General features: G+C 49.3%; 3 protein-coding genes and 1 long non-coding RNA gene across 15 annotated transcripts in view; 2 read left to right on the top strand and 2 right to left on the bottom strand.

The window, feature by feature from the left end:
• Positions 1 to 11,282: 11,282 nt before the first annotated feature.
• LOC115831474 lies at positions 11,283 to 25,194 on the top strand. The gene is made up of 4 exons (XR_004026965.1): positions 11,283 to 11,643; positions 20,252 to 20,319; positions 21,705 to 21,964; positions 24,265 to 25,194. It is a non-coding gene; the product is annotated as an uncharacterized LOC115831474 (long non-coding RNA).
• Positions 25,195 to 68,061: 42,867 nt separating this feature from the next.
• On the bottom strand, positions 68,062 to 108,651 carry MCFD2 (multiple coagulation factor deficiency 2). Of its 8 annotated transcripts, none has more exons than XM_003262819.3 (5): positions 81,991 to 82,125; positions 77,034 to 77,126; positions 75,248 to 75,402; positions 74,030 to 74,189; positions 68,068 to 71,794 (listed from the first exon to the last, which is right to left on the bottom strand). In XM_003262819.3, exons 3-5 carry the CDS (start codon positions 75,394 to 75,396, stop codon positions 71,663 to 71,665), a joined length of 441 nt encoding a protein of 146 aa, XP_003262867.1. In that variant the 5' UTR covers positions 75,397 to 75,402; positions 77,034 to 77,126; positions 81,991 to 82,125; the 3' UTR covers positions 68,068 to 71,662. The 8 variants fall into 8 exon arrangements, with proteins under 8 accessions (XP_004091514.1, XP_003262867.1, XP_030655229.1 ...); XM_030799369.1 differs by lacking the exon at positions 77,034 to 77,126 and adding an exon at positions 76,098 to 76,339 and having other exon boundaries at positions 81,991 to 82,080; XM_030799370.1 differs by lacking the exon at positions 81,991 to 82,125 and adding an exon at positions 76,098 to 76,339 and having other exon boundaries at positions 77,034 to 77,050.
• TTC7A (tetratricopeptide repeat domain 7A) lies at positions 82,748 to 243,452 on the top strand. Of its 5 annotated transcripts, none has more exons than XM_030799366.1 (20): positions 82,748 to 82,816; positions 117,418 to 117,581; positions 123,859 to 124,027; positions 142,269 to 142,399; positions 146,091 to 146,206; positions 161,077 to 161,155; positions 161,977 to 162,134; positions 162,756 to 162,819; positions 173,604 to 173,741; positions 174,323 to 174,406; positions 178,997 to 179,101; positions 189,583 to 189,700; positions 191,134 to 191,191; positions 192,014 to 192,086; positions 196,954 to 197,114; positions 213,992 to 214,108; positions 217,619 to 217,716; positions 219,744 to 219,878; positions 228,676 to 228,878; positions 241,599 to 243,452. In XM_030799366.1, the coding sequence occupies exons 2-20, from the start codon at positions 117,528 to 117,530 to the stop codon at positions 241,818 to 241,820; spliced, it is 2,283 nt and encodes a 760-aa protein (XP_030655226.1). In that variant the 5' UTR covers positions 82,748 to 82,816; positions 117,418 to 117,527; the 3' UTR covers positions 241,821 to 243,452. The 5 variants fall into 5 exon arrangements, with proteins under 5 accessions (XP_030655226.1, XP_030655224.1, XP_030655225.1 ...); XM_030799364.1 differs by lacking the exon at positions 82,748 to 82,816 and adding an exon at positions 107,979 to 108,521; XM_030799367.1 differs by lacking the exons at positions 82,748 to 82,816; positions 117,418 to 117,581 and adding exons at positions 118,620 to 118,751; positions 125,573 to 125,630.
• Positions 243,453 to 262,532: 19,080 nt separating this feature from the next.
• The window catches only part of STPG4 (sperm-tail PG-rich repeat containing 4), a 61,118-nt gene continuing 37,908 nt past the window's right edge, over positions 262,533 to 285,742 (bottom strand). Inside the window, exons 6-7 of the mRNA XM_030800698.1 lie at positions 266,137 to 266,241; positions 262,533 to 262,671 (exon numbers count right to left, since the gene is read on the bottom strand). Of these exons, the coding sequence (XP_030656558.1) occupies positions 262,555 to 262,671; positions 266,137 to 266,241 (222 nt within the window). The 3' untranslated portion in view covers positions 262,533 to 262,554. The remainder of the gene's footprint in view (positions 262,672 to 266,136; positions 266,242 to 285,742) is intronic.

The raw sequence follows: 285,742 nt of genomic DNA, 5'->3' as shown, positions 1-285,742 counted from the left end.
TTTCACCATATTATTTTCCTTGAGAATTGTAACAATTTACTCAGGTCAGCAATGAGTAAATAGGTTGGCTAGCTATTTTATCACATCTTCATGAGTTCTGGGTGTCAAGTTAAACTTTCCACTTAACTTTGCATTTCTTTGGTGATTAGCAAGGCTGCACATTTTTCTGTAAATCTATTTACTAGTTATAACTCGTTTTATGTAATTTGCTTCATTATGCTCCTTGCTTATTTGTATACATATAAGGCTTTTTATGTTTGTAACTATCAGTTTGTATGGACTCTTTATGTAATATATCCTCCTCAAAACATTTTAGCAAAGAGATAGAATATAAATAAAAGCAGATGATTTTTAAACTTATCTACCTTAAATGCTGCAAATATTTTTCCTACTTGCCCCTTTTTAGTCTTTTTTAATACAGAAAATTTACATTTGTCTGTAGTCAAACCTGCTAATCTTTTCTTTGTGATTTCTTCAATCATTTCTAAGTTTAGTAAAAGACATTCTCCCTCCAGAGATTTGGTAACTGTTCAAGTCTCTCTTTTAGTTTGCCTTGGTTTTTAAAAAGTATGTATTAATAACTTTAATCCATGTAAAATTTCTCTGTAAAAATTCCCTCTGGTTGAAGAAAGAAGAGGATCACAAAGCATAAGTTTCTCAAACTCAGTTAGTTTCTCTTCCCTGCTTTCCTTGCCTGCATCAGACTGGGCCCTGAGCTTGAAATCCCAGAATTTTGAGAGGCCAAGGTGGGAGGGTCATTTGAGGGCAAGAGTTTGAGACCTGTTGTCCATCTGTCTACAAGGAGGAGATAACACAGAATCAGAGCTTGCCTCAACTCTCCAGCGCTGGACCCACATCCAAGGAGGATGGCCCAGAGTGGTGGGAAGAACATGACTTGGAACCCGAGTTTGGACCCTGGCTGTGTGTGAACACTCAGGCTCCAGTTGTCCCTTTGCAGAATGGGGCAAAGGATGCCTGACTGACAGGGATGCTGTGAACATAATACAAGATGATATATGGAATGTTCTAGAAAAGTACCTGACCCATCATGGATCTCTCGGGGCCCTGCCTGTGCACTGACTTGGCTCCTGGGTCCCACCTCAAGATCAAAGGTGTTCCTGGGCCTCCTTCTCCTCTCCAAGGAGCATGGGCAGGCCTGCCAGAGCAGTCCAGAGTGTCGGCACCTTTCGATGAGGAAACTGAGGCTGGGAAAGGCTAAGTGGTGGAGCAGCAGATGCTCTTACCCGCACTGACATGCTGCCTCCTCCAGCATCGCTTTCCTCACGGCACCTCAGCCTCCTCATATGTCAAATTGAGCTAATGGCGCTTATTGGTCTCTACTGCTGAGGGGTTACTTGAGCAAATGAAAGGTTCTGAAAAACCCATGGAAAAATCGAGAGGCAAGGTAGAGTCCCTGTGGGCTGCTCAGTGTACTCCTCCCGCAGCTCTGGACACAGACGAAGCCTCTGTGTTAGCTCTGAGAGGCTTTTTGCCTCCCCACCCCCGGCTCCCCAGGAAAGCCCTGCAGAGACTCTGTGAAGGCCCCTTGTCCCCGTGGCTCACCAGGCAGGAAGCTCGTGGCTTGGCTGAGGCCCCAGGAAGCAGAGTCTGGGAGGTGAACCGTACCTCAGGCCCAGCTGTGTTCAGCTTGGAGTAGCTTCTGAAGTCTCAGAGAGGGAGGGTGAGGAGGAACCTCAGAGGTCACTGGGCCACCCCATTTCACAGATGTAGAAGTTAAGGCACAGAGTGGAGAGCCCATTAGTGGCAGTGTCAGCACTTGGGCTGGGGGATCCTGGCTCCAAGTCCGGCATACTTTCCGCTTGGCCTCCGCTGCTGCAGTGGCCTCTTTAGAAGGCTCCCTCTGATCCTTCTAGGAAATTCTCTGCAACCTGATGACATTTGAGCAAAACTGCATGATGTTGGAGGATCATAGCACTTCTGAGAAGCAGAACAAAGCATTAAGAACAAGGTGTTCCCAAAGGAGGCATGAGGGGGTCAGGAGGGAATTTCCTGAGAATAGGACTTTTCAGGGAAGGGAAAAAACTGTTTCGAGCAAGAGCTTGGCTTTTTCAGAGCAGCTGGGAAAATGTGGGGGCAGCGGCTAGAGGCAGGCAAAGGTGGTAGGGAAATCTGACATCACCAACCCACCCTGCCAATTTAGCATTTAAAATGAAAGTTGTCTTCTCTCTTAGCACTTTTTTTTTTTCTTAACAGAAGCCATACTGCTGAGGTGTGAGGGGTAACAACGGTTCTCAACCTTGGCTGCACCTTAGAATCCACTGCGGTGCTCTTCCAAACCCCAAGCCAATTACACGGGAGTCTCTGGGTCAGGACCTGGGCATCAGTGGTTCTTAAAGCTCCCCAGGTGAGTCTAATGAGCCGCTGTGAGCAAGTGCTCCCAGCCCCTGAATCATTTTGCCGGCTGACTTATGAATCTGAAATGGAGCAAATGTGTAATTCCGTTCGCCCCTCACACTTGTGCAGTCCTTCTTCACAGGGAGGCCACAGGAAGAGATGGTGCCCTTCTCTCTCCTCCGCCAGGCTTATCTTACTGTCCTCAGGGCCCTGCCTAAGGCCCACCTCCATTCCAAACCAGAATTATTCCCGTCCTCCAAATCCCTGCAGAGGTCAGATTGGGCCACCAATGTACCTAGGGCTCCTTGGCCAGCCTATGAATCTCCCCGGTGGCTGTTAAACAATGTCGGTTGTTATTTCTGTTTTCAGTCTTGCCCAGGTCATCCCCCCAACTCGCTGTGAGCTCTCTAAGGACTAGACCCCCATACCTTCCCCGGTCCTGGGCTGGCCAGGAGGCTTCAACTAAGACTAAGACTTGTTATCAGGGAGCCGAATATATTCGTTGCATCCACTTGAGTCACAAGTACACATTTAATTCTGAAAATGGCTCTGGGAGATTGGGACTGTATTTTTTTTTTTTAATGTCCATTTTATGCTGAGGAAAATGAAGCTCAACCAAATAAATGGTTTGTATAAGGTCACGGAATGAGGAAGTGGCAACCTGCTGGGTCCATTGAGGTTCCTTTCCCACCACACAGCATTCTACTGCCATAGGGTAGTCCGCAGAGCAGGCAGAGCTGGGCTTGGGGGAAGCTCCAGAGCGCTCTCTCTTCAGGGAAGGTCTGGTCTGACCAGCTGGGGAGGCCATCTGTGAAGGCTGCTTGGTCTCCAGTTCCTCAGGGCTTAGGAGAGGGTGTAACATCATGTTAAAACGGAAGTTTCCGCTGAGATGTTCAGATGCTAGGTATCAGCTCCCAGAGTCACTGGAGCAAAATGCAAATTTTATAAGGAAATATTTAAAAACTAGGTTTTTACAACTCTTCCAGCCCTACTTATGGCTGAGGATCAGGTTGTTGGAGACTAAGGGGGAAAGGAATTGCTTATGAATGCCATGTTCCTCTTCTAGGAGGAAAGACAGTGGAAGGCACCTGCCTCTCACAGTAAGTCTATGAGGGGAGCTTCATCAGAACTTCTCTGAAAGAGGAGCCAGGATCCCTGTACTATGGGGTCCCAGTGGACTGGTGCCTGGCTTCCGCCTGAGAAATTTAGCTGGGACTATAGGCATGCGCCACCATGGCCTGGCTGATTTTTGTGTTTTTAGTGGAAACAGGGTTTTGTATTTTTAGTGGAGACCAGGGAAGAGAAACTACTGAGTCTGAGAAACTTAGGCTTTGAGATCCTCTTCTTTCTTCAACCAGAGGGAATTTTTACAGAGAAATCCATATTGGTGAGACTGGTCTCGAACTCCTGACCTCAGGTGATCCACCTGCCTCAGCCTCCCAAAGTGCTGGGATTACAGGTGTGAGCCACTGCACCTGGCCTCCACCTGAGAAATCTAAAGGGCTGGTGATGGCGTGGCCAACCAGCTGCTCAGGGGATGAGCTGAAGGGGAGGCAGCTGTGCTGAGTTTAGCCGAAAGCTCTTGAGTCTTCTGAGAGAGAGGATGCATTGAGGTGTCCCATGGGATCGATGAGAGCCCCAGGGTAGAGAGGGTCTGTTGTGGGTTGAATTATGTCCCTGAAAAGATGTTCAAGTCCTAATTCCTGGTACCTGTGAATGGGACCTTAGTTGGAAACAGGGTCTTTACAGAGATAATCAAGTTCAGTTGAAGTCATATTGGATTAGGGTGGCCCGGTATCCAATGACTAGTGTCCTTATATGGAGAGGAAGACTTGAAGACATAGAGACAAAGGGACACAAAGAGATAGGAGAGAAGGCCATGTGATGACAGAGGCAGAGACCGAGTGATGTGGGGACAGGCCAGGGAAGGCCAAGGATTGCCAGCAGCCAACAGAAGCTAGGAAGAGGAAGGAAGGATCCCTGCCTAGCACAGCCCCGCTGACAGCCTCCGTCTGCCCTTTTCCTCCAAAGTCCTGCCCAGGCTCCTCTTGGATTGAAGAGTCCTGAGCCCAGGCTTGAACTGATAACTGCAGCCAGGGAGTGAAATGTGCTGATTTGCTGCCCCAGGAGCCGGTGGGGTCAGCCCTGTCTAAAGCACAGGAGCTCGGCACAGGGGAAAGGGTAACTCCCCAAAGGAAAACTGAGGTGCTATTACCAGAAGCAGAAGAGCTGCCACTTAAGCAAAATAACCCATGTCCCCACAACCTTCAGTACCAGGCCCATCAATCACCGTCTAGGCTTACATATATAATGCAGATAGGACATTAGAGAGATGGCAAAGGTTTAGATAAAATGCTGTGATAATTTAGAAACATGGGGGTTTTCCCATATGAAGAGTCAGGGACTGCCTCATGGAGGAAGTAGCTTATGAACTGGACTTTCAAGGAGGAGTGGAATTTTGTGTGTGTATCCGTGAGAGGAGGGCACTCCAAGCTGGGAAAACTATACGACCAAAGGTGTGGAGGAGCAAACTATAAACGGGGAAAAGTCAGTGGTTCCATGTAGCCAGAACACAGGCCCGGCAAGAGAAGCAGTGGTCTGTGTGGTAGAAGAATGAGGTGGGGATCAGATCTTAGAGGGCCTCAGGTGCCAGGATAAAGATCTTGGATGGCAGTGTATAGAAAGTAGAAAACCACTGAAGTTCAGATTAATTTAACGTAAAAAGAAAAAAATAAATGGAGCACAACCAGATAAGAGGTTCCTGGAATGGTGTATGCAAAAAAACAAAGATAATCTGAATGTCCCGTTGGCACCTCCAACCCAGCTTGTCCACGATGGAAGCTGGCCTCATTTTTCCCCATCCCTACCTGTCTGCCTGTTTCCCCTGTCCTAGTGAGCAGCATGGGCATCCCCAAGAGTCACCCAGGACTCTTCCCTCTCCCATATCCCCCACTGCAAGCTCATCTCCAAATCCTGCTGATTATTCCTTCCAGATGTTTCTTGAATGTACTTGTCTTGTTCCTCCACAGTACTTACTCTTCAGCCACCATCATCTGCCACTTGGATGGCTCCAGCAGCCTCCTAACTGGCCTCTCGCCTCCAGCCTGTCCCCCCTTCAGTCCTCCACACAGTAGGCAGGGTCCTCTGTTTAAGTTATAGCCAGCTGGGGACTCCCTGCCACCCCGCTTCAGAATCTGGTCTTTAGCCCCACATCTTCCTGCTCCCGGATTTGGAACACACCAGCCATCCTGAGCTGCTTTCAATTCATGAAAGTAGTGTGACCCATCTCCCCTTTGGCCCTTTGCATGTGCTGTTGCCTCTGCTGTCCTCTCTTTTCCCCACTCCCTGGTTTAGGGGCTGGAGGGCTGTTCCTGGTAGAAAGGTTTTTTAGGAGGCTGGAGAACAAGAGAAAGAAGTTGGGAGAAAGCAGGAAACTCCCTGTGGTGGACACTTATCTCTCTTCTGCCCTGCACTTTCCTTCTCCTGGGAGCAGTCACCACCCTCTTGTGGAGCTGCTCCTACACTCAGCTATGTGGTCCAATGAGTGCCTCCATCTTTTTTTTTTTTTTAATGGAAACAGGTTCTCACTATGTTGCCCAGGCTGGTCTTGAACTCCTGGGGAGACTCCATCTTTCGTGATCCTTCCTTCCTGTCCCAGTGATGGGTTGTGAGGTTGGCAGTCTGACCTGAGCCAGACTAGTCACAATCTTCCCAGAAATTGTTCTAAATAGAGCTAAGGAGAGAAAGCCTCTTTCCTTTTCAGGTGTAAGGCTGAAAGGACAGACTGTAGACCTCCATGCTGCTAGACATCCTGCCTTGTGGAAAAAGATGGTATACAGAAAGGTGGTATACTGGAAATGACAGGCCAAAAGACAGGATCCTGACAAGGCTCAAGTCACTTCTAAGTTCCAGGGTTACTTGTAACTTCACCATCCCCTAGAGCAGTCCTTTTCAGGCTATCTGGAGGAAAAGCCAGATTTTTTTGCCCAATTTGTTATAAAGTAATAGTACTTCTGTGGAATACACTTAAAAACTTAAAAAAAAAACCCAAACACAGTTTTATTTATTTAATTATTTGTTTATTTTTTGAGACAGGGCCTCACTCTGTCACCCAGGCTGGAGTGCAGTGGCACCATCACGGCTCATTGCAGCCTCAACCTCCTGGGCTCAAGTGATCCTCCCACCTCAGCCTCTCGAGTAGCTGGGACTACAGGCATGTACCACCATGCCCGGCTAATGTTTTTTTGTTTTTTTTTGTAGAAATGGGGTTTCACCATGTTGCCCAGGTTAGTCTCAAACTCCCGAGCTCAAGCAATCCACCCGCCTTGGCCTCCCAAAGTGCTGGGATTACAGGTGTGAGCCACCATGCCTGGCCCAGACACAGTTTTAAAATCCCATTTTTTTCTCCTGTTATAGTCAATAGACTAATATTAGTTTGCCAATTTGTTATGAAAGTTTGGAAACACTTCTTCTTGATTTCTGTACTCACCTTCTCATTGACTGTATCAAGTAGCCAGTCCGTGACCAGACTTTGAGTAGCCCTATCATAGAGGTTGTCATACAGCTCCACCCTTGCTGGCACCAGCTCTGCATTCCAGCCTGCAGAAGAGGAAGCTTAGGGCAAGCAAGTTCCTTTTAAAGAAGCAACACAGACCAGAGCGAGACTCTGTCTAAATAAATAAATAAATAAGTAAATAAGCAACACAGATGTTGCACATATCACTTTCATTCTATTCCATTGGTAAAAATGTAGTCACACTTAGCTGAAGGAAGGCTAGAAAAATGTAGTCTCTAGTTGGGTGGACTTGTGCTATTACTAAAAAGACAAAGGAGAGATGGCTCATGGCAGACTATAGCTTCTGCCACACACCCCTGCTACGTGCCTCTAGGGCCTGGCTTTGTACTTAGGGGTGCTGGGGGCTTGGCTAGGTGAGAACTATAGAACACATCTACCACCCTACAGCAAACCATCCCAAAATTTAGTGGATTGAAGCAACAATTTTACTGACTTGCAGTTTTAAAGGTCTGCAGTTTGCCTGGGCTCAGCTGCTGGGTCTCCTGCTGGTCTTGCCTGGGGTCGTTCATGCAGCTGTAGTTATCTGGTGGTTTGGCTAGGGCTGCCTGGTCAAAGATGTCCTCACAAGTCTGGCAGTTGACCAGCTGAAGGCCTCAGTTCTCCATGTGGTCTCTCCAACAGGCTAGCTCAGGCTCATTCACATCATGGTCTCTACATTCTAACCACAGCCAAGGAGAGGGTGAACCCCATGCACAAGTACTTTCAAACCTCTATTTGCATCACCTTTGCTAATGTTCCCTCGGCCAAAATAAGTCACCTTGCCAAGTTCGTATTCAAGGGCAGGACAAATAACTTCACTGTTAGATGGGAAGAGCGGCAAAGTCACATTGCAAAGGGGCGCATTATACAGGAAGAATTATTGAGGCCATCTTCATAAAGGGTCTTCCACGGTAACCTCAGGCTGAGGCACCTTTATATAGGACGAGGCATGTCTGTCTGCCCTTGTTCTGGTCAGGATCTAGTGGCCCCAACAAAAAAGACTTCGCAAGTGTCTCAGGGAACTTTCGAAGGTACACGTGGCACTCCCATGTACCTGACGGGCTGCCAGCAACCAAAGCCATCCCTGGGAGCAGCCTGTCTCTCTGGTGGGCTTCAAGATCTCCCTTGTGGCATCCCTTTCCTCGCCGTGTGTCTCCTCACTCTCCTCTCTGCTCATTGGTTTCTTCTATTTACATCCAGCACCTGCTCCCTCGCAATTTCTACTTCCACTGGACACATACGGAAAGCACCTTTCACCTTCTGGCCCTGGTGCAAACTGGCTCAGGCTCTCCATGTTTCCCAGCTCCTGTATCAGAAAGGATGACCCTGATCAATCCAGCTCCTACGCTCAGTCTCCACCACATCACAGGAGGCTGGCCAGGCTATGGATGAGCCACCCTGAGCTTAGAGGCTCACATCCCATCCAGTCACCTGGGGAGGTGTATGTGTGGAAGGGAACTGCAGTAGGTTGAATAATGACCCTCCCAAATGATATGTCAACATACAAATCCTCAAAACCTGTGAATGTGGCCTTTTTGGGGAAAAAGGTCTTTGCAGATATAATTAAGAATCTTGAAACGGCATCATCCTGGATTATTAGGGTGGACCCTCATTCTAATAGCAAGTGTCCTTATGAGAGATACACAGAGGAGAAGACAGACACAGAAGAAGCCCATGTCGTCAGAGGCAGAGGTTGGAATGATGCAGCCACAAGCCGAAGAATGCCTGGAGCCACGGGAGGCAGGAAGAGGCGAGGAAGGATTCTCCCCCACAGCCTTCAGAGGAGCACTGCCCAGCCAACGCTGCCATTTCAGACTTCTGGCTTCCAGAACTGTGACAGGAAACATTTATGTTTGTTTTGTTTTGCTTCAACATTTTTTGTGGTGAAAAATACGTTAACATAATATTAGCAATTTGTAAGTGCAAAATTCAGTAACATTAATTACATTAACAAGGCTATGTACCCATCGCCACTATCTTTTTCTTTATTCTTTTTATTTGTATTACATTATTATTATTATTTTGAGACAGAGTCTTGCTCTGTCACTCAGGCTGGAATGCGGTGGCACAATCTCGGCTCACTGCAACCTCTGCCTCCCAGGTTCAAGATTGTCATGTCTCAGCTTTCCGAGTAGCTGGGATTACAGGCACGTGCCACCATGGCTGGCTGATTTTTGTATTTTGGGTAGAGACAGGGTTTTGCTATGTTGGCCAAGATGGTCTCGAACTCCTGGCCTCAAGTGATTTACCCGCCTCAGCCTCCTCCCAAATTGCTGGGATTACAGATGTGAGCCACCGCGCCCAGCCACCATTTTTTTTTTTTATCATCCCCAACATAAATTCTAGCCATTAAACAATACTCTCCCTTCTGTCTTCTCCCTGTCTCCTGGTAAACTTTATTCTATTCTGTGTCTCTATGAATTTGACTACTCTAGCTACGTCATGTAAGTGGAATCACACAATATTTGTTCTTCTGTGTCTGGTTTATTTCACTAAGCATAATGTTTTCAAGATCCATCCATGTTGTGGCATATATCAAAACTCCATTCCTTTTAATTAGTCAGTAGTATTCCACTGTATGTATATACCACATGTGGGTTATCCATTCATCTGGTGATGAGTACTTGGATTGTTTCTACCTTTTGGCTGCTGTGAATAACGCTACTACAAACATTGGTTTACAGATATCTGTTTGAGTCCCAACTCTCAGTTCTTTTGCTTATATACCTAGCAGTGGAATTGCTGGACCTAATGGTAATTGTATGTTTAACATTTTGAAGAACTGCCAAACTGTTTTCCTAGCAGCAGCACCATTTTGCACTCCCACCAGCAATGTGCAAGGGATCCAGTTTCTGCACATTCTTGCCGACACCTGTTATTTCTCAATTTTTTGTTTTGTATTTTTTTTATGGCCATCCTAGGAGGGGGAAGGTGGTATCTCATTGTGTCTCTGATTTTCGTTTCCCTGATGACTGATGATATTGAGCCTATTTTCATGCGCTTATTGGCCATTTGTATATCTTCCTTGGAGAAATGTCTATTCAAGTTCCTTTGCCCATTTTTGAATTAGGTTGTTTGTTTTCTTCGTTGTTAATTTCTGTTGCTTTAAGCCAACAAGTTTATGGTAATTTGTGACACCAGCCCTAGAAAACTAATACGTTGCTCAAAATCCAGCCTTCTGGGCAGCAGGACCCCATGGTCAGGCAATTTCTTCCAGAAGGCTGAGTAGCCATACAGGTGATATCAGCACCAATTTTATTCACCTGCCAGTGGACGAGTTCTTCAGCTCTTCCCTTCCAAGGCCTGAGACCTGCAAGCCAAGAGGGCTCAAACACCAGTCTCCTCTTCAGTGTGCACATGCACAACCCTTTCAAGAGGTTTGGAAGTAAAAAGGAGTGGGATGGAGCAGCAGTTGAGCGGACCAGGAGACTATACCCTGACGATAGGGATGCTGCCAGGCTCAGCAGGCCTCCACTTCCCCTCTGCCTGTTCCTCTGTCTCCCGGGGTAGGGAAATCCTGGGATCTTTATTCCTCAGCATTCCTTTCCATCATGGTTCTAAGTTAGATTTTGGCAGTGAGATGCACTTGCACAAGCATCAGAAGCTGAAGGCGAGAGAAAGCCCTTCTCTGAATTGGCCTAGGCAGATGCATGGTAGACGGCAGCTTTCAGACAAGCTCCTGCATGCTGTCTGCTTTCTGCTTTGGTGCTGCAGGCAATTGAGATGATCTCCATGCCTTCTCTGCAATCCTGGCACTTCTTGATTCTGTGGGGTCTGACAGTGACTTCCCTGATCTTAGCTAATCCAGCCCTTCCATCCATTATGAATGCCTCTAAATCCCTTGTATTAAAACCCTGTGTATTTGGAATATCTAGAGCAGCTTCCAGTATTATAACCAAACCCTGACTGACACACTGGCACAGATAAAGAAGCTACGTAAAATGATGTGTGGGGAAACATCCTCTTCAATCTTCCCGGCAGTGCTGAGGTTAGGCTGTCATTTTCCCAGTTTCATAGATTAGAAGCCTGAGGCTAAAGAGGTCAAGGTTGCCTGATTCCCAAGCCATTCTCTTTCTACTAGATCATTCTACTCTGCTTCTCTTGATAGATAGGGAGAAGCAGGCATAAGAGGCAAAGAGAAAAGCAGCAGGGGAGGACATGACAGAGATGGACAAAGGAAGAGGCAAGGAGAGACTCATTTGAAGTAGAAAGGGAGAGAGAGAAACCCCAAGGGTTCTGGAAAGTTGGAGAAACTTCTCATAACCTGTACTCAGACAGTGCTTTACAAGGTTACCCTTGCTCTTGGGCAATAGCAATTAGCCAAGTAACCACCGTTCACAGCCCTTTGCCTGTTCTTTATTCTCAGGCTTTTGAGACTGCAGTGTGAACAGAAGACACAACAACCCACGGAGTGAAGAATTCTCTGGGCTGCCCCAGCAATGCAGAGCAGTGTTCCCCTGGAGAGTGGATGAACTCAAGCAGAGGGGCAGCCCCAGCCCTGGGCTCAGGGGGAATGGGAATCAGGTTTGCCCTTGCGCCCCAGGGTAGCTGGTGAAGGCTGTCTTGGATAATCTTCGGCCTCTCCCTTCCAGACTCTTCTTTAAGCATCCCCATCCCACCTTAGTATCCTAGTCCCTCTGCTACTTCCGTGCTTGCCTTCCTGGGACAGTGATCGTTGCAGTTCCTGCTGACTTGGAGTGCCCCTCCTCGCTCTGTGTCCTGTGAGAAAGCAGGTAGGTTGATGAGGGAGGGCAGGGGTGGGCACCTGGAACCCTCCTATGTGACACCCTGGTCACAGTCCCTCTTTGTGGATAGGAAAGGCCAGGCCGGAGTTGGGGGGATTAAAGGCAGTACATGAGATCTGGTCCATCTCCCACAATAGCCTGGACAGGGGCTTCAGAGTTCCTATAAGCCAATCCCTTTATTTTATTAACAAGGAAATCAAGGTTCACAGAGGTGAGGGCAGGAGTCCAAGGCCATACCGTCTGCACACTGGCTCAGGGCCTGGCGCCCAGCCCAGCGCCCTTCCCTCACCTTCTCACTGCCTGGCAGCCCTGCACCTCCCCCAGCCCTGGCGCCCAGTGAGCCGGCACCTCGCATATGATTACAATTACCATGAGTTTGGCCTGAGCCCAGCCATACTGCGAGCACAACCAGGCCTGGTCACTGGCCAAGTTTCCATCTCAGTAGAAAAATGAAAAAGTTCAAGGGATGAATGTTAATCCCAAACACACGAGCAGGAAGGAGTGGGGTGAGGGGGAGAGGCCCAGCCAGGATCTCTTAGGGCAACATCAGTCCAGCAAGAGCTCTGGAGACCCACCCCAGGGGCAGAAGGCCTCTGGCTGGCCAAATTTAGGCTGCTTTGTGGTTGTAAATGCTGCTGCCTCCAGGGCCCGAGATGGAACTCAGCTGGTGAGACTTGGCTGGTGGTCCTAGTCCTCTTCGGTTGGCTCCTGCCTTGTGTATTGTTCATGACCTTCGTGTTTCTGTCATTTACTTGAGCATCTCCATCTCCTGCCATGGGTAAGGAAACAGGCACAGAGACCAAGGGACTCTCCTGAGGTCAGATAGCCACTGAGGAGTGGAATGGGCTGAAGCATAGGCGTCTGGGCAGCCAGGCTGTCAGACAGCGCCTCCCCGTCAGAGCTCCCCAGAGCAGCCTGGGCCTTCCTAGGATGTTCCCGCTCCCTTCTGCCTGCCACTCTGCTCAGAGTCCGAGGAGCTACCTGGCTCTGTCTGCCCCACACCTTGCTGCATGGCCTTGGTGAGGCTCTGAATTCCACCCTGGCTGCTGACTTGTGCCCTTCTAATGCTGACGTCTCACATCTTTGAGGCTTCCAGGCTGATGTTTTTCCAGATCTTTCTCTCTAAGACTAAGATTCCTTTTTTTCTCCCAGACTTGAAACATTTCTGAGTAATACAACTCTCCTAGATTGCTCAACTCCCAGGAACTCCTATCTGCAAACTGTGCTTGATTCTAGTTTCAAGAAGGGCAGCAGCATATTGGAAGTTTTGATCAATGATATATGGGCAGTTACCCTAATATGTATTTCCCCCAGGTTAGATAGATATGAGGACAGCCACTGCTCCTCTGCCTTGGGGACAAAGGAGTTATCATTTTGCTGGAACTCTAAGAACACCATGTGATATTCTTATGGAGGAAAGCAGCCATCAATTAAATATCAGCTGTCAAGTGGGGAAGAGCTGTGGCCCCATAGGGAACAATGGACTTTTTGATTGCTACTGTCCCCAAGGGAATCTGCTTCCTCAGAAAATGAGTTCTGTCTGAGATAAATGTGCTTATTTACACCAGCTTCTAGACTGGCTGAGGTCGGCCCAGGGCCTGCAGCCAGGTATCTGAGCAATGGAGAGAGCTCCAGAGTGCAGCTTCTTGCAGACTTGGGGATTTATAGGCTTCCTGACAGGCAGAGCAGCCTCAGTTTCGAGGCTAGCAGCAGGGAGCCAGGAGGTTGGCCAAGGTTTTCTCAGAGGCTTTGCAAGAAGCTGAGCCCTTGTTGGAAATGCCTTTGAAACCCAGGGGTGTCATCTTCCATCTCCTCTTGAGTCAGAGCCACAGCAGCAGGGCATTTTCGAGGGGAGTGGGGGAGAGTGGGAGAAGGGCATGAAGCCAGTGGGTAGGGGAGCAGAACGTGGAAATAAAGCATTATTTCCAAATGGTCAACTCTTTTTTCTGATTTTCGGAGGCCCAAATGATCACTTTGTATTTAAGACAATCTGGTCTTTAAAAAAAAGATGAAGAAAGGAAAAGATGTTTTTCCAGGTCTAATTATAAGAGTCATAAGGCTGGAACGATTTGGAGAAAACATCTATCTCTAGGCTCTGCCTTCACTAGGTACACACCTAAGCCAAGAGGGAGGTGTTTTTCTATGACTAACCGGCTGGCGGACTCCGTGGGTCTCAGGGCACTCCCACCCTCAATCCATCCACAGTCCCATCACTGGAGTTAAAGTCCACTTCTTCCTTTTAATCGTCATGGGAACTGGAAAGTGGCCAAGAGACTGGAAGAGCCAGTGATTTGGGTCCTCCTGGAATATTAGGGAAAGCAGATTAGGGGTCTCTGTCTCTCACCCCAGGGCACCCAGTCTTTAAAATCTGTGCTGCCCGAAGAAAGGGCAAGTCTCAGAGCCAGGGCTGCCCAAAGGTCTTCTGTCCCCAGCAGGAGTGGACTAAATAGCGTGCCCCTGGGAGGTTTGTCTTCCTAAGCAGATCCAGTCGGTCTTCTTGTTCTGATCAAGTAAAACAGAGTGGATATCCCTTGAGTTAGTGCTGGTGGGAGGAAGTTTGGGGATGGAGAAAGAGTCTCATTCTCTCCCCCACCTGTCAAAACTACAAATCTCCAATTCCCTAAGGTGAGGTGGGGGTCGGGGAGGGAACAGGCAGGTGTCTGGCAGGAGTGGCTGGTCTCCAAGGGTCCCTCCAGCTCTGAGCAGCTTTGTGCTCTAAGCCAGGCCCTGGTAGGACCCCTGTTCCCTTGCTGCAAGCCTCTCCTTGCTCCCACGGCTGTTCACAGCCCTGACTGCTCAAGATGACATTTTCTAAACACTGGAGACAGAGATAAGAAGCAGACGGGGAGGGAGAAAGCCCAAGAACTGGAGCTGGGCCCAGGGAGGAAAGTGGGCTCCTTGCTGAGAGCAGGCGGAGGCATCCAGACCCTGCTGCCGATGAACACCCAGGCAGGGACCTCTCGCCATTGCTTTGACACAGTGCTGAGTCAGGGTCTAACGCCACCACCAGAGCTTGACCCCTTGGTCCAGCTAGTTGTTCACCGGTCAGAACACGTGCTCCCTGAGCAGCCTCCTTGCAGGCACCACCCCACCCTCTGAGGACTCCTTCATTTATACCCAGAAAGGGAGAATGGGACGGAGTTTCATGAAGCGCTGTTCACTGCTATGCCCTGCTCCCTAGATGAGGTCTGACATGTGGCTTTGCGGCACCCGGTAAATATCTATAGAGAAAATAACTTGCTGTATTAGTCTTCCTGGAATGAGCTGGCATTTGAGCTGGGACCAGTTTCCTGGAGAAGAGATTTCAGAAAAAGCAACCAGGTATCCCTCAAAGCAAACACAGAGAGGCTTGGTTAGGTACAGATGGCTTGCATGGGGGAATTTGGGTGAGCTGCGCTTTTAAACCTGTCTGGGTGTTTTCAGGGAAGCCATATAACAGTAACAACAACAATAAAACCAGTGCTACCTTTATGCAGAGAGGGAGGGGCTCTTCTGACAGGGCCTCCTGAGAGTGGTCTCAAGGTCACTTCCGGGCTTCCTCGGATCCCTGAAAAAGAACCAGACCAGCCTGGCCTGCTTCTCTGCATCCCAGGGCCCCCAGAAAAGTGAGGGCTGTTTGGGGGTCCTGGGTCAGATCCTCATCCAACTCCTACCCCTTTGAACTCCCACCTCCAAAGGCTTTCTAATCGCTCCCGCTGGGATCTCAAGCTCCAAGGGAGACTTTCATACCACGCACATTCTGGGACAATCTTTGGTTCCCCTCCTCAGCCTGGACAAGCAGTGAAATACAGCATCCAGCCGCTGCCCGGCTCAGCCATGCTATCTTGGGACAGAAACCTTGAAAGGAATCCCAGCTCTAGCCAAGGGAAACATGAGTCGGGTCTGGCTAAGCCAGGTGGCTTCCCTCTCTCCACCTTCCATCCCCACACCCCCAACTCCACAGCCAATGAGCTGTTTGGGTAACCCCAAGACCCCACTCCCACACAGCCTATGGCCAGCAAAGGCATGCCGGCAGGATTCTAGAACCTTGGCCCGGCTTTGGGTTGCTGCCTTTGAAAGTGTAGCAGGTGTGGGGCTCTAGCTCCAGCCCTCCTCAAAGGAGACAGGAGCATTCCCTGTGTCCGTCTGGCCTTCCACCTACCCTGGCCTTCTCTGCACAGGGTTCCCTTTTGGGGCACTGTGATTGTTCTCAAAGGCAGAGCCCACCCTGGCCAGGAGTGGCACAAGATTCTTATCCCACTTGTAATGGAAGACTTTTTCTGACTCCTCTTCCAAGCCTATCCAGGGGCTTCCATTCTCCTGCAGGTCTCACCTCAGGCTGAAATGTTGATATTTCCTCGTGTTTGGGGACACTGCTGCCGGACTATGTGGAAAAACCTTTCCTGCCTTTGTGTGGCTTCTGTTTTGTTTGTTTGTTTGTTTATGTATTTATGTATTTATTTTGAAACAGAGTCTCACTCTGTCACCCAGGCTGGAGTGCAGTGGCGTGATCTCAGCGCACTGTAGCCTCCGCCTTTGGGTTCAAGCCATTCTCCTGCCTCAGCCTCCTGAGTAGCTTGGATTACAGGTACCCGCCACCATGCCCAGCTAATTTTTGTATTTATAGTAGAGATGGGGTTTCACTATGTTGGCCAGGCTGGTCTTGAACTCCTGACCTCAAGTGATCCACCCACCTCGGCCCGTGCAACCTAGTGTTTTCTAATCACCATATTTTGTAAGAAGTAAAAAAAAAGTGAGATTCATTTTAATACTATATTTTATTTAACCCAATATATTTATATTAACCCAAATGAATATTATCAAATCAATCATTTAATTCATATAAAAAATTACTAATGAGAAATTTCACATTGTTTTTCCATACTAAGTATATTGCTTCCTAGGGCTGCTGTAATTATCACAAACTGGGTGGCTTTAAACAACAGACATGTATTGTCCCACAGTTCTGGAGGCCAAAAGTCAGAAATCACAGTGTCAACGGAGCTATGCCCCCTCTGAAGACTCCAGGGAATGTGAAAGCAAAGTAAAAACCTGGGAGCCCAGGCCGGGCATGGTGGCTCACGCCTGTAATCCCAACTCTGGGAGCCCGAGGCAGGGGGATTGCTGGAGCTCAGGAGTTCAAGACCAGCCCGGGGAACATAGCAAAACCCCGTCTCTACGAAAAATACAAAAATTAGCCAAGAGTGGTAGTATGCACCTGTGGTCCCAGTTACTCAGGAGGCTGAGGTGAGAGGATCACTTGAGCCCAGAAGGTTGACACTGCGGTGAGCTGAGATTGCACCACTGCACTCTAGCCAGGGTGACAGAGTGAGACCCTGAAAAAAAAAAAAAAAAGCAAGCAAGCAAGCAAGAAAGAAAGAACAAACTTGGGACCCCAATTCACCCTGCCAAAAGAAAAACATATTAAGCTGAGAGCTGAGTCATAGAAGAAGCTGCCTTCTTTTTTTTTTTTTCCTGAGCAGATAGCTACAGATAAAACGTAAAATATCTCCACAGAAGCTAGTCTATGTTCACCTTATCTTATGGTGAGCTTGAGAGGAATACATAATTGACCATTCCCCTACCTACTCCTTTTCTCTTGCAACACATGGATTCAGTTATGTGACCTCTTTTCCCTTGAGCCTGCTTTTCTCCTTTAAATATTGAGGCCCTCAGAATCATCCTTAGAGAAAGGCACAGACCTGTCTCCTGGGCATGTGTCCTTAACCTTGGCAAAATAAACCTCTACATTGATTGATACCTGACTCAGATACTTTTTCGTTTACAGGAAGCACCCCTCCGTGCCTCCTCCCAGCTTGGGTTGGTGCTGGCAATCCCTGGCTTTCCCTGGCTTGTAGCTGCATCATTTCCACCTCTGCCTTCATCACCACATGGCCTTCCTCCTCCCACGTGTGTCTCTGTGTCTTTATATGGCCTTGGAGAACAGTCATCGGATTTATAACCAGCCAAACCCAGTAAAATCTTATCTAATTACATCTGCAAAGACCCTATTTCCAAATAAAGTCACATGCTGAGGTCCCAGGTGGACAAGAGTTTTAGAGGGACACTATTCGCCCAGTACAATGTTGGGGGCAGTGACCACTCACTCACCTGATATTTGGCTCCCAAGATCCTGTTCCTGTTGGCTGTTTTTTGTTGTTGTTGTTGTCTTTGTTCTTTATTTTCATTCTGGCAAGCCTTGGGGTAGAATCAAAGGTAAAAAGAAGCAGGTGAGATTAATTTTAATAATATTGTTTATTTGACCCAATATATCCAAACTATTATTTCAATGTGCAATCAGTATAGAGAATTATTAATGACATATTCTTCATTTTTTTCACACCAATTCTTCAGAATTTCATATGTATTTCACCTGTACACCACATGCCAATTTAGACTGACCACATTTCAAGTGCTTGACAACCACATGGGGCCAGTGGCCACCATATTGGACAGCACAGCTCAGGAAGTTAAAAGAAAGGGGTGAGGCTTCTAATGAAGCCCTAGGACACCTCTGGGGAGGCTGGTGGATCCCAAGGAATGGTATTCACCTGATGGCCTCACCCCCTCCAGGTTCTCTCCTGATTATATTTCATCTGTGAGAGGTGGTTTCATGGTGATGAAGGGAGGAATTCATGCAACATCAGCTCACACTGTATCAAACCAGAAGGATGATATGGTTTGGCTGTGTCCCCACCCAAATCTCATCTTTAATTGTAACTTCCACAATTCCCATGTGTCGTGGGAGGAACCCGGTAGGAGGTGATTGAATTATGGGGGCAGTTCTTTCCTGCACTGTTCTCATGATAGTGAATGAATCTCACAAGATCTGATGGTTTTAAAAATGGGAGTTTCCCTGCACAAGCTCTCTTTGCCTGCTGCCATCCACATAAGATGTGACTTGCTCCTCCTTGCCTTCCACCATAATTGTGAGGCTTCCCCAGCCACGTGGAACTGTAAGTCCATTAAACCTCCTTCCTTTGTGAATTTCCTTTGTGAATACCCATTCTCGGGTATGCCTTTATCAGCAGTGTGAAAACGGACTAATACAGTGGCTTTGTTCATTCACAAGAAAAGTGGTGAGCAGCTGGCTGCTCTCTCGTCCCTACGTGAAGTCCCTCCCTTTCCTGTAGGCACAATGCTTGAGGAGCCAGGCCTGGGCTTCTGGGCTCAGAACCAGGGCCTTTCCTTACTGAGTGCAAATGATTGAAAATCTCAGGCTACAAAAGTGGGAGGCATGCACCTCCCCAACAGAGACATGCCATTGCCAGTGGGGACACTGGAATCCCTTTCCCCAGGCAGTGTGGGATGGGTATGGCCATGTGCCTAGGACTGGCTCTTTTCTACTTCTCTACTGCAGACCTGACCCCTTCTGACTGGCATCTTTTCCTTTAGATATGCAGATCTCACTGGCCTGGGCCCCATTCTGTCTCTTTTTAGCATGGCTTGGCCTCTGTCTGCTTTGATTTCTATGTGTCAATTTTATGGTCAAACTCCCAAAGAGCAACTTCATTCCTCTAGGGAATGGGCACCCTCAGTTTGCTCCCTTGAAATACCTGCAAATCTTTATTCTCCTGAACCCTGCTCTACAGCCTCTGTGTTTTTCTGAGAAAAATGAGAAATAACCAGAGCCCAGACCTGGAAGCTAGACCCCAGACATAGTTCATCCACCTCACGGGCTCTGGGGCCTGCTCAGGATGTGCATGCTAGGGAGTGGAGCACCCTCTCCATGGGCCGGCCTGTCCTCAGGCCCCACGACAGACACTGGTCCTGAGCTGGGACAGCAGGATGACAAAGGCTCACATTTGCACTCTGGAGCAAAAACATCACCGGATGGAAATTGAAGTAGAGAGAAAAAGAATGAGTATAGGGGATGAGGAATCTCTGATGTTAACTCAGGGGTACCACCAGTCCCCTAAAGCTGCAAATAACATGAATCAATCCCTCTCTGTCTCTCTCTCTCTCACACACACACACACACACACACACACTCATCTTGAGAGCCTTCCAATTTTTTTCTGCAATGCATGGACCTCACAAAAAAATGACTCAGCCTTACATAAGAGACGGGAATTTGAGGGGGACCAGGAGTGTGATGACTCATTGCCTTGAAATTTCCAGTGGGATACACATGTTTTCTTAGATGATTTTTTAAACATTTATCTTTAATGATTGTCCAAAATAAATGGTTTGGGAGGCAGAATGGAGTGAGAATCCCATGTCAGGGCAGGAAAGAATAGTCATGATGAAGAGGAGGGGGCAGGAGGCTGAGGACAGGGCCCTTTCAGGACAGGTCCCAGAATGTTCTGGTGAGAATCCAGAACTCTACTCCCAGGACCTCGGGGCATTTCAGGAACTGTAATAATACAATCACTTCATATAGCAAGAATCAGCCCCTGAGGTCTCCAGGAAGTACCTTGATTTGAAAGAGCTGTGACCAACCTCAGTGGCATCTCCAACTACCACGCTGCAGAAGTCTGTGAGGCCGTAGTCCTCAGCCCTTTGCACAGATTAAAACCCCAATCCCAGCCGCACCCCAGACCAATCAATCAGGACCTCTGGAGATGGGGCCCAGGCATATATATATATATATATTTTTGTTTTTTTGATTCCTCAGATGATTCCAATGTACAGCCAATGATGAGCAGCTGCTGGGCTGGAGGGACTGGGGCCATTTTATACCAGGTGAGTAATTCAAGGTGTTGATGTCACCCTGATCCTTAGAGGGCTATTAGCCAATCCCTTGAATTTCAGATACAACCAGTTATCCCTCTCCAGGGAGCTTGAGATCTTTTCCTCCCTTTTCTGTTATTTGCGAAAAGCAAATCCCTGCAGGGAAGCCTGGTGTCTACACAGAGCTGACAAGGGGGCAGCTTGGGAAAGGTGGGCCAGGCTTTGGGAGCGAGCGGGTCCCTCCAAGGAGAAGGCCCTTGGATTCACCTACAGGAAGCCCAGAGTTCTCTGACACCAACCCAACTCTCCCACAGCATGCCCGGCCTAGAGGCCCAAGGCCTCCAGCTGGATTGTACCAGTGATCCGCTGTGGGGGCAGTCCAGCCTATGCCATCCATGGCTCCGCTGGCAACAGGATAAAGTCAAGGGCTTCATGCTGGCACTTAAGGTTATACCCAATCTTCCTTCAACCTTCCTCTCTCTCTCCCCAGTGCACATGGACCCTGCCCCACCAGGCTGCCCCCCTCCCTGCCCCAAATGCCCAGCAGGTTCCTACTTCAAGACTTCAGTCACACCCAGCATTCTCTGGTTTACCAATGTACAAAGGTCTTCAGGCATCTCCTGTGGAATGCAAATCCCCCTCGTGTCAGCCCATAGCTCGGGGGAATCTACTGGAGATTGGGTGGAGGTGCAGAGAACAGGTCCCGGGCCCCAAGGGGAGGTGAGAGAAGGAGGCTGAAAGCATCCTGGACACAATTCATCCCCACGGCCTCAGCCTCACCCGCAGACTCCTAGAGCCTGGGCCTGGCTTCTGTGTGTGGCCACTTGATGCCTGGCACTACCTGTCCCATTACCTGCTGACCTCCACAGGCACATCCTGCCCTCCTCACCTTTGTGTGAGAACTTAGCCTCCCCTCCAAGAGCTGCCGAAAGAGGGCTGGTAACTCTGGGCCATATCTGTCTACACTGTCACATACTGACTTTATGTCTGAAGGAAGGGGGTTTCATCTCCCTGAGCCTCCACTTCTTCCACTATAAAACAGAATTGTAAAAGCACTAGCCGCAGAGATTCGTTGTGGGGATTCAGTGAGGCAGTGCAGGTGAAGAGCACAGTCCTTTCAGCGAGGCTGTCTCATAAATGTCGCCGCCATCATGGTGCATGATTATGTATAATCCTTGCAAGCTCACTGGATTCCACACTGGACTGTAAGTGCCAGGAGGGCAGGGACCTTGCCTCCCTGTATGCTGGGTGCCCAGCATGTGTCTGGCACCCAGTAGGGCCTCCACAAATATTACTTGAATAAATGAAGGAGGCAGAAGCTATTATGATTATTTTGTTATTGTTCTCATTATCATTGTCATGGTTCTTATTACTGTTTTTATTGTTATTCTTATGAGGTCCTTCGAATAATGCCACCGGGCTTGAGAGTATTGTGCCCCCTCCCTGCCCCTCTCCAAAAGCCACATTGTCTCTCTGTGTAGCCCCTGTTGGCTGTGAGCACCTTCTCTCCTCCTCTGATTTCTTTGCAACCCTCCTCTTTGGGACTGCTGCTGTCCCCTGCCTCTCACTCTGCAGCTGTGAACCGGAGACACCTGCACATCCCTGCAACTCCCTGCAGCTAAACAAGCAGCTTCTCGAGGAACCCTGTGTGCACAAGGTCAGCCCCATGGGCGGGGAGCCCCACTAGGTGACTCAAAAGCCTTCCTCGAGCACCCACTGCCAGGCAGCCTTTTCACCCATGACTGAGGGATTGCTGCAGTGGGAAGCTGGGGAAAGTTCTGTGCCCACCTCAGGTCAATCTCCCCTGGAAATGCATGGAGTGGGTGCCCAGACCAGCCACACACCCCCAGTTCTTGACCTTTTCATTTCAGACCTCGTATCTTACCTACTCCCCTCCCTTTTCTCTCCACCTCTCTAAGGTGGGTCCCTTGTTAGGGAGCAGTCAATACCTCCCTGCTGCAGCTCCAGGGTTGATGGGAAGTTAGTGGTTCCTGAGCCTCTGCATCCAGGAGCTACAGCTTGAATACCCTCACGAGCCTCTCTCCCCAGGGTCCTGACCTCGGGGAAAGGCTGGGACTAGGGGTGAGGGTGGGAATAGGAGGGTAGGGAAGGAGGTAGGTTGCAGCGCTTGTGACCCTGCTGTGTCCTGTTTGGGCACCTGGGAAAACCATCTCAGGCAATGCAGGCACTAAAATGGCATAGAGATGGGACAATCTGCTTCACATACCTTCGTTCTGAAGAAAATTGGAGCCGGACATGGTGGCTCACCCTGTAATCCCAGTACTTTGGGAGGCCGAGGTGGGTGTATCACTTGAGGTCAGGAGTTCGAGACCAGCCTGGCCAACATGGTGAAACTACATCTCTACTGAAAATACAAAAAATTAGCTGGGCATGGTGGTGGGTGCCTGTAGTCCCAGCTACTCGGGAGGCTGAGGCAAGAGAATTGGTTGAACCCAAGAGGCAGAGGTTGCAGTTAGCTGAGATCATGCCTCTGCACTCCAGCCTGGGCAACAGAGCCAGACTCTGTCTCAAAAATAAATAAATAGAATTGGAAAGGTGAGCCTGCACTCCAGGCTGCCTCTGCACTGCCTAAGCATGACAGTGCCAGGTGACCTATTAGATGGGAATCTGAGAATATAGCCCCTGTCCCCCAGTTCAGGAGCCAGGCTTCAAAAACGGTAGTAAGGAAAAGTCTGGGAGAAGACTATAAGTCTTCCTTGTTGATTTTCTCTCAAAAGAGTCACAGTAGGTCCCAAATATTCCCAACCTCTTCTTTATTTGTGTAGCAGTAAAAATGCAACCTGTCACTCAAGACTTTAAGCCTTCCTTGCCCTAATTAGTATTTTCTCCTGTGTTACTCTATACTGCAGGGCTACCACTGATTAGCCCAACTGAAGGATGAGGGTGGCCTCGTTAATCCAACACTCTAGTTAACTCTCATATCTATGTCAACAATTTTCAAAGGATTATTATAAAGCAAGGACCATCTTTGATAATCGTGTTTTTTTCTTTTTATTCAGAAGAGCCTTCTACGGTCTCAGGACAATGTTTCCTAAAGTCTATTCCATGACTCTCAAGCTTTGTGAGATGTTAATTGGTGTTTTATATGCATTAAAAAGTCTAATAAGTTTGGAAATATTAGATTTTAAAAGTGAATATATTTAACTTTGGGAGGCCAAAACAGGCAGATCACTTGAGGCCAGGAGTTCGAGACCAGCTTAGCCAATATGGCAAAACCCCATCTCTATTAAAAACACAAAAACTGGCTGGGTGCAGTGGCTCACGCCTATAATCCCAGCACTTTGGGAGGCTGAGGCAGGTGAATCACATGAGGTCAGGAGTTCAAGACCAGTCTGGGAAACGTAATGAAACCCTGTCTCTACTAAAAATACAAAAATTAGCTGGGCGTAGTAGTGCATGCCTGGAATCCCAGCTACTCAGGAGGCTGAGACAGGAGAATCGCTTGAATCCAAGAGGCAGATGTTGCAGTGAGCCAAGATTGCACCACTGCACTCCAGCCTGAGCAACAGAACGAGACTCTGTCTCAAAAACAAAAATTAGCTGAATGTGGTGGCGCATGCTTGTAATCCCAGCTACTCGGGAGACTGAGGTGGGAGAATTGGTTGAACTGGAGGAGGAGGTTGCAGTGAGCCGAGATCGCACCATTGTACTCCAGCCTGGGTGACACAGTGAGACCCTGTCTCAAAAAAAAAAAAAAAAAAAAAAAAAAAAAAAAAAATATATATATATATATATGTTTGTGCATGATTCTGAGACTTCACTAGATGCATTAATGGTGGGCAAAGTGTTTTCCAAACTTCCTTGACCACTTGACACTTTTTCTGGGGAGGATGCCACGTGACTGGTGTTTGTGCCAGACTTTGGGGAATTCGGCCTTTGTCAGGCTCAACACAACAAGGGTTCTCATTGCTCACTGTCTTGTTACATGAGTTGTAGGATGTTACACAGAAATGCCTAAAAAGCAAGGAGCAGCCATCAGAATGTTTGGTGACACGGCTCCTCCTGTCGTGGTTCCTTCAGCATGGACTTCACATTCAGCAGACCCATGAGGTGTTCCCTTTCGGATGAGCTCCAAGGTCTTAAGAGAGCATCTCTAGTCTGCGTGAGTCCATCTGAACAACGGTCCTGAGCAAGAACCACCTATAACCATCTGCTCAAAATAACTCAGGGGAAGTCAAAGCTTTCTATGTGGAAGGTGACTGAAACCACATACCCAGACCACTGTAGCATTCCTGACATTACGGAGCTTGGAAATGATTCCAAATGCGAACATAGCTTGCTACATGAGTGACATGTTTTGCTATGACAAGAACTTGGAGTGTAATCCTTCCCCCCTCAAGAATGTGACATCACACCTTATCAGATCCTACGTGTGAGCTACTGACCTCAACCACTGAACTTCAAACTACGTAAAAACCTAAGGGTTTGACAGACGCTTTGAGAGCTTGGGCTGTGGCAAGCTACACCCTGTCAGCCTCTCTTCGACAGGGCCCCACCCTGCTAGCCTTTGAACTTGGAAGCATCACCTGCAAACACCGGTGCCACCCTCTAGCGTTGAGGGACCACATATGTCTTTGTGAATCTCCGTTGTGTGGGACGGCTTCTCTCCCAAGAGCTGCTCTTATAAAAGAGACACACCACATTTTAATGAGCCTTCGCTCTCCACAGAGGCCTGCTTCCATCCTAATTGAGCAAGTAGACTTTAGTAACTTTGGAACTCAGTCACTCTGTGACTAATACACCCTGTCTACCCAGCGCATTCCCTGTGAGATTTGTTCATGTTGTTCTCCCCCTCCTTAAGCATTGTGAACCTAGGAAAAATATCATCTTTGTAGGGCAATAAACCATGTGATTTGTGAAATCATACTTTGAGCATCTCCTAATTTTAACCATACACAATGCCTGAGAACTGGGAAATGAAGAAAGGAGGAATTGGATCTAAAAATATGTTTAACAAAGTATAAATGCCGTGGATATCCAACAACAGGGTGCCTGGACAGATAAACAAGGCAGGCTACCTCTTCCAAATGTCATAGACTACGCAATACATAGAAAGAGGGTCATGGTATTATATGAGGTAAAAAGAGGCCGCAATGCGGAAGGAGGAGAATCGTTGGTTTACAAGACGGTGCGGAGTCTCCCATAGAGAGCATCTGTTTGGCCCGGTACTAGGAGGCCTCTTTGGTGTGAACTGTGAAGCCCCCAGGGAATGGCCCTGATGGGCTAAAATGTGAAGGAGGGGGATGGCTACTGAATTAAAAGAAATAGCAGGAATTTGAAAGAGTGGGGGCTGGCAGCTGGAGGAGACAGGAGCTGCCCAGTAGGACATCCAGGCATCGAGCGAGTGCCTGAGAAGCGTCCACAGAGGATTCCTCACGCCACAGTCTTGGAGGTGCGGGACATTGTGTTTTAGTCATTTGCTCTATTATCACATAAAGTCATGCCCCTCTTGACCCTCATGCCTTTAGTAAGTGACCAGGGCAGAATCTCCTAGCGAGGGAGAGCTGAACTGGGGGTGGCCCCCAGCCCCACCTCATGGAAATCCTCAGAGCAGCCTGGAGGGCTAACATACCTGGGTGTCAGGCAGGGCCAGCAGGAAACAGCACCACTCAGAGTGGATGAGTGAGCAGAGTTATGGAGGGACCATTTTACAAAGGTATGGGTGGGCTTGGGGGAAACCAGATGCAGTGCAGTCCTCAGAGGCGGTAAAGCTCAGCACTGTTAACTCCACCTGGCTGGGGGCAGGTGGGGAAAGACAGAAAGCAGTGGGGGCAAGGGAGCTGGGACACTGCCTGACAAAGCTGTGACCTTCTGTCATGGGACACAGCCGGTCCTCAGTGACCCCACAAGGAGGAAGGAGGGAGGTGATGTTATGGGGCTGAATTGTTCCCCCAAAACCCATATGTGGAAGCCATAACCCCCGGTACTTTACAATGTGACCATGTTTGAAAATGGAGCTTAGACAGAAATGATTAAGTTAAAAATTGAGGCCCTCATCCAATCTGACTGGTGTCATTGGAAGAAGAGGTAATCCAGACATACTAAGAGACACCGGGGTCACACACACAGAGAGGAGAGACTGTGTGAGGACACAGGGAGAAGGCGGAACAGAAAGGAATCCATTTCTGTTGTTTAAGCCCCTGAGCCTGCGGTACGCTGTTACGGCAGCCCTAGCGAGCAGATACAGGGAATCCCCAGACCTCCTTCCTTCCTCCTCATTGTCTCTGGCTGGGGCTCCCTACTGGCCAAACTCCACCAAGGCCAGAGGGCAGGGGTGTGAGTGGGTACAGTCAAGACAGGCCAGACTCCCAGGTCCAGAGCAGGGTGATGAAGGTGGAGAGTAGGCCCAGAGCAGCAGACAGGGGTGTCCACACACCTGGGAGGGGTGTGGAGTCGAGGTAATGTATCTTCAGATGGGTGACCCAGGCTCCTGACAACACCAGGTTCACAAATAGGACACAGAACAGCATGGTGAAGGCAGGCCAACATCTGGACCAAGACTGGGAGAAAAGGGAAACAATGACAATGGTTGGTAGGACTGCAGCTGATTTGTTTCCCCCAAGATTTTATTTTATTTATTTATTTTTTTCCGATATGGTTATGTTGTTTTAGACTAAAAAGAGCCAGTCCAGAGACAGGCTTTTCAGACGAAACAGCTTAATCTAGCTTGAGGGCAGGGAGGCTGTTGGGGCAGAAGGGTGGTGGATGGGGGCAGGCAGCACCCTTGAATTGCTTAAGCTCCATCGAAGAAGAGATATCCGTATCTCCTGTGCCCTTCACCCCTGGGTTCTCTCATGATAAAGGATAGACCAAGAGCGTGACCTTCTGGGTATGATGGGTGCTTCCCTCAGCCCCAGACTCTGTCTCAACATGGGTCCAGGCACCCAAGGCACAGCTCTAAGAGGAACAAAAGCTTGGGGAGCTATCCTAAGTATCCCTCACCCCTTGCTTCTCCCCCAGAGTCCTGGGGAGACGTCATTTGTGACATCTGTTGCCCGGTATTTTTGCCTTAGGTACACAGGCATGTGAGTTTCCTCTCTATCGGATGAGACAGGTGAGACTGTGGGCTGCCTGCCCCAGCTCTTCTCCCTCTCCCTCTCTGTGGCTGGAGCCCTTGCTCCGGTGCCCCAGGACTGTCCACCAGCCCATCCTCCCTGTCAGCCCCTCCCTGCTCAGCCCCTAGTCCTCCACAGCTTGGTTTTGCAGACTAGGAGGTGCTGCCTGTTCTCCTCTGTTCTCATAGGGACCGCAGGCAGGACCACATGGGGGCTTCTAAAGACATACTCATCCCCCTTTCACAGGGTTGCTATGGGGACACATGCTTAGCTGCCCCCAAACCTTAACCTCTGGAAATTGCTCAAATGGAAACATTAACACAGGACCACCCTCCTCACAAAACCCATATGAAGGTGGAATGAGAGTCAGGACGGGGCTCTGAGCACAAGACACGCAGATGTGTCTGACAGATGGGGTGGGGCAGATAAACCTCAAAGCAACCAGGTCACTGAGTCCCGGGAGAGAGCTCAGCTTTGTGATACCCACATAGTAGCTCACAACTCTGTGCCAGATCCGAATGGGCTCATGTGCCACCTTTAACACTCCTGGCCACTCCATGAGGGACGCTGTGATCTCTACATTGTACAGACAAGAAGCCGAGTTGCAGAGTGGCCACATAAAGCTCAGGGACACGCAGATAGTCATGGTGCAGCCAGGATTTGAACCTAGGCAGATTCCAGAGGCTGCTGTCTGAGTTGCTGGTCTGAGTTTCCTTCTAGCTAAAGGTAGCAGGGAAAGAACTTACCGCCAATAGGAAAACAAGATCTATTTTCATAAGCAACAAGAAGCCCTCATGAGGACGACAGGGCTGGTCATGTGAAGTCCAAAAGAGCTCCCTGCCTTCTCCTGGCTGAAGTCCACCTCTGTTTGCAAGCCGATGAGGCTGGCCCTGAAGCGAGCAGATCTTTCTTACCCCACTGGGGCTTAGCTGGACTCAGAGCTCCTGCAGCCCTGACCTCCCCAGGGCATCTGCGACTCCCAGATTCAGCCTAGGACTTACAGAGCTCCCTAGAAGGAATTAATTGTGAACAGCAGTGGGGACGGTCCATTTTCAGTCTTCCTAATCCTCTCTGGGAGCTGTTTGACTTGAATTCTCTGACCTCCAGGGTTTTAACAGAAGCCTACTTGTTTAGGATGTGTTAATCAGATAAGGGATGCAAGCTGAGTCCTCTTGGGCAGAAATGGACTTTTTCTGACCACTGCTGCACTCTTCCCACTCAGCATCTCAGAAGTGGACATGGGACAAGCATCTCAGTGGTCTCAGCTGTCTGGCTTGGAGGTGGGGGGAAGAGGGAGAAGGTATAGCCCTTTAATCTTCCTCTTTTTGACACCAGAAAGTATCCCACATTAATCAGTCCCACATTAATCAGCTCCTCCCTCAGGCAAAAGCTGAGCTGGGAGAGTCCCAGATGGGGCAGTGTCCCCATCATTCATTATTACTAAGCCAGAGATATCCAGCAGGGACCAGTGGAGTTTTCAGTCCTCATCTTATACTCAGGGAGCACAAGACATTCCAAGGCAAAACTAGATAGTGGATACTTAATAATTCATCGATGTTGTCCAACACGAGCTTGCATGTAACATGTCCCATAATACCAAGTAACTCATAAAACAAGCAGTGAGAGACATTTATCGGACAAACACTTCCTCAGATCACTTCATCTGCCTGAGAGAACAGACCTGCCATGATGGGCCTTATCCAGCAAAACAGGCTGCGTGTTGGGAGGGCAAAATAGCTGTTACATGAGCCCACCCATCTTGCCATCAAAGGGATGTGTTTGCACCCTGAGTGGCGGCAGGGACAGCTTGCTATGTGAAAGCTATAAGAGAATGACACCTCAGAGACCAAGCCACCCAGCTATGGGATCCTCTAATGTGGGAGAGAGAACATATTTTTCCTACCCCTTTTTCAGTGAGGCAAGAAGCAGTAGGGATGTTTTTAACTGCCACTAACAGAAAACCCAACTCAAAGGGGCTTAGCCAATAAGAAATTTATTATCTCCTATAACAAGAAACTGCAAGGTGGCCAGGCAAGGTGGCTCACGCCTGTAATCCCAGCACTTTTGGGAGGCCGAGGCAGGCGGATCACGAGGTCAGGAGATCGAGACCATCCTGGCTAACACGGTGAAACCCCGTCTCTACTAAATATACAGAAAATTAGCTGGGCGTGGTGGCGGGCACCTGTAGTCCCAGCTACTCGGGAGGCTGAGGCAGGAGAATGGCGTGAACCCGGGAGGCGGAGCTTGCAGTGAGCCGAGATTATGCCACTGCACTCCAGCCTAGGTGACAGAGCAAGAGACTCCGTCTCAAAAAAGAAAGAAATAAGGAAGGAAGGAAGGAAGGAAGGAAGGAAGGAAGGAAGGAAGGAAGAAAAGAAAGAGAAAAGAAAGAAAGAAAGAAAGAAAGAAAGAAAGAAAGAAAGAAAGAGAAAAAGAAAGAAAGAGAAAGAAGAAAGAAAGAGAAAGAAAGAAAGAAAAAGAAAGAAAGAAAGAAAGAAAGAAAGAGAAAGAAAGAAAGAAATAAGAAAGAAATAAGAAAGAAAGAAGAAAGAAAGAAAGAAGAAAGAAAGAAAGAAAGAAAGAAACCGCATGGTAGGCTAGCTCCAGAAAAGGTTAATTTAGCAGCTCGATGGCATCATCAAGGACCCAGATGCTATCCTCAGTTCTGCTGTCAGCTTCAGGCTGGCAGCTGGATGCCTATAGTGGTTCCATGCACAACATCCAGAGTGTCTCAGGAGAATGAAATGAGAAACCTTTTCAAAGTACCCCTTGTAGACTTCCTCTTGAATCTCACTGGCCAGGATTGGGTCACAAGCCCATGCCTAAGCCAATCACAGGTAAGAGAAGTGGAATGGCTCTCATTGGCTTGAACCAATCGGGATCCACTTTCAGGAGCTAGAGATGGCCGCAGCTGGGCTAAAGCCCGAGGCTGGATGGGAGAAGGTGGAAGCCTGAATAAAATCAGTTTCTGTTAGTGAGGAAGAAGGTAAACTCCAGCTGTGAAGACCAACCCCAGGAGCTAACAGATAGTGGGAACTCAATACATAGAGTTATTTTCTTTAAGTGACTTGCCAAAGGGCACAGAGCTATAAGTGGCAGAGCCAGAACTCAAATCCAGGAAGAGAACAAGGATGCTAAAGATAAACTGGGCTTAGTTCACAGCTGCTCCCATGACAGCCCCCACGGTGGAGGGGCCTCTTCCTCTGGGAGTCCGGCTGTTTTGTCATCCTGAAAGTGAAGGGCACAGCAATGCTTTCTGAGGTAGGGGACCCCCTCCTCCACCATGGCCCCAGGAGTCCCTCCTCTGCCAACATCCAGCCAGCCCAGCTATCACATCACAGCTGCATTTTTCTGCTCTTCTCTACAAAATAACTCCAAGGAGGTTGACAGTTTTTCCTCTGTCCGCATTTGATTTATAGCTGCAATTACAAGCTTTCCTTCACAATGCCTGCATGCCAACAGATGTCTTTTGCAAGTCAGCAGTGCTGCCATCACAGCTGCTGGCTCAAACTCCCAGCATGTGTGCTACTGAAGACCTTTCCCTCCACATTCTGAGGGATGCCAGGCCCTGCCCCCACCCCCTTCCACACTAGCTGGGTCTGAGCTGCCTGGGATATATCAGAGTTGAGTGAGAGGTTAATGATCTATTTCAACAGAGACCCCAAAAGACAGGAGAGACTACTCCCTCCACCTAACACCCACCTGGGATGGCTCAGAGAGCAAGGTCTGCAAACACGGGGGATAGGGGTGGGCTACCTGCCCGGAGCTTCCTCCCAAATGAGATCTTTGCCATATGTTTCAGTGGGGATCCCATCCTTAAGAACAGACAAATTTCTGGGCCATGTTTGATTAGTTCTCCAACTTCATTTCTGCCCCTTCTTGCTACCTCTTCCTAAAATGGCCACTCTGGAGTCGGTATTTCTGGGTTCAAGTCTTCGCTCTGCTCTTGAACCAGTTCTTTACCTCTCTGTGTCCCAAATTCCTTTTGTAAAATGGAAATAGTATTTCAGGTTGCTATCACAGACCATCGACTGGGTGGTTTACACAACAAGCATTTATTTCTCACAGTTCTGGAGGGTAGAAGTTCAAGATCAGGGTGTTTCATGCATGGGCAGGTTCTGATGAGGGCCTCTTCCAGGTTGCAGACTGCCAACTTCTCTGTGTCCTCACACAGTGGGAAAAGAACTAGCTAGATCTCTGGCCTCCTTTTATAAGGGCACTAATCCCATTCACGAGGGCTCCACCTTCATGGCCCAATCACCTCCCAAAGGCCCCACCTCCCAACACCATCACATTGGGGGTTAAGGTTTCAACATGAATTTTCAGGAACAGAAACACTCAGTTCATAATAGATAGTATCTACCCCATAGAGCTATTTTGAGTGTTAAATAAGATTCGATTTAAGTCCTTAGTTTAGTGTCTGGCATAAAATGTGTACTCTCCCTATGTTGGTTTTTATTACTACTATCTGAGTTCCTTTTTAAATCTGGAGTAACTGCTCATTACCACTTACAGAGCATCTCACAGAGCAACCTGGATACTCTACAGGTTGTCTCCACAGCGATCCTCACAACCACCAGGAAGATAACATCCCCATCCCCTGGGATGAGCAAACACAAGCTGCAAGAGTTAGGAACCTGTCCAGGGTCTCACTGCTAGGTATCAGGACAGTGGAAATTGCAACCCAGATCTGAGTCGAGAGCCCACCCTTTTTCACTATGCCAACTGCTTGCAAATTCATTTTGAGTCTTTCTTTTTTTTTTGAGGAATTTGTGGGAATCAGAAATACTCTGAGGTGTGGGAAGGGGGCATCACCAAGTAGGACACAATGCCAGGATTCCAGAGGTCACCAGGCATCCTGGGCCTTCTCTAAGGAAAGAAGCTGGGGTCTGCAGAACCTTCCCAACCTCCCGCATCTGTGACGTATGTTGTCTGCTACCTGATTCTCCATCGAGATTTGGGGGAACCTGTTAAAGGAGAATAGCCTTCAAAGTCACTGCATGGAAGCAAGCCAGGCCCATTAGGGCAGGGAGTGCTGCTGTGGACTTCTGCAGGAAAAAATGTCTCTCTGTACCTTCTCACTGTCTTCCTGGGCCAACTCGGACGTCCACTGGGTCACTGCACTAGTGGGTGGGGTCACTGTGCCTGTTTAAAAACCCCAGTGTATATGGGCATGGCCCCTTTCCGGCTGTGCCAGGGCAGTACTGAGCCTGGAGCTGGCTCCCCAGCCATCATCCGCTTTGCAGAGTGCAGGGAGGAAAAGCCCAGGGGCTGCGCTCCCTTACACCAGGTGCTTCTCTGTCGATGTTCCTCCCCCACCTGTTTCCAAGTAGCCCGAGACATCTCTTTCTTGCACCTTCTTCTTCCCCTGCTGCAAGCCCACTCCCATTCAGACAGCGTGAACCTGAGTCTTTTCCCTGGCAGGCCACCTGGGCCACGAAGGCCCACACATTGAGGCACCTGCTGCTTCTTGGTGCTGGCCTTTGCTCACCTGAGACTCAGGTGTGGCCGTAGGAGAAAGAGGTTCTTTGGTGCAAGGCTATGGGGCCTGACAAGCTGAGGAGAAATGTGGCCCCAGCATTGCTTCCTAGGTTGGCGCAGGGGGGTCAAAGCCCCAGCTGGCAACAAGGTATCCTATTACTTTGTTTTACTTTTTTTGTGATGGATTGAGGGGTTAGGAAAGACTTGAGTACTTCTGGGTCCTCTGATGGAATATGCATCTAAAGCTATCTTCATATCACCATGACACCTGGAGAGGACAATGGCAGCTACTGAAAAGAGAAAAGAAATTTTAAAAGAAAAGAAACAGGAGGGTAAGCGGTGTCCTTGAGCCTTTGGAGATAAAAAGGTTTTGTCTTTGGCCCTTGGGAGTTTGCAGTTGAAAGACCCACTTCGCTGGCATGTGGCCACTGACTCTAAAAGCATTTAATTTTGTAAGGTGACAAGTCCAGGAAAGATAAGAAGCTGGAGGTTGGAGGGCAGATTATGGGGAGCAGGAGCACAGAGCAGGAGAGACAGCTGTGTCTTGTGTCCCATGGAGCTAGCAAAGGACCTAGACTCAGATCCAATCCTTTCATGTTCTGTAGACAAGTCTAGTGATCCCAGCGTAGCAGGGAAGGGCTAGAAACAGCTCCTGACAAACCGCCCATGTGTCCCATAGCAGACCAGAGCCTGGTTTCAGGCCTCTGGTCTTTAGGGTGAGGATGTGATAGCCAAGGCCAAAGTCCAGCTGGCCGGGGGGAATGTGGGCGGGGGCCTCGGGAGGGAGGTGGCGGCTGCGGCTGCAAATTTGAAAGCACACATTGAACATACAGTAATGGGTGACTCTGTGTGGGGATGGAGTGGGGGTGGATGGGCTCTGAGCAGAGAGAGGTGGGGAGGGCTGGCCTCTGGGAACACCGCGTTCTCAGGAAACAGCAGTTCCTGTTGTAAACCCTGGCTCCTCGCCTGTGACAAACTTCCTGATTCTGAACTGTACAATGGCCCTCAGTGCTGGCACCTTCCCGGGAGGAGTAGGAAGTGGGGGTGGCGGGGGGACCTCACCTTAGTGAAGACCTACTGTGTGCCGTCATTGTGCCTCGTGACATTTACCGACTCCTTCGGAAGCAGGTGCTGCTGTTCCCACTGTGCAGATGTGCAAGGCTGATTCCCACCTCGTAGCTCCTCAGAGTCAGGGCTACACCTTGGAGGGGTCAGCATTTTTTTTTTTTTTTTTTTTTTTTGAGATGGAGTTTCGCTCTTTTCGCCCAGGCTGGAGTGCAATGGAACGATCTTGGCTCACTGCAACCTCTGCCTCCCAGGTTCCAGAGATTCTCTTGCCTCAGCCTCCCAAGAAGCTGGAATTACAGGTGCCCGCCACCATGCCCAGCTAGTTTTTGTATTTTTAGTAGAGATGGGGTTTCGCCATGGTGGCCAGGCTGGTCTTGAATTCCTGACCTCAGGTGATCCACCTGCCTCGGCCTCCCGAAGTGCTGGGATTACACACGTGAGCCACTGCTTCCGGCCCAGCTTGCTTTCTGAGGCAGCCTAAGCCCCCAGCTGGGATTGCAGGGACCTACATTCTTGTTCCGGTTGAGTCACTAACTACCTGGGTGTGCTAGGGCAGGGCCTGCCACTTCTTTGGGCCTCAGATTCCTTGCCTGTAAAGAAGGCTGGCTCTCAGAGCCCCCTTGCAATTTTAAGGTTCTAGAATTCCACTTTTGGGATCAGCTGGTGCCCCATGAACAGCCTGTTGTGGTTCCCACGTTAGTTTATATTGGGGTGTCCTACAAGTCCCTGCGGTGAGAAAGGGCAGTCTTCCTCCCGCAGCTAGTCAGAGCCTACCTTGGCAGAGGCGTCGGCCTTCCTAATGAGCTGAATCTCCCTCTGCCTCTGAATTATGTTCAACTCGACAAATATTGACTGGGCCGATCGGCATGCCTGGCTCTGTGCTGAGTGTCACTGAATTCAAGGAACTTCCCTCCAGGAATTCTGAGTCTAGTAGAATAGACAGGCAATAAAACCTTACTGAGAGAAGCGCAGAGCTGGGCATGATGGCTCATGCCTGTAATCCCAGCACTTTGAGACGCTGCGGTGGGAGGATTGCTTGAGGCCAGGAGTTCGAGAGAGAAGGGCAAGAGACAAGGTCCGTGAAGGGAACAATTCACTCCATCAGGGAGGTCAGGGATGGTTTCACAGAGGAGATGGTTCCTAGGTTGGATTTTGAAGAATGAATAAGAGTTCAACAGATTGACAAGGCACGTAAACTTCTCTAAGCAGAGGAAATAGAATGTGCAAAGGCACATCGTTATGAAACAGCATAGTACAGAGGAAAACTGCAAGGGTCTGAACTGAAATGAAGACGAGAGGAGCACCAGGGATGAGGCAGAGCGGCACGTGGGAGCAAAGCACGCAGGTGTCCCTGACCACACGCCTCCTTCCTAGAGCTCTCCTGATGGGATAATTAGTGGTCCCCCAGCCCACCCAACCCCACTTAAAACAGCTTCCAGGTTCCAAACAGCAGCACTCCTTCTGTCTTGGAGGCCCAGAGTTCTGTTTCCCATAAGAAGAAGCAGGAAACTGAGGGCCTGGGAGAGATGAAGGGACCCACCCCAGGATCCGCCAGTGCAGCCCCTTGGCTCATCTGTCCTGTGGCTCATCTTCACCTGTCTTCCCTTTAGACCCATGGCTCTCAACAGGGGGCACCTTTGGCAAAGTCTTGAGAGGATTTTGGTTTTCATGATGGGGTGCTACTGGCATCTAATGGGTAGAAGCTGGAGATTCTGCTTCCTGAAATGCACAGGACAGCCCCCAAAACAAAGAAGCCTCCAGCCCAAAATGTCACCAGTGCCAAGGTTGAGAAGCCCTGCTGTAGACAGGGGTGTCGGGGTGGTCCTGCCCACAGAGGGCAGGAGGAGCCCAGATGCCTGAGCAGGGCTCCCCGGAAGGCTCTCTACTGATGAGAATAATTCTGATAATAGCAATAGTTATAGTCCATGTGCCCATGTCACCAATGAGGCTTAGAGAGGCTGTGAACTACCCAAGGTCCCTCACAGGCAGGAGCAGGGCCAGACCTGAGTCCCCCGTTTCTGGCCTCCTAGGCCAACCTCCCTGTGTGCCTGCTGGACAGTGTCCCTGCAGACTCCCGAGTCCTCACTGAAGGTCAGAGCCTGCCCAAGTTTGAGGAGGTCCTTCTCTCCCACTTCCAGCCTCCCCAACTCCAGGCAGCCCATGGGCTAGGGGATTTGCTTCTTCTTTGGAACTTACCACATGTTCTGAGTCTCTGACACTGTGGCCCAGCGAGTCGTCTGCCAGGAGCAGCTCCCAAGCCCACCCTCGTCCAGCCTCACTCAGGGCGTGTGGCAACTTGTTCTGTCTCCAGGACATTGTTTGTGCCCCACTGTGGCTCCAATTTTATTTGTTTATAGACCAGATGAGGCCTGCATTTGCTGTCGTTTTAACCCTCACCCCCAGCTCTCCCAACTCACTCCTCTGCTGTCTGGAGAGTCCCCCTTCCTTCTTCCCTCCTACTCTTTCCTTGCCCCTACTCCCTGCCTGTGCCCATGTCTTGTCCCTCCCTCTGCACCCTGAAGCCCTGCTCAGCTGACCTGCCTGCCTCAGACCCCCAGGGCCCCTTTGCCTGGCTGGCCTCCCCCAACTCCTAAGCCCAGGACCCCAGGGCACTGATCCCAGAGCCCCAGCAGCGCCCAGCCCTGAGTTTGGCAGCATCTTCTGAGTGAAGGACTTGCTGGCTGTAACAGAAACCCTCCGGCAGATCAGTCCATGTCCAGTTGGAGCACAGGCCCACAAGCTGGGCTGTCTGGGTTGGAATCCAGCTGCTCCCCTTCCTGCCCTGGGACCTGGGGCAAATTCCTTCACCTCTCTGTGCCCAGTTCCCCATCTGTAAAACATGGGTGGCAATAGCAGAGTTGTGGTGGGATTCCAGCTGCAAAGTCCTTTGAGCAGTGCCAAGCACAAGATAAGAATGTGTTGCTATTATTATTATTATTATTATTATTATTATTATTATTATATGCCTTTGTGCTCACTTTTGAAGTCTGAGCACTAATCCTGATCTTTGGCCACCTAGGGGTCTGTGCAGGGGTGAAGACCACGCCCTCTCCTGGCTAGATCCCAGGTGAGCATCCCTGAACTCCTCTGCCCAAGGTGCATCCAGTGCTGACTGGATGAGAGAAGGAAGGGGGACAGTTTTGATGGCAGAAGCCATTCTATTCCTCCTCTTAGCACATGCATCGCTCCGAGGAAGATCCAAGCAGCTCTTTGCTCCCGGACACGTAGCTCTAGGTAGGGTGAAAACCTGGCCCTGATATTGGTCCACAGAGAGACCACGGAGCTCACTGCCCAGTCCCTGGAGCCCATCTCTGTTACTGCTCTAAGTCCCTGCCTGCTCCCCAGCCCCACCTTCCCCTCCTCAGCAGTACCCAGCCCCTCTGGTGCCTCAGAAGCATCCACAGCTTCCCACGGGGCTTATGAGCCTGATTCGGAGGCAGAGGGGTGGGGGCATCAGAATCCGAGCCTGGGGAAGGCCAGCCTTCTGCTCCAGGTTGTGACCGTCTTCAATCTTGTCTTTGGCTGTCCCTGTGTATCTGAAACTCACACAGCTCACTGCAGTTTCTGTCTCCTGCCACAAGTCCTCCCCCTGGTCAATATACTAGACTTCTACCCCCTCATCCCAGAACTGTGATTCATCTCCTACCCACCCTAGAACCAACTGTTGGGCCCTCTCCCATTCTCAACCCCAGGAGGTGCTTTGCCCTATTCTCTTCCAGTTCCTGCACTTCCTACCCATCCCCATCCTGCCCACCTCAGCCATCCCACTCCATTCTTTTATTCCTCACCTCTGCCCTGTGGCTCCTCTTTTATCCCCCAGGAGCTGGCCCCATGGAAGACTACCCATCACCAGGGCAGTACTGGGCGGCCACTTGTAGGGAAAGTGGGGAGTCTAGTCCTTAACCACCCTCAGGGCCTTGACATCAAGCCATCCAATCTGCAGGCCCTGGCTTTTGAATAATCTATTACTAATGTTGTTTTTGTTGTTAGCACTCTCTTATCAAAGAGTTCATTTATTCCTTGCAATAACCCGGCAGTTAGACAGACCAAGTCTAAGCCTTCTCTTGTGAGTCGCCCCAGTTGGGAGGAGTGTGAAGTCCTCCTGACACCTGCTCCCAGACCATCTTAGGTTCCTGCTGCCAATTTCAATTAATTGCTATGAAGGATGAGAAACAGGATGCAGAGAAGTTCTATCTTCCCTTTAAGACCAGGAATACCCTGAAGGCATTGCCTGAGGACATCTCAAAGGGAAGGACCACATCTCCTCCACACCAGGACATCCCCAAGCAAGGCCTTGTCTTTCCTTGTATCTTTGGTACCACAGGACTATATTCTATATTAAGATCCCCCGTTGGTGCTTTTTCTGGGTGAGTGACTAGCAGAGAAACCTAGGACTCATTTCCCCCTCTGTCTCTTTCTCTCATGAAAATGCTTTTATTTCGTTCTGGGGACGGCCTGACAGTGGGGCCCTGGGGCCCATCTGCTGGAGGAAAAAGTCAGTGAGGGACAGAACAGCACAGCTGCCAGTCTGGCTAGACCTCCTCTCTGAACTGGAACTCCAGTTCAGAGTTCCAGTTGGAGATGAGTATGGGTGTGATGGGCCTGTGGCTGAGGATGTTGAGGAGTCTCCACCAACTCTCCTTTCCTGATCAGGTTAATACTTGAAAACACTTTCATCTCTGCTTGGCCTCAGCCCAGTCTTTTCCTTCTGCCCTCCCAGCATGAGTCCTGGAGCCTGAAAGAGACCATGGTTGGGAGAAGATGTAAGTACAGAACTACTATGGCCTCCAGACCTGATGTCCTTCCAAATCTACTGTCTCAGGCTGTTTTCTCTGGCCCGTCTTCCTTATCTAATAGGTCTAAAGCTGCACTGTCCTTCAAAGTTAACCTCAGACTTCGCCTCCTCCAGGAAGATTTCCCTGAATCTAGCCATGATGCTGTCTCCCTTCTCGGAATTTCTGAAGTCAATAGAGTCTGTACCAGGAACCTGCTGCGTGCCATGTGCTCTGGTTAAGCACACAAGTTATTAGGGCTATTCACAAATACTCCAGCCCTCCCTCCTCTGGACTCTTGAAAGGGGTTACTCCCTGCCCACTTGAAGTTAGGCGGCGCCGTGTGACTTGCCACATGAGCGGAAAGGATGAGTGTTGCTTCCAGGTGGAAACTTTTAAAGTCAGCATTCTCTTTTCCATGACAATTGTCCAAGTGCCAAATAATAGCTGCTTGGCCCTCTGGCTGACTAGGACAGGCTGAGCACCTGAAGATCTGTGATGAACATGTCATTGTGAGCAAAAAAGAAACCTTTGTTGTTTTGAATCAGTAAGATTTTCTAAAGCTGTTTGTGACTTAGCATAACCTGACCTGTCCTCTGTGATGCATTATGTGAGCAACCAGGATCTCCCTTGACAAGCTTGAAGTTCAGAAGAAGTTCATATTTTCTCCTAATTTTCATTCAAATTAGAAAGCTTTTGATCCTAACCTGCTAAGACTGGTAGGAAGTAGTCTTTCTCCTGGAGTTCTCACTCCTAAGCATTCCCAGACTGTTTAGTGTTACTATAAAGGAATACCTGAGGCAGGATAATTTACAAGGAAAAGAGGTTTATTTGGCTCTTGGTTCTGCAGGCTGGGAAGTTCAATAAGCATGGTGCTAGCATCTAGCATTTGCTCAGCTCCTTGTGAGGGATTTTGTGCTGCATCACAACATGGTGGAAGGTCAAAGGGGAGGTGGACATGTCTGAAAAGGCAAAGCCTGGGGGGGATCCTGGTTTTATAACAGCCCACTCTTGCAGGAGCTAATCAACTCTCACCAGAGTGAGAACTCACTTATTGCCTTGGGAACAGCACCAAGCCATTTATGAGGGCTCTACCCTCAAGACCCAAACATCTCCCACTGGGCCCTACCTCCCAACACCACATTGGGGATCAAATTTCAACATAAGATTTGGTGAGCACAAATCACATCCCAACAATAGCAGGCCTCTAGGATGGCTTACATGGATCATTTGAATCTGTCTCCCATTCCTTCTTCTCATCCTCAGTTACATTGGTCTTCCTGTTCCTCCTTTGTTGAATAAATAGATGCTTTCCCAACTCCACAACTGGGACCCCGGACAGGCCCATCTGCTGGTGGACATGCTCACCAAAACCACTGGCAGGGCAATGGTTTTGGGATTACTAAGTGCTGGGATTACAGGCGTGAGCCACCGCGCCCAGCTGATGATGGCTTTTAAACTGGCAATTTCTGCTCCCCCTGAGACATTCCTCCCCCTCAACACTCCAATCTTACTTTGCACCATCCATGGATTTCTGAAAAGATGCCATGAAATAGATTGTGGGGAAATTATCCCCTGTTCTGAATTTCCAGTGCAGAGTGCTATGTTGAAGCACATCTTCAGTAAATCATCTCATAAAGTAACACCCCCGCCACCACCCCATTGTACAGATCTGGTGAATTCCTCTAGGCTCTCCCCTCCCCTCCTAACTGACTGAGCTCTCTCCCTCCAGGCTCCTCTGGGTTGGAGGTGGAGGCCAGGTTAGAGAGACCCCCATCATTGAAGGTTTAAAAAGACAATAATGAGACATTTGCCGTGAGGACCTTAGGAGCCGCAGGCCTGTTAGTCACAGGCGATGAGTCACCCTGCATTGTTTGTGTTGGTGATCCTTCACAGATGCAGGCAGACTGCAGGAGGAGTTGAGTTCCTCCTCTTGCTCTGGGTGTGTGGACTGGTGCGTGCACATGTGTATGCACGTATGTGTGTGTATATGTGTGTGTACATACACCCATGTGCTTGGGCCCGCAGCCCAAAGTGCACATGGGACAGCCTATATCTGGGAGATTACTATTTCCTAACACATTTGGGGTAACAATTACTGTCCTTCAATCAGAAGCTTGTGTGTCAAAGATAACAGGGCACATGGGCTGTATGGGCATCAGTTTCTGGTTGGAATCATTCCTTTGAGGTTGCATGGAAATTTATGGGCTGTCCACTCAGCACCCCACCCCACTCTTTTTCCCTGGGAAATGCCCTCCACTCACCAGTCCTCTTGGTTACAGCCACAGAGACTTCTGGATCTTGTCCATACAGTGTCTCCCTTACCTGGACATAATTTACAAGGCCAGGAGTGGGCATTAGACATGGAAAATTGGAATTGGGACTACAAATCCAGCCTTGGCCCAACTGCACTGGCTGGAAGCCATGTAAATTGAGGGCTCTGGGTGGCTGTTTTCCCTACTCTGCGAGCTGGAAGCAGAAAGGTGCTGCTGTGAGAGAGAATGAATGCTTAGATGCTCAGACACCCAGAGAAACTGAGCGGGCAGGCTCTTCCTCTGTCCATGCCATTTGTCCTGTTTTAACACCCATCACCTGTCCTGTCTGCATCCTTCAAGATCAGCTCAGGGGTTACCTCCTCAGTGAGGCCTTTCTCTATTTCCCCACGTAGGGCACCTCTTCCCCCTCTGGGTCACCTCCCTCTTTTCTTACCAGTCACATCAAGGTTATTTTTGTTTCCCCCTAGAATGAGCTCCCTAAGGACAAGAACTCTGGCTCTGTGACCTTTCTACACTTAGCAAAATGCATCGCACGTAATGGTGCTCGTAAACGCCTGGGGACTAATGAATCCAAACAGCTGTGTCCTACAGCCAGTTTTGACCTTGTCTCTTTCTGTTCTTTTTAGGATGAAAGAGCCAGGCTTAATCTTGGTCTCTCCTGTCTCTGTGGAAGCCTGAATTCCCCTCGGTTTATGAGGTAAAGAATAGCTGGTCTCCTTCACATGCCTTCCCAACCCTATCCTGGAGAAAGTGAAGCAGGAAGACATCTGCTTTCTACTCCAGTGATGTGGCGGCCAGGGGTGACTTCTGGGGAACTCGAATGCTGCAGGCAGAGGGGCTAGTTTCTGAATTGCTTATGACATGTTTGACTACCAGTGACTAAAGTCCCCTATGGCTGGCATTCTTTAGTTTAAGGAATCGAGGGTGTCTCTTAAACCAGGGATGAGGGCCTTGGAAACCTTCCAAAAAATTTTTATACAATGTGGGTACACACAACTTTTTACAAATATGAAATCATACTGTACATCCTTTCTTTTGTGACCTATTTTCATTCAATAACATTTTTCATTTTTCATGTTAATAAACCTAGCTGTACATTACTAATACATACTAGTTACTGGTACATTGACATTTATGATGAGTTGTGTTTCCATGGTAAGGTTGTGTCAGAGCTGGATGCATGTGCCCTGTTGTTGGATATTTATCTTATTTGTCATTTTTACGTTGAAACAACGCTATGAATGAATAGTGTTGTAAATGCATCTGGACTGATCATCTCTGCTGGGTAAGTTATTTACAGTAGCATTGCTGGACTAAAGGGTAGACTTTTTTTAAAAAAGTTTTTTGATGCATAACACTGTCAAAAGACAAAATTAGGCAGGCTGCAGAGGCTCTTGCCTGTAATTCCAGCCCTTTGGGAGGTCAAGGCGGGCAGATTGCTTGAGGCCAGGAGTTCGACACAAGCCTGGACAACGAGGTGAAACCCCATCTCCACTAAAAATTAGCCAGGCATCGTGGTGTGAGCCTGTAATCGTAGCTTCTCAGGAGGCTGAAGCACAATAATCACTTGAACTGGGGAGGCAGAGGTTGCAGTGAGCCTAGAACGTGCTATTGCACTCCAGCCTGGGTGACAGTGTGAGACTGTCTCAAAAAAAAAAAAAAAAAAAAGATAAAAAGATAAAATTACATCAGATCTAGTTTAAAGATCTTCATTTTTTTTATTTGCAATTCATGAATCGGGCAACACCTCTTTTGGAATGAGTGTTCAAAATAGCTGAACAGAGGAGACTGGCTTTATAGACAGAAAAGGGCTGAGGAAAGGAGACACAGTGAACAAAAAGTGGATCTCGGTCATTTTAAAGTTACTCTCCTTATAGGGTTAAAACAGAGGCTTGTTTGGCAATCTGGCTACTATCTTTCACTCTCCTGATTTCTGGGAAGGTCAGATAAACAACTTATTTTCGGCTTTCTGGGGTGGAGCTTCAGCACGAGTGACTCCATTTTGGTTTGGTCTGTCCGATCCTAGCACAGGAGCTCAGTACTAACCAATGGGCTCTTCTAAATGCATCTGACAATACCTAACCACCAAGAAAAGATTGTACCAGTGAAACTCCTCCCTCTCCAGCAGCCTATAAGAGTGCACATTCCCTCACACCTGTGCCAACACTGGCCTCTATGATCCTGCAAATGCTTTTAAAGGAGTCAATTCATCTGTCATAAGAAATAAACATTGCCCTCTGCTGCTTAAAATATAGCTTCGCAGAAGAAAATCCAAACTCGCTGGGGAGGGACTGACATCTATCAAATAGATTCTACCACATGTCAGGCACAAGATAGGTCTGCTCTCATTCAGTCCTACAAGGTAGACATGATTGTTCTCATTCAGATGAGCGAGTGAACGCTTAGAGAAGTTGAGTAATTTGTCCAAGGTCACAGAGCTAAGGAGTGGCCAGAGTTAGGCTCTGACCTCATCTGAGGACAAGGTTCATGCTCTTTCTCCATGTGGCTTCTGTCTCTCCACCTATGACACAGAACCGTCTGGCCCCAACCCCCGTCTTCCAGTCTCACTCTTTCCTCCACCCAGCCATGTCCCCGCGTGGTAGTCACACTAGTGCCTTAGAGGAGAGTGTGCCCTGTGTTAGCCCAGGCACTGCTAGATGGTGGAATCAGAGACATTTTAACATTCCTTATCAGTATTTTCTACCTTGGCAATATTTTACCTATTTAATAAACAAATGGAGGGTTTTTTTAATTTTAAAAAAACCCATTGCCAAGATTCTCTTGGAGAAAAGAGTCTCCTGGAGAGTTTCCTGATGTCCCCCAGACACGCGCACACACCCACTCACACACATACACACCACACACACCCACTCACACACATACACACCACACACACCCACTCACACACATACACACCACACACACCCACTCACACACATACACACCACACACACACCACATACCCGTACACACACACCACAGCCACACACATGCACACACCACACACACACCACATACACTACACACACACCACACACACACAGCACACATACACCACACGCATACACGCATACACACCACACACCTACCAGACACACCACACACATATACACATACACCACACACACCACACACATACACACATAGATGCACACACACATACACAGACACATCACATACATACATACACACACATACACACATATACACACACCACACACAGACACACATACACACCACACACATAGTCCACGCACACCACACACACCACACACATACACACATCACACATACACACCACATACACACACATGCCACACACACAGATACACATACATAGACACACCACACATTCACATGCCTGCGCCAACACCACATACACACACCATACACACCATACACACCACACACTATACACCATACATACACACCACACACACACACACCACATACACATACACACACTCACACACACACATACACAGACACACCACACATACATTCACATGCCTGTGCCAACACCACACCCACACACACGTACACACACCGTACATACACACCACACACATACACACCACCCATACACCACACACCATACACATATACACTACACATACAGACATACACACACTCACACATACACACACCACACACACATGTACACACATCACACACATACACACACCATACACACATATACACACCACTCACACACACATACACACCACACACATACCACACACACCACACATACACACCACACAGATACACACACACCACACATACACATACTCACATACATACACACATATACATACACACCACACACACACACCACACACACACACACACACACACACAGTGTCCTTCTGGGCTGGGTGGGCTACAGGCTATAGGCAGGAGAAAGCAGAGTGTCTCAGAAATATCTTGTGACCTTCAAAGGCCACAAGGGGTAGCTGGAGCCAAGCCCGCCCAGTCAATTCTCCCACAATAGGCCGCTAGCCTTTGAGCATGTCCCAGAGCTACTGCTGGTCTCTGTCCCCCAGGGCCCTGACTTCCCCCGACTCAGGGCAGCTGTCTCCGGCACAGATCATCCACCAGCCAGGCCCGAGGGAAACAGCAGGAACCAAATGACTGCAGTGCCTGCCGCTAAATGACCAGGCCTTCCAAAATAAGCAAAGGAAAGTCAAGGGAACCAGGACTGCCAGCATCAACGAGGGAGTCGGCTGAGGGCAGTGAGGTGGGGGCAGAGCCTGGGAACATGTTGCTGGCGGGGGTGGCCAGGGCAGCAACAGGGACTACCCTAAGAAAAGTCTCTCAGCCAAAGGGTAGACACTGGGGAATAGGATGGAGGGCAGGGAATTCCCCAACTATTCCCACATCCACACACATATGCCAGAATGTACACTTTTTTGGAACTTCTGCAATATATTTAAGGCTTAGAGGAAATTAGGCATATATTGGGTGGATATGTAGATGGATGGATAGATGGGTGAGTAGGTGGGTGGGTGGGTGGATGGCTGGATGGATGGATGGATGAATAGATGGGTGGGTGGATGGGTGGATGGATGGATATATAAATGGGTGGGTAGGTGGATGGATGGATGGATAGATATATGGATGGGTGGATGGATATATGGATGGGTGGGTAGGTGGGTAGGTGGATGAATGGATATATGGATGGATATATGGGTGGGTGAGTAGGTAGGTGGGTGGGTGGATGGATGGATGGATGAATGGATGGATGGATGGATGGATGGATGGATATATGAATGGGTGGGTAGGTAGATGGATAGATGGATGGATGGATGGATGGATGGATGGATGGATGGATGGATATATTGATGGGTGGATGGATGTATGGATGGGTGGGTAGGTGGGTAGGTGGATGAATGGATATATGGAGGGATATATGGATGGGTGAGTAGGTAGGTGGATGGATGGATGGATGGATGGATGGATGGATGGATGGATGGATAAGTACATGAATGGATGGATGGTGGGTGGGTGGGTGGATGGATGGATGGATGGATGAGTAGGTGAGTGGGTGGATGGATATATGGATGGGTAGGCGGGTGGGTAGGTGGATGGATGGATGGACGGATGGCTAAATGAAGCAATGAATGCATGCATTTATGGGTAATGAATAAATAGGCCCAGGGTTTTTATTTAGGTCAGTAACACTAAGGTGAATCAAGAGGCATAAATTCATACTTGTTGAATCCTTAATGTCATTTTTTAATTATTCAGGAGAAGAAAATTTTTCTGGCCCCGAAAGTTTGCAGTAGCACTGCTTCTAATACAGCAAAATCAGAGTGGCCTGAGCCATGACCTGAGCTGGTGAGTAAATTAAGTTTAAATTGTGCAGCTATTCAGATGATGACTAGAGTAGTAGTATAGAAAAAGGTAACCACATTTCTGAAAATAATATTAGGTAAGAAAAGAGTTTAAAAAGTATAAGTGTGTAGAGCTATGCAGAAAACCAGGGGACAGGTATTTTGATGGACCAGGAGACACGACAGGCTTGGATATTAGAAGATCTGTATTAAGGCCACTCGCATCTCAGACACATCATTGTAATGTCTTAGCCTTACTTCCCACATCTCTGTGAAATGGGAACAATAAGAAAACCTCCATCTCCTGGTTGTGAGGACTGGGTTAGCTCTTATGTATGAAGGTGCTTTGTAAACTGTAAAGCTCAAGTCACATGCTATGCAAAATTACATATGTCTCTGGGTTGAAATTAGAAGGCAACCCAATAAATAAAGTGGTGGGGTGGGGGAAGGGTAGAACTAGCATTCAGGAAAATGCAAATTACAACAAAAATAACACAACATTTCACCCAGACAACACAAAACAAACAAAAAGCACACAGAGAATGTCCTCTATGCTTGAAACCTGAAACCAGGTTGGGCTGCCTGAACCTTGACCAGGCAGAACTGGCTTGTGGACATGGGCCATGGGGCCGTGGGACAGGGCATCTGGAGACAGAGGGCTTTGCTGTCTCCTGCTCCCTGGAAAAGAGCCAGTGAATTCAGATTCACTGAGCAACAAGTACCTTCCACGTGCCAGCACCTTCATGGATGTTAGAATGATAGCAAACACTTACAGAGGTTTGCTCTGGGCCAGGGACTTTGCAAGTGCTTTTTATGTATTAACTCAGTTAATCCTCATAACAACTCATTGACAGACATAATCAATTTCCAGATGGAAATTTGTCACTTTCCAGAGATAGTCACTTTCCAGATGGGAACACTGAGGCACAGCGAGTTAGCTAACTCTGCCCAAGATCTCTCTGCTGGTAACTGGTAGAGCCAGGCTTAGGAACCCTTCCCACCTGTGCCTAGTCCAACCTCTCACGCCTGCCATGCCCGTCCCACGCTCTCTCCCAAACATGACTGTTTCAGTGTCCTGAGATCGCCAGGAGCAGCCCTGAAATCACAATGCAGGTGTCTCTGGTTCCACTCCAGGGCTCTTTCCAGGGAACAAAATCCACTCGTTTGTCAGCAATTGGCCATTTTTTTCTGGGTCAGTAGGTGTCTGTGCTGCATTGGAGCAGTAGACCTGGCCTGGACCAACTCCAGATGCTCGTAGGTGCACCATGCTGTCTCGGCAGGTGCCCTGCTGCCCCATCTCCAGGCGCTACCCTGACCCCAGCACCAGCTCTCTCCTTCCCAGGCTCCATTCCCCCAGGGAAAGGGGGGAGGATCCTCCAGGGGACACCCTGCTCCTGAATGCAGGCGGCCCTGGAAAAACACTTGGAAAAGAGAAACTGACTCTGTGACCTGGCCAAATAGCTTACTTCCTCTGATGCATGCTTCCTTATCTGTCAGTACGAAGAATAATAAACATTTTATTCCCAGGTCCAACCCCACACAGGGTTGCAGATGAGGTGAGGAGGCAGGCTGGGAGTTGTGGGCCATTCAGCCTCAGGTGGGAGGAGGGGCAGGCCTTGTCTGGACTGTGTGCTGATGCTGGCGGGTGGACAGGGAGCCTTGGCAGGTCCAGGGCATGGGCTGGAAATCCTGCAACACCAACCCTAACTCACAGCTGTTTGGAATTCGGTTCCCAAGCATTTACTCTGCCGCTGCTGCAAATGAACTGTGTGCTGGTGCATGTGTTTGGGCCCCGTGGAGTATGGGGGAGGCAATGGAATGGAAAGCAGCGGTCAGGTGGCTGAAATGAGCCATCTCTCACTATGCACCAGACTTACCCATTTATTACTTCACTTAACCCTCATCACAACCTCAAAAAGTGAACATGCTCACCCCCTTTTACAGACAAGGATGCAGAGCCCCATTCTAAACTTCAACCAAGGGATTGGGTCTGGGAAGAGATGCTCGCCAGGGCCTCTGGGATCCCGGCTGAGTCACCTGGCCTGGATGTCCATTTCATATCCTCTCTGTTACTCATTGACCGAGAATATGACTTAAATCCCTGTGGGCAATAGCCACTAGGCTCATGAGGAAATGGATAATGACTGTGACGCAGAAACTAAAAGCCTCAATTACCCTTCATGACCGAAGCATGGGACTTTTCTAGAGAGAGAAATTTTTGCCTCATAAATTGCACTTGTGAGAAATCAGTGCACGCAGGCTGGTGACCATGGTTACCTCTTCTACAGCCAGAGGCAGCCTGCCCTGGACAGCCAGCAGGGGTCACCTCAGCTCCCACTTGCCGGGAAAGCCTTTGGAGGGAGCACCCGGGGTTGGCCAGAGCAGGATTAGGCCAGGGCAGGCAGCATAAAGAGCCAAGTTTAGGTAAACCCCTGGCTCTCAACCTCAGCTGCTCATTGGCAGCAACTCTGGAGGAAAGGACAGCAGAGGGGCTTTCAAACGTCCTGTTGCTCGGGCCAATCAACCAAGCAGCAAGCTATTAGTAAGAACAAACTGGGGAGGGAATCAGAAATAGGACAGAGTTCCCGCCCAGGAGAAGCTGACCATGTGGCTTGTGTACATGAAGCCAGATTGCTGACTCCCAGCCACCATGGGCAACGGAGACCCTGGGAGGAGGCCAGGGTGCAAGGTGTAGCATCTTAGGGAGCAGAAGCTGTATCCGATCCAAGCCCACAGACCCAGAGGGCACTTGGGAGCCACGTGGGGATCTCACTAGTTTTCTGCTCACCACTGTCAGCTTTGGAAGTTGAGGCAATACCTGTTGGCCCAGCAAACCAGCATCTGTCCTTGCCCCTTTCACATGCATTCATTTCTCATTCGCTTAGTTCCTTGCTGGGCCTCATTCGCCAATTCTGTTTTTCTTCATAGAACTTGGATCTGTTTGTGGGCTCCCACCATTGCACACAACTGTTGCCCCGCAATGCCATCATCACAGGTGCACAAGTCCTCTTGGTCCTGCTCTCCTTTTCCTCTGCCGTTCATCAAATATCCAAAGGCAGCAGACCCACCTGCCTGAGAATCCCCATTCATTCCATTTACAAACGTTTGCAGACCACCTCAGGCATGTGAGGAGCACCAGGATGATGCTGGACAGTGTGCTGCCCATATGAGCTAGTGGCACAGAGGTAAAGGTGGCTGTGCCTGTGCCCTCAAGGCCACAGTGACTCTCATCACATAATGAGGTGAATCCATTCATCTGATGAACAGGAGGATGCAGGAAGAGGCAGGGTCTCCCTTTGTCATCCAGGGCAGAGTGCAGTGGCATCCTCACAGCTCACTGCAGCCTGGACCTCCTGAGCTCAAGCAATCCTCTCAACTCAGCCTCCCTAGTAGCTGGGACTACAGGTGTGTCACCGTGCCCAGCTATATATATGTATTTCTTACATATGTATATAAACACATATATATATTTACATATGTATTGCTTACATATGTATATAAACACATATATATATTTACATATGTGTATACTAAAATGTTATATACATATGTAAATATATATGTTGCTTTTGTAGAGACAGAGTCTCGCTGTGTTGCTCAGGCTGGTCTTAAACCCTGGCCTCAAGTGATTCTCCTGCCTCTGCCTCCCACAGTGCTGAGATTACAGGCGTGTGCCACTGCACCCAGCCTCCATTTTCTATAATAAAAAAGTCTAGTTCAATTGCATATCAAAGGTCCAAACTCTCACCCAATTTAAACATCGCCCCTGCTGACTCCCAGCCCAATCAGGCCTGATTTGGCTCCTAAACTGCGTGTGCTCTGGATTCTCAGGTCTGTTCAGCACTGACTCTTGGGAAGATTCGGTGTGTTCTTGGGAGATGCCCCATGGCTGAAGATGCCAGCCTACAGTTTCCTGGGCTTGACATCTTCTCCTAGAAACTGACGTGACAGGATAAGCCCTGTTTAACATTTCGTTAATTACACAATATTCAAACTTCTGTGGGTTTTTGTTTCTGATGTTGTTTTCTAACGAAAGCATTTAAGGGTATGAATTTTCATCAGAACACACTTTTTTTTAAATTAATATTTGCATCTACTGCTTCCCTTGCCCTTCAACAGTTATGTATGCTCATTGTGCAGTGATTTTTTGAATTCAAGAAGGCTTTCATTCAGTCGTTCATTCAATAAATATGTATCAGGTGCCTTCTGGTTCTTAGGGATGTGGATACATCAAGAAATACAGTAGTCAAACACCCTGTCCTCAGAGAGCTTACAGTTTCCCCCTGAGTGTCGAGTGTCAGAGAGAAACTAATAATCATAATGACATGCAATGCAGAAAGTGAAAACAACACGAGTCACTAGTGATCTCAAAGCCCAGAGATGACCGTGGTTCACCTTTTAGTACATGACTTCCCAGTACCAGCACTGTATAGAGCATTATATTGTGGGCATCTTCCCACATCAGCAAGCATTTTTGAACAAAATGATTTTTTTGTATTTCAAAATGTGGATGAATCATAAATATCTTAATCACGGAATCTTTAAGGCTGAAAGAGTTTTTAATGGGTGTCTATTCTACAGGTGAGTGGAGTGGCAGTAATAATTGGGAAATGGTGGGAACTCTGAATTGTAGTGGCATACTCCTTTAAGAAAGGGAAGGAGCCAGGCGCAGTGGCTCACACCTGTCATCCCAGCACTTTGGGAGGCTGAGGCGGGTGGATTGCCTGAGCTCAGGAGTTTGAGATCAGCCCGGGAAACCCAGTGAAACCCTGTCTCTACTAAACTACAAAAATTAGCCTGGTGTGGTGGCGGGCACCTGTAGTCCCAGCTACTTGGGAGGCTGAGGCAGGAGAATTGCTTGAACCCAGAAAGCAGAGGTTGCAGTGAGCCTAGATCTTGCCACTGCACTCCAGCCTGGGCAACACAGCAAGACTCCAACTCTAAAAAAAAAAAAAGAAGAAGAAAGAAAGGGAAGCTAGTTGCTTCTACCTTTTCCACAAAGCCCAAGGTTGAGAGAATCCACTTTGAAAGCTAACTTTTTCTCTTTTAGAGGGAAGATACTGTCTTTCCCGGAGTTACAAGGCTGGACCCTTTACCACCTTCTTACCACGAAGGCTGGATCTGGCTCAAAGCCCCTTTTCTCAACTGCAGCCCAAGTGCTGCTGAGTTTCAACTTCACTTAAACTTTGGAAAGGTCTGGGGCACATTTTCAGCTGGGAGAGGTTTTCTTTTCCTTTATTTTAATCAGCTCATAAGTCTATAAGCAGCTTGGGCAGTAAAGTTCAGACTTTGAGAAACCAAAAACTAAATCATCATTTGCATTCACACCCAGGGTGGACAGTCTCAGCTCTCAAGAATTTTATGTTTGTCTTGAAAAAAACAGAGGCTAAGTGCAGCCAAGGGAATGAGAAAGAAATGCTGCTTCTGCCTGAGTGCTGCTTTTCTCTACAAAGATGGGGGTGACGATCGGAGAACCATAATGTAGGCAAGGAATCCAGTCAAGGAAGACGGTGGCTGTGCAGGTGGTTAGTGTGAAGGATGTGAGACTATCCTGCATGGCCCTTGATGTGTCTGTGCAAGGGAATTCACTAGCCCATCTGCCAATGGCGACCTCCAGGGCTTGACTTGGTCATCATCCTCAGGAGATTCCCATGTGGGTATTTAAGCTTTCCAACTAAACTTTAAGCTTTGGTTAGGAATTTTGTCGGTTTGGGTATTAGGTTTGTTTTAACACCGCAAACCCACCCAGGTCTCTGTACACAGGCTCTACTGTCATGGGATGGGATGGGGGGAAGCACAGTTGGCCCTCTGTATCTGTGTTTTCTACATCTGTGGATTTCAGCTAACCACAGATCAAAAATATTCAGGGGAAAAATGGATCGTTGTGTCTGTGCTGAACATGCTCAGACTTTTTTCTCATCATTGTTCTGTAAACAATACAACTTAGCAACTATTTACGTAGTATTTACATTGTATTGGGTATTATAAGTAATCTAGACATGATTTAAAGTACATGGGAGGATGTGTGTTGATTATATGCAAATAATACAACATTTTTTATCAGGGGCTTGAGCATCCATGGATTTTGGTATCCACAGTGTCCTTGAGGGGTGGGTCCTGGAACCAATCTGCTATGGATACTGAGGGACAGCAGTACATCAAAAGTTTTTGTTCCTGCCTCGTTTAAACACCACATGACTCTAAGCAAGTCAACTTCTATGAGCCTTGGTTTCCTCATCTGGAAAATGTTTGTGGTGTAAGGTTATGCCACATGAAATACAGCTTGTTAAACTGTAAAAGATTACATAAAGTTACTATTATCCTTCCTGCTAAATGCTAATCATCCACACTGAGATTTGAATTTCATCATGAAGTATGTTCATTTCATTTCATTCTCTCCCTGGTAAGTTCCCAAGGAGAAAACATTATAGGAAACTTCTAGAGTGAAAGTATAAACTACTAATCACTAGAGCCTAGCACTGGGCTAGATGCTTTCTCATACTTGAAGACTCATTTATTCCACAGCTCTGTGAGGTGAGAAATATAATAATCCCCTTTCAGATGGAAAGAAACAGGCTTGGAGTGATTTTCAGTGATATCTTCAAGGTTACCCGACTGAAGAAAAGTTGCAGTTCTGTGCTGGTAAATTGACCGAAGAAAGAGACAGAAAAAAAAAATCTTGCCCATTACTGTGGTGTAAATGCTCCCACTGTGGCTGATTTCATGCCCACTGGTATGAGCTAGCCTCTGCACACTACTTGGAGGAGCAGCATTTGAATGCAAGCTCAGGTTTCCTGATTTCGGGTAAAGATCATTTCCTGAGCCCAGGGCAGTGACACTCCTCCCCAAGCAAAGAATCCCCTCACACCAGGAAGGACCCAGAGCTGGTTGGATCACTTAGGCCTCCACCTTCAGACCAACCTAACCAGATCCTCTGAGGCAGGGGCTGAGGATCTGCATTCTAGACAAAGACCTATACATGCACTGTAATTTGGGTACCACCCAGCCCTCAGCACCGAGATCAAAGGCCTCTCCCACTCCTGTCTCCCAAAAGCACTGCAGGGAGGAGCAGACATATCCCAGGAGACAGAAGACAGCATTCCGTAGTTGTCCCCTGTACTAGAATTCTGATTGGGTGCCTGTGGGCTGAATCATGGAGGTAAGCTGATCGCTCTGTCCCAATAATTAAACTCTCTTTATGCTTATGCTGCTTTTCACCAAATCTAAGATTCTACTGATTGTAAGTCGCACCATTACTTTTTTTACTACCAAGGAATAAAAACTGTTGTCGAAGATGTTAAACTATGAAAAAGTACATCTAAGAATCATGAAATATGATATCAGTGGGTGTATATACACTCCTTTATCTCCCAGTTTTACAATAGCACAGTAAATAGTCTATTCTTTGAAGCCTGAGGTTGGGTCTTACTCATCTTAATTTATGTCCTCAGAGATCCCGCAGGCTTGGTTGAATGAATACACGCCTAGCAACATATCAAAATAGACAACTTATTAGTTAGTCATCAATAAATGCCCCAGGTTTTGCACCAGTCACTTTCTATTTAATTTCCATAACAACCCAATGAAGTAGGTGCCAGACTTTCTCCACTTTGCAGAAAAGGTAACTGGGGCTTGGAGAGGCCATGTAACTAGTAAGAACCTTGCCTGGGACTCGAATCCCAAGTCTGAAGCTCCTGATGCCATTCACAATATGGAGAGATCCTTGGAGATATTAAAATGTTTTCACCAGGCCGGTGCAGTGGCTCCTGCCTGTAATTTTGGCACTTTGGGAGGCCAAGACAGGTGGATCGCTTGAGCCTAGGAGTTCGAGACCAGCCTGGGCAACACAGTGAAACCCCGTCTCTAGAAAAAATACAAAATTTAGCCAGGCATGGTAGCATGCAGCTGTAGTCCCAACTACTTGAGAGGCTGAGGTGGAAGGATCACCTGAGCCCAGGAGGTCGAGGCTGCAGTGACCTGAGACTGCTGCACTCCAGCTTGGGTGACAGAGTGAGACCCTGTCTCAAAAAAAAAAAAAAGTTCACAAAATAGAATTGTACAGCACTACTATCTTAATCTGTTTCTCAAGGCTTGACAATAAATAAATCTGTTTGATTTCTCTTTGGTGCTTGTGTTGCAAGAGGATGGATAACATTTTAAAAAGCAAAGTTACCTTATTTTCTCACCTCCGTTAGACTTTTAGCTTTCTCAGACTTTTTGAAGAGGAATGGTAGCAGGAGAGTTTTCTCAGCTTTGGTAACTTCTGGAGGACTTGCTGAAATTAAAATTTAAGGATTCATGTTCCCATGGAAGCCCCAGGGAGCAAAGCAGTCAGCGCCCTCCCTCTCTCTCCCTCGGGGTCTGGCCCTTTCAATCTACCCGGTTGTCCAAATTCAGATTGTGTGCCATTGAATCCCGTGTCGCTCATCTGCTGATCCCCACGCTCCCTGCCGCCCCTGGGGTGGCCGTCTCCCCTAGGTAGCCATCATCATGAAAGGGTGGGGAAAATGCCTTTTCCTGTCTGCTCAGCTGCAATCAGTTTGGAATTTTTCAGGAGGTATTTGTATTGGTGCAAGAAAGCACAGTGGCACGGGAGCTGACAGGGCGTGGATTCCCTCTCCGAGGTCTAGGTGCAAACTGCTTCGGACAGCTCAGGGTTTACGGGGTCCACAGCACCACCGTCACCTCTCCCTTTTCTGGCCATCACTTCTGTTTGGGGAAAGGCTAATAATTCCTTTCCCCAAAGCAGATCAGTCTGAGCGTTTTGATTCTTTTCACATTCTTACTCATTTTCGAGTGATTTTGGTGTGTGTGTGTGTGTGTGTGTGTGTGTGTGTGTGTGTGTGTTGTGGAGTTTTTCTGGTGGCCATTTGATACAGGGAGAGGTGAAGAGGAGTCATTCCTGGATTTTGCAGGAATGAAATAGAAGTGACACGTAAAAACCCTGGATGGGATACTAAGGCCTGGAAAAGGACATTCTGTGGGACACTGCTGCCATCTAGTGGTTCATCTGCAAATGACAAATGTTGTATTAAGAGAACTAAGGGGTTCAATGATCGTCAGGATTGATGATAAAAACTTCGACACAGCGAAACCCCGTCTCTACTAAAAATACAAAAAAAATTAGCCAGGCGTGGTGGCAAACGCCTGTAGTCCCAGCTACTCGGGAGGCTGAGGCAGGAGAACGGTGTGAACCCGGGAGGCGGAGCTTGCAGTGAGCCGAGATTGCTCCACTGCACTGCAGCCTGGGCGACAGAGCGATCACTATTTTGAAATTACAGAGATTGAGCCCAACACAGTGGCTCACGCCTGCAATCCCAGCACTTTGGGAGGCTGAAACAAGCGGATCACTTGAGGCCAGGAGTTTGAGACCAGCGTGGCCAACATGGTGAAACCCCATCTCTACTAAAAATACAAAAATTACCCAGGTGTGGTGGCGCACACCTGTAATCCCAGCTATTTGGGAAGCTGAGGCATGAGAATAGCTTGAACCCAGGAGGCAGAGGTTGCTATGAGCCGAGATCCCTCACTGCACTCCAGCCTGGGGGACAGAGTAAGACTCTGTCTCAAAAAAAAAAAAAGAAAAAAAGAAATGACAAGAGATTGGTAGACCTGCTACTAGATCTTACTATGCTAATTAGGAAGCACATATATTCTGACAAAGGCTTATAAAAAGAAAAATAATAAGCACATATGTTACTAAATCACTCATTTTTTAAATATTTTGATTCCTAGATTTCAATATGATTAATTTCTTCAAAATCCTTTGTTTTTTATTTTATGCATTTGAAAACATTGTTCTGTAAGGGGGTCCACACACACAAAAGGTAAAGGATCACTGCTCTGGAGCCTCAGAGAAGGGACAGGTGACCATGGCTAGACTAGGCAGAGAGGGCTTCCCAGAGGAGGAAAGACACAGGACTTTGCACTTTATTAAAAGAGAGACCCAGGAGCTCTCTTTTAATAAAGAGAGCGGTGCCTCAATGCCTGTAATCCTAGCACTTTCGCAGGCCGAGGCAGGTGGATCGCCTGAGGTCAGGAGTTCAAGACCAGCCTGGCCAACATCGTGAAACTCTGTCTCTACTAAAAATACAAAAAAAAAAAAAAAAATAGCTGGGCGTGCTGGCAGGTGCCTGTAATCCCAGCGACTCAGGAGGCTAAGGCATGAGAATCACTTGAACCTGGGAGGCAGAGGTTGCATTGAGCCAAGATCGCGCCACTGCCCTTCAGCCTGAGTGACAGGGTAAGCCTCCATCTCAAAGGAAAAAAAAATTAGCTGGGTGTGGTGGTGGGCACCTGTAATCCCAGCTACTTGAGAGGCTGAGGCAGGAGAACTGCCTTGAACTTAGGAGGTGGAGATTGCAAGCTTGCAGTAAGCGGAGACTGCGCCATTGCACTCCAGCCTGGGTAACAGAGCAAGAACCTGTCTCAAAAAATAAAAAATAAAAAAAGAGAGCCCCAGAGCAATTTCAATACAGGCCTTCTCTGAGGAAGCAGGGCCAGGCCTTTAACCAAAGTGTAAAAATAGAAAGGTTTCTGTGACTTCTCCTATGTCCAACTTAGAAAGTGGTCTCTTTGGCAAGCATCTGAGAAGGTACTTCATACTAAAGGATAAATGACTAGAAACTTTCATTTCAGGAGGATTTTCATTTAACAAGACTCAGAGCATTTATTTATTTATTATTTTATTTTATTTGTTATTCAGACTAGGTCTTGCTCTGTCCTCCAGGCTGGAGTGCAGTGGTGTGATCACAGTTCACGGCAGCCTCAACTTCCCAGGCTCAAGTGATCCTTCTGCCTCCGCCTCCCAAATAGCTGGGACCACAGGCATATACCACCATGCCTGGCTAATTTTTTGTTTTTTTTGTAGAGATAAGATCTCACTATGTTGCTCAGACAGGTCTCAAACTCTTGAGCTGAAGCAATCCATCTGCCTTGGCCTCCCAAAGTGCTGGAATTACAGGCATGAGCCACCACATCTGGCCTATTTATTTTTTCCCCTGACTCAAAACATTCATGAACACAAAGGACTGGCCCCTCTGTGGGTGGCGTTTGGTTGTATGGCAAACTGCCTGATGCTCTGGGCAAGGTCAGCCTCCCCTTGAATCATACTGTCCCTGCCAGACCTGCCCATATGCATTGATAAGGTTTTCTTGGTTAAAAGAAATACAGAGGCCGGGCGCGGTGACTCACGCCTATAATCCCAGCACTTTGGGAGGCCGAGACGGGCGGATCACGAGGTCAGGAGATCGAGACCATCCTGGCTAACACGGTGAAACCCTGTCTCTACTAACAATACAAAAAATTAGCCAGGCGTGTTGGCGGGCACCTGTAGTCCCAGCTACTCAGGAGGCTGAGGCAGGAGAATGGCGTGAACCTGGGAGGCGGAGCTTGCAGTGAGCTGAGATCCTGCCACTGCACTCCAGCCTGGGGGACAGAGCAAGACTCCGTCTCAAAAAAAAAAAAAAGAAAGAAAGAAAGAAAGAAATACAGAAACCAAGCTGGCCAGAGTTAGAAAAAGGCAATTCAACAGGAGGTCACTGTAATGCAAGGGAGCATGGAACCCCCCTTCTCAGAGCAGCAGGAACTGGGCAGCTCAGGCCTCTTGGTGATAAGTGTTGTGGGACCTCTCCAGAGCAGAGCTTCTCAAATTTAAATGAGCATGGAAGGCACTGGGGATCTGTTGAAAAGTAGATTCTTCAGTCCTGTGGGATCTGGAGGAAAAAAAGGTAGATTCTGACTCAGCTGACCTGGGTGGATCCTGATGTTCCACATTCATAAACCCCTGGGTGACACTGCTGATGCGTGGCCCACACATTGAGTGGCAAGGACACGGAACTCTACCACTCCTGTGCCTTCCCACGCCTCCTGCCTGCCGCTGTGCTCCTCAGGCCCTGTCAAATCCCAGGGGAGAGTATGTGTTGGCCCAACTTGGGTAGGAATCCAGGCCTAGCTCTGAAGCTGTGGTCAGTGAGGCTGGGCAGGTCTGCTTTCTTGGAGGGGATGAACTGTGAGAAGAGCAGAGAGGGAGGCACACAGGTGCCCGAGCTGTAGCCTGGAGGCCCCACCTTGAGGCAGGGGAGGTGGTCAGCTGTGGCCCTAGACTTCCCCTGCTGGACTCCGTGCAGTTACCATCGGCCTCTGCTCCACCTGCACCACCTTCTTCCCATCCCGTGACCTGCTGTGGGACTCCAAAGCTGGGCTGTTGATGAGGTTGTCATGGATGGGTTCCTGGGCTCCCATTAACCCACAGGCTACAAGAATAGGCACTTCCAAAACCCTTTAAGAAAAGACCAGGGGCACCTGGCTTAGCATCCACCACATCTTTGTCCCTTTAGAGACGGTTACCTTGTTCCCGTCTCACACCGGCCAGAGCCCAGGAATTTAACTACAGACACCTGAGACTCCCTCATGGCTAAGCCCTTACTACCTCCTGCACTCTGATTCCCTGGCGTGCGAGAGACTCAGGATCTCTCCCCAAGATCTCCTTGATTTGCATGCCTGTTGGATCTCTGGTTTCAGGCTTGCCGTCAATGGCCGTGCCCCATCCTCTCCTCTTGGGCTGTACCCTCAGCTGGGGGCAGGGGACCCTCAGCCTGCTTCAGCCTGTGGGACTTGAGCCACTGAGGCCAGCCCTACACCACCCCCTCAAACTCTCCCTCCCCTCCCTGGGCAGCAGGGCTCATCACTCTGGACAGGCATGACCTGCAGTCCTTCCCCAGCCACCCAGGGGGAATTGGAAATCCATGGACAGAAAATGCCCAGCGATGAGGTTTCCTTTCAATTCTGTCAGAGCAGAGCCAATTCTCTGAAAGCCTCTGAAACAGGCTTTTATAGACAGCACTACCAATACAGTCCCCAGGGCTAAACACCAAGTAGTGGGCCTACTGAGATACTGTCCCAGAGGGCTGAAGTTTCAAACTGCCATTGTGGTGTTGAAAAGATTAGGTTGCCTTCAACACTTCTTTTTAATTTTTTTTAATTTTTAAAAATATAAATAGAAATAGTCTCACTATGTTGCCCAGGATGGTCTTTAACTCCTGGGCTCAAACAATCCTTCTACCTTGGCCTCCCAAATTGTTGGGATTATAGGCATGAGCCACAGAACCTGGCCTTAACACTTGTTTTTAAAATTACACTTTTTATTTTGATTATTGTAGATTCTCATGCGGTTGTAAAAAATAATGGAGAGAGATCCTGCGTACCCTTGACCTTGTTTTCCCCTAATGGTAGCATCTTCCAAAACTATAATACAATATCCCAACCAGGGTGTTGACCCTGGTGCAGTCAAGGAACAGAACATCCCCATCTCTACAGGATCTCTCCTGTTGGTCTTTGATAGCTATACCCACACCCTCCTGTTCCCACCCCTTCCTTAATTCTTGGCAACCACAAGTACGTTCTCCATTTCTATAATTTTGTCTTTTGAGGAACCCAGTGTAAATGGAATCATATAGTATATATAACCTTTTGGGATTGGCTGTTTTCACTCAGTATAATTTTCTGGAGATTCATCCAGGCTATAGCGTGTTTGTTTCCTTTCTACTGAGTTTGCTCCTTTTTATTGCTGAGTAGTGTTCCATGGAACAGATGTGCCACAGTTTGTTCAACCATTCACTGTCTCCAGGTTTGGCTATCACAAATAAAACTGCTATAAACACTCATGTGCAGGCTTTTGTGTGAACATAAATGCAATTGCTGAGTCATATGGTAGTTGTGTGTTTAGTTTTTTAAGAAACTGCCAATTGTTTTCCAGGGTGGCTCTACCATTTTACATTTGTCATTTTACTACTTAAAGTGACATGTAGAAAACTTACTTTTCTTTACATTCTTCTACCCTCCCCCCATTTAAATATCTCTACATACATTTAGAACATTAGACTATGTTACAATTTTTGCTTCAATCACTAACCATAATTTAGAAAATTCAAGAGGAGAAAGAAAGTCTATTGTGTTTATCTATATTGTTGCTTACCATGTTCCTGATATTCTAAGTCTCTCTTATGTATTGTTTTTCTGCTTAAAGAATTTCCTTCAGTTTGTGCCTTTAATGTAGATGCTAAGAAAACAACAACAACAACAACAACAACAAAACCAAAACAGAACAACAACAAAAAAAGAATTTCCGGCCAGGCACAGTGGCTCATGCCTGTAATCCTAGTACTTTGGGAGGCCGAGGTGGGTGGATCACGATGTCAGGAGTTCAAGACCAGCCTGGCCAAGATGGTGAAACCCCACCTCTACTAAAAACACAAAAATTAGCCAGGCGTGGTGGTGGGCACCTGTAATCCCAGCTGCGGGGGAGGCTGAGGCAGAGAATTGCTTGAACTTGGGAGGCAGAGTTTGCAGTGAGCCAAGGTCGTGCCACTGCACTCCAGCCTGGGCAACAGAGTGAGACTCTCTCTCAAAAAAAAAAAAAAAAAAGAATTTCCTTCTGCCATTCTTTTAGGGTACATCTGCTAGGGACAAATTCTCTTAGTTTTCCTTTAATTGAGAATATCTTGATTTCCCCTTCATTCCTAAAGGATATTTGGAATGGATATAGGATTCTGGATTGATAGCTCTCTCAGTGCTTGAAAAATGTTGTGCCACTTCCTTCTGGCCTCCATGGTTTCTGTTGAGATAGCTGCTGTCATTCCATTGTTTTTCCTTTATATATGAGCCGTTGTTTCTCTTGCACTGCTTTTGAGATTTTTTCCTTCGTCCTTAGTCCTCAGAAGTTTGACTATGATGTGTCTTGGAGTACCTTTACTTAAGTTTACTCTCTTTGGGATTCACTCGGCTTCTTAAGTCTATAGCTTCACGTCTTTTGCCAAATCTATGAAGTTTTCATCCATTATTTCTGTGAGTATTTTTTCAGTTCCACTCTTTTTCCCCTTCTTCTGGAACTCCGATGACAGGAATGATAGATTTTTTGTTATAGGACACAGGTCCCTAAAGCTCTGGGCATGTATTTTTCAGTCTATTTTCTCTCCGTTGGTCAGAACACCTATTGTTCTGTCACCCAGGTCATTAATTCTGTCCTCTGTCCCATCCATTCTGCCATTGAGCCTATCCATTGTTTTTTGTTTTTTTGAGATGGAGTCTCTCACTGTTGCCCAGGCTGGAGTGCAGTGGCATGATCTCGGCTCAATTGTGCAACCTCCACCTTCCAGGTTCAAGTGTTTCTCCTGCCTCAGCCTCCCAAGTAGCTGGGATTACAGGCGCCTGCCACCACACCCAGCTAATTTTTTGTATTTTTAGTAGAGATGGGATTTCACTACGTTGGCCAGGCTGGTCTCGAATGTCTGACCTCGTGATCCACCCACCTCGGCCTCCCAAAGTGCTGGGATTACAAGCATGAGCCACCACACCCGGCCACACTGAGTTTTTTATTTCAATTATTGTATGTCTCAGTTCTAAAATTTTTATTTGACTTTTCTTTATATCTTTTTTATATTTATTTGCTGAGATGTGTTGCTTTCATTTGTTTTATATATGTTCATAATTGTTCATTGAAGCACTTTTAACTATGGATGCTTTAAAATCTTCATCAGATTATTCTGATATCTGTTTTCTCAGTGTTGACATCTTTTTTCCTTTATTCGTAATCTTCCTTGTTCTTGGTATGAAGAGTGATTTTTTTTTCCTTTTTTTTCCTTTTTTTTTTTTTTTACTGAAACCTGAACATTTTTGTAATATGTTATAAGACTGGATCTTATGTAAACCTTCTGCTTTAGCTGGTGTTCTAGGACACCCCTCTGGCAGGGGAAAGGAGGTATGCCACCGTATCACTGACAGGTGTCCAGGCTCCCTGCTCTGCCTCCAGTGACACTCAAAGAAAGGACTCCTCATTACTGCTAGGCAGGGGTGGGAGTTTGGGCTCCCAAGTAGTCTCTCCCGACACTGTGGTGAACATGACCTTGTTATCACTGGGCGGTGCTGAAAGTCCTGACTCTCCAGTAGGCCTCTTCTGACACCATCCAGCAGGAAGGGGAGGGGAGCCTCCCTACTGACAGTTAGGGGTCCAGGCTTCTTGTATGTTCTTCACTAACCCCGTGGGCAGAAGGGGGGCTCGTTAACACCCAGGGATAATCCCAGCTCCTTCCTTGGCCTCCTCTGATGCTACCACAGCAGGAAGAAGGAGGGGTGCCTTGGCAAGGCCTGGTGAGGGTGGAAGTCTAGGCTCCCCACTCTGCTGCCATGGATGCAGGTGGGTCCACAGCCTTCCTGTGGTGTTTGGTTGGAGCACAGCGGTTATTATCTAGAAGCTTTCTGTCTTGCTTGTCCTTTTCTTCATCCTTTGGGTAGAGAGGGCAAGTTCTTACTGGGACCTTTCTACATCCTTTGGTGTTTCTGAGCTCCTGCTTCCTTAGCTCCAAGTCTACATATATGAGGCAAAATGAAAAACCGGGGAACTCACTGCCATGTTGTCGCTCAGGTCTCAAGGTCCCTGGACAGTCTGCTTTCTTTTCTCCACTTTTCAGAATCTTTTTGTTATTGTTTTTATAATGTCCAGGGTTTTTGTTGTAATTTGCAAGAAAAATTAGGGGGAAGTGCCTCTACTCCATCTTCCTAGAAGCAGAAGTCCTGTTTGGTTTTTAAAGATCCAAAAAGTTCAGATATAATGTTCATGGTTTCTGCTATTAATTCCGTGGTTGAAATGATAGATAGATGATAGATGATAGATAGATAGATAGATAGATAGATAGATATAGATAGATGATAGATGACAGATAGATAGATAGAGTACTTAATATAACGAATTCTCTCTTGAGGTAGAAATGTGACTTAGCTCTTTTTATTGAGGATGCTATGCAAAAATACATCTGTGTCCTCTGATGAAAATACTCTCAGGGGAAGCCTTTAAGCTGGGCATGGTGGCTCACACGTGTAATTCCAGCACTTTGGGAGGCTGAGGTGAAAGGGTCGCTTGAGCCTAGAAGTTTGAGACCAGCCTGAGCAACACAATGAAACCCAGTCTCTACAAAAAATAAAAATTAGAAACACAAAGTCTGTTTTCTTTTTCTCTTCTTCAGAAGGTATTTAACTCCAGAGCCTAGACCAAAGAAGTTACATGGCAAACACACAATAAATATCCAATGAATGAATCAACAAATAAACTCACAACTGAATAAAATGGTAGATATATATAGTGATAGTGTATACAGCACTAATGTGACCAGAAATTTAAAAGCACTAATATCTCGTTGCTCTATGTTTAGGGAAACACTTGTTGGGATATGCTATGAGTCTAGCTAAAGGAAATAGCCTCTTTACATACTATGTGAACGAAGTTTTAATTAGAGTAACTCTTTGGGACAGCAATTTAGCAATATTGACCAAGGTTTAAAATTGCCCAAACCTCAGTAACTCAATTTCCTCAATAAATAATGGTAAAAATAGAAAAGGTTTTATGCATGAGCATGCCTTTGATAAACCAACAAACATACAATTGTATAAATATCATGATTACCACTATGTAAGAAACAAACGAAATAGAAACAGGAAAAAAAACATCAAAAGGAGATAGACCATAATACAATGGCTATATTGGACAATTAGATTGTATTTTCATCCCTCCTGTATTCTGTATTTTCAAATGATCTTTAATGAAAGTGTGTTTTTTATAATAAAACATCAGCATTTTATTCCTGTAGCACCAAGAGTGACAGAGTGAATTACAGTTGTGTAGTCAAGCACAGAATGGGAAAAGATGTCACATTTATACATTTTAAAGAGCATTACTGTAAAAATCAATTACATTTGACATACGAACTCCCCTCCCTTGAGTTCCCCTGCTAAATGTTCATCCTCACACAATATCCTGTCGACTTTCCCAGTCCTGTCTCCATCTGCGATTCAGCACCCTGGTGCCATCGAATCCTGGGCACAGACCAGAACATGGCTGACCTTCCCGTTTGCCTCCCATCTCATCTCTCATGCGCCTTCTTGGCATATTTCCATTCTCTCTTCCTGGCTATAGGACTTGGGTGGGTGACTTAATTTTTGTAGGCAGACCTTCCCGCTTGCTCAGGAAGCATCCCCCTGAAAGGATCTGTCAGTCTCCTGCCTGCAAAGCAGGCACTCCTCCCTAGTAAGGAATGCCTGGGGTAAGGGGAAGCAACCCCAGTGCAGATGCTTTGGGTTAAGATGTTGAAAGGTGTAGATTGGCTCAAATGGCCCTTGCATAGCTGAAGAATTTTTGTCTTCCTAAAATGGTTTTAGACGGGATCATGTCTGAAAACTACTGTTTGTTCCTGGGAGGTAAGTTTGAGTGATTCCCGGCAGTCAGGGGGCAAAACTGGATGATGATGTGCTGACAGAAAGAATAGGGAACACAGCTTCCCCTATTGTTGATGGTGGGGGCACAGGAGAGAATACGGTGCCCACGGCCCTCTGGACTGCTCTGCTGAAGGCCCATAGCCTTCCAATACGGTATAATAATGGCCTCATCAGAGCCATGAGGCCAGAATACCAGAGAGCGGGAGGAAGGAGATTTCTCTGAAAGAAGCGAATAGTCCATTGCCAATCATCCTATGGCATCCCATGCAGCAGCTCCCCACCCGCCTCTTCCGGTAATTGTACCTGGATTTCCTTCTTTGAAATGCCTCCTCCCCCCGTCAATCATTTTATTACGAGTGGGGCTCCAGCCCCTCATCCAGGATGCAGCACATAACCAAGGCCTGAGCCAACTGGCCCATGTGGCATGGCCCTGGCCTCAGTGATTTGTCCAGGGGTGGGCTGAGAATAATAATGCTGGCTGTCGCCGAAAAAGTGCTTCCTCTATCCTGGCTTCGTTGTTAGGATTTTACTATGTTAACTCAATTAACCCTCACAGTGGCCAGATGAGGTGATACCATCATTATTATCCCTATTGTCATATGAGGAAACTGAGGCACAAAGGCGCAAAGTAGCATGCCCAAGGGACACAGCTAATAAGTGGCTGATACCAAGGACTGATACCAAGATAGTCTGACGCCAGAGTTCATTCTCTTAGCACTATGCCATAGAGCCTTCTAGGTCAGCCGTGGCACAGGTGTGTTGCATAGGTGTGCCGTGATGGGCTTTTTTCTGAAGCTGAGGGGCATGCTCTGGAGCGGGCGCCGCCATCTTGCCCCTACGCGGAGCCGGAGAATGCAGATCTGAAGATGGGGAGGAGAGCAGAGCCTGGTGGCAGGGTGAGCTCTAAACTTGGTCTGGTCTAAAGCCAGTTCATAATTTGGCAAAAAAATTCTCACGTTCCCACCTCCCGGACCCATTTGTTTCTCATTCCAGGTTGAGTTGGTTTTGGTTATTCTCCTCCCCCTGTCGCATTTTGTCTTTTCTTCTTAATAACTCCTATTGATTGGATATTAAATGTCCACGATAGATCCTCTTATTTTCTCATCCATTCTCTGTTATCACTTATCTATTTGTCTTTTTGTTCTGCTTTCTGGGAGATTTCCCTGAGCTTATGCTTTAACCCTTTTAAGAAAAAGCATGGGGGAGGGGTATCATCATTTTTATTTCTGGATTCTCTTTTCCAGTTGTTCCTTTTTTTATTGGCATCTGAATGTTGTTCATGGATGTGATGAAGTCCTACTTCTCTGAGGATACTGATTATAATTTTAAAAAGTTATCTTCTAGTCCCTGCATTATCTCCTTGATGTTTCCTTTCTGTTTCCTTTCTGTTTGTTTTGATTTCTGTTTCACGTTAAAGCTTTCCTTCAGGCTGGGAGCGGTAGCTCACGCTTGTAATCCCAGCACTTTGGGAGGCCGAGGTGAGCGGATCATGAGGTCAGGAGTTTGAGACCAGCCTGGCCAACACAGTGAAAACTCGTCTCTACTAAAAATACAAAAATTAGCTGGGCATGGTGGCGGGCACCTGTAATCCCAGCTACTCGGGAGACTGAGGCAGGAGAATCGCTTGAACCCGCGAGACGGAGGTTGCAGTGAGCCAAGATCGTGCCATTGCACTCCAGCCTGGGCGACAGAGTTAGACTCTGTCTAAAAGAAAACGAACAAACAAAAAATGCTTTCCTTCAGCTGTCTTATGATTCTAAAGAATCCATTTAGATTTAAGTGTGAGACACTAGAAAGCTGGTCTGATGCTATCGGGGCATGGAAGGGCTCAGTTTGGTGGCTTCTCTGATGGGGGAGGAGGCCAGCCAGATTTTTCATAGGAACTCCTAAATGTCAGGACTTGAAGGTCCTTCCCCTGGGGGCAGTTCAGTTTCTCCAGAAAAAGAACCTTTAACCTCATTCCCAGGGCATGCAAACCTGGCTGCTGTGATCACATGCAGTTCATTGCTGTTCTGTTTTCAGCATGGTCTCTCATTCCCACTCTCTTTTGCTTGGTATTTCCAAGCTGAGAGTTTCTCTGGCTCAATTTCTTCAGTATTCTGAAGAGACAGAAAAGTCACCTGTCAGACCAGGTGAACCACAAACTCCTTTGGTCTGGCTCCTATGTCAATACTTTTGTGTTGTTCATTGTACTTGCCATGACCCTTAGTTCCTCCTTGAGAGAAGTCACTCATTAATTCATCCATTCATTCACTCAGCATTTATATGGAGGAATGTAAGAAGCTGAGAAGACCCTTTGAACCTTGCCCCTGAAGAGTCATCAATTTCTTCAAAGCCCCTCCAGCCCCTAGTTTTCAAAGAGGAAGGGAGTCAGGCTCTTCAGCCAGGCTGGGGAACAGATGACTGTTTATTTAGCACCTACTCTGTGCCAGGCACAGCACTAGGTGCTTTATCTACTTTCTCTCATTTTGCTAATCCTGTTAATCCTCTGCAGGTAACTTCTGTTATAGTTATATTTTAGATGAGAAACTGAAGTATAGAAACTTCAATGCTAAGAAACAGGCCTAGGATTTCAACTCAGGCCTGCCTGAGTCCAAAGCTTGTGCTCTTTCCTCATCTAAGGCTGCCTCTGCTGGATATATTTACCTCCATTTTAGAGAAAAGGAAACTGGGGTGCAGAGATGTTCCTTATACGTTCTGAAGAATTATTGAGGCAGGCTGCAAGAAGCCAAGTCCTCACGTGTGGGAGATAGAGGGCATATGCAGGGAAGGGCCCATCATGCTGTGTCCCTGATGTCCCAGGAACCTCTCCCATCAGGAGAATTTTTTATAAGGAAGGGCAGGCAAGAACCACAAAGGCCAGCATGGAATAGTTACTAACAGCAGCCAGCTGTGGAGAAGGAAGGTGTTCCAGCCTTGTCTGTTTGATGGGGTGATTCCACTATCTGAGGATCTGCTTCTCTCCCTCTCCCAGCTGCCAACTACTGTGAGCCCATTCACTAGATCCATCCAGAGGGGCAGTTCTGGATGAAGAAGGGTCATCGCAAGGTCCCAGGGTCTCAGAGGGTAGGGAGGGAGGCAATGATAATTTCCTTTTAAAAGGCAGAAAAAAGTCTGTCTTCTCAAAATGCCAGGGGAGACTGTTTTTTTGCTTGGGTCTGGTATGTTTTCAATAATGCTATCAAATTAAAAAATAGTCGCCAGACCGGGGGAAAACGCTATGCATTCTCCTAGAGAATGGTGTCATAATCTAAATTTGGGCAGAGAATGACAATCCAAAAGTGATTTCATTCAGAAGAAAAAATGCCTAAAAGGGGAAAGTAACTTTGAATTCTGAGAATTTACTCCTGCAAAAGGAGCAGGGTATAGCCGACGATAGTCACAGGAACTATGATAAGAGCAGGCACATGTGAACATTTGTATTAAACACACCCTGCATGTGGCAGAAGAAGCTGATGTGAACAAAATCAACTGCTCGAGGTTTTGTTTCATCAGTTTTATTGGTCATATATCCAGAATTCATCATATATAAATCTTTCAAAATAATGAGCTATTACAAGAATAGTTTACAAGTCAGCTCTGACTGCACAAATACTTGACACAGGAAACCATTTTTACAAATACATATGTTTTCTTATAATACTTTAATAAACAAAATAAGTCTGTATACATCTTACGGCAAATTTTATGTAGTCTCTTTTTCCCATTCAATCATCGTTTCAGGTTTTCTATTACAGAATGTCCATCACATCCAACAAACCAAATTACAATCTGCTGCTGCTTCTCATTTTCAAATACTATTAAGATTCACACTATTAAAGGGTTTTTTGGGTTCCTTTTCTAATCTTTCCTGATTTGAAAAGAATCCATGTATCTAGGCTAAAAGAGGTAACTTCAACAATATCCCTCCTGACTAGAACTTCTATCTGATTAATAATTGTTTGGTGAATTATCTTTTCACTTCCTACTTAGGCTAGGCCAGGTGGTAGTTTTACCCCTGCTGATAAAGTCCTGACATTCCTAATAGTTCCTAAACTGCAAATAAAAAGCCCTAGAAATAAGAGTGAAATAGAAATATTAAGAAAGCTAAAACACTATTGATTAGAGAACACACTTAAATTCAAGGTCTCTCCCAGGTTGAAGAAGACAGAAAAGCAATAAAGTATAAGGATGTGGCAGTAGTTGTACAAAATACCGAAAATCTGAAAAAGAGTCATCACTTAAGCCAGTAGTGTATCATTTTCAAAATGTCAGAGGATACAGAATCTTAGACTCTGTGGCTAGGCCGAACTCAGAATCTCAGACTCTGTGGCTAGGCTGACATTCTTATGCTGTGGCTTTGAAATAGCCTAATAAATATCCACTTGCCCAGAGCAAGTAATCATTTAGGCCAGGGGAACTTTACAGAATACTGACCATGTTTACCTGAAGAGATAGGAACCACCAGGGCAAACATTTGGCATTCACTCCACTCCTTCACTGTTACTGAAAAGCATCCACTTGGCAAAGCCTGTTGTTTTACTTTTCAGGTAACGTGAATTAAAATTAAGAAACTAGCAGTATTCTACTACAGTCAAGTTCCTGAGTACTCAGCTCCAATTATCTAATATTCTTGAAAGGATGCTGATACGGTTTGATTGTGTCCCCCCACAAATCTCAACTTGAATTGCATCTCCCAGAATTCCCACGTGTTGTGGGACAGACCTGGGAAAGGGGGGGGGGTAAATGAATCATGGGGGCCGTTCTTTCCCGTGCTATTCTCGTGACAGTGAATAAGTCTCATGAGATCTGATTGGTTTATCCGGGGTTTCTGCTTTTGCTTCTTCCTCATTTTTTCTCACCATGTAAGAAGTGTCTTTCGCCTCCCACCATGATTCTGCGGCCTCCCCACCATGTGGAACTGTTAAGTCCAATTAAACCACTTTTTCTTCCCAGTCTTGGGTATGTCTTTATCAGCAGTGTGAAAACGGACTAATACAGTAAATTGGTACCAGTAGAGTGGGGCATTGCTGAAAAAATACCCAAAATGTGGAAGCGACTTTGGAACTGGGTAACAGGCAGAGGCTGGAACAGTTTGAAGGGCTTAGAAGAAAACAGGAAAATGTGGTAAAGTTTGGAGCTTCCTACAGACTTCTTGAATGGCTTTGCCCAAAATGCTGATAGCGATATGGACAATAAAGTCCAGGCTGAGGTGGTCTCAGATGAAGATGAGGAACTTGTTGGGAACTGGAGTAAAGGTGACTCTTGTTATGTTTTAGCAAAGAGACTGGCAGCATTTTGCCCCTTCCATAGGGATTTGTGGAACTTTGAACTTGAGAGAGATGATTTAGGTTACCTGGTGGGAGAAATTTCTAAGCAGCAAAGTGTTCAATAGGTGACTTGGGTGCTTTTAAAGGCATTCAGTTTTATAAGGGAAGCAAAGCATAAAAGTTTGGAAATTTGCAGCCTGACTATGCAATAGAAAAGAAAAACCCATTTTCTGGGGAGAAATTCAAGCCAGCTGCAGAAATTTGCGTAAGTAGCAAGAAGCCTAATGTTAATCCCCAACACCATGGGGAAAATGTCTCCAGGCCATGTCAGGGCAGCCCCTGACATGTGTGTGCAGCCTAGGGACTTGGTGTCCTGTGTCCCAGCCACTCCAGCCATGGCTGAAAGGGGCCAACATACAGCTCGGGCTGTGGTTTCAGAGAGTGGAAGCCCCAAGCCTTGGCAGCTTCCACATGCTGTTAAGCCTGCAGGTGCACGTAAGTCAAGAATTGAGATTTGTAAACCTCCGCCCAGTTTTCAGAAGATGTATGGAAATGCCTCGATGCCCAGGCAAAAGTTTGCTGCAGGGGAGGGGCCCTCTCAGCTGCAGGGGAGAGAACCTCTGCTAGGGCAGTGCAGAAGAGAAATGTAGTGTGGGAGCCCCCAGAGTCCCTACTGGGGCACTGCCTAGTGGAGCCGTGAGAAGAGGGCCACCATCCTCCAGACCCCAGAATGGCAGATCCACCAACAGCTTGCACCGTGCGCCTGGAAAAGCCGCAGGCACTCAACACCAGCCGTGAAACCAGCCAGGAGGGAGGCTGTACCCTGCAAAGCCACAGGGGCAGAGCTGCCGAAGACCATGGAAACCCACTTCTTGCATAGTATGACCTGGATGTGAGACCTGGAGTCAAAGGAGATTATTCTGGAACTTAAAAATTTGACTGCCTTGCTGGATTTCGGACTTGCATGGGCCCTGTAACCCCTTTATTTTGGCCAATTTCTCCCATTTGGAACAGCTGTCTTTACCCAATACCTGTACCCATGTTGTATCCAGGAAGTAACTAGCTTGCTTTTGATTTTACAGGCTCATAGGTGGAAGGGACTTGCCTTTTCTCAGATGAGACTTTGTACTGTGGATTTTTGGGTTAATGCTGAAAAGAGTAAGACTTTGGGGGACTGTTAGGAAGGCATGATTGGTTTTGAAATGTGAGGACATGAGATTTGGAGGGGCCGGGGGTAGAATGATATGGTTTGGCTGTGTCCGCACCCAAATCTCAACTTGAAATTGTATCTCCCAGAATTCCCATGTGTTGTGGGAGGAACCCAAGGGGAGGTAAATGAATCATGGGGGCCAGTCTTTCCCATGCTATTCTCATGATAGTGAATAAGCTTCACAAGATCTGATGGTTTATCAGGGGTTTCTGCTTTTGCTTCTTCCTCATTTTCTCTTGCTGCCATGTAAGAAGTGCCTTTCACCTCCCGCCATGATTCTGAGGCCTCCCCAGCCATATGGAACTGTAAGTCCAAGTAAACCTCTTTTTCTTCTCAGTCTCGGGTATGTCTTTATCAGCAGCATCAGAACAGACTAATACAGATGCTTTAAGCAAGCGCTTGTCCAATAAGGTATTTAATAGCACTTAGGGACTATTAGATGTCCCATTTCTCTTCTCTTTCATTTCTCTTATCTCTTCTCAACCCAGTGTAACGAATCGCTACAGGTTTTTACCAAAATGCTGCAGCAGTAGTTTGAAATGAGTTATTTTGCATTACTAAAGTGTTCAATCACATTATCACGGGTCGCATTTGTATATAACCAGGAGATGGCCAAATAACATCTACTGCAGTGATTTTGCAAATTCAGCATAGTCAATGTATCCATCATTGTTCTTGTCATCATCTCTCAAAACACCATCTATTATGTTAATCAGTTCATCTTCAGTCATTAGTGGTGCCTGTTCACTCCCTTCCTACAAAATACAAATTAGACAATGATGAGTTGCACATTTTACTGGAAGAAGTGCTTAGCTAATGTCCAAAATATCCGTGTTCTTTCATGGCACTGTTTATTTAAAAAAAAAAAAAAAAAGGAAAAACAAAACAAGAAAATGTCCATGCTCATATGTGTCCAAAAACTTTCAATGGAGTATGGGGCTACTTCTAGGAATCTAGATATATATAGAAAGAATATGTATTATTGAGTCAACTTATCATAATCCAGTTTAGAAATTATATTTGCCAGTTAAAAGATGGCCCTTCAAAATAGGCTTTTGCTTATTTGTTTCATTACGGCTCATTCTTTTTTAATTGGAAAAGTGCCAGTCCTCCTGAGGGTCAGCTCTGTGCACAAATTTGCCTGATAAAACAGAAACAGTGACGAATTGGACAACAAGTTGGCATCAAAACAAGAGGAGGAAGGCACTGCCGATCAGCAGAACCTGTTATGATCTTTGAGGAGAAAGTATTTCCCATGCTCCAAGAGCAGGGGTAGTGGGCTGAGGCCATTCACATCCTTGGTGGGTTCTTCCTTTGCCATATCTCCCACATTCACCCTTCCCTCTCCTATCACCACCACCATCCTCATCTGCCAGGACTGCTGAGCCCTAATTCCTCTGCCTAACACTAGTCTCTCCTCATGTACTTCAGTCTGTCTCCCACCGCCAAGGATCTTCCCTAAACAATGCCATTCTCCTGTACAAAATCATTCATGCTCTCTGCTGCCTTCAAACCTCACCTGCACTCCTAGCAGCCAATGTAATCCCACTCACCTGGCTAACTTTGCCTTGCTTTCTCTCTATAGAGGGCAGTGTGGCAGAAGGGGAATGACATTAAATGTGGAGGCACAAGGATTTTTTTTTTTTTTTTTTTTTTTTTTTTTTTTTTTTTTTTTTTTTTTTTTTTGAGACAAAGTCTGACTCTGTCACCCAGGTTGGAGTCCAATAGCACAATAACAGCTCACTGCAGCCTCGACCTCCCAGGCTCAGGTGTTCCTCCCCACTACCCTCCCACCCCGTCACCCCAGCAGCTGGGACTACAGGCGAGCATCACTATGTCCAGCTAATTTTTGTAGAGACGGGATATCACCATGCTGCCCAGGTTGGTCTTGAACTCCTGGGCTCAAGCAATCCTCCTGCCTCAACCTCCCAAAGTGCTGGGATAACAGGCATGAGCCACTGTGCTTAGACTGGCACAAGATCTTGATTTCAGTTTCTTCACCTAGAAAATGGGAGGGTTTTGTTTGTTTTTTGTTTTCTGAGACAAGGTCTTGCTCTATTGCCCAGGCTGGAGTTCAGTGGCAAGATCGCAGCTTGCCGCAGCCTCAACCTCTCAGGCTCAAGTGATGCTCCTACTTCAGCATCATGAGTAGCTGGGACTACGGGCACACGCCACTGAAAATGGAAGTATTAACAATGCCTGCCACTGCCTACTCAAGATGTTGCAAAGATCCAACAAGATCTCTAACCTACTTGAAAGGGCTTCAGAAACTCTGGAGCACTGTACAGTACCACACAAGCCCTCAATTACTGCCACATCCCTGAATCCCTTGGTCTCAATTCACCATTCTTCCCAAATGAAGTAACTTTCCCCTTGCTCTGCAGTTTGAATACGGTCTGTCTTTTAGGCACTGATTCTCATACTCTGGTGTGTAACAGAAATGCCTGTAGCACTTAAAGATACAAATGCCTAGCCCTGGGACTTCTGCCTCAGCAAGTTATCCTTTGTGGGAAAGATTGTTGGACAGAAAGAGGCAGAATACAGAAGAGAAAGAAACAAAAGCACTTTTTTTTTTCTTTTTTTGAGACAAGGCCTCACTCTGTTGCCCAGGCTGAAGTGCGGTGGCATGATTATGGCTCACTATAGCCTCGACATCCTGGACTCAAGCAATCCTCCCACCTTAGCCTCCTGAGTACCTAGAACTACAGGCATGCACTACCAGGCCTGGCTAATTTTTTAATTTTTGTTTTGTTTGTTTTGTAGAGACAGGGTCTCACTATATTGCCAAGGCTGGTCTTGAACTCCTGGCTCAAGTGATCCTTCCACTTTGGTCTCCCAAAGTGCTGGGATTACAGATGTGAGCCACCATGCCCAGTGGAGAAGCAGCACTCTTGGCACATAAGGACAACACAAGTCAACAAGACTGGGGACCAAATTAACAAAGGGAAGCCTTTCTGTGATACAGTCCCCCAAGCCACCGCCAGACCTACCTCCTTATGGACATGAGTGATGGCTGTGGAGAGTTCTAAGCCATCAAGCAAATTATTGCCATCATAATCATGCATTTTGAAGTAATGGAGCTGCAATTCTTGTGGCGACATCTCCGCCTCTGGTTTGTTGATGACACCTTCTAGATGCTCCATGATATGCCTAAAAATCAACAGTCAGGTTCAAGCCAATTGACAGACACTGGGATCATGCTGAAATCTTAAGGACTCTGAAAAGTTCAAGATCTTAAACTTCCTCCAGCTCAGAAAAACAAACACCAGCAGCAGCAGACCACATTCGAGGATTACACAGAGATAGACAGGGCCTTGAGAGGAGCAGGAAAAGTCAAATAGACCATCTGTTTTGCTGGCAGGATTAGGGTATTCTTTCCTCTTTATTATTAGAATTTTGTTATAACATTTTCAGGCCATCAATTTAAAAATATGTCTTTTAAAACAATTTTTTTTTTTTTTTTTGAGACAGGGTCTCACTCTGCCACCCAGGCTAGAGTGCAGGAGCATGATCTTGGCTCATTGTAGCCTCAACTTCCCAAGCTCAGTTGATTCTCCCACTTCAGTCCCCCAGGTAGCTGGGACCATAGGCATGTACTGCCACATCCAGCTAATTTTTTGCAATTTTTTAGTAGAGACAGGTTTTCCCTATATTGCCTAGGCTGGTCTTGAATTCCTGGGCTCAAGCAATCCACCTGCCTCAGCCTCCCAAAGCACTGGGATTACAGGCGTGAGCCACTGCGCCCAGCCTTAAAAACAAAGGATAACTGAGTATAATGCGTGAGGCTAACTGGCCCAAGACAAAAGCTGCAACAAATGAGTCAATGTTTGAATGTGTTGATTTAAAAAAGGTCTTGTTATAGTCAAGAAACCTTAGCTATTTTCTGGATTCTGCTACTACGACTGTGTATGTGTACCTGTGTGTCTATTTGTATGTGTGTGTGTCTGTCTGTGGTGAAAAAAAGGAGAGACTGGATTCAGGCAAGTAATGTGCCCCATTTGGGCCTAAAGATCTTCCACCTGTGACACAATGATGAAAAAAGAATACCTGACTTATAGGTGGCAATAAGGAGTAAGAATCAACCTTGAAGAATGTCAAGGAGCCATAGAAACAGGAAGAAGGAAAGGAGGACTGAGCGTGCCCTTGCTGCTGGCTCAGCTGCAGATGATGGGGAGGCCCCTGGACCACAGCCCGGGCTGAATACGTACTCTTGGTCGTGCACTGTGTTCTTATCCAGGCCCATGCTGCCGGGTTGGGAGAAGCTGGCTGCAGGCTCCTCAGCCCTGGCGCCTGGGGCACAAAAGGCCCAGAGCAGGCCACACAGGAAGGGGGTTCTGAGCAGGGATCTCATGGTCATCAATATCTGTGAGATGGGAAACACAGAAGAGGAAGGCAGAGCATCAGAGCAAAGGTTTCGTTCAGGGCTTGACGTGGTATGATCCTGGGAAACCTGATGAATCAGTGAGGTTAGGAAGAGAGCTTGTCAAACAGGGCCCAATGCCAGCTCTGCTTTGAGACTGCGGGATGACCCTGGGCACTCCAAGTCACTCAAATGGCAGGGGAAGGCTCATGAGGTTTCCTGAAGTGCCTGCAGAGTGCCAAGCAACACGTGAAAGCTTGAAGGGACTGGAAGATTATTCCTGCCTCCCAGAAGCTACAGTCCACTGAAAGAAATATTTTCTACCAAGAGCACCAGGAAAGGCAGCCAGCGAGTTATATCAGATTATCAGAGAAAGAGAAAACCCTCTAGGAGTTCAGGGGAAGAAATCTCCTTTGAGTGAAGGAAAATCAGAGAAGGCTGATTGAACTGGTGACACTTCAGCTGGGCCTGGACAGATATGCAGGGACTGAAGGACCACAGGAATGGTGGGACAGAGTGGCAGGTGCCCACAAGTGGGAAAGAAACTACAAGTAGTTCAGCTGGGCTGCAGCCTAGAGGGTAGGAAGCAGACAGGACAGAGGTGGCTCCAAGGGCTAGACAGGCTGTACTGAACATGGCTTTGCACACTAGGCCAGGGCTTGACATCTCCTGCAGAGAAAGAGAGGAGAGTCACTTACAATTCATGAATGGGAGGTGACATCAGAGCTTGGTTTCAGAATGACTCATCTGGCGGCACAGTGGGGAAGGCATGAAGTGGCAAAAGCAAGACTAGAGGCAGGAGCATGGTAGCCAAGGGAAGTGGTCAGTCAGGTCAGATCAAGGTCTGCGGCAGTGGACAAGGAGAAGAACACCTTAACTCCTCCTTCTGTACCTCCTGGGTGGTGACAGTGGCAAGTAACTTAACCACGGTGAGCAGGCACTGGAAAGGAAAGTTACAGAGAAATCAGGATGCCATCAGGGACTCCCAGGGTTTGGCCACACTTGGAATTGTGGTCAATAAGACGACACAGTCAGCTACAGAGCAAGCTCTCAGAGGGCAGGGAGAACTTTAATCCCACCAGTATTACCTGCCAAGGGTCAGGCAGGCCTTTAATAATTGTTGATTCAACGGAAAGTCTTGGTCTGTCCTAGGGCTGACAGACTGACTTCAAAAAGGAAGGTGAAGGACAGCCACGTGACCCACATACAAAAACAAAAGACCTGACCGAACACTCACTTCCCAAAAGGCAAAACAGATTCTGCTAGGTAACAAGGCCAGGGATTTCTAACAGGCCAATTGTAGTCCACAGCCCCAAACCAGCAGTGGTAAATACAAACCATAAGGCACTGGTCATCCCCTTTACATGCTACACACAGGGCTCAGCTCAGAAGCTGCAGCTGTCTCTGTGCCTGGGGCTGAGAGGTAGAGGTGTTATAGTCCCTCTTACCCATCCTAAAAGGCTCTCAGGGCAGAACCCTGAGAGTATGAGTGTGCCACCCTACAACACTTAGAAAAATTTCCCAAATCCATTTTTCCCATTACCAGTATTGCTTCCCATGGCCCCCTCCTTAAAGGGGACAATAGTCACTGGGATGTCTAACTTCCAGGATAGGCCAGGCATGGTGGCTCATACCTGTAATCCCAGCACTTTGGGAGGCTGAGGCAGGAGGATCACTTGAGGCCAGGAGTTTGAGATCAGCTTAGACAACACAATGAGACCCCATCTCTACAAAAAATAAAAAATTAGCTGAGCACAGCAGTGCACCCCTATACTCCCAGCCACTCAAAAGGCTGAGATGGGAAGATTGATTGAGCCCAGGAGTTCAAGGCTGCAATACACTCCAGCCTGGGTAACAGAGTGAGACCCTATCCTCAACTGCCAAAAAAAGGAAGAAACTTCCAGGGTGCTAAAAAGCACCTAGAATCTAGTCTACTTCTAAACAGTGACATCAAAATGCAATCTGTCTCAGACCTTTTATTTTTTAATTTTTATTTTTTTGAGACAGAGTCTTGCTCTTTCGCCAGGCTGGAGTGCAGTGGCACAATCTTGGCTCACTGCAACCTCCACTTCCCAGGTTCAAGCAATTCTCCCTCAGCCTCTGGAGTAGCTGGGATTACAGGTGCGTGTCACCACGTCCAGCTAATTTTTGTACTTTTAGTAGAGACAGTGTTGCACCATCTTGGCCAGGCTGATCTCACACTCCAGACCTCAGGTGATCCACCCACCTCGGCCTCCCAAAGTGCTGGGGTTACAGGCATGAGCTACCGTGCCCGGCCACCTCAGACTTTTTATATCCATAGTTAAAAAAAAAAAAAAAAAAAAGCAATCTGTCATACATAATAGGAAAGAATGCTCAGATACATTGAATGAGAAAGAACAGGCTGCAAAAAAGCGATAAAGAATAATACACTTTTGTAAAATAAAAATGTGTATTTCCTACACAAACTAATAACAAAGATTATCTTGAGACATGAGATTAGAATTGTGATTTTCAGCCGGGCACGGTGGCTCACGCCTGTAATCGCAGCACTTTGGGAGGCCGAGGCGGGCGGATCACGAGGTCAGGAGTTCGAGACCATCCTGGCTAACATGGTGAAATCCTGTTTCTACTAAAAACACAAAAATAAAAATTAGCCAGGCGTGGTGGCGGGCACCTGTAGTCCCAGCTACTTGGGAGGCTGAGGCAGGAGAATGGCATGAACCTGGAGGCGGAGCCTGCAGTGCGCCAAGATCTGCTACATTTTTTTATGAATATGTATTCAATATAATCTATCCTATAATTTTGTCCCAATACTATATGGATCGGATACAAAAGGAGTTTCCAGTTAATTCTTATCTCCACAAAATAATTCAGAAACAGTCAGAAACTACACTTCCAATTTTACCAAATAAAAGTGCCCAGACCTTGGCCAGGGACAGTGGCTCACGTCTATGATCCCAGCACTTTGGGAGGCCGAGGCAGGCGGATCACTTGAGGTCAGGAGTTTGAGACCAGCCTGGCCAACACAGCGAAACCCATCTCTACTAAAAATACAAAAAAAATTTGCTGGGCATGGTGGCATGCACCTGTAATCCCAGCTATTTGGGAGGCTGAGGCACAAGAATTGCTTGAACCCGGGAGGCAGAGGAGGAAGAGGTTGCAGTGAGCCAAGATCACACCACTGCACTCCAACCTGAGCAAGAGAGCGAGACGGTCTCAAAAAATTTTTTTAAAAGCGTCCAGACCCTGACAAGGCCACTGCCACTGTACCTGGTACCACAAAACAAGGTTTCAGGTTACTCCTAGCAGTGACTGCCTAGGCCATAGCAGAACAACTTGTTCTGACCACACATCTCAGAGTTCTGGGACAGGAAGGATTAGAGAAGGGAATCAAGCTCCTCCCAAGCCTTTCAGACTCATTTACATCAAATGTCTCTTTCTCCAGTGAGGCCTTTTCAATTCCAAGTCTGGCACAGGTATTCTTCCTGCAGGCTCCCAAGTGCTTCCCTTCAGAAGGCTCCCATCCACAGCTGATGACAGCTGCAAATTAATTCTTTTTTTTCTTTTGTTTTCTTGTGTGTGAATGAATTCTTGAAAAACTGCCTGATTACTTGTCAGTGCCCCTTGCTGGATGGGCTTCGAGAGGATTTGGACTGAATCCACATTCCCAGTATCAGGCACAGTGCGTGGAACAGAAGCTGCTGGTTCTTAGCCTGTGTGCCATGGTCCTTGGGGAGCTGGGGGGATTACCACCTTTGCAGATATGCTGCCAATTTTTAATGTCACCGTAACAAGATGAAACTTTTCTTTTGGAGATATCTATCATGGAACTCATGGCACCATTTCCTCCAACTATGTGATTGGATGCTTAGTATATCAATTTGGTGTGTGTGTGTTGGGGGTGGGGAAAATTCTATTTAGATAACACCAAAAAGCAACCAAGCGATTAATCATATAGTAACTATGAGTCCAAAATATCCCTTCTTTAAGGGAGGTGGGATAAAGGCCAAGAACCACTGATTTTGAACTTGTCTCATTTTGGTTTGCTGTTGCAAGTTTCTAACCATTGGAATGCAACAAAAGCCAAATCGATAAATATAAAGAAAAAAAATTCCTCCAAGTAGTACATTGAAAACAGGGAATAGGGCTGGGCATGGTGGCTCATGCCTGTAATCTCAATACTTTGAGAGGCTGAGGCAAGTGAATCACTTGAGCTCAGGAGTTCAAGACCAGTCTGGACAACATGGTGAGACTCCCTCTCTAATTAAAAAAAGAGAGAGAGAGGAAGAAAGGAAGGAAGGCAAGCAAGGGAGGGAAAGATAGAAAACAGGGAATCTAACTGCTACCTAACAAATTAAACTGCTGACAGTCAAGAGAAAGCATAAGCAACTCCCTCTACCCAAATAACAGGTTGCATCATCCATGCTCTAACTACTTAGCTCAAGGCCATGGGCAAACAGCCTGAAGCCCCAGCTCACTGGCCTTCTTTAGGAAATATATAAAGGCCAGGCTGAAGAAAAACCCAAGGGCGGAGAAATTTCTGCAAAGGGACTTCAGAGCACAACCCATACCTTGAGACAGCCCTCACAAGGCGCAGCCTCAGTCCTGGGAGGGCAGTGCTGGACCACGAGCAGCAATGCGCCTCCCAGTGCCTTGGCTGTCACAGTGCTCCCCTCCTGTTCTGCCAGCCTCTTCCTGTACCACAGCCTCCGCTCCTACTGGTTCCATCTGTCCATCTCCAAACTTCCTTCCAGGACAGGTTCAAATGTCACCTCAGGATTCTTCCAGCCAAGACCAATTGCTCTCTCATCTGACCTCAGTCTGCAGTCTCTCACACTCATTTGACCTGAACATACGATCACAGGTTGTTCTCCTTTTCCATTTTTCTCCTTTCCTCCCTCTCTGAGAGTCAGGACCCTCTCTCCTCTGGCTCTCATTTACCTTACTGATGTCTGCTGAGCTGACCTGGCTCATCATTGAATCAGGGAAGTGAGTCTTGGCACCTAGGTGTATTGTTCCCTATCCCACAGCGACTCTAGCCTAAGCTGGAACTTCCTTTGGAGCCTTCCAGTGGTTTGACCTGGCCCAACCCTTTCCTCCTGGTGTGTCATCAGTCCTATCACCACTCAGAGTTTGGGGCCAGCCTTCCTGCCAGCAGCTAGTAGCAGCTTCTCCCTCAAGGGGCCCTTGGTTAAGAATTCAAACCTAAAGCAGCCACACTCACCAACATCCAGACATCCTGTACCCACAGCCAGTGCCAAAGAAAAACTGACCAGTACTGTCTCACTTACCCCTGTCATGGTCCTGGAATGAAGGCAAGAAAATAACCAAGTTCCTAAGCTAAAATAAAGAAACCTCTACACGGACTGAGGGTTGAGAATTGGTTCTGAAAAAGCAGGCGTTTAATATTAATAACTTGATCTATTTGTTCATCTAGGGAGCCCAAGGAGCACCCATGCTTCATTTATACATTTAATGTCCGTACTAACAGCACAAGGTACTGAAGATAGTACTATGACCTCGACACAGATTACAACCTGGTAGAAAAGAGAGATCAGCAGGCAGACACCCACGGGATACCACGAAACCCCCAACTCACACCTGAAATAACACATGAAGGATAAGAAGGATTATTTCAACCAAAGGACAGTGCCTCAGACATAAGGAACATATTGAAGGAACATATTGAAGGAACATGTAAGCCCAGAAGGAACTTGTTCTGATCTAAGAACCAAAAAGGATTCAGTATGGTTGAAGACAAAGTACAGTCAAGACAAATGTATCTAAAGTTAAAAGAAGACAAGTCATGAAGGGCTTTGCAAGCCCCGTTCAAGAGCTTGGAAGGGCAATGAGAATCCACCAAAGGGTGGTAAGGGAATAGGGGGACGGTTCCGGTGACATGATCAGATTTCTGTTTTAAGACCATGGCTCTAGCCTGTCTGTATAGAACAAACTACAGAGAATGAAGAAGAGATGCAGGGATCATCAGGAAGACACCGAGGTAGTCCAGAGAAGAAAAGGTGGCCTGAACTAGGTAGGACAGGGGGATGGGACTGGAGAATGAACGTATCCAAGACAGCTTTGCAAAGGATTAGATGTGCGTGGGTAAAGGAATGCAGCAAGTGAGAATGATGCCCAGTTCTGGCTTGGGCACCCGGGTGGATGGCCATGCCCAGAGAGGGAATACAATAGGAGATCAGCTTCCCCCACCGGGCCCGACAGGACCTGTGGTCTCCCCGAGAGGGAGATGGGGGAACAAGGAGCAGAGGGAGAGTAAGGCCTCCGGCCCGCTGCTTTTGGGCCGCGCCAGAAGCAGTGTCCACCCGACACAGCTGGTCCCACAGGCCGATCCTCGGGTCCCCAGGGACCAGGGAAGGGGGCGGAGATCTGCCCAGCCGGCCCTGTCTGGCTCCAGAGCCCCCGGGGGGGCACGGGCTTCCGCCCTGGGAGACAGGCCGTGCTCCTAGCCGGTTAAGCGTTCCGAGACGGCCTGGGGGCCCAGCCCCCGCCCCCAGACCGCTCCTGCCTCTCATCTTGAGCCCAAGCCCCCAGCTCACAAGAGAAGCGCTGGGATCCCGCCAGCTGCGGACGGTGCGCTGGTTCACTCACCCTTACGGTCTCCGAAGCAGACGCGAAGCCCTCCAACGTGAGCCTCACCAGCCCCCGTCCCCAGAACGCTCTTCCTCGGCCTCGCCCCGCCCCCCCCCCCGACCTGCCTTGCGCACGCGCGCTCCCTGCCGCCCGCCCATTGGCGCCGCCGGGCCCCTCCCGCTGCGCGGCAGCTGGCTGTGAGAACGGTTCGCGTGAGTCCACGTGTAATGGGCCCGCGCCCAGCACTGGCGGGACTGACGCAGTTTTTCTACCTGCTTTCCCAAGGGCGACACACGGCTCCACTCCAGTTGGGCCACTGGACGCCCTAGGGGCCCGGCAGGTTGCTGGGCAACCCCGGAAGCCCTCAGGAACGTAGTTCCACGTGCGACGTAGGATGGCGGATCCGGATGGGGCGGACTCCAAAGCCGGCTCCCAACTCCGCTCCCCCTCTCATATACGGGGCCCTTGGTTCAGGTCTCTTGGTTCGTCCTGCTGCAAGTTGGGAAGAAAGATAATAGGAATGCTAATTCCTTGCTGATGAAACGACCAGAACACGCTGGAGCCGGCCTTGTACCCTACGTTTCAAGACTGGCCTGCTTCCAGCGTCTGCCCGCTCCACTGCACAAGCTGCCGCAGCCGTTCGCTTCCACTGGAGTCCCAGCAAGACTATGCGACCCAGTTCAAATACCACCTTCCCTGTGTCGTTCTTGAAATCAGCAGCTTTTGTCATTCAAGAGAGGACAGATTACTTAAAAACAGACTCAGGAACAAATAGGGAAACGAATACATCATCCCTGTATAATCCTGCCCTTACACCTGTGCTCCTATACAAGATTACCATTCAGTGAGTATCTATTGACCTGATGGATAAATGAGTGTAGGACTGTCGTTTTGTTTTTGCTTGGTTTTGTTTTGTTTTGAGACGGAGTCTCGCTGTGTCCCAGGCTGGAGTGCAGTGGCAGGATCTCGGCTCACTGCAACCTCCGCCTCCCAGGTTCAAGCTCTTCTCCTACCTCAGCCTCCTGAGGAGCTGGGATTACAGGCGCGCGCCACCATGCCCAGCTAATTTTTGTATTTTTAGTAGAGACGGGGTTTCACCGTGTTGGCCAGGCTGGTCTCGAACTGCTGACCTCTTGATCCTCCCGCCTCAGTCTCCCAAAGTGCTGGGATTACAGACGTCAGCCACCACGCCCGGGAGGACGGTCGTTTTTTTAAAGCCCTTCTCCCATTTCTGTCCATAAAGGTACATAATCGTTTTTCAAATGAGCCTGGGTCCGGACAGGAAAGACACAGGAAGTGGCTAAGTAGTTAGATGCCTTGAAAGTTGGCTAACGCCACTGCCATTGACTGTCTCATTCTTTTTCCCACCTTCATCTGAGATTGAAATCTGCCACCCTTATCCCAGAGAAAAATCCCATAATCCCTAATTTTTTTTTTCTTTTTTTAAAGAAAAGAGTCTCCATGTTGCCCAGCTCGTCTCAAACTCCTGAGTTTAAGCAATCCTCCCACCACCTCCGCCTCCCAAAGTGCTGGGATTACAGGGGTGAGCCACCGCGCCGGGACAAAGAATCCCTAAGTTTTGAGGAAACCCTATTAATTCAAGACCCATTCTTCTTTCCTTGCTCTGAACTTTGGATTAGTTTGATCTAGTTCCTCTTTCTACCCTGCATCTGCCATTCATCCATCTCTTCATTCATCCAACCCTCCCTTTGTTCATTTATTCATTAATTCAATAACATTTCTTGAATATCTTCTGTGTACTAGGCACTCTACTAGGAGCTACTAGAGATAGAAATAAGACAAATGAAGTGTCGATAAGCTAGTGTCTGGTAGATGGATAAAGTGTTCTCATTCTAGCCAGTGCTTTCATTTTTTTCCTATGGATGTTATCCTCTGTTATGTCTCTCTTGAATCGACAGTCACTCCCTCTCTACCAGATAATTCCCATCAACATATAAACTTGGTCTATTTTCTCCCCCACCATACCACTGAAACTTCAATCTCCATGCAAATCTAGTGGTCTCTTTGATCTCTTGTTTTTATTTTACTTGTCCTCTCAATACTGTTTTATCAAAGCCAACCACTCTCACTTAGAAACACTTTCTTCTCTTGTTTTCTGACACCACACACTCTGGGTCCTTCTGCTACCTCACTGGTTATCCTTTCTTGGACTTCTTACTTGGCTTCTCAACCTATAATTATCAAAGTGTCCAGGGTTCTGTTCTGAGTCACCTTCTCTACCCACTCTCCCTGTGTGAGTTTACCTAGTCCTGTGCTTTAGATACCATTTATAAATAGATGACTCCAGAATATGTCTCTCTGACAATGACCTTTCTGTGTAATTCCTGACTCCTGTAAATAACTGCCTACTTGACGTCTCCATTTGAATGTCAGACTGGCATCTCAAACTTAATGTGTCCCCCCAAAATCTTGATTTTCACCCCGAAACCTGCACCTCTCTCAGTCTTGTCCATTTTAGTAAATGTCACTGCTACTCATTCTGTTCAAGCTAAAATTCTACGAGCTATTCTTGATTTATCTCATCCCTTTACCTTTAAATCCTTCAGCAAAGCCTGTTGATGCTATCAAAATATATCCTGAGTCTTTGACTTCTTTCCATCTCCACTAAACCATTCTAGTCCAGTAGTAGATGATGCTGCAGGACTACTTGAGAGAGAGCTTCCTAACTGACCGTCCTGCTTCCATTCTTGCCCCACTGTAGTCCATGAGTGAGAAGCCACCTTTGATTAAGCCATTTTATAGGTGGGTGTTCTGTAACTTGTAGCCGAACCCATTCCTAACAGGCAAATAATTTGGTACCAGAAGCAGGATGCTAAAAACAAGATACTAAAATGTGGAATTGGCTAACTGGAGGTTAAGGTAGCCAGTGTTAAAAGACTCTCTTTCAAATTGGAAAGTTGGTGACCCTTATAAGCAGTAGTGAAACTGTCACTTGCTGGACCTTGGATACAGGCCACATGCCAACCAAAGCTATATTTTTGGAGAAATCTCAGGAGCAATATGGAACATTAGTGAGTGTTGCCTTTTTTAGTAGCTTTCAGCAAACTCCTTCAAGAGAGGGGCAACTCTGCATTAGAAATAACTGATTTGAAAGCAGAGATTAAAGAAAGTAACGACTAGGTAAGAGAGGATCTCTTTACCTGCAACCTACTATTTAAATTGGCCAAGAGTCTCATAACTTGGAACCTTGCTGAAATACCCCATTTACTTTGTGTACTCAGGTTGAAACTAGTACAAGTAGAGACAAAGAGGTGGCTTTATCAGGAGATAGGACGGCCATCCCAAGATACCAGAATGGCCTCTAGGTGGCACCTCTTTCTTCAGCTGTTTTGAATTGTCTCAAGACAATGTTTTACCTATGTAGGGGATTCCAGAGTGGTTGAGAACGGGTGAAAATAAGATTTCAGTTTACACCTTTTAATATTGCTTTGATGTTGTAAACTATATATTACTTATTTGTAAAAATAAATAGAAAAATATTGAATAAAAACAATTTAAAGACTCTAGATAGGCTGGGTGTGGTGGCTCACGCCTGTGATCCCAGCACTTTGGGAGGCCGAGGCGGCAAATCACCTGAGGTCAGGAGTTCGAGACCAGCCTGGCCAACATGGTGAAACCCTGTCTCTACTAAAAATACAAAATTAGCTGGATATGGTGATGCATGCTTGTAATCCCGGATACTCGGGAGGCTAAAGCAGGAGAATTGCTTGAACCCGGGCGGCAGAGGTTGAGGTGAGCCGAGATTGCACCATTGCTCTTCAGCCTGGGCAGCAAGAGCTAAACTCTGTCACTAAATAAATAAGACTTTAGGTAAGTTATTTGTGATTACTATACATGAAATTGATCAGAAGTCTAACAAATGATTGAGGTAATCCTGTGTCCCTAAAATCTCAAGCCTGGTCGACAACAGTCTGTTGCTGTTCAACCCTGTGGTAATCTCTGAACCCTGGAATTCCTTCCAACAGGGAGTAGGATGCAAAAAGTGTGCGTTCTGCACAACTAGAGGAAAAAACAAGGGTGCGGCTTCCAGATTCTCCAACTGAGAACTTAATACACTGTCACCAAAGAAACTGCAGTTTCTTTTGTTTAGAGAAAAGGTCTTGCTCTGTCACCCTTGCATTGCATGAGGGTGACCTCAATGGGTTGCATGTTCTAGGCTCCCCTGTCAGCTGGGATGGGGCTTTGTATTTCTGATAAGGTGAACTGTGGTGTTAAAAGCTTGGAATTTTGGCATGTGTTGTGTTCTGAATTCAGATATACTATAAACTGGGGTGGTGAAAATGATGGCCATCTGCATTTGATGACCTTGCTTCTTCCATCCCTGACTTTATCAAAGCACACATCACTCCTAATGAAAAATCTGACTGTTGATTTCTTCAAATTCACGTTGGGGGAAGGTATATATATTAATTATGTATACATTAATACGTAATGTATGTATTAAGTCACATAAATGAGCATTCCTTAGTATCCCTTTTGTCTCCCTCTCCTCTCTCATCATGTTGTTGTTTGGGGTTTTTGACATGAGTTATTCTAGATAAACATTCTCTTCTTCAGTCTTAGCCTGTTTTTTGAGACGGAGTCTTGCTCAGTTGCCTCAGGCTGGAGTACAGTGGCACAATCTCGGCTCACTGCAATCTTTGCCTCCCGGGTTCAAATAGTTCTCCTGCCTCAGCCTCCCAAGTAGCTGGGATTACAGGCGACCACCACCATGCCCAGCTAAGTTTTTGTATTTTTAGTAGAGATGGGGTTTCGCCACGTTGGCCAGGCTGGTCTCGAACTCCTGAACTCATGTGATCTGCCTACCTCAGCCTCCCAAAGTGCTGAGATTACAGACATGAGCCACCATGCCTGGCCTTAGTCTTATCCTTTAAAAAAAAAATAGATACAGTTATCAAAAATTTTGATCACCCTGACATCCCATATCTCTTGAAATTTCTCCTGAACTTGCCTATCTACTTAAACACTTCCTTCAAAGGCATTTTCATTATGAATTTTGTGTGGCAAACTTCTGAGGTCTCCCCTGCCTGAGGATATTTGTATTACTCTCACATTAAAATGAAAATGTGGCTGTCTACAAAACTTCTGAGTTCTTTTCCTTCGATACTTAAAGAAATAAATATATGATCATAAGAAAAACTATATGATAATTTTTAAAAAGCATCTGACAAAATTTAATCCCTATTCATGATTTAAAAAAAAAAACTTTCAGCAAACGGAATAGAGGGATACTCTCTCAATCTGACAGGGCATCTGTTAAAAACCCACAGTTAATATTCTTAGAGTGAAAGACTGAATGTTTTTCTCTTAATATCAGGAACAAAGCAAGGATGTCCACCTTCAACACTATTGAAAGTGCTTTAGTATATTCATTATACTAGAGCTTTAAGCCATTAGAGAACAAAATATAAAAGGCATACAGACTGGGAAGAAAAAGTAAAACTATCTTTATTCACAGGTAATATGATCATGCACATAGAAAATCCTAAATAACCTAGAAAAGAGCCAGAGCTATTGATTTAGCAATGTTACAGGATACAATATACAATTAATGGTATGTCTGTATATGAGCAATAAGCAAGTAGAAATGGAAATGCTTAAAATACCATTATAATAGCATCCCAGAACATGAAATACTCAGGGGCAAGTCTAATTCAGTTATTTGGAGCATACTTTGTCTTAATAGTCTAGTCATTCTGTTCTCTGAAGTTCTTGTGCTCTAGTCCTGCAACGGTGTCTACTCTTTTGTCCCTTGTCAAAGCATAACTCAAAGACAATAGTTATCTTCATGCAAATGATATGCTCACTTTAAAGAAAATAATCATTAAACTCTATCAACAAAAAAAAAGGATTTATAAGACAGCAATCCCCAACTTTGGCACCAGGGACCGGTTTCATGGAAGACAATTTTTTCATGGAAGTGGTGGGGGGAGGGACAGTGGTTTCAAGATGAAACTGTTACACCTCAGATCATCAGGCATTAGTTAGATTCTCATAAGGAGTGTGCAACCTAGATCCCTCACATGCGCAGTTCACAGTAGGGTTCGCGTTCCTATGAGAATCTTATGCTACCACCGCTAATCTGACACTGACAGGAGGCAGAGCTCAGGCGGTAATGCTCGCTCACCCACCCAGTGCTCACCTCCTGCTGTGCAGCTGACCCACACTAGTTGGGGGCTGAGGGCCCCTGTAAGAAATAAGGGAGATAACAATAAAAAACTAAAGACATTCTGGGAACAAGAAGTTTTTGGATTTTTTTGGTTTTGTATTTGAGTGGAGGAAAGCTGATTAGCTGGCATCCAGCAAAGAGTCTAGTCTGTGAAGCGTGCCCTTGAGCAGGCTGGCTAGGGTCATCAAACAACAACTTTAGTTACTTATAGATTCTGATGACCTGGAGATTTTAACCGTGGAGTATTTGTGCCAGGCTGATACTATAATGTTGCATTAGGCCTATACCATTTCCTCCTCAGAATTTCTTGGCTCTTACTCATGGTGGATTATTTCCTTGAGCATTTTTATAATTTTTGATGATGAGTTCATTTTTAGTGGGGCTTTGTCTATGGGAGTCCTATGTGGCCTGGGTTGAGGCCGTGTTTCCTCAAAGAGATTTGATGTTTGCTTCTATCTGCCTGCTATACATTTTTAGTTATTTTTTTAACTTGTGGGTCCCTGGTTTCTATAGGTAGTATTAGACTATACTCCAGACCTGAGTGCAGAGTGTAATTATAAATGCTCAGGAAAAATTTTTTTTTCCCCAGTCAAGGGGCAAGGCCAAGATATACAGCTTTACTGTGTTTCTCTGTGCATCTCTGCAAATTTTGTTTCTGGTTCGTATGTACTTCAATCCCTGAAGGTGTGAGAGGTAGAAACCACTCAGAGTTTCTTCCATTCTCTCACTCAACAACAAAAAACACGGAAGACATCTCTACCAAAATGTGGGGAGGGGCGGGGGCTCTTCCCACACTGGAACAAGCACATCAATTCTGCAGCAGACACCAGCTGGAGGGCCTCCAATTCAATTCAATTCAATTCTGATGCCATCTACATAGAGATAACCTCAGAAACCGCAGGTTGAGGGTTCAGTTTTACAGAACAGCCCTCTCTTTCCCGCCAGTCACAAGTCCAAGGCCCTTAAAACATCTGACCGAACAGCTTCTAGATGGGCTTCCCAAGACCCCCTGTTTGTTAAAGTTTATTACAAAGGCTATTTTAAAGTATAAGAATAAACAGCCAGATGAAGAGATACATAGGGTGAGGTCTGGAAGGGTCCTGAGCACAGGTGCTTCTGTCCCCATGGAGTTGGAGTGCACCACCCTCCTGGCCCGTGGATGTCTTCTCATTCATCTTCCTGTCAGCCTCCATGTGTTCAGCTCTCTGGAAGCTCTCCAAACCCTGTTCTTTTGGGTTTTTATGGAGGCTTTATTACATAGGCACAATTGACCAAACCATTAGTCATTGGTGATCAACTTAACCTTCAGCACCTCTCTCCTCCCTGGAGGTTGGAGGTGGGGCTGAGAGTCCCAACCTTCTAATCACACGTTGGTCTTTCCAGTAAAGAGCTGTCATTCTGAAGTTACCTGGGGGCTGCCAGCCATCAGTCAACCATTAGCTTACAAGAAGACGTCACTGTGGAGTCTCTAAGGATTGTAGGAGTTGTATGCTAGAAAACAGGGTCAAAGACCAAATATATATTTCACAATATCACAGAAAGTATAGGCCTTGGAGAGTCCTAGCCATATGTGAAAGTATCAGATCTGTCTCTTTACTCTTTTTAACCCAAAATTTCTTCCCTTGTTGTAGTCTCCATTAAAACTCAGAATTGGCCAGGTGTGGTGGCTCATGCCTGTAATCCTAACACCTTGGGAGGCTGAGACAGGAGAATCGCTCGAGTCCAGGAGTTTGAGACCAGCCTGCACAACATAGGAAGACCTTGTCTCTATAGAGAAACTTTTTTTTTTTTTTTTTTTTTTGAAACAAAGTCTCACTCTTGTCCCCCAGGCTGGAGTGCAATGGCGTGATCTCAGCTCACTACAACCTCCACCTCCCAGGTTCAAGCGAATCTCTTGCCTCAGCCTCGAGTAGCTGGGATTACAGGTGCCTGCTACCACGCCCAGCTACTTTTTTTTGTATTTTTAGTAGAGATGGTGTTTCACCATGTTGGCCAGGCTGGTCTTGAATTCCTGACCTCAGGTGATCCACCCGCCTTGGCCTCCCAAAGTGCTGGGATTACAGGCATGAGCCACCGCGCCTGGCCTATAGAAATTTTTTTTTAAAATAGCCAGGCATGGTGGTGTGGGCCAGTAGTCCCAGCTACCCAGGAGGCAGAGGTGAGAGGATCGCCTGGGCCTAGGAAGTCAAGGCTGCAGTGAGCTATGATCCTGCCACTGCACTCCAGCCTGGGTGACAGAATGAGATCCTGTCTCTTTAAAAAAAAAAAAAAAAAAAGCAAACAAACAAAAAAAACCCCAACTAAAGGAACCAAAAAAAAAAAACCTCGAAGTCCCTGTAAACCAGTAAAACTGTAACCCCCTCCAGGGAAGCCTTAGTGTCAGCTCATCAACACTCTTCCCTTCTCTCCACTAAGTTAGCTCCTTCTTAATTTTTTGAATATCGAGAATTTTCCCTACTTTCTTGTGAGCTTAGCTCTCCAATTAACTGAAAGCTTGGGTTTGTATTTATGGAATATAATCATATTTGTGAAGAATTTATATTTTGTATTTGAGTATAATAATATTCTAAAGAAAAATTTTAAAATATATTGAGTATGAGTGTTTTGAATAGAATATGAGAAGAAAACTTGAAGAAAATCTTGAATAAAAATATTCCATGTGATATTCATAAGAGTACCTTACTATTCATTGGATATTTTCTTTTTTTTTTTTTTTCCCTGGAGATAGGGTCTCGCTCTGTCACCCTGGCTGGAGCACAGTGCTGCGATCTCAGCGCACTGCAGCCTCAACCTCCTGGGCTCAAACCATCCTCCTGCCTCAGGCCCTGGAATAGCTGGGACTACAGGCACACTGCCACCACACCTGGCTAATTTTTGTATTTTTTGTAGAGACAAGGTTTCACCATGTTGGCCAGGCTGGACTCGAGCTCTGGGCTCAAAACAATCTGCCTGCTTTGGCCTCCCAAAGTCCTAGGATTACAAGCGTGAGCCACCCTGCCACAGCCTTCACTGGATATTTTCAAGAGTACTCTTAGTTTTTGGTAAATCATACATTTGGCAAATGGGGTAGCTTGGATATTGAACTAACTAATCCTTCAACAAATTGGCCTTTAGGGATATGGGCTGCTGCCATTCAGCTTTCAGTATTTTTCTATAATACAGATCTCTTCATTGCACTGCACTTGTTTTTCAATTATTTACTTATTTATTTATTTATTTATTTCAGTGATGGGGGTTGTCTCGCTATGTTCCGCAGGCTAGATTTGAACTTCTGGGTTTAAGCGATCTTCCCACCTCAGCATCCTGAGTAGCTGGGACTACCAGCATGCACCACCACACCCACTTGTTTTTTTAACAATATGTTGAGCCAGGTGCAGTGGCTCATGCCTATAATCCCAGCACTTTGGGAGGCTAAGGTAGGTGGATCACTCGAGGTCAGGGGTTTGAGACTAGCTTGGCCAACATGGTAAAACCCCATCTCTACTAAAAATACAAAAATTAGCCAGGCGTGGTGGTGGGCGCTTGTAATCCCAGCTACTTGGGAGGCTGAGGCAGGAGAATCTATTGAACCTGGGAGGCGGAGGTTGCAGTGAGCCGAGATCACACCACTGCACTTCAGCCGGGGCGACAAAGTGAGACTCTGTCTCAATAAATAAATAAATAAATAATATGTTGACACATGCCTGGTCAGAATAAATTAACCTGACTGTATCAACTGACTCATTTGATGTGAAAAGGCAATTCACAAACCAGTTCCTAAGCTGACTTCTCCCCTGCCACCTCCCCCCAAAAAACCTACGTTTATTTTTCATTTTTCCCTAAGCAACATTAATAATTGATTCTGGCTAGGGAAAGACCATGTTAACCCCTGTTGAAAGGGATTAAAAGTCAGTGGACGATAAAAGTAAAGTGGCTTTGGTGGATATAACCCATACTTCCTATGTGTTCAGCATACCAGTTCCACAAGACTCCTTTCTTAAAAACCATTCTGCCTTGAGTTCTTAGATACACTACAACAGTGCCACCCAGGTGTCAGCTAAGATCTTATTTTTTGGAGGTCTAGGTATAATGGGATCAGACTTAACCTGGAAAGTTTGGGTTCGTCCAGTAATATCTGCTCGTTGTCAGAGACTTACTCAATTAAAGTGCCATTAGTCTCTTATTTCTGTGTCTGTTTTGCTTCCCACCCTGCCACCTCATCAGTGAGGATGCAGAAATCAGCATTTCTTAGCATTCCCTCCACAGAAGAATCTCCTCCAACACAGAGCAGTTGTGAGTTGTGAAGACCTTACTGAAGCCTTACCATCTCCTCAGAGTGGAGCAGTGCTAGATGGTCGGAGAGACATCGTTAGTTGATTTTGGTTTAGTTCCACAACACTTACTGAGTGTATGCCATTGCCCAGATACTGTGTTAAACAATGGAGATTGGAATAAGTGATGCTCCCTATCCTCAAGATACAGGCTAGATGGGGAGAGAATGTAAAATAATATGGTAAATGGTAAATGCCTGTTAGAGCCCAGGTTGCCATGGGAGCACACAGTGGGGGCACTTAAGCCTATGGTGAGGGTAGGGAGAGTCAAGGAAGACTTCGCTCTGTGATAAAATAGAGGAGTGAATAGATGAGCCTTCTCATGGACCACAGCCAAATGTCAATTGGTCTGGGTTGAGAAAATCTCAAGCCCAGATTTTTTGAATAAGGTGATTTCAGATTGGTAGAGCCCCCCAGGTGCCTAGAAAAAGCAACTGGACATCCTTTCAGAAGAATATAAAATTATCCTAAGCGTCAAATGATCTCTACAATAATTTTTCAAATGCAATGTACTACACAATTAAAGACAACTAGACATGAGGAAACAAGACAGCATGAACACGAACTAGAAGAAAGAACAATCAACGGACCTACACAGCTTGAGACACTGGAATTCTCAGGCAGAGGTTGTTAAACACTGCTTACTATCTTCAAAGAAATAAAAGCCAAATTTAAAAATTTTGACACGGGAGCTAAAAGCTACAAAAAGTAACATAACATTAGAAAAAAGAACCAAATAGAAATGTGTGAACAGAAAAATATAAGGGGTAGATTGAACTATAGTTTAGACACACAAAAAGAATCAGTAAATTGGAAAATATGCCAGAGGAAACTATTATTGTATCTAGAATGAAGAGAGACAAAAAGATAGAAAATACAAAAGGATAAGGGTCACAGAGAATTCAGTGATGTCTTACTTGTATGTAGTGGGAGTCACAGGAGGAGAGGAGAGAATGAGCAAAGACAGTAGTTGAAGAGATAATATCTAAAAATTTTCCAGAACCATTGAAAGGTTACAAGTTCAGGATCAAAAAGAGTGACAAATCCCAAGCAAAGTTAATGAAAATAAATCTAAGCTAAGCGCATTAAAATAAGTCTGTAGAAAACCAAAGAAAAATAATATTAAAGATAGAGGAGAAAAAAAGATTTTTTTTTTTTTTTTTTTTTGTTTTTGAGACAGAGTCTCGTTCTGTTGCCCAGGCTGGAGTGCAGTGGCGTGATCTCGGCTCACTGCAAGCTCCGCCTTCCGGGTTCACACCATTCTCCCGCCTCAGCCTCCAGAGTAGCTGGGACTACAGGCACCTGCCACCACGCCCGGCTAATTTTGTTTTTGTGTTTTTAGTAGAGACAGGTTTCACTGTGTTAGCCAGGATGGTCTCAATCTCCTGACCTCGTGATCCACTCTCCTCGGCCTCCCAAAGTGCTGGGATTACAGGCATGAGCTACAGCGCCCAGCAAAAAAAAGATTATTATTATTAAAGGAGCAACAGACAGCCCTAGGAACAATGGAAGCCAGAAAACAGTATATCTTCAAAGTGCAAAAGAAAACTTCTCACCTAAAATACTACAGCCAGCTAAAATACCCTGCAAGAGTAAACGTGAGAAGACATTTTTAGAAAAAAACTGAGTGATTTATCCATCAGCAGAAACACTAATTTTTTTTTTTTTTTTTTTTTTTTTTTGGGACAGGGTCTCACTCTGTCACCCAGGCTGGAGTATAGTGGCATGATCATGGCTTACTGCAGCCTCGCCCTCCTGGGCTCAAGTGATCCTCCCACCTCTGCCTCCTAAGTACCTGACCACAGGCGTACACCACCACGCCCAACTAGTTTTTGCATTTTTTGCAGAGATGGGTTTTTGCCATGTTGCCCAGGCTGGTCTCTAACTCCTCAAGTGATCTGCCCACCTTAGCCTCCCAAAGTGCTGGGATTACAGGTGTGAGTCACTGCACCAGCCTTGTATTAGTTTTCTCTTTCTGCATAACAAATTACTATCAGTTTTGCAGCTTAATATAACACCCATTTATCATCTCACAGTTCTGTAGATCAGAAATCCAGGCAGGTTGTGAAAAAACATTACAAAAAAAAGAAAAAGAACTCCAGGCCAGGATCAACTGTGTCCTCCATACAGTATCACAAGACTGAAATCAGGGTGTTAACTGAGGCTAGAATCTCATATGAGGCTCAAAGCCCTCTTTCAAGCTCGGGTGGTGGAAAGGGAGATTTAAAAAAAAACTTGGGCCATGTGTGGTGGCTCACACTTATATCCAGCACTGTGGGAAGCCGAGACAGGTGGATTGCTGGAACTCAGGAGTTTGAGACCAGCCTAGGCAACATGGCAAAACCCTGTCTACAAAAAATATAAAAATTGGCCAGATGTGGTGACACACACCTGTGGTCCCAGCTATTTGGGAGACTGAGGTTGGAGAATGGCTTGAACACAGGAGGTTGAGGCTGCAGTGAGCTGTGATTGCACCACTGCACTCCAGCCTGGGTAATGTGAGACTTTGTTTCAAAAGAAAAAAAAAAAAGTCCAAGGTTTGAAATCATATAAAGTTTATTCACTGGTATAATGCAGTTACACCGGGGCAGTGGGGGAAAGCTTTAAAAGCCACATTTATTTTGAAATTAAAAAATACTTCTAGTCATGCCTGCAATCCCAGCACTTTGGGAGGTTGAGGTGGGTGGATCACCTGAGGTCAGGATTTCGAGACCAGCCTGGCCAACATGGCAAACTCTGTCTCTACTAAAAATACAAAAATTAGCCGGGAGTGGTGGCGGGTGCCTGTAATCCTAGCTACTCTGTAGGCTGAGGTGGGAGAATCGCTTGAACCTGGAAGGTGGAGGTTGGAGTAAGATGAGATTGCACCACTGCACCCCAGCCTGGGGCAACAGAGTGGGACTCTGTCTCAAAAAAAGAAAAACAAACAAACACACAAAAAAAACACTTCTAAGCTGGGTGTAGTGGCTCATGCATGTAATCCTAGTGCTTTGGGAAGCTAAAGTAGGAAGACTGCTTGAGGCCCAGAGTTCTGAGACCACCCTGGTCAATATAGCCAGACCCCATCTCTATAGGAAAAATTTAAAAACTACCTGGGTGTGGTGGTACACACCTGTAGTCCTAGCTACTTGGGAGGCTGAGGCAGGATTGCTTGAGCCCAGAAGTTTGGGGCTGCAGTGAGCTATGATAGCGCAACTGCACTCCAGCCTGGGTGACAGAGCAAGACCCTGTCTCAAAATACATAAATAAATAAATAGCACTTCTAAATAACATGTAGGTCAAATAAGATATCATAAAGGAAATGTAAAAAAATTTATGAACTGAATGTTAACAAAATTTCTGTGTATCAGTGCTTATGGGGTACAGCTAACATAGAAATGTATATCCTTAAATGCATATATCTTAAAAATAAGAAAGTTTGAAAATTAATGAGCTGAGATTGAATTGCAAAAAGCCAGAAAAATAAGATATGGAATGCTATATTATTATTCACAAAGATTCACTGCCCATCTCTGGGCACTGGTATTAGGCTGAGTCATATTTCTTCCTCTGGTCAGTGGAATATGTACAGAAATGTTATGTGTCACACCTAGACAGAGGTTTTAAGAGTCAACATATGGTTCACCATATCATCTCTTTTCCTTCTGCCATGATAATTGTCAATGTTTTAGACAGTGGCTGCTTTGCTAGCTTGAGCCCCAGAGTGAAGAAATGTGGAGAAAAACACAGCCAAGCTGGGTGGAATAGGTGGCACGAGTGAGAAATAAACTAAGTTGGTGAAAGCCCTGAGATTTTGGGGGGAGTTTTTTACTATGTATCATAACCTAACATTTCCCTACTGTTATATAAGTACAGAAGAAACTTGAATACAATAAGATAAATGAAATAATAAAGGTAGCAAAATTAATGAAGTGGAAAGCAACATGTAATAGAGAGGATCGTTATAAACAAAAACTGGTTCTTTTTAAAAAAGTAATAAAATTTATAAATCCCTGGAAAATTATCAAGAAAAATTTTAAAAAGAGATGATGCACAAATAACGAATATGAATACCAGTAATGAAAATTCAAATAGCACTATAAATTCTACAAACACTTAAAAGACAAGCAGATTTTATAATTAACTTCATGCCTAAAATGAAAAAGCTAGATGAAACGTATTCCTAGAAAAAAAAAAAATTTTACCAAAAATTGACCAAAGAAGAAATGGAAATTTGAAGTCCTATAGTTTTTTTTTTTTTTTTTTTTTTGAGACGAATTCTTGCTCTTGTACCCCAGGCTGGAGTGCAATGGCACAATCTCGGCTCACTGCAACCTCTGCCTCCCAGGTTCAAGCGATTCTCCTGCCTCAGCCTCCTGAGTAGCTGGGATTACAGGCGCCTGCAACCACGTCCAGCTAATTTTTGTATTTCTAGTAGAGTCAGTGTTTCACCCTGTTGGCCAGGCTGGTCTCAAACTCCTGACCTCAGGTGATCTGCCTGCCTCGGCCTCCCAAAGTGCTGGGATTACAGGCGTGAGCCACCGCGCCCGGCCTGAAGTCCTATAATTTTTAAAGAAATCCAATCAGTATTTTTTAAACCTTCCCATAAATAACTGAATAGAAAAATAATGCTTTATACAAACTCTTTGCAGAAAAGAAAAATATATATATACCCTCCAATTCATTTACAAAGCTATCATAATTTTGATGACCAAAAGCCAATGAAGACAGTTCCAGATGAGAAAATTTAGGTATATCTCATGAACATGGATACCAGAATTCTAAACAAAACATTGTATTAGCAATTCAAATCAAGCAATATATAAAAAGGAAAATACATATTGATCAATGTGGTAGACAGAATAATGGCCCCCAAAGATGTTTATGTCCTAATCCCTGAAATCTATGAATGTTATTTATTTAGAGTGCAGTGGTGCAATCATTGCTTACTGCAGCTTTCAGCTGTAGCTGGGATTATAGGCATATACCATCATGCCTAGCTAATTAAAAAAAATTTATTTTAAATAGAGACAGGGTCTGGCTATATTGCCCAGGATAGTCTCGAACTCCTGGCCTCAAGCGATCCTCTTGCCTCAGCTTCTGAAAGTGCTGGGCTTACAGCCATGAGCCACCATGCCCAGACTGAATGTTATTTTACATGGCAAAAAGGACTTTGCAGAGGTGATTAAATTGAGGACCTTGAGATGGGGAGATTATCCTGGATGATCTCCATGAGCCCAATATAATCACAAGAGTCTTTCTAAGAGGGAAACAGGAGGGTCAGAGTCAGAGAGTAGAGGTGCCCATGGAAGCAGAGGTTGGAGTGATGAGCTTTGAAGATGTAGAAAGGGGCCACCAGCCAAGGAATGCAGTTGGCCTCTAGAACTGATTTTCCCTTTTCATGTTTCTAGAGGCCAACTGGTTCTTTGGGGAAAAAACAAACAGACAAAAAAAAAAAAAACAATAAAATTGATAAATCCCTGACAAATTATCAGTAGTAGATTTGAGAAGAAATGCAGCTCTGCCAACACTTTGATTTAGTTCATAAGACCCATTTTGGACTTCTGACCTCAGGAATTTTAAGATAATGAATACATGTTGTTTAAAGCCATTTAAATGTGTGCTAATTTGTTACAGAAGCAATAGGAAATTAATACAACTAAGTTGATTCCAGAAATGTGAGGATGGTTTAACCTTTGAAAATCAAAGTATTTCACCATATTAATAGATCTAAGGGAGAAAAATCATATGACAATCTCAGTAAGTGCAAAAAAGTATTCATAAAATTCAATTTCAATCATAATGTTTTTAAAAAACCTTTAACAAACTAAGAATAGGAAAACCTTCCTAAATCTGAGAAAAGATATAGAAAGCAATGTAGGGCTTCTGGGATTCTTTTTTTTGAGACAGAGTCTTGCTCTGTCACCCAGCCTGGAGTGCAGTGGCGGGGCCTCGGCTCACTGCAACCTCTGCCTCCTGGGTTCAAGTAATTCCTGTGCCTCAGCCTCCCAAGTAGCTGGGATTACAGGTGCCCCCATCACACTTGGCTAATTTTTGTATTTTTAGTAGAGATGGGGTTTCACTATGTTGACCAGGCTGGTCTCTAACTCTTGACCTTATATGATCCTCGCACCTTGGCCTCCCAAAGTGCTGGGATTACAGGCGTGAGCCATTGTGCCCAGCCTGAAACCTTATTTATTGACCCTAGTTGATGGTAAATAAGAGTTTGCTGTATAATAATTACATCTGTGCACTTTCCTTTGTGTTATTTTTCACAACAAAAATGTTTTTAAAAGAAAGAGAAGAAAAAGAGAAAGAAAAGAAAGAGAAAGAAAGATTAATTTAGAAGCAGGTGGAGGCCAGGTGCAGTGGCTCAGGCCTGTAATCCCAGCATTTTGGGAGGCCAAGATGGGTGGATCACCTGAGGTTAGGAGTTGAAGACCAACAAGGAGTTTGGCCAACAAGGTGAAACCCCATCTCTGCTAAAAATACAAAAATTAGCCAAGTGTGGTGGCGCATGCTTGTAGTCCCAGCTACTGAAGCAGCTGAGGCAGGAGGATCGCTTGAACCCAGGAGGCAGAGGTTGCGGCGAGCACAGATCATGCCACTGCACTCCAGCCTGGGCAACAGAGTGAGACTCCATCTCAAAAAAAAAAAAAACAAAAACAAAAAACAAAAACAGATGGAGCAAAGCGATATTTTAAGGCTCAAAACTGCTGTAATCTCTGAGTGGCCAGACACTCAAGGCTAGCCTTAGGAGTGGTGGGACTTAAAACCAGACCAGCTAAGCTGCGCAGAAAAGGCTCTGAGCCCTTGTGGGTTGGGATGGCTTCTCTCCCTCAGGATAGCAGTAGTTGGGCAGAGAATCAGCGCTGGGCAAGAAATCATGGGCTCCTGCTCTGGAGAGGGGCCCATTGTAGCAGTCTTGCAAAATGACACAGAAGCCACTAACGAGAATTAGGAGTCACCTGGGACCCCGAGGAACAGAAGGGACTGGGATGGTAGGAGGGAGGGCAGTGCATGGAGAGATACTGGTATCTCAATCATGAAGTGAGTGGCTGGGGATAAAAAACACCCCAAAGCTCTCATCTCCCAAGTGTGGGAAAATCTTCAACATTCTGAGATTCTAAAATTAATATAACAAATAATTACTGAGTGCCTACTATGTGCAAGCACAAAGAATTCATGATTTTGAAGCTTGCCTTTGTAGGACTTCATCTCTTAGCGTAATGATTACATGTAGTTTTTCTGGCAGCTGTGAAAGGAAAAGACCATATAGCCAGCTCCTGGCAGAGTTTTAATGTCAACATTCTGGGAGGGCTGGTTCAGTATTGAAATTAAGTAAGACATAAGATACCATGGGCAAGATATGCTCTAAGCCAATGATCATGGTAATGAGTAAAAGTTGATTTCTGAACGTAAGGATCCTGAGCCATGCACATGACTACATAAAATTGGGAAGGCAGTTTTCATTGTGCTTTACATCACATATACTGATTATCTGAGTGGCTGAAATGACTGTTGATCATGAAGCAAATGTTTAATTCATATTTAAATTTAGGATTTCTAGGGTGACAGCAAGGTGAAGTGTCATAAAAAAGGCAGAGCACTGGTCAGAAATTTAGCATGTGCTGGGAACACAGGGCTCTAGGGGACCCCACATGGTAAGTATGAAAGAAGAGGCCAGAGTGGAAGGTGGGGAGGGCATCTCATTAGGCTTGGTGCTCTACTTCTGATGGCTGGGAGCACTTGGTGACCTCCAGCCCAACTTACAGCCACTGTGACAACTAGTATAACAATGATTTGATGAAGGCGAGGAGAATGTCATAATAATCATCCATAATAAATTTTTGAGTCAGTACACAGGAAGAACAGAAACCATCTACACCTAAGGTACTGTTGACATTGACATGGCTTTACTATTGCAGGAAACTCATACCCAGGATGATAAAAGTTCTAAATAACTTCATTGTTTTTTGCAGAAGTTTTCAGAAGAAACCATTTAAAGGAACTCGATGACTTTTGTTTTTGAGAGAGAGTCTTGCTCTGTTGCTCAGGCTGGAGTGCAGTGGCACAATCTCAACTCACTGCAACCTCTGCCTTCCGGGTTCAAGCGATTCTTGTGCATCAGCCACCTGAATTGCTGGTATTATAGATGCATGCCACCACGCCCAGCTAATTTTTGTATTTTTAGTAGAGATGGGGTTTTGCCACGTTGGCCAGGCTGGTCTTGAACTGGCTGGTCTCCAACTCCTGACCTCAAGTGATCCACCCACCTCAACCTCCCAAATTGCTGGGATTACAGGTGTGAGCCACCCTACCCGGCCTGTGACTTTTCAATAGATAGACTCAAACTGCTTTTTATTCTCTAAAACACTTTAAAAACCCTCCCCTCATAGGTTGCAGTAAGCCTGGGTGACAGAGGGAGACTCCGTCTCAAAAACACAAACAAACACAAAAACCCACACTTCAAAACCATCACTTTTCCCTGTCCCAATGATCCCAATCCTGGAATAAGGTATGAAGACTACTCCTTTTTTTTGAGACTGAGTCTCGCTCTGTCGTCAGGCTGGAGTGCAGTGGCACAATCTTGGCTCACTGCAACCTCCGCCTCCCGGGTTCAAGCGATTCTCTTGCCTCAGCCTCCCGAGTAGCTGGAACTACAGGTGCGCACCACCACGTCCAGCTAATTTTTGTATTTTTAGTAGAGACAGGGTTTCACCATGTTGGCCAGGATGGTCTTGATCTCTTGACCTCGTGATCTGCCCTCCTTGACCTCCCAAAGTGCTGGGATTACAGGCATGAGCCACCACCCCTAGCCCTAAGACTACTGCTCTTTAAGGCCTTTGATTACTAGACCAACACCCCTGAGAAGCGTTGGTCACTAGAAGGCTGAAGTCTTGTCCCTGCTGGGAAAGAGCTGTGAAGGGGTCAGGTGTGTGTTGAGGAACAGCTCATTACAAATGTGAGCCATGACAACTGTTCCTCCCCACACTCCTTCATCCTGAGCCCAGGAGTTCAAGGCTACAGTGAACTATGATACTGTTGTATCATGATCCTTGCCCAGTCGTAATCAAGTCCCGTCATTGGAAGAGCTGCTTTAAAATAAACTCCTTTCTTGCCACTGAGCTTAAGCAAAAAAAACAAAAAAAAAAACAGACCCCAACACTTCATAACTATTCCAACTTTGCCTTCCCTATTCCAGGTACTGCTATGACTCTGTCAGGGTAGTGTTCTCCCTTCCTGCCATGAGAACAAGCTAAGCTTTGCGTTATCACAAAAATTGTCTTGATGGTATTTGCTGTCACCCAAATGTGTACACTTACTTTTCTAGATAGCATTCAATTATTGAGGCCCGCAATGATCCAACTGAGACCTCCTGAACACTGCGGTCCAAGACCCCTGACTCGGAAATAGGGTGATCCTCTGAGGCTCTTAAGCTTCCTGCTTGGAGTTCTTTCAGACTGAAACAATGAGAGATGCAAGTCTTGTATTGGACCCAAGCTCCAATTTCTTTTTTTAATTTTTCTTTTAGGTGTGATGGCTCACACCTATAATCCTAGCGACTAGGGAGGCTGAGGTGGGAGGATTTGCTAGTGGCCAGGAGTTTTGAGACCAGCCTGGGCAACATAGCAAGATTCAGTCTCTTAAAAAATTAGAAAACATAGCTAGGGGTGGTGGCATGTGCCTGTAGTCCCAGCTACTCGGGAGGCTGAGACTGGAGGATGGCTTGAGCCCAGGAGTTCAAGGCTGCAGTGAGCTATGATTGCACCACAGCACTCCAGCCCAGGTGACAGAGCAAGACCCTGTCTCTAAAAACATGAAAAATAATAAGAAATAAATATATCTGCTTATTTAGCTTCCCAAATACTGAGCCTATTTTCTCTTCTACCAATGAAGAACCCTTTGATTATCTGACCATATTTGAAAATCTTTTCTCCTTGGTAGATATCTGCCTTATTACTAACAACGCTACTACTTGTCTGTGTTCATCCTTGTCACTTTTTTGTTGTGCATCTGTAAAAGGAAAATTTTTAGTGAAGAAGACAGATGTAGGTCTCAGTCTGTCCCTTAGCCGGCCCAGGGACAAATTTTGTCTCTGATCAAAGCTTTATGAGAACTTTTCTCAGATGTGTCTTATTTTGTCTTTAAGAGTTTGGTTCAGGACAATCTCTCCAGACCCTCTGTCTGCTGGGAACTGTAAATTCATCAGGGTTACAGTTGGAAAAGGTCTTGCTATGAGGCTGGGGGGTCCTGAGCCACAGGATACACAAGCAACTGTCAGCTCACCATTCGCAGACTCTCATGGGTCTGTCTCAATATCAACCTGTCTATGGCTTCCTCGGGCCAGACTTCTGCTTCTTGGCATGTATTTATGCTGTCGCCCAAATGTGTACACTTACTTTTCTAGATACATCATCATTTCCCCAAAGATAATTTAGAATTGCGGTAGCCAGTATGAGGAATTCCTGATATGAACAAAAGTATTCACTTTAGAATGCAAAGTGAACACAATTCCAAACATCCAGTGGTCTTCGTTTTTTTCATTAGCATGAGCAAGCATACAAAAGAAACAGGATTCCAAAAATTCTTTTTTTTTTTTTTTTTTGAGATAGGCTCTCTGTCACCCAGGCTGGAGTGCAGTGGCACGATCTCAGCTCACTGCAACCTCTGCCTCCTGGGCTCAAGCGCTCCTCCCACCTCAGCCCCTCAAGTAGCTGGGACCACAGGCACTTGCCCACCATGCCAGGCTAATTTTTGTATTTTTTGTAGAGATGGGGTTTTGCCATATTGCCCAGGCTGGTCTCGAACACCTGAGCTCAAGTGATCTGCTCACTTTGGTCTCCCAAAGTGCTGGGATTACAGAAGTGAGCTACCACGCCCAGCCCCAAAAATTACTTCCTTAATAGATTTCTTGGCCAAAGCAAAATAAAAAGCTGAACTACTTAAAACTATCTTTTAGACCTCCCCTGCCCCAGTATCACAGCTGAACCCTACTATTTCTTTTCCCCTACCCTATGCTCCTCCATCTCCCTCTGCCCTTTTCTTTCCCTCGGGTCCACTCCCCTTTCCTCCTGGCTGGCTAGATAGCCCAAAGCTCACTTAACTTCAGAATAGAAAAAAAAAAAAATCTCTATGGTGGATTTTTTTTTTTTTTTTGAGACAGAGTCTCGCTGTCGCCCAGGCTGGAATGCAGTGGCGCGATCTCGGCTCACTGCAGGCTCCGCCCCCCGGGGTTCAAGCCATTCTCCTGCCTCAGCCTCCCGCGTAGCTGGGACTGCAGGCGCCCGCCACCTCGCCCGGCTAACTTTTTGTATTTTTAGTAGAGACGGGGTTTCACCATGTTAGCCAGGATGGTCTCGATCTCCTGACCTCATGATCCGCCTGCCTCGGCCTCCCAAAGTGCTGGGATTACAGGCGTGAGCCACCGCGCCTGGCCTCTATGGTGGATTTTAAGCCCTGTTTTCATTTTTAGCTGAAAGCCATTGTAAAAGACTCTTCAAGGCCTAAATGGGACTTTGAATTGTTTTAGGAACATACATCCAGAGCAGCCAGATTTATAGCAATTCATTTATATGCCAGTAGGGGCCTCAGATGCAAAACATTGGATGAAAAAGTCAGAATGGAAAACCCCCCAATGATGATTTTTTATTTATTTTGTAGAGACAGGGTCTCACTAGATTGTCCAGGCTGGTCTTGAACTCCTGGACTCAAGTGATTCTCCTGCCTCCTTCTCCCAAAGTGTTAGGATTATAGGCACGAGCTGCCATGCCTGGCCCAATGGTGATTTCAAAGACCATGGATTGCATAGGAAGCCGAAGGGGTTTGGGGAAGCTGTGAATGTTAGTCAAGGTCTTTTGGAGGCTATTGGCAGTCTTCCCTGTGAAAGCAAAATGTGCTCTAATTAGTTCTTTGTCAAGAGAGAAGTCTGTTCAGCAGGCCATGGACTGAAGAAAAATACTATGTATATATATGTAAAAGAGAGAAGTCTGATGGAGACTTCAGGGCTAGGTCCTTTACTATCTAGTGGCAGAATTCTGCAGTAGATCTTGAAGCAGATGTGATGGAACTCTTTTCTCTTTTTGTGAATGGCCTTAAACCAGAAATAGGGGATTTATTATGCAAACAAAAACTAGAATGGGAAACAGCCCCATGGCCAGATCTCCAAAACCTCCTTGAACATTTTGAAAGAGCCCTAGAATTAAGAAACTAAAGAAAAAGAAAAAAGCAAAAAGCAAGTCACCAATGAAGGTGTTCAATTTCCCATTCAGCCTTTAAACCCACAAGGAAACATTTCTCTAAAACGTAAAGGACAACCTTTCAAACTTGATGGATATAGGCACAAAAAATCTTAAAATTGATCACTATTACACCTTTTTTTTTCCTTGATATCAGTAAACTTCTTGGGTCGTATGCCTATCTAATAATCCTCAACACAACTTCCCTATGCCACAGCCTAAACCCGTGCCTCGGGCCTTCAACCGAAGGGGCATTCTCTTCTACTTTGTGACACTATACGTTAATAACTTAATAGCAAGGGATTCATTGTGTGAATGGAGTTGCCACACGACATGCTCTCCTGAGGGTTTTTTCCTTCTAGTCCCTGAGGCCCTTCGTATCCATAATAAGGTCATAGCTGGCCGGGCGCGGTGGCTCACGCTTGTAATCTCAGCACTTTGGGAGGCCGAGGCAGGTGGATCACGAGGTCAGGAGATCGAGACCATCCTAACACGGTGAAACCCCGTCTCTACTAAAAATACAAAAAATTAGCCGGGCGTCGTGGCGGGCGCCTGTAGTCCCAGCTACTAGGGAGGCTGAGGCAGGAGAATGGCACGAACCCGGGAGGTGGAGCTTGCAGTGAGCCGAGATTGCGCCACTGCACTCCAGCCTGGGCGACACAGCGAGACTCCGTCTCAAAAAAAAAAAAAAAAAGGTCATAGCTAATTTGGATATTGATTTATCAGTCCTTTGGTGTGTAAATCAAGCATTAAGTTGAAGTTCTCTTATAGTCAAAAAATCCTATGGGCCCTGTGTGGTGGGTGGTTCATACCTGCAATCAAAGCACTTCAGAGGCTGGGCGGGGTGGCTCACGCCTGTAATCCCAGCACTTTGGGAGGCCAAGGCGGGCAGATCATGAGGTCAGGAGTTTGAGACCAGCCTGGCCAACATAGTGAAACCCCGTGTCTACTAAAAATACAAAAATTAGTTGAGCATGGTGGTGCATGCCTGTAGTCCCAGCTACTTGGGAGGCTGAGGCAGGAGAATTGCTTGAACCTGGGAGGTGGAGGTTGTGGTGAGCTGAGATCGTGCCACTGCATTCCACCCTGGGCAACAGAGCAAGACTCTGTCTCAAAAAAAAAAAAAAAAAAAAGCACTTTGGGAGGCCAGGGTGGGAGGACCGCTTGAGGCTGGGAGTTTAAGACCAGCCTGGGCAACACAGCAAGATCCCGTTTCTACAAACAAAATAATAAATTTAAAAAATAGTAAAATAAAGTAAAAATTTTATTGATATTCTACAGGAGCTAAACCCATCAAGGTTCAGACTGACCCATCTAAACCTCTACCCAAAATTGTACAATAGCCTCTAAAACAAGGTACTAAGGAAGGAATAAAACTGGCCTGGCGCGGTGGCTCATGCCTGTAATCCTAGCACTTTGGGAGGCCGAGGTGGGTTCTTGTTCCTAGTTTTTTTACACGCCTGAGAAATGTTGGTCATCAGAGGGCTGGGGTTTTGTCCCTACTGGAAAATAGCTGTGAAGGGGTAAGGCGTGTGTTGAGGAAGAGCTCATTATAAATGTGAGCCATGAAGACTGTTCCTCCCCACACTCCTTTATGCCCACACATTTATGAGTATTGGTGACCCCCTCAAAGCAACAAGCAGTGATTCCCTCTACAGTTAGTTCACTAGGTGCTCTACAACCTGGGGGCAGGGCTGGCAAAGGACTAGGAAAAAAGAGGCAGGAAGGGAGGTCTTATTTCTGCCAAGGTCGCCTCCCTCTTATCAACCCTGCTGTTCACTCCCTGTCCCAGGGCTGACTCCCAGGAATGCCAGGCGTGGGGCAAATCACAGTGTGTTCTCGGGTCACCCTAATCCAACCTCTCTCTCCAAGTGAAATCCGGTTCTGGTGACCATCAAAGGCAGCCAAAGGGTAACAAAAAGCCAGCTTGAGGAGTTGACTGGAGTAAGCCAGGAGTTTACAGGCTGCTTGAGTAAACTGTCTCTAAATTCCAACTGCCAGAGCAGCCTCAGCTTCCCTTCATCTACCTCCTGGCCTCTGGGGGGTTCAGAACAGTTCCCAGGTGCTCAGAGCAGCAACCACCGTTAGGAAATCCTGCCCACCAAACAAGGACTGGAGCTGCATTTAGAACCCGGAGAGGAGGGCCTCCACATGGGAGTCGGGGGTCAGTGGGAACAGGAAGACTGTCTTCAACTAATCACCCTGTGTGGCTTCATGTGAAAGGCCACACGGGACTGTGCACTAGGAGCCTGGGTTCTGCTTGACATAAAAACCTTGCCTCGGTTACAGTTGTCCAAAATCACTTAGGGCAGTGGTGAAGACTCCAGAGGGAGGACGTGGAGCACCTTCTAACTCGTAGGAGTCTGCTCAAAAGTTTGCCCTGACCCTGCTGTCTTTTGGGTCTTCAGTCTGGACCATACAATATGTCACTCAAATGCAGGTGGTTTTTGGTTTCGGGTCTTGCTGTGGCTTCTCCAGCACTGGTCTGTGAGCTGCGGAGGCAGCGGGGCCGGTTCCCTGTAACAGGTCTCCCCCCAAGGGTGGACCTTGGCTGCCCCCGCTAGGCCCCGCCCCGCAGTCCTGTGAACTTCTGGGCACCCCACAGCCCTGGGCTAAATCCTGCTAAGCGCTCCATAGAGCTTTGATCACAGTCTTAGACCAGGATGAAGAAATAAATAACAAGTTGGTGAAAGAGCCTAAAGCCTTTAAGAAATCCAGGGCAACAGAGATTCCACAGAGGACAGGTCAAGGGGTTAGGGAAGTCAAGTTGGAAAGAGGAACTCCGCTAAAATAAGAAAATACAAATGCTCCCAGCGGAGGGGCGTCCAGAGAGTCGCCGGCCTGGGAAGGGGCCTGGGTCCTCGCGAGCATGCCTGGCCCGCATCGCAACAGGGCCTGGCGGGCAGCGGCAGGCCAGCTCCCGGGAGGCTCGCCGTCGGGGTTGGGGCCCGTCGGCCGGCCTCTCCCCATCTTTGTGACGTGTCAGGGGCAGCAGCGGTGACGGGGCCACCACGCAAAGCCAGGTCGTCGGGCGCTGATCTCCCAGGCCAAGAGCCACGATGGCATGGGGAGGGAGCGGGAAGCTAGGCGCCCCCGGGCGCCCGGGCTCCGCGCGGGATTAAAGTGAGCTCGGACTCCGCGGCTGCGGCGGCGGCGGCGGCGGGGAGCGGGTACCGGGCCGGCCGCGAGCGCCCGTCGCGCGCCTGGCTGCTGTGGCCGCGATGGCAGCCAGCGAGCCGGGCTCGCCGAGGCCTCGCCACGCCCCCGCGGGGGTGGAGCCGCGGCCCGGGGCGGGTCCGCAGCTGGCGGCGCCGGAGCCCGGGGCGGAGGCTGTGGCAGCAGTTGCAGCGGCGGCGGCGGCGGCAGCGCCAGGAGGTGCTACAGCAGAGGCGGAGGTTGCTCCTGTACGCGTCCGGGCCGCTCAGCCGGAGCCGCAGCCCGGAGGCGCCGGGCGGTGCGCTGGGTGCTGCTGGTGCTGCTGCTGCTGCTGCCCGCCCTCCGCCGCCCGGGCCCCCGCTGCCGCCCGGGCCCCGGCTGCCGTCTGCGCCCCCGTCGACCCCGCCCGCGAGTGCGCCCCAGCCAGGACGCCGCCCCCGGCCGGGTTTCTACTTCTTGGCCGCACCTTCCATGACTGCGCCCGCAAGAAGATGGCTGCGAAGGGCGCGCACGGCTCCCACCTGAAGGTGGAGAGCGAGCTGGAGCGCTGCCGCGCGGAGGGCCACTGGGACCGCATGCCGGAGCTGGTTCGGCAGCTGCAGACGCTGAGCATGCCCGGCGGCGGAGGTAGCAGGCGAGGCAGCCCGAGCGCAGCGTTCACCTTTCCGGACACCGGTGAGTAAGGGAAGAGGCTGGCTCGCCCGCAGCGAGCGCGCGAAACTCACCGCCTCCTCCAGGAAGCGCGCCCAGACCGTCCTTGGCCGGCAACGGGCGCCTACCCGCCCACCGTGCTGGTCTTAAGAGCAGCCAGTGTAGTTAGGAAGGTCCTTCTGCCGCGAGAGAAAAATCACATGTAGTTTGGGGGCTTGGAGGGAAGAGAAACGGTTTTTGCTGTCTGTCCTTTAGGATAATGTGGCTAACTCCGTCTACCGTGAAATGGTGGTATCTGCACATCATGAGATCAGTGCATTGGCTGGACTCTTTGCCCCCCACCGCGGGGTGTCCCTAAACTCCATCAGGTGAAGTGTGTCTGTCTCGTCTTTGTCCATAGTTCTCGCAAGTAAAGTTGAAAACGGAGCTCCGTTCGCAGCAGACAGGGGGGAGGGTTTGACGAGATCCAGGGTGGGGCAGTGGAGAAATGGGGAAGAGGCTTGGCCAGCCTCAGTTTCCTCATCTGTGACGATCTCGGGACACATCCAGCTCTGGCAGTCGGTGGCTTTAGCAGTAGGGCTGGTTTGGCTGGGCCGGGCTCTTGTGCTGGGGCGGGAAAGCACCCTGATGTGGCAGCGGGGAACACCCCGCCCCAGTCTCTAACCTCAAATCCTGTTCCTGGGGCCTTCAGCTTACCCTCCCTGAGTCCTCTCTGTGTGCACAATCACTTAGGAGGCTTTGTGGAAGGAGGCAGGGAATAAATGAACACAGATATAAAGAATTTTTAAAGACTGCCCAGCCTGTGGAAGGCTCTGAGAGGGACAGATCGTGATAGTAATAGTCAACACTTATTTCGTGCTTCCTGTGAGCCAGACATTGTCCTGAGCACTTGAATCAACCCCGTGAAACAGGTACTCTTGTTTGTTCCACTTTACAGATAAGGAAGCTGAGGCACAGAGCAACTAAATAACTTGATCAGCTAGCCAATAAGTTGTGGAACCAGGATTTGAGCCCAGGTTTCTGAGTACATCCTTTAAAAATCACTTGCACTATTACCTCTCAAAGATGTGCAGCACAAAATCCTTGCCCTTGAAGAGCTCCCACAGTGAATGGGGAGGCAAGAAAGTGATCGGAGGGCAATTGTTTGTGGGGGTTTTTTTGTCTTTTTTTTTTTTTTTTTTTTTTTTTTTTTTTGATACAGGGTCTCTCTCTGTTACCCAGACTGGAGTGTAGTAGTGCTATCTCAGCTCACTGCAGCCTCAACTTCATGGGCTCAAGCGATCCTTCCACCTCAGCCTCCCAAGTAGCTGGGACTACAGGTGCAGGCTACCATGCCCGGCTAATTTTTGCAGTTTTAGTAGAGACGGGGTTTCGCCATGTTGCCCAGGCTGATCTCCAACTGGGCTGAAGCATTCCGCCCACCTGGGCCTCCCAAAGTGCTGGGATTACAGGCATGAGCCACTGTGTCTGGCCGCTTTCTCTGTTTTTTAAATTCTTGTAAACAACCCTATTAGGAGGGCAGGAGTTATTGTCCCCATTTTAGACACAGGGACACCAAGGTCCAGAGAGGTCATATAATGTGTATGTGGTTAAAGCCTGTACTCAAGCCTGAGTCTCTTCCACCAAGTCTCCTAGTGTCAGAGTTGGGGACACGGAGCCTGGGCTGGCTTTACTGTGGGAACTGGCCAGTATAAGGAAGGAGATGGAGGGTCAGCAGGGTCTCTCCTGCCAGTTTTGGGGTCTGTGAATGATTTTTCTCCCAGTTAAATCCAGATACACTATCACAAAGCGTGCACTCATACTGGGACACATAGTCATACATGCATATGCACACACAGAAACACGAGGAACAAAAACAAATGCCTCCCAAAGCCCATGCGTAGAGCATTGTTTGGGTTGACTGCTGTTTTGGTCCTTTCTCTACAGGGTTCCTTGATCACTCAAGGGATTGAGAGCTTGTTCTTTTTTGGGGTTTGATGCAGACTCGCCTGCAGCCCTGAAGGGAGATTCTTAACATCCCACCTGGCCTGTTTGACTCTTACAAGTCAGTGATCTGAAGCTTCCACAGTTACAGAATTGGGAGAGGTTCTGAGACAGGGGGTTGAAACCCATTTTACTGAGGCCTTGAGGTCCAGTGGTGTCTGATATTTCCTACAGAAACGAAAAGTAGCTCCCAGAGGTAGATTCAAGGGGGCAGAAGGGGAAGATGAGCTGTGGGGACTCTTTCTGATCTGGGGGGATGAAAGATCAGGAGATGCTTCAGCAGAATAGGCCCCTGTACCCTTTTCCTGTCTAAGGTTGCTCCTCGCCACCCAACCAGGGGGAAGGTGCTTGCTACTGTCTTCTCACTCACATCCGGTCTAGATTTGGTCAGGATGGAGCAGGGGAACCCCAGAGTCCTGCTTGCTGTGCTGGGGTTTGTTCATGTAAAAACAAAGAGCCCATCCAAGTGGTTAAAAAACAACTTTATTATGAAGAATTTTCAAAACATTAAAGAACATAAAAGAATGAGTCCCTTGTATCCATCAACCAACTTCAGTGATAGGAACTCATGAAGTCTCGTCTGAGCTATACTCAACCCATTTCTCCTCCACATTTCAGTTTTTCAGTATGTACTTATTAAATAACAACTCTGATTTTTTGGGTTTTTTTTTTTTTTTTTTTTTTTTTTTTTTTGTGAGACAAGAACTTGCTCTTTCACCCAGACTGGAGTTCAGTGGTATATTTATAGCTTACTACAAACTCAAACTCCTGGGCTCAAGGGAACCTTCCACCTCAGCCTCCTGACTAGAAGGAAGGGCAGACTGGGCAACAAAGTGAGATCCCATCTCTACCTCCCCGCCCCCCCCAAAATATTAGCTAGGCATGGTGGCACACACCTGTAGTCCCAGCTGTTCGGGAGGCCAAGACGTGAGGATCACTTGAGGCCAGGAGTTCGAGACCAGCCCAGGCAACATACCTCAGGCACACGTCAGCAAACTCAGCTAATTTTCAAAATTTTTTGTAGAGATGGGGTCTTGCTGTGTTGCCCAGGTTGGTCTTGAACTCCTGGGCTTAAGCTCTTCTCCTATCTCGGCCTCCCAAAGTGTTGAGATTTCAGGCGTGAGCCACCACACTCAGCAATAAGAACTCTTTTTAAAAATATAGCCACTGTACTATTATTATACCTTACAAAAATCTAACAATTAGATTTTACAATTAGTTTTATTAGAGTCAGGATCCAAATTAGGCCACATACTGCACTTGATTGTTAGGTTAGGTCTCTGTACCCCACCCAACCTTTTGTTATGAAAATTTCAAATATACAGTAAAGGTCAAAAACATTTGCAGTGTGCCGGGCGCAGTGGCTCACGCTTGTAATCCCAGCACTTTGGGAGGCCGAGGCAGGCGGATCACGAGGTCAGGAGATCGAGACCACGGTGAAACCCCGTCTCTACTAAAAATACAAAAAAATTAGCCGGGCGTGGTGGCGGGCGCCTGTAATCCCAGCTACTCAGAGAGGCTGAGGCAGGAGAATGGCGTGAACCCGGGAGGCGGAGCTTGCAGTGAGCCGAGATTGTGCCACTGCACTCCAGCCTGGGCGACAGAGCCAGACTCCGTCTCAAAAAAAAAAAAAAAAAATTTGCAGTGAACACCTGTGTACCTATTAACCTTTTGCTGTGCTTGCTTTATTACATATCTGTTCTCTACTCATCTTGAGACTTTTAAATTTTTTTTTATTCTTAGAGACAAGGTCTTACCCTCATAGCTCACTTCAGCCTGGGCTCAAGTGATCCTCCTGCCTTAGCCTCCCAAATGGCTGGGATCACAGGTGTGTATGCCACTACACCCAGTTAATTTTTTTTTTTAGATGGAGTCTCGCTTTGTCGCCAGGCTGGAGTGCAGTGGTGCGACCTCGGCTCATTGCAACCTCTGCCTCCTGGGTTCAAGTGATTCTCCTGCCTCAGCCTCCCAAGTAGCTGGGACTACAGGTGCGCGCCACCACACCCAGCTAATTTTTGTATTTTTAATAGAGACATCACCATGTTGGCCAGGATGGTCTCTATCTGTTGACCTTATGATCCACTCGCCTCGGCCTCCCAAAGTGCTGGTATTACAGGCATGAGCCACCGTGCCCAGCTACCCAGTTAATTTTTTTATTTTTTGTAGAGATAGGAATTCACTATATGGTCCAGGCTGATTTTGAACTCCTAGACTCAAGCAATCTTCCTGCCTTGATATCCCAAAGTGCTGGAACTGTAGGTGTGAGCCACCGTGCCCAGTCTTTGAGTTTCTCTTAATCTGTAGTCACCCTCCCCGCCGCCCCGCTTTTTTTTTTCTTCTTCTTAAGACTGGAGATTGTTTTGAACATTTCTTCAGTTTTAGTTAGAAGGGGTTTGTTTGAGGCAGATGTTCTCTTGCTAGTTTCAGCCTTTTCCTCTTGGCTGTGGTTGGCAGGTCCCAGCCCTCTATAGTCCTGGGAGGTGAGCAGCTGCAGAAACCACTGTGCTCCTGTTTGCCGCAGCGGGGAGGGGCCTGGTCTGAACCCTGGCCTGGCTGGCTAGACCAACGTTACCTGACTGTGAATGGGTGGGTTGTGGAGAGAGGATCACTGTCATCCAAACATGGGGTCTTGAAGGGTATCCCTGTGACCTGGCACTCTTGGAGAGGCCTGGAGAGGATGTGAGCTGAAAGGGCTGTAAGGAAGGTGGGCACCGAGGCCTTCTATACACGATGGGGCTGGGAGACTGGGTGGCCAGTAAGTGGGGCTTTGGGGCTTTGCGGAGGGCAAGGTGCTGAGCAGGGCTGCAGAATCAGTACCCAGAGTCAGATTCACTATCGGTCTGATGGGAAGGTCTTCTTAAACACCCCTGGGTAGAGAGAAGCTGCAGCACTTCACCAGAACTGGGGTAGGAAGTAGGTTTCAGACAACAGGATGATAAAAAGCAACTTGTTTTCCCTTTGGAAGGACAGAGAAGCCTTTATCCACCTGAATCCTTTTTTTTTTTTTTTTTTTTTTTTTTTAAATTTTCTAGAGATGAGGTATTGCCCTGTTGCCTAGGCTGGAGTGCAGTGGCACAGTCATGGCTCCCTACAGCATTGAACTGTTGGGCTCAAGCCATCCTCCCACCTCAGCCTTCCAAGTAGCTAGGACTCTAGGCGTGTACCTCTAACCTCAGCTAACTTTTTTTGTGTGTAGCGACAGAGTCTCACTGTGCTGACCAGGCTGGTCTCTAACTGTTGGTCTCAATCAATCCTACCACCTCGGCCTCCCAAAGTGCTGGGATTATAGGCATAAGGCACCACACCAGGACTGAATTCTTATTTAACAACTAAAAGTCTAGAACTTCAAATTCCAAAACATCCTTCAGTTCCATAGACTGGACAGTTGAGAATAGTTGGATGGAAAGAAAAGAGGAAGGCAAGAGAGAGGTAGGGCAGGGAGAGGAGAGTTGAGCAAAGGAGGAAAAGAAAGTGAATTTCTGCTGCCTACTGAGTGTCTGGTAAACAAACAAGTAGATTGAGTTGGGGGCTGAAAGGGGCAGGCAGAAAGCCTTCTGAGAAGGACCTGAAGTGTCAATCAACAAAATAGTCTGAAAGTCACAGGTATATGAAGGTAAGGACAGTTCTTATCCCTTTCCTTGGATTTACAACTAGCTTTTAACATACTCTTTTAAGTTGTGAAGACTGTTGTTTATTTTGAAATTACCAGCAGCTCTGCTGTGCATGGGATGCAGGAGAGACGGGTTATTTTTTTGGCTGTGTTATATTTTATTATTGTTACTGGCTGTGACCCTAACAATATTGCATATCTTTATTATCATCTATAAAATGGTGATAATACCTACCTTTCAGGGCTGTAGAGATGAAATGATGCTATATAAAAAAGTGTCTGGCCCATACTAAGCCTTCAACAAATATTAGTGCCTCTTTCACAGTCAGTCACTCTTATGGTTTAGAGATATGTGGTGAAGGATCAATTTTGTTTTCTTTAAATTCCCAATCTGGCCAGGCGCAGTGGTTCACATCTGTAATCCCAGCATTTTGGGAGGCCAAGGCGGGCAGATCACTTGAGCCCAGGAGTTCGAGACCAGCCTGGCCAACATGGCAAAACCCCGTCTCTACCAAAAACACAAAAAATCAGCTGAGTGTGGTGGCGCATGCCTGTAGTCCCAGCTACTGAGGAGGCTGAGGCAGGAGAATCCTTTAAACCCAGGAGTGGAGGTTGCAGTGAGCCGAGATCGTGCCACTGCACTTCAGCCTGGGTGACAGAGACCCTGTCCCAAAATAAATTCCCAGTCTGTTATGCTGTGATACTTTCATAAAGTACAATAAAAATGAATTACTAGAAAAATAAAAGAAAAATACACAAAGTACTACCTCCCAATTTTTTAGTATTAGATTTCAACAGATTTAAAATTACTCTGTCAAATTTCTAAAGGTGTACTGTTAAGTTTCTGCACTCATCTCCTTGGTATTGGATCACAAGCATTGAGAGACACACACCAGGCCATGGCCGGCCGCACTTGGAGCAGCCCGGGTCCAAAGGGGCATGCTCTGGGGAGGAAGCTGGTTTCTCTTGGCATGAAAGTACCCAAGCAAACAGCTCAGCCAAGCTAGGAGCTCTGGTCCGGGCAGGTCAATGGCAGAGTGCACGGGATGGCCACCGATGGTGCTGTGTCTGGTGGCACGGTGGCCCAAGGGCGCAAGTCCTGCCAGTGCACAGAGGAAAGGCAGCAACGGGGGGCGGGGCTGACGGGGGGGCGGGGCTGACGTCCTGAGGGGTGTGTTTCCCTCTTTAGGCTCTGACTTCAAACCCCACCCCTGGCTTTACAGAGGCAAAGCAGGTTAGAAGCAGGGAGCAGCTTTCCCCAAGGCCCACAGCTCTGGAATGTGGCTCTGACTGACTGGGTCTATGGGGATGTGCAAAAATAATTTTTATGTATGTTGCCAAATTACCTTAGAGGTTCTACCAACTTATAGTCTGCCAGCAATGAATGATAGTTTGAACCAGGTACTTTTTTGACCATTTCCTTAAAATGTTAATTTTAAAAGTCATGAGGTACGAAGCAAAGGATCCCATAACAGGTGCCATCAGAAGGAAACCCCACTGCGATGGTGTTCTTGGGATTCTGGGCTTTAGAACCGTTCTCTGTGGGGAATCTCCCTTATGGTGAGAGATTCTTCTTCAGAGGCATGAAGTTTTTTGTGTTTTTCTAAAGACGGGGTCTCCCTATGTTGCCCAGGCTGGTCTTGAACTCCTGGACTCAAGCAACTCTCCCACCTCAGCCTCCCAAGAAGCTGGGGCTACAGGTTTGCACCATTGTGCCCAGCTAAGGCATGCAGTTTTGGACCAGTGGCTATGAGATGTTAGCAAACTGTGGTATCCTGAGAGTGAGGAGGGAATGGCAGCCCCGTAGATCTGAGAACACTGGTAGCAAAAAGAGCACTTTGAAAAAGATGGCACCAAGCAGGCATTCCTAGGGACGTTTTTGGATTGGCACTTAACTCTCGATCCTGATGGCTTCCCTGTGGGGTAGTTGAGAGGATCCAATTCACTCAACAGGTATTTACTCGGTGCTTATGTTGAATGGTGGGCCTGCTCCTCACCCCAGTTGCTGGGAGGGGCAATGAGCACAGCCACCCAAGAACGATGGTGAAACCACCTTGACCTCAGACCCTGCACACTGAACACCCGGCTCCCATGCTCGACCCGCCTCTGCTGTAGGTAGCAGGAATCTGGTGGTCACAAGACGAGCTTTCAGTGTGGTAAAGGGAGGCAGCAAATAAACCAAGCAGTATTTTATTTTTATTTTTATTTTTTGAGACAGAGTCTCACTTTATTGCCCAGGCTGGAGTGCAGTGGTGCGATCTCGGCTCACTGCAACCTCCACCTCCCAAATTCAAGCAGTTCTGCCTCAGCCTCCCGAGTAGCTGGGATTACAGGTGCCCATCATCATGCCCGGCTAATTTTTGCATTTTTAGTGGAGACAGGGTTTTGCCATGTTGGCCAGGCTGGTCTCAAACTCCTGACCTCAAGTGATCTGCCTGCCTTGGGCTCTCAAAGTGCTGGGATTACAGTGCTGGGTGTGAGCCACTGCACTCGCTAAACCAAGCAGTATAAAACCACCTACCAGGTGGTGAGGGATGCAAATGAGCTACCCTCATTTGCGGGTATACCCTATATGTGAGAGAACTTCAGAAAATGCAGGTATTCAACATGTTCGAGGATTTGCTTTGGCAACAAGTAGATCTGCTTCCCACCTAACTCTACCATGGCTGCTAGGTTATCCTGAGTCATGTCAAATTACCTTAAAAATGGGATGGTACGGTGGCTGACGCCTGTAATCCCAGCACTTTGGGAGGCTGAGTCAGGAGGGTCACTTGAGCCTGGGAGTGCCATGATCATGCCAATGCACTCCAGCTTGGGTGGCAGAGTGAGACTCTGTTTAAAACAAACAAACAGATAAAAACACTTAAAAATGCAGAAAACCAATTATGGTTACATAGAAATTAGGAGCATGTGAAAGTACATTATTAAGCCACTTCATATATTTTTTCTCTTCAATCATTTGGGGAGAATTCTTCTTGGTTTAAGAACTTATTATCCACAGCACAGCATGTGTATGACTTTGCCCCTTATTTTAAATTCTGAAATTCTGGGAATTTGTCCCCAAGTCCTGGGAACTCTGTCTTCCCAACCATTAAACTACAGCAGAAAATAAATCCAAAGGGGCAATTTGTATTGTGACCGTAGTAGAATGCCTGTGTCTTTTCTTTAAAGGCTGTTGAAATTTATGGAAAATGTGCCTTTATTTTCTCAGACCTGAGCCATTCATGTACTGGGTAGGGGTGGTTGGGTGGCTCCAGGAGTGTGCAACTCCCTCCATTATCCGCCTTGTTCAGGGTTTGCTGCTCTGACCCCTACTTTGCTTTTCAGGTGACTTTGGGAAATTGCTGCTGGCTGAGGCCCTCCTGGAGCAGTGTTTGAAGGAGAACCATGCCAAAATAAAAGACTCCATCCCTTTGCTGGAGAAGAATGAGCCGAAGATGAGCGAAGCCAAAAATTATCTGAGCAGTATCCTTAACCATGGGAGGCTCTCGGTAAGTCATCAGCCTTCAAGCCTGAGACCTCCTCTCCTCGTCTGTCTTACCTCCCATCTGTCCAGTCCTTCCTGAGTCATTTGGTCACCTGAGCAACAAGTCTCTCTTACAAGCTGCCCTTCCACTTACAGTAGCCACTGGCTACACGTGGCCCCTTGAGCACCTAGAGTATGGCTAGTCCACATTGAGATGTGCTGTAAGTATAAAGCATACACAAGGTTTCAAAGACTTAGTACAAAACAAAGAATATAAAAGAGCAGTAACTTTTTATGTTGATTACATGTTCAAATGGTATATTTTGGATATATTGGGTTAAATAAAACATGTTATTAAAATTAATTTCACCTTTTACCTTTTTCAGTGTGACTAAAAAAATCTTTTAAATTTTTAAATTACACATGTGGTTCACATTTGTGGCTTACATTATATTTATGTTGGACAGTACTTGATTGACTTAATATGTGCCTGGCCCTTTGGGCTCCTTGGTTCAGGGGTCTCTCAGGGAAATAAAACCTCAGTGAACCTGTGACCTAGTTAGAAATAGGCAAACATGCAGAGTTGGCTAGGGACAGAAGAGCTCCATAAGAGGGCAAGCCCATTTAAGTCCACGTGCATTTATCAAGCACCTACTGAGTACAAGACACTGAGGGAGATAGAGGACCCACCTCTTCCTCCCAGAAGTATAGTCACAACTTTCTCTGCACTTTGCTGCTCAAAATGTGGTCCACCCACCAGCAGTGTAGGCATCATCAGGTAGCTGGTTAGAAATGCAATTAAGAATTAGAATCTGCATTTTAACAAGCTGTCCTGGGTGATTCATATGTGCATCCAAGTTTGAGGCTGTGGCTGTGTCAGATTACAATGTATCCTGAGCTATAATAGTGGCATGGGTATGTCATTAGAAACTCAAAGAGGAGGGGGAGGGGGTAAAAAAAAACTCAAAGAGAAAGTGATCCTTCCCCTCTCTCCCTTCCTTCCTTACTTCCTTCCCCTCTCTCTCTCTCTTTCTTTCTTTCTGTCTGTCTTTATTTTCTTCAGGGTCTCGCTGTGTTACTCAGACTGGTCTCCAACTCCTGGGCTCAAACGATCCTCCTACTTCAGCCTCCCAAAGCGTTGGGATTACAGGAGTGAGGCACTGCGCCCAGCTGATTTTTAAAGAGCTATTCCAAAGTAATATATTCACTTCCTTAAACCTTTTATTCCAACGTACTGTGTGCAAGGCATTGTGTTGTACACTCTGAGGGCAATCAAGACAAATCCAGCGTGGACCCTGCCCTCAAGGAGGTTGCAGTTCTCTTGGAAAGATAAGTCCTATCAGCAAGTAAATAGCCTTCCTCCAAGGTGGACCATGATAGGAGTGGTATCCACGAGGAAGCAAGTCTGAGGGGGATGCTCTTTGGGGATAAGCAGAGAGCAGACTCCGAGTAATGGCAGTACTAGAATTGGATCCTTCTGGGGCTGGATCTAGACAAGGTTGTAAAGGTACTTTGGGGCTAGTAAGGGCAGACTGGAACACCAGGCCGGGATGTGCAGGGCTTATTCTGTAAGGGAGGGAAGGGCCAGGGGAGAGATGAGTGTGTACTAGAAGTTGAAGGTTACTGCTTTTAGGCTCCTTGACAGGTATTGTAGCACTGGGAGGTTTGTATTGGGTTAAAATAGCTGCCTGACCCTGAGCATGCTTGACCCCACAGACCTTCCAGTTTCTCATCTGCTGGTCAAAAGGGTTGGACCAGATTGGTGGGGTTCAAGCTTTTCCCACCAAGACCTCTTTTCATTTTAAAAACATTAAATTAATAATTAAATGTTAAATTAAATATTTAAAAATTGTTTTTAAAATAAACATGATTCAGGCTTATTGTAAAAATTCCAGTCAACAAATAAGTAATTTGAGTGATAAATAAAAGTTCCAGCTGGCCTATGGTTCACGCCTGTAGTCTTCTTAGCACTTTGGGAGGCTAAGGCGGGAGGATTGCTTGAGCCAGAAGTTTGAGATCAGACTGGGCAACATGGTGAGACCCCATCTCTACAAAAAATGTTTTTAATTAGCTAGGCATGGTGGCTTGCACCTGTGGTCCCAGCTACCCAAGAAGCTGAGGCTGGAGGGTCACTTGAGCCTAGGAGGTTGAGGCTGCAGTGAGTTGTGTTCATGCCACTGCACTCCAGCCTGGGTGACAGAGCAAGATCCTGTCTCACAAAAAAAAAAAAAAAGTTCTTGTTTTCCAGCCTCACCCTCATGCCCATACCCATCCTCAGAGCTGAGCACTGGTCAGTATTTCATGTGCATCTCCTATGCCTTTCTTTGTGCATTTACAAACGTATATATATACAGATTTTTCTTTTCATAGAGTTGTAAGATATATATTTTTCACTAAGAAGTTTTATTTAGAGCTTTCTCCATGCCAGTATTGTCTCATTCTTTGTATTGGCTGAATAGTAACCACATATATTGTGACAATAGTTTTATTAAATACAAATTGTACCATATTTTGTTAAAGACATACATAGGCAACAATAACGTGGAGAAATTTACTGTTATCCAGGCCAGAACCAAAAACTTAATGTTGATCTGTAAAATAACATATTAAATGTCATTTGTGGGATTCTTTTTTTGAGACAGGGTCTCACTCTGTCACCCAGGCTGGAGTGCAGTGGCGTGAACATGGCTCACTGCAGACTGAACCTCCTGGGCTCAAGTGATCATCCTGCTTCAGCCTCCTAAGTAGCTGGGACTATAGGCATGCACCACCACATCCAGCTAATTTTTTAATTTTTTCGTAGAGACAAATTCTTGTCATATTGCTCAGGCTGGTCTTAAACTCCTGGGATCAAGCAGTCCTCTCGCCTCTGCCTCCCAAAGTGCTAGGATTACAGGCGTGAGCCACCGTGCCCGGCCATCGTTTGTAGTATTCTCTATCTCACCCCCAAAGATCAGGTTGTAGTTGGGGTGACCTTTCTTGGCAGCTGATGCAGTCTCAGGTGGATTCCTGTGCATCCAAGTAGCCCTGCTGGATGAGAAGGAGAGCTGGGAGAGGTGGGTCCTGAGGCCCCTCCTTGGGAAAGCTTGAAACCCTTTCCTTTTGGTGATCCCTAAAACCCTGTCCAGCTCAGTTGTGTGGAAATCAGTGAAAACAAGCCACTTGTCCTAAACTCTGTTCTCCACTAGGCTGAGGCTTTGCACCACCCCATGCAGGCCTCCAAGGAACCTTCTGCAATGGTATTTACTATTAGCCCCATTTGTTTTTCTTTTTCTTTCTTTTTTTTTTTTTTCAATTTTTTGTAGAGACAGGGTTCTCACTATGTTGCTCAGGCTGATCTCAGATTCCGGGTTTCAAGCGATCCCCTTGCCTTGGCCTCCCAAAGTGCTGGGATTACAGGCATGAGCCACTGTGCCCTGCCAAGCCCCATCTCTTGAGACCCAAGAAAGGTGATCACAACCCAGGCTTTTGGTGTCTACTGCCCATGCTCTAATGCTGTCTCTCATTTCTTGGTGCTGCCTCCCAGAGTACTGGGATGGAAATAAAATAATGACTGGGAAAGTTGGATTCATGTGAAAGATGGTGATCACACCCCCACTTTTATAGTTCCCATGTTAGTCTGTGAAGTATTTCCTCATCTGTTCTTTCCTCATACCTGGGTATTTCCATGAAGTCCTTTTTCCCCTTTTATTGACAGGGACAGTGAGGCACAAAAGGAGTAGGTGATACGCTGATCCACACAGTAGATGGGACTGCTCCCCTGGTAAAGCGACCTCCCCCGTGGCACCCTCCCACTGGGGAAGGGGTTCTGTTCCCTGACTGTTGGACTGATAGACCAAGAATATTTCACATTCAAATGCATGGGTCCCACAGAGTGCAGTGTACTTTTAATGCTGCCAAGTAAGGACGTTAAGAAGCAAAAAATAGCAGCAAAATGATACCATCTTCTGCTCTTACTGTGCTATAACAGAAAAACAGTTTAGCATTGAAGGGCAAGGTAGATGTTCTTTCAGAACTAAGAGCCTTTTTTTTTTTTTTTTTTTTTTGAGACAACGGAGTCTTGCTCTGTCACCCAGGCTGGATGACCCAGAGTGGCGTGATCTCGGCTCACTGCAACCTCCGCCTCCCGGGTTCAAGCGATTCTTCTGCCTCAGCCTCCCGAGTAGCTAGGATTACAGGCGCCCACCACCACGCCTGGCTAATTTTTGTATTTTTAGTAGAGACGGGTTTTCACCATGTTGTCCAGGCTGGTCTCAAACTCCTGACCTTAGGTGATCCGCCTGCCTCGACCTCCCAAAGTGCTGGGATTACAGGCGTGAGCCACCGCACCTGGCCGAGCATTTTTTTAAATAGTGTAAATGTGGCTTTATAAAACATGCCCTGCGTTGTCTAATTTTTCCCCAGCTTGGTGGAAGCTCTGTTGTAAACTGCCACTGGTCCTCCAGGAACCACCACTAGCCACACCCCATCAGCATGCCTGAAATGTCCTTCTCTGCCTCGCTGCCCTTGTCTCCATGTGCAGGATAATGATAATTACGCATACCCTGTATTTATCTTGCTCTTTTCCAAAGAATAGTTCTAAGCTCTTTTCTGGACTTTGCCCTATTAATGCCCTAAGCATCGCTGTGATAGGTGGTGAGGAGTAGGTGTTATTATCTCTCTCTCACCCACGGGAAAGACGCAGCCCAAGCAGGGAGGAAATGAGCCCGTGGCTTGAGACCAGTGCAGGGAACGCAGAGTCACTGCCCAGCTTGGAAGGAGTGTGGGCCACATACCTCTGGGATGTGTCATCTGTGGCCCTGGCCCAGGGAGTGGGTGGCCTATCTGGGGAGACTAGCAAATCCCCTCAAAAGATTCAGCTTTGGAGAGTTAATTAATAGAGCAAGCAGATCAGGCGTGCAGAGGCTGAATGGGCCCATTGGTAGAGGCATTGGAGGAGTTCAGCTGAAGGGAGCTCCCTGGTAGTCAAGGAGGCTTTCAGGAGAAGGTGGGCCTGAGCAAGGCCCCAAAGGATGGAAGAGGATCTGGTTAGGCTAGGGGGAAGGGGACCTGAGGAAGCACAGGCAAAAGAGGAATGTGGATTTACAAAAGCCAGAAGGACCAGTTGGGAAGGTGAATTTGGCTTGCCTGGAGCCTGTCTGTGCCACGCTCCATTTCTCTTGGCTTCTGAGAGGGCAGTAGATGGTAAGGAGTGCTGGAGGCTTGCCCTGGGGTCACAGGGACCCCAGACTCTTACCTCCCTGCAGGGAGACAGGGGTAGCACCTTCCTGCCAGTGACAAATGCCAGGGGTGGGACCAGAGCTGCATCTTTGGGGACCTTTATGGACAGATTGGTGCCTGTGTGGCAGAAGCAGTGCCCAGGGCCTGGCCCATAGGCATTGTGAGCCAGCTGAGGACAGGATCAGAAGCAGGGGGCCAGAGCAAATGGCCTGAAGAGGCGGGAGGTCACAAGGAGAACTGGGGCCATGTCCAAGGTCAGAACTCACGCGCCAGGGTGGCACAGCCCAGGGCCAGCACAGCCTCCCTCAGGCAGCAGCACAGGAGCCCAAGCCACAGTAGGGGTAATCAGGGCTGACCAGACCACTGCAGGCCCTAAGGGAGGCCCTGAGAGTTCCTCTGTGGGGTGGAGATTGAGATGTAAGCAGCTTTTGAAAAAGGAGGGAAAAGAAAACAGGTTTAAATTCAGCCACTCTTGGCCTCCGTGATTCTGCACTTTGACCCATTTCTGATAGGAAGAGGATGGTGATGCAGCAGGCCCTCTCCTCAATCTGTCCCTCCGCCACTGTGGGGGGAGGCATAAGCTTCAGGGTCCCCACAGGCTGTTTCTAAGGCCTTTCACCTAATTATGATTTGCATATACGTGTACACAAGAGGACTCCCAAAATGAGAAGCCTGGGGCTCCACAAAACTTCACTCCATCTCTGACACCCCACTTGTGTTTAGAATAAATGCCTGAGCTTCTGAGTGCCCCCCCTGGGCTGCAGTCTGTGGGGGGCTTCAGGAGAGGGAAGACAGGGCCTAGTCTTCAAGGTCTCTGGAGGCTTGCTGGGGGCATAAAACGCACACACATGAAACAATTAGGGACTCATAGGAGAATTTCATCGAGAGCCACAATGTAGGCTGCAGACCATAGGTGAGAGCGGGGAGCTGTCGGCATGTGCTTGAGCATCAAAGAAGGCTTTGTGGAGGAGGAGGGGAGTTCTGAGCAAGGTCTGAGGCAAACAGGGTCCAGGTTCAGTGAGGGGTGTTCACCCCAAGGTACCTTTGGGGCAGGCGCTGGTAACATGTCCTTGTCCTTTCAGCCACAGTACATGTGTGAGGCCATGCTGATCCTGGGCAAACTGCATTACGTGGAGGGCTCATACCGAGATGCCATCAGCATGTACGCGCGGGCCGGGATTGATGACATGTCCATGGAGAACAAGCCCCTGTATCAGATGCGGCTGCTGTCGGAGGCTTTTGTCATCAAAGGTAGCTGTGGGCGCCAGCCTGGGCTCCCCTCCACTGTGTGCAGCTCGTTGCACTCTGACTCCCAGGGCCCTGCTGGGCTCATGTCCAGATTCTTCACCCCTCGTAGTGCCCATGCCCTGGCACTGGTGTCCAAGGTGGATGCTGGTGGCAACCGGCCATGTTGACATTGCCTGGTGCCTGGGACATCAGGAGACTCAGATTCTCGCCCTAGCTCTGTCAACAACAATTACCCTACTATGTGTACCCTTGGGCAATCACCTCTTCACCTTCTTTGGCCTCAGTTTACTGGTTTGGAAGATACGGTTATAATACCTGCCCTCCCAGGGTTACCATGACCAAGAGTCATCAGCAGAGTTGTGTAGCAAGGTTGAGAAAGGTTTACAAAGTATGACCTCTCACTGGCAGGCTGGCTCTGCTGACTGGTGCTGGCCCCAGAGCAGGTGCTGGATGCTGTAGGAGTCTGCCACTCCTCAGTGATTGTCGGGCACCTGCCGTGAGTGGCCCAGGGAGCAGGGGCTGAGACCCAGTGATGAACAGGTCAGAACCAGTTCCTGGAGGAGCTCTTAGCCTGCCAGGGGCAAGGGGTGCTCCGGAGGGGATTTAGGGACACGGGTCAGTGATGCAGGAATTTTATGAGGGGGCTGTGGACAGCCCAGCTGGGGAAAGCATGCCATTTAACTGTACCACAAATGTGTTCAATGTTAAAGTCATCCTACGGCAAACTATGTGCTTCAGGCTCCTTCTTCCCTGGATCCCTGGCTGCGGGAGCCCCTCTGCCCAGCCTGCTGTCCGGAATCTTGGATGTTTGATCGTGTCTCTAGTGCAGCACAAACCAACCCCCAGAGAAGAGTCTAGAAAAGATGCCTGTGGCTCTGTGGGCATTTGGTGCCTGGCATTTGTAGAGGATGTGACACCCTCTATTATAGATAGGGACATTCTCCCCATCTTGTGGGGAAACTGAGGCCCAAGAGGCTAACTTGCCCAAAGTTACCCAGATTCATGGTGGAGCCAGGACGAGAACCTCCATGCTCTGACTCCGGCCTTGGAATATGAGTTCTCCAAGGCCCTGCAACACACACTCAGTTTCGCCTGTCTCCCCTGGGTCCCAGGAGGAATGACTGTGACATCTGTGGAGGGCACACCCTTCTTGACTCTGGCTGGTGGGACTTCTGAGGGGGTTCGCCCACCCAAGATCCTTGGATCCCTTTTACGTTGGGTCCACGCCATGCCAGGAAACCTGGCAAGATGGTCACTGTGGGTGGACCCAGCGCCAGCCAGCGGGAGGGCAGGTGCCTTTCTGGGGCGGCCCGGTCTATGGGTGGTCTTCTCCCTTTGCTCTCTCATCCCCTGCTCTGCGCCTCTGGCACAGGCCAGTCTTGGGGGTGATCTGCATTTGGCATTTGGGTCTTTCAGGTCTCTTAGAAACCCCTTCAGCCATGGATGCCCTGAGCGGAACCCCCTTCCTCAGGCTTCCTTTCCGGGACTTTCTCCTGAGCCTGGCTCAGGACGGATTGCCCCCTGTCTCCTGCTCTCTCCTCTTTCCAGCATGCCTCCAGCTTCTTGGGGGAACACAGTCCCGGTGGTCAGAGGTCCTGCAGGGGAGGTAAGGAGCCGGGTGCCACGCGGGCTGCTTGGTCGCGGGCTGTGCTAGCTCCCATTCCCCAGTGACTGCACATGGCCTCCCCTTTGCCTGCCTCCTCTCTGCCTGTCCTCCTCCCTGTCCTGCTGCAGTGACCATGCCTGCTGCCCAGCATGCTGAGGTTTGCCTGACCCTGTGTGTGCTTGAGACCATGCACGTGGCCACCAGGGTGTGCATGATGTTGATCTGCCTGGGTTTGGGGGATCTGGTGGGTCTTCCCATGCAGAGTAGAGGCCACACCCTTCAGGGGCTGAGGACTCTGGTCATTGGTCTTGACTCCGTCTGTGAGCATGAGGGTGGTGGCAGCAGGGGCCACAGAGTTCACAGAATGCTGATATTTATTCAGCCCCCCTCCATGCCAGGTAGGCCCTCATTGAGTCCCCTCTGTAACCCTCTGAGGTGGTGTTCCCCTCATTCTGTGTTATGGATGAGGAGTTAAGGTTGGAAGAAGTGAGGTGACTCATTCGAGGTCTCACAGGAAGTGGCAGAGGCAGGATTTGAACCCAGGCAGCTGGAGCTTGTGATACTGTTGCTGAGAATCCTAGGATGAAAGGAATCAAGTGATCCAGGCCAAGCCCTCGTGTTACAGTTGAGGAGACTGAGGCTGACAAAAAGGAAGCAGCTTGCCCAAGACATCAGTTAGCATGTATGTGAACTGGAGCCCTCCGTCTCAGGCAGGCTCTCGTTCTTGGGCTCCGTTTGACGCTGGGCTGCCTGCAGGAGCCTGACTGACCCACACTCAGCACTCCTTGCCAGACTATTAGGCCATAGCTTGACTGGCCATTTTTCACAGGAGTCTGTTCTGTGGTTCTGTTTGGTACTCTCAGGGGTTGGGGAGTCTCAGGCACACCTGGCTGGAGGAGGAGGACAGGGCCTGTGTGTCACAGGGGAGCCTGAGCTGTCAGGCTGGGAGGCTCTGGGGGGGCCCCAGTGTGGAGCGGTTCCAACATGGAGCTGCTGTTCTTTTTAGGGGAGTCAGGAGCAGGCCCTGGGTCTCTTTGCCTCCACCCTCAAAAGACATAAAAACATACTCCTCTCACCCTCTTTCCCCATCAGAGCAGAGGGACTTGCACTGTGACCCTGTGAGGCGTCACTCACAAAGGCCCGGCCTTCCTCTGAAATGTGCCTCTGTGTGTTACACTCAAAGATGCTTTCTGATTCCCGGAGAGGCTTTAGACATCAACCCAGGAGCCTGAGTGAAGGGGCAGTGGAGCAGTCTTGGGTTTTCATTAGCCGGAGTGCAGAGACATCACATGCATATTTGTGTATATAAGGTGTGGGGGAGTACATAACCTCTGCCTCCTCTGAGGGGAAAAGAGTTATTTTCCATGTCACATTTGTTTAGAAACAATAGAAAAACCGCATGTTCCCCACTAAGATAGAAAAATAAGACAACTTCATGGGAAGACCTATTGTTTCCATATCCAGGTGGTCTGTGCCCAGCCACCAGCATTCCTGGTCCCCTAACATTTGAGTCACACATGTGCTCAGACTGACCAGGTCCAGCCAGGAGTAGAAGACTGGATTTTAGGGCCTCTTGGTAGCACCTGGGAGGTGGGCTGGGCCCTGCTGGAGGCTCTGGAAGAAGAATCACCTCTTCCCTGGTCCTGCCTTCAGCTGCTCCTGGCTGCAGAGAAGTCATCATGTTGACCTGTTGCTCAGTAATGCCCTGTCCTATGGCCAGCTGCTCCCAAGTCACCTATGGCCTTGGGCAGAGCCTCCCCTGCCTGTCAGAATCCCGTTTGGTTCTTCATTTCCCAGGTACCAATTTCCTGAGCTCCTCTGGTATACCTGATATTTGGTGGCATTCCCAGAAACGTGGGGTACAGACCCATCCCTCTGAAAGCTGACCTCTGATGTATGTCTCTGATGTATGTGCATGTAGGGGGATGGGAGGTAGTGGGATGATCACATGTCCCAGGAGCTTGCAGGGGCCCTCCCCAAACCCACTGAATCAGAATCTACACCTTACAACTTTCCCGGTGATGTACACGCACATTACAGTTGGTGAGACACTGCCCTGGAACACTTGTTTAATAAATATTTGTTGACTGATGGTTAACCTTCATCTCTACTCTGTAAATGGGAGGTGGCTGTTACGCCCATTTTAAGAATGAAGAAGCTGAGGAAGTTTATGCAGCCTTTAAGTAGCATTGGTGGCCAGATGGATGTCTCTAAAGCTTGTGTCCCACCTGTAACAGAGGAGCCCACCAGAGGGTGCTGGGAGGCAGATTACAGTTGCCTCCAAGATGGGTCAGACAGATGAGGACTTTCTCCTCTCTGGGCCTCCTTCAGCCCTGGCTTGAGTAGGGGCTACAGCCCTGGCGAAGCCCTGCAGCCATTTTCTTGGCATTTGCTTTCCCAGGGCTGTTTGTGGGTATTTGTGGATGAGTTGTTCAGAAAATTTGCTTTTATATTTCACCTAACATCTGTCATCTTGGCCTAGAGTGGAAGCCCGCTCCTCTCCTACCCTATTCCCCAGGCCCTGCCATGGCCCCCTTGTAACTTCTGCCAGCCCACTGACCCCTGACCAACCATGTCAGATCAGGGTAAGGCCCTGGAAAGGAAATGTTCCCAGCCGATTCCAGGTGCAGGTGACAGATATATATTCAGATGAAACAGCTCCATTACCATTCTTGTTTGTTTGGTAAAGAGGGAAGATCATCCATTTACTCTGTATTAAAAATAATCAGGCTGGGCGTGGTGGCTCACACCTGTAATCCTAGCACATTGGGAGGCCGAGGCAGGTGGATCACAAGGTCAGGAGATCAAGACCATCCTGGCTAATACAGGTGAAACCCCATCTCTACTAAAAATACAAAAAATTAGCTAGGTGTGGTGGCGGGTGCCTGTAGTCCCAGCTACTCGGGAGGCTGCGGCAGGAGAATGGCGTGAACCCGGGAGGCAGAGCTTGCAGTGAGCTGAGATCACACCACTGCACTCCAGCCTGGGCAACAGAGCAAGACTCCATCTCAAATAAATAAATGAATGAATGAATGAATAATAAATAAATAAATAAAATAAAAAATAATCTAGGCTGGGTGCAGTGGCTCATGCCTGTAATCCCAGCACTTTGGGAAGCCGAGGCGGGCAGATGACTTGAGGTTAGGAGTTTGAGACCAGCCTGGCCAACATGGTGAAACCCTGTCTCTACTAAAAAAAAGAAAGACAAAAAATTAGCTAGTCGTGGTGGCATGCACCTGTAATCCCAGCTACTCGGGAGGCTGGGACAGGAGAATCACTTGAACCTGGGAGGCAGAGGTTGCAGTGAGCCTAGATCACACCATGGCACTCCAGCCTGGGTGACTGACCGAGACTCCATCTCAAAAAAACAAAAATAATCTAGAATGCTTTGGTTTCAAGGCCCTTCTAGGATGGCCTGTCTGCAGTGCTGCCCACTCCCTTGGCAGCACTCTCTGCATTTGACTCCATGTGCTCATGGCTGTGAGCCCTGTCTTCCACTAAATTCCAAGCCTCTTGAGTACAGGTGGTCATTTCTTTTGTACCCTCAACCAGTCTCCCTCTCTCCTTTCCTGAAGCCCCACCTGTCAGCCTAATGAGGTCTGCTCCTGGTGTCCAATATAATCTGTGAAGTTCTTCCCGTCACTTCTTCTTGGGACATTGTCCTTGCCTTTTTTCTTCACTCTGCACATAGCTCTGTCCTTACATTCTCCTCTGACACAGTTCGGTGCTTCCTGTGTCGGGAGCTTCCCTTGGTTGTTCAGCCTGCAGCATCGTCTCCCTCCTCCCAGCTCACTTGGACCTCACCTCAGTATGCACGTCCATTCTACCCAGTTAGGGGTCAGTATGTTCCTCCACTGAGCGTCTGACCTCTTGCAGTTGTATCCCCCAAGGCTCCTGGCCCACCTTCCACAGGAGGAGGTAAAATTTGTCAGCAGTTGATTCAGCAAACACCTGCAGGGGATGCCAAGTTAGGGTCACTTCCTTTGAGGGAGTGGCAGGCGGGTGAGCAAAGCATGCTCCTGGAGGGATGCAGCTCCAGGAGAAGCAGCTGTTTGGAAGACCCCAGAGTGGCTGGTCTGCTGCTCCTGCCACGGCTTGCTGGGGCAGTATGGCAGACTTCCTGCCTGGCCGTGGTGTCTCGGCCATATGGCTGTCTCTAGTTCTGTCCCATGGGAAGCTCTGCCTTGACTCTTGGCCTTTTGGTCACCAGAAAAAGCCATTTGTGAAGAGTCCCCTCTGGGCTGCTGCTTCTGGGCAGCCCAGCCCCTGATGGGAGTGGAACACTTGAGCCTACCTGATAGGTTGAACAGTACAAGGGCTTGTTTGCCAGGTTTGGGGTCTGTCTGCCTCTACAGCTCCTTAAAACTCTGTATTAATAAGCCTTTGGGCAATTGGCATTGCATCATCTTCATGGGTGAGAACCTAGAGATAAAGATTGTGTTGACTTCAAGTCCATGGATCTAGATCCAGGCCTTGAGGGTCTGTCCCTCAGCAGCAGGCCTCAGGGCTCCTCTCAGGCACCCACCCCTGGCTCTCTGGCAGTGCAGTGAGAGCTGCATTAGGGGGTCCATGTGAGGTTTGCATGGGGAGGGATTCAGGCCTTTCCAGCCTTGTCTCCTAATAGAGTCTGGTTCCCTTGTCTCCTCTGGCACTGCCTTCAGCAAAGACAGAGAATTTTCAACTCCAGTTATCTGACTTCACTCTCAGCTGTCTTGCATTGTTTTATACAGGCAAAGCTTTCTTATTCAGAGGGGCTGCCAGGAGTGATGCTTGTAAGGCTTTTTTTTATAGGACTTAGCATGGGCCCCAAGAAGCATCCGGCATAGGCCAGTATCCTGAAGTGTTCCACCACATGCCCAAGGTCTCACCTCAAGACAAAATAGGCTGCATTCCAGCCGGTAGTGCTGCTGCTGTGTATCTGGAATTCCAGTTTCTTAGCTTGGAGATGGCAAAGTCCTCACTGCCCCACCTGACCTCAGCCCAGCCAACGCTGTATTTCAGGAATTGTCCCCTCGGACACCATGCCTCTGGGGATCAGTTTCTGCATAACCAGACTTATGGTTGTAATGACAAATGTGCAATTCCAACTAGTTGGAAAGTAGCAACAAAAAGGAGGAGGGACTGGATATTTATGGCCCCTTGTACTAGAAAGTTGTTGGAGCAGCATGGCATCAGGCATAGCTGAATCTGGGGGGCTCAGCTATTGAGATCAGTTGAGGTCTTCCTCAGCAGCTCCAGGAGTACATGGTTCTTACAGCATGGCACCCACAACCTCAGAAGGAGAGAGTGCCTGGGGAAGCTTTTCATGGACCTTGCTTGGTCTCATGCCTACCCTGGAGCCAATTGTGGTGCCCAGCACCTAGGATACTGGGCTGGTGCCAGGGGTGGGATTTCCCCCGCCTGAATCCTGTGGACTGAGATGTGGGAATGGTTCCTCAAAGGAAAACCAGGGTACGGTTACGAAAGTAGGTAAAAGGCATGGAGGCAAGCCCCAGAGCGCAGGCAGAAATGATTCACCTCAGGAGACACCAGTAGTGGCAGGGTCAGGCTGTGGACGTCGCTCTCTCTGACTCCAGCATTCGGGCTTGTTCAGTTGAAGCACTCTTGCAGAGGGAGGTGAGATCCAGCTAGTTGTGGGGCCTTCACAGGCAAGCTGGGTGGTGAGCCTGAACTTGAGGATGAATCACCTACAGTTGAGGGGAAGAGGTGCCTGCCAGCAAGGGAAGGCCAAAGGGAAGCCCCAGAGGAGACAAGGAGAGGTAGCTTGTTTGGAGGTGCAGTGTAATCATACTTCTTGGAGCTAAGACGAGGTGTGTGTGGGATGGATTGGGAATGAATGTGAGGGCCAGGTGGGCCCCATGAGAGGGCCCAGAGCGGACAGCCCACAGTAAAGCTCAGGGTGTCTCTCTTCACTGGGTTTCTAGAACTTTGGCTGCGGGTCACCACACCATGAGGTGCAGCACAGCCTGTTCCCCCTCAAATCAGGCTCACCTATGAGTCAGCACGCTGTCTAAGGCGATCTTCTCTAGGGTCTGGAGCTGAGGGGTCTGGGCCCTAGACTAGGATGAAACCTTTGTGGATCCAGAGTAACAAATCACCCACTTTTTTGTTGGTCTGAGCTCTGAGGGTTATTCCCTGGCTTTGATTGGCATCCAGGATGTTTCAGGGCCTGCTCTTTGGACATCTCCAGCTTTAGCCGGTTCAGCCTTCCCAAGCTCCGGTGGGTCTCTTCATTTCTCTAGCACTAGCTCAGTGTGCTAATGGCATGGAGAGTGACTCCCATTTCTCCAGCCATTCATTCTACCTTGAGCCTGGCATACCTTAGTCATTGGTGCCTAATTGAGGGTTCACTGTGGCTCCATAGGTGGAGCGCAGGCCCCTTGAGAACGGGTCCTGCCCCCAGCGTCAGCCTGGCCAGCTCGTGTTCTCCTTTACCTCACACCCAGCGCCAGGGAGGTCCTGGTGCCCTGACCCTGGTGCACATGAACTGTGCACTGCAGTGACGTGCTAGGTTGTGAAGTTGCTGTGCAAAGTCAAAAGGTGAAATGCCCTCAGCAGCCAGAAGGGTTATGATCTGCAGATTCTCTTCTCCCCGCCCCTTGAAGATGGGCTTCTTTTTTTACTGTTCTCTTTTGATCAGTGCAACCCCAAGGTATTCTGCTGTCACCTGGAATTGTGTGGCTGATTAAAACTTTTCAAAAAGAAAGAACACTACGCTGCTTCTAGGACAGGATATGATAGCATACTTGGTTTTTGTGTTTTTAGCCCTGGTATGGCAGGAATTCACTGTTGATTTTGGCTTCCCTCTCCAAGGGGTGTGGGCTGTGTGCCTCACATGGACAGGAGCTCAGTCCTTGTGGCACTGCTGTCTTGGCCCCAGGTGAGAGGCTGGCTTCCAGATGGAGAAGGAGGAGCAGGCTGCTAGGGGATCAGGCCTCATCCAGCCGGAGACCTGGAGCTACTCAACACTGATGCTTTTAGCTGAGGGGTCTTGGAATTCATCTGTTTTCCCTGGATTCATTTTTTTTTTTTTTTTTTTTTTTGAGACAGTCTTGCTCTGTCCCCCAGGCTGGAGTGCAGTGATGCGATCTCGGCTCACTGCAACCTCTGCCTCCTGGCTTCAAATGATTCTCCTGCCTCAGCCTCCAGAATAGCTGGAATTACAGGCTTATACTACCACGCCCGGCTAATTTTTTGTATTTTCAGTAGAGATGGGGTTTCGCCATGTTAGCCAGGCTGGTCTTGAACTCCTGACCTCAAGTGATCCGCCCGCCTCAGCCTCCAAAAGTACTGGGATTACAGGCGTGAGCCACAATGTCCCGCCTAGATTTTTTATTTGTAACTCTGGAGAAGGGTTAAACCCCTACCTAAGAGGTTATTGTGAGTATCACTTGAAAATATTTTTTCTAAGTGCATACTCTTTTTATTTTTCTTAAGGTGGAGTCTCGCTCTGTTGCCCAGGCTAGAGTGCAATGGCGCGATCTCGGCTCACCACAACCTCCGCCTCCCGGGTTCAAGCGAGTCTCCTGCCTCCGCCTCCCGAGTAGCTGGGATTACAGGCATGCGCCACCACGCCTGGCTAATTTTGTATTTTCAGTAGAGATGGGGTTTCTCCATGTTGGTCAGGCTGGTCTCGAACTCTCAACCTCAGATTATCCTCCCACCTCAGCCTCCAAAAGTGTTGGGATTACAGGTGTGAGCCACTGTGCCCAGCCGGCATACTTTCTACTCTTTATAATATTTCATCCAATTTAATGATCATGGCTACACTACGAGCTAGGCATTATTAGTAACTCCATTTTGTATTTGGGGAAACAGACTTAGCACTCTGTGAACATTTTGAGGTATATCTTTCCAGTCTTTTTTCCCTATAGGCTTATATGTGCTTTTAAAATGTAAGTTCATACAGTCATGTTTTATAATCTGCTTTTTAAAAAAGTTAGTATTTCATAAGTCATTTTTCAGTACACCTCTATGTCACTCCAAGTAACTTCATAGCATTTCATTGTAACATTCTATCCTAATTTTGTGAAGTCCCGTCATTGGACCCATATGCTAAATCTTTTTTTTTTTTTTTTTTTTGCCATTATAAACAATACTGAAATGGATATCCTTGAAGCTAAATTTTGCATACATCACTTTTTTTTGTGTGTGTGTGGTGGAGATGGGGTCTATGTTGCCAGGGCCGGTCCTGAACTCCTGGGCTCAAGCAATCCTCCCACCTCACCCTCCCAAAGTGCTGGGATTACAGGTGTGAGTCACCACCCTCAGCTTTTTTTTTTTTTTTTTTTTTTTCAAGATAAATTCCTAGAAAGTAGAATTACTGAATCATAGAGTATACATTTTTTGGAGACTTTGATACAGAAGCCAAATTGCCTGTTTTTTTGTTTTTTTAAAGTTTTTTTTTTTTTTTTTTTTTTTTTTTCATTAAAAAATTGTGTTGGCCAGGCATGGTGGCTCACGCCTATAATCCCAGCACTTTGGGAGGCCAAGGCGGGTGGATCACCTGAGGTCAGGAGTTCAAGACCAGCCTGGCCAACATGGCGAAACCCTGTCTCTACTAAAAATATAAAAATTAGCCAGGCGTGGTGGCACGTGCCTGTAATTCCAGCTACTCAGGAGGCTGAGACAGGAGAATTGCTTGAACCCAGGAGGTGGACGTTGCAGTGAGCTGAGATTGTGCCACTGCGCTCCAGCCTGGGTGACAGCAAGATTCCGTCTCAAAAAAGAAAAAAAAAATGTGTTAAATATACATACCATAGAATTGACCATCTTAACCACTTTTAAGTGTATAGTTCGGTACTAAGACACTGTTGTGCAACCAATCTCCTGAACTCTTTTTAACATTTGCATTATTGTGCAACTGATCTCCAGGATTCTTCTACCTTGCGAAACCAAAATTCTATGCCCATGAAACAGCAACGCCCCATTCCCTCCTCCCCAACCCCTGGCAACCACTCTTCTATTTTCTGTTTTTATGAATTTGATTACGCAAGTACCTCATGTAAGAGGAATCATACAGTATTTGCCTTTTTGTGTCTGGCTTATTTCACTTAGTAAAATGTCCTCAAGGCTTATCCATATTGTAGCATGTGTCAGAATTTCCTTCCTTCTGAAGGCTGAATAATATTGTACTGTATGTATGTATAGATGACATTTTGTTTATCCGTTCATCTATCAATGGACACTTGGGTTGCTTCTACATTTTAACTATTGCAAATAATGCTGCTATAAATGCTAGTGTACTAATATCTCTTTGAGACCCTGCTTTCTATTCTTTTGGGTATATACCTGGAAGTGGAATTGCTGGATCATATGGTAATTCTATTTTTAAATGTTCTAATTTTAACAGAGTGATCTGTGAGGGTTCTTTCCTACCTGGCCTTTCAGTTTCCCCCTGAGAGCTGAATGAATTGCATTTTTTCACTTCGTCCCCTGACTGCAGGGTACCCAAGTCTGGGATTCATCTTCCGTGGGTGCTGCAGCAGTCCCCGTGCCCTTTGACAGGCTGGGTAGGTGGGAGGGAAGGGGTTCTGTTGCTGAGGAAGTTATCTGTTTTCTACCTCTGCATCCAGGGCCCAAGGCTCCAGGATTCCAAGGGTGGGGCTTCTTGGAAGGGTGGCTGCCTGGGATGTGATGAGTCATTCAGACTGAAGGAACTGGGACCAGCCTGGTGTTGGGCCTGAGGCTGTGCCAGGATCAGCTTGGCTCCAAATCAAAAGTTGTGAGTTAATGAAAAAACAAGTCCTCCTCTTGCAAGGGGCCTCTCCTAGAGCTGGGTATTGGCACAGAAAGGCCCTTGCTGGTGGGAATCACAAGGCAGTGCCTGCCCCGCAGGGCTGCATTACAACCCTCCGATGCCTCAAGGACTGGGCGCAGGGCAGCCCACCTTCATCCTGGATTGAGCGCTGCAGTCTGGCCGCTTGTGCAGAAGCACTCACGGGGCAGAGGGTAAAGAAAAGAAACCCAAGCCTGGAGTACCTGGGTGGGCTTCCAGTCAGATGTTTGTGGACAGGAAAATAGACCTTGTCAACCAGGGGACAAATACAAGGTTCCCGGCCCCTTTTTTATGGGCAGAACTGCGTGACTGGACTGTGACCTTGCTTAGGAAAAGCCACTGCCAGCCCCAGAAACTTTTTGGCCCTGTATATATTGGACATTGCTTTACAGATGACCACCTCAGTGAATGTACCCCTCTACTTCAAACTTTTATTTCTCTGAATCATGGCAGCTCCCTTCAAAAAGGCATTATCTCCATTATTTTTAGGTAAATTTTCATATAGTGACATGTACAAATCTTAACTGTATAATTTCATGAATTGGGCCAGTGTAAATATCCTTGTGACCAGTACCCTAATAAAGATACAGAACATTTCTATCACCACAGAAAGTCCCCTTGGGCTCCTTTCTAATTGGTCTCCACCCCAGGCAACCACTGTTTTGTTTTTGTGTGTTTTTTTTTAAGAGATAAAGTCTCGCTATGTTGCCCAGGCTGGTCTCGAACTTCTGGGCTCAATTGATCCCCTGCCTCAGCTCCCACAGTGCTGGGATTACAGACGTGGGCCACCACTCCTGGCCTTATTTTCTATTGATATAGATTAATTTACTTTTTTGAATAAATGAAATCATACAGTATGCATTTTTTTATGTCTGGTTTCTTTTGTATAATGTAATTTTTAAGTAATTCATTTGTGTTATGTGTATATAAGAGTTTGTTTTTTAAAAAAAAATCTGGGCTGGGCACGGTGGCTCACGCCTGTAATCCCAGCACTTTGGGAGGCCGAGGCGGGTGGATCATGAGGTCAGGAGATCGAGACTATCCTGGCTAACACAGTGAAACCCCGTCTGTACTAAAAATACAAAAACAAAATTAGCCGAGCTTAGTGGCGGGTGCCTGTAGTCCCAGCTACTCGGGAGGCTGCGGCAGGAGAATGGCATGAACCCGGGAGGCAGAGCTTGCAGTGAGCTGAGATCGCCCAGCCTGGGCGACAGAGCAAGACTGTCTCAAAAAAAAAAAAAAATCTGAGTAGTATTCCATTATATAACTGTACCACAATTTGTTTATGAATTCTCCAAGAATTTTTTTTTTTGAGACAGAATCTTGCTCTGTCACCCACACTTGAGTGCTATGGAGCAATCTCGGCTCACTGCAACCTCCGACTCCCCAGTTCAAGTGATTCTCCTGCCTCAGCCTCCCAAATAGCTGGGATTTACAGGCACATGCCACCATGCCCAGCTAATTTTTGTATTTGTAGTAGAGACGGGGTTTCACCATGCTGGCCAGGACGGTCTCAGTCTGACCTTGTGATCCGCCCACCTCGGCCTCCCAAAGTGCTGGGATTACAGGCATGAGCCACCACGCCCGGTCTAGGAAATATTTTTTAAGTAGAGAGGGAGGAACTCCTTTGGGCTGTACACTTGGCTACGTGAATACGCTCATTCATCTATGCATCCATCTGCATGCTTCCTAAACCCTAGGCCCTGGCCATCACTGGGGTGCAAAGATCAATCGGAAATGGGTAGAGAGGATGATGACAATGCAGGAAAAAGGCACATACATAGAAGATGCAACCAGACTGTTCAACTGGTTTAGACACAGGGAGGCTTAACTCTACCTGGGAGGGTTTCGGAGAAGAGGTGGCTTTGCTTTGAGCTTTTCTTTAAATTGAGGTGGGTCTTGTTCTGTCACCGAGCTGGAGTGCGGTGGCATAATCTTGGCTCACTGCAGCCTATGCCTCCCGGGCTCAAGCAATTCTCCCAGCTCTGTCTTCTGAGTAGCTAGAGTCACAAGTGTGCACCACCAAGCCCGGCTAATTTTTTCTATTTTGGGGGAGACGGGGTTTCACCATCTTCCCAGGCTGGTCTCAAACTCCTAAGCTCAAGCAGTCGCCTGCCTGGGCTTCCCACTGTGCTGGGATTACAGGCGTGAGCCACGTCGCCTGGCCTGCTTTGAGCTTTCAAGAAGGATGGGATTGGGGGTTCTTGGAGAAGCATGGTGGGGAGGCCCCTGCTGGGAGTGGAAGGAACAAATGCCACACGGGGAAGGTGGAGGCCCACAGACCATTGTTCCTGAATTCACAGCTTTGCAGTGGCTAGCCCTCTGGAGGCTTGGGGCTGGCAGCTTGAACTTGCCAGTAGCTGGCATCACCCATCCTAGTGCTGGACCTGGAGGTGTGGCAGGAGGGAGCCCAGCCTCAGCACATCTCTCTGGGGACCACAAGGCAGCTGTGTTGAAACAGATCCACTCTATGTCCCCTGGAATTGGCTGTGCCCTGCCACCTGCAGTTGGTCTCCTGGGCCAGGCCTCTGAACAGTTCATAGGTTCGCCCCACCTTCCTGCAGGGTGGATAGGCTGCATGTCTGGGGAGCAGGGGCTGGCCCAGCTCTGGCAGTGAGCAACGAGGCCTGCCTCCTTGATTCTTTTTCGGTTCCTCTTCCCCCTTTAGTCCTCTGGAATAAGGATCTTCCCTGTCCTTGTTGTGAGTCATTTGGCAATCGTTGACAGCCAGTGACCTGGGCACCTGGGTCTTTGTGTTGAGCAAGGACCTTCATATTCTCTGCCGGCTTTCCTTCAGGCCAAGGCACCCGAACTTTGGATCTGGTCACACCCCAGCCTGGCAAAGGGACAAGGTCACTGAATCTGTGTTCATGGGAATGTGGCTAAGAAAAACAATAATAATTCCTTACCCTATATTTGCAGAGCACTTTGTACTTTGTCAGACATGACCAGGCTTGTGTTTTTTCATCCAGCCAGCAAATGCTTGTCCAGTACCTACTGTGTGCCAGGTGGTAGAAAAGTAAACATGATTAGGTTGATGTCTTGAAGGAGCCTACAGTTTGGGGAAACATATGAACAAATAAGTATAAGAAATGGTGAGTCAGGAATATGTATAGACTGGGGCTTAAAGGAGGAATGTTTGGTTATACCAGGGAATATCGGGAAGGGCTTTGTAGAGGAGGTGGCATTTAGTGGGTCAGAATGTGAACAGTAATTTTGGGTAGACTTGGTGGGATGGATACTTTCCAGGTAGGAGGAACAACTTGAGCAAGTCAAGAAGGCATCCTACAACCTAGCAGTTGGGAGCAGGAGGTTGGTTGTGGATATGGCAGGTAAGGCGAGAGATGAGGCTGGAGAATTGATACCAGGAGGGCCTGGTTTGGAGCTTCCAGAGGTTGGACCTTACCCTGTAGCAGTGTGGACCCCTGGAGAGTTTTAGAAGGATCCCCCTGGGGATTAGAGTGAGACTGGAGGCAGGGAGGCCAGTTAGAAGGCCGATGTAGTCATCCACTCAGGAGATAAAACCTGAAATAAGGTAGTAGGAAGAGAGGAAGGGAAGGTTTGAAGTGTTGAGGACTTGGTCATTAGGTGGATGTTGGGGCTTATAGGGCAAGAAACAGTTGAGGATTCTTCTATTATACATCCCTTCAGTAAGTTCATCTTGAGCCTCTACTTACTACGTGTAAAGTACCTAAAGTACCGTGTGGGCACAAAGATGAGACAGACATTGATTCTTCCCATTGGGAACCAATAGTTCAGAAGGACAGCACTCTCTAGTCAGGTCTATATTAGCTGCAAGTGACAAAACAAAAAACAAAAAACAAAACCGAAAGGAAGGGAGGGAGGCAGTTAGGGAGGGAGGGAGGAAGGAAGGAAGGAAGCAGGGAGGGAGGGAGGAGACATGGGAGCTATTTAATGGTGCTCATACACTGGAAAGTTCCAGCAGGTAGAGCTTCAGGCAAAGCTGGATCTAGGTACTCAGTCTCTTTAGGAATCCACCCTTCTCCATCATGTCTTACCTTTTCTCTGCATGGATTTCATTTTTTTCGTGACTAAGAGTTTATTCAGTATTTTTCCTGTCTTAAAAAAAAAGTAACCTGACGCAAATAGAGTTGTTTTTCTGTACAGCATTAATTTCTAGTAAGGCTAACAATGCGGTATCCCTTCTGTGTTTCTTACAGGTTATTTTTATTTTTTGAGCTTTTTGGTTTTGGCCTTGAAGCTTTTATTTAAAAAATTTTTTAAATTGCAGTAAAAAAGCCCCATACAACATAAAATTTATGATCTAAACCATTTTTAAACGTACACTTCAGTAGTGTTATTTATGTTCACATTGTGTAGACTTCATTTTAAGGCAGGTTTTCTCTAACATTTCTAGGCCGATGTCTGGTACCAGCTTAACAACCCCAGTGGAAAGAGTGACAATTCTGAGACTGGTTTTTATTGGCCCAGATTGGGCCATGTGCCCACACTTAGCTGATTGCTGTGGCTGTCATGATCAGCTGAGATTGCAAAAGAGGTGGTCAAAAGGAGAGCAAGGTGCTATTACTGATAAATGGGAAAGTGGGTGTCCCCTGCAGGCAGAGACCTGAGCATGGGTAACTTCTGCAGGGAGGAACTGTTGGGTTCCATGGGAAGTGTGCATGTAAAGTGCTGCATAACTCGAGCACCTACTATGTGAGGTGCTGTGCTAGGGTTGTGGTTGTCCAAAAAGGTTCACATTTGCCCCCATGGAGCTTTCAGCTAGGTGGGGAGAGAAGAGCTGGCCAGAGATGACCAAAATACAGTGTAGAAAGTGGTGAGCACCAGGAGGGTGGATGTTTTTCTTCTAACAACTGGAAATGTAACCAAGTAACCCCATCTTCAGGCCAGAATTCATTGTGGCCCAGGTGGTATTGGGTCCAGATAGTATTATGGTAAAATATCCTCTTTTTCCTAGTCGTGGGCTCACAACTGTATGCTTTTCAATTAACCAAAATGCACCCCGAGGGGCTCTTTGAGGGGACAGAGACCTTGTTGCCCATGTCCAATCCTATTCCCTCTTTAATTCCAAGGCCCAGGAGCAGAATGGAGCCCCTGAAAATAAGGCTTGTGGAACAGCAAAGTGAAGGGAAGGGGAGAAACTTGTCCTCGCGTTTTACAGAGGAGATAAGAGTATGGAATTTCTGGCTGGCTTTTGCAGCACAGCCAGGTTTTCCAAGAGTGGCATGAGAGAGAGAATGGAAAGAGAGAGGAAAAAGTAGAGTGGCAGAAGAGAAGCTTGAGAGCCTTCCCGCCACTGCACAGTGCAGGGAAACCCTTGCTACCCTCATTTATCCCCTATCAGAGAGGGCCTCAGTGCCCGGTGCGGCGGAGGACAGATCCATCCGACTGCCGCAGGTTGCCGGTTGAGATGAACTGTTTCCACCTGGAGGGAGCTAAGGAAAGAAAGAAATAAGCCTGTACACAAAGTCATACATTCACACAAACAAACGGCCTGCTTCCAAACAAAATCCCCGGTCGAGGGACTGAGTGGAGTTCTGAACCCCCTGCCTCAGCTCCAGATACCTTCACAGGCAGCTGAGTCCCTATAGTGCCACAAATGTAAATGCTCAAAATGCCCAAATGGTGCCAGTAGCGGCCAAGTCTGCACAGAATGAAGTCCCAGGGACACCCAGAAGAGACAGAAAAAAGTTGGGTACAGTCCAACTTGCTCACCCAGTTTCAAGGTTGCCGGCTTCTTCAGAGGTCACTTTCTTTGTACCAGTGAAGCATTGGAGGCAGCAGATGTCGTGCCAATGGGTGAAAGGGAGGTTTCCCCAAAACAAGAACGTTTTGCCAGATGCTGAGCAATCCCCTTAACATTCCTATCCTGGAGTCCAGTAGCCAGGAGCAGCTGGCGCTCCCAGGCAGCCCCCGCCTTGCCTGGTAGTGAAACCAGGCTGATAGGCTCAGTCGTCCAAAGTGTGCTGCAGTCCTCATAGGGGCCACCAGAATTTTAACTGAAATGTAGTTCGGTCACTCGCCACTTGCAGAGTCCAATTAACAAGAGCGAGGTCTGGAATAAAGAAAGTGACTTTATTCCAAAGCTTAGCTTAGGGGAAAAGATACAGGCTCCTGCCTTTAAAGATAACCACTTCAATTCCTGGGCAAAAAGCAGGGGCTTTTAAAGGGGGACTTGGCATGAACGCCATGCAGAGGAGGGAGCGAGCAAGTGCAGGGTCTACATGACTTGCCTTGGTGCCTTACCTACCAGGTGGTCGAGCTGGCGCCATCGCGGGCAGAGCTAGGCTGTAAAGTGAGCATTGCTTCAAGATACTCTCCGGTTGGGAGAGAGTTCCCTCTCAGTCACACTTTAGGATGAAATTGACTGTTGTCTCTAGAGGCAGTCTCCTGGTGGGAAAGTTCTGGATCTGGAGCTTCTAAGTCAGCACATGGATAAGCTTGCTGTGTAGGGAGTGTCTGGTGAAGGGAAGGTAAAGGTTATTGCATTTCTAAAGAGCTAAGTAGGAAATGAGGAACTAGGGAAAAGGAGGAAAGAGGAAAGAAAAAAAATAAATTTTTTTTAAAAACCTCATTCTCTTTCGCTTAGAAAAATGGGGATACTGAGTTACAGAGGAGGGGTCAGGAGTGGCTTCCCCGGGGAGTTGGGCTGGGATGATGCAGTGTGATTCCCCACGTGCTGTCCCATCGCTTACTCCCAGCCACTGCTAACACCACCGTCGCTTCAGCTTCCTCCCTCCCCTCCGCAGACCTCCGCCTCCTCCTGGCTGCACCAGAGTGTGTGCCCCCTCGGATGAGCCCACCCTGGGCCCATGGGGAGGGCCTGGAGTCAGGGGGCCCGAGCAGGGCAGGTCTGAGGCACCCTCTTCCTCCTGCAGGCCTCTCTCTGGAACGCCTACCCAACTCTATCGCCTCCCGCTTCCGCCTGACGGAGAGGGAGGAGGAAGTGATCACCTGTTTTGAGAGGGCCTCCTGGATCGCTCAGGTGTTCCTGCAGGAATTGGAGAAGGTGAGCTGGAAATAACACCATGGTAGGGGCTGCTCTCTATTGAGCACCTATGTCTATGGATCCCACTAAACCCATAGGTGACCTATGTGCTAATTAGAAGAAGTCACCTTCTCTGTCCCCCAAAGACACTCTACTTCATAGTTGGAAAACTCATTATAGTATACTGATTCCACTAGAATGAGACTCTTTACTGGAAAATAGTTTGATAAATGAGTCCATGCCATCTGCTAGGATGTTTAGTAGATGAGCTTTAGGAGATTGAATCATTTGCTCACCATTCTTTCCCTGGCAGGGATGGAGTCTGCCTGGGTCTTGCAGTTGGACATCCTTGCCTGCTGTTGGTGTCCCAGAAGCTCCTCCCTGGATCCTGTGAGGAAGCAGGATCTTGGGACTCCTTCTCCGAGCCTTTCAGAGGCTGGTAAAAGAGCTGGTCAGCAGGGCTCTGGCAGTTTTCAGATCCCCTTCCCTCCCCACTCCCTATGGTGGGTCTGGGTTAACTGTCTGCAGGGTATCAAGTACAGGTGGTAGCAGTGTTTATGATAAGTATCCCAGCCCTTCCCCTTCTGGAAGGCTCTGGTTTATTTTTATGGTTTTTTTTACTTTTATTTTTAATTTTTGTGTATTTTATTTATTTATTATTATTATTTTTTAGATCGAGTCTTGCTCTGTTACCCAGGCTGGAGTTCAGTGGCATGATCTCAGCTCACTGCAACCTCCGCCTTCTGGGTTCAAGCGATTCTTCTGCCTCAGCCTCTCGAGTAGCTGGGACTACAGGCGCCTGCCACCATGCCCTTCTAATTTTTGTATTTTTAGTAGAGACAGGGTTTCACCATGTTGGCCAGGCTGGTTTTGAACTCCTGACCTCAGGTGATCCACCTGCGTCAGCCTCCCAAAGTGCTGGGATTACAGGCCCGCCCCCAGCCTCCATTTTATTCTTTTTCCCTCCACATCTTAATACTATGCCATGAGGGGCCCTTGGTTCAATGCTAAGGGGACAGGCAACTATATTCAACAGAGATCCTGCTAGCCCTTCTTGGGTGCCTGCTTTTGTGTCAGACACAACTCCAAGCACTTTACATTCATTCTACAATTTAACCCTCACACTGACTGGATGAAATAGGCCCTGTTGTCATTCCCATTTTACAAGTAAGAAAACAAATTCGAAGAGGAGTTAGCCTCCCAGAGTTTACCTCATTAATAAGTGGTGCTGGCAGGATTTGAACCCAGGGAGTGTGGCTGTGAATACTCATGGGGAAGATATTGGGGGTGATGCTTAGGTATTCTGTGGAATAGATAATTTAACACGTTAGATGGAAGGTTCTAGAGCAGTATAGATTAGGATTGGTGCCCTGAAGGAGGAGGTGGTCATGGGCCGAGAGACTTAGAGCCCAGGAGACACTTGCACCTCACCTGCCTTGGCAGATGCCAGAATGTCAGTCCAGTACCTGTTTTTGTGATGGGCCATTTTGGAAGAGTCCACCCCAGGCCAGGTCATTTCCCCTAGAGCAAGATTCTCAACCTCAATGCTGTTGACATTTGGGGCTGGAGAATTCTTTGTTGTTGGTGAGGGCGGGGGCTGCCATGTATATTATAGGATGTTTAGCAGCATCCCTGGCCTCTCCCCACTATGCCAGTAGCACTATCCCCCGCGTTGTGACAACCAAAAATGTCTTCAATTACTGGCAACTGTCCCCTGAGGGCAAAGTCACCCCTCTGCTGACAGCCACTGCTCTAGAAGATGTCTGCTTGATTGGACTTCAGGAGGAAAGGAGAAATGACCGATGGGCTCAGCAAATATGGACTTGAGTGCCCGTTCTCTGGCAGAGGCCACTTAGAAACTCAGCATGGTTGAGTTGACCTCCACCAAGGGGGAATGGGTCACTGCTAGACAGTAGTAGTGTTTTAGGAGCTTTTCATATTTGCATTGCATGTGGTTGGGAGGAAACTTTCATGGAAAAGATAAAGTCTGCTGCTCAGCTGGAAGCCTAGGCTTTGGCCTTTCAAAAGGGGATTAAGGCGATGAGCTATAATGCCAGGCACTGTACTGTCCCTGTCAAAGGTCTGATGATGATGTCCAGGGCTGGAATCAGTGCCTGGTAGCAGTGGGCAGACAAACGGGGCCCTATAGTTGTTATCTTAAGTTGAGGGAGGGCAGGCCATAGAATTTTGTGCATCCTCAGAAATACTGTATGTCCCTCCTGAGACCCAGTCCTGACCTCTGAGGAACTAAGACCTTCTCTTAAATCTCTTTTGAATTCTGAAAGAGGAGGTGGATGCCTCATTGATTTTTTTCCCCCTCAGATTAGACAAAGGAAATGGTATATAGAAGGCAGGCCCATCTGGTTGGGCTGGAGGCCCCTGTTAGAGCTGAGGCTTTTAAGCGACAGCTCAGTTAATGAGGTAGTTGTTCCTCAGCTTTTCCTGGAACCAGGGGGTCTCAATTCTCTGGATGTTCTGACGTTCCATGCTTGTTTGAGAGGGACAGTACAGTGCCTGGCATATAGCAGACACTCAGATGTTTGTGGAATGAATTAACTGATATATAGTAGAAATAGCCTGGAATCCATACCTGGCTAGGCTTGAGTTTGAGGTCCAGACTGACACCAGCTTTGTGACCTTAGGCATTAAATTATTATTGATGGATTGATTGGGACAGAGTCTCACTCTTTTGCCCAGGCTGGTCTGGAACTCCCAGCCTCAAGCAATTCTCTTGCCTCGGCCTCCCAAAGTGCTGGGATTATAAACGTGAGCCACCACGTCTGTAATTGATACTTTTGACCTTAGACATTTTCTGAGCCTCAGTTTCCGCATCTATAAAATGCAAACAAAACCAGCCCTGTAGGACCGTTGTGAGGCATAAATAAGATTTGGGCTTGGGTGGCGATTTTGTAAGAGTTTCATTTCCCCTTCTCTTTCCTTAACTGGAGGTGGGGCGTGGACAGTAGTGAGACTCAGGAGACACAGCTCCCGTCCTGTGGGAGTGAAGTCTGGTGGGAGCTGAGGTTTGCATACGCAGAACAGGGAAGCAGTGCTGCGTGAAGCGGTTTCTCTACCATGTGTTCAGGCAGTGAGTGCTGTCTGCTTGAAGAGTGAGTGCTCAGCATGGCTCTGGACAGACAGGGAAGTCCTCCTGCAGTAGAGGGTGAGAGTGGAGAGGGGAACCTGACTGCCTGGCTCTGCCACCACTTGCAACCTTGGTGGCCTTGGGGCAGGAAGAGACCCTCTCTGTTCTCACCTGTGAAATGGAAATGATGACAGTTCCTACCTAATAGAGCTGCTCTAAGGACTAAATGAGCTAATGAATTTAAAGCTCTGTGATTGTTGAATGAATGTTAGGGGCTTAGTGCGGTGGTTCATGCCTGTAATCCCACCACTTTGGAAGGCTGAGGTAGGAGGATTGCTTAAGCCCAGGAGTTTGAGATCAGCCTGGGCAACATAGTAAGACCCTGTTTCTTTAAAAAAAAAAAAAAAAAAAGACACAGGGCTTGTGGGCATCTAATAGTTGAATGGGGAGAGAATGCTTTAGACATATTTTGAGTAAAAGCGAGTTAGATCGAGCCTGGTCTGAGAATTGCAACAATGTGCCCTGAACAGCTGGAACTGGGATGGTGATGAGGCCACCTCCTCTTGCTGAGTGACCCTCTGCCTCAGAACTTTGAGACAATGGCTCTCTCTCTGTTCCCCTTCCCAGACCACAAATAACAGCACATCGAGGCATCTGAAAGGCTGTCACCCGGTTGACTATGAGCTCACCTACTTCCTGGAAGCCGCCCTCCAGAGCGCCTATGTGAAAAACCTGAAGAAGGGGTAGGTCACCGGTAGTTGAGTGAGTGGGGGAACGATTCCCCTGGGCTGAGGCTTTTGACGTGGCCTTAAGGCTGCTCTCCCTCTTCTCTGGCCTGTGCACACATGCTCTCCCAAGAGGATCAGTGGGGACTGGCTTGTGTCACATCTTGTCAGACAGGAGTGTGCAGAGGCGTTCTCAGTGGGAAGGGCCACGCTTCAGGAAGCCACGGAAGCAATAAAGCCTGTGTGTGCTTGGGAGAGACTGCCAAGAAGAGAAACAGGAGTGGGCATTTCAAGAGGGGAGGGCGGAGGGCACCTGGGAGGTGATGTTGAAAAAGCAAAGGACAGTGAGCTGGCCAGCGGGTCTGGTTTTGTCCACTGTCGTCCGTGGTGTGAATGAAGTTATTTGGTTGCTCTGAGCCTCACGTTCCCCCAAAACCCAATGGGAAGGCAGATTCCTGTTCATTCCGGCTTTTAAGGAGTGGTGAGGGACAAGAGAAAGTATGGTAGAAGTAAAGTTCTGGCATCACGCTGGGACTGTGGCTGTCCCTGCTGACGAGGCAGCAGAAATGCTTGTTTTCCTGTGGGTTGTCTTGAGGTCCCTCGGAATACTGGCCTATCTGAGACCTAAGAACCATAGTGCCTGGAATGCCTTCCGTAGGCTTTTGCTCCTGGGTGAAGCAAGACCTGCCTTGTTGAATAGTCGAGGGGGTGGCTGGTGTTAGGCCAGGAGTGGTTGTTTCATGGGGTGTGTTGGGTGGTGGCAGGGGAGGGAGAAGCTACAAGATGAGGAGTGCGTATGGGCGGCAAGCGTCGCTCCGAGGCTATGCCGTAACTGGTCCTGTGTGCTGGCAACATCTCCACCAGTCTGGGGACTCCCAGGTGGGAGCTGGGGTTTCCTGCCTGTCTCTGCAGCTGAGGCTTTGGGCCCCTTCCTCTGCATCATTACAACCTTGCACAGACACAATGGGCTGGGGCTGGAGGACATCACTGACGAGAGGAGTGGACCCATAGGTGCCAAGTGCAGCCGTCCCCTGTGCGTGGTCACACCCTGCCCCATCAGCCTCCCATGGCCATGGGTCAGGCCCAGTAGGTGTGACCGCCTCCTCACACACAAGGAAACCAAGGTCAGGGTCACACAGCTTTCTTGTCACTGACTGCCTGGAGTTCTCTGAGGCCCGTGTGCCATTTTTAGTGTGATTTATTTTGTTACATTTCACTTTATTCATTCTTTTCATTACATGCTTTTGAATACATGATTGTTGCATATGGTACTTGTTTAGTAGGGTAAAGCAAACTTACTGTTTTCTTCTACCCTATACCCTCTCTTTTTTTTTTTTTTTTTAAAGACAGATCTTGCTCTGACATCTAGGCTGGAGTGCAATGGTGTGATCATGGCTCACTGCAACTCCCGCCTTCTGGGCTCAGGTGATCCTCCCACCTCAGCCTCCTGAGTAGCTGGGACAACAGGCATGCACCATCACACCTGGCTAATTTTTTGTATTTTTTGTAGAGAGGGAGTTGCACTTTGTTGCCCAGGCTGGTCTCAAACTCTTGGACTCAAGTGATCCTCCCGCCTCAGCCTTCTGAAGTGCTGGGATTACAGGCGTGAGCCACTGTGCCTGGCCCTACTTTATACTCAATACAACACAGGTCATTTCTGTGACCAAATGTGGGTTTTTTTCTGCGACTCACAACCAGTTCTCTGACACCAGCTGGGTTCCAACAATTAAATTCACCTCTGATGCTAACCGTCAGGCTTGATCTGGGCCCTGGCTGGGGCAGGGGAAATGGAAGGAGTCTGGGAGGGGCACAGAGGCTCAGTCCCATGAAAGACTGCCTTCCATGGCAGACACCAGTCACAAGTAGCAGGTCCCCAGGTTACCAACAACTTCTGTCTAAATTGGCTATAAGTCAGGTTCCCACGACCTCTTCTCAGATCCATAAGTTGCCAGAGCAGCTCATGGAACCCAGGAGAGCAGTTTACTTGCTAGATGACTGGTGTACAGTACCACATAAAATGGTACAGCCTAGCCAGGTGGAAGAGGCGCATAGGGCTAGGTATGTGGAAGGCAGGCGGAGCATCCAGGGCCTCTCTGGGTGCACCACTGCCACGTGTCCAGCAACCTGGAAGCTCTCCAAGCCCATGCTTTTGGGCTTTTATGGCTGCTCCATTATGTAGGCATGATGTATTAAATCATTGGCCACTGGTGATCAGCTCAACCTTTAGCCCCTCTCTGGCCTTTGACAAAAAATTTGCTGATCCCCCCTCCCCCCGCCGACTTTAAATAATTACTTTAAACATTTTCATACATGTCTTTCGTGTTTTTCTATATGTAGATACACAAATGTATTTTTTTTTATAACAACCACAACAAAATAGTATCCTAGAGGACACACTGCTTGTAGCTTGCTCTTTCCACCCAGGCTTGGCTGTGAGCCTCTTTCCTTCCTGCTTATCTCCCTTCCCTACAAAGTTGCTCGATGTGGGGGTCAAGGAGGAGGTGGGCCAAACCCACTCCTGCAGGTGGGCTCAGAGCTATGTGGGGCTGGGCACATAGTGGACTGTGGCAGGTCAGGCTTGATCTGGGCCTTGGTGGGGGCAGGGGAAATGAGAGGAGTCTGGGAGGGGCAGAAAGGGTGGGATGAGGCTGAGGATTGTAGGACAGCAGGAATCTGCAGGAGAGGGTCTGTGGCCAAATAAGTTTGGGAAACAATGGATTGAAGACCTCTGAGACTCTCTAGAACCGGAGCCTGAGGTGGGTCATGAATCTTCAGGAGGAGGCAAAGGCCCGTGAAGCTGCTGACTGTTCGATGTGGTGCCCTTGGATGGACTGGGTCTCCAGGTGCTCTGGGACTGCCAGGGGAGCATTCTGACCAAAGCACACGGTTCTGGCCCAGGCAGCTTTTCCATCTAGCGGGTATCCCTGCCCAATGGAGCTGCTTATCAGTAACCTTGAGCTTGAGTTCTCAACTGCCTGGAAGAGAAGGAGGTGGAGTTTTTTGTCCAGAATGTGGAACAGGCTGTGGTGAGGTCACTTCCAGGAGGCAGTGGCTATGATGACTGCAGCAGGCAGGTGGACCTGGGCCTTGGGGAGGCAGTCCTGCCCCAGCAGGACCCTTGGCCCAAGGGAGTCCTGTGCCCTCTTCCTTCTCTTCACCCTGCCCTTGCTGTTGTGGGGACAGGCATGCACGAGTCTCTGTCTTCCAAATGGAAAGAATAGGGTGGAAGGAGCTGGGAGCAGTGGCTCACATCTGTAATCCCAGCACTTTGGGAGGCTGAGGTGGGAGGATCGCTTGAGTCCAGGAGTTTGAGGCCAGCCTGGGCAACATAGGGAGACTTTGTCTCTACAAAAAATAAACAAAATTGGCCAGGCTTAGTGGCATGCACCTGTAGTCTCAGCTACTTGGAAGGCTGAGGTAGGAGGATCATCTGAGCCCGGGAGGCGGAGGTTTCTGTGAGCTGTGATTGTGTGACTGCACTACAGCCTGAGCAGCAGAGTGAGACCCTCTGTCAAAAAAAAAAAAAAAAAAATGAATAGGTTGGAAGGGCCTCTACTGGGAAACAGGCTGCCTCCCTTTCTCTCCTCATGCCTGGCAGACAGGAGAGTGAGAACCACAGCTGTGGAGTCAGCACACCTGGGAGTGAATCCCAGCGCTTATGACAAGCCTGTGTGTGCATGGGCAAGTCCCTTAAGCTCTCTGAACCTCTGCTTTCCTTACCTGTAAGGTGGTGGTAAGGACCATGCCTGCCTTCTTATAGCGTTGTTGTGGGGATCAAATTATATGTGAACACCCACCCACCCATCCACCAGGGTGCCTGATAGATCACAGCTGCCTAGAATTCATGCCTATAATTCCACAGCTTTGGGGGGCTGAGGCAGGAGGATTGCTGGAGTCCACAAGTTTGAGACCAGCCTGGAAAACATAGTGAGACCGTCTCTACAAAAAAAAATATTTTTAATTAGCTGGACATTGTGGTGTGCACCTGTGGTCCTAGCTGCTCGGGAGGCTGAGGTAGGAAGGTTGCTTGAGCCCAGGAGATCGAGGCTGCAGTGAGCCATGATCCCACCACTGCACTCCAGCCTGGGCCAACAGAGCAAGACCCTCTCTCAAAAAAAATCAATAAATAAAAATAGAAATAAAGGAAAAGAAAAGGAAAATCAAAGCCAGTATTATCATTTGTTTTATTATTTTTGTGTAGTCCACAGCTGGACAGGCTTGCTGGCCTAAATATGAGCCACCTTTTGTTTTCTTTCTGTAATTTCTCAAGTGGTAGGCCAGGGAGGTGGTGGTGTCACTGTTTGGAATATGTGGATGGTGGAGGCTGGAAGAGCCGAGGCAGTTCACCCGCAAGGGTAGGGCCCGCCATGGAGTCCTGGGCTCCTTGGACCACCTGTGCCAGAAATGAGGCTAAGGACGGCCCAGGGGCACTGAGAAGCACAGCTGCCTCACTCCACCTCCACCACCTGCTTTTTTGATCCTTTTTCGGTTGCTGAGCTTTGGTTTCAGAGAAACGGTGGCCTGGAGTTCTGGTTCCTGTTTTCATGGCCCAGCAGTTGAAGCTGGAGACCACCACTCCCCCACGGCTGCTGCTTGGAGCCCCCTTGTCTCCCTCTGCCAGTTGTGAGCTCCCAGTGATGAGTCTGGGGGACCCGAAGAGAGGCCGTCCTCAGCTCTGCCTGCAGAGATTTGGGAGGAGCAGGGGTCACCACTCTAACTCCTCAGTGACTTATGAAGCCTGAAGCGGACCTGGGGCGGTTGTGCGTGTAAGGCAGGGGTGGCCTGCCGCCAGTATTTTTGTAAATAAACTTCTGTTAGAACACAGCCATGCCCCTTCATTTATATATAATCTCACCACAGACTAGAATAGCTGCATTTGGGACCTTATGGGAAAGTCTGTAAAATTTGCTGTCTTTATTTGCCCTTTAGAGAAAACAGTTTGCTGACCCCTGCACTACAGAGGTTAAGGAGTCCTCCCTCCCTCCCAAGGACCTGCATAGGCACAAAGGCCAGAGGGGCTGTTCTTATCTATGAAAGCTTCCTGGAGTGGATTTCGTGGGGAGGGGGCAGTTCTAATTTCAATATTCTGTCTCCTTCATTCATCCATTTCAGGGATATTTCTTAGGATAATGCATGCCACTTAGGAAGTGCTAAATTCACACCAGGCACTTGCATGTCTGTTAGTCCTCCCAGTATTCCCTGAGGGAAGCGCCATAGTTAGCATCCCTGCTTCACAGATGGGAAACCGAGGCACGGGGAACAAAAGTGACTTGTCCGTGGGAGAGCCAGGATTCTGTGCACAGGGCCCGGCTGACTTTCTTAGCTGGCGGTCTTATCTGATAGGCTACACTGCCCACAGCAGGAATCCTGTTACTGAGCTGAGCCCCTGGGGATGCTCACGCCCTGCAGGTGCTGTGTCCCAGCTTCTGGTATGAAAACTTTGGTGGGTGCCCTCACCATCTGGAGGAAGTAAGGGTGAGGCCTTGGGGTTGGAGGCCGCTCTGTGGCCCTGAACAGGTTCCCCCTCTCCCCCTCTAGTTGGCTTTCTCCCCTCTAAGATGGGGGCCTCTGTTTGTCCATGTCCCAGAGGGTGTGAGGGTCCAGTGAGAGGGAGGGAATGCAAAACACCTGGAGTATTTTCACAGCTGTTAACTTCCTCTCCATTGAGAGCCCCCCCACAGCCACCTCTAGGGGCTGCCTGCTCCCCTTCCCCACAACTGAATTTTCTGCAGGTATGACTTTAATGTGAACATCAAGGACAGTCAGGAGGGAAAGAGGGAGAGAGACCAGCGGCAGTCATGCTTCTGATGGGGGCCTGGCTGGACCATGTGCTTGGTGTACAGTGCTGTAGGAAGGCCAGGTGACCCCATTCACTAGTGAGGGAGGCTTGGAAAGGTTGAGTCACTTGCCCGAGCTCACCCAATGGGATTCCAGCTTCGGGCCTGAGCGGCCTGGAAACTCATGCCATTTTCAAATTTTGGGGCATGGAAGGACAGCCTGTGCAGCCCGTGGGTGTGTGGGAGAAGCCAGGGCCTGGTGACGGCTGGGAGCATAGAGCTGATCCACAGTGCGCTGACTCCCACCCCTCTGGGACCCTGAATCACCATTCTCAAAGAATGTCTCCTTGCAGGCGGTCCCACCCTCCCTAGAGCCTGCTTCCCCCTGTCTGCACTCTGTGCTGAGGCCACGCATGAGGGTTGTGGGTCAGTGGGTATGCAATACAGCAGTGGGTGGAGGTGTTGACTGACCATCACCCCCAGAAAGCCCAAGTGCTTTCAGTCACTTTCTGTTCCTGTAGCTCCACCCCCTCCCTTCCTCTTCTTTCTTCCTGAGGCACACGTTTTGGTCCTTACAGCCAGGATCCTGGCTCCACCCTGCCCCAACCTCACCACTGAAGAGGGATAGAAATTGAGTCATCATTTCTTTTCAAGGAAACAGCACAAACATTTGAAAGTCTTGAAAGTCTTGGCTTGTAAGTAGCAGTCCCAGGACACGTGGCAGTTACTCAGCCCCTCTGTCTGTTTCGTGTGGCCCATCCAGCCCAGAGGAGCTGGAGTTGCAGCCTGTGTGGCTGGACTGTAAATAATTTCTGTGCACTTTTCCTCATAATTGTGGCTAATATTTGTTGAATACTTAATACTTACTTCATGCCAGGCAGAATGCAAATGCCTTTCTGTATAATCCTATGAAGCAAGAACTAATACAATCCCCATTTTACTGAAGAAAGGAGAGGTTAAGTAACTTGCCCAAAGTCAGAGCTCACAGGTGTAGACCCCATGAGCCTGGTGCCGAAGCTGGGTCTGTCCAGCCCATGGCACCACGCCCAGCACACCGCCTGCCCATGGCATGTCTACATCAGTGAGCCTGTGTAATACCACATTGTCCCTTGGTCACAGTGATATCCTTGTAGGTGAATCGTCAGTTTCAGTATTTTTTTTTTTTTTTTTTTTTTGAGACGGAGTTTTCACTCTTGTCGCCCAGGCTGGAGTGCAATGGCGCGATCTGGGCTCACTGCAACCTCTGCCTCCTAGGTTCAAGTGATTCTCCTGCCTCAGCCTCCCGAGTAACTGGGATTACAGGCATGCGCCTCCATGCCCGGCTAATTTTGTATTTTTAGTAGAGACGGGGTTTCTCCATGTTGGTCAGGCTGGTCTCGAACTCCTGACCTCAGGTGATCCGCCCACCTCGGCCTCCCAAAGTGCTAGGATTACAGGCGTGAGCCACCGCGCCGGGCCAGTATTTTTTTTAATGCATTTGTTGTTAGGAAGTTAAAAAATAATATAAAGATACCTTAGCCCAGGGTTTCTCAGCCTCAGCACTGTTGGTTTTTGAGCCAGGTAACTTCATCATGGGGCTCTCCTATACATTGTAGGTTTTAGCAACATCTCTGGCTTCCACCCACTAGATGCCAGGAGCACCATCCCCCCACTCGCCCTGGCCAAGTGTGACACCCGGAAATGGCTCCAGACATTGGCACATGTCCTGGGTGGGGGCACAGTTGCCCCCAGTTGAGAACCACTGTCTTAGCTTAAGGTGCTAGAAGCAGAATACCTGTCAGATACTGACGTCAGCTTGTCTGCATTCGGGCAGCTTTGAATGGTCTGTTAAAGGGCTGCGGGAGTCAGGCAGCATTTTCTGCTGTTTACATTCTATCCTGCCCTCCTGGCCTCTTGGGTTGTTTGGGAAGCAGGGAGAAACCCTTCTCGGTGTTCAGGGAGCTTACTACCCTGTGAGGGGAGTCAGGTTTAGGTGATGAAGCCCAGAGAAAGGCCCCTCAGTTCCTGTCCTGGGTTGCCTCCGAGTGCCTGCTATGGGCCAGACGCCCTGCCCTCACTGCAAGGTTCGAGCTGTGGCCAGGAGGAGGTCTCCTCCCTTCGTGGAGTGACCATCCCAGAGGGGAGCCTGTGGTGGAGACGGTCAGGCAGTGTTCTGTGCTGGGGGGGAAAGAGGCAGAGAGGTGGGGGTGCTGTCTGGGGTGGGGTGGACCCTGAAGGTATCTGAGGAGCAGTTCACTCCAAGGGGCCAGGAGTGGAGCAGAGGTGCTGCAGTTCCTCAGGGTCCCAGGGAGAGGAAGGGATGGTGGAGCCTGCTTCCTGCCTGAGCTCATTCCCACATGGGCCTGGCTGGACCCAGCTGCCAGCGAGACTAAGGAGACCCTGCTGAGAACAGGGTGGGGCCAGATGGCCACAGGCAGTGCCCGCCCCCAGAGTCCAGCTTGTCCCTGCCATTGAGGACTTGACCTAATTTAAAGAGTGTGCTGTTGTCCACTGTGTACGGTGGGTGGCGATTGCTGGACCCCAGATGCTTTCCTTGGAACTTCAGGAAAGCCTGGTCCTCCCCATCTCTGGCTAAGCCTGAGACTGCTGCCCAGTTCCTCATCAGGATGTCTGAGGGATGTTAATTTCCTCCAGGAGCCTTGCCCTATTGATTCAGCAGCTGATTCCCCAGATGGTTCTTGCCCCTTGCTCTGTGGCTGATGACAGGGTTCCTAATTGAGCTAGAACTGAAGGCACAGGCCTGAAAGGACCATCAGGAATTGGGAGGCTCCAGTTCAAAGGAGCCAGCAGTGGGTGGGGATGGAGGGTGTCTCTTCCCCCTCACCGCCACTAGAGGGCAGCCGTGGACTCTGGTTGGAGCCTCGCCCCAGGCAGTTCGGCCACCTGGTTGCCAGGAGGGGGCACCTTTCTGACATGTTTTTTGGGGAGGCGGGCAATGACTGCTGGGCCCAGGGTCCAGACTATAGGGGAGGCTCCAGAAATGAGCTTGGTTCTCTTTTGCATGAAACAGCTCCAGGGGTGAAGCAGTGGGTGCCTGAAAGGGGAGGGGGACCGTGCAGTGCCAGGGAAGCTGGTTGTACCTGTCAGTGGCTCTAACTGCACTAGGATGAGTGCCTGGGCATCTCCCAAGAACAAGAATGTGAGCCGACTCTGCTCCTTTACCCAGAGTGGGCAAGAGCCCATTTCTCTCTGAGTTGGTTTTTCCCTTCCTTCCGCCTAGACCTGGCAGCACCTATTTTTTGCTCTGGGCCCAGAGTGAGCTTGGGCCATGCACATTGAACCAGGTGAGCTGCAGGTTTTGTGCTTGTTCTTTTAATTTTTTTTAATTAGTAAAGCAACATGTGCTCACTGCACCAAAATCAAACAATAGAGAAGGGAGTGGATGTGTTTTCTAAGGGAGTTCCCCAGGGCTTTGGCAGGTTGTTCAGGCCAGTGAAAGCACTGTCCCTTTCTGTGTGTGTGTGTGTGTGTGTCTGTGTGTGTGTGTGTGTGTGTTTGCTCCACCTTTCCAGCTGGATGCCAAGTTGGAGAGGCAGCAAAGGCACCTTAGAAAGCCCAGCCTGCTGTTTGGCGTGACCCCCATGAGGGGTTCCATCAGTAATTCTGCCTTGTTCCAGCAGCCACCTGGTATCTGCAGGGCTAGGGGAGGACAGGAGTCAGACTGTTCTCACAAATCTGGGGCTCCAGGGCCATAGTCACCCAACAGTGAAGCTCGTTCTGAGAGCCTCCCGGTGCTCTGGGTCATGCTTTGGGGCACAGGGTGATCTCTGAGGCCCATTCCAACCTCTCTGAATGCACAGCCTTTGTCTACTCTTAGCACCACCTCCTCAACCTTCCCCACCCCCATCCCCCATCCCCCGCCTCACTAGAAAGGAAAGAGCCCAGCACCTGGACGACATCCTCAGTGCCACAGGAGGGAAATGTCACAGCCCTATTCTGGGGCTGGGAGTGAAGAGGAATTCTCTGTTTGAAACAGAGGATTTGGGTCTGCGACAGGGGTGAACAGTTTGATGACCATTTGAACTTCACCTGACCTTGTCCCCTGATTCACCCATTCTGCTGTTGGGATCTGCCAACTGGCTATGCTCTTCTGGGTCTTTGACTGGTAACCTTTCATACACAGTTAGCGGTACTGGCCCTGGAATGGGGACATCTGGCCAGGGCCATATGCACTAGTATCTGTTTAGGTTCCGTTCAGCTATCAGTTCCATGTAGTTTCTCATTCTCTGTTTGAGCTCAAACCCGGTCTTCCCCAAATTTTTTTAACACTTACTGTATGCAAAATACTTGGCTAATCTCTATTGTGAACAGAGCTGATGACCAGGCACTTGGTAGGCAGCTGGTACTTTGTAAAGACTTAGCAAATTGAGTCCCAGGAGTTCTGGAGTTCACATGGCCAGGAAAAGAAAATGTAACCATGCTGGGTCAAGAGACAGGTGTTGTCTTTCCCAGGGGTCTCAGGGTGAGAAGAGAGGAAAATCTGAACCCTTTTGTGCCTGCCGTAAGCCTGCCTCTCCCTTTGGGTAAGTGACAGCCTGGAAAGGCAGGCATCTTCCAGGCTCTTTTTCCTGTTGGAACATAGGGATTTATTTATTCAGTGATCATTTCTTGAGCACCTTCTATGCAGCACACATTGTGCTGGTACTGGGATAATGAAGCCTGCCTCCCTCACCAACCTCATTAGAAGCTGCACGGACTGAGTAAGGTAAAGGAAGGGCTCTGTGAAACGTGCAGCACTGCCTGCTGCCACCTAGGGGACTGGGGAGCTTGCCAGCCCCTTGCACATCCCACCTAGAGGCTCCCCTAAGATGAGCTGTGTCCTTGACCCATCATCACACCCACATCTCTCTTTCTCTTCCTGGCCAACCAGGCTTTACTTGACTTGGAATAAATGGCTTCCTGGCTTCTCCCCACGCAGGCTGTTTCTGGGCCAGGGTTTGTTTGAGGCCCTGTTTGGATATTGGTAAAAGTGGGCAGCTTTGCTCAGAAAGGTCAGCATGAGAGACAAGAACAAAGAGATCTTTCAAGCTGGCCTCTGGCAGGGCAGCCAGCAATGGCTCGGAAAAGCCCCAGCTCCACCTGGCACTGGCAGCTTCAGAGCTGGGACTGGATTGCTTAGGCTCATGGCCATCTGCAGAGCCCTGGAGAAGCCCCGTGTGCCTTCTCATTTCTCAGAGGGGTAAGCTGAGGCAGAGGGGCATTCCCAGGTCAGTGTTAGCTGGGACCCCAGATCTCTCCCTGTACAGCCCTGGCCACTGGGACCTCTGTATTTTTTTTTTTTTTCTTGAAGGGCATTCAATAAAAATTGGGGTTTACCCAAAACATGCCTGAGGGTGATTATTTGGTTTGCTAAAGAATTCCTGGGAGCTTATATGCCAGAATCCCTTATAGATTTGAAAGTAGTAAAAAGACACAACTTTTAGATACAGAATCTTAAGATGCATAAGATGCAGTGCTGATGCCTTGAGTGCGTGCGTGTGTGTGTGTGCATGTGTGTGTGTGTGTGTGCATGTATGTGTGTGTGTTTTGGAGGGGAGTCTGCATTTCTCCCAAGCTTCCAGGTAATGCCAGTCTGCTGGTCCAAGAGCATTGATGATGTAAAGGCTAAAGGCTGAGCTCATTCAGCATTGCAGAGAGAGGATAGTCCTTGCGGTGGAGTGGAAAGAAGGGGCCACAGTCATTCTTGGCTTTGGCCTCTTGGTAGCAGGTCCCAGGACCTGTCGGCCTGCTCTGGGCCACGGGGCCCTAGGCAGCCCCAGGGTCCAGCCCTCTTCAGCCTGCTGCTGTTGGGCCCAGCTGCCAGGGTTGTCCTAGACTGATGTCCCAAAATCAGCCAGTTCTTTTCTCTTCCGGGAGCTCATGAGGTCTGTCCTTTTACTCGGTTTGCTGCAGTCTGTCTTTTTCCTGTCTTCTGGTGGTGGCTGGTGCTGGGCTGTCCCTTTAGCTGGCCTGGCCTATGGCCTGCTCTCCAGCTCTGGGTTATTTCCTGAGACAGAGGCCTCAGTGGAACCGAAGGAGCTTCTTGTGGGGGGCCTGGGCCTGTCCTTGGGCCTGGCTTATCTACCAGGAATCCTGTTCTGTCCTCTATGTGGCAGAGGGCTGGTAGGAGGAAGGTGGTCACAAAGCTGAAGGGTCCCTGCAGGCACTTGTGTCCTCTCCCCTACTCATTAGCTCCCAAACTTCCAAACTTTAACATAAGTCAAAACATAAGTCATATGATCTTCAAGACCCAAATTAGAAGGAGAAAGGAAGAGAATATTTAATGAACCTCTGCCACATGCCTGAGTGTGCTTGGGGCCTCATGTATGTCATCTGCCTAACAGCACTATGAGGAAATGAAAAGAGACTAGGACTTAGGGAGGCTGCCTCACTTTCCCAAGATTACAGACGTAGGGACTGGCTGCAAAGCTGGGGTTACTGTGTCAGATTGTCCCTTCTGAAGCCTGACTTCTTGGACTAGGAGAACTAGAAGACCCCAGGGCATCCCCTAAACCAGTTGTTCTCGACTTGAGTGTCCATCAGAACCCCCCTGGCGATCTGATAAAGCCCAGATTGCTGGGCCCCACCCCAGAGGTTGGTTGGTTGGTTTTGAGATAGGGTCTTGCTCTGTTGCCCAGGTTAGAGTGCAGTAGTGCAATCTCAGCTCACTGCAACCTCAGCCTCCCAGGCTCAAGCAATTCTCCTGCCTCAGCTTCCCGAATAGCTGGGACTACAGGCACGGGTGCCACCACAGCCCAGCTAATTTTTGTAGTTTTAGTAGAGATGGGGTTTTACCATGTTGGCCAGGCTGGTCTTGAACCAGTGACCTCAAGTGATCCGCCAGCCTCGGCCTCCCAAAGTGCTGGGATTATAGGCATGAGCCACCACACCTGGCCCACCCCAGAGTTCTTAATTCAGCAGGTCTGGATGGGGGTCTCAGAATTTGCATTTCTAACAAGTCCCTGGCATACGGATGCTGCTAGTCCAAGTACCACATTTTGAGGCCCTCTTGTCTGAATTATCATTTCTGGCCAGGCGTGGTGGTGTCTCACGCCTGTAATCCCAGCACTTTGAGAGGCTGAAGTGGGAGGATCACTTTAGTCCAGGAGTTTGAGACCAGGCTGAACAACATAGCAAGACCTCATCTCTGCAAATAAATAAAATAAATTATCATTTCTTAGAGTGTGGGATGTGTATTTCTAGTGAGGCACAATGTGGTTTTAAGTGATGTGCACACTAACTTTTAAAAAATACTTCTGTTATTACTAAGGGAAGGTGAGTTATTTACTCACCTTAAAAGAAGAAGGAAGATATAAGGAAAAGTATGACATGAATAATAATATTGGTGATAGGCAGCTAGTGGTAAACATGGTAAATGAGGTATGCAGTCTACAGAAGTCTGGGAGACACTGAGCTAAGTGAAGTCTTCGTTTTATGGACCTCACCCAGACTTGATGGTCTCTAAGGGGGCTGAGGTTCCCTGTCCTGCTTGCCACTCCCAGGTCTTCAGAGCACTTGGCAGGCTAGGGAAGGTCATCGTAACTCTGATCCTACCCCAGGAGTCTCCATTCTCAACTCTGAAGACAAGGGTCCGTCTTGCTTGCGTGTCCTGAGGCCAGAACTTTCCAGAAGGCAAGGGACTTGATCTGCAAATGTGTCCTTTCATGGCTCCCAGGCCCCAAAGCCCCCAGGAGCCTGTTTTGTGCATGAAATTGAAGAAGGGGCTTATGTAACTTTCTTGGCTGCCAACTTTGGCTCTTCACCCTCTGTGATCTTAATTTTTCTGAATTCGCCAGCCCAGCAGCCTCTGCTATCCGTTGTGTGGTGTGATCCAGGGAACCCCCTGAGCGAATGAGAGGGCAGCCTTTACACTTTCCCGAGCATGTGCTACGTGGCAGGAGCTGCTGGGCGGAGCTTTAGAAACCTGGGAGCGATGCGCCTGGCCCTCAGGTGGCCACAGTGTGCGAGGGTCAGACCTGCAGGTAGAAAATGACCTCGAGAGGTTTTACTTGCTTCAGAAGAGGAATTAACAGGCAGGGCAGCATAGGCAGGGTTCTGGGGAGGCTTCATGGAGGAGGTGACATTGGAACTCGCTTTTGAAGAATGAAGTGGGGAAAGGCCATGTAAGGCAGTGGAAGAAGCCAGTGCCGAGACTTGATATAGGGGATTGCGGTCATTCAGAAAGGACTTGCTCGAGTGCTGGGGGCTGAGGTGGGAGAAAGGTGAGGGGCAGGCCCCACAGCCTCAGGAAGCTACGCTGAGGGCCCACACTGGATTCTGTGAGCCCTGGGGCCACTATAGGGCTGGACTTGAGAGGATCCAGGTGACCTTGCTGCATCCACTAGACCCCCAAGGCGCAGTGGGAGCAGTTTTTCACATTGCGGGCCACAGCCTGTTAGTGGGAATGCAAGATCTGTTTAGTAGGCTGCAGCCAGCATGTTACAAAACAGGGGTAGAGGGAAAAGGAAAATGGAAAACCTCAGTGTTGATTGCACATAGGAGAGATGGGTATTGTGTCGAGAAACTTCGGTTTTATGTCAGGGAAGTGTGTGTGGATACTGGGTTGCAATGTGAGATGTGTTTGTCACTATGGCTCACGCTTTTAAAAGCTTGAAAACTATTTCAAGGCACAGAAGGCTGACTGGAAGTGGTGAGACTGGCTGGTGTGGTCATCAAGGCCCAAGGTGAGGCAGGCCAGCCTGGGGCCATGGTACTAGGGACAGAGAGGGGAGGATGGAATCTAGCATTGACTGGATACAGCAAGTGAAGCTGTAGAATTTGAGGCTGACTGAGGTCAGAAAGTCTGACACCAGCCCAAGGCTCTTAGGCCAAGGTCAGACCTTGTTTGAGATACTCAATCTTGGTACCCCCTTTGGTGGTAAACTGGAAGCCCAAGTTGCTGGGGGGAAAGAGGGGAAGGGACTAGGGGAAAAGGGATCCTCCCTCCTTTTTGTTGATGTCCTGGGCTTCCAAAGTCCTGGTGTTACAACTCTAACTTTTCACTCCAGTTATCGAATGTGTTCAAATAAAACTCCAACAGGCAGCTCCTCCTAGAGTCTGCTGGTGTGCTGAGAGCATCCTTCTTTGCGAGCTAGGCTGGTAACAACTCTACTTCTGCCATCCTCCCACCAGGAACATCGTGAAGGGCATGAGAGAGCTCCGGGAGGTGCTGCGGACTGTGGAGACCAAAGCAACTCAGAACTTCAAAGTGGTAATATGGGGTGCTGGCAGTGCTGGCTTATTCAGGAGTCAGTTTTGGTGGGAGACAACAGAAGTCCTTGCAGGGAGCCTTTGAAGCAGGGGTGGCAGTAGGTCTCCTGTCTGCTCGTGGCAGAGGTTGGTAATCAATCTCAGCATCCTTTCCCACGCAGCCAGGGAGGTGCAGCCTCCTTCTCCCCGCAGCATTGCAGATAGTCCCTCATGTTAAATCAGATTTCAGATCTACTAGCAGCCCTTCCCTGGGAAAACTGTGTTGACAAACTTGCTACCACCACTAGCAAGGTGCTATGCGAACTTTTAGGGATTTGTTTATGATCCTAATAAATAACATTGACCCTGCTTACCTGCCCCAACACAGGTCTGCCCTCCTAGGCCTTAGTTCGTCCAAACCAGAGCCACAGCTGCTTCTCAAGCTATAATTCTCAGTCAAATATCAGAAAGGCACCTGAGAGACAGAGCTGCCCATGCCTGTGGCATTATGCTTTTCCCAATACTGCAAGGGCCTGCTGAATACTCAGAGTGGGGCTGGGCTCCAAGAGGTCAGGAGAGGAAGGAAATGCTCCTCTTGTCTAGGAGAGGAGAGAAAAGATGAGTTAGGAGCTGTCTGAGGCCAGCAGAGGGATGGGAGCCCCAGTGTTGGAGGGACTGAAGGAGCGAGGGGGCTCCTTGGGAGTGGGGTTGGGGGGTCTACCCAAAGGGCCGCACATTGCAAGGGGGGCAGATTTAGCTGGGTGATGGGCAGAGGGCATTCTAGGTCATGCTGGGGTAGAGCTGACAACTGTGCCTGGGTCTGAGTGCTTCCCTCTCTGCCAGATGGCGGCCAAGCACCTGGCGGGGGTCCTGCTGCACTCCCTGAGTGAGGAGTGCTACTGGAGCCCCCTGTCCCACCCTCTGCCCGAGTTCATGGGCAAGGAGGAGAATTCTTTCGCCACACAGGCCCTGCGGAAACCTCACCTCTATGAAGGAGACAAGTAAGTTCTGCCTGCCCTGCTGCACCTTGCCAGTCTCACGTCTCACACAGGGTTCTGTCCCCACTGGTGGCTTCCTCTTTGCCCCATGCTCTCCTCCAGTCTCCACTTAGCACACTGCCAGGCAGCCTCCTCAGTCTCAGCAGGAGCCAGATCAACTAGAGAAGGCAGGTGTTGGGGTCCAGGTAGTGGAGATAATCCTATAAGGCACTCGGAGACCAAAGAAATCATTTGGAGGTTACCTGTCTTCCCAGTAGTCTTGTCTGATACACCTCTCTCTCGCTTGTGCTGTTCATCGAAGGTGTGGTCTGTAGCCAACCAGCAGAGAGTAGTTCTGGCTCCTCCCTGCTCCTTGCCCCAGCCATTCCCTGCAGTGCTGGTGCTGGGAGGAATGTTTCCTCCCTGGGAGCATCCGTACTATTCCAGCCCAGCAGCCACCACCCACCGCAGCCTTTCAGATCCATGACTCTGGGGCATATGGTATCCGGTGCCCATGAATTATGCAGGAAGAGGTCACCTTACTGGGCTGGTGCTGACTCTGGGGCAGAAGGCTGGCATGGTGGGTCAGTGGTGCTGTCTGGTGAGGCGTGTGCTCTAGCTAGGCCTGTCATTTGTGTCTTTCAGCCTCTACTGCCCCAAGGACAACATCGAGGAAGCCCTCCTGCTCCTCCTCATCAGCGAGTCCATGGTAAGCTCCAGGACCTCCTTCAGGGGCCTCTGGCCCTCTGACCCTGTGGGGAAGGGCTGTGGGGCCCAGGTACAGGCCACCCGTGACCTAGCCAAACTCTGTCTCCCAGGGATACTCCTAAAGTAGATGCTTCTTGGCCCTGGGCCCCCATACGGCAAGTCTTGCTCATTAGGTTTGGAATTGGCTGTAGAAGACTTCATTTGGAGGCCTGCATTCTGCCCCCAAATAAGTAGAGACTGAGTGCCTAAGGCCCCACCCACCTCTTTTGGGATTAAAAAGATGATCATCAACAAGGCCACAGTAAAATGTTACATAGTTGTGTGCTGGGTGCTGTGACAGATATGAGAACATGGCAGGTAGGGAATGGAAGGAATGAGCACTTTGGAGTCAGAAAGCGTGGAATCAGGTTCCAGTTCTGCATGTTAGCTGAGGGCTGGGGCACATCACTTATTTTCTCTGAGCCTCCATTTTCTCCCCTGTAATATAACAGTACTCACAAAGGTAAGCGTGCCTATGGAAGGAGTTCATTTATTCACACAACAGATATTTATTGAGCATCTACTTTGTGCCAGACCCTGCTGGAGACACCAGAGATGCCGCAGCAAACAAAATGGAGAAAAGTCCTTTCCCTCATGGAGCTTACATTCTAGTAAAGGGAAGCAGGCAGTAAATTAATCAAAAACTACAATATGCAGGATGTCCACGCGTGAATGCTATGGGAAAAGAACACAGAGGAGAAGACAAATTGTGCTAGACAAAGCACACATGAAGTTTGCTGTTTAGACTTTTCTACAGGACCCATTGCCCATGTCCTGGGCAGGAAGATGAGGCAAACACACGCACGTGGATGCACACACACACTCGTGCATGCACACATATGGTGGCCATGGTACCAAGGAATGTTTGCCCAGGGCTAAGCACTTTGGATGCTCAGCAAAGGAGAGTGCACTGTGGCTGTGTGGTTGAGGAGGTGGTAAGATGAAGGATGGACTGGACTGGTCCAAAGGGGGCACAGGAAGAGTGGGGCAGGAGCAGCAGAAGCCAAGCACACAGGAGTCATCTACATGGTCAGGTCCAAGTCCTCCAACCAAGGGGCCCATCAGAGCTGGTGAGCTGGGAACCACCAGGTTGAGAAATGGGTTTTTTAAAAAACAATGCATCTGAGAGCAGTGTATGGATGCGGAGGTTAAGAAACCAAGATCCCATGAGCTAGATCCCTGAACAGCCAGAAATGAATGTTCCCTTGGATGCCTGGGACCATGCGATGCCAGGGCTTGCTTAGATAGCGTTGGTAGTCAGATTGCCTCTGGTGCCTCAGGCCTCCCAGCAAATAGGAGCAGGCGCTGGCCTGTGGGGCAGAGGGATTGCATCCTGCCTCAGCTGGGGCTGGTACGTGTTAGATCTGAGAGTTTCTGTGTAGGGTGTGGATATTTGGATGGGAGTGCCAGCTGTCCAGGGTGTTGCCCTAAAATGTTTGCCTGTGAGGTGCGTAAGTGGTTGCCCATGGGAGGGGCCATCTTGCTGGTTAGCAGCTGTGGAGATAGAGGGACCATGTGCCACATCTGATTTTCATGGGAGAACAGTGTGCTTTTTACTTTTTAAAAATGGGCCCTTACTTTGACCACAGACTGAATCCTAGTTTTGAAATATGGAACCCCAGATGCAGACCAGTATTCCCATCCCGTCTCCGCCATTTCACCATGTTCACCCTTCAGTGAGACTGCACTGGAATCACCTGTCTGGAAACACAGGGTTTTTTTTGTTGTGTTTTTTTTTTTTTTTTTTGAGACAGAGTCTCCCTCATCGTTCAGGCTGGAGTGCAATGGTGTGATCCTGGCTCACTGCAACCTCTGCCTCCCAGGTTCAAGTGATTCTTGTGTCTTAGCCTCCCAAGTAGCTTGGATTACAGGTGCGTGCCACCACACCTGGCTGATTTTTGTATTTTTAGTACAGACGGGGTTTCACCATGTTGACCAGGCTGGTCTCGAACTCTTGACCTCAGGTGATCCACCTGCCTCAGCCTCCCAAAGTGCTGGGATTACAGGCATGAGCCACTGAGCCCGGCCTAAACACCGGTTATTTTGTAGCTTTTGTATACTGAGGCTTCCAGTGCAATTTACAGGTAGGTGGTGAAAGGCTGAAAACAGGGTCATCTGTTAGGTCCTTTCTCAGTCAGGGAGGTTCCAAGCTGATTAGGTGAGCATTATGTTCAGTCATATGAAATTGCCGATTTTCAATTGTTTATGACCTACAAAAACAACAGTTTCATACATTTCAGTCTAATACTATATGTTCCCGTCTTACAGATGACGAAAGTGAGGTCCAGGACAGGTATGGCTGTTGGTCAAGGTCGTATACTAATAAGCCTTGAAGCCATGACTCGAACATGTCCTTCTCCCTCAGCAGTTTCCAAGCCCCAGGATGCAGGGCTCCTGGGCTTCCATCCTGGTACTTCCCTTGCCCACTGCTCTAATCCTTGGTCTTAAGTGTAAAAGGCCAAGGAGGTGACTTTGGGGATCAGAGGGCTTTGTAAAAGGGACAAGCCTATCAGGGTGAGGATGGTCATCATTTTTCTCCTGGTAGGAGTGAGGCTGGGCTCTGTCTTCCCAAGTCATTTTCTGTAGCCTCTGCTTGATCTGAGTCCTCAGGACAGAGTTCAGATGCCTTTCAGTTAAGGCTGTCCACCTACCCCCAAACCCTCCAAGCGGAGAATGGCCTTTTACAGAAACATGGCCCATGCTTGGAGCCAGGTGGGTTTTCCTGAGTATGCCATCTCCTCTAAGCAGTTCTTTCCCTTTTGTAAGACAGTGTGGCTGGCAGCCTGCCTCAGAGACTAGGGGTTAGGGGGTGGGTGAGTCTGGGTTGGCTGGCCAGGCTGTGTCCTGGGAGATTCCCTGTGGCATAGGAAACAGAGGCACTGCCCAGACGCTGTTTGCACTGAGGCTGGGAGGAGGTACCTTTTGTGGGGCTGGCTGGTTTGTTTCCCCTTACGCACACCCAGCCTGTTAGACATTCAGAAACTTGAGGGATTTGGGGGAGAGTATTGGCAATGAACTTAGCTTTAGTGTTTCATCTGCAGTGACCTTTCGCCCGGCTGCTGGATCTGGCCTATGTGGCTGGGAATGGTTTCTCCGAGTGGCCAGACCTGTCTTTTCTCCTGCCTTTGTTTTAAATTCTCCTTCCCTCCAATCTCATTCTTGATCAGTGAGAGGACTAGGGTATGGGCTCCACTCTACCAGTCTCCTAAGCTCCTGCCCTGATACCTCTCAGCTGAACCCCAAGGCTCCATGTACCTGCAGGGTTTTCCTCATCCCGCTTTGATGTTGGCTGGGTTTGGCTGCAAATGATGGGCTTGGGGAGAAACCTCTAGAACAGCAGTTGGTGGCCTTGGCTGCTACTTAGGTTCTCCTAATACCTGCAGAATGCATTATGCTGCAGTGAAAGCTTTTTCCGCAGAGCCAACCCAGGAGGCATTATCATCATTGCTTCCACCTCCAGGACATCCAGAGCAGCTGCTGCAGGAAACGGTGTTTGCAGGCTTCCTTGTTTTGTGGTTTGGAACTCCGAGGAGTGGCTGTGTGGTGTGGGGCTGCTGCCTTGGATATGGTTTTTATTACAAGCTGACTATGTGCAATCAGAATGAATGAGGGAGACCTTGTCTTTCAAGAGGTAAATAGAAACCTTACTAATGCTTTCACAGGAATGCAAGGGTGATATAAGATATAACTGGTTGAAGATGATTTGTGTTTTGGACCTAGTTTTGAGTCTTTGGGGCCAAAATGGCATTTAAAAATCCACGTACTTATCATTGATTCATTCATATATCCATCATCCACCCACTTTACCATTTATCCTTCTGGCCATCTACCCTCCCATCATTTCTCCATCCACCCATCCTCCTACCCACCATCCATTCATCCACTTATTAATCCATTCATCTACCATCGATCCATCTACCCATTAATCCATTCATCCACCATCCATCCATCCACCCATTCATTCATCCATCTACGCATCCACCCACCAACCATGCATCCCCCTACCCATTCATGCATTTATCCATCCACCTCCCATTCATCCATCTACCCTTTCATCCATCCATCTACCCACCATTTATCTATCCACCTATTCATCCACCTATCATTCATCCATCCACCCATCATTCCATCCATCCTCCATTCATCCATCCAGCCACCTACCAACCCTGCATCCACCTACCCATTCATCCATTCATCTCTCTGTCCACCCACCATGTATCCATCCATTCATTCTCTTATCTATCCATCTACCTACCATCCATCCATCTAATCTTATTCAAGCAGCTACAGCATGCAGGACCATGCTCAGCACTGTAAAGACAATGATTAACAGTTCAATCATAGTTCCTGTCCCAAATGGACTCCCATCTACTGCAGTTTGTACCCAGGGATGTGGAGGAAATCCTGGTCCCCAAATCAGAAGGAATGACCCCAGCATGCTGAACCTCAAATGTAAATTCTTGTTTTTGAAAGAACCGTGCATGAAACCAGCCTGATTTTCTGAGACAGTTGGGGAACTAGGAGATACAGGAATCTTTATTATTTCTAAAATACTGATCTGGGGCATAAAAATACGTGCTAAAGTAAACTGAACCCTTGGATCCCTGTTTCATTCAGCTGGTGAGCAAGTTGCTGCTCTTAGAAATGGAAAGGGTACAGAGCCCTGGTGTTGAGAGAGTGGGGTGGATAGGTAAGTCTCTGGGTCCTGGGACTCTGCAGGTTAACAGACTTTGTGCCATGCCCAATGCTGGGCATCTGGCTGTTTGAATCTTGAATTTACCATTCACTATCTGTGTGGCCTGGGTGAGCTTCTTACTACCCTGAGCCTCGGTTTTCTCATCTGTAAAATGGAGCTAATCTCTCTTGTATGACTTTGGTGGATTAAATAAGAAAATGAACGTGAAGGTGCCTGGTACATTTTGGTTGTTCAATATGTGCACATTTTGTCGTGATAAATACTTGATTCTGACTTAGTCATTTTTGAAAACATTTATGTTCAGGTCTGATTGGGAGATAAATTGGATTAAGGATGCCATTCAGTTAAAAAAAAAAAAAAAAGTGCTTCCTGGGCTTGATTCCATTAGGGATTCAGCAGATGAGCACAGATTGTTTCAGCTTTTGGGATCTGATTTGCTCTAACACAAGGCCCTGCTCTGCTGAAGGCTGAAGCGGTGAAGGGTCTGATAACACTGCCAGCTTAGAGCCCTTGGTTCAGTGGAGGTGGGAGAGCCTCTCTCTCTAACTGGCAGAAAGAGCTATTTTTTCTGCTGCAGGAACCTGACGCAGCAGGAGCTCAGAGGCTGGCGTGGGCCTGGCCTGGGTTGCTGGGTGGATGGGACATGTCACAGAGCATGTTATTTCTTGGCTCTGTGGACTGGCAGCTCGAGAGCCAGTGGTAATTATGTCTGCTGGTGGGGACGACAGCACAGGGGGAGCATGACAGTGTCCTCCAGGGAAGGGGCAAGTGCTGGGTACAGATGCTGCCAGGAGACTTGTTTCCGGGGTAATTTTGCGGGGGGTAGGGGTGGCAGCAGCAGGCCCTGAACCTTGTTCCTTGGCCAATGGAGAGCCTGTTTTTGAGAATGCGGTTGATCAGGGCCTTGGACCTGTTGCCCAAGGAGCATGTTCTTTGCAGAGAAGCAGCACCCAGGGCCTGATGGGAGAAGCCCGGCCTTGTGTTTTGCTTCAGTTCTTTTATAAGCAGAGCCAGCCCAGGGTCTCTTATGGCATGGATGAGGCTATTGGGCACTTCCTCGGAGGTACCTGGAGGCAGAGAAGGAGCCAGGAGTGAAGTCAGAATGTTTAGGCTCTAATTTACATCCCAACCCCCTGTCTTGTATGCATTGGAAAGCTTACCTGGCCTCCCTTAGTCTTCTCATCTGTAAAATAGGCTGAGAGTACACAGATTATTGTGAGCATTTTGAGATGCCGTACAGAACGTGCTCCACATGGTAGTTCCCTTTCCTTCTCTTAGACTGGAGTCCTGTTTATGTCCAGGGTTAGAGAGGAGAAACAGGGCTGGGCAGAAGGAGAGGTTAGTGCTGCCTGTGGCCCTGCAGCCACCAAAGGATCAGGACTAGTCTTGTATGTTACTCGGTTGGAAAAAGCTGGCAGAGGAGCCCCCAGGCAGCTAGAGCTCAGGCAAGCAGCAGCGGTCCCTGACTGGCTGACTGAGGGAATGGGGGGTGGTTCAGCCTCAGCTCCCTGGGGCCTTACGCAAGGTAGTTCATCTTCTGGGGCTCAGTGTCCTCATCTGCAGAGGGTGGGGGGTGGTCAGTGGTTTCATCCCTGCCCGGGGTTACTGTGAGGCCAGATGAGACGGTGGATGTGACAATTCAGCTTCTAAAAGAGTAATGCGGGCTGGGAGCGGTGGCTCACGCCTGTAATCCCAGCACTTTGGGAGGCTGAGGTGGGCGGATCACTTGAGGTCAGGAGTTCAAGACCAACCTGACCAACATGGTGAAGCCCCGTCTCTACTAGAAATACAAAAAAATTAGCCACGCATGGTGGTGGGTGCCTGTAATCCCAAGTACTTGGGAGGCTGAGGCAGGAAAATTGCTTGAACCCGGGAGGCGGAGGTTGCAGTAAGCCGAGACCACACCACTGCACTCCAACCTGGGCAACAAGAGCGAGACTCTGTCTCAAAAAAAAAAAAAAAAAAAAAAAAAAGAGTAATGCATGTCACACGCATAGGGCTGGCTATTTGACCAAGAGTAGTCCCTGCCTTAGGTTTCTCATGGGCCAGCCTGCCTGAGGCCTTTCTCTAAGGTCCCATGTTTGCTTCATGGATACCTGGTCAAAGACCAGAAATGTGTTATGCTAGCAGTGCTGAGCTGTTGGGTGATGGGTGTATGGGGACTAGTGTTGTTTCTTTGGCTTCTCCTCTTCTGACCTGCCAGACGGCTTGCAGTGAATGTTCTTTATTCTGTGAGGGGCTACCCTAGGAGAACAGCCAGAACGACAAAGGCTAGGAGCAGGACAACTGCACAAGCGCTAGGTTTAAATCCAGGGATTAAATGCATGGATTAAACGGAGCAGTACATCCCCAGCACTGGGCAGCCTTAGGGTGGGTGTGGGGGTTATGGCAGTGCGCACTAGGCAGGGAGAAACCAGAGGAGAACATTCTGCCATTATTCTAAGACCAGTGAGGAAGAGACGGTGAGAAGATTTAGTGTTCATGTATTACTTTAAGGGTCACAAGTGCATTCACATCTGTTACTGCATTTGATCTAGAGGATTTTCTAATGAAAGCAGGATTCTGAGGCCACTTCAATGGTGGAAGGGAAAGAATGTGGCTGGGAGTAGGTCAGAGCTACTCCCAGAGCATGGGGGTGCCCCATGTGGCCTAAAGGCAGTGAGCCAGGGAGGAGGGAGCAGGACAGCTGGGGGTGCTGGGAGGGAACTGATGCTCCCGTAGTGTCTGAGGCCCTGGCCTCTGAGGCTGGCCCTGGCCCCTGAGCTGCACATGAATTCTATTCTGCTGTGGCTTACCCACCAGCCCCCATGCCTGCCTTTTCTCTGTCCCATTTCCCTCTACCCCGCCCTGTTGCCATGGTTACACACACAGGCACTGCCCAGCAACCACCAGGAATATTTCACTTCTATCCTGCCCCAAAGCCATAGTAACCACTCAGCCAACTTCTGCTTCTGGCTGAGGAATCACAGCCCTCTCTTGCACAGGCCCCAGTTCGCACTAGTCCCTGGGACCCCCAAGGAGCCTTCCTGGCTGTCTGCCTATTGAAGGCCTATCACCAGCCTGCGGATTTATGCTGCTGCTGCTGCCACTGCTGCTAGGATGCTCCTCTCTTCTGTTCCTATTCTTCTGACCTAATTAACGCCCAGTTCTGAAAATCCACCCCTCCCTCTGCCAGACACAAATTCAGACACTGTTCTCTTAAAGGTCAAGGTCTAGGGTGGACAGGGGGAGGTTTCCACTCCAGGCCCAGAATCTTTCTCTCCTGCGTGTCACGCCCTGCGAAGGCAGGTTGAGTCAAGTTCTGTGTGTGAGGCTGTGCCGGGGGCCAGGAGTCTAGCTATGAGCAAGAACTGGTGAACCAGACAAGGGCGTGCGGGCTGAGGCATGGGCTGGGTTGGGGGAGGACAGGAGAGGCCTGACCTCTCCTGGTGAGATGAGTCAGGGATGGTGCTGTAAGAAGGTGGTCCTGAATGGGGTTTTGAGGAGGTAGAAGGTATCCAGGTTGACAGAGGGAACTGCAGCATGACCGAAGATGGGCCATGGTGACTGTAGGGACCAGCAAGGGGTTCCATGTCACTGGAGAGAAGCCCGCCAGTTAGGCTGCCCTAGAAGGGAGTTTAGACTTTATCCCAATGGACATAGTGATGGCTCGCGGCCCACTATCCCCTGAACAGGACTGGTCTGCACGGACAGGCAGGAGGGTCCCCAGACCCTGGATGTGCCCAGCCAAGCTTCTTCCCACCCCTGCAGACTGTCTGGCTCCACCCCCTCCTATTATAACCTCTTGCTCCCACTAGAATTCCAGGTCAGCTTCCACTCGGGGATGTGCATCCTATACTGCTGCTCCTTCCTGTTCTCCCCATGGGCAGGGCCTCTGTGCCCCCGTCCTCTCACTCCCAAGCCACTCTTGCCTGGTGGAGGCCGCCCCTGTGGGTCCCCACCCTGGGTGGCCAGAGCTGGGGAGCTGCTGGAGGTGGCGGAGTGGGGCGGTACATCGCCGGGGACAGAACGAGGGCAGTATTCCTAGTTGGCTTAGGGGACTAGCTCCTGCCAACCTCTCCCTAGAATTTCTTCTCTCTTCCTGTTGGTGGCTGTGTGGGTGGACTTCACTGGGAAGGAGGGGGATTTCTTGGCACCTTCTTTCTCCACTCCTCTCCTTCAACCCTTTGGAGCTCCTGAGCGGCTCCTGTTCCACAGGCTGACTCCAGAGCTCAGCCTTGCCGGGATTTCCAGGCATCCCAGCACCCTCTCCTGGGCCATCTAAGTCCATGGGGGCATGGGCAGCACTCACCAACTGTGGCAACGGGGCAGCCATCAGAACCCCTGGCCACCAGTCTCTCAGTGACTGAGCTGTCCCCCAGGGTGAGTCACTTCCTTGGGTCTTGGAGGTGTTTTGGCTTCCAGAGGCTTCTGGGAGGACACACTCCAGCCCTGCACTGCAGGACACACCCAAAGCCTGTGGTCTGGAGGCCTCAGGGGCTTGGGCTTCTGCCTCCAGCTCCTCGCCTGTAGGAAGGGAGAGCAGTCCTGCCCAAGGGAAGCTGTGAGGCCCACTTGCTGCACAGGAGGGATGGGGTAGCTCTGATGAGGGAGATCTGGGTTTTTAGGGCTGGCAGCTCCTTTTTATTCTGTTAGGAAGGCTGAGTCCTTGGTCTTGAGGTCCTGTGTATGGAAGCAGAGGAGGGCAAGTACTATTGTACAGAAGGAGGCTCAGACAGAGGGAGGGAGATGCAGAAGAGAGCCCCATTTGGCAGAGGGGAATGGGCAGGAGAAGGGAGGATGCTGGGGGCAGCCCCCAGCAGCATCTGCCCAGAATGCAGCTCTGCCCAGCTCCTGCACAGCCCTTGGAGTGGGGGTGGAGATGTTACCATTTCTGGCCCCAGAGTGTCCTCTGCCTAAGTCCCTGCCCTGTGGCTGCTTGGAGGCCCCCGTGATTCCTGCAGCTGAGGAGCTTCTCCCTTTCCACCCTGTCTCTTTTGCCCCCAGCCTGCGTGTTGCCCCCAGGGTATAGAGGTGGGCAGAGGGGTGGGACCACCTGCACATACCAAAGAACATAAGAGTCCCACATCCTTGATGGGGAGCTTCTGGCTTGGTGATGAGGAGCTCCCCTCTTGGAATTAGACAGAATTTCCCACTCATACAGCACATTTCCCTCTCCTACCCCCACCCCCAGCAGCCATCTGGCAACTCTGTGAGCTACTGAAATCCTCGGTGCTGGACGCCAAGAGTGGAGTTCTCGAGTGTGGGGAAGCTCTCCCTGGGGAGGGACAGAGGAGAGTTTCCATGGTTGGAAGGAGCCAGGAGAGGGTCCGGGCTGGATACAGAGAGGAAGGGAAGGGGGGCTCTGGGAATGTCCTTGTCAAAGCTACTTGAGAGGCTGAAGAGGAAGAGAAGAGGGCACTGGGGGCCACAGCCCAATCTCCCCACCAAGAGTCAAGCAGCAGAGCCACCTACCCGATCCAGGCACTTTCACATCTTAGCCGAAACTCTTGCTGTAATTGTGAGAATTGCAAACACACCAGGGACTGTTCCATAAAATGACTGGCCTATGCTCCTCAAAAATGCCAGTGTCATGAGAGAGAAAGGTGGAGGGCCTCTTCCAGATGCAAGGAGATTAAAGCGACATGGCACCTGAATACAAGGTATGATCCTGGACTGCATCCTGGAATAAGAAAAAGTAACCAACTATAAAAGGCAATAATAGTTATATAGAGAGAGGAACATTGAGGAAGGGTTTTCGCTTATGAGACTATTCTTGCAACTTTTCTGTAGGCTTGAAATTTTGTAGAATAACAAATTGAATACCAGAAGCTTGACCCCTCAGAACTGCTCCCTCACCTAAACTGGGCTAAGGGTGGAGGATTTTCTGTCTTGGAGAGGGCCTTTGTGGAGATGGGAAAAGGCCATTTCCGGGAGTGTGGCCATCTTTCTGGTTTGGGGCAGTGGCAAAAAGGTGATAGCGGCTGGGCCAGCAAGATGGGGGCCCTGTGAAGACAGACACCTGCTTATCTGCTGTCCTCACTCTTTCCCAAACAATGTCCCACCCACAGGCAACTCGAGATGTGGTGCTGAGCCGGGTGCCGGAGCAGGAGGAGGACCGGACAGTGAGCTTGCAAAATGCTGCAGCCATCTATGACCTCCTAAGCATCACGCTGGGCAGAAGGGGACAGTACGTCATGCTCTCGGAGGTACGGCCGGCCATGCAGCCCACCCCACTCCCCAGAGTCAGGTGGTCTGTAAAGGAAATCAGACAGAGCCATTTGTCCCTTCTCCATCTGTCACTCCCCTGCCAGGCTGCTCTGCCGCTTTGACCTTGGCAAGTTGTACAAGTCTCAGCTTCCTCATTGGTGAAATATGGGTAGTTAGAGAACCCACCTGACAAGGTTGTTGGGGAGAGTGCGTGTGAAAGGCTGAGAACAGTGCCATGCACAGTAATAATAAATGTTCGCTGCTATTTTTATTGCATGTCTACGTTTTGAAAGCACTTTCACAAATCTTATTCCATTTGCTCTTTGACATCACCCTGTGAGATCATTCACATGTTAAGGAGGTGAACTGAGGGCCTGAGAGGGTGAGAGACTTGAGTAGGGTCACACAGCATGCCAGGGGCAGGAACTGGGTTTCGGCAGGGTGTCTCCCAGGAGCCACGTGCGGGCCTCCTGCAGCCTCCCAGAAGCAGTGACTTAGGCAGTGACTACCCTGGAAGGGTGTGGATGGCTGGGGTGGGAGGACCCCTGGTGGGTAAGTGCTGATTATCTGCCCTCCCCAGTGCCTGGAGCGAGCCATGAAGTTTGCGTTTGGAGAATTTCACCTTTGGTACCAGGTGGCCCTCTCCATGGTGGCTTGTGGGAAGGTAAGGCCCAGGGGGTACTAGGGGTTGCACACTCACCCTCGGGAGGCTCTGCTGAGGTGGACAGAGGGGCTTTTCTGGCCAGGGGAGAGGGTGGGGATTATCCTGCAGCTGGTTTGAACCTCCGGGAGAGGGAGGGGCGTGGGATGGGCCACACAGACACCTTGTGTGAATTCCTGTCCACGTGCGAGTTATGAGTGTGCCAGTGTACAGGTGTGAGTCTGTGGATGCTTTTCTCTGAGCGTGCATACATGCACGGGAGCACTGTATCCTCTGTGCTGAAGAGCTAATAATGTGACTGCATGTGGTGGATATGAGGTGCATCCAGGTGAGTGAACATTGTTGCACGTGGGCTGTAGCTCTCATCCTGTCCACTGAGCATAGCATCAGGAAATGGCCTGCTTATGGACTGGAGACTTGCCTCGGAGGGGAAGCTTAGAGGGTGGAGCAGAGCAGCAGCACCCACAAGGGAGTTCGGAGGGAGTACTGCATGATGCATGGGGCCAGGAGCACCTGCATGGGGACAGGGACTGGCGGGACGCTGCCCGGAGCAAGGAGCACCGGGCATGAGTTCACTCTCTATCCACCCAGCTCCGGTGCCGTCACCCCTGCTTTTTGCTCCGATCAGAATTATACTTACATAAGCCTCTATTTTAAGCAGTGACATGAAAGGAAAACCTTTCTGGAGCTGAGTTCTGAGGGTGTTGGGGCTGAGGATGCTATGAATGCAGGAAATAAGGTGGCATGAGCTTGCAGATTGTTCCAGGAGCTGTAAATATCCAGAGCCCTTTCATGGGGCTGAGGGAATTCCTCGCCCCCCTGGCCCATCTGTGCCATGTTCCATTTCTGGCCCCGCAGCCGTCTCTGAGGAGGGCCCTCCCGGCTTGCCAGTGCCTCCTCCACGCATCAAGGGCATGCCAGCCAGCTCGGGGCCTCAGCAGCCAAGGCAGGCCAGGCCCTGGCAGGGAGGGGGAAGAGGAGCAGGTGCTGCAGCCTGAGTGCGGGGAGAGGCTTGCTGGGGAGCCTTCCCTGCCCCCATCTGCTGGGCATGTGTCTTTCCAAACCCCTCTCCTCTCCCCCGTCATATTGGACACCTCACAGAGCATCTTGAAGTCACAGCATGATCTCCTTGGCTCTGTGCTTAGCAGGGTCTTGTCAAGGCTCGGAGAATTCAGAACACAGGGCAATGCCCTGGCCTTCCAAGGGTTAGGGAGTGAGAGAAACCCTCCTACAGAACTGCAGGCAAAGGAGACAATGTGGGCAACAGTGAAGGGGCTGGAAAAGATGAGCCGGCCATGGGGATGGGGACAGGAAGGTGTGGAAGGCACCAGTCAGCCTGGGGTAGTAGGGACAGGGCCAGGAGGAGGTGGGGCTGGAGCTTCCATGGAGCCTGGGCGGACAGCTCACAGTGGCATGGGCAGGTTCTTCCTACCTCCGGGAAACACAGAAAACCAGTCTAATCTTGGGACAGTGAGTACAGGTGGGAGAGGCCTAGGGCCAGAGCAGTGGTTCGCACCCTTCTGTGGGTCATGGACTCCTTTCAGGAGGTAACGGAAGCTGAGGACTCCTGCTCAGAAAAATTCACTGCACATGCAAGTTAGCTTTAAATCCGAGAGAGGCTCCTAGAAGCTCTCCAGGCTCAGTCGAAGGTGTCGTGATAGCCTGGGAGGTAAGGAGTCTTCTGCCTCTGACTAGTTGGACTCAGACAGATCTAGACACAGCCTGGCACCATCCCAGCATCCAGGGAGCTGGTTTCGCGACTTGGCTCCTTCACAGACCAGCAAGGTGACCCCAGGAGTGGGCTTGCATCAGGGAGTTAAGATTGGCCAATTCCTCATGCATGAGGCTCCATGGACTGGAGACACTGTGTGTTCGGTGCAGCAGGAGATTGTTCTGGAAAGCATTCTCCACCCACCTTGGGAACCCTGCCCACCAAATCAGTCTGCCTGATTGTTCCAGGCAGCCCTCAGGAGTGGCCAGACCTTGCCTTTGCTGAAAGCCTAAGGTGGAATCAAGGGCCTGTGTCTGTGATTGTGCCCAAAAGGCCTTCCAGAAGGTGAGTCTGGGTAGTGGAACCTGCAGGAATAATGGATGAGTTCCGTGACATGATTTAGGTCATTCCTTCTCTTGGTCTCTGTGCAGCAATTGCATTGGCTGTGTTGCTAGGTAACCAGCATGACAAAAAAAAAAAAAACTGCTGCTCCGGCTGCTGAGTCCTCAGATGGCTCCTTAAATAGCAGCGTTTTTTGGTGTACATGGGGGTGGGGTGGAAGGGGTTGGAATGCAGAGGGTCAGGGTTAGAGAACCCTGTATGGCAAGGATCCAGAGTTCAGCAGCCATGAGAAGGAGGACAAGGAGAAGCCTGAGGCTTGCTGGGGTGTGGATGGAGGGGCCTTGGGGAGGGACTTGGAGTGGTGGTCCCAGGTCAGGGCCTCAGGAGGAGGTAGGTAGCCTGACAGTACCTTCAAGCCCCTCAGGCACCCTGGCACCTGCCCACACTGGGCACCCTGTGGAGTCTCCCAGCCTGCAGAAGCCGGTCACCTGCCAACACCCTCTTGTGCCTGGCCTCCTACCCTCTTGTTTCTGGAGAGAGCCATGGGGGTGGTGGCCTTTTTTGTCTCTCCCACCCTTTCTGTGGGGTCCTTTGAGGAAAGAGCCATGGCCCCATCCCCTTTCCTGGGTGACCCCACAACCCCTAGCCCAGTACTGGGTCCAGAGCACACCCTCGGCAAAGACATCCACAATTAACCTAATAAGTCTGAGTCAAAGCCCAGGGAAATCTATCACGTCTGGGTTGAGAAAAGCTCTTCCTTAGATGGCGGGGAAAGGGGGAGGCCAGCTGGAGGGAGGCGGGTTGTCCATGGTGGACATAGACCATTCGGATCCTAGCTGTGCACCTGCCAGTTGCTCATACCCTGCTGTGGATAGGCAAGCCTTACAGAGCCTCCGTTTCCTTCTGTACCTCCAGAGTTGCTGGGGGGATATGAGAGCTAATTAATGGGGGGTTGCTTGGCCCACAGTAGGGCCCAATACATGGGAATTGTCATAGTTACACACAGGTACCTTCAAACCTGGAGGTCACACAGGTACAGGGGTGTACACACTGGGAGGATTACTGCTGAGTTTCCTAGAAAAGGTTCCAGCCCAGAAAGAGTGTGTGTGTGTGTGTGTGTGTGGTTTTTTTTTGGGGGGGGACGGGGGAGGGGGCACACAGGGAAACAGGCCTCCTTTCTGGCCAAGGTGGTCATCATAGAAGCAGTGTAGGGTAGTGGTTAGAGCCAGGCTATGTTCAAACCTCAGCTCAGCCATTCATAGGCTGTGTGGCTTTGAACAAGTTACCTAACTTCTCCGCATTTCAGTTTTCCCATCTGTAAAGTAGAGTCAGAGTATCTACATCATAAGATTGCTGTAAAAATTAAATCACTTGGTATTTAAAATGCACTTAGAACAGGGGTCTCCAGACTCTTTTCTGTAAAGGGTCAGATAGTAGATGTTGTTGACTCTGCAGGCCCAACAGTTTTTTGCAACTATTCCACTCTACTACTGTATCAGGGAAACAGCCATATACAGTATGTAAATGAATGCACATGGCTGTATTCCAGTAAAACTTTATTTACAAAAATAGGCAGAGGGCCAGATTTGGCCTGTGAACTGTGTTTTGCCAACCCCAGACTTAGGACAATGCCTGCACATCCCAAGATCTGGATAAGTGTTTGCCGCTGCTGTTCTTCTCATTACTGTTATTGGTAACATTCATGTCTGGCTGTGGCTGCCCCCCACCCCAGCCCTCCTTCACACTTGGCCGTCCTCAGCAGGTCTAGTCTGAGTCCCTGAAGTCTGGAGGGATCCTCAGATTACTGTCTGGAGGTTCTCTCCAGCTCTGCCAGTTTAGAACATCTTCCCTTCCTCTCTGCCAGCCTTTATACGACCCCCAACCCCTGCCATTGGCCATGCCTCCAGAGTCCTTATTTGTTTGTTTGTTTGTTTGTTTGTTTGAGACACAGTCTCACTGTGTCACCCAGGCTGGAGTGCGGTGGCACAATCTCGGCTCACTGCATCTTCCACCTTTTGGGTTCAAGCGATTCCCGTGTCTCAGCCTCCTGAGTCGTTGGGACTATGGACACACACCTCCACACCTGGCTAATTTTTGTCTTTTTAGTAGAGATGGGCTTTCACCATGTTGGCCAGGCTGGTCTCGAACTCCTGAGCTCAAGTGATCCGCCTGCCTCGGTCTCCCAAAGTGCTGGGATTGCAGGCGTGAGCCACCATGCCCAGCCCTCATTTAGAGAGCCCCTCTCTACCTCTAAAATTTCTGTGCTTGAAATTTGAATTCCTTTTGGAGAGATTCCATTGGTTGTCATGTTAGCTGTCATCATGTTACCTAAAGAGCAAGGGTCATAGCCTCTAATCTTCAGATGAGGAAACTGAGGCCCAGGAAGGGATTTGCCTGCCAACTGCCTAGGCTTCTCTGCCCTGGCCCACTTCCTGGCTCCTGAGAGCAAAGGGATACAGAGCAAGGCTTGGTTGTTTGGGGAGCTCGCCCTGGAGATCCAGGGCTGTGAGTGACAGTGTTTCCTGCTCTTTTTTCTGCAGTCAGCGTACGCTGTGTCCCTGCTGCGGGAGTGTGTGAAGTTGCGGCCCTCGGACCCCACCGTGCCCCTGATGGCCGCGAAGGTCTGCATCCGGTCCCTTCACTGGGTGAGTGAGCTGTGAGGGCAGGGCCCAGAGGCCTCCTGTGGGGAGGGTGGCAGCAGCTGGCTGTGCACGTCTTGGCATGTATGTGAGGGTGCATGCGGAAGGTGGAGAGGATGGGAGCTACCAGGCAGATGGGCCTGGGCAGGGAGAAAGTCTCTGAGGAGCTGCCAGCCTCCAATGGCAGGGTCCACTGACTCAGGATGGTGCCTGGTTTGGCGGTTCAGCCTTGAACTGTGGCCTCCAGAGAGTGAAACATAAGAAAGTAGAGGTGCCCCCCACCTGCCCAGCAGCAGAGTAGTAGGTAAGACCTTGAGTTACCTGGACCAGCCCCATCATTTCTGAGGCTTCAGATGACCTTAGCATCCAATCTGCAAGGGCCTGCAAGGCACGATTCTGGGGGCAGAGTTGCTCTTGGCGGAATGGGAAGTTGGTCTTTTCCGTCAGCCCCTCTCCTTCCTCTTGGCTCCAGCCCTCCAGGGCCCTGCCCTGTGCTCCGCTGCCATCTTACTGCTCTCTGCAGAAGCAGCTGAACTGTTAGGAGGCTATGGCTCCAGGTGTGCCCTCTCCCCACCCCAGTTGGAGGCCTTTAACCCCCAGTTGGGGGTTGCAGGCTCCTGAAGACCCCCATGAGATCAGCAGCTTGGAGTAGTGAAGGAGAACAGTGCCAGGAGCCCAGGTCCCCTGCCTTGCTGTAGTCCTCCTGCCCTGGGTCTGCTCAGATGCTGCTCCAGGCCTATGGGGGCTCTTGGGCCACGGCACTGGGCCCCAGCAATGGGGCCTCTGAGCAGGTATCTCTTCCAACTGGGGGCCCACTTCTGGATAATCTTTGCTTTCTTCAGTCCCAATCAGCTTGCTGATGTCAGCCTCCTATTTCTACCCTCTCAAGCAACACAGAGCAAGTGCATCCTCCCTCCCACATGATGGATATCAGGCCCTTCCCCACCCACATCTCCCCAGTTCCTTCATCTGATCTCCGGGCCCAGGGTCTCCTAAAGTGGGCACTTCCCCTGGAGATGGCCTCCCTGTCTTCCTGTTGGCCTGACACCTTCGGCCACCCCCTCACCATTGTGTGCCCAGCTTGTTCTAAGGCAGTGGGGGCCAGGCTCTGGGTGCATACAGCAGAAGCTTCATAATTAGCAGCCTTTACAACTCTTCTTGCCACTTTCCCTCCTGTACACAAACAAATCATGGATTCTGAGGAGGGAAGCAATGAGCTTTCCACAAATTCCATGTTCCAACCTTTCTTCCCTAGGATTGGAAACTGGCCCCATCCCTCTGCTGGGTCCCCACCTCGTCATCGCAGCAGGGCTTGCCTTCTCTCTGCTCCAGGGAGTCAGTCCTCCCAAGCACAGAGAGGCTGGGTGAAAAGAGCACCTTTCCCCTTTTCCACCTGGTTCTCAGATCCCTGTGTCTGAAGTGCCCCATCCCCTCTGTGGCTGATCAGGAGGAAGGGAAAGTGTGGCATCGTGTTCTTTATGCTGTCATTTAGGCTGGGGAGAATTACGTGAGATCAATCCTGTAATGGGTTCTGGGCTTTGGAAGGAGCAGTGTAATGAGGTAGTTAAGAGTTTCATTGCCCACCCACTGGATACCCTAGAGTAAGGCACCTAACCTCACTGTGCCTCAGTTTTCTCATCTGTAAAATGGAAACAGTAAGTCTCCTCCTCGGGTGGGACATCAATGACCAAGTAGGGAGAGGGCTGGACAGGTCAGGGAGGCATCATGGAGGAGACAGCCTCAGACAGGACTCAGAGGGCAAGGGAGGATACAGGAGGGCCAAAGCCAAGTCCTTCCATCACAGCTTGCTTTCCCCCACCTCATGAGTATCAGGGAACTCTTGGTTCCTAGGTCTTTTGGGGAAGACAATTGGCACCCAGAGGTAGGGCGACCTTGTGAGCAAGCACTTTAGATGCAGGTGGCCCACGGGTGCTGAGCACGTGCAGCAGAGGGTGGAGATATGAGCCAGAGTGTGCAGAGCAGGTGGGCTCCCCAACCCCAACTCAGGCCGCTGCTTGCTCCTAGGGCTTCTGAGAGGGGCCTCAAGCTCATCTCTGAGATGAAACCCAAAATACCCATCTCTGAGGGGGTGTAGCGGGGGAGGGCATCTGTGCCCCTCAAGGCTGCCAGCTCTGAGGTAGCTGTGGGTCCACCCAGCCAACGGCCGCCCTTGCCAGGAAGCCCTAAATTTAGGTCTTCCCACCATGCAGGAGCTGTTTCCCTCAGCAGCATAATTACAGTAATTATGTGCATTCAGATTACATGGTAATAAAATTAGGATCAAATCAGTCCAAATTGAAATCAGATGAGTTAGGAGCAAAGTAATCAATGACAACATAAATAGAAAAGCCCGAAAGGAAACTTAAACATGCAGACTTGTCATCAGAATCGAGAAGGGTGAGCTGTTTAACTTCAGCTGAGCAGCATATTTGGGTTTAGGGGCTAGTTTGAGCCAGGGTTACAATCAGGCCTAGGCCAGAGTGATGTCCCATGGGTGGCCCAGGGATGGGCTCCTGGCAACCTTCCCTGATCTGGAAGCTTCACCCCCTGCACCTCCTACCTGTCTTGGATACAGATCACGTCACATTGTGATCATCTGTGATTCTTGAGTGCAGGAATTATCTGTCTCTTCTTTGAAACCCCAGCCCAGGGTTCAGTGCCTGGTGCTCGCTGGATGGATCCTTCTTGCCGATGGACACATTCACTTGGCAGTGCAATTCCGTCTTTTGTGGTGCATGACTTCCCAACTAGATGGGGAACTTGCTCACTTGCCATGTCTTGCACTCTGACCCCCTCTCCCCAACAGGAAGCCTACGTATAGTAGGTGCTATACTAGTAACTGATGAAGCGACACACATCCCAACCTGCCAGGAAGGGACCAGATGAGGGATCTGTATTTGGTTTGGGGGTTCTCCCAGCACTCTGCAGCTAATTCTTGCTCCCTAGGTGGCACTGTAAAGAGAGCAGGCTGTGGGGTATCCAAGGATTCTGAGAAGGGAGGCAACAAGCTCCCCACAAATTTCGTGTTTGAGCCCCTTTTTCTCAAGGACTGGAAACTGGCCCCATCCTTCTGCTGGGTTCCTGCCTCGCCATCCCTAGTTCTACAGGGAGGCCCAGAGTGGGTCAGCCCTGTACTCTCTGTTCCCGAGGCCCACGGTGAAAAGAATGGGTCTGCCTGGCAGGCAGGGGGTGTTCGTGCATGAGACAGGGCACGGATCCCAAAAGGCAACTCACACCCCCTTCGTCTCCTGCCTTCGCAGTTATTCTGGCTCACGTCAGCCCCCAGCAGGCCCAGCCAAGCCCCATGAGCAGGGGACAGAAATCTGGGGATGGACAATTTGGCCTAGGTTGCAGAAAGGGAGGCTGAAACTAGGACATTTGAAAAACGAGTTGTGCTGGGTGAAGTTGGACTGGGTGGCCATGTGCCCAGAGGCGGAGCACCTGCTGTTCCCACGTCCTGTCCTCATGCCCAGAGCCACTGTTGGACACCCCATACTGGGTCTGGGTCTGAGAGCAAAGTTGTCTCTTGGGGATTGTGGCAGGCAGAGGGACGTGCATGGTCACGTGCTGGCTGGCTGATTCGGGGGTTTGCACCAGGGTGGGAGTAGCTGAGCAGGGTTGGGTTTGGAATGGGAGAGCACTGACCCTGGGGCTTAGCCTGAAGCTCCCCTTGGTGAGGGAGGGCTTCCCAGGCTCTGACTCAGTGACGCCAGCACTGAAATCAGAGAGGCCTGCATTGCCTTGGAATGCCCAGCCTCCTGCCAGGGTCCCTGTTTTTGCAGCAGAAGGAAAGAGAGATGTAAGTATTTTTTTGTATCCCTCCAATTATTTAAAATTCATTTAACTTAAAAAGTTGAAATCTTTACAGGAGGCCATGAGGATAGGCTATGCATGTGTGGTGTCACACAGACAGGAGAGGAGTTGCAAAATGGAAACAGGGCATGGTCATCTTTGGAAAGGTCTCTGATGCCATCTCTCACCTCCTTCCTGAGGAGGGCAGCAGGGGGTAGTGGAAAAGTGCATAGGCTTTGGAGGCAGAGATGGTAGAGTTCAAATCTCTGCCTACCCATGTACTCCCACTTACTAGCTGTGTGACTTTGAGGGAGTAATTTACCCTGTCTGTGCCTCAGTTTCCTCATCTGTGGCCTGGAAACAATCATGTCCGCCGTTATAGGGTAGCTGTGAATATCAGAGATGACATGAAAAGTGCCCCTGCTTAGCACGCTGCGGGTACCTGAATGGTAGCTATCACTGTTATAGCCCCTTAAAAATAGCAGGCACACAAAAAGGATGCGCCTTGATGTTTTTGACTTCATTTTTCAAATTCAGGGGTGGGCAGAGCCAGGAAGATGGATTAAGTGTTGATGAGGCAGGGGAGAAAGAATGCCAGCCCTCCTGCCACCAGCTTGTAGAAATTAGAAAGAGTGCCTACTCCTCCCAGGGAGAAAAAAAAAGGGGGATTTTTCAGTAGAGCAGCTAACAGCAGGTTCTGGGCTCGTGGGAAGGAACTAAGGAGAAACTGGAGGTGCTGTTAAAAACTCTGCAGGCTCAGAAATGAACTTTCTCTAGTTCCCAGAAAGAGAGGAATGAGGGTGAAGATTCCGAGGGTAAACCTCTTTGGCTCACTGCAAGGTGAGGTAACCCTTGAAATGGAAGGCAGTCCTGGGCATTAGCAGAGTGTGTGAGCAAGAAGCCAGTCTGTGTAGGGACCAAATCGAGACACTGGAGAGATAGAGGAACTTGTAAAGTCACAGGAAATTTTTCCTTACTTATGTAACACAAAAGCAAAGGATCAAAACATTATGTCCTTCAATGGATCCTTTTCCAAAGGGTCAGAGAGGAGAAAAATGAAACCCTACAGAGGGTGGCTGTGAATCAGCATCAGAAGACTGGGGTTGGAAACACAGTTCTGCTACTTCCTAGACAGGTGACCTTGGATAGGTCGCTTCAGCTCAGCTCCCTGTGCCTCAGCGCCTTCTGCTGTGAAACACCGATGCCATCAGGTAGCTGTGGTGTTGTGAAAATGCCAGGGGGGCCCTTAATCACTCTAGAATTGCAGAGCACGAGGCGGGGAAAGATCTTCGCCTGGGTTTTAGTGGCGAGGTTCCATGGCTGCCCTAGATAAAGAAGGCATTCAAGAGCAGTGTATCATTGGGAGAAGGAAGGTTGACGAGAACTCTGGAAACTCACCCTAGAAGTATTTTGATGAGCAAGGAGGGCCCGGTGCTGTAACCTGAGCTTGCTGCAGAAGCAGCAGCCTGGACTACAGAGCCACCAGCTGTTAACTTGGAGGCCACAAGGAGGAAGTGTCTGGAGACGGGAAAGGGCACATGAGGTGCTGGGCAGGGAAGAAGATGTCTGGAGTAGAGCAGAAGGGCAGGCGCTGGGCCAGTCCGCAGCCATCTGATTAGAGCAATGTTTCCGGATCGCAGGTGGAGCCCATTACTGGGCTGTGAAATAGAACTCTTAAAAAAAAATTTGAGGCCGGGGGAGGTGGCTCACACCTGTAATCCCAGCACTTTGGGAGGCCGAGGCGGGTGGATCACCTGAGGAGTTCGAGACCAGCCTGGCTAACTTGGCAAAACCCCATCTCTACTAAAAATAACAAAAATTAGCCAGGCATGGTGGCAGGCACCTGTAATCCCAGTGACTCGGAAGGCTGAGGCAGGAGAATCGCTTCAACCCAGGAGTCGGAGGTTGCAGTGAGTCAAGATCATGCCACTGCACTCCAGCCTGGGCAACAAGAGCGACACTCTGTCTCAAAGAAAAAAAAATTTGAGACTGGGGTGGTAGCCCCTGCCTATCATCTCAACATTTTGGGAGGCTAAGTGGGAAGGGTCGCTTGAGCCCAGGAGTTCCAGACCAGCCTGGACCACATAGTGAGACCCACCCTGCCACATCTCTACAAAAAATAAAAATAAAAAGGTAAAAAGTCAGTCTGTTGCGATGGTGTGTGCCTGTGATCCCAGCTACTTGGGAGGCTGAGGTGGGAGGATTGCTTGAGCTCAGGAGGTTAAGGCTGCAGTGATCCATGATCATGCCACTGCACTCCAGCCTGGGCTACAGAGTGAGACCCCATCTCAAAAATAAAACAAAATAATCAAAACCTTGAAATAGACTGTAGTTTATCAGAGAATAAGATAGGAGCTACTCCAGTGTATTACCCACAGTGGGGTGAGTGGACCCTGGATAGGGGATGGAAAGCTCGACCAGCTCAGCATAGTGGACTGTGCAGGGCTGCAGAGGTGCCAACTTATCCTTATGTAGAGTCACTCCTTCTCTGTGGCTAAGGATCTGGCTGAGAGACATAAGGCAGGCAGTAATGTCTACTCTCTGGATTCCAGAGGGTCTTTGATGCCACTTCCCAATTTGTCACATAGCTATGAGGAACCAGGACTATACTCAGATGACACTTGCCATCAGAGACTTAGGCTGAGATTTTTTTAAAACCCTGGAAGATTAAACTAATTGTATAATACATATACAAAATATGTATGTATATATTAGTATATATGAGTAGTTATAATTGATATACATATATATGTATATATGAGCCTGGCTAGGTGCAGTGGCTCACTCCTGTAATCTCAGCACTTTGGGAGGCCAAGGCAGGTGGATCACTTGAGGTCAGGAGTTCAAGACCAGCCTGGGCAACATGGCAAAACCCCATCTCTACGAACAATACAAAAATTAGCCGGGCGTGGTGGCACACACTGGTAATCCCAGCTACTCAGGAGGCTGAGACACAAGAATCACTTGAACCTGGGAGGCAGAGGTTGCAGTGAGCCGAGATCACACCACTGTACTCCAACCTACTGGGTGACAGAGTGAGAGTCCGTCTCAAAAAAAAAAAAAAAAAAGGCTGGCCAGGCGCAGTGGCTCACACCTGTAATCCCAACGCTTTTGGAGGCCAATGCAGGTGGATCACCTGAGCTCAGGAGTTCGAGACCACCCAGGGCAACATGGTGAAATCCTGTCTCTACTAAAAATACAAAAAAATTAACCAGTATGGTGGTGTGTGCCTCTAGTTCCAGCTACTTGGGAGGCTGAGGCAGGAGAACCACTTGAACCCCAGAGGTGAAGGTTGCAGTGAGCTGAGATTGCCCCACTGCACGCCAGCTTGGGATACAGAGCGAGACTCAATCTCAAAAAAAAAAAGCTTATATTATTATATTAAAGCTTATATACATATAAGAAAGTAGATATCATATATGAAATATACAGTTATATGTCTACATATGTAAATATATAGATATATAAATTACAACCATTAATAACTATTAATAACAGTTAATTTTTTTTAAGCACTGCTGTGAGCATTGCCCCATCTTATCTCATCCTGTCCTCCCAGCACCTCATCCGGGGAGAGACACTGTTCTTATCCCCGTTTTACAGAAGAGAGAAGGAAGCACAACAAAACAAAGTGACTTGCCCAGGTTAGCAAGTGACCAGCCCAGGATCTGGACTAGGGTGTTTGGCCCCAGAGCTTGTGTTCTTAGCCGCTAGACTGCCCTGCCTCTTTGCATGAAGTACCTACTCGTGGATGTGGGGCTGATTCCGGAGTTGGGTGGGATTATAGTACCTCAGAACAGAGGTGACAAAGCCAAATTCTCAAGGGCTTTAGGATTTCCACTCTTGTGACATTATTCTCCCCTTTTGCCAGCTACAGTACCCATGTATATTAATACTGTGTGCTATTGTATTGTATATTGTCATACTTAATAGAATTGATCATACTTTTTTTCCTTCCTAATCACTGCTATGACTCTGCATGCAAAAAGCCTGCCTTGTAGTATGGTAATAGAAATCAAAATTATGGCTGGATGTGATGTGTCACACCTGTAATCCCAGCACTTTGGGAGGCCGAGGCAGGAGGATTGCTTGAGCCCAGGAGTTCGAGACCAGCCTGGGCAACATAGTGAGACACCATTTTCTATTTAAAAAAATAAAAAATAAAAAGAAATTAAATTATGTTGGCCATATAGGGAGATGGTACATTCAGCCTTGGGATTTTGATTTGAGGCAAATGCTGACACCAGGCTTAGAGACGGTTTTAAACTACGTGGACAATGCTGGCAAGTACTGGACAAGGAATGCTACTAATCTCGGGGTCAGAGTGGATCACAAGTTGGACACACTAAGGATGTGTGTCTTCACTTTATAAAGCTAAAGGCTGATGAGCTCTTTTAATCTAGAATATGATGTATATAAACTGGAGAACAGATACTTTGCCAGTATTTGCTGAGCCGTGTTCCTGGCACCCTCTCTGCATGGGTTGCAGGAGCTGAAGCTGGCATTTGCTGAGCAGAAGGACATGGCCATGGGAAGAGTATGTATTCACGGAGTGCAGCGGGTGTCTGGATTCTTTTTATAACTTGTGCTTGGTGTTTATAAGAAAGCTTTTTCTGTTTGAATGGAGCCTCATAATGCCTGAGATAGTGTGTGAGATGAGCCTCATCAGCCAGGGGTATATTAGGAAGAAAAGAGGGTGCTATTTGCTTACTTTCCCCTCCCTTGTTGCCTCCTTTTCCACCTCTGCCGCCTCCTGGGGTAACCACAGCCACCTGATAAGCTCTTGGAGTTCCAGTAGCCCTACGTCAGCACCACACAGTGGGGCCTTAACTAGGGGCCACCTGGTCCTGCCAGGTGTGTGCCTCCTGTGTCAGCTCCTCAGCCAGGCCTAGCACAGGGCCTGGTGCTACAAAAACCTCAGTGGAGGGCTGTGGGGAGGGGGCAGGAGCGGGGGTCCAACCTGCCATTTTGCAGATGAGAACCTTGGGACACAGAAACTGAGTGTGTTCTTCAAGCCCCACAGCTGTCAGATGCTGAGCCAGGACCGGAGCCTGTCTGGGGCTTGTCTTCCAGTGCTCTTCTCACCACGTGGTTCTGGCTTCAGGCCCCGGCAGCCCTCCTGAGTCCTGCTGCCACGTGGCCTAGGAGACAGATCTTAGCATCTATAGCCTTGGGTCCACCTGGCCGGCTGAGGCTGAGCTGTAGACAGCTGTGGGGTTTCCCCAACTATGGCCTCCCATGAACCCTGGGTTCTCGGGCCTATTGGTGCCAAAGACAGAAACCCAGCTCCCCAGACACCCTCATCCTTCCAATGGCCAGCCCAGCAATCAGGGAGCAGCCCACTGCCCAGGCTGGCAGCTTGAGCTCGCCCACGAGGTGGCTGGAGGGCTGCTCTGGTCAGCTGAGTCGGGCATGGTGGGCAGACAGCCTCTCCCACAGTCTCCCTCCAGGCCATCATGCAGCTTCCTCGCCTTCTCTGTGCCTTGGTGTTGTTTTCTCCTCTCTGCTCTTTCAGTTTGCACATAGCTCACCCTGGCTAATAGCCTCTGTCTCATGATCTCACTTCCTAACTCCAGGGAGAGAGAATCCACTGCCCCTCTTCCTAGCTGTGGCCAGTGGTCAGGCCCCAAGTTACCCAGAGCTGCCCATCTCCTGCTAGCGGGTTGGGCCCGAGCAGGGATGAGGGCCAGGCAGGGGCAGCGCTGGCTTTGGGGCCAGAAGCCAACTTGGGTTTGAATCTCATTCTCTGGTCTCCTGACTCTGTGAGCCTCTGACTAGGAGAGATGCCCATGGCTGGGGGCTTTGATGTCTGGGTGGCACTGACATTCAGTCTCTTGCTGTGGGTCAGAATGCCATTTGCACATGGCATTCAGTCTCTTGCTGTGGGTCAGCGCCAGTCTTAGTGACAGAGGAAGCATCCCTGCCCTCTCGAAACTGGCGTTTTCAGTGACATGAACTTGGGTACACTACCACACCAGGCATGCCATTTCCTGGGTTGGATGGGAGGAAGGGGGCCTTTCTTGGAGGCATGTGTGCCATGAGTGGGCATGACAAAGGCCCCTGGCTGTCCCCTGCCCCCTAAACCGGCCTGACTCCTATGGGGGCCCAGAGTGTCCCCAGGCCCACCTTGTGCGTGCCCCTCTCTTTGTGTCGCATGTCGTGTGATGATGTGTGCACATGTGACCCATACCGGTTGGTCCATTTCCAACTGGAACAGTCCCTCCTTCTTCCAGGACAAAAACAGCCCCAGGCCTTTTTCCCCTGAAAGTTTGAGCTCCTTGTCTCAGAGAGGGAGCGAGCTCATGGACGGGGCCAGAGTGGCTGCCTGCCTGCTCCATGGGGCTGAGGACATCCAGCAAGGCACGTGTTCCTGAGGCCCAGCCACAGACCCCTGCCTGCCCCAGCCCTGGCTTCCCCTCTGTGTGCCGAGCAGGACAGGCACAGACACAGGCCCCTACAGAGGCCATGGGAGGAAAGGAGCTGGCCCAAACTGGCCTGGTCTTGGGTTCATGCTCTCAGCAGAACAAGCTTTGGGGAGCTGGGATCTCTGGGGCAAGGGAAGCTCCTCCCTGTGAGAGTAAGGCCCTGTGACCTTGAGCACAAGGCTTCTGTTTCGGGAACAGGTCCAGGGAGTCACTCACTGGTAGAGGAAACTCCAACCCCACCCCCATGACCTCTGTCTCTCCTCTTTGCAGCTGGAGGAAGCAGAGCGCTTTGCCATGATGGTGATCAGCCTCGGAGAAGAAGCCGGGGAGTTCCTCCCCAAGGGCTACCTGGCTCTGGGTCTCACCTATAGCCTGCAGGCCACCGACGGTGAGTGCCAGGCCCCAGGAGGCCTCTGTTTGGGGATGGCTCAGGCTTCCTAACTGCCTCAGAGGCATCTTGTCCTACCAGCGCCCCTCCCCTCAGGCCATGCCTCCATAGACACCATGTACTCCTCTTGGACAGATGCCCATGTGTTCACACATACACACATGCATACACACACACGCGCCCCTCAGACCCATTTCCACTGTTTTGCCCAGACTGTCGCCACCCTCAAACATGCCTTCCTCTCCCCTCTTCATGGGCCTCAAGGCCCAGCCGCAGCTCCAGCAAAGCCCATGCTAATCTTCTCTGTGGAACTCTTGCTTCCTGTCTGTAATGCGCCATCAGCCCTCCACCCCACAATGTCTCCATTCTGGTTCTCATAGGCCTGCCTTTAACCTCAGCACTGCTGTGATCTTCTGGAGCCTTTTAAATCCCCCTCAATATGTGGCATAGGGCTGGGTACACAGCAGGTGCTTAGTAACTACTTGTGCTTGGCTAATGGATTCTGCTCCTTCCTGCCCCACACCTGGCCTTCTCTTGCCAACCCTGCCAGCTCAGCCATGTGTCTTACCCCGTCTATCAGGCAGCCACCTACTTTCATCTCCTTGTAGCTTGAGGGATGGGGAGTGACGGGCCGCCACCCAGACCAAACTCAGAATAGTAATCAGCCCATGCCCACCTCCCCCAAACGCCAGTTGCTGGGAGCGGCAGTCATGGTGACATCAGGCATAAATGAGCCCTGCATAAGGAACCCCTGGGTCTGCACATGCTGGTCAAGTGAGGGAGTCATCAGCCCCTTTGTCAAAGTCTACTTTGAGCAAGACCCCCTCCTTGTCCCTTTAACTCTACAAATAGCAGTTGCTTTCTAAGCTTTTGAATCTGGGGAGCTCCGACAACGGCCAATGCTTGGTCCTCGCCAGTGGGATTCTGATCTGGTTTGGGAGGGGCCTGTATGCAATCATGTTAAAGCTTCCTGGGTAGTTAGTTAAGTGCACAGCCAAGGCTAAGAACACCTGCCCTGCTGCATTTTAAATGGGATGCAGTTTACCAGAAGGGTGCCTGGTTTGGGTTCAAACTTCCTAGTGGGTTAGGAAGCCTAGGAAGGTATGTGGCCAGGCAGAGGTGGTGGCCCCTCTCTCAAGGCTTGGGCCTCCTGGGTGGGATGCCCATGTCGTGGAATGCTTGTAGGCATCGGCCTTTGAAAGGGTTAAGGTGGTTCAGGCAGTGGAGAAGGCAATGCAGTAGAAGCAACTGGCATGCCAAGGAATGTGCTAGAAGCCAGGGCATTGGCCCAGGCTGCTGGAGTTTGAAGTTTGCCAGATGGGACCCTGGTGGGGCCTTTATCTGCAGAGCTGTGTGCTTTGAGGATGGTGCAGGGCTGGGCCGGCACCCTTCAGTGACCCCTGATGGCTCAGTTTCTGTCCTGTCCCCTGCAGCCACCCTGAAGTCCAAGCAAGATGAATTGCACCGGAAGGCACTGCAGACACTGGAGAGGTGAGGAGGCTCCCACCTGTAGCAGAGGCCCCTCTTGCCTTTGGTGGCACATTCACAAGCTTTACCTCATCAGACCTTCTGATGTGGGCAGAACAAACATTTCTGTCTCCATTTTACAGATGAGGAAACTGCACACAGCAAGCAGGGATAGGCATTTGGGGTTGGGCAGGCAGCCGAGCCGTGCCCTCAGCTCTGGGGGGGCTCCAGCAGCCACCAGGCTCGGTTCCTGCTCTCCCAGGGCTCAGGGGTCTAAAATGGGTATAATAACCCATTGCTGTTGTAGTAATTACAGAAGATAAAGCAGAAAAAGCACCTTGCACAGTATCCTGTATGTAACAGGGGCTCAAAAATGGCATTCACCTCCTTCTAGCTCCTCCCCAGCCACCCCTCCGACTAAACCCACCCACCCCTCCCACCATTCCCAGCCCCTACAGGGATTTCCTGGCAGATGCTCAGAGCAGCGAGGCTAGCTTCTCTGCCCTGGTGCCTGACTTGTCACTCCCTCTCTGCCCATGGGATGTGTATTCACCCCATCATCTTTCTTCTTTGGGGTCTGTCACCCCAGGGCTGCCCTCCCAGATGGCCCCTACCTCAGCAAGTGCCAGCACCCTCGGGCCCACCGTCCCCACCTTAGACTGCCTGTGGGCTACCTTCCTTGGTCTTCATCTGCCAGCTGGATGCCCCTCTGAGGCAGAGCCTGGCAGAATCCCCCAGGGCATTGCCTCATAGCGCCCAGCACAGGGCTGGCATGCTGGAGGCCCGAGTCACACGTTGGTCACTCAACCCCTGGTGCCTGACTTGTCACTCCCTCTCCCCATACAGGGCTCAGCAGCTGGCGCCCAGTGACCCCCAGGTCATCCTCTATGTCTCACTGCAGCTGGCCCTCGTCCGACAGGTGGGTTGTCCCTGTTCTAACCCCCAGGTCCCCGGGAGCTGCTGATCTTCTCCTGGAAACCCAGCTTACTAGCTGTGTGACCCTCTGCAAGTGACTTCACCTCCCTGAGTTTGTTTCCTTATCTGTCATGTAAGCCCTTTGAGCCCTCATCAGAGAGGCCCAGTAAGGACGAGGTCAGGTAATGTGGGTAAAGCCATGGCAGGTACACAGGAAGGGCATGTTCTCTGCCCTCACTCCCCCTACAACATTTCAGTGGACTGAGATGTTGATGAGTGACCACCTGTCACTCATTTGTTTGTGTCCTTGCCTTCCACTGACTTTTCCCCAAGAGTCTTGGGGATAGAGTGATAGGCGGGCTCATGGAGCTGTTGCAGGAATGGGCTTTTTCTGTGACCCCCAAGCTACTCCTTCACTGTATGGACACCACCATCAGGCCTTGGCCTCTGGGGCCCCATAGGGGCCTCGTGTCTGCTGACTACCTTAGCCCCAGGACCACCTCCACCATGACTCTGCAGGCAGACCCACCTTTTCCCCAAGCGTGCTGAGAGAATGCTGGTGTGTCCAGGACTCCCCACCTCAGGTCCTTCAGAGCCTCCTTTACTTTCCTGTGGTGCCTCAGCCTGCAGGCTGGTGCTCTGGACACACACACAGCCTCCAAAACAGGACCTCTCAGGTGGCTTGACCCTGATGCCTGCCGACACCCCCACCTGACTGCCCAGGGATTGCAGACAAGCCTTTGGCTCCCACAGTGCAGCTCTCCTGGCCTGCACCACCCAGGAAATGGGCTGAGCTCCAGGCTGGTGGAGGGAAGCCCGCAGAAGCCCATGTACTTGCTGTCAGGTAGAGGGCAGCCCTGCCTGCTGGGGGTGCTGCTGTGTCCCCCATACCAGCCTAGGGAAGCCCTACCTTCTGAGGAACTGGCCACAGCAATCCCATTTTTTACCGGCGGACACCACTGAGGCCGAGCCAGCATAGAACCCAGGCCTCTCTGATCCACAGCCCACGGGGTCTAGGTACCCCGCTCCCCTGACCCTTTTGGAGATGCGGCCCTGAGAGCATGCTGGGGTTTGGTCTTATGGTCACCTCGGCTAGCTGCATTTCTCCTGCCTCTGGGGCAAGCCAGGCTCTGCCCTGCGTCAGCCTGGCTCCTCCTCTTATCACAGTTACTCTCATTGCTGGGACCCCTTCCCTCTCACCCCGTGCTTAGACCCTTGTCCCAGCACCTGTGTCTGTCCTGACCTGACCTGAATTGTCACTCTGTTTCTGAGGCATTCTGTCTCCCACTCAAGGTCCTTCTGTCTCAACTGTTTTCTCCCCCAACGGCCCTGATGTCATTCCGGCTGTTGTTTCCACTGTCATTGGAGACTTCACTCCCTTCCTCTTGCACTGCCCCTCCACCTGTGACTCCCTCCATCCTCCTCCACTTCTAGGCTGCGCCCCCACCCTGTCCCCACTCCTCACTCCTCACCCCAGGTCCTGGACAGGCACGGGGCACCTCTGTGCCCCTGCAGGAGCATCCCTCCCCTCCCAGGAACACCAACTTTATTTTTAGTTTCCTGTAAAAGAACCAGTGCTTTTCTTGCTAATCAAGTGAATGATAAACCTTTGGTGATGCATTTTTTAACCTGTTCAGTTATTCATCCCTCTCTGATGAATAGCATCCATCCTTCTAGAGAGATGGCGGGCCAGGCCAGTAGAGCCAGTGAAGCCTAGTGCCCAGTTTCTTTGGAGACCTCATTTTGGCAGCCTCAGGGAGTTGAGAACTTGAGAACTCCCTGAATGGACTGTAAGCTAGAGTCCTAGCCTGCCTGGGTCTCTGAGCCCCCAGCCAGCCCATCTTGCCAAGAGCACGTCTGGCTGGCCGGCACAGTGATGGCTGTGGATTTGGATTTGTAGCCCAGGATGATTGGGTCTGCTCTAGCAGAGTCACTAGCACAGGAGCAGCCTTAGGGCCACCGACAGGCTGAACCAGTGGCCCCACTGATCTTAGTGTCCTCCTCGTATGCTCCTTGACCTATCCACAAAGTAAGGTGCCCAGGGGAGAACTCTGGGCCTGGCACTGGTGCCCACAGCCTGCACAGAGGCCAGGCTGGAGGCCAACACAGAAGCCAGGCAGACTGGGGACCCAAGGCCCCACGAGAAGGGTGGAAGGCTGTGTCTGAGGTTTGGCAAGGAGCAGGACTCTTAAAAAGAGACTCATGGGGTTCCTGCAGGGATGGAACCCTGACATGAAGAGAGTCACAGGAGCTAACGCAGCTCCCAGCCCTGACAGCACGTGCCTTCAGGCTGGAAGGAAGCTTCTGTCCTATTCCTTAGTTTTCCGGCTTTGGGGCTTGAAGAGGGAAACTCACACTTCAAAAGTGTTTGTTCCGCCAGTACTTTGCAAGGCATTTTTCATAGTGTCTCATCTTCATGGACACTGAAATAGGTTTAACCATTATCCTCATTTTGTAGCAGCGAAACTGCAGCTCAGAGAGGTGAGTCCTCTTGCCCTAAGGTGCCAGCTTGGGAAGTGGCAGAGCCGGGAGCCACACCCCAACCTCACCCCAGAGCCTCTGAGCAGGAGAGGGTGTTTATCTGTCAGCCACACATCAGATTCTTTCCACATCACCGTGTGAACTGTTCAGAGGGGAGGGCCTCATCAGCCCTGGGTATGTAGCTGGCAGATTCTTTATCCCAGGGCCAGGCCTTCCCGGCCCTCCACCCTCCAGCCTGCTGCAAGTTTCTCTCCCAACCCTCTCTCTCCAGACCTGGTCACAGCCTTTCTACAGGGTGCAGAACCTCAAGTTAAGGGCACTGCTCAGTGAAGCAGCAGTGTGTGGGGGAGAGGATTCCCTGCATCCTGGGGAATCAGGCCAGGTTGGAGGTGCTAGGAATCAGGGATGAGGAGGAGATGGCCAGCTGGGCCCTGCCATGCCCCTGGACCCACAGCACAAGGAGGGCTGGCCTTGACCTGTGACAGCTTTGAGGCCAGGCCCGTCACTCACCAAACACAGGCTTAGCAGCCTGCATATCTCACACAAGAGCACTTGGCCTGGAGTCAGGACCCCCACCTGGGAGCGCCTGCTCTGCTGCTAACTCGCTCTGCTGCCAACTTGCTCTGCTGTGTGAAAAGAATGGAAGGGATAGAAGATAGCGTTTTTGCATGTACATTAGCTCTTTGAACCCTTCTATGGAAAAGCATATGCCTAATTTGCAGATTAGGGAACTGAATTCAGAGAGAATGAGGGACAAAGGCAAGTGAGTGGCAGCGCCAACTCTAGCTCTTGTGTATTCCCAAATATAGGACCCCTCCACTGGCCAAAACGAGCAGGATCAATCAGCTCAGATGACAGGCAGCAGGTGGGGGCTGCCCCAGGCAGGGCAATGGTGCAGGGGTGCCCAGCAGGGTGCACGGGCCAGGGACTCTGGGGTGTTTTGTAAAGAATGAGGAGATGACATAAGGGGGGCAGCGGGCCACCTCACAGGTTACATGGGACTGCGTAAGGGGCTGCTGCAGTGACCAGGACTGGTCAGCCTCTTTTGAAGAAGAGAGTTTATGTTGGTAACTGCCACAATTCTTTTTTCTCCTTAATGCTTGTGGAAACATTCCCCAGACCCTGTCAGGAGTGCGCAGGCCAGGGCCCATGGGGCGGGGAGCTTTTTCTCTGAAGGTAGTAACCTCCACAGCTGAATGTAGATGGGTCTGGGGAGGTAGAATCAGAGGCAAGGAGAGGGGCCTCGGGTGTCTCTTGCATCCAGGGGACTCTTGGGACCCATCCTGGGGGCGTTGTGTTGTGCTGAGAATGGTCTCTTCAGGAAAGGGCTCCTTGAACCTTCCATATCCTCCCATAAGTCCAGCTATGGGCAGAGACCCATCCTGGCAAGGTGGCAGGCAGCCAAGCAAGTGTGTGGTCTCAGCCCTGAAATAGTCCCCATAGGATGTGCTGGGCACCAACTGACCCCATGACCCTGTTACCACTTGCAGGTGGGGCCCTGGCCACAGCTGCAAATCACCCGTGCTCTCTGCAGCCAGATCCAGTAGAACGTTGGAGTCCTGCCTACAGGGTTGGCGGGAGCCGTAGAAGGTGCCCTTCCATTGCACCAGCCCCTCCTGGGCTCACTGACTTGGCTACTGGAGCAGCTGAGGCCTGCCCTCTTTCATGCAGTGCTCCAAGAAGGGAGGCAGCAAACTCAAGCCAGTGAAAATTGGGACCCATGGTGACCTCTGGTCTCCCCACCACATGGAAGGAAAGGCTTTCCTGAGGCCACATCCAAATCCAGACCCCTTCGGGTGTGGCTTTCCTGACCCTGCATAATCTGGCCTCATCCCATCTGTCCAGAACCAGGCTTAATAAATATTTGTTGAATTGAAAACAAAACACAAGACTAGAATTTGGATTCTAGTCCCAGATTCCCACTGTGCCCACATTAGAGGCCAGTCTCCCCATCTTCTAGGCACTCGCCTCTGCACACTTCCCTTCCTGTGGTCAAGCTGCACCCCCTACCTGGAGCACCCCATTTTCTTCATCTCCTCCTAGAAGGCAGGGTCTCCTGACACATCAGCAGAACTCCAGGGTGAGGTTTCCACACGTGGCTGCCTCACCCTGTGGCTCCCACCCCTCCCATTTAGGAAGTGCTTCCTGGTGGCTGCCATGGTCCTTTGTGCCACACCACAAACCTGCTTCTCTTTATTCCTGAGTGTGACAGCAGACCCCTCCTCACGAGGCCATCTGGGGCAGGTGTTTTCTCACAGCAACATCCCTGCCCCCAGTGCCTGAGGCTCCCTTGAGTTGAGTGTGAGTGCCCTTGTTGACTGGCACCTGGCTCCTGAGTCCCAGGGCAGCATGTGCCTGTGGAAGGCTAAGCTGGTGGGTTCCTTCAACAGATCTCCAGTGCCATGGAGCAGCTGCAGGAAGCCCTGAAGGTATGCAAGGATGATGCCCAGGCCCTCCACCTGCTGGCACTGCTCTTCTCCGCCCAGAAGCACCACCAGCATGCCCTAGATGTTGTCAACATGGCCATCACCGAGCACCCTGAGAACTTCAAGTGAGTGCCCTGGGAACACTCTGGCAGTGAGGGAGCTGGCTAGCCTCTGCAGCAGGTGCCCATGCACACCTGCCCTGCCATGGTACCAGCCAACACACATGGAGTAAGCACCTGCTGCATGCACAATCCCTGGTGGAGAGACAGGGGGGTGAGGGTAGGTGGGGTCAGCAGACAGCTGTGGTGCTCTGCACCAGAAGGTGCCTGGTGGGTAATGGGGTGCACATGCTGCTCCTCAGCCCCCACGAGGTGGGGTCTGCATGGGCCACAAGGAACACTGCTTGAATGCATGTGTTTGGGCTGCTTCTGCCTGCCCTGGGCTCTGCATGAGCCTCAGGATGACACTAACTTGTGTAAGTTAATCATAGCCCTGACACAGTCAGCCAAGGATGGGATTCTAACATGAGCTAGGCTGGCAGCTGGAGACAGGGGTTATGGCCCTCCAAGGTGGTCCTGTTCCTTCATACCTCCCCACCTCCCTCATTTACTGCATCAGCCAGATGCCCCACTTCTTGGAGCAGGGTTTAAGTTGCACTTGGCCTAAGTGGTGGTAGGACACAGAGGACCTGCTGCCACCCAGCCAGGACACTGGGAACAAGGCCATGCTGGGCCAGCTGAGGTGAGAGGATGTGTTGCTCTGTCAGGGGAGCTAGGGGGAGTCATCTTTTGATTTCTGCCTTCTGCCCCTAAGGGCAGGTGACACTGAGTGTAACAGGCTTTGTTTCTCAGAATCCTGTGATCCCAGATGAGGGACGCCTAAGTAACCCACCTCCCCCTGTTCCACCTTAGGGCCTGAAGGAAGGCGATTTAGAACCAGCCCAAGGCTGTCTCCCTGCAGACAGCAAGGAAGAAGCTAGAGTCCTGGCGGTCCTGATAGGTGACTCACGCTGTGTAAATAGGTTCACAAAGGATTAGGAAAAAATTGCTGGGTGATGAAGGGAAGCTTCAGTGGTCCCAGCCTAGGGAGTTTCCCATCACTGGGCTTTCAGCTCTGTCCATCCCCAGCCCATCAGAGGCAGGGCTGACCACAGGGGCGGGTTCAGATTTTCCTGCACCCTTGGCCTCCTTCAGATGACAGCAGATAATTCTGCTTGTGGCCTTTGCCAGTGTGCTGAGCACTGCTGTTGATGGCTTCCTCCTCCCCAAAGCTAAAGAAAGGTGCTTTGGGAGTGGCAGTGTTTCCTAAATATAAACCCCATAATGTGCCTCCCTGAAGAGGGGAGCCCCAGTGACCAAGGCCAAGGACGGGTGTTCATCCTGCTGGTCAGCCTGGTCTGTAGCCCCAAGACCCCTGAGCCTTGCCCTGCTTGCCCTAGTCCACACTGACCCCTGTCCCGCCTGTTCACCCTCCATCCTGGCCTAGGCAGGTCCCCACTGCTCACAGCCAGGTGTAAGCAGAGTGTGTGGCCGACAGCCACTCTTTTGTGTTCGTGGCTGGCCCTGATTCTGAGCCTTGCCCCAGCAGCATTTAAGAGACTACTAAAGGCCAGGCGCAGTGGTTCACGCCTGTAATCCCAGCACTTTGGGAGGCCGAGGTGGGTGCATCACCTGAGGTCAGGAGTTCAAGACCAGCCTGGCCAACATGGTGAAACCCTATCTCTAATAAAAATACAAAAATTAGCCGGGCGTGATGGCAGGTGCCTGTAATCCCAGCTACTCGGGAGGCTGAGGCAGGAGAATCACTTGAATCTGGGAGGCAGGGGTTGCAGTGAGCCGAGATTGCGCCACTGCATTCCAACCTGGGCGACAGAACGAGACTCGGTCTCAAAAAAAAAAGAGAGAAAGACTACTAAAATTCCAGTCACTTCACCCCCAAAGGCGGGTAGCTTAGGAAATCCTAACACAGAGAAAACTGTGTGGACAAGGAATTAGTTGCCTTGCCTTGTTAATCCCAAGTATAATACAGTAATACAAGGTAAGAACATTTTATTTTTAAGGAAAATGCACAAAAGATGTAGGTTCCCCACTCCTAGTGCCAGTAACCTTGCTTTGATCCCAGCTCCATCCTCACACGTCTCTGGCAGGGTCCGACCCACTACCGCTGGCCTGCGTGCCTGTGTGTGTTTACACTTCAGTTAGGCCTTATCGGAAACTGAAATGGCCAAGCAGAAAGATTTAGAATCCTAGGCTGGGGAAAGGAAAGGGCTCTTTGTCCACCCTGGGTCTGTGGAGCACAGGAGAAGCAAGAGGCCTGGCTCAGCTCGGCGTCAGAATTTCCTAATGAAATCTTCCTTGGAAACTGAGACTGTGATGCAGGCAGGAGCACTGCTGCTCTGATGGAGCCAAGAAGGTGATTCGTACCTGCCCAGTCCCAGCTGAGGGGGCCCCTCCATCCCAGCACCAGGCATCTCACCACTCAGCATCTCTTGCTGACTTCTGAGCTGATTGCTTTCTGCCAAGCTAAAGCAGCTCCCCTGGCCTGCTGTGGGGAGGCTAGCTCCCTTTTTTGGAAATCTGGCTGCAGCCCAGGCTGTGTGAGGTGTGGCAGAAAATGGGGTCTGCCTAGTGTGGGGGACCCACTCGTGGCTCCGCATCAGCTTCCTTGACTCTCATCCAAGGGGTGCCTCCTGCCTTTATCTTCCCAGGCTCTTGGACTGGGCTAGGAAACTGTCCCTCTCCCTGCAGGCAGTGTGTGTGCCCCCTCTGCTGCCCTGCCTCGACACGCACACTTTCCACCCTTCCCTTCCTCCCACGCTTACTCAGGTGCTGACTCCTTCCCCAGGAAGTGCTCCACTCACTGACAGTGCAGTTGGTCAGGGGCTGCCTTGAGGTTGGTGACTGCCCCCAGGAGGCCTAAGGGTGGACATCTGGGTCTCCAAGAACCCCTGGACCTGAACTATGACATTTTGTGCATGTGAGCCTGAGTCCATGGAAATGGCTTTCAGCAGAATCTCAAAGGGAGCCCGACCTCAAAAAAGGTTGAGGAGCCCTGGTGCAGACTGTGCTGTTTGTCAGTGTGCAGGGTAACTGTGCCCCTGTCTCGGGTGCTTCCCCAAGGCTTACAAGGAGCTTCCTGGAGAGCAGTGTCTGCAGGCAGGAACCTCTGCTGTGGGAACAGCTCACCCATGCAGACATCACAGAGCGTCTGCAAGGGCTTCAGGAGCTGTGGAGGGTGGGGCCTAGGGGCCGCACCAGGGAGTCAGCTCTGAGGTCAGAGGAAAGCATTCCAGTTCTATGCCCTGAGGGATTCTGGAGGTTATTCTGCAACCTGTCACTGTAGAGTGTGCTGCGAAGCATTTGGGGATCTGCAGGCCCCGCCCCCAGTAGTGCCTCACTTTCCTCAGTCTGCTTGTCCAGGGCTGTGGGGCTGGGGGGAAGCAGCAGTAGGTTCTTCATCTTGAGCCACCATGAGCTCCTCACCTCCAGGATCCCAAGGAGCTCTGTTTTGATCCAACTGGCCCTAAAAGGCTGCAAAACTAATTGGGAAAAAAAATACAGTGACTTTTGGCCTCCAGAATTGTAAGAGAATAAATCTCTGTTGTTTTAAGCAAAAAAAAAAAAAAAAAAAAAAAATTGTACCTCTATATACCATTTATAGAGATATAATACTATCTATATGGCTGGGGCGGGGCTGAGAAATCCATCTACCGTCAAACTATGGTGACCATAGGGTATGACCATTGTCTCTTTGTAAATAAGTCAATACTATTCCCCACAGATGAAACCTCAGAGCATAGAAACCCATGGATTAGCAGGAAATGTCACTGAGTCCCTTACAGGTCAGGGATCACTGAAAAATGTCATTGCTCTTCAATTGACACTGCACCCTGCTTCCTCAGCTGCTCTCCGCATTTGAGGAGAAGCCCTGTGTGGCTCCAGCTGTTGCCAAGGCAGTTAATTAAACAACCGGTCCGGTAAATATCACTGCAGCAAAACAACAAAAACCAAACTCCCTTTGTCCTGACCTCATCGTCCCCAGCAAGATCTGTATCCACAGGACACTTAAAGGCACCTTACAGAGGGCTATCCCAGTGCCTGAGGCCTATTAGGGGCATCTCCTTTCAGCCATCAGTGTTAGAGGCCATCTGTGCATGGGATCCTAGAGCCTGCCTCGGGGATAGCAGAAGCTGGCTGGTGCTGGGCGTGGGCTTTGCCTGTTTCACCGCTTTCAGGGAGGCCTGCCACAGGGGAGGAAACTGGTGGGGGAATGGACCCCTGTCCATGTGAGTTGGTCCTTGTGTGAGAGCCACAGTGAGGTCCCAGCCCTTGAGTCATGTCTGTCACTGACCTATGCCACCTGCAGCAACTCACTCCTCTTCCCCTTGCCTCTGTTTGCTCATCTGCCTTAAAAGACGGACACCTGCCCTGTCTCCCGTGGCTTGCAAGGTTTATTGTGAGACTCAGGAGAGGGCACACAGTCGATGGACAGCTGTGTTTGAAAGGTGGCAGTATGGAGGGGAGAGGAGGCTGCCCACCAACAGCGTCAGGCTGTATCCTGGGTCACCAGGGCGGCAGTGCCTGGGGAAGGCCAGGTAGGCCAGGAGGTGCCGGCAGGTGAGGCTGGGCCCTGACAGAGGCAGGGAAGGAAGCTCTGGGGAAAGGTTAGTGAGCTCTTTGGCTGCACAAGAAGTCGCCACTCCGATACAGGCAGCCTCTAGGCTCCCGGAGAAAACTTGGCTTTCGTGGAGTCGAACTTTTGAAAAGCCTTCTGAATTCAGGGGTTAGAAAGCAAAGCAAAGAACATCTTGATTTCTGTGCTGTGGGATGACCTTTAGTTAGTGGAGCTTGGGTTTAAAAAGGCAAAAAACGTGATGAGGCAGAGACAGACAGCCCCACAGGGACAGCATAAACCTCGCACGGTGGGAACCAGACACCCCGAGCAGCTTCCTGAAGTCCTGTGGGCTTCTGACTAAGCCCTGGACACATGTGCCAGCCGGGCTGTCCCTGGCCAAGAGGCCAGGCCCGCAGGGGGCCTCAGCGGGCAGCAGCTCCCTATCCAGGCCTGGGTTGCGGGCCAAGCCGCGGAATGTGGAAGGTCCCGTGCGTGCTCGGAGATGCCTGTGTGAGTCCTTTCTTCTCGTTTTGGGTATGAGAGGCAGCTGGGAGGCCCGACCAGGGAGGGGCAGGAATATGAGGTGAAGGGGAACGGGCCACTGATAAGCGTCCTTCCTGAAGCCATGGACTCCGTGGGGCGATGGTTTTAGGTAACAAATTCCTTGGGCTTTAGTCAGGCCGCTTGTAGTGAAGGTCACCATAGTAACCAAACAAAGTTCCTCAGCTCAGGATGGGAGCTTTCCAATAACCAGCCTGTCACGGCTCCCGTCCCAGGCCTGGCAATCTGCCAGGCTGGTTTTGAAAGCCCAGGCCATACATAGGTCAAGAGAAGAACAATTTCCCCTTCCCCTCTCCATAGTGGGCAAGGCCACCTCCTCCCACCCCCCGGAACCTCTGTCGGTCGGGGTAGGCCCTCTTGGGAGTTTCTGCTGGCCGAGTACTGGTCCCAGGGGACTTGGAAGGTCATGGGGGAAGCTTTCAGAGCCCCGGAGACCCTCCCCAGTACAGGAACAATATGGGCCTCCCGACAAGCCAGAGCACGTGCCTGTAAACAAATGGAACCACACAGCTTTCTGCCCCAGGAAACCTAGACTGTTTTGGAAAATGTTTGAGCTGATAACCAGGTGTTAGCTGGAGCCATACCTTGGCTGACTTCAGCTAAGGCTAACGTTGGAGCTCAAGGGCACCCCTGGGATCTACCTGGTGTGCCTCACCTTTTTTTCAGGTGGCGCGTGTTATATATTTCTCGTGATACATTCCACTGAGCAGGGGGATGAGTCCCGGGGCTTCTGTTAACATTTCTGACTTAAACCCAGTGTGTTTATTTGATCTTATTAAGGACTTGTAGTACATCAAAAGGATGCTTAGCATACCAACACTCTAGTGAGGGGGTGGAATCAAAGGTATTAACACAAACATAGTTTATCACTTTGCTGGGTTCATTAAACACGTTTGGCTGCCACAGCCCCTGAGGAGGACACCAGCCATGGGGGAGCCTTGCAAGCCACGTGGCAGAGGGAAGTGTTAAGCCAGTCATAATCACTGGCAGCGCCGGATCCTTCCCCAAAGGTCAGTTCCTCATTAGCTAAGCTGAGTTGACGTTCAGCATTTCCCTTCGTGAGTTGTCCTGTGAGAACCTCTGTGGCCTCGCTGTGTGTGACATGTACAGGTGAAAGTTGATGGTCGTCATTCTCCAGTTAGTGGTCTGCCTACATTCAGACTTCTAGGGTAGATGACACAGGTTGTTTTGTTTGTCTGGGGAGGAGAGGAAAGAAAGGAAAGGGGAAGGAACATAGATATTTTCAGGTTTTGTTTTCAAAGGTGGTTGTAACCCTTTCCTTCTGGTACTTGTTGCTCTCCCTGCTTGCAGCAGGGGCTGGGAGCAGGAATTGTGGCCCAGGGCACATGGTTCTCTGTAGCAGGGGAGGCCCAGCCCCAAGACAAAGCCTTTTTGCCCCTGGGAGAAGGCCTGTGTCCACAAAGCAGAGCTGACCTCTCCTCTGCAGTGGGATATCTTCAGGTCCCTGGGGGTCTGACACAGGGCAGAGAGACCAAGGCAATTGCTTCTTTGTGTCTCAGCCCTGGCTGGGAACCTGCCTTTGTTCCTAAGGTAAGAAGACCTAAGGGTCTTCTTTTGGGAAGTTCTTCCACCCCTGAATGGCCGTGAAAAGGCACTGTGTGGTTTACATTTAAGTCTTTCAAGATCAGGAATTTGTGTTTGGGAAGTCCTCTCAAGGTAACTGGAGGTAGCTGCAGGGAGGGAAGCCGAGACCCGGAGGCCAGTTGTGTCAGCCCAGAAACAGATAAGAATGCCATGTAACCCTGCGGCCAGCTGCAGGGTAGGGGCGGGCTGCTCTCAGAGCAGCCCTGGGGCCCTTCACCAGGTCAGGGACAGTCTTTGAAGTAAGGAGGCGCTAACTTCAGGAAACCAAAGCTTTCAGGCTGTTGATTTTTAAAGCTTCAAAGTGAGATCACGTTAAATGAATTCATTAAGAGGTGGAGGATCATCATGAGCCTTATAAGATTAGAAGACATAGGTCAGTCTAATCCTCCAGACCCAAGGAAAAATAATTAGTTTTAGGGTTAAGAAGAGTTGCTAAAAAATGTCCCTTCTGTGTTAGGGATTAATCTCTGGGAAGGTAATAAAACTGGGGCTGACTGTGGCCCTCCCCCTTTCAGGGAGGGTAATGCCTATTAGAGTCCTTTTAAAAATCATACCCTCTAGGCTGGGCACAGTGGCTTTGGGAGGCCAAGGCAGGAAGATCACTTGAGGCTAGGAGTTTGAGAACAGCCCTGGCAACGTAGCAAGACCTCGTCTGTACAAAAAAATTTTAAAATTAGCCAGGCGTGGTGGCACACACCTGTAGTCCCAGCTAGTTGGGAGGCTGGGGTGAGAGGATTGGTTGAGCCTAGGAAGTTCAGGCTGCAGTGAGCTGTGATCACACCACTACACTCCAGCTTGGGTGATGGAACTAACTGTCTCTTTAAAAAAGTCCTGAGCATGTGTTGGATTTAACATGGGTGAGAGACCATGTGTCTGGGAGACCTAGATCACTCAGCACATCCCCCGCATCCTGGCCAGGGCCTGGGTGATCACACCTGAATGGTGGTGAGGGGCAGGCTGGCTCCTGCTCAGAGGGCCCTCCCTGCCCCATCCTACTGTGCAGGTAGGGTATCCATACCTTGTCAGGCTGGCCCCTCTCTCCCACTACAGGCCTTTGTCTGCCCTTCCTGCCCATCTTCAGAGGACCCCCTCAGGTCCACTTTGTCCCTGGAGCCCCTGTACTTCAAAGCTGAACCACTCAATTGAGTACCAGATTCTGTTCTTGTGTTTCCCAATGCGTTGGATGTCTTGTTTGAGTTTGGAAGTACCTTTGGAGCAGAGACTGGCCTCTCCTCTGCCTGCTTACCCCCATGGTAGGGAAACCCCCACTAAGCACAAAACACACTCCAGTGGACCCTCCAGCTGCTAGACAATGGGAGGGAGCTGTTTTGTTTTTTGGAAGGAAGAGAACCATGGGGGGATTGGGGGATCTCACAGCCAGAGTGCTGTCACACCCCTCACCCAGTTTGGTTGTTTTGGTTTGGTTCCTCTGTTTTTTGGTCTTTACAGCACCCCTGTTTTGAAGATGAAGAAACTAATATGAAAGTTAGATGACAGCTCAAGGTCACATAGCTGATGAGTGGTGGAGCAGAGGCGAGAACCCATGCTGGCTGATTGGCAGGACCTCCGTGGTATACTTGAACTCCAAGAGCTTCAATAACAGTAACAGTGATGCACCCAGTGCTGGCTCCAGCCGGGCACTGCTGTGAGCACCTTGCTGCATTAGCTCTGTAATCCTCTCAGCACCCTAGGAGGGATAGAAACTGTCATGATTCCCATTTTACAGATGAGGAAACAGAGGCACGGAGGACCTAAGTAAGCACCTGCATGTAATGGGGGCGGGAGACTGAGAATGAAAGTTTGGGCAAACATGTATTGAACCCTTTCTGAAGTGCCAGCCCCTGCTGGGCCTTTTATGTGCACGACGTCCTGCAGCAATCCTCAGGGTAAATAGTTGCTGTCATTCTCATTTTACAGATAAGAAACTAAAACTCTGGGCTGGGCGTGGTCGCTCATGCCTGTAATCCCAGCACTTTGGGATGCCGAGGCGGGCAGATCATTTGAGATCAGGAGTTTGAGACCAGCCTGACCAACACAGTGAAACCCCATCTCTACTAAAAGTAAATTTTAAAAAAATTAGCCGGGTGTGGTGGCGCATGCCTGTTGTCCCAGCTGCTCAGGAGGCTGAGGCAGGAGAATCGCTTGAACCCAGGAGGCGGAGGTTGCAGTGAGCCGAGATCACGCCACTGCACTCCAGCTTGGGCATCAGAGTGAGACTCCATCTCAAAAAAAAAGAAAGAAAAAAACTGAGGCTCTGTGACTTGCCCAAGGTCACATGGCTACAAGGAGGGACACTTTGGTCATCAGACTTGGACCCTGCTTTTCACCACTGAGTCCGACTTGGTGCAGCCCAGGCTGGGGACCATTTACTATGCAGGCTCTGGCCTGCTGGCCAAGGAATTAGACTTTCCAGAGGCGTGGCCACCTGACTCAGAGAATAGCCTGCTTTTTCACTCAATTATGTGTTTTCTATAAAAATAGAACTCTTCATTAAAACAGCTCAGCACAGCCATCAGCTGCAATTACTAATTACTGTCCTTTTAAGAGATAATGCCCCTTTCTATGCATTCACCACACCTGCTGCCACTTCCCACCCACCCCCAACACACAGAGGGTTCCCAGAATGGCCAGGAGCCAGAGGGATCTGGAAGAGCTGCCCAGGGCCCAGTGAGCACACATGGGACCAGTAGGACCCAGAAGAATGGAGAGTTTCAGGAACGTCCTGCAGCTTCACTTCCTTGGAGCTGCTTGGATCCTGGGAACACCCACAGTGTTCCAGGCCTTGGTAAGCCCTTGTGACTCAACTTTACTCTTCCGTTCTTCAGCAATTTGTTGAGTGATATGAGAGGCAGGCACCAAGGATACAAAGATAAGAAAGACCTAGTTTCCCCCCAGATGAGGGAAGGCTCTCACAGGAAGACAGGTCTGACAACAGCAAAGATGACTGAGAATGACAACTAACCTCTCTTGAGGGGTGATGTGCGCCAGGCACAGGCTCTCTTTCCCTTAGTCCTCCCAGCAACCCTCCTGGGCAGTACCATGACTGTCCTGCCTTGCAAATGAATAGGCACCATCAGAGGTGAAGGCACTTCTAGGAAGCAGCAGAGCCTGGAAGTATACCCACATTATCTGATGCTAAAGGCCATGTCTCAACAGGGAAGTGGCTCCCTTATGTACATGGTGGTTACTGTGTTCAAGTGTTCATTGCAGGTGCTGAGTAACTACAGGGAGTTGCTTTCAGGAACATGAAAGTAAAAATGTGGACCCGACGTGCTTGCTGCCCACACAGTCTGTGTTTCCCTGCAGCCAGCTCTGCTCTGCCAACTTCCCCCACCAGCAAGAGTGGTGTGCTGGGGTGAGCAGCCAGGGAGGGGACACAGGAAGGGTGAGGATTGGTGCCCCCAGGTAAGGGGATGGAGATGACCTCTGACCCCAGGACTGTGCTTGGCTTAGCCAGAGACACCACAAAAATATCCCCTATCTACAAGACAACTATTTTTTTTTTTAAGTTTTTGGAAAAGCCATACTTACTCAGTTCTGAAGAGTCTCACCCTAAGATCTCTTTATAGCAGTGGGAAGGAATTGTTTATCTTTGCCTCACATGGGAACAGGTCCAAGTCTTAATCCTTTTGACAAATAATTAGCGGTGTGATCCTGCCCTAGGAGTGCAGGTGAGGCATGGCTAGGAAGAAAAGGAGGAAGAGGAGGCAGATGCCAACATTCCCCTGGGAGCCTCCATCCTCAGCCCGAGCTGGAGCGATGGGGGAGATTGGCAAAGCTGGTGGCCTGTGGGATAGCCATTTTCTAACGGGGAACAGAGACACCAACCTCACTGGTCTCTGTCTTTCTCCACAGAATCAGGGCTGCCCTAGACATACAGACCCTGTGGGCTGAGATGTCCCATGGTTCAGCAGGGGCTGACTCTGTCAGGCCACCTGAGTGCCTTTCTGTGCCCCTGGGTGCTGCATCATGCTTGCAGATGACATGGGAGTCGGCAGGTCCTGGCGGTTAGGATGGTGGGTGAGGGAGCACCGAGCCTGGGTGTGGGGTGGCTGGTGTGGTCTACTGAAGGCCCTGGCAGCATCCTGACGAGGGCATAAGCACATAAAGAGGGGGCCTCTGTCTGCACTGGGCTCCCCGCCCAGACCAGCGCCTGTGTACCACATGGCCTGGATGGGGCTGCAGAGAGTACCAAGGATGGGGCACATCTCAGGACCCAGCCGTCCTTCCCTAGCCCCAGCAGTGTGACCAAGTGCATGGGGTGTTTACACTGACCCACGCTCCTTCCCCTTTCCCAGACGGAACACTCACTTTCACATCATCCTTCGATGCCGATGGCGTTGCAAGGGCGTTCGGCCTTAAAAGACCTCAGTGTTTACTTCACATGGGCTTCCACAGCTTAAACAGGAAAATGCTTGCAAGAGGGGTCACAGCGAGCATGCTTTGCCCAGAGCCCAGTTCCTGTAGCTTTATGCATCTCCTTCCATCGTCTTCCTGTCATAAGCCTGTCTTAGGTCCTAGGAGTGAAGGGCCTAGTTGAACAGACCAAGAAGCTTGGGGCTTCCTGGGAGCCTTCAGAGGCACCTGGCCTGGAAACTTGCTTCTTTAGGATCTGGCCGGCCTGCGGCTTCAAAGCAGGAGTCCCTTCCCTGTGTGCTGGAGAGCTGAATGCAGCTGCTGCTTAGAGGTCATCACAGTTCAGCCTGGTGGAAGTTCGTGGGACAGGTGACTTTACTCCTGTTGTACAGGTGTGGGACCTGTGACATGCCCAGCTGGGTGACCACAGAGCTTGGACTCTGGCTTGGGTTTCTGATTCCTGGGCCAGTGTGTATACACTTTGAGTAACGACATAGTGTGGGGCTCGAGGACAGTACTGTGACCATTGCTCTTCTGGAATGGCTCTTGTCGGAGGGCATAAATGTTGAAAGCTGCTGGATTTCGGTATTCAGGCATTTCGATCACAGAGTCTCTCCTCAGTGATACTTTTTGGTCCTGCCCAGTGACTGTGCCCTGGGATGGAGGCCCTCCACCCCCACCCCAGTCAGGAGGAGCCAGAAGCTTCCACATCTGGAGCCCACTGTTCCTCCCCAGGTCCTGCTTTCACAGGGAGGAAAACTTTGCTTCTGGACAGTTTGGAATGGAATTGGGCAGCGCTCTGCTTGTCAGCTGTGGGAGTCCGGCCCACACTGCAGCTATGGGGAATCAAGTAACAGGCTCCAGGACTAGGCAGATACTGTGTGCTCAGCACTGCGCCAGGCGCTGGGGAAGGGCAGTGGGGCCCTGCCTGCAGGCACTTGCAGACCAGGTGGGGACGCATGATGAGGCACAGGACAAGATAAATGGTAGTTTCACCATCTATAGGCCGGGCTGGCTGCACACTGATTCTAGAATGTCTGACATTAAAAATGCTTGATATGCCAGTCGTAGTGGCTCAAGCCTGTAATCCCAGCACTTTGGGAGGCCAAGGTGGGTGGATCACCTGAGGTCAGGAGTTCAAGAACAGCCTGACCAACATGCAGAAACCCCGTCTCTACTAAAATACAAAAAATTAGCCAGGCCTGGTGGCGTATGCCTGTAATCTCAGCTGGTCAGGAGGCTGAGGCAGGAGAATTGCTTGAACCCAGGAGGCAGAGGTTGCGGTGAGCCAAGATTGCGCCATTGCACTCCAGCCTGGGCAACAAGAGCAAAACTCCGTCTCAAAAAAAAAAAAAAAAAAAAAAATGCTTGATATGAGTTTATTATTAAACTCTTAAGCCTAGGTGGCAAAAAATTATATACATAGTAGGGGAAGGAAAAATGGCTTCCCTTCACCCTTCTAGGGAGGAGGGCTTTGACTGGGCTACAAATTAAATTGACATGACAGATTAACAGGAAAAAACCCGTATTTAATTATATACATATGCACGGAAGTCCCACCAAGTATGAGATTCAAAGAAAGACGTGATGGTTGAAGCTTAATAGCATCTGGAGCTACAGAAAGGAAACGGGGACTGGGGTTCCTGCGGGTGGTAGAGACAAGTTATAGGAGGGTGATAGAGAGGAGATGATCAATAAAGGTCCTCTTGCTATGCAGATAAAAATCTCTCAGGTGATAGAAGTTGTCAGAAGCAGCCCTCTTCTTTATAGATACTTTTACTAATGTAGATTTCCCTGAGAGATGGAAGTTTCTAGGCCAGGCAGTGTGGCTCATGCCTGTAATCCCAATGCTTTGGGAGGTTGAGGCAGGAGGATCACTTGAGCCCAGGAGTTTGAGATCAGCCTAGGCAACATAGTGAGACCCCGTCTAACAAAAAATTTAAAAATTAGCTGGGTGTGGTGGCCCATGCCTGTTAGTCCTAACTACTCAGGAGTCTGAGGCAGGAAGATTGCTTGAGCCCAGGAGATCGAGGCTGCAATGAGCTATGATCACGTCACTGCCCTCTGCCTGGGCAGCAGAGCCAGACCCTGTCTCTTTAAAAAAAAGGAAATTTCTTTTATAAAAGGGCAACTTTTCAGAGCTACTTCTGTGCCTGCGGTTTCTCGGAATAACCAACTCAAAATATGCCAAAGTATATTTTGGGGTGGCATATTCTGGTCTCAAACAGTCATATTTTAGGGTGGTGTGTCCTGAGCCCCAAGTGTATATATATATGTATAATGCAATTAAGTGCTAATGGAACACAGTGCCAGACATTCAGAGAAGGACAGCGTGGTCACATAGGGACATCTTGGAGGAGGGCTGGAGCCATGGGATTGAAATAGTTTTTTTAGTCTCAGAATCCTTTATTCAAGTGATGTTTTAGGCTCAGTTAGTTTATAAGACAGGTAAGCAAGGGGAAGGGGAGCCCAGGCTTGCCTACTCTATCCCCAGCCCCGACTGCCGGCAGCCTCCCCCCAGCTTCCCCCAGGAGTCACAGCATTCTGATGAGGCTGTGGCCACAGCTTCGATTCCCCCTGGCTGTGAGGGCCCCAGAATGTCACCCACCAGCCCTGACGGCATGCCAGGCTTCCTGAAGAAATGGGCTAAGCATTGATAGGTGGGTGAGCAGGCAGCAGCTACCCATTGCAGTGGACAGGATGGAGAGGGGGCCTGTGCTCCTTAGTCAGAAGAGCAGCTGAGTCGCTCCTTCTGAGGGAGTGGAGTTGTTTGCTGATCCCTGTTGGGAGTGGGAGAAAGTTCTGCAGTGAACTAGAGGCAAGCCAGCAGAGGCACAGATAACCACATCCTGACATCAGGAAGGCTGTCTTAGAGGGGGCGTGCACAGCCCCCATGGGGACACAGAAAGCCAGAGGGCGACATCTGGTTAGGAGCTGGCTGAATGTCAGAGGGGGAAGGGTGATCTCAGCAGAGGCTACAGCAAAAGCACAGCACGGATGAGTCCGGGAGCCTGTTCCGAGGCTCAGGGAGCTGCTAATACCCATGTGATCAGTGTACCAGCGCCCAAGGTCATGGGGAGGATGGCAGGAAGGGAGGGTGGAGCCAGAGTGGGAAGGCTGTGAAGGCCATACAGAGGCACAGAAGGCGAGGACCACGGGGCAGGGTTCTTTATGGAGGAAAATCCCTCTGGCAGCGCTCACCTGCCAGCCCGAGGAAATTTCAGGAGCAAATCTGGATCCTCCCAGGATCCTGGAGTGAAAGATCAGACCAGAGTGACTGGTAGAGCACTTGCCCCAGCCCAGAAAGGATGTGTCGGGTTGAGAAAATCCGCTCTGGGCCACTCATGCTAATGGAATGTCAGCAGCTGCGAAGGTACAGCCTGCCTTTGGTAGAACTTACTGTGATGCCAGCTCGGTTTTCAGCTACTTCTTTGCCAGGCACATGGTGTGGTCGGGTCTGCCCTAGACCCATTCCGGCCCTCAAAGATGAAGAAAATGAGAAGGGGGCTCCGGCAGAGAGAAGTGTGCTGAAGAGGCGATGCCTGCGGAGGGCCTGGGGAATGCAGCAGGGCTGGCCTGCCCAGGGAGCTGTCCCCAGGAACCAGCCCAGCCCAGGGGACTTGGTTGCCTGAGGGAGGGGCTTTCCCACCTCACTGACACCTGCTGCTTCAACCAGCTGCCCCACCCTCCACACCGGAGCCTCTTCTCTCTCCCTGTCTCCCAACCAAATCCCACTCCACCCTGCTTTTCACCAAACACCAGCTCCAGCAAGACGCCTTTCCTGTTTCTTCCCCTGCACTGTCTGATCCAAAAATACAGCCCTTGATTCTCTGGGCAATGTGTCATTTATAGCACTCTAATTGTTGTCTCCAAGGCAGCCATTGTGTTTTCTTCATATTCCCGAAAGCAGAGGCCTCTGATACTTACAGAGTGTTGGATCCTTTGCAAACCTGGGGAAGGAGAGTACAGTGGCAAGACCAATTGTCCCCAGCAGTTGCCCACTGGGGTCATTCCTACTCAGGGCTGTGTCCTACCAGCTGTGCACTCAGGTCCGTGCAGTCCATGCTAGGGGATCCCAGTTTCTGTCCTTGGGACCTGATAGGCAAGCCAAGTGGTCCTTAGTTATGTTCCAAGATGGGCGCAGGGCATCCTAAGAATTGGGAGAGGTGGGATTTAAAGCCAGGCTTGGGATGGATGAAAATGAAGAGGAGAGGTGGTATCTGGGGGGCAACCCATGTGCAGGGTCAGGAAAGGCATTTTGGGGATGCAGTGAGGAAGAAAAATACTTGTCCAGAAATCCCCTCTTCTGAAAATCCTGGGGTAAATTCCACCCTCTTCATTCTCTACCAAGTTGCAATCTAAGAGACAAAGTATGGAAAGACGGGCAGAGAGTAAGGACATCAGAGGGCTTCATGAAGCTGGGAGCCCAGGTCTTAGGGCAGAGGCCCAACGGAGAGAGAAGATCAGAGGGGCAGCTGCCAGGGGCAGGCCTGGCCTCGCCGGGTGGCACCTGCAGCCTTCGCAGTCTGGGTGAGGACCCTCCGATGGAGCAGGCCTGTGTGCTACCCTCAGGTGGGCTGGTAGAACCACCAGGCAGGGCCTGACAGTACCGTGGTCTTGCTCATCAGTGATATTGAGAAGAAAGGGCCTCACTACTCACCACTGGTGAGAACCGGGAGATGCTGCTGTCTGGCCCTCGGTGGTTCAGACTCTCTGCAGGCTGCCCAGGCAGCTGGTGTGTGTTGGTACTGCTGGCAGTACCAGGGTGAAAATATGGCTGGACTTCCATATGGTTGCTGTATAGCCACTGCCTGGACCCCTCCAGAACCCCCAGACCTCCCCAGCATCTGAAGGGCCAACACCGGTCACAGCAGGGCCTCTAGGGCTCCACCCCAGCTCTTGGTGAGCAAGTGTCATGACTGGCCTGTGAGAAGCATTCTGGCTGTGCCTGCTGTGTCCAGGGCAGAGGGAGGGAGCCACCCACCCACCCTGAGGTCCTGCCTCCAGGTGGGACCAGCTCTTCTTCTCAACCATTCTAAGGGCCACTCCCCACACTGGTCTTACCTCAGAGGACTTCAGGTTTTCAGGTCAAAAGAAATTCTGAAGTTGCTTGCTCTCATTGCACAGTAACTGTCCCTAAATGGTGATTGAAAAGGATTTCACGTCACTTTAATCCTATGGATTATATAAGGGGAGCTGGCTATTTTGGGAAACCCAAGGAAGGATCCTTTGATAAAGCATAACACCGCCTTCTTTGTGTATCTCCAGGGTCAGGAAGCAAACTTTGCAGTTCCACTTAGGAGGTGTTGCTTGGGCACCTATACTATTGTGGCTGGCAAGGTGGGAAGCAGAGCTCTGTCCTTAGGGGACCTCCTTGCCAGTTCCTTGCTCTACCCTCACTCACTGATTCTAAGTCACTGTCTGGACGGGTCTCTTATCCAAGGTCCCATGCTGGGCCCTGTGGGGAATGTGAGTGTAAGCCTGGTCCCACGTTCAGTAGGCACAGGGTGTTGCTTAGCGGAGGATGTGGGTAGGAAGAGCAAACTGAGCAAGACCAGGACTCACAGGACAGTGCTTCAGAGATGGGCAGGATGGCACATGGTCAGGGGACATGGGGCATCAGCAGTGTGGGCGCTGACAATGCTTCATGGAGTGCTTCATGCTTTGGCAGCCAAGATGGGGAGAAACTGAGGCACAGAGAGAAAGCAGGCGGTCCAGGGGCATGGCAGAGGCTGCTGCCCTCTTGGCACTCTGCCTTCTGCGAGCTGGGGAGGTGGGCATGTGGGGCCGCCCTGGTGGGGCAGGATCCCCAGGTGAAAGTGGGCCCTCGCTGGGGTGTGCTGATGGCCGCTCTCCCTCCCCATAGCCTGATGTTCACCAAGGTGAAGCTGGAGCAGGTGCTGAAAGGCCCAGAGGAAGCCCTCGTGACCTGCAGACAAATGCTGCGGCTGTGGCAGACCCTGTACAGCTTCTCCCAGCTGGGGTGAGTGGCCGTCATTGTCTCTTGGGTTGCCAGAGGGTGGTTGCCAGGGCAACAATCCACAGCTGGGTGGCCACCATGCCTGCCAAGATGGGGAGGAGAGTGAGGCTGTTGAATGAGAGCGTGGAACTTCCTGCCCACAGAGCTTTCACATCCGTAGTCCAATTTGAACCTCCTGACAGTCCTCTATGAAGTACACAGAGACCCTACGTAGGACATTGAGGTTCAGAGTGGTAAGAAGGAAGAGAAATCATTCTCGAGCACTGGAGCTGGGTGCTGGGCTTGTTCCTTTATCTTATACCTCAGCCGCTTATAGCTTATGCATTATCAGATTTTATTCCCAGCCCAGTGAGGAAACTCAGACACAGAGATTTTATATATAGCTTACCAGAATCACTCGCCTGGTAAGTGGTAGTGCTGGAACTTGAATCTGGGTCTCTTGAGTTCCAGCCCATGAAGCCTGTCATTTCTTTCCTCATTCCATTTGGAGGCTAGAAGAGGAGGAGGAGGTGGACTCCTGAAGGGTCACCCTTTCTTCCCTAGTCACCCACGGCCTTCATGCCTCCTGTCTCCTGCTGGAGACCCTGGCCTGGGATCTGGGTCTTTCATGGGCCACAGCAGGGCACTCTTGTCCAAGCTGAATCTGCAGAAAGTCTTTGCTCAAACCCAATGGGATGCCTAGGCTTAGCCTATGTGGCCCAAAGGGAAAGAGGGCCTCCTACAGGTCAGGAGCCCTGCCTCTTCCTGATCCTCTTGTCCTTCTTTGGGATAGCTGGCTGTGTCATCTCCCTGAGGCCTCAGGGGACCCCAGTCTGGTGTATATTTGTGTTTTCACAGAGACTCTAGGAGCCCAGAAGGCTTCCAGACTCCCCAGAGGAACATCTGTGTAACAGTGAAATTTACAGAGGAGGGTAATCAGACAGAGTAAAACACCTTGGGCAGAGTCAGCCCTTACTTTGCAGGCCTGGGAGACCAGGGCTGAGCAGGAGCAGTGGGCGGAAGCTGCCAGAAGGAGGCTCTGGGGTTGAGGGACTTTTCAGAATGAGAATGTGAAGCTACCTGGCAGCTGGATGCATGAGGCTTCCATGCATGGGTGAAGGGACCTGCATTCCGATGGCCTTGTTCTCCTGCTCACTGGCTGTGGCCGCACAAGCAGGTGCACAACCCGGCTCCCCTCCTGCAAGGGGGTTGCCCCGGAGCTGGCTGCTCTGTTCCTGCATCCTTATCTGGATGGCTGCTTGTCTCTTCCTCCAAGTGGTCAGTCGTGGTGGGACCCCTCTGAGCTGCAGCCTTGTCTCCCAGCATTGAAGACCTGGCCTGTGCCTCCCTTGGAGCAGCAGAACTGTAGGGCTGGGGCTTGTCACAACAGGAAGCCCCTAAGCACCTCTCCTTGGCTGCCCCAAACTAGATTTTTTAAGCCTTGGTTTCTGATCTGTGGCCCCAAGTTTAGAAAAGAATCCTCCCTATCTCCTGGGAAAGCCAGGAGGATATTGGATCCAGGCTTCTGGTCCAGATAGCCCTGCCCTACACTGGGGGTAAAATCGAGTTTAGGGTAGCCAAGGATTAAAACCACAGCCTGCAGGTCTGGCCTAGCAGACCTTCACTATCAGCCGCACCTTCCACTGAACTCCCTGACCCCCTTCCTCTGCTCTGCCTGGGCCAGCCCCACACTGCTGGTCTCATGTTCTAATTGCCCCTCAAGCCCTGTCCAGATGCCCGTCCTTCATGGAGCCACCAACCACACAGCCTCTAAAATACTTCATTCAATCCTCTCATGTGGGTTTTTGCTAATTGCTCAACTTGAACGGTCCCTTCTCCCCATCTGGGCTGTAAGGTTCTTCAAGGTAGGGACCATGCTGTACGTTGGCCTAGAACCAAGTGTAGTCCTGGAGATGGACTCTTTGTGGAGCCCTAGGAAAGGCGCCTTCACGGGATGGGAGAAAGAGTAGGATGGGAAGCTGCACCCAGCCCTGCTTCACGCCAGCCCTGCACCAGGATCTGCCCACGTCTCATTTACTCCCCACGAACACCTTGTGTGATGGACATTCTCACGACCATTTTCAAGATGAGAAACCTAAGACTTAGAAAGGTCAAGTAGCATTGCCAACGGTCACAAAGCTGAGAAAGGTGGCCCATGATTCCAACCTAGTGTTTCTGGCTTTTTTGTTTTGTATTGTTTTTGTTTTTTTGAGACAGGGTCTCGCCCTGTTGCCCAGGCTGGAGTGCAGTGGCACAATCACAGCTCACTGCAGCCTCTATCCCCTGGGCTTAATCAATCCTCCTGCCTCAGCCTCCCAAATAGCCGGGACTACAGGCACCCACCACCATGTCTGGTTAATTTAAACATTTTTCGTAGAGATGGGGTCACACTGTGTTATCTAAGCTGTTGTTGAACTCTTGCCCTCAGGTGATCCTCCTGCCTCAGCCTCCCAAAGTGCTGGGATTATGGGCATGAGCCTCCATGCCTGGCCTGTCTCTGGCTTTTTTGCACCACACTTTGTGCCTCCTGGGAATGGGAAGGGGTGGGAGAGGAAGGGAGCCAGCCCTGAGCCATTGTGGTTTTATAGATGGTTTCCTCTGATGCCCACTAAAATTCCCAGGCCCAAGTTGAAGCCAGGGTGAGCCTGAGTTAGGATGGCAAGGACACCCCTGGTATTCATTGTGGGATCATCATCTTGGTGCTTCTCTAAAGGAAAGAAACCTTCTTGCCCAGGCTTGGCCTGCCTCTTCCTCTCCTGTGCCTTCTGCTTCTATTCTCTAAGTTTCCCCGGTCGACAGGGTCAAAGGTTGTGGGCTTCCTCGGCAGTGGGAATGCGCTGGCTGGGGCTGCTTGTGCCCCAGGATGGCCATGGCGGGCTTAAGCTGGAGGCTATTTCCTGGCTCCACCCAGCCCCCACTCTGTGAAAAGAGGAACCCCTGCCCCCCCACCAGCAGTATAGCAGCAGGGATCTGGGAAATTGGGGATAAGGGTTGGGGGACAAGATGGGATCTCCATGACTGTTTAATCTGCCACCCCAGGGGCTTCCGCTGGCTCCTCTGGGGACCCCCTGGCAGCCCAAGGAATGGAAGCCTGAGGCAGGGGGTGACATCCAGGCCCTTTTTCCATAGGGGTTTGGGGGTTGCAGCACTTCTAGTGCCCTGTGAAGACCAGGCTTTCCTTGGCAGTCAGTCCACAGTCCCCACTCTCTGCCTGGCACTCTGCTGGATGTTGTTCCCCCTGGCCTGGGGAGCTTCTGGCCTTACCCACTTCAGAGAAGATAGTAGGGAATGTGGGAGAGTTTCCAGGTCTCAGCCTGTGTGGCAGGCGACCCATGTTGATCCCTCCTGCTTCTCTAGTGATGTTGGTGACTTCAGCTCTGTCTTTGGGCCTGAACCCACAGCCCCAGAGCCTGCCTGAAGTGAGGCTGTCCCATTCTCCCTGCCAGTCCCTGTGACACTAGCCCTCTACCTCACTGGGCCCTGTGACGCTAGCCCTCTTCCTTACCGGACCCTGGCCCTCTTTTTGCCTTCCAGAGGCCTGGAAAAGGATGGCAGCCTCGGTGAGGGCCTCACTGTGAAGAAGCAGAGTGGCATGCACCTGACTTTGCCTGATGCCCATGATGCAGACTCTGGTAAGAATGAGCTCCTTGGGCAGCTGTGTGCCTGGACGCACAGCTCACGCTCCCAGCTTGAGAGCACCAACATGGAGAGGGGCACCTCCCAGCCGGGCCAAGCCCACCACTGGCTCCTCGCCAGCTCAGGCAACTTCTAGGGCTGATCTTGGCTCTGGGTAGGGGCTGGCTGCTGGTCCCACAGTGGGCAGTGGGCAGGGGAGGAACCTTGCCTCCTGCATGGGGGTGAAGAAAGAGGAGCCTGGCTGGAAAGGTGGCTGTGGAGCACAGAAACCGTTTCCCCTTCAGCTCAAGCCAGAGGCCACAGTCCACCTAATGTCCTCGGCAGATCAAGTCAAATAGAAAGGAATGGACTGAGCTCTTTACAATTCTAAGCTGAAAGCAGACTCTTTCCTGGAAAAACTCATCCTGAAACCCATGGCTTGTGAAATTCAAATGAGTTCAGGAACTGCAGACTTAACATTTTTTAACTGAGGACCTGCTTTAAACAAAACACCTTCATCAAAAACACAAGAATTTGTCATGGGAAAGAAAGTGTGAGTGGAGTTGTATTTAGTGGAATTGCTCAGTTTTTCCGCTTCTGTGGACATGAGCCTTTGTTTTCACTTCTGTGGACATGAGCCTTTCTGTGGACAAAGCCTTGCACCTTTGCTGTCAAGTGACAGAGTTGATTTCAGAAGCCAAACCTAGCACCCAACTTTAGAGGCACATCTCAGGGGTGTATGGCTGTATGCAGAGCTTCTGTCTCCCAGGAGGGAATGGTTAAGGAAGTGGGGAATGGTAGCTCCCTTGCAATTAAAGAGGGAAGAATCATGAACAAAGTTATTAGGACTCCACATACACTTGTCTCATAAACTGAAGTCATCCGTGGTTTGCCCTGAGGTCTCCTGAGTTTATTGGAGCCTTTATTGCGTCTGTGACAGAGAGAGAAAGTACTCACATTTCACCTGCATGGGAATTATAAATGTCAACAGCTTATATATCCTGAACCAGAGCCCATGTCACACAGAACTGCCACCGGGAGAGGTTTTCCAGAGGGCAGTATTCTGACTTGAGCTGCTATCCAGTCCTTCATAGCACAGCCTTGAATGGGGACCTTTCTACAAACAAATGATAATATGCACTTGTGAAAACAGAGAGTGAAAATAGCCAAGGGAAGAAAAGAAAAATCATTCCTAATTTCACCACTTAGACCTTAATAAATGGCCTTTCAGACTTTTTTCCATGCCCATATTTTTTATAAAAATGTGGTCCTATTCTTTTGTAACTTGCTTGTTTTCACCTAACTATATAGTGTGAACATCTTTCTACATTGATATCTGTATTTGTATTTTGTTATTTTAATGACCGCAGAGTCTGGGATGATTATACCCCCACTTATTTTTTTTTTTTTTTTTTTTTTTTTTTTTTTTTTTTGAGACGGAGTCTCGCTCTGTCGCCCAGGCTGGAGCACAGTAGCGCAATCTCGGCTCACTGCAAGCTCCGCCTCCCGGGTTCACGCCATTCTCCTGCCTCAGCCTGAGTAGCTGGGACTACAGGCGCCCGCCACTATGCCCGGCTAATTTTTTGTATTTTTAGTAGAGACGGGGTTTCACCGTGGTCTCGATCTCCTGACCTAGTGATCCGCCCACCTCGGCCTCCTAAAGTGCTTTGATTACAGGCGTGAGCCACCGCGCCCGGCCCCCCCACTTATTTTTAATCAATCCCTATTGTTGGACACTGAGGTCATTTCTGTTGTGTTCACATAAAGAGCACCTTTGCTGACATTACTGTTTTCCTAGGAACAGATTCTAATGGGATCTCTGCCTGATTTTCCTCCAAAGAGCTCCCCTCCCCAGCTGTGGGTGAGAGGACATAGTGGGCCCTCCCTAGTGGGTCTGTAGGCTGCTTTCTGGCTGCCCAGCCACACCACCCTACCCTGATTCAGGGTGCCCTGTCTCCCCATGGTGCTGGGCAATGACTGCTCCTGGGGCCTGCAACGTGTGGACCTCTGACCACTGTTCAGCTCATGCCCTCTTGCTCTGCAGGCTCCCGGCGAGCTTCGTCCATCGCAGCCTCCCGGCTGGAGGAGGCCATGTCAGAGCTGACTGTGCCCTCTTCGGTCCTGAAGCAGGGCCCCATGCAGCTGTGGACCACGCTGGAACAGATCTGGCTGCAGGCTGGTGAGTGCCCTGGTCCCAGTGACACACACAGCCTGTCTACAGGCCACCCGTGCTCTCAGAGCCCTGTCCTGGAGAAGGGAGTGTGGGGAGGTGGGGACTCCTTGCTAGGCCCACGCGGGTTACAGAGTCCTCGCCTCTGGCTGTGGGTCTCCTTCTCTGCCCGGTGGAGATGGTGTCTGCCTTCCTGCCTGGGACAGCTTCCCTGGAAGCAGGCCCAAACATGAGAGGATTGGAGGTCCTGAGAGGCCACACAGTTGGACAGTTGTCTCAGTCTCAAAAACAGGCTTCAAACCCTGGAGAGCTCAGAGAGGGGAGGTGTGGAGGCCCCAAGAAAGAGAGGGCTGGGGGTAGAATTCATTGAAGGTGGAGGAAAGACTGGTAACTTTGAGGTTGCCATTCAGGTGACAGTCCCTCTTGGTAACTAAGTGATACCATTGCCACCAGGAGTCTGAAGACCAGCCAGTGTTGGGGAGGCAGGCTGTAGGAAGCCTGGCTCCAGAGTTCCACAGACCTGGGTTCTGAAAGCGGCCCACAGCTGGCTAGCCCTGATCTGAAACGAACCAGTGTGTGACACAGTCAGCGTGGCCATTACCAGTGCTCAGCAAAAGGTGTTTGGCTTCCGTCTCGTCCGTGGCAGTCATGGTGGAGGAAGAGGCAGCATGGCCCCACAGACAGCGAGTGTCCTAACACTGGCTTATGAATGCCCAGGAGGGACTCACTGCCAAGAGTTTTGAAAATTTACCCTGACAGTAGTGTGAGAGGTAGATCAGAGTGGAAAGAGAGCGAGCCAAGGCCAAAGATGACAAGTGCCTGAATGAAATAAAATGGCAGCAGAAGACAGAGGAGGAGGATAGGCTAAATGGACCCCTAAAGTACCCCAGGCCAACACACCCACCCTTGGCCTAGAGCTGCCCAAGTGAAGTTCTGGGCCCAGGAGCACCTCTTGCATTTTCTCTGATTACCCTCCTCTCTGCTCCTTCCCCATCATGGGGGTGTGCTGTTGTCCCCAGGGGGAGTTGGAGAAGAAACTGAAAGTTGATGATCTATTACTGGGACGTGGGGATTTGGTAAATCAGAGTCAGAATATGCTTGTTAGCTGAGAATCTAAGGTTTCCCACTGCATGTTCCTCACATACGGACACATTAGTATGCAGTACACCCCCGCTCTCCCCACTGTAGGTTCTGAATCTGCAAAAAACATTGGATAGGATTCACAGGAAGGCTAGACATGGGAGCAGTTTAACAATGCAGAAACTGTCCCAGTTAGCATCTCAGGGTCCCTTCAGATGCTGGGGGTGGGCGGAGGCTGCACTTGCTCCACAGTCAGCTTGTTGGGTCTTAAGTAGGAAGAGGGATGTTGAAAAATCCAGAGGAATAATAAACAAGGCTTCGCCTTAGGCAAAGGTTCCCATCGTCCTCTAAGATTCTAATGACTTCTAAGACTAAAATAATGACTTCCAACTTCTAAGGGGCCGCATGGAGCCCCAGCCCCCACAGATTCGCACCCATGATGGGGGCTTCACCAGCTTTAAGGAATGCAGCATATCACAGTGATCAGATTCTGCAGTTGTGGGTTGCCTGTACCAGAGCTCCCAGGCCTTTGTTTGAATGATTTGCCTTGGTTTTGGGGGGGTGGGGGGGCTTGGTGTTTTTTGGTTGGTTGGTTGGTTGGTTGGTTGGTTTTTTGAGGCGGAGTCTCACTCTGTGGCCCAGGCTGGAGTGCAGTGGTGCAATCTCAGCTCACTGCAACCTCCACCTCCCAGGTTCAAATGATTCTCCCACCTCAGCCTCCTGAGTAGCTGGGACAACAGGTGTGTGCCACTGTGCCCGGCTAATTTTTTTTGTATTTTTAGTAGAGACAGGGTTTCACCATGTTGGCCACACTGGTTTTGAACTCCTCACCTCAGGTGATCTGCCCGCCGTGGCCCACCAAAGTGCTGGGATTACAGGTGTAAGCCACTGCACCTGGCCTGATTTCGTTTGTTTACTACCATCATCACAAACTTGCTTGCAGTTCTCAGGTTGTATATTGCTTTATACTAGGGATGTTAGCATGTGCTGGTAACTCCAAGTAAGGTTAAAGGCCCTCCTGAAGCCAGTAATTAGACTTGGGAATGTCAAGAGAAACACACGCCCTTCAATCATTTGCACATGAGCCTTTCTTCTTTGGTCATTATCTTAGATGTTCACTCCACAGAAGAGAACTCCGAGAACAGCATCTGAATGCTTTGAATGTGGCGCTGCATCAGGGTCAGGCAGTGTAGTATTAGGAGACCAGTTTGGGTGCATGTAGCAGATCCAAAATAGCAGTGTCTTGCACAAGGTGGGTGCTTATTTCTTTCTCATGTAACAGTTTACAGATGACAGCCTTGACTGGGACAGCGACTCTTCTGTCCCTAGGGTATCACTGTCGTCCTTGTGGTCCAGGATGGCTCTCTGCCACATTGACATTCCAAGGCAAACAATTTACAAGGAAGAAAGGCACCCCCTTCCCTATAAGGACATGTCCTGGAATTGGCACACATCACCTCCCCTCATGATCCGTTGGCCAGAACTTAGTTATTTGACTGCCCCTAACTGCAGAGGGCTCTGGCAGATGTCATTATTCCGGGTGTCCCATTAAAAGGCAGGGGATCAGGCCAGGCGCGGTGGCTCATGCCTGTAATCCGAGCACTTTGGGAGGCCGAGGCAGGCAGATGGCTGGAGCCCAGGAGTTCAAGACCAACCCAGGCAACATGGTAAAACCCCATCTCTACTAAAAATACAAAATAATTATCTGGGCATGGTGGTGCATGCCTGTAGTCTCACCTACTCTGGAGGCTGAGGTGGGAGGATCACTTGAGCCTAGGAAGTCGAGGCTGCAGTGAACTGAGACTGTGCCACTGCATGCCAGCCTGGGCAATGGGAGTGAGACCCTGTCTCAAAAAAAAAAAAAAAAGCCAGGGGATCTATACTGCTAGAAAAAGGGGAGAATAGACTGGTGACTGGTGCACAACCGCCACGGCCAGGAAAGGAACATGAGAAGGTGTCCTAGCTCTTTCATTCTGAGCATGAGAGAATTCCAGGGTAATTTGCACCCCCTGAGCCCTCTCCCCTCCCCTGGCTGCCATCATCACTAGCAAGCATCTACCAAGCACCTGTTGAATGGAGGGCTGCCAGGACCAGATCACCAGGGCAATGATCTCCCCAAACCGCCTCCCCCACCTGACCCAGGCTAAGAATACGATCAGCATCCCCCCGCCAAACCCCGCCTAATGACTCTACCAGCTGCAGCAAATTTGCAGGAAGGGAAAAAGATGCCTTGATCATTTTGGAAGGAGCTAATCCCCCTGGTTTGGTTCAAGATAAATTGCATCCCAATCTGTTTGACAGTAAGTTCCATCGTGAATTCACTCTTTGGTTGAATTCAAAGGGACTGTCATAGCCTTCCTCCCTCAACTCTTGCCCTCCTCTCCTCCCTTCTGCAAGCCTCCTTCCAATTCCAGTCCAGTGTGAGAAGCTGATGAATGGCACCCAGTTGAGAGACAGGCTGCAGGGCAATGCCTCTTGGGCAGCGGGTCTGTGTGAGAGTGGGAGAGGCACAGAGTCCCATAGATGCTCCAGGATCTGAGTGTTGAGAGAGGTGCTTTCCCTAAAAGCAAGAACTACCCCTTCATCCCCCATGATCCCCATGATCCCAGGTCACGGCTCTGGGAGCTGACAGTGGGCCAGAGCAAGAGATGCATGTAGGGAGAGTGCCCCTGCCCTGGAGGTCCAAGGGCTCATGGGCAGCTCTGGGCTTTCTCTAGGTTTAGGGGAAGCTGGCCTGAGTCTCAGCTCCCCGATGCCAGACTCCTATGGTCTGGTGCCAGTGCCCTGGCCTGCAGTTGGAGGCCACCCCAGGTGTCTCCTGGGCAGACTTGAGGGGCTGGGGTGGGGTGGCCAGCACTGTGGCTGAAGCAGGTGTTTATGATGAAGCCATAGTCCAGGGAGAAGCTGGCGCTCACCCTTGGTCCTACATGCTCCTCTACTCTTTGTCATCCTTCCTGCCCCCTCCTGTCTTCATTCAGTGCCTTCTTCCCAGGTCCTCCTCTTCCCTGGCTCCAGCTTTTTCTTCCCTCCTCCCAGCTTCCCAAGTCAGCGAGGCCACTCTCAGGACAGGCCCTTGCAGCCCCTGACTGCCTTGTGCCCTGTGGGTCCCAGGGATGGAGGGTCTCAGACCAACCTGAGAACTCCCTGGAGACCTTTGGATTCCCTGTGTTGGCCTGGGCGTTCTCTGTTCTAGCCCCCTTAGTCTTCACTCTCCTTCCTCCCTTGCCCTCTCCCCACCTTCCTTCTTTTTCTGGGCATTCATATGCTCTGAGCATCTGATGCTTATTTCCTTGGGGTCACCAAAACAGCCCCCACAGAGGGTCAAGGCTAGCCATGGTGAATTATTTTGGGGGGCCTAACCTATTTCTCTCCTGCCCTGCGGCTCACCTCTCTGAAGTCTAGGGGAGGGTCTCTGTAGGAGGCACACTCACCTGGAGAGGCCCTAAGAGACCTTAGGGGTGAGCCCAGGCTCTCTCTACCCTGCTCATCAGCACAGGGCCAGCCTGCGGTCAAGGCCCTCCCTGCAAAGGGGGTGTGGAAATAGCCCATGGAAAGTGGGCCCATCCCCCTGCCTGGGGTGGGAGAGCCTCAGCTTTGGCAGGAAGACTGGAACCAGCTCTGGGTGCGGGGTTAGACCAGAATGCCTCAAAAAAATAATAAAAGGGCCCCTTGCAAAGCTCCAGGGAACAGATGTTTTCCATTTGTAGCCTGCCGAGAGAAAGCACAGAGGAGAGGGGGTGGAGAGAGATGGAGGGAAGAGGAGGAAAACCGGAGACAGACAAGCAAGAGAAGAGGTCAGGGGGTAGACAGGAGGATGATGAGAGCAGAGGGAAAATCAGAAAGGGGAAGACAGCGTGAAGGAATGGAGGGGCCCCTTGACGCTGAGGGTGCAGTAAGGCCCCATGTGTTGGATGATGACCTCGACAATGAAAATTCAAGGAAAATGTGGTGCCCTGGCCAGGGGATGCTGGGATGGGTGTAGGCACCACTGGGTCCTGGCAGCCAGGGCCAGGCTGGGAAGGATCAGGGCCATGGGTGGATGTGGCACCCCAGGGCTACTGCAGCTATCTGACCATGGTGGGCAAAGCATCGAGCAGGAGCTGAAGGCACCTGCTCAGAGACACTGAGACTAGCAAGGGGCGGTGCACTGTCACCCCAGACTTTTGGGCCTGTGTGCAGGTCAGAGGCCTACCCAGGAGGCTGGCCCTGCTGGGCACTGTCTGCCAGGCCGCCGGAAGCCCTCAGGAGGCCTCCCTGCTCGGGCTCTGGTCTGTGTCTTCTGGTTTCCTGTCTAACTGGGGATGGAGCCCCGTCAGTGGAGCAGCCCTAACGGTTCTTCAGGACGTGTTCTCTGGTGTATGGCCAGCCCAGCAAGGCCCTGGCCTCTGGAAGACCCAGGGCCCCAAGGCAAGAGGGATTGGGATTGGGTGGGGTACCCTCTAAAATCTGTTGTTGTGAATACACTGTGAGGGGTCCCCAAGGGAGGGACCAGGGGCAGCCCCTGGAGACAGGGCAGCAAGTTGTAAACAGCTTAATGAGCTGTGCCAGGGTCAAGTGGACCAGGGGAGTGGGGAGCTTGACTCCTGGGCCCTCAGCTAAACTGAGCTTCTGGTGATGGAAGAAGCAGCCACCCTGCAAAAGTCACACCCACACACCTCCTTCTGCCTCTCCTCTCTCATGACCCTGAGGGATTCTGCCACAGTGGAGCCCAGCCCACCTTCCTTGTCCTCTTAGTCCAAAGGCCTCTGCAGCCTTCAGGCTCCAGCTCCAATGCCACCTCCCTCAGGAAGACTTCCCTGACCACACCAGCAGCACCGACCTGGCCCCTCTTGAGTGCCCATAACACTCAGATGTGGCACTTGTCATTCCACTGCCCTGATCTCTGAAGTGGTTTGGTGGCTCAGCTGCTCCCACCCCTGCCCCCACTCTTTCTCCTCCTTGTGGGGAGACCAGGCACATAGTCAGTACTCAATAATTGTATGTTAAGCACTCAGTTATGAAGGCAGCCTGTTCAGACGCCCCAGCAGCAGCTCAACAGCAAAGCAGAGAGGGAGAGCTGAGGCTGAGATAGCCAAATCTCTGACCCCTCCCCCGACCAGCCATCTGCCCCTGGATTCAAAGCCCCCATTTCCTGTGCTCTCTGCCTTGGGAATCTCCATTTCAGGCTGTCCCCAGGGACTAGAGCCCTCATTTCTCTCCCATATCCAGGAAGCCTGGCTTCTCTGTGTTTAATTCTCTGATCCTCCCAAGTTCTCATATCCACTAGAGAAAAAGAGTCCTCTCACTCAGAAAGCGTCGTATTTTAGGATGTGGCAGGCTACTCCGGTTGCACAATGAACCTTAGGCAATGCTCGTGCTAAGCACCCCAGTGCCTGTGTTGCAGTCAAGGTTTTAGTTAGGCCTTTTCTGCTGCCTGTTGGGACAGGAGGAGGGAATGTCTGGGCCTGGTTTCTCCACCTCTTTCTGAGAGCTTCCCTTGGGCATATCTGTTCTCTATCCCACCCCAGACATAATCTGAACTAGGGTAACCTCAGCTGTCAGCTTTTGCTAGGCAGAGTTCTTGGCAAAACCACAAGTCAGACTCTGCTGGCCCTTCTGCGTTCCCCATCTGTGTCTCGATCCTTCTGTGCCTTCAGCATAGGCTCAGCCCCAGGAGTGGGCAGCCAAGCCTGGGGGCTGCTTTGGACAAAGGCTGAGTGCCCAGTGAGGCCGAAAAGCCTCGTCTCCTAAAGTGCCTGCCGTGGGGTATGCCTGTGCCGCGTGGGTCTGAAATGTGTGTTTGTGTGGGCTGGCCTGGGTTGGAGAAACTGCCCCATTTCCTACTCCTCTGATTGCGGGACAGATCCTCTCCTGCCTGCTGGCCCAAAGGGGTGTGTGTCTGCTTTGGAGGGAGGCCACAGAACTGCTGGGGAGTCCAGCCCTGGCTTTGCCCTTTCTCAGTGAGGGAATGGGGTGGGGTCCTTACCTTCTAAGCCTGCTTTTTTTTTTTTTTTTTTTTTTGATATGGAGTCTCATTCTGTCACCCAGGCTGGAGCACAGTGGCGCGATCTCAGCTCACCACAGCCTCTGCCTCCCAGATTCAATCAACTCTCTGCCTCAGCCTCCCGAGTACCTGGGACCACAGGCACCCGCCACCATGCCCAGCTAATTTTTTTGTATTTTTACTAGAGACGGGGTTTCACCATCCTGGCCAGGCTGGTCTTGAACTCCTGACCTGGTGATCTACCCGCCTTGGCCTCCCAAAGTGCTGGGACTACAGGCGTGAGCCACGGCGCCCAGCCACCTGCATTTTTAAAGTATGGATTAGGATAGCACCTGCCTGCTTTCAAGACTTGCTGTCAGGATTAATGAGAAAGTGTTTCCCAAACCCGGGGCTTGGCCCATCAGCTCTCCCATCAGCGCAGGGGTGGTTTCTGTAGCTGTTAACAACACTGCCTGGTTTGTGCCCTCCTTTGCCCCTGAGCTTCTTCTCCCTCATCCTCCCACCCCATCCTTGGCAGGGTCATTTGGTTCTCCCTGGCTCTGAGCACACGCCCACCTTCAGTCAGCCCCTGCCTGGGAGACCAAGGGGCCCAAAGAGAGCGCCCTGGTCTGCTTCCATCCCCTTCTCCCTGGACATGCAATGAACAAAGTGAAGGAACACTGAAAAAGAGGCTGGAGTCACCTGAGCAAGCTCTTAGCTCAGGGGACGCCATGTCCCCACGCAAGGTTCTGAAGTCAGACGGCCCAGTGCAAACCCTGGCTTCATCACTTACTCCCAGTGTGGCCTTAGTCCCATGCCTTGACCCCTCTGTGCCCAGTTTTTGCCCCTCTAAAGTGGGGTAATAAAAGTACTTGTGCAGGGTGCGGTGGCTCATGCCTATAATCTCAGCACTTTGGAGACTGAGGTGGGAGGATCTCTTGAGCCCAGGAGTTCAAGACCAGCCTGGGCAACATGGCAAAACCCCATTTCTACAAAAAAATACAAAAATTAGCTGGGTGTGTTGGCACATGTCCGTAGTCCCAGCTACTCGGGAGACTGAGGTAGGAGGATTGCTTGAGCCCAAGAGGTCAAGGCTGCAGTGAGGCCAGGCATGGTGGCTCACACTTGTAATCCTAGCACTTTGGGAGGCTAAGGTGGGCAGATCACTTGAGGCCAGGAGTCTGAGACCAGCCTGAGCCCCTCTACCAAAAATACAAAAATTAGCCAGGCGTGGTGGTGCGTGCCTGTAATCCCAGCTACTCAGGAGGCTGAGACAGGAAAATCACTTAAACCCAGGGGGGCAGAGGTTACAGTGAGCTGAGATCGCGCCACTGCACTGCAGCCTGGACAACAGAGGGAAACTCTGTTTCTAAATAAATTAATTAAAAAAAAAAAAAAAAGCTGCAGTGAGCCATGGTCACACCAGTGCACTCCAGCCTGGGTGACAAAGGAGACCCTGTCTCAAAAAAAAAAAAAAAAAAAGAAAAAAACACTTGTTCTACAGGGTTTTTGTGAGCATTAACTGGGATGATCTTGGTGCCATTGACTGGCACTTAGCAAGGTGCCTGACACAGAGGAAGCACTCAGAAACCGTTACCTAGTGTTCCCACTACATCCCATAGTCAGTGTGTCCCATGCTGTGATTCGGTGGGATGGTGTTCGTCACCTAAGACTGGTTCCCCAGCTCTGAGGATGCAGGGAGGGGGTCAGGATGCCTCTGACTCCCCACCACTCACACCTCCCACTGCCCTTCTGCTTTTGCAGCTGAGCTGTTCATGGAGCAGCAGCACCTCAAGGAAGCGGGTTTCTGCATCCAGGAGGCGGCGGGCCTCTTCCCCACTTCTCACTCAGTACTCTATATGCGGGGCCGGCTGGCCGAGGTGAAGGGCAGCCTGGAGGAGGCCAAGCAGCTGTACAAGGAGGCGCTCACGGTGAACCCAGATGGCGTGCGCATCATGCATAGCCTGGTGAGTCAGAGCCCCCCGCACTCCCGCCACCTCCTCCCACAGCCTCAGGGCCCTTATCCCCCTTTGTCCCTCCTTGTCCCCATACTCCACTGCCTGCCTGTGCCTTGCTACTGCTGTTCCCTGGTGTCTGGGGGAGGGGGCTTCCCTCCTGCTCTGTTGGAAGAGACAGTTCTTGGGATACTTAGCCTTCTCTTGTAGACACAGGCCATTTCCCTTCAATCAGGGTCTGTTGATGACAAAATCTAGAAGGTTTGGTTGATACTCTTTGTGACTTCCTTTTGCTGTAAGTTTCTGCAAAGGGATCTAGCCCCAAAAGGCTCTCATTTGTTACCCATGAGACCCTTGACCTGAAGGCTAATCCAGACTCTAGGCGGTTACCAAAATGCTTTTCTTTCTGGGAGTCCCCAGACCCTCCCTGCCTCCTCCATTTCCGAGGAGTTCCACATCTCTTTGGTGGGATTCAGGGGGTTTTCTGGGGTGGGCTGTCGTGTCAGACCTGACTCAAGCACACACTGAGAGTGGTCCCTGGGATGCTAAGAGGATCCAGTAGCCCCTGGTCCTCATTCATGGGCTCAGGACTTGGGTATCCAGGGCACAGGGGCCTCCCTGTGGGAAGCTCAGAGGCTGGGGAGCAGGATGCTGATACTCTTGTCCTGGCCTTACCTCTAGCTGGTGATGATGAGTAAATCAGCCACCTTCTCTGAACCTTAGTTTTAATTATCTATCCAGTGGGTATCCTCTGGTCCAGGCAACATTTATTGAGCACCAGCTCTGGCAGGTGATATACTAGACCCTATAGATTATCATTTTTTCCTGCTTTCCTTTGCTGCTTCCGGAGAACAGGTATCCAGATAAATGTAGTGATCTGAAAGCTTGCAAGCCTGCGTCTGCCCAAGTGATTTTTGAAGGATAATCTAGGAGCCCACAGTTAGTAACAATGTTTCCCTCTTAGGGTCTGGGTTCCACCTTGGATGTCCCCCTGTGAGAGCGTGTTAAGGAGAATAGCCATTAGGGTATCCCTGATGTCTTCTGGCACGTAGAGAGCACAGAGGCATCAGGAGAATGGCTCCAGGGGGCTGAAGAGTTGGCATTGCCAAAAGGGGGCTGATTTGTCCATGAGTAGAAGCTACAGGGAGTTAGATTTCAGCCATGTCAGGGAAAACGTTAACTCTTAGCATAGTCTAGGCACATACTCAGTAATCATCTGGTGAGAGTGTTGCCAAGAGAATGCAACGTCACATGGGGAGAAGCCAGACCAGGTCATCTTCACAAAGTCCTTTCCAACCTGACAGTCCTTGAAAAGGAAATACAACAGAAATTCCTAGCTCAGCTATTATTCCCGCCGCCTGATTTCTGTAGATTTCTAACTTAGGTCTGTGTGAATGTTCAGCCTCAGATGAAGAAAGCCCGTGCAGCCACCATACACCCTTGTCCATGTTCCCTCCCACATGGCTGCATTGCCTTCCAGTCAGCTCAGCAAATGTTTGCTTTCTGCAAGAGGCTTCCTCCTTCCTCCCTCAATTTAGACATTAGCTTCTCTGATAAATGCCTCGCCAGAGGTCACATCCGGAAACTTGATTAGGGCAGTAGGAGGGAGGGTGTGGGCTATATCTTTGGGCCTGCAGCCAGGCAGAGATGTCTGCCTTCCACTGTGTTCACGGATATGAGCCTGCAGGCTCAGCCCCGAAAACCCAACAAAATCCAATAACAAGTACAATTTTGAAGTAACTGTGCCATTTTTCATTTATGCTTATTATTGTTTGTAGCTGTTTTCCTGAAATTGAAGCAGTTTCCAAGGGTAGGTTTCCATGGTAACTGAATAGCCGTCCAGAGTGGCTCCCTGCAGATGTTTCTGAAACGGTCCCTTTTTCCTTCCTGGGGTGCCTTGCTGATTTGATGAAATTAGAGCAAGTCAGAGCCAGGCCTGCCCTCTTTTAAAGTTGCAAGCAACCAGAGGGGCAGTTGGCTTCTGCGTGGGCAGCCCATCCCGTCTATAGGCTCTGTTCCTGCCAGCATCCCACACATATGCATAAAGAATAGCAAATGTTCAGCCTGAGGAAGATTTGCTAAGCACTCGTTTTCTGAAGACATTTGAACACTTTAGTGAGTCGATCTCAAGTGTTCCCAGATCTAAGTGTCTTCCCTGTGCTGGCCTGAGACTCAGGACATCTGGGATCTAATCCTGGCTCTGGCCCTGATCCAGTTGGGGGACTTAGGAAAAGACACACTTAACTTGCATGCTCCTGGTGTCCCCTTTTGTACATAATAATCCTCGTTGTTCTAATGGAATGAGGTGATGCATGTGAAAGTGTAAATATCTGCAGTGCAATCCCAGAGACGGCAAAGCACAGCGCGGAGGATCCCACCCCCCTTCAGTCCCTCACCAGTGTCAGACATTGCTAAGCACTCACAGCACCTTTTTCCCACTGAGCAAAGATGTGATCTTGGAATCTTTTTCAATGTGAAACAACATGATAGGAACTACTAGCTGTCATTCTAGGTCAGTTTCACATTTATATAAGGGATTCATTGTAAAAATAGTAGAGGAAAGATGTCCATCAGTCATCTGAGCCTTTGTGAACTCTGGAGGTTGGTACAGCCTTAGATAATTACCAAGAGAGCAACATGGAAGGTATCCCTGCTGTGGAGTCAGGGCAGGCTCCCAGGGAGGACACTCTGGCCTTACCATGCCACTGTGATTTTATGAGGACATTGGCCTCTGATCAGTACAAGGGGAAGGAGAGCCTCCCCTCCCCTGAGGGCACAGCCACCCACAAGCCTGGGCTGGAGCGAGCCCTCTGAGGTCATGGGTGAGTCCCACTCCCTGAGGTCTGGAAAGTGGTTGGTGGAGATATTCTTAGTGTGCTGTGTGGGTGCTGGGTTTAGCCCTCTAGTCCTTGGAGTGGGATTGGCAAGTGCCAAGAGGCTGAAGAAAGCCCACTGGGAGTTGAAGACTTTGCTCTTAGGGGCTGGGGACCCCATGTTTCTAAGAATATAAGCTTCGGCCAAGAGCGGATTCTCTACTCTCCCTGTCCCCGTCGGTGCCCTAGATGCAATAAGGGATGTTTCTGTGGTTCTAGCCCTGCTCTGGGTTCAGATTAGGGTTTTCTACCCAGCCCAGACAGGAAGGAGATGCCACCTTGGCAGTTCTCTGCTGGGCAAGAGAACCGCGGAATTTGTCCCGAGTTTGTCCATCAGGCTCTGGTCCTGCTGGCTGCCATCTGTGCCAGGCTCAAGGATGGCCAGGGGCCTCCGGGAAACTGGCAAGTGTAGAAAGAAAAAGAAGTGTGCTCTGTGCAGTGGAAATGCAATCACAGGAGCAGGTCCTGACAGTCTGCCAGTGTGGTCCCAGACTTCTCTCCAGTAGCTGGAAATCCCACTCAGCTGGGGGTATTCAGAACCAAATTCACTGGCAGAAAATTCTAGCCAAGAAGGGGAAGGCTGAACTTTGCCTGCTGCCAGTGGGGAAATGTGAGGAGGATGGCAGAGGCCCTCCCAGGATGCGCAGGAGTCACTGGTTGACACCTCTCATCAGAGAGGGCTTCAAGGCTTGGCCAGGAAGGGACCCCCGGCAGCCTGCACTCCTCTTGGAGCTTATCTCTGCCCTGCCACCTCCCTGGATCCCCTCTGCACCAGGCACTTCCAAGGGCAGAAGAGGCACCTGAGGAAACCAGGGAGCCCCAACAGTGACTGGTGGAATGGTTGGGTCATTGAGAGCCCTGCCAGGAGGGGGTTCCTTTGAGGTCACCTGACCTTCGTGGTGGGAGGGTCATTGGTTGGTCATGAAGCTGAGATTAGAGCACCTCAGGGAATGTCTGGCTTGACTTGGTTTCCCAGTGTAGGGAAGGAAAAAACAATTTTCCCTCTACCTTTCTGAGTTCTTAGCTGGGACCTTGGTAACAGGAGACAGATTAACAAGGAAAAACAAACAGAACTTTATTAACATGTATAAAATGTACTCATGGGAGACTCTCAGGGAAAATGAGAAAAGCTTAAAGAAGTAGCTTAGAGGCCCAGTGCAGTGGCTCACGCCTATAATCCCAGCACTTTGGGAGGCCAAGGAGGGCGGATCACGAGGTCAGGAGATCGAGACCATCCTGGCTAACACAGTGAAATCCTGTCTCTACTAAAAATACAAAAAATTAGCGGGGCGTGGTGGTGGGCGCCTGTAGTCCCAGCTACTCGGGAAGCTGAGGCAGGAGAATGGCGTGAACCTGGGAGGCGGAGCTTGCAGTGAGCCAAGATTGCGCCACTGCACTCCAGCCTGGGTGACAGAGCGAGACTCCGTCTCAAAAAAATAAAAGAAGTAGCTTAGAACTCTGGCTTACATAGCACTTTCAACCAAGAGCATACCATTTAAAAGAAGCAATGAGACAGAAAAAGGACTTGGAGTCTCTGGGGATGGCAAATTGTGGGAAGACAAATCAATGGGAAACTAATGGTGGATAAAGGCCAGTTAGCAATGCTTGTTATGTAGATTCCTTTGTGCCATCTCCAGGCTGATAAGTTTCTAACATTGTCTTCTGTGATCAACCTTTGTCCCTCCTGGTGGGGAGGGGAGGAGGGACACCCTTATAAATTTATATCCTGCTTTTAGGCAAATAGGGGGAGGGCAGAGAGCTTTTCTTGTCTCTGCTTCTTCTCAGTTGCCTTCAGCTCAAAACAATCCTTATGCCCAAGTGACATATTTTGGGGTGGCATGTTCTGCTATCCTTCAGCAGCCTCTGAAGAAGGTCCTAGCCCTGGCCACAGAGCCACCCACTCTCCCTGCCCTCAGCTTGGCTAAGGAGAGCGTGGACACTTTGGTGCAGCTTTTCTGCACTGCAAGAGACAACTCGACACCCTCAAGCATGAGTGGGCAAGCGAGGTATCTGGGTGGCACTCTGCCCTCTTCTCCCAGGGGCAGACTGGAGAGGAGGAGTTTCCTGGTCCCTCCCCTGCCCCAGCCCCTCCCCTCCTCATGCTTTCTTCTTGATGAGGGAGCTCCAGGCTCTCCAGAACCTCTGCCTGTCAGGCACCCCAGCAGTAGTGGTGAGATGGCTCTGCATGAGCTTTGGCTAATTTGGTAATTCCTGGGATGCAGTTTCTGAAGCATTCCTGGCATGTGACCCAGCTTCTTCTCTCTCCAAATGCCCCTGGAAAGACAGGAAGACAGCGTTGTTATCTGCAGTCCTCTTGATGACAGAGTGATGATAAATGATTTCCCTTTATTGGTTCCCTCTTGCTGCCAGTGTGGAGCAGGCCGCCTCATTCTTTAAGTGGGTTTGCCAGATCAAAAGCGTGGGTATGGCCTCCGAGCCTCTCACCCCTCACCCCAGGCTGTGGCATAAGGGGGCACATCTTATGTCCCCAGAAGCTCCCTACCACCACCCCTGGTACTGCCCAAGGAGGGACCTGAGTCACTGAGGGCCAGAGCTCTGCCCATCCAAGCCCTGAGGCTCTGGGCTGGGCCTTTTTAGGTGCTCTGGGACTCCAACAAGAAGGCTCTGGTCTCTAAGGCCAAAAGGATGAACTCTAGCCGCACAGAGCTTCACCCATCACCCCCTCCCCCTGCTGGCTGGCCCCCTCCCCCATCATGGAGGGTTGGACCAGATACGAGAGGTGACAAACCTAAGACAACCAGCCCTGCGTTATGGGGGCACTTGAGGGTTTTCTTCACTGGGTGTCTCAGTCCATTTTGTGTTGCTGTAACAGAATATCTGAGACGAGTAATTTATTATTTTATTTTGTTTTTATTTTTTGGTTTTTTTCGTAGAGACAAGGTCTCACTGTGTTGCAAAGGTTAGTCTTGAACTCCTGGGCTCAAGGAATCCTCCTGCCTCAGCCTCCAAAAGTGCTGGGATCATAGGCATGAGCCACCATGCGTGGCCTTTTTAAAAAATATATTTTTTATAGTAATTTACAATAAGCAGAAACTTATTTGGCTCACACTTCTGGAGGCTGAGAAGTCAAAGATCGAGGGGCCACATCTGGCGAGGGCCTTCTTGCTGCCTCATCCCATGGCAGAAGGTGGAGGGGCAAGAGAGTGTGAGAGAAGGGGAAGCCGAACTCATCCTTTTATCAGGAAACCACTCCCGAGATAACAGCATCAATCCATTCAGGAGGGCAAAGCCCGCCTGACCTCATCACCTCTTAAAGGTCTCACACTTCAATTCTGCTGATTGAGGCTTAAGTTTCTAACACATGAATTTTGGAGGACACATTCAAACCATAGCACTGGGTCAGTTTTTTCTCCTATCAAATTGGGATGATAATTTAGACTCTTGTGACTCCAAGGAGCAGTTTTAGGGCTCAGGTGAACTGAAAGCTGTGAAAAGATAAGTCAACATTGGGCATTTTTATCGCTGTATTCACATAGATGACTTGTGGCATGTGGCCTGAGCCTGAGCCCCACCTTGGACCAGGCTGGTTTCTATTGGACCATTCTTAGTGTGGGATGATGGTCTTTGGCCCAGATTTCCTTGTGATGCCAGCAGGGTGCTGAGAAGACAGGGAGGGAGTGCCTGGCAGAGACAGGGACCTCCAAGCTGCCTTTGAGGTTTTCTAGGGTTGGTTGGCTGGGATGGTTTTTAAAATGAGTCTCAGAGCTGGCTCTGGAGGAGGCACCTGCAGGTTGGAGCAGGGCCTTCAAGTTCATCTGACCTGGACCTGAGTCCCACTTTGCCTTCGCTCACTGGCCAAGTTCCATAACCTCTCAGAACTTCAGTGTTCTCATCTGTAAAATGAGGCTTGCTATACCAAGCACCTAGGGCTGTTGTTAGAATTAGGTTAAATAATTCCATAAGTTAATGGTCCAGTCACTGGGGTTATTTTTATGTTTTTCACTTTGAAGCATAGCTGCCGGGCCATGTTCAGATGCTCTTGGTTCTTGGTGGGGAGTGGAAACCTGGTGCCAAGCCCCAGAGACTTCATTGCAGTAAAGCCACTCCGTCCTCACTGAGTCCACAGGGGAATCTGGCCAAGGCCACAGACCCTAGCTGCCTTGTGGACAGGACAAGAGTGCACACAGTGCAAGGCCCGGCTGACCTTAGCTATGGGGAGGGCAGCCTGCTTTGCAGGGGAGAATGAGTTGAGGGACGAGGGAGATATCTTGGGTAATCTGCGCCTGTTGGGGCAGAGGGTCTGCGGTGGCAGGCTCCGGGGAGGCCCTGGCCTACCGTCATGCCGGTTCAGCATCTGGTTCAGCATCTGTTTTCTGACGTGAAGGAGGAAGGATGTCCCAAGCAGCTGAGGAATGACACTCAGTGCCTGGCATTTTGGAGATGCCCTGACACTGGGCGGGGCTCAGTGCACTAACAGCAGGGTCCCGGGTTTCTGGGGCCAGTGGCCTCTGCTGCTTATGCCCCGTGTCTCAGGGTCCAGGACGCACCACCAGCTCTAGGCTTCTTTCTCTATGTTCATTTCCGGAGCTGTGGCAGGTGGCTTAGAGGGGTGTAGGCCATGAGAGGACATGGAATCTTGCTTCTGCTTGGCAGGAAAGTTCAACAGGAGCGTCTTGGCTGTGTGACCTCTAATGAAGTGATTTTATTGTGAGCTTTCTCTTCACCCCTTGCCAGTGCTGCCTGAGGTCACACTCTCTGATGGGAAAGTAGAGGAGACAAAAGTAGAGGGTTCTGCAGGCCCATGATGTGGGGGGTACGAGGGTGTGTCCCCCAGCACCTGCTCAGCGGGGATCAGAGGCCCCTCCATACCCACCTTATCCCTGGGCTGGCACAGCCCCACACACACATACCCTGAGCCCTGGCTCAGGACTCTGGGAAAACCTTAAGCTGATGTAGGCTCCTGAAGTCCATCACCAACCCTGATGAGGAACCCTGTCATAGATTCAGATCAAAATGATACTTGAGCACTGTTGGCTTAATTAAGCTCCAGAATCAATTTTTTCAAAAAAAAAAAAAAAAGAGAAAGACTCACCCTACCTGGAGAGAGAAGGTGATGCGGCCCTTTCTCCCTGTCCAGCAGCCCCCTCCCCAAACTGGCCTTCACTGTGCCTTTGGCTGTACCTCCTGCCCAGAGAGGGGAGCTTCTGTGACTGGGCCCCCTTCTCACTCCCCATCACGGGGATTCACTTCTAGAACCCGGGATCCAGAGGCCTAGCCACAGCCTCTTGACTGACCTGGAGGGCTGGGCCAGGCAGTGCTCCAGGATGTGCAGAGGCCCCTACAGACCTAGAACCTGATACCAGCCCAGGAAGGGGAGGAGAAAAGGCCCAGCCGCCGCCCAGAGGAGACGGCTGGCAAGGAAGTCAATTTGTTGGTGGCTTGTCAGGCTCCAGAGTCCCCCAGGATGTCACCCATCTGGCCCCTGGCCGCTGGTCCCTGCCCCTCTGAAAACAGACAACGCTTAGCCCCAGCTGAAGAGGCCTACTTGTGTTCTTTAACATCTCACTTGTAAAGGACCCCAAAAGAGAAAGGGACAGGTACCCACTACCCAAGGAGACCCCCACCTAGGTTGGGCTCCATGTGAGTCTGGGCTGTTCTCAGCAGGAGCCTCTTCCTTTGAGGCCCAGGGGGCTCTGGGGTGCACACATCCCACCCCAGCACTGGGTGGGGCTGGAAGGGTTTGCTCCCCTCCCCACATCAGGGAAGTGGGACCCTGTGGCTTTGGAGCTGCCCTGGCTCCAGGAGGGCTGTAGTGATGGGAGTGGGAGGTTCTCAGCCTGGAGAGGTGCCTCCCTCCCTCCCATGCCAGGTCTGGTTGGACAGGTTAAGGCTGACACACCTGAGAGAATCTGGAATGCCAGAGAGCCTGGAGCTGGGCTGGAATGCTGGCCTCCCTGGAAGGGTGTGTCCATGTTTCAGGGTGGCATTAGGGAGGGCCCTTTCTGTAGAGCAGGCTCCTCCCAGCAGCCCTGGTGTCCCCAAACGCAGGCTCCAGGGACCAGAAGGCTCCTGCAGCTTCCAGCTGATTCCTGGCTTCCCAGCTGGAAAGGCTGTTACAGAATCCCAGGAATGTGCCTTGAGCTCAGAAAGAAAATTCCCAAAATAACTTCTATAAATACTTGAGGGCAGGGGTGGGGAGGGAGGGCTCAGCCTGGCCCACAGCTGGCCCAGCACCAAGGCTGCTTCCCAGGGCAGGCCCCCCTCAAAGGAAGAAGAGGCATGCGCACCCCTAGACCTTTGTGCTGCTCTGCCCTTGGAGGGCATCATCAGGCACTGAACTTATGGGCTGGGATGGTGTGCAGTGGAATTCTGAAAAGGCAAGGCCCTTTTCCCCTCCTCCCCTCCCAGGCCACAGCCCCTGGCCACACACTGTGCCTCTGCAGAGGACCTGGGTCTCACAGGGAGGCTCCCCACTGAGTGTGAGTCCAGACCCCAGCAAGACCCTAGGCCCCTTAGGTTCTGCGCCTGCGTGGCCGTAAGAGGCAGGGCTCGCCAAGCTCCACGTGGGCAGCATCCCTGGTCGGAGGTCCACATCTGTAAGTGCGTGGGTGCCTCTGGGTTCCCTGGCTGTGTGTTTGGGCTACATCCTGAGCTCTGAGCCCTGTTGAGCTGCTGTCCTTTGGGGAATGACGAAGCAGGCAGGAGGCTGGGGCTCTGTGCCTCTCAGCCTGGGGAGGGGCAGGACAGGGATCACATCCATGAGCCCCACAGTAACTAAGCATGACCTTGAGGCGGTTGTGTGGTCAGGAGGAACTCCGTCCTCAGGGAAGGCTTCCTGGGAGAGCAGAGTCTCAAGCAGTTGAGATGTGGCCACACATCCCCACTCCCTGAGATCCAGGGAGGGAGAGAAGAAGGAGGGTCCTGAGGTGGGAATTTCTGGGGACTTCCCCCAGAGCCCTGCACCTCCCTGGAACCATGTCTGTGGCTATAAGCAGCCCAAAGCGCCCCCTTGGAGGTACGATGTCTGATCACCATAAACAACTTGGGCATCACTTTCGAATCCCTGTGGGCTGGCAGCACAGCTATGGCATCTCCCAAGGGATGGTCAAAAACTGGGAGCCTCTCAGCAGATCTGGTCTCTCTCAGCGTGGGGCACGCCCTCACCAGGATGAGGGATGGGGGAATTCACTTGGAACATTTGGATGAAATCGAGATGTCAGTTCTTGTTCCCACCATCTCCCAGGAGGCCTGTTCTCTGGGAGGGTCGGGGTGCCAGGAGGATTGCCTGCAGGTCCTAGGTGCAGCGCTGGGCTCAGGGCAGAGTAGGTGAGACCTCGCATCTTCCTGGGGCTGTGTCTTGCCCAGTTGTCAGGCAGCAAACAGCGCTGAATTGCTACCAAACATGAACTCAGCTGGTGTCAGGGGCAGATGGCAGAAGATCCTGTTACAGGCCCTGGGCCTCTGGGCCCCAGCCTGACCCCAGCCTGGTGTCTCCTTTCAGGTTCTAAGGTCAACACCCCAGGGTGGGGGGACATGAGCCAACCCACCCTACCCTACAGTCCTCCCCCACAGAGAGCCACACCCTCTCCCAGCTTCTAGAGAGATCAGCCACTCCACGCGCTCCCCACCTGGAAGGACCCTCTGCTCATCTCGAAGGCGCTGGTTTGCTGTCTGCCCCCGCGGTGATTTTTCAAGTTGATCATTGCAGAATCCTCACAAGAGCCCTGAGAGGAAGGACTGTTTCATTGCTTTGGTTTACAGATGAGGAAACCACAGCTCAGAGAAAGTTGGCCATTTGTCCATGGTCACAGCACTTGTCAGTGGCAGAGCTGGGATTCCAACCTGGGCAGGGCTTCCGGCCACCAAGCCCTGGGCTTTTTTCTCTCTACAGACACACAGAGGAAGTTACTGCAAACCTCCCAAACTGAGAATAAAATACACACACACACACACCAGCCTGCAGACACATCTGGCCCCTTCCCAAACACCCACATACTTCTTGATATCAGGGGTTTTCAAACTTGTTTTTAGCAGTTGAGCCCTTTTTTCAAACAAAATCCCATGTGCAAGCTCAATATAGAAAACTTAACGTGTGGAAGCCACTCTGGCCCTGCCCCTCTCTGGGAGGCCTTGCCAGCCTTTCCCTTCTGTCCTGTGTTGCTCCCTCCTGGGCAGAACTCACAGGGCTCAAACCCTTCATTTTTGGTGCTTAATTTTGTGTCTGGCGGCCCGTCGGCTGGCCTTCCTTCCCTTTTCCCTGTGGGCCCTGTTCCATTGTGAGCTGCTGGGGTCTGGCCCTTGGGTCTGGTGTGGGCAGAACAGCTAGGCCTGCTGCCCTGCTGGCCAGCCTGGCCACTACCCTTGGTCCCAGGCAGCCCTGAGTCAGCACCGCTCCCATCTGGCGAGAGCGGAAGACCCTGCCTGAGGCTCCACCCCGGCCCGCAGCCACCCTGTCCTCCCCTGGCCTCTGCACGCCTCATCCGTGTGTGCGGTTCCTTGGTACGGCTTTGCCCAGGGCTGACAGAGGCGCTGTGAGGACAGCCTCTTCCTCCCCCGCTCCCTGGCCGCAAGATCTCCAGCCAGCGCCTCTGGAGAGGGAGAGGCTTTTCCTACGGCTTCCTGAGCGCCATCTTTCACTCCCGCCGAACTGGTTATGTTCCAAGCTCTCCGAGGACTTGATGAAACCAGGCATGCGCATCTTCCCCAGCGCGTCTCCATAGCAACAGAGGGCCTAACTCTGGGGAGCTCGCTGAGGAGGAAAATGTTCCAGCTAAAAATGTACATGGCCGTCAGTGGGCGGGCACTGGAGAGGGGGCTCCAGGCACATAGAAGGCAGCTCCCCACCCCCACTGCAGCCCCCGCCTGTCCAGGAAGTCAGTGGTGGGCTTTACCTCCCGTCTTGGAACAAGAGAAGGGCCCCCCGTGCTGTCATCTCATGCCACCCTCAGGGCTGAAACAGGGATCAGTGGGACGACGTGAAGCAACCTTTGTGGGACCTGAGGCTGAAAGGGGGCCCTGCCCCTCTCCCTCCGCTCACTACCCTGTCCACCCTACGCAGTTCCCAGCGTGGGTAGAAGAGGATGTAGAGGGGACAAGGTGCCAGTTTCACTTCCCAGCCTCTTCTTATGACAATTCCTGTTAGTTCCTCTATCTCTTTGGTAACAGGGTTGTTTGAGCCAAACAGCAGGGCCAAGCTTCTCTGCGCCTGACCCAGACCCCCCAGGCCTTCCATCTTTCAGCCAATCCAGCCTGTTCACCCAGCTCCCCTTTCACCCAGCACCCCATCCCCTGCCATCCGACTCTCCTCCCATGACCCGCTCCTGAGGAGCCACCGCACACATGCTTGAGCTTTTTCTCTCTGGTGGCAGTGGCGAAGCCCCGCAATGCGTCCTCCTCGGTCTTTCTGCATCCCTGGGGTGAAGGGCAGCAGGAAGGACTGAGAAGCATGGTCCCACTGAGTGAGAACACACTCCTGCCAGACACTTTTCAGAGCTTTACACCTCCTGACTCCTTTCAACCTCACCCCCGCTCTCGAGAGAGAGGCTGTGATTTTCCCATTTACAGATGAGGAAACTGAAGGCCAGAGAGCTGGGATTTGCCCAGGATCCCCCAAACGGTGTGACACAGCCAGGTCTGAAAGCCAATTCCTCGGGACCGGCAGGAACAAAGCTCCTGCAGTGGGTTTCCCAGGAGGCTGGGGTTAAAGCAGGGCTTGGGCAGGGCCAGGTAGGATTTGCATGGGGAAAGGCACAGTCACTTGACAGTGCCCAAGCCAGAGATGCGGGGATCCTCTCGAGCTGATGGCTGCTGCCACCCGTGCACCTGTGCTTGGCCCAGTTGCCAAGATGCCTGTGCCATGGGACACTCCTACTCACCCTGCCTTGTGCTTGGTCCACAGGGTCTGATGCTGAGTCGGCTGGGCCACAAGAGCTTGGCCCAGAAGGTGCTTCGTGATGCCGTGGAGAGGCAGAGTACGTGCCACGAGGCGTGGCAGGGCCTGGGCGAGGTGCTGCAGGCCCAGGGCCAGAACGAGGCCGCCGTTGACTGCTTCCTCACCGCCCTTGAGCTGGAGGCCAGCAGCCCTGTGCTGCCCTTCTCCATCATCCCCAGAGAGCTCTGACGACGCTGCAGCCGCAGGGAGGGAGGGGCCAGCCAGAGGGAGAGGCAGCAGGGAGCGTGGGTCAGGGTGAGGCAACGGTAGCATCAGGTGCAGGGCGTCAGGGAAATACATCTTTAGTGAACGGCTCCGCAGCTGCAGCCCTTGTTCTCCTTGCTGGGCCAAGAGGGTCTTCCTGGATTTCTTTGTTGGTGCCTTGGGAAACAGTCTGACTTGAATCCTAAGTGCCTTTGCAGAGTTTTGTGGTGACCAGACTTGCTCCCCAAGAGCTGGGCAGGCGGGAGCCTCACAGCTGTCCTTCACCCTCACGCATGTCTCTGGCTTGGGGTCTGGAGGTCTCACTCCCCACTCTCAGCACAGCGCAGACTTCTGGATCTCTCTCAGGTCTTGCCCAGGGCAGTCACAACGTGAAGAAACTGCGGGCAAATGGGAAGACGATGGGATTTCTGGGTTCCCTTCTCAGACTTGGAGTTACTAGATGATGCCTGCGTTGCCCCTCCTTGCCCCCTGAGGCCAGCTGGGCCCCACCTTGCTCTTTCCCCCTGCTACCAAGTGCCTTTGGGGCCTCTGGGGTCTGACTTAGGGGTACTGAGCACTGGCCCTAACGCTTCCATTTCCACCCACCCCATCTCCCTGGAAATGTGCTCCAGCCCAAGCAGCCTCCGTAGGCTTTAGATCCTGTGGTTGCTAGATCCAGTCCTTTCTAATACCCTGAGTCAACACATTACTCCTGCAGGTCTTAGGCTACAGTGCAGGTCCCTTGAGGGCCACCAACATGGAGGTAGGCAGTTTCTAGGACTGTCCCCAGTACATCTCGCCACCCACAGCCCTTTTTTTGCCTTGATTCGAGCCTCACCCTGGCCTTTTGGGTTTCCCTGCCTGAGAGAGACCTGAGGAGGGGACAGAGCCCAGCCCCTCTCCTGTGGCTGAGCAGGCCTCTGTGTCCATGACACCTGTCTTCTGGGCCTGGGGGCTGTGGGTGTATGTCCTCCCTACGGGCTGCCCCGGCCCCTGCTGCATGATGCTCTTGGAACTCTTCCCCAAGGAGTCAGTCCCCCAGGCCTATTAGGGAATCCTTTTGTATCTGCACTTTGGGTTTTAGTTTCAAAGCTCCATCAGGTACAGCTTGCATTTCAGGATGTGTGGAAAGCTCGGGTGGGGCCTGCCCTGGTTCGTCATAGCTCCACCTTCCTCGGAAGGAGGGGCTGTTGGAGACCCCCCATCCACGGCACACTAGCTCAGCCCTGCATGTCCCGAGATGATTCCCAAGATAGCTGATGCCTCCTGGCTTTCCTGCGCCAGGCCAAGGGGTACCCCAGAGGACACTGGATCCGTTGCCTCTTCTTAGTTGAAGGAATGTATGTGTGTATATAAATATAGTTTTTTATCTATATATATATAAAATAGAGATCTATTTTTTTCTGGAATTCTGTTAGAAAAGTAAAGAAAAAGCAAATGCTGTTGGTTTATCTCAGGGTGCCCAAAGAGGTTATAGTCAATTTTTGGTACTAGGAAAGGCACCCAATGCATTTCCTGACTTTTAAGCATTTCCTTGTTGGAAGCAGCAGAGGGCCAGGCCAAGTTGCTGACAGTGACTTTGCAGGTTGAATAAAGAGACCCTCGGAGGGGAAGCAGGCTTGTCTGAAGCAGCATGTTTATTCATCGGGCATGTAGCTCCCGCACCAGCCTTGAGCCAGGCCCTGGAGAGGAGGGGCTGTTGCAAGAGGAGGGAGACCAGAGAAGTCATCGAAGCCAAGACCTGGGCCCAGCTGGGGAGGGATGTGGGGAAGGAAGGATGGGAGGGAGGACCCTCTGGGAAAATGTGGATTTGAGCTGGTGAGAGTGTTGCTAAGGCTGGGCTAAAGGCTGGAGGGGGTAGGAGGAGGCAAGAGGGGTCCAGGCAGGGCTGATCCTGGCCTCTGACCTGTCCAGGGTGGCCCCTGAAGCCCCTGCTGCCTCTGGGCATTGCTGGGAGAGGCCAAGGCAGGACTCACGTCTGAACAGAGATCCCCTCGGGCATTGCTGATGGGCCACCTTCAGCTGCAGGGAAGAAGCCTCAGAGAGGAGGCATGGGAGGGACCTGGGCCTTGTTCAGATTGGCCACCTCTGCTGAGAAGTCCATACCAGTACACCCCAATAAGTTATGCCACATACCAACGTACTGTGGATATTATAACCTGCATCAAAACAACTCTAAAGAACGCTGCTCACTTACACAGAAGCTCTGTTTCTTCATGTACCCCAGGGGATCACCATGGCACCCCCAAGGCTGCAGCTACCTCATTTTGAAGACAGCTGTCCTGAGGCTTCCCCTCAAACCCAGGGCTGTTCTTGGCCATCTGGACTCTTCCCTCTTGCCGCGCCTCGCAGCAGCCTGGCCTCCCCCAATGCCCACCCTCCATGCCACACTCAGCCAGACATTGCTGTCCCCATAAGGAAGGGCTTTGCTTGCAGCCTTTGGGTGCCCAGCTTCTCTTGCTGTGGCCTTATTTTAAGGTAACACATTTACAAGCTTGAGTGAACAGTTGGTATCAAATTACTTGTCACGTACCCTAACCCCCAGCTCATGGCCTCCTTGGATGAGAAGTACAGGCCACCTTAGGTGGCAGGGGGTGTCTGCCAGCCTGGGGGAGAGGCTTAGAAACTCATCCTGCAGGGAGGGGAATGGAGGGAATGTGGAAGGAGGGAAGGCTCTGCCTTCCTCTTCTGATGGGAACAGGGTTTCCCAAGCTGACCTTAAACTGGTCGAATGTTGGAGAGTCACGCAGCGGTAGAGACCTGCTGTGGGCCCCAGGCACTGCCTTACCGAGACCTGCTGTGGGCCCCAGGCACTGCCTTACCGCAGTTGCCCATCTGCAGGCCCTGTGCTCACACAGAAACCCTCACTGGAGAGTGAGGCACCTGGCTTGTATGTCTAAACACACCATACTGGGACCAGGGTTAGAGTCTGGGGACAGACCTCAGACTGCCTGTCACCCCCTCAGACTTCCGCCCACGTGCCACTTTCCAGGACACAGCTCCCACTTGTGCACTTACGTATTAATAGTGTTTCCTGCAGGCACAACTATGAATGGCATTTCAGCCGCCACCACCCAGACTCCTTTCTGGTACCAAAGTGCTCATTGTTGCACTCCTGTCCCCCACCCAGCACTCAGATGTCGTCACTGTGCAAATATTTCTTGGGCTTGGGAAGCCTCTGACTTAGCAAACCTCCCCATCCACCTAGACTTTGATGATGACCCACGGACAGGGAGCCTCATGCCTAAGTGGCCTGTGAAACCCACCCATGAGGTACTGATCCAGAGGATCCTGAGAGGTCAGGGAGGTCCTGACTCGAAAGGATCCCCCTGCAACCCATCCCCTGCCAGAAACTTCTTAGAATTTTCATCAAGCTCTTTCCGTTGCAAAGAACAGAGAAACCCTGAAGGTAACTCAAGAGATAAGAGGGAGCTCGCTGGAGCCCTAGGGCAGGAGGTGCAGCGCCCAGGCCTGGGGCCAAAGCAGCCACACACCGTGAAGGAGACAGCAGGGTGACAATGCAGTCACCAGTCTGAGCTTGAAGGTACAGCTCTACCACTACAAGCTGTGTGGCCTCGAGCAAGTTTCTCAATCTCTCTTTAGCCGTTTCTTCATCTGTACAATAAGAATGGTGGAATAGTGCCTGCTTTGTGGATTATGATTAAGTGATCCTAGAACAGTGCCTGGCCCATAGTAATTGCTCAATACACGTCAGCAATTATCGCTCAATACACATGAGCAATTATCTTCTCTGCCTTTGCCGGCTCTGCCCTCCTCTCCCTGCTACTGACTGTTCATGGAGAGGTGCTGCTCCCCTAGAACCATATTCAGCACTGCCCTGGCCCTCCAGCCCCACCCCTGACTGACCTACCACCTACAGTGCTTTGGCCACTCCCCTCCTAATGGCTAAATCTTGAATGAGAGGATCTGATTGGTCCCACTCATTTTTCCATGGGTCACTAGGCAGCCCATAGACTGATTTTCCTTGGATAGGTGCCTTCTCTTGATCCAATTGGCTATGACCAGGAGCCATGGGCCTCAGGACACATAGGGCTGCTTTTGCAGCTGGAGTGCTAAGTGGGCAATGCCCTGGGCCCTTCTGGTCCCCTGTCTGTGTCAGCCCATCACACCATGCCATGTCCTTTCTGGGCAATGGGTACAATGCAGGTCCCTCTAGAGAGGGCATACAACAGAACACACCTCCTTAAACACCCTCCTTCCTCCTTCGCATCATCATCACCTTAGGGTCCGTCCATGGAGGGGCTCCTGTCCTGGTTCTGGTCCTGGAATGAAGATGACAGTGGGAATACTAACATGCCTCCTGCGCTGTACTGCTAATACGATGCTTCACTTATCAGTGAACTCTCTCCCAGTCACTCCTTTGATTGGGAACCTCTCCAATCGACAACCTTGGGAGGTGGGTTTTGTCCCCAAGAAAGATGAAGAGATCACGGGGCCTCCACTCTCCGTGACTTGGTACAGGGCAGGGCCTGGGAGCGCAGGGCCTTGCCCTTGGAAGACACTGCATAGTGCCGGCTCACCCATGCTGGGCAGAGGCAGGCACGTCCCCGAATCGCCGCAGCAGAAGGACCCCTCTGGGATCCATGGAAATTCGCATCACCAGGAGTCCCCTACAGGAGTGCCCGGGGAGGAAGATACATGGGTCCAGGGGCCTCTTGGGTGGCCGAAACCCCAACTTGCCAGCCCCGCCCCACCACCAGCTTCGCCCCACTGGCTGCAGAGGAATGACAGTGCTCTGAAATGCCTGCCACCCCAGCTCCTCTGTAGCGGGGGTAGAGGCCCCTTAAGCAGCGGTCACACAAGAGGCTGGACATTGCCCCAAATAGGGTGTTCAGAAGATGCCGGAAAGCATGGGCAGCCACGGGAACTGTGTTGGGTCGTGGGACCCCATGATCCTAACCACTCGCTGACGGCATCGTGGCTGGGTTCCAGAACCAGTGTGTCCCCCACAGGCTGGCCCACAGCCTCAGAGCCCACATAGGGGCCCCCAACACAGGCGGGGGCTGTCATTGTTCTCTTGTTCTTGTTCCTGCTCACCCTCAGTCTCTCACTCTCTTAACTGTCTCTGGAATTTGGCAAGAAGTCCTTGTGGACTTCTTTAAAAACATGTATCATTGTTTCTTGAACCATTTAAGAACAGGTTGCATAAATGGTGCCCCGTTCCCCTTAATACTTCAGTATGTGTTTACCAAGAACAAAGGTCATCCCTGTATCTAACCACAGCAGAGCTAACAAATAGGACATTTGACACTGCCGCTGTGCTCTTATCTAATCCACCACCCCTATTTCAGGTTAGGCACTAGTTTTGCTTAGAGTGTTCTTCTCCAGCCCAGGATCACACCCTCCACTTTATAGCTAGCTCCTTCTGCTCCTCTAATCTGGAAGAGCTCCTCCTCTCCCTTTGCCTTTTGTGATGCTGACATTGCCGAAGGCTGCAGCGGCCTGGCCTGTGCAGTGTGACAGTGAGGTAGGCAGAGGGAAGCGGGGGCGGGGTGGGTGGCAGGTGGGGCCAGGGGGAGCAGAGGCTAGAAAGCAGCCGAAGCCAAGGGGCTGAGAGAATGGAAAACCATTGATTGGTAGGAGCTGGAAGATAAAGCAAAACTGAAGGGCAGGTGAATCTCTGTGCAGGCAGAGCTCTGGAAACAAAAGAAATGGCCACCTACTTGCAAGGTGCACAGAGATGATGGAAGCACTGGAGCTCCATTCCATCCTGAATGAGCTTTCCAACTCTTGCAGCCTAACTGCAGGCAAGAGTCCCATCTGCCTCCTCTCCTTATACGGTGGCCCCCATGAAGACTTGAGGGACCCTGAGTGTGAGTGTGTTTGTTCCTGGCAGCCCTGCACATCCCCAGAGAGGGGCTCACTCTGCTTCCCTGCACCATCACACAAGCGGAAGCAGGACATGTTCCAGAACTTCACCAATTGCTTTTGTCTGTGGCACCCACGCCCACTCAGAGAGCACATGTGCCAAGCTGGGAATGGGGCAGGCATGGGAGACTTCCTGAAGAGCAGCAGCTCTGACCCCTGAGGTGGGGCCCATCCCCACGTGAAGGTCAGGAGCACAGTCTCCCCCAGGGTGCACACAGCTGGGCAGTCTCCTGCCACCCTGACTGTGATCTCTCATTTCAGCCTGGGCCCAGAAGGAAGAGGCCATTGCAAGCTTCCTCTCTCCTGTCTGTGCCAGGCCTGAGCCATCTCAGGAGCACACAGCTCACTCCCCAGCCCCCACACAAGGCCCAGGGCTCAGTGGCTGTAGTGGTGGCATCCTGCCCAGCACACACACTCCACCCCTGAGAATACCCACGCCAAGGGTAATGGCCTGGTGCAAGCTGGGCTGAGCCCACAGAGGCCCCTGTCCTGGGGGAGGTAGGGGAAGGGCTGGGTGCTCTCCCCCATGCAGAGAACTTTCTGAGCTGGGAGCCCCACCCTTCTAGGTGCTTGTCTTCTTTCCTTTCTCTTCTTTCTTTTTCTTCCTTCCTTATTTCTCTCCCTTTCCTTTCTTTCCTTTTTCCTTTCCTTTCTTCTCTCTCCCTCTCTTTCTTCTTTTTTTTTTTTTGGAGACAGAGTCTCGCCCTGTCTCCCAGGCTGGAGTGGAATGGTGTGATCTCGGCTCATTGTGACCTCCGCCTCCCAGGTTCAAGTGATTCTCCTGCCTCTGCCTCCCGAGTAGCTGGGAGCCACCCTCCACCATGCCTGGCTAATTTTTTATATTTTTAGTAGAGACAGGATTTCACTATGTTGGCCAGGCTAGTCTCGAACTCCCAACCTCAAGTGATCTGCCCGCCTTGGCCTCCCAAAGTGCTGGGATTACAGGCGTGAGCCGCCGCACCCGGCTTTTCCTCTTTTCTTTTCCAGTCCATCAGGCCTCTTGTGGCCTCCTCAAAGAGCCATGCCTCCCATGCCCACCCCACACCCTGCAAGACGCCTTTCCAGAATGCCCACTCCTTGCTTGTGCCTTGTCCTTTAAGATCCTTCCCACGCCTTCTAGAAGTCCTCCGCCAACTGCCTCCCACCTTATGGGGCCCTTATGCTTTGGCAGAACACCCAGAGGCCAGCACAGCCCTGTGGGTTCTGCTTCTTGGGTTGGACCCCCACATTCCACATACCCGGGCTCAGCTGCACCTGTGGGTGCCCCCATGAATGGAACACGAAGCTGGGTCCCAGGAGGTGCCCCTGTGGCTGGGAGGCTTGCGGTACAAATGTGGAGTGAGGCCGCCATGTCCCCACCCGTAGGCTGACCTTGGCCTTCTCTCTCTGCCCAGATGGACTTGCCCAAGCCATGCACCATCCCAGCTCTGTACCCTGGTGGTGTCTGAGAGGGGACTTTACACAGAGGCACAGCCCTCCTGAGCCTATTGTGGCTGCTCAAGGGCCTGTAATTGGTCCCGAAGCCATTATATTTTCTTAATAAAGTTATACATATGTTTAATCCTATTCTATAAATTACTTTAGAAATATGCATCTTTACATTAGGATCTTCTGGGTCACACGGGCCATTGAACGCAATTTTCAGAACCTTCATATTCATGTCTATGAAGGTATTTCAGATAAAGCACTTTAAAAAGGCTTGAATAATGTGGCCACCAGAGATTTTATCTGGAGCCATAAGTACCATTTGTAAAACATTAGGAGAGTTCTTCCCATCCCTGACCCCATTCTCCATAATGCAACTTTTAACTAGATTGCTTTTTAAGTGATCTACAAAGAGCTTGTTGATAACATCTAACACAAGCAACCATAAAATCAAACCTCTGGGGATGATTTGTAAATCAGTTCTAAATTTCTTTACTACTTGGTTTTTTTTTTAATTATTTCATCAGATGATTTCCATCAGCATCCAACACCAGCAATGACTGAGGTTATTCAGGCCAAGAGATCTTCCCTAAATAGTATTTTGTGACTCAAAATAATCCAAGGAGCCTCCCCACATTTCAAGGTGACTTTCTACAAGGCTTCTATTTCCTGATAGATCATTGTGAGGGATTCCAGAGAAAGGTTAGAAAGGTAGTGTGGTAGGTTGAAATGTTCCCCCAAAAGTGTCCATGTTCTAACCCCCAGAACCTGTGAATATGTTACTTACAGGGTAAAAGGGATTTGAAAATGTGATCGAATTAAGAATATTGAGATGAGGCCAGGCGAGGTGGCTCACGCCTGTAATCTCAGCACTTTGGAAGGCCGAGGCGGGTGGATCACTTGAGTTCAGGAGTTTGAGACCAGCCTGGCCAACATGGTGAAAACCCATCTCTAGTAAAAATACAAAACAATCAGCCAGGCGTGGTGGTGCCCACCTGTAATCCCAGCTACTTGGGAGGTTGAGGCAGGAGAGTCACTTGAACCTGGGAGGCAGAGGTTGCAGTGAGCTGAAATCGTGCCACTGCACTCCAGCCTGGGTGACAAGAGCGAGACTCCATCTCAAAAATAAATAAATAAATAAGAATCTTGAGATGAGGAGGTTATCCCGGATTATCCAGTGGGCCCAATATAATTACAACAGTCCTTACATAAGGCAGGCAGGAGGGTCAGAGTCAACAGGGGGAGATGCGATGATGGAAACCAGAGTGGAGTGATCGGAGCAAGGGCTGCGAGGAAAGAAATGCAAGTGGTCTCAAGAAGCAGAAGACAAGGAAGCCAACTCTCGGAGCTTCCAGAAGAAACCAGCTCTGTCAAAATCCTCGCTTTGGCCAAATAAGAATGATTTTGGATTTCTGACCTCTAGACCTGTAAGGTAATAAAATTGTGTTGTTTTGAGCAACAAAGTCTGTGGTCATTTGTTACAGCAACCACAAGAAATTCATACAGAGGGTTGAGTGAATGAGCTACCCCAGCACAGATGGGCACAAGGGCTCAGGGAGGACTTTGTCAACCTGCACTTTGGGGTATTCTGCAGTCCAGCTCCCATGCCCAGCCCAGGAGGGGCTGAGGATTAGAAGCCTGAATAGGCATGATCCTGCCTGGTATATTTCCAAGTGTCCACTCTGATGCTGTTCAATCGGGAAAGCTCCAGCAACTTCCCTCCTCCTTGATGGCCCTCAGTGACCACGCAGGGCCTTGGAGCCCTGGAACTTCAGAGCAGGGATGAGGGGGCAGCAGCCAGCCTTCATCAAGCCCTGCACTCCACCTGTGACCAGCACAGCTCCCAGCACATTGCCTTGCTGTCCCCACGGCCTCCTCCCAGGCTGCTAGGCTGCAATGGGGTGAGGTGAATAGAATGCTTGTCAGTGCCTGCCTCTGCCCCCACCCAGCCCACTCTGGTGACCAAAGATGCAGTGTCATAGCCTGAGCTACCTTCTTGCAGTCACCTTGTCTGCCTACAGTTTTCAGGAACTAAATCACACTCCCACCAAAGCAGTCATGGTGCTACCTTGCTCCCATGCTAGTTAGACCCCTTGGAGCCCCTACAACTGTCTAGAAGGACGGCACCTTTTTCTGGGCTCAAATATGGGCAAGGCTGTTGTTGACAAGACAATGAGGGGTATGTACTGGAAAGCCTTCCCCTACAAGTCCATCCCCAGGAGCCCCTTCTCTTGCCACTCCGTACTCCCTCCTCCCATCACCCATCTCCTGCTCCTTCCTTACTCATGCCCCCACCATCTCCCAGAGTCCCATGGTTCCAGCCTTGGCCCCTCCTGCTCCCCAGAGTTGCCTTTTCTCTGAGGAGGCTGCAAATAAGCCCAGCCAGGGTCTGGGGCTTGGGCACTGGCCCCCAAAGCCCACCCAGCCCTGCTAAGAAGAGGTTGGGATGGGCAGGCCATGAGGCCCTGAATCCAGAGCCCAGCCCCTTTGCTTTGAGCCTGGCAGGTTCTATGCGCCTGCAGCCCTGCCCTTGCCCAAAACCAAGGGGTCTGTAGGGACCCCAGCCAAGAATCAGGCCAGCAAAAGCGCATGGGTTCAGGCTCTTGCATGTCTTTCTACCCAGAACAACTGTCGCCTGGTCATGGTCAGGCACTAGCTTTCCCCAGAAAATCATGTAGGAGTGCAGTTGGCCGGCACCCCAGGGATCTGGAAGCTGAGATCAGCAGAGGAGAAGGAGGAGGGTCAGGGGCAAGGAACCCTATCTGGGCAAAAGCCTAGAGCAGGAAGAAACATCTGCTGGGGGAAACGGAGGCAGCCCAGATGGCCCTGCAGAATCTTCTCCATTGGTTCCACCTCCAGGGGAAGTCTCTGCAGGCCCCCACCCTCTTCCTGCAAGCTGGTATAAACGCTCTCCCCTTATGATTCCAACAGGGTCCTCATTCTCTCCTGGGGACACCAGGGAGCTGCCCTACACCCCAATTACACGCACCTCACACGGGCCCCCACAGCCGTGCCTGCAGCAAAGGTCTGGGCCTTTCTGACCACAGCTCATGACCCAGGCGCAGACCCCTGACCCAAGCTGGCCAACTGGATTCTCTCTCCTAGGAATTGGAGACTTGAACCAAGGAGGTGCCGGTTCTATTCTTTTAGAACGTTGACTCAGAAAGTGATATGAGGAGAAGCTGAGGTCGCCACATTTGATCCTCTACACATAAAGAGGCAGTGAAAGCCAGCCTCCAGAGGGAGAAAAAAGCAGGCATGAGAGGTGAGGGGAGACCCTGAGGCCTGAGAGAGAGGTGGAGGGCAGACCATGAGGCCTGAGACAGGAGGGAGACCATGAGGCCTGAGAGAGGCAGAGGGGAGACCATGAGGCCTGAGAGACAGGTGAGGGGAGACCCTGAGGCCTGAGAGAGAGGCGGAGGGCAGACCATGAGGCCTGAGACAGGAGGGAGACCATGAGGCCTGAGAGAGGCAGAGGGGAGACCATGAGGCCTGAGAGACAGGTGAGGGGAGACCATGAGGCCTACGAGAGAGGCGGAGGGGAGACCATGAGGCCTGAGAGAGAGGCGGAGGGGAGACCATGAGGCCTGAGAGAGAGGCAGAGGGGAGACCATGAGGCCTGAGAGAGAGGCGGAAGGGAGATCATGAGGCCTGAGAGACAGGAGGGAGACCATGAGGCCTGAGAGAGGTGAGGGGAGATGATGAGGCCTAAGAGACAGGTGGAGGGGAGACGTGAGGCCTGAGAGAGGCGGAGGAGACGTGAGGCCTGAGAGGAGAGAGGCCTGAGAAGGGGAGGGAGACCTGAGGCCTGAGAGAGAGGCGGAGGGAGACCGTGAGGCCTGAGAGAGAGGTGGAGGGGAGACCATGAGGCCTGAGAGAGAGGTGGAGGGGAACCATGAGGCCTGAGAGGGTGAGAGAGTGAGAGCAAGAACACACACACACACACACACACACACACACACACACACACACAGACAGAGAGAGAGAGAGAGAGACCTGAGAGAGGCAGGGGGAGATCACAAGGCCTGAGAGAGGCAGAGGGCAGAGCATGAGGCCTGAGAGAGAGGTGGAAGGGAGACTATGAGGCCTGCGAGACAAGAGGGAGACCATGAGGCCTGAGAGAGATGAGGGGAGACCATGAGGCCTGACAGGGTGAGAGAGTGAGAGCAAGAACACACACACACACACACACACACACACACACACACACACACACAGAGAGAGAGAGAGAGAGAGAGAGAGAGAGAGAGAGACCTGAGAGAGGCAGAGGGGAGACCATGAGGCCTGAGAGAGATGAGGGGAAACTATGATGAGGCCTGAGAAGGTGAGAGAGTGAGAGCAAGAACACACACACAGAAGATGGCCAAATAGGAAGAGCTCCGGTCTACAGCTCCCATCATGAGCGACGCAGAAGATGGGTGATTTCTGCATTTCCTTCTGAGGTACCGGGTTCATCTCACTAGGGAGTGCCAGACAGTGGGTGCAGGACAGTGGGTGCAGCACACCGTGCACGAGCCGAAGCAGGGCGAGGCATCACCTCACTCGGGAAGCTCAAGGGGTCAGGGAGTTCCCTTTCCTAGTCAAAGAAAGGGGTGACAGACGGCACCTGGAAAATCGGGTCACTCCCACCCTAATACTGCGCTTTTCCGACGGGCTTAAAAAACAGCACACCAGGAGATTATACCCCGCACCTGGGTTGGAGGGTCCTATGCCCACAGAGTCTTGCTGATTGCTAGCACAGCAGTCTGAGATCAAACTGCAAGGCAGCAAGGCTGGGGAAGGGGCGCCCACCATTGCCCAGGCTTGCTTAGGTAAACAAAGCAGCCAGGAAGCTCGAACTGGGTGGAGCCCACCACAGCTCAAGGAGGCCTGCTTGCCTCTGTAGGCTCCACCTCTGGGGGCAGGGCACAGACAAACAAAAAGTCAGCAGGAACCTCCACAGACTTAAATGTCCCTGTCTGACAGCTTCCGAGTAGTGGCTCTCCCAGCACACAGCTGGAGATCTGAGAAAGGGCAGATTGCCTCCTCAAGTGGGTCCCTGATCCCCGAGCAGCCTAACTGGGAGGCACCCCCCAGTAGGGGCAGATTGACACCTCACACGGCCGGGTACTCCTCTGAGACAAAACTTCCAGAGAAACGATCAGGCAGCAGCATTTGCGGTCCACGAAAATCCGCTGCTCTGCAGCCACCACTGCTGACACCCAGGCAAACAGGGTCTGGAGTGGACCTCTAGCAAACTCCAACAGACCTGCAGCTGAGGGTCCTGTCTGTTAGAAGGAAAACTAACAAACAGAAAGGACATCCACACGAATAACCCATCTGTACGTCACCATCATCAAAGACCAAAGGTAGATAAAACCACAAAGATGGGAAAAAAACAGAGCAGAAAAACTGGAAACTCTAAAAATCAGAGCATCTCTCCTCCTCCAAAGGAACGCAGCTCCTCACCAGCAACAGAACAAAGCTGGACGGAGAATGACTTTGACGAGTTGAGAGAAGGCTTCAGACAATCAAATTATTCCGAGCTACAGGAGGAAATTCGAACCAATGGCAAAGAAGTTAAAAGCTTCGAAAAAAAATTAGACAAATGTATAACTAGAATAACCAACACAGAGAAGTGCTTAAAGGAGCTGATGGAGTTGAAAGCCAAGGTTCGAGAACTATGTGAAGAATGCAGAAGCCTCAGGAGCCGATGCGATCAACTGGAAGAAAGGGTATCAGCGATGGAAGATGAAATGAATGAAATGAAGCGAGAAGGGAAGTTTAGAGAAAAAAAGAATAAAAATAAATGAACAAAGCCTTCAAGAAATATGGGACTATGTGAAAAGACCAAATCTACGTCTGATTGGTATACCTGAAAGTGACGGGGAGAATGGAACCAAGTTGGAAAACACTCTGCAGGATATTATCCAGGAGAACTTCCCCAATCTAGCAAGGCAGGCCAACATTCAGATTCAGGAAATACAGAGAACGCCACAAAAATACTCCTCGAGAAGAGCAACTCTAAGACATATAATTGTCAGATTCACCAAAGTTGAAATGAAGGAAAAAATGTTAAGAGCAGCCAGAGAGAAAGGTCGGGTTACCCACAAAGGGAAGCCCATCAGACTAACAGCGGATCTCTAGGCAGAAACTCTACAAGCCAGAAGAGAATGGGGGCCAATATTCAATGTTCTTAAAGAAAAGAATTTTCAACCCAGAATTTCATATCCAGCCAAACTAAGCTTCATAAGTGAAGGAGAAATAAAATACTTTACAGACAAGCAAATGCTGAGAGATTTTTGTCACCACCAGGCCTGCCCTAAAAGAGTTCCTGAAGGAAGCACTAAACATGGAAAGGAACAACCGCTACCAGCCACTACAAAATCATGCCAAATTGTAAAGACCATCGAGGCTAGGAAGAAACTGCATCAACTAACGAGCAAAATAACCAGCTAACATCATAATGACAGGAGCAAATTCACACATAACAATATTAACTTTAAATGTAAATGGACTAAATGCTCCAATTAAAAGACACAGACTGGCAAATTGGATAAAGAATCAAGACCTATCAGTGTGCTGTATTCAGGAAACCCATCTCACATGCAGAGACAGACATAGGCTCAAAACAAAAGGATAGAGGAAGATCTACCAAGCAAATGGAAAACAAAAAAAGGCAGGGGTTGCAATCCTAGTCTCTGATAAAATAGACTTTAAACCAACAAAGATCAAAAGAGACAAAGAAGGCCATTACATAATGGTAAAGGGATCAATTCAACAAGAAGAGCTAACTATCCTAAATATATATGCACCCAACACAGGAGCACCCAGATTCAAAAAGCAAGTCCTTAGTGACCTACAAAGAGACTTAGACTCCCACACAATAATAATGGGAGACTTTAACACCCCACTGTCAACATTAGACAGATCAACAAGACAGAAAGTTAACAAGGATACCCAGGAATTGAACTCAGCTCTGCACCAAGCGTACCTAATAGACATCTACAGAACTCTCCACCCCAAATCAACAGAATATACATTTTTTTCAGCACCACACCACACCTATTCCAAAATTGACCACACAGTTGGAAGTAAAACTCTCCTCAGCAAATGTAAAAGAACAGAAATTATAACAAACTGTCTCTCGGACCACAGTGCAATCAAACTAGAACTCAGGATTAAGAAACTCACTCAAAACCACTCAACTACATGGAAACTGAACAACCTGCTCCTGAATGACTACTGGGTGCATAACGAAATGAAGGCAGAAATAAGGATGTTCTTTGAAACCAACGAGAACAAAGACACAACATACCAGAATCTCTGGGACACATTCAAAGCAGTGTGTAGCGGGAAATTTACAGCACTAAATGCCCACAAGAGAAAGCAGGAAAGATCCAAAATTGACACCCTAACATCACAATTAAAAGAACTAGAAAAGCAAAAGCAAACACATTCAAAAGCTAGCAGAATACAAGAAATAACTAAAATCAGAGCACAACTGAAGGAAATAGAGACACAAAAAACCCTTCAAAAAATTAATCAATCCAGGAGCTGGCTTTTTGAAAAGATCAACAAAATTGATAGACCACTAGCAAGACTAATAAAGAAGAAAAGAGAGAAGAATCAAATAGACGCAATAAAAAATGAAAAAGGGGATATCACCACTGATCCCACAGAAATACAAACTACCATCAGAGAATAGTACAAACACCTCTATGCAAATAAACTAGAAAATCTAGAAGAAATGGATAAATTCCTCGACACATACACCCTCCCAAGACTAAACCAGGAAGAAGTTGAATCTCTGAATAGACCAATAACAGGCTCTGAAATTGTGGCAATAATCAATAGCTTACCAACCAAAAAGAGTCCAGGACCTGATGGATTCACAGCTGAATTCTACCAGAGGTAGAAGGAAGAACTGGTACCATTCCTTCTGAAACTATTCCAATCAATAGAAAAAGAGGGAATCCTCCCTAACTCACTTTATGAGGCCAGCATCATCCTGATACCAAAGCCTGGCAGAGACACAACAAAAAAAGAGAATTTTAGACCAGTATCCTTGATGAACATTGATGCAAAAAATCCTCAATAAAATACTGGCAAACCGAATCCAGCAGCACATCAAAAAGCTTATCTACCATGATCAAGTGGGCTTCATCCCTGGGATGCAAGGCTGGTTCAACATACGCAAATCAATAAATGTAATCCAGCATATAAACAGAACCAAAGACAAAAACCACATGATTATCTCAATAGATGCAGAAAAGGCCTTCAACAAAATTCAACAACCCTTCATGCTAAAAACTCTCAACAAATTAGGTATTGATGGGACGTATCTCAAAATAATAAGAGCTATCTATGACAAAGCCACAGCCAATATCATACCGAATGGGCAAAAACGGGAAGCATTCCCTTTAAAAACTGGCACAAGACAGGGATGCCCTCTCTCACCACTTCTATTCAATATAGTGTTGAAAGTTCTGGCCAGGGCAATTAGGCAGGAGAAGGAAATAAAGGGTATTCAATTAGGAAAAGAGGAAGTCAAATTGTCCCTGTTTGCAGATGACATGATTGTATATTTAGAAAACCCCATTGTCTCAGCCCAAAATCTCCTTAAGCTGATGAGCAACTTCAGCAAAGTCTCAGGATACAAAATCAATGTACAAAAATCACAAGCATTCTTGTACACCAATCACAGACAAACAGAGAGCCCAATCATGAGTGAACTCTCATTCACAATTGCTTCAAAGGAATAAAATACCTAGGAATCCAATTTACAAGGGATGTGAAGGACCTCTTCAAGGAGAACTACAAACCACTGCTCAATGAAATAAAAGAGGATACAAACAAATGGAAGAACATTCCATGCTCATGGGTTGGAAGAATCAATATCATGAAAATGGCCATACTGCCCAAGGTAATTTATAGATTCAATGCCATCCCCCATCAAGCTACCAATGACTTTCTTCACACAATTGGAAAAAACTACTTTAAAGTTCATATGGAACCAAAAAAGAGCCCTCATTGCCAAGTCAATCCTAAGCCAAAAGAACAAAGCTGGAGGCATCATGCTACCTGACTTCAAACTATACTACAAGGCTACAGTAACCAAAACAGCATGGTACTGGTACAACAACAGAGATATAGATCAATGGAACAGAACAGAACCCTCAGAAATGATGCTGCATGTCTACAACTATCTGATCTTTGACAAACCTGACAAAAACAAGCAATGAGGAAAGGATTCCCTATTTAATAAATGGTGCTGGGAAAACTGGCTAGCCATATGTAGAAAGCTGAAACTGGATCCCTTCCTTACACCTTAGACAAAAATTAATTCAAGATGGATTAAAGACTTACATGTTAGACCTAAAACCATAAAAACCCTAGAAGAAAACCTAGGCAATACCATTCAGGACATAGGCGTGGGCAAGGACTTCATGTCTAAAACACCAAAAGCAATGGCAACAAAAGCCAAAATTGACAAATGGGATCTAATTAAACTGAAGAGCTTCTGCACAGCAAAAGAAACTACCATCAGAGTGAACAGGCAACCTGCAAAATGGGAGAAAATTTTCGCAACCTACTCATCTGAAAAAGGGCTAATATCCAGAATCTACAATGAACTCAAACAAATTTACAAGAAAAAAACAACCCCATCAAAAAGTGGGTGAAGGACATGAACAGACACTTCTCAAAAGACATTTATGCAGCCAAAAAACACATGAAAAAATGCTCATCATCACTGGCCATCAGAGAAATGCAAATCAAAACCACAATGAGATACCATCTCACATCAGTTAGAATGGCAATCATTAAAAACTCAGGAAACAACAGGTGCTGGAGAGGATGTGGAGAAATAGGAACACTTTTACACTGTTGGTGGGACTGTAAACTAGTTCAACCATTGTGGAAGTCAGTGTGGTGATTTCTCAGGGATCTAGAACTAGAAATACCATTTGACCCAGCCATCCCATTACTGGGTATATACCCAAAGGACTATAAATCATGCTGCTATAAAGACATATGCACACGTATGTTTACTGCGGCACTATTCACAATAGCAAAGAGCTGGAACCAACACAAATGTCCAACAATGATAGACTGGATTAAGAAAATGTGGCACATATACACCATGGAATACTATGCAGCCATAAAAAATGATGAGTTCATGTCTTTTGTAGGGACTTGGATGAAACTGGAAATCATCATTCTCAGTAAACTATCACAAGGACAAAAAAGCAAACACCACATGTTCTCACTCATAGGTGGGAATTGAACAATGAGAACACATGGACACAGGAAAGGGAACATCACACTCCGGGGCCTGTTGTGGGGTGGGGGGAGTGGAGAGGGATAGCATTAGGAGATATACCTAATGCTAAATGACGAGTTAATGGGTACAGCACACCAACATGGCACATGGATACATATGTAACAAACCTGCACATTGTGCACATGTACCCTAAAACTTAAAGTATAATAATAAAAAAGAACACATACACACACACATGTGCACACACACACACACAGAGAGAGAGAGAGACCTGAGAGAGGCAGAGGGCAGACCATGAGGCCTGAGAGAGAGGAGGGGAGACCATGAGGCTTGAGAGAGGCAGAGGAGAGACCATGAAGCCTGAGATAGCAGAGGGAGACCATGAGGCCTGAGAGACAGGAGGGAGACCATGAGGCCTGAGAGACAGGAGGGAGACCATGAGGCCTGAGAGAGAGGCGGAGGGGAGACCATGAGGCCTGAGAGACAGGAGGGAGACCATGAGGCCTGAGAGAGAGGTGAGGGGAGACCATGAGGCCTGAGCAAGAGGCGGAGGAGAGACCATGAGGCCTGAGAGAGATGAGGGGAGACCATGAGGCCTGAGAGAGGCAGAGGAGAGACCATGAAGCCTGAGATAGCAGAGGGAGACCATGAGGCCTGAGAGACAGGAGGGAGACCATGAGGCCTGAGAGACAGGAGGGAGACCATGAGGCCTGAGAGAGAGGCAGAGGGGAGACCATGAGGCCTGAGAGACAGGAGGGAGACCATGAGGCCTGAGAGACAGGAGGGAGACCATGAGGCCTGAGAGAGAGGCGGAGGGGAGACCATGAGGCCTGAGAGAAAGGCGGAGGGGAGACCATGAGGCCTGAGAGGGTGAGAGAGTGAGAGCAAGAACACACACACACACACACACACACACACACACACACAGAGAGAGAGAGAGAGAGAGAGAAAGAGAGACCTGAGAGAGGCAGAGGGGAGATCATGAGGCCTGAGATAGGCGGAGGGAGACCATGAGGCCTGACAGAGAGGCAGAGGGGAGACTATGAGGCCTGAGAGACAGAAGGGAGACCATGAGGCCTGAGAGAGGTGGAGGGGAGACCACGAGGCCTGAGAGAGGTGAGAGTGAGAGCAAGACACACACACACACACACACACACACACCACACACACACACACACACACACAGAGAGAGAGAGAGAGATGGTTCTTGCCAGCCCCTGGTTTACACTTTTGTCGACGAGATGCCTCTAAATCCTTACAATCTGACCCCCTTCTTTCCCTTGCTAGTTTGAGGGGTTTCTCTAACCTTTGTATCAATGAGCCTTGGCTAAGACACATGTGGCCATCTCCCTCCTCTATCTCACTCTAGAACGGCATCTGAGTGCCAGGTGCTGCCTGAGATGTTGCTTCCTAGAGAAAACACCCTCCATCAGAACCTCCAGCCATTACTTTCAATCACGCAGGGGACTTTAGCCCACTTGGAGAATAAAATTGGAAACTATCTTCCCTGCAGCCATCTTCTCATCAAAGTGGGACAGGAGACACTATCCTGAGACATCAGTCCGATCTTCCAAGTGTCTGTTTTCTGCTCCAAAGGAATGTAATGTAGGGCGTTTATTCCACAAATGTGAATACATTCCAGGAGATGATGGCCTTCCCTTTTGTCCCTCAACAACCATTTTACAAGGGCCTGTAAGCCTAGGGCTTTGTTGCAGCCAAGAAGAGACATTCCCTTTGGTTGGAGCCCAATTCAGAGGGCAGTTGTGGAAGGAGGGTAATGTGTGTGTGGGAGGAACAGAGGGATTCTCTGGGGAACCAAAGCAGGGACCTAGAGAAGCCAGCATCATAGCAGTTAATGGGGAGAGGCTGGGCTATTTACTAAAATATAACAAAATGTAAACATTTTATTAGCTCTTAATTTTATTAGCTTTTTAAAAAGACCCTTTGCAATGATTTATTAACCACTCTGGAATCTCCCTAGCCTTTGCTGAGACACCACTGTCATGCATAGGATCCGCCTAGCTAGAGCCCCTTGGGCAGAAAGCATGTGGTCCCAGCCTTCTGAGGACCCTCATCCCCTCCCACACCCTCACTTTCACCCTCCACTGTCATTGGTCCAGGCTGCCCCTATTCCCCTCCAGCAAATGTTTATTCCTGCCCTGGGCCTTTGCCCAGATAGGCTTCCTCACCCCTGACTCTTTCCTCTGCTGATCACAGCCTCCTGATCCCTGGGGTGCCGGCCAATCTACCCTCCTCCGTGAGGGCCACCCCTTACCTCCCAAGCTCAGGCCACACTGCCTTCTCCTTCCTCTGAATGCCTGTGGCCTTCCTTGTCACAATGGCTCCTCTGTGCACCTGGCGCAATGATTTGGCAGCTTCCTGAAACTACAGCTCGTCTTCCTGTTGGAACTGCCATCCGCGTGAGGGCAGCCCCTGAGCTTCAAACACAGGGCAACTGGCAGGAGAGTCTTGGCACAGCTTGTATGGCCTTCCCCCAACCGGCACTACCCCACACTCCATTTCTGGCACAACCCTCCCCAAACTCAGTCACATGCCTCGTTCATCTTTGTTTCAAGACTCCACTCTCCAACCCCAGCTCAGCACCTTGCACATAGCAGATACTCAAAATGTTGTTGACTTGAAAACAAAAATATTCATCAGGTTGAATCCATATTGTTCTTTTCAGGGGGTTCAAAGAGAGAAAGAACCAGTTTTTGGGACGCTGTGACGCTCAGCTTGGCCTCTGTTTAATGCTGACCGCCCACGGAAGTCTTCAAGAGGGCCATGAGGCCTTATAACCCTGATGCAGTTGAGTTCCAGCTAGAGAGAACAAGGCCACACAGAGCAGAGACCAGACATCTCAGGGCCTGTCCGAGAGCAACCCGGGGCACAGTCTGTCCGAATCTGCTCTTTGGTAATAAGCATAGTGAACATATAATTTATTGCTCAGACCAGGACACTTTTGAGAGAGAACTGGTAATTATGCTGGGACTATCCCAGATAAGCAAGCAGGACGGTCACCTCAAGCAATCAATCATGTTCTGTGGCCAAACCCCTCCAAGGAATAGACAAAATACAGTTTTCTAAACATAAGAACGTGCTAAACCTCAAAGTAGAGCTTGGTGCCAAGATCGCTTTATTTTAAAAGCCAATTGTGTTATTGAAGAAAAGGCTATGTTCTCGGCCCATTTTGGCTACGGTCGGAGACTGCTTAGGGAATTGTCTTAAAGTTGTATATGCTCCTGGGCCTGGGGTTTTCTGAAAACAGAGCAGAAAACAGGGACTGATGAGACAGTGAAACCAAAACCCTGAGGCTCCTGTGCCTGGCTACTGGCTTGGATGTGGTAGACAAATTCCCCGAGGATGAAGACCAGGGCCACACCAGCCTGGGCTGAAGCCTGGCAGACCCTCGAATTGGAGCATGTCCTTGGAGCAGAGGCTGCTCCTGTCAGGGGCTCACCATGAGGCTGGAGGGGGTCTGAGAGGCCAGCCAAGCCAGGGGCCACCTAGAACCTGCTGGGAGAGGCGGGGTCACATGCCACCTGCATCTCAAGGCACACCTTCTCCCAAAGGGCACTTGGCCCAGGCAACTCCTATCCCAAGGAATGCCATCATCTTTCCCCCTGGTGACCTCAGCCAAGTGAGCAAAGAGAATTAATTCTGAACCTCATTGGTCTACCTCAAAAGCCCAAACCGCCTCTCAAACTCGGGTTGGGTTTTAGTCATTGGCCCAGAGTTATTAAAGTAAGGTGTTTCTCAACCAGGGTCCACGGACCCCAGGGTCAGAAATGTTCTCAAGGGATCCACAACTTCTAATTTTTAAAAGTCATGTTTTTGTTTTTATAAAATGCTTGAACAAATATTATTATTATTTATTTATATTATTTTTTTCAGACAGAGTCTCGCTATGTCACCAGGCTGGAGTGCAGTGGGCACAATCTCGGCTTACTGCAATTTCTGCCTCCCGGGTTCAAGTGATTCTCCTGCCTCAGCCTCCCAAGTAGCTGGGATTACAGGTGCCTGCCACCACCACACCCAGCTAATTATTTTTTGTATTTTTAGTAGAGACGGGGTTTCACCATGTTGCCCAGGTTGGTCTCAATCTCCTGACCTCGTGATCCACCCACCTCCACCTCCCAAAGTGTTGGGATTACAGGCGTGAGGCACCACGCCCGGCTGGGTTTTTTGGTTTTTTGTTTGTTTGTTTTTGGTTTTTTTTGAGATAGGGTCTCACTCTGTCACCCAGTCTGGAGTGCAGTGGCACGATCTCAGCTCACTGCAACCTTCACCTCCTGGGCTTAAGCAATTCTCATGCCTCAGCCTCCTGAGTAGCTGGGATTACAGCTGTGCACCACCACACCTGGCCCTATTTTACCAATTATTTAAACAAAGCTTCTCTTCTGTAGCAATAAAATACAAATAAATGCCATTTTCATAGACTAAGACTTCAATTTCTTAGGTTGGTGTCTCCCATGCTGGTGGCACATGCACATATTCTTGAAGTCCAAAGGCATTTGAGACACCAGTGTAATGGTTAAGATCAAGGGTTTTAGAGTCCAACAAGCCTGAGTTCCAGTCCTAGTCCCACCACCACCAGCTCAGTGGGACCCTGGGCCTGGGCTTCCCGTACCTTGCCCATCAAATGGGGCAGAGTACCTGCCTCTAGGGGGCTATGAGTCTCACTGGCATCTCTCTAAGACAAAGAGACTTGGACAGGCCAGCAGTTAGCTACCACCACTATTACTCTTTACTATTATCACCTACTTGTCATTTCCACCCTGCCCTGCAGTTTCTTATCTCTTCAGGAGACAGCGAGAGTGGAGCAGAGCAGTCAGTCCAGAGCACATGAGATCAGCTGCCTGCAGAAACCACTTTAAGTGACAGGATGTTTCCCTTGCCAAAAGCAGAGGAGCAGCCTGGAAATCTAATCAAGTCCTGGCCAAATGTCAAAGGAAGCTGAAGCCTTTATTAGTGCTATTAATGAGGGCTCAACATGCATGTGGAGTCCTGGGAGGCCAGGGCAGAGAACAGAAGGTTCAGGGGGCCTGCACCTCACAAAGCCACCCCTCAGGAGGCTGCTGGTTGGGGTTCAGCCACCTTGAGAACATCAAGCTCAGTTCCCCTCCCGATTTCACTGCCACCAACAACCTTCTGGTTGTCTTCAGCTTCCATGAAAATTTTCTATAAGGGAGAGACTCCACCAATCAGTGCTCCAGTCACCAGGCCCGTATGGTGAATGCTTAGAAGTTAACACTACATCTTCTGTTGCCCCTGAGTTTGGTTAGCATGACTCAGTGTTCCTGAGAATGCCCGACCCCGTGGGCTCTGACGAACATGTTTCTGGATCATGGTGATGCCACTAGGGTGTGTGGATCCCCCAGCCCCCTGCTGTCAGTCTGTCTCCAATTCCACTGGCAGGGCCTCCCCATTATCACTCTAGATAAAGGCTGTGCTACCTCTCTGCTGCCCAGCAGCTCTGGGGCAGAGATTCTGAAGGCCATGGCCTGGGACATGGGCTAGGTAGGGCTAGGAGAGGTGATTTGCAGCCCAAGCAGTGGCAGTACTAGTCCTCTCCTACCCATCACTCCAACTTCTCCTCCTAGCCCCTTGACTCCCCTGGGTGGGCCCATTTTCTTACAGGCAGAATTTGTATTTCTGTCTCCCCAGCCACCTCAAATGAGTCTACATACCAGCAAGTCTTGGGGACTTTCAGACCGAGTTGCAGACTGAAAGCAACAAAGCTATGGGAATTAAAACTGTCTTTTGGGCCGGGCGCGGTGGCTCAAGCCTGTAATCCTAGCACTTTGGGAGGCCGAGGTGGGCGGATCACGAGGTCAGGAGTTTGAGACCATCCTGGCCAACATAGTGAAACCCCGTCTCTACTAAAAATATAAAAAAAATTAGCAGGGTGTGGTGGCGGGCGCCTGTAGTCCCAGCTACTCGGGAGGCTGAGGCAGGAGAATGGCATGAACCCGGGAGGCAGAGCTTGCAGTGAGCCGAGATGGTGCCACTGCACTCCAGCCTGGGGAACAGAGCCAGACTCTGTCTCAAAAAAAAAACCAAAAACAAAACAAACAAACAAACAAAAAAAAACTGTCTTTTGACATTAAAAAAAAAAATCCACTGTTGATAAACTTCACATTATGCTTTTATAATCTTTCCCGGTCTTCTGTAGGTTTGGAGGAGTCCTGCATGCTCCCAGGATCCACGTTCTTTCTATCTCTCCATGGACTTGAGCCTCTTCCCTGTCTGTCCTGAGTTTTTGGGGGTGGGGTGATCGCTAATGCCTTAATGGTCCCATTTGCTTCAATAAAAATGTTTCTGCTTCAAATTTTGCTTCCTTGGGCTCCCAGAAGCCACACACACAGAAAACAGCCATTCTGGCTGGCGGGAGGCAGCCACTGCAGGTGCCCCCAACAAAGCGTCTAAGTCGGTAACATTGATGGCTGATTAATGTGCTGCTTCCAACTGGCCCCATAATTCAGCCACAGATGTTGGGCCTGGAGTCACTCTGAACCTGAAGTTGGTTGAGAATGTCCAGGTATTTGAGCATTTCACTCCTGATTGCCTTGACAGGCAACTGTATGTACCAGAACTGTATACACATGATCATTCCCCCATCTCACCACTACCCCGCACCTCCCACACACATAGAAACAGAAAACCTACCACCATAACCATACCCCTGGGGGTAGGGGGCGGTCTGTCTTTTCAAATACTTACTGAACAGCTGGGCAAGAATCGAGGGACTCTGGATTGAAAACAAGAAGTGATAGAGCTTGTTGGAGGTATTTTCACATTATAATGACCTGGACCAGGGCCTTCATGCTATCAAACATTTAAAAAATTGCTTCATTATTATTGTACATTTGATATATTTGAAGGCTTTATTTGCCTTCTACAAATAAATACATGAATCACTGGGATACAGTAGAAAAATCCCATATTGGGTCTCGAGAGATCTCATTAAGGTGTGAGCTGGGACAAGTCATTGTGAAATGGGAGTAACTCCTGCCTCACCTTCCTTGTGCACGATGGTGAGGAGTGAAGGAGGGTTAGGTGAGCGGTACCTGCCTCCCTTGTCCCTGCCAGGGTCCCTGATGCCCCTGGGCTCCCAGCCCACACTCAGGTCCCCTGTCCCCTCACAGCAGCATGCATGCCTCATGCCGTACTTGTCCCTCTGACTGTTAAAGGTGACTTGCTGCTCCAAGCTGTTAGCTTTATAAAAATGCTTATTCTTTCATATAAATGTCATATATATTATCTTGGTCCAAAAAAGTATTCATAGCCATTCACTGATATAAGCATAATGCTATAAGATAAACATAAATAGGTGAACAGAATTTTAAAAGACAATCACTCCAGTAGGAAAATTAGCAACAGGCCATTCATAAAGAGGATATACAAACGTTTAATGAGCAAACTTCGAGGAAGGAGGGCTTTAACCTCATTTATAACCAAATAAATTCTAATTTAAAAAACAAACTTCCCTTTTTTCCCCACGGGGTGAGGAGAAGGGGGTTCTAAAAATTAAAAAAGGTTAAGAAAGAAGAGAGAGAGGATGGAAGAAAGGGAGGGAGAAAAGGAAGGAAAGAAGGGAAGGGAGGGAGGGAGAGAGGGGAAGGAAGGAGAGAGGGAAAGAAGGAAGCCAAAGCTTTAACAACCAGCACAAGCACTCGTTATGATGCTGGCAGAAGCATACATTTGCTCAGCCTTTCCAGAGCGCAATCTGGCAAGATATGAAACAGCTTAAAACATATATGCCTATCCAGAGAGGGAGAAAGAAGAAAGGAGAATGATTATTGGTTGTTGCAGGAAACCAGGAGACAAATGATGTGTCTTTAGCCTAGAATATGGCAGGGAAAATGGGAATAGCCCAAACACCACACTGGATAATGCTAACATGATGTTCATCTTTTTTTCCCCCTAGTAATTCACTTTTTTCCCCCTCCATTTTCAAATAGGTAGTGTTCTTTGCCTCAGGAGTGGGACAGAGCAAAAAAACAGAAATAAGTATTTTTCTAGCATGATGTCTTGGATCTGTTTCTAAATAATGCTGGAGTTAGGGGAAGTGGGTGGGACTATTAACCCAAAACACTGGCCTAAAATTGAACATTGTTGAATTGTTGACTAGGTATATGAGAGGTTTCAATACAGTATTCTAAGTTGTATATATTTTTCAAGTTTTCACAAAATGGAGTTTAAGACAACGTATATTTATTATTTTGACCCAACAGTTCCAGTTTTAGGCATTCACCCTAAGAAAACAATTGAGAATGTGTGCAAATATTTAGCCACAAAGACTGTAACATTGTTTCCAAAAGTGAAAACTGGGAAATAAACTAAATAATGGATGATATGTGCCTGGTTAAATAAATTACAATGCTTCCATCCAGCAGTCCAGTGTTGATGAGTTTTTATAGACATAACAACTACTCCCAAATGTCATTAAGTCAAAAATGCAAGCTGAACAAATGTGCATAAAAAAAACTTGGAATGAAATTATCTCAGAATGTTCATAAACAGTAGTTTTCTTGGGGTAGTGGTGTGTTGAATAAAAAGGAAACAAAATTTTTTTTTTATTATACTGCATGCTCTAATTTTTCTACAATGAACGCGAGTGCTCCTCAAACAAGAAAAAATGATACTTAATGTACAGATAAATGGCTATGGAAATTAGGTAAAGAAAAAAAGAGGCCAGGCATGGTGGCTCACGCCTGTAATCCCACCATTTTGGGAGGCCAAAGCTGGTGGATCACTTGAGGTCAGGAGTTCAAGATCAGCCTGGGCAACATGGTGAGACCTTGCCTCTAAGAAATATAAAAATTAGCCAGTTGTGGGGGTGTGTTCCTGTGGTCCCAGCTACTTGGGAGGCTGAGGTGAGAGGATCACCTGAGCCACAGAGGTCAAGGCTGCAGTGAGCCATGATCAAGTCACTGCACTCCAGCCTGGGAAACAGAATGAGACTCAAGAAAAGCAAAAAGAAAAGAAAAGGGGAGGGGAGGGAGAAAGGGAGGGGAGGGAGAAGGGGAGGGGAAAGGAGGAGAAAGGGAGTGAAGGGGAGAGGGGAGAAAAGGAGGGGAGGGGAGAGGAGAGAAGCCAGCAGTAAGGTCATAATAGGGACATGTATCTGTAAGATCCTTATAATAGGTAAGCCTGGCCACAAATGAGGGCCACAGATTTCACAGAACAAGCACTGCACTGCAGACCCTCCACGGTTTGTTGTGTTTTTTTTTTTTTTTTTTTTTGAGACAGACTCACTCAGTTGCCCAGGCTGGAGTGCAGTCACGCCATCTTGGCTCACTGCAAGCTCCACCTCCCGGGTTCAAGCGATTCTTCTGCATCAGCCTCTCAAGTAGCTGGGACTACGGGCGCACGCCACCAAGCCTGGCTAATGTTTGTATTTTTAGTAGAGATGGGGTTTCACCATATTGGCCAGGCTGGTCTCGAACTCCTGACCTCATGATCTGCCCGCCTCGGCCTCTCAAAGTGCTGGGATTACAGGCGTGAGCCACCACACCCGGCCCTTCCACAGGATTTAAAGCAAGGCTTTCCCATTCTCTCTGGCAGGTGGCACAGCCATGTAATCGGGGCTGCCATTCTCAATTACTCCACCATGAATGGAGTCTGTTATTATCAGCCAAGCACACATCTGATAATCAAGGGATAGATGAGCCTCATCATTTTACAACTCATGGCAGAGAGATGAAAACAGTCATGTTTTCAAACTGATGTATACGTGTGACAGAGGTTGCTGTCAGGGTGAGGCTCTCTGGTGTGAATTCTGTACTCACTTCGAAGAAATCTAAGCCATAATAAATACAAAGAAGCAAAACGCCAAGAAAATCTGCACAGGAACAGTTTGTGCAGGAGTCTCTCAGTTTGGCCATAATAATGCAGTGCTCTGAAGCCAGGTGAGTAGCTGGGGCAAGAGATGATGCTGAGTGTGCTACCATTGATTCCACACCTACGATGGCCATCTGCAGAATGGCTAAGAAAGGAGCGACCTGCCCCTTTTCCCCAGGCCTAATGTGGCTTTGCTTTCTAAAGCTTCCTAGTCTCAAGCTGCCTGGGAATCCAGGCACGAAGCCTGATGAAGCATGATGCATTGCCATCCCATCCAGCAGTTTCCTTGCATGGAATTGGTCATCTGAATCAAAGGGACTAAGATGTGCTGCAGAAAGAAGTTACTGAATGCTATTCCACATGTGGCAGATGGGATCTTTAAGAGGGAGCACTAGGGAGGTGGATATAAGCCCAAGTTCATATTCCAAAGCCACAGGCATGCTGCGGCAAAGCCATGACTATTCTGGGACTGCTCATGGCCGGGCCCCGCAATGGCCAGGAAACAGCTCTAGCAGAGTCCCCACTGCTGCCCCATTGGAGGACGGCTTGAGTGGACAGATGGCTCGGGATGTGCCATTTCTGAACCCAGTTCAATAGGAGGGTGTTTAAAACAAGAGGGACATTTGAATCATGTTCTCCTCTTCCTTAAAGCTGAGCACTCTGCCCTCTCCTTTACTGGGGATCCTCAAGTGTGATCTACACCTTGGGTCTCACATTATGTATGATACGTGTGCAGAGGGAGGCCTCGGGTTCACCAAGCAGCACTAAGCATCTCTTTCACAAATCAAATGGGCCATTTCTTAAACCTTGCTTTTGTCAGGGTCATGCTTTGGCAACTGTGGGTTTCCCAAAACTAAACCTTTCAAAGACCACTGACAAAAATTCTGTCTCCAGGGGAGAACAGAGTAGTCACCTTCCTAGAGTCCTAGAACTTGATGTCAAAAGAAACAACAGGGAACCTTTATAGTATCTATTCCTCAGCTCTGGTACGTGATTACATCTCAACCCTCCTGATGAGAATATCATTCTCTTCCCTTTGAAGAAGTCCTATTTAATTGTGCTTTTATTTGAGGGCAACTTTAACCAACGGGAGCTGTAAGGATTATTACACAGATGAATAAAATACTCTCTTTGGCCTCTGGGGAGTTTGGAGTCCAGTGAGGGATATAGGCAGAACCAAACAGAAACACCACAAAAGAATTAATGGAGATAGGAAGGGCTGGGGTTGTGCTGAGCAAGAGCTGAGCTATCTGCCTGGCTTTCAGATGCCAAACCAGGCTCTGGTGTAACAGGGATGTCTTGTTAAGTGTGATCCCAGTGGGTTGTGGGATGTCACCAAGGCCAGGAGCTTTCATCTTGCTGCAAAAGACTCAGACTTTCCTAGAGAGCTCCTAGGTCTCTGTCATACCACAAAGAAGCCTGGCTTATTGGTTCCAACTTCTGATGGGTCATAATGCTGTGTAACATTACAGGCCTTTGGTAAGCCTGACATCTCCTGCCTGTACACACTCCTCCCAGGGCTGAGAGGCTGGGACTGGTTAATCTGTGTAATCAATACACTCCTCCGGAGTGAAGACGTGTATCACTCTGGGGCAGCCCAGGGCAGCCAAATGCCAGATGCCTCCTAGAGAACGTGAGAGTAGATGAAACTCTCCCAAGTTGTTAGGCATCGAATTCTATACCCCCCAAGCATAAGTCCTATGAATTTCCATTGTTGACGTGGCTTCCATGCTGAATACTGTCTCTCCCCAGTTTTTAAGGTCTTATGAATTTGGAATTCCCAGTATCTCAGTATGTGACCGATTTGGAAATAGGGTTGTTGCAGGTGTAATTATTTAAGCTGCAGTCATTAGGGTGGGGCCTCGTCCAATACGGCTGGTGTCCTTTATTAAAAGGGGAAATTTGGATACAGAGACATGCTTACAGGGAAAACGCTATGTGAAAACAAAGGCATGGAACTCTAAACTGAGGAAGACCAAGGAATGCCAACAAGCCACCACGAGCTGCGAATGAGGCATGAACAGATTGTCCCTCACAGCACTCAGAAGGAACCCACACTGCCAATACCTTGGGCTGGGACTTCCAGTCTCCAGGACTGTGAAACAACACATTTTTGTTGTACAGGGCACAACAAATACCCAGTTTGTGGTACTTTGTTATGGCAGCCCTAGCACATGAATACATCAGTGTTCAGCTCGTGTCTTTATTCAGCCAATATACATTGTTCCAGGCTGTGGGCTGGAAGCTGGGAATACAGTGATATATGACTGTCTCCTAACAGCTGCTCTCTCCTCATTTCTTAGTGTTAGAACAATTTTTAACTGGGCTCATGTCTACCCAGAATAAGGATTCACTTTCCCAGCCTCCCTGGCAGCTAAGTGTGGCTGCATGACCAATCCTGGGCCAATAAGATGGAGATGGCAAAGGTGCATGCAAATTCCAAGGGGAAGCCTTCAGGAGAGGGCATATTGTGTTTCTTCCCCACGCTCCTTCCTGCCCGCCGGGCTCCTGTTCCCTACTCTCTGGGACCATGAGGATGGAAGCCATGCTCAGCAGAACAGCCCATAGGAGTCTGATGCAGTAGAGTTGCCACACCAGCCCTAAACTGCCGACTGCAAAGACTGTATACAAGAGAGAAATCAATTCCTATCTTGCTTATAACATTGTTATTTAGGGTCTCTGTTACTGGCAGCAGAACTTAGTCCTCATCAACCAGGTAGGCATGGATTTCCTATGCTCATAAGCCTCACATTCTAGCAAAGAAGGCATACCTTACCAAAAATAAATAAATAAATAAATCACAAACGTGGGGAGTATCACACAAAGGGATGTATAGGATGCTATGGAGAGCACCTCAGAGAGTAAACCCATCTGGTCCAAGGGGTCCGAGAAGCCCCTCAAGGAAGTACATTTGAGGCTGGTGGAAGAGTTTGTGGGAAGCTGTGTTGGGAAAGCTAGGCCAAAATGGGCAGGGCCTCGAGGACAAGCCTAGAGAGAAGGATGTTATTCATTTTAACCTCGCTGGGACAAATTCACTGCATTGCAAAAACAAAATAAAAAGTGTTAACTGGACTGTGCTGATTTAATTAGTAGAAAAGACCAAAAAACAGATGATTAGTAGTTGCCAGGATATCTTAATCTGTGTGCAAGTTAACAGTAGGAATTCTCTTCCATTCAACTTTCTGAACCATGAATGTCCCAGGGGGTTAGGGACTGCTGCTAGGTTGAATGTGTCAAACCTCATTAAAACAAAGCTTAAAAAGTCAAGTCCACAAATATTCACTGAAACCTGCTGTGTGCAAGGTATTTAGGCCAGGGATTCTGGCAGATGTTAAAGACATTTCATCTGGGATCATTGACTTCAGGGTGCCTGCAATCTAGTTGTGAAGACAAGGACAAAAATCTAGTGAAAATCCCAATATATGAATTAAGGAACCACCACCACCACAGCAACCAAAAAGCAAACTGTCACAGAATAGAATTCAATGTGAAATGAATGAGTATACCAACTCGGAGGGCTTATGGTGAGTTCACAGTGAGGGGAGGCCACGGGGAGAGGCAAGTTGTATGAGGAAGCTCCAGGGAAGAGGGATCTGGAGTAACACCTTGAAGATAGGGAGGACACAGGTGGACAGGGAGGGAGGGATATGAGGGCAAAGGCACAGGGCAAGCAGGTAGAGACTGGCGGAGTGTACTCAGATTCATGTGCAAAAGGGATTTTTAATCATTACTACGTTACAAAATTTTATTTTAAGTTGTTAAGACAAATGAGATCATGTAAACTCATGAGGAAAATAAACCACAGAGCAAATCCTTTAATATGAGATATGACTCAATCTTACTCCATAGTAACCAACTTGAATTTGCTAAACTTACTTTAAAAAAATCATCTTTCTCCAGAAAGCACACACATTCTATTTCCCAGGTGAAGAATCTCTGTGCACTGCTATGGTCTGGATGCTGAGGTCCCCCCAAAATTCTTATGTTGGAACCTAATGGCCCCTGTGATAGTGTTAAGATGTGGGGCCTTTGGGAAGTGATTATGTCATTAGGGCTTCTTCCTCATGGATGGGACTCCTGCGCTTATGAAAGAGGCCTGAGGAAGCTTGTCTGCCTTCCTCAGACAGGAAGGATGCTGCTTTCTAGCTGCATCCTCTTATGGCAGAAGCTTCTGCCCTTTGCCACGTGCAGATGCAGCTAGAAGCACCATCTATGAGGAAGGGGGCCCTCATCAGACACCAACCTTGATCTTGGACTTCCTGGCCTCCAGAACTAAACAATACATTCTATGGTTTATAAATTACCCAGTCTAAGGTATTTTGTTATAGCAGCAGGAGTGGACTACGTGGACCAAGAAACATGAGGTGTGTATTCATAGATGTCTGCATAGGCTCCTGTCAAAAAATGCACCGGGGAGCTGGATGCGGTGGCTCATGCCTGTAATCCCAGCACTTTTGGATGCCCAGGTGGGTAGATCTCTTGAGGCCAGGAGTTTGAGACCAGCCTGGCCAACATGGTGAAACCCCATTTCTAAAAAAAAAAAAAAAAAAAAAAAAAAAAATGCACTGAGGGACATGAAATTCAACTTTCTCAAGTTAATACCTTTTGGCTTTTCACGTGTGTATGAACATGAGAATGGTTTTTATAGTTTGATGGCAGATGTAAACATCTAAATGTCACCATGTATTTCCAGTTTCTGCAAGCCTTCATTCTGAATTCTCGTTTACAGACAGCAGGTTAAAGCCCTTTGGGTGCTGGTCTTCCAGGCCTCCTCTCTACCCTGACCCAAAACGGGTTCAGCAGGCAGCCTTCACTGCTGCCCACTGACAGCTCCCCACAAACCAGAGAGCCAGAGAGCCAGAGAGCTGCCCCCTCCTGCAGCCATCTCTACTTCACAGCATTCTTTCACACACCTACTTTCATTTGATCCTCATGCCAGCCTGGTGCAGGAGGTGCTAATATCTCTATTTAACAGATGAGAAAGTGAGGCTCAGCAGGGTTAGAAACCAGTGATTTAGCGTTTCAGCTGTGGGAGCCAGAGCCAGTTACTGGCCTTGCTTCTCAGTGCTGGAAAGTATCAGTACTTAGTTCTAAGCTGTTTTTCTTTAAAATCGTAAAGCTAAAGGAATCTAGAAAGAGCACATAATCCACTCCCATTTATCTTAGCACAAACAACTTCCAGTTGATATATTGAAAAGAGAAAGGGTCAGAAAAAAATTATGACCCCAAATATCTATATATATCCATGCATTAAATACAAGCAATAAGCAGCATAAACTGAAATTACTATGTGGGGTGGTAAAAATGATCTCCCCAAATTTGGTGTGTGTGGTATACTGCTCAAAAGAGAGAGAAAAAAAATAAGCCCCTCAGCAAGGAGGACAGAATCCTGTGTGGAGGTGGGTACAAAGAAAAGCTACAGCCACCTCTCTGGGCACTCAAGAGGAGGTGTGTGGCAGGGCCTACGCAACTCAGGAAATTCTAGAATTCTGTAAACACTGGTCTACAGGTTCCCAAGAGAAGCGGGACATACACGCTGGTAGATGGGGTAGAAGCAATCCTGTTAGGGGCCAAAAGTTACTCACATCTGCAAAATTAGTAATTGAGCATACCGCTGAAGTCTACCTTGGTACTGTTTATTTCTGCAAAGAGAGAAAATGTGACGGTCTGGGTTTCTAGTTAGGCTGCCGCATGGGAGGGGCAACACCAAGTGATCACAAACCTGCCCCGCCTCAAGGTGCAGCTTTCACAGGAACACACATGCCAAGGACGCCCAGGTAATTCAGACTGGCTGTAGGTGTTCACTGCCTCATCCTCTGTTTTCTTAGGAGGCCACAGGAGCACAAGGCAACCCACAATGGTTTGAAATCTGAGGCAGTTCTGGCCTCAAACTTGGACAAGGCTGGCAACTGCCCTGAACCCTCTCCTCCCACTTCCGCAGGCTGCTGCCCCAGGTGTGAGGGCTGCCCTGACAACGCAAATGGCTAAAGCCTCAGCACCGGCAGGAGCAGGACTGGGAGGTTCTTCTCTTACATCTCCCAGACGCTTTGCTAACAGTAGGAGAAGCAACTTCGGACAAGTGAGGTACCAAAGGAATGAAGGGCATTGAGAAGAATGGAAATCTGGAAGGCCATCTTTCTATTTTCATGCCTCTGTCCTGGAGATTCCTTTCACTTAAGATAGCATGAGCACCCTCTTTTTGCAGTCCAGGTAGTAGGTAGGTGTTGTCCTGCTTCCTGGCATTCTTTCCCTAGTCTGGATAACTAAGGTCACTCCCTCAGCGTGGGTAGGGCAGAGCACCTCACACCACACATAGAGATGGGTAGGGGACCTAGACTGACTAGAGGATCCTCTGCTCCTGATCACAGTGATTGGCCCAGCGGCAGGCACCTGACCCTAACTGGCCGATCAGAAGAGCCTGCCTTTTCACATTCCCTGCTAAATGGGCAGGGTGTGGCCCTGGAGCAGCCATCTTCCCTAGCCCAAGGAATAGAGCGTGCAAAGTAGGAGAGATGAAGATAAAACAGTACCTAAAGTGCCAAGGTTATAGGCACCAGTACATTCCACCCCACCTTTATGTTTTTATTTTTTGCTTAAGCTAATTTGGAAGGTTTCTGTCGATTACAACTGAAAAAATTCTAACTGATACATTCACTCTCCTGTTCCCAGTCAAGAAATTGTTATAAGAAAGTACAGGAAATTCTTCACGCTCACAGCTGGACGGTGATACATGACTCGGCTAATGTTAACGCTGTTGGAAAAGCAGCACAGATTTTTTAAGAAGAAAAATTGCCAGGATAAACATCATTTTCTTACAAATTCTAGCACAGGCCAGGTGCAGTGGCTTACGCCTGTAATCTCAGCACTTTGGGAGGCAGAGGTGGGCAGATCACCTGAACTCAGGAGTTCAAGACCAGCCTGGCCAACATGGTGAAACCCCGTCTCTACTAAAAAGACAAAAATTAGCTGAGCATGGTGGCGGGCACCTGTAATCCCAGCTACTGGGGAGGCTGAGGCCGGAGAATCTCTTGAACCTGGGAAGCAGAGATTGCAGTGAGCCGAGATCCTGCCACTGGACTCCAGCCTGGGTGATAGTGAGACTCCGTATCAAAAAAAAAAAAAAAATTCTAGCACATCTATAAGCTATATTTGAAATGTTATATTTTTCCCAAAATGTTACCCACAAGTAAAACATATTTGAGGAGGTTGAGACTGGGACCTACTTTAATAATCTTAGCTTCCAAATTCCATTCAAGCAGAAATCAATTTTCTGGTTTACTCAACCAGACTGTGTTTATTAATTCTTTTTCTGCTCCCCTTGGAATTTCAAACTATCAGCTTAGTTTTTAATTGAACTAATTCCTTAAATGCTAAAACAGTTGGAATGATTCCACAGCATTTCACAATGCTGGTTTGAGGGCATAGTCTGTGCCACAGGTCTGATACTTTGGAACTTTTAAAGGTGACTGAAACAGATCATGTAACGACCATTTGTATCTGTACAGACTCCTGTTTGTCTAATCCTTTCCTTATTCTTTATAGGCCTGTCAGGTTTTAAAAAATACAGAAACGCAATATTTCTGACACCAAAGAAACCCACTTTTTTGTTCCCACTATCAGGAAAGATGTGCGTGTCTCATTTTTTCACTATATATACAACTAACAGAAACAATAACTGCAAAGAATCTGCTTAGTAAATCACTAGAGACCCCAAACATCATACGAATGATTGAGTCCTAATTAAGTAGCAGAAAGTGGGACTATTTTTATTTAATAACAAAGTGTTTTCATCTTAACCATATTGATGGCTCTTTTCCTCAAACACTGCCTGTTTTCCACTTTTAAAAATTATATTTTGGGCTGGGCACGGTGGCTCACGCCTGTAATCCCAGCACTTTGGGAGGCCGAGGCAGGCGGATCAGTTGCGGTCAGGAGTTTGAGACCAGCCTGGCCAGCATGGCAAAACCCCATCTCCACTAAACATGCAAAAATTAGCCAGGCCTGGTGGCGGGCACCTGTAATCCCAGCTACTTGGGAGGCTGAGGCAGGAGAATTGCTTGAACCCAGGAGGCAGAGATTGCAGTGAGCCGAGATCGAACCACTGCACTCCAGCCTGGGTGACACTGTGAGACTCCATCACAAACAAACAAAATTATATTTTGAAATACTGTGAAACCAATGGAAGAGAAAGAAATATAAGCAATCACCTTTAGTCACTGTGTCTCAGCATAGCCATTAAAAGAATTTTAATGCATTTCCTATTTTTCATACCATGATTTTTCTGACATTAATCATAATACACATCTCAATTTGATCCTGCATTTTTCACTACACATTAGATCATAAACATTTCTGGTGCTATTTTAATAATTTTCACAATCATTGTTTAAATGACTGCCAAATATTTTTTGAGTGGATACATAATATTCTTTTAAAATGATTTCCCCTCTGCTGTTAAATTGTTGCTGCTGTTATCTTGCTATTACAAATTATACCTTTTAAAAAAATTAAAACTTATAGCCACATTTGAGCAAATTATCCCTTGATCATATCTTTGTATAGGTGAATATTTCTGTATTTAAGATAATTACTTTAGGAGGGTTTTCTTAAAGTAGAATTTGTGGGTGAAAAGGCAGTTTTTATACCTTAATACATACTGCCAAACTCCTTTCAAAGAGTTGTATTAATGTATACTCCCACCAACAACAGACAAGAAAAGCACTGAGTCTCTATAGTCTCAATGCCAAGTAGATGTTGGTGGTGGTGGGAGGGGTGGTCTTTAGAGAAAGGAAATCTTCTCACTCTTCTTTATGCTAATGGGATTAATAAGTAGTCATCAAAAAGTAGCCCCTATATGTTCAAAGAAGTAGTGCAGAATATCTGATATCCTTAATGCCCACATTTTGAAACACATTCAGGAGGGAATAAAATCATGCAGTTTTTAGGTAGATCAAGAGACTTATTTAGGTCACTTATGAAAGCAATAAAATCAATTAAAGGTGAGGAGTGAAGGGAGGAGAAACTACAAATGAAAGTTTTCCTCAGCCGGGCGCTGTGGCTCACGCTTGTAATCCCAGCACTTTGGGAGGCCAAGGCGGGCGGATCACGAGGTCTGGAGATCGAGACCACGGTGAAACTCCATCTCTACTAAAAATACAAAAAATTAGCCGGGCGTGGTGGCGGGCGCCTGTAGTCCCAGCTACTCGGAGAGGCTGAGGCAGGAGAATGGCGTGAACCTGGGAGGTGGAGCTTGCAGTGAGCCGAGATCGCGCCACTGCACTCCAGCCTGGGTGACAGAGCGAGACTCCGTCTCAAAAAAAAAAAAAAAGAAAGAAAGTTTTCCTTTGTCCAGTTCTCTTGGATGAAAATGATTAGGGTTTGTTCCTCTTTAAACCATGCTGTTGTGAGTGAACCACACATTTTGGTCTTGGGATTTGTGAGGCTTGGTCCTTATCAAGGAGCTAAAACTTAATGGTGTCTGGTAGAAGTTTTCAACACAATGTTTTTCTGTGGGTAAAAAAATGGCCCTTTTTACTTATGGTAGAACATGTCCTGTGGCATCTACCCCAAAAGGCACATGTAGATACTCTCCTCACAGACTTTCCTATGGACAAAAAAATGATGCTGATCCATCACCAATGATTCTGTTATTTCAAAAATAACTTAAACAGCCAATAAGTATACAACTTTACACTGGTAATGTGAAGATTAAAAATCATTGTCCAACCAAATTCCTTACCAGTTGTTTCTCCACCTACACTTGGGGACAAAATGTAATTCACCTGAATCCCTGACACAAAGAAGGATGCATGTTTTGTTTTGTTTTGTTTTGTTTTGAACAAGTGAGAATAGCTCCTCCATATCAAGAGGCCTTCGGACACATAAGATCCTAGAGCATTTTAAAATTCAAACAATGTACTTTTGATACCTAAAAAACTAAGTAGTAATCTGCTATGCCTTCATATGGTCATTATTCATTTTTTCATAGGTTAACCTTTGAGATTTTGTTGTTGTTGTTTTGTTGTTTGTTTTTGAGACAGAGTCTCACTCTGTCACCCAGGCTAGGGTGCAGTGGCATGATCTCCGCTCACTGCAACCTCTGCCTCTCAGGTTCAAGCTATTCTTGGGCTTCAGCCTCCCAAGTAGCTGGGATTACGGGTGTGCACCACCACGCCCAGCTAATTTTTGTATTTTTAGTAGAGGCGCAGTTTCACCACGTTGGCCAAGCTGGTCTCAAACTCCTGACCTCAAGTGATCTGCCCATCTCAGCCTCCCAAAGGGCTGGGATTACAGGTGTGAGCCACTGTGCCTGGCCTAAACCTTTGAGATTGTATGTATAAGTGACTAAAATATTTCAGTGAGCTCATTTTCACTGATCATGTTAAGAAAGGAAAGATGGGTGCCTGTATGTATCTTTTATAACTAGCCTCATTCTCAAAAGTATTTGAAGAGACTAGGTGAATGTCTATAGGTCTCTACTATATTGCACCAGATCTACAGGGCAGATTTCTGGTGATTGTTTCACATATATCAACATTGAGGCAGCCTATCCTAAGTCAACAGGGCTCAAATGACACCACCACCTTAGAATGAAAAACACATTTCAGAATTAGAGAATTAAAACTTTTGAAAATCAAAAGTACCAGCCTGGGCAACATAGTGAGATCCTGTCTCTACCAAACAATTAGCCAGGCATGATGACACACACCTATTACTCAGGAGGCTGAGGTGGGAGGATTGCTTGTGCCTGGGAGGTGGAGCCTGCAGTGAGCCAAGATTATGTCACTGCACTCCAGCCTGGGCGACACAGCAAGACTATCTCAAAAGAAAACAACAACAACAAAAACAAAAACAAAAAAAAATCAAAAGTAAAAATTAGAAGAAATTAAAGTGAATATGTTTCTGGAGGGAATTTTCTAAGTAGTAGAAGAAATAAATAAGGGAAAGATACATAGATCTCATTCATTAATTCAACACATTTTTTCAGCACTATATGAGGTAGTGGGCATTGATAAATAAGGCAGACAACAGTTCCTTCTTTCACGGGACTACATTCCAGAAGATGATGACAAACTACCTAATTTGATGACACAGACATTTTAGATTTTAAACTTCTGTATAAATAAAATACAAGCAAAAGGAAAAATCCCTGAAAAACTTCAACAAATATAAGCACTAATATCTCTTAACTATATAGAGTTTAAACAAATCAACAGAAAAGAATACTAAAACTCCACCCAATAGATAACTGGGCAAAGACCATAACCAGAAAGTGTACAGGAAGGGCCACAAGCAACTGTTTAATAAACACTAATTAGAATGCATAGCCATAAATCAATCAAACATATTAAAACAACTAATGTGTTAAAAACCGTATTAAAACAACAATCATATTAAAACAAATCAAACCTATTAAAACAACATTTTTAAACTATCAAATTAATGAATATTTTAAAAATAACGATAAACAAGACATACAAATTTGGTGAAATGAGTATGCTCTTGATTGCTGAAGGTCTGTCAAAATTTATCAACAACATGTATATAATCTCTAGTAAATCCCATTTGTGACAATCCATAGAAAGTGATGCCCAAATTTAGGCCGGGTGCGGTGGCTCACACCTGGAATCCCAGCACTTTGGGAGGCTGAGGCGGGTGGATCATGAGGTCAAGAGATCAAGACCATCCTGGCCAACATGGTGAAACCCCATCTCTACTGAAAATACAAAAAATTAGCCGGGTGTGGTGGCAGGCACCGGTAGTCCCAGCTACTCGGGAGGCTGAGGCAGGAGAATGGTGTGAACCAGGGAGGCAGAGCTTGCAGTGAGCCGAGATCACACCACTGCACTCCAGCCTGGGCGACAAAGCAAGACTCGTCTCAAAAAAAAACAAAAGCAAAAACAAAAGTGATGCCCAAATTTAGAAAAGACTATGCATTGAGCTGAGTGTGGTGGCTCATGCCTGTAATCCAAGCACTAAGGGAGGCAGAGGCAGGAGGATAGCTTAAGCCCAGGTGTTCAAGACCTGTTTGGCCTTTCGGCCGGAACCGCCATCTTCCAGTAATTCACCAAAATGACGAACACAAAGGGAAAGAGGGGAGGCACCCGGCATATGTTCTCTAGGCCTTTTAGAAAACATGGAGTTGTTCCTTTGGCCACGTATATGCGAATCTCTAAGAAAGGTGATATTGTAGACATCAAGGGAATGGGTACTGTTCAAAAAGGAATGCCCCACAAGTGTTACCGTGGCAAAACTGGAAGAGTCTACAGTGTTCCCCAGCATGCTGTTGGCATTGTTGCAAACAAACAAGTTAAGGGCAAGATTCTTGCCAAGAGAATTAATGTGCATATTGAGCACATTAAGCACTCTAAGAGCCGAGATAGCTTCCTGAAACGCGTGAAGGAAAATGATCAGAAAAAGAAAGAAGCCAAAGAGAAAGGTACCTGGGTTCAACTAAAGCGCCAGCCTGCTCCACCCAGAGAAGCGCACTTTGTGAGAACCAATGGGAAGGAGCATGAGCTGCTAGAACCTATTCCCTATGAATTCGTGGCATAATAGGTGTTAAAAAATAAATAAATAAAGGACCTCTGGGCTGTAAAAAAAAAAAAAAAAAAGACCTGTTTGGACAATATAGCAAGACCCAAAAAACATAAAAATAAGCCAGGTGCAATGGCTCATACCTGTAATCCCAGCACTTTGGAAGGCTGAGGTGGGCAGATCGCTTGAGGTCCGAAGTTCGAGACCAGCCTGGCCAACATGGTGAAATCCCGTCTCTACTGAAAATACAAAAAAATTAGCCAGGCATGGTGGTGGGCGCCTAAAATCTCAGCTACTCCGGATGTTGAGGCAAGAGAATAACTTGGACCCAGGAGGCAGAGGTTGCAGTGAGCCTAGGTCACATGACTGCACTCCAGCCTGGGCGACACAGCAAGACTCTGTCTCAAAAATAAAATAAAGTAAAATAATAAAAATAAAAGACTATGCATCGTCTTATCACAACATTTGTTTTTTATCTGAGCATTGAGTACCAATGTTCTTGCATGACAAAGTTGTGTATGTAATCAAAAGTTACAACACAAATTATCCAATGAACTGACCACTTATAAAACTATATTCTATTCAAATATCCCTCCCTGCAGACAGGTTCATGTCTTTGTGAGTTAGTTTCACTCCCTCATTCTTAAACGATCATCCAAAAACACATTTTTTTTTTTTTTTTAAGACAGAATCTTGCTCTGTCACCCAGGCTGGAGTGCAGTGGTACGATCTTGGCTCACTGAAACCTCCACCTTCTGGGTTCAAGCAATTCTTCTGCCTCAGCATTCTAGGTAGCTGGGACTACAGGCATGCTCCACCATGCCCAGCTAATTTTGGCATTTTTAGTAGAGACAGGGTCTCACCATGTTGCCCAGGCTGGTCTCGAACTCCTGACCTCAAGTGATCCGCCTGCCTTGGCTGCCCAAAGTTCTGCAATTATAAGTGTAAGCCACCATGCCTGGCCTATTTCTTTTCTTGTACAGCCTTTTGTTTTACCTGGAGTCAATTAGTGCCTCTTTTTTTTTTCCACTTGCACATTTTGCTACATATATGTTCTTCATTTTTCCCCATCATATCAGCTGTTCTTGTGCCCCTTTTTCTTTCAAAACATTCCTTCTAGAGTTTCTTATTTTTTTTCTATTATATTGATTGGTTTCTCTTTCAGCTTGCTGCACAGTGGTCAACCTGGGACATTTCTTCACTACTCCTCTCCCCGACTGTATCTACTTTCTCCTGGGTCCCATGCCTTCCTCTTTCTGGATCTGCTCCTTTGTTTTGCTGTATTTATCACCAGTGGCATCTTTTAAAATGGTATTTGGGAGGTAATTTTTTATGAGTTTTTGCATGTTGAAAGTCTTTGTTTTCACAATTCATTGTTAGTTTGGCTAAATATAGAATCCTAAGTTGAAAATAATGTTCCTGTTCTCATCTTTCTGAGAATGCTAATTGTATTTTTAAAAATCTTCCCCTTCTATTCCCAGAGTTCTATTTTCAACCAGGTTTCCATCCTTCTGTCTGTTTATCTCCATCTTCTCTTGTTCACGTTAAAGGAGGTTTTTTTTTTTTTTTTTTTTTTTTTTGAGATGGAGTCTCGCTGTGTCACCCAGGCTGGAGTACAATGACGCGATCTCGGCTCACTGCAACCTCTGCCTCCTGGGTTCAAGCGATTCTCCTGTCTCAGCCTTCCTAGTTGCTGGGATTACAGGGCATGCTGCCATGCCTGACTAATTTTTTGTATTTTTATTACAGACAGGGTTTCACTGTGTTCCCCAGGCTAGTCTTGAACTCCTGAGCTCAGGCAATCCACCTGCCTCGGGCTTCCAAATTGCTAGGATTACAGGTGTGAGCCACCAGGCCCAACCTAAAGGCTTTTCTTACTTGCATAGTAGAAACTCTGGGTATGTGGCTAGGATATGTTGAGATCAGACAAGTGAATGGCAAATCCAGTCTTTTTCCTAGGGTTCCCTAAGTGTTGGGATATAGTGTTCTTTCCTCTGGGTTCATTGAGTTTTTCCAGAGGATAAACTGCACCAATCTTTTGCCCAAGGGACCTATGTCCAGTGGCTGGCCTATGCTATGGTTTGAATGCGTCCCCTCCAAAATTCAGGCATTGCCAACGTAACAGTATTCAGAGGTGTGGCCTTTAAGAGGTGATTAGGCCCCTAGGGCTCCCTGCAGATCTGAGAAATAGAAGGATATTCAAATTGCACAAAACAACGGTTTATCCCACATAAACAGGAGCTCCATTTATTTAACATTCATTGTTGTAGAGTTTCTCTGAAACTATTCTATTTCACATTTATGTCAAAATTGCTCAGCTTATAAGAATCAACAGACTTATGTATTTTACAAGTTAAACATCTGTGAAAATTCCCAACATAGCAACTCTGTAAATTTTATTTTTTCTTATTTTGTAGAAGGTTTTACGGAATTATCTTAAGGCTACTGTCTAAAAGCATAGGACACATGTTCCATGACATAAGTGGCACACTGTCTCACATTTCTCCCTCTTTTCAGTTCCTTTTCTTTCTCTCAGATACCCTAATTCTTGTCTCATTTATGTTCCTGGGAGCATGGCGGAGAAGGGGAGAGAATCTGATAGGTCACTAATGCCTTAGTATGAACTTGATCAATATTTTCCCTCCTTTTGGGAGCTTTTGCATTTAGAAGAGGACATGTGAAAAGACAAAATCCTCCACAAAACATTTCTCAACAGTTAAATCAAGGGTGGTATATGTCAACTCTTGGGCTCTCATATCAAAATCCCTACCTGTAGAGTTTCAGGCATTGCTGCAGTGAGTGAGAAAGATATAAATACCAATTTCCCTTCCTGGGTCCCTCAACTAATGAATACCTTATGGAAAGGCTCTTGGACCCAAAAGCTGAGAGGACACCTAGCACTTTGGTTTATTTGATTTTTGCTTAGGATGTAGGCTCCAAGAAATGGGTATGGGTGCCCCTTGCCTTAACCAAGCTTTCTCTTCACCCATGCCCTCTTCTCCTTCCTCTGCCTAGGGTTGGGCACTTGCTGGGAAGCTTATCAAGCAAATGTATTGGAAAGTTTTGGAGGTGGCTGTTGGAAGAAAGAAGATGCGTGTGGTTTTTTTTTGTTTTTATTTTCTTGAGAAGGACTTTTGCTCTTGTTGCCCAGGCCAGAGTGCAAAGGCACGATCTCAGCTCACTGCAACCTCCTCCTCCTGGGTTCAAGCGATTCTCCTGCCTCAGCCTCCCGAGTAGCTGGGATTACAGGCATGCACCACCACGCCCGGCTAATTTTGTATTTTTAGTAGAGATGGGGTTTCTCCATGTTGGTCAGGCTGGTCTTGAACTCCTGACCTCAGGTGATCTGCCTGCCTCGGCCTCCTAAAGTGCTGGGATAACAGGCATGAGCCACCATGCCCGGCCCAACAGATAATGTTAAATTGAGTCATCAGTGTCTAATTTGGGGTGCCATGTTTCAAGTTCTGCATGTAAACCCATTTGTTCCCACATTAGCCAGACACACACCTTGTGAATCATAGACTCTCATTTAATATGTATAAGTTTGTGTGTGCTTGCATGTATACACATTGGTTGGATAACTGACCTTAGACTATCCCTGCCCTGTTGAAGCACAAAGAGAGCATTGATAGTTAGCCAGGCGTGGTGGCGGGCGCCTGTAGTCCCAGCTACACGGAAGGCTGAGGCAGGAGAATGGCGTGGACCCAGGAGGCAGAGCTTGCAGTGAGCTGAGATTGCACCACTGCACTCCAGCCTGGGCGACAGAGTGAGACTCTGTCTCGAAAAAAAAAAAAGGAGAACATTGATAAAATGTCTCACTTGCCTTTGTATCAACAATGCCTACTTGGCATAGGGTGTCACACACATAAGCATCCAAAATGATTTCTGGAACAGATGAAAGAACTTGCATATGAACTCATTCTACTGCAAAGGGGTCAAGTGGGGA

Source organism: Nomascus leucogenys, chromosome 19 (genome assembly GCF_006542625.1).
Source record: "Nomascus leucogenys isolate Asia chromosome 19, Asia_NLE_v1, whole genome shotgun sequence".
NCBI classification, from domain to species: Eukaryota; Metazoa; Chordata; class Mammalia; order Primates; family Hylobatidae; genus Nomascus; species Nomascus leucogenys.
Note: the sequence above shows the minus strand (reverse complement) of the source record. Positions and strands in the feature narration are given on the sequence as shown.

Excerpts from the sequence above, each read along its gene's own strand:
- MCFD2 (XM_030799371.1), bottom strand. The coding sequence starts at position 75,396 with ATGACCATGAGATCCCTGCTCAGAACCCCCTTCCTGTGTGGCCTGCTC. Across the intron at positions 74,190-75,247 it reads AACACAGTGCACGACCAAGA|GCATATCATGGAGCATCTAG; the intron begins GTACGTATTCAG and ends GTTGATTTTTAG. Across the intron at positions 71,795-74,029 it reads TCACTCATGTCCATAAGGAG|GAAGGGAGTGAACAGGCACC; the intron begins GTAGGTCTGGCG and ends TGTATTTTGTAG.
- TTC7A (XM_030799364.1), top strand. The coding sequence starts at position 108,338 with ATGGCTGCGAAGGGCGCGCACGGCTCCCACCTGAAGGTGGAGAGCGAG. Across the intron at positions 146,207-161,076 it reads GTGAAAAACCTGAAGAAGGG|GAACATCGTGAAGGGCATGA; the intron begins GTAGGTCACCGG and ends TCCTCCCACCAG. Across the intron at positions 219,879-228,675 it reads ACAGATCTGGCTGCAGGCTG|CTGAGCTGTTCATGGAGCAG; the intron begins GTGAGTGCCCTG and ends CTGCTTTTGCAG.